This window comes from Podarcis raffonei, chromosome 16, assembly GCF_027172205.1.
Source record: "Podarcis raffonei isolate rPodRaf1 chromosome 16, rPodRaf1.pri, whole genome shotgun sequence".
Lineage (NCBI taxonomy): Eukaryota > Metazoa > Chordata > Lepidosauria > Squamata > Lacertidae > Podarcis > Podarcis raffonei.
Window position 1 is genome coordinate 14,548,990 of NC_070617.1, and position 273,259 is coordinate 14,822,248.

Below are 273,259 nucleotides of genomic sequence, written 5' to 3' on the forward strand. Positions count from 1 at the left end.
CCATGGCCTAATGAAAGAAGTAGTAATAATAATAGTAATAATAATTTATTACTTATGCCCCGCCCATCTGGCTGGGCCTCCCCAGCCACTATGGGCGGCTTCCATAAAAACCAAAAATACAGTAAAATATCACACGTTAAAAACTTCCCTGAACAGGGCTGCAGTTACAGTGTGAGTTACTTAATCCACTGAGCTTCCATTAAATCTGCATAAATGTGCCATGATTTTGAAGGGAACGCGAGCTTCTTGGGCTTCAGATAACGCAGGGATCTCCAACGTGGCACCCGTGGGCGCAAGGATAACTTTGAGGTCTTCCCCTGATGCTTGGGGTGCCTCTGCCCTCTCCCCCTCCCAGCACCCCCTTAGTCAAGAGGTGGGGAAGCTCCCATGCAAAGTACATAGAGCTGAAGGAGGAAGTTGGAAAAGGAACATTCGTTCCCACTTCCTCTTTCAGCTCTATGTACTTTTCAAGGCTCTGATTAATTCTATTGTGTCTAACCTTCACCCAGATGACTGGGAAATATAAGGAGTGTGTGTGGCGCACTCTTTCCTTTTGTGTCTCAGGAATGGGCTGATCAAGGAAGCAGGGAGAATGGACCATTGGAGGTGGCACCCATGGCACTCCCTGAAAAATCCAAATGTGCCCATGGGCCTAAAAGTGTTGGCAAGCCTTGAGATTATGCATGTACATTTTGCAACACACACTGTCCTAGAAAATGCCTCCCCTCCTGCACCAGCATGATGGGGAAGGCCTGCTTTATTATAGTGTCTGCCTTCTGCGCTGTATTTAGGCTGTGGGTTAAACCCTTGTGCCGCTTGGGCTTGCCGATCAAAAGGTCGGCGGTTCGAATCCCCACAACGGGGTGAGCTCCCGTTGCTTGGTCCTTGCTCCTGCCAATCTAGCAGTTTGAAAGCACGCAGTGCAAGTAGATAAATAGGTCCACTCCGGAAGGAAGGTAAACGGAGTTTCCGTGCACTGCTCTGGTTTCGCCAAAAGCGGCTTAGTCATGCTGGCCACATGACCTGGGAAAACTGTCTGCAGAAGCGGACAAACGCCAGTTTCCTCGGCCTGTAAAGCGAGATGAGTGCCACAACCCGAGTTGTTCGCAACTGGACTGAATTATCAGGGGTCCCCCTCATCCCCTATAATATTAAAAATAAAACATTTTTTTTGTTAAAGATGGTCCTACCAAATTAATCCGGGATGCCTTTTTTAGTTGATGGTCCAACTCTGGCAAAGCTGGAGAAGGGCAGTTTAGCTACTCCTGGATTAAGATGTTTGGACAACACAGTGGAGGAAAAGGCTTACACTGCCCCTTGGTGGCTGCAGGAAAGCCTTGCAACATTTAGGAAAAACACGGGATTTTGCAGAAAGGGGAACCCCAAGCTGTAGGCCCTGCTCATTTTCCCTGCAAGGCACATCAGCACAGGTTCCCCTTCCCTTGAGGTTTCTATTTTTAAAGCTGAAATAGCACAGGCACCCATGGAAAATGGAAAGGGCTGTAGTGTTGCTGCCTGCAAGCTAAATGTCCCAGGTTCAATCCCTGGACAGATTTCCATTTGTCTGAACCTCTAGATCAGTGTTTCCCAAACTTGGGTCTCCAGCTGCTTTGGGACTACAACTCCCATTTTCCCTAGCCAGCAGGACCAGTGGGTCAGGGATGGTGGTAACTGCAGTCTTCATAACATAGTTGCTCCATCCCCACAATCATTTTGGTTGCCCTTTTCTGAAACTTTCTCAACTGGTGAGGCAACCAGAACTGAGCACAGCATTCCAAATGAGGCTGCACCACTGATTCGCATAATGGCATTATGATGTAGTTATTTTCAATTCCTTTCCTAATGATCCCTAGCATGGAATTTGCCTTTTTCATGGCTGCCGAACACTGGGTCGACACCTTCATTGAGGTATTATGCACCTAGGTCTCATTCCTGGTCTGTCACTGCCAGTTCAGACCCCATGAAAATATATGTGAATTTCAGGAGGGGGGTGCCCCAGAATTCATCACTTTACCCTTGTTTACACTGAACTGCATTTGACATTTTACCACTCATTCACTCAGTGTGAGGAAGTCCTTTTGGAGCTCTGAAATCTCTTTAACTCTGAACAAGTTAAGTGTCATTAGCAAAGTTGACCACCTCATTGCTCACTCCTAACTTTAGATCGTTTATGAACAAGTTAAAAAAAGGACAGGTCTCAATACTAATCCTTGGGGGAACTCCACTTTCTGGTCCTTTTCAACTCTACAATTCCGATTCAATACTTCTCTCCATTTGGAGAACTGCTCATTTATTCCTACCCTTTTGCTTCCTGAAACTTAACATCTCGCCAATCCCCTAATCGCATCAAAACCCAGAAAAATCCCAGAGCGCCAGATGATTGTTGGACAGAGAAACCAGAGAGCGCTTTCTGTGTAAAAATGATTTATTCGCTAATACTTATTACAATACCTTAAAATAAAACAAAAAAGGTAAAACACACTTTAGCTTCAGCTGCAATTTTAAAAAAAAAAATGTGGGGGGCGGTGAAGAGCCTCAGCATACCATAACCAATTCCAAACCTAAAAAATAAAATTATCTGCATAATTAATTGCCTGGGGAGAGGGAGAAACATAGCCACCAATTCATTGTAAAACTGGTAACGGCTGGGCAGGAGGGAATCCAGGTGCAAGGAGCTGCAGAATCAACTTGTGGCAAAAGGGGGGGGGGGAATGAGGTATTCTGATCAGCTTCTGAGTGCTCAAGGAATAGAAGGGATGTGGGTTTGAAAAACCAAGGCCCACCCCTCCCCAAGATGAAGAGAGCACTGAAGCAAAGCCCACTTTAAAAAAAGAACATGGACCATGTTCTTATATACCCTTCCCAATTCCCCTTCCCTCAAACCAACAGATCTAACCTGAGCATAAAATCTCCATAATGCAACACTGCTTAAAAAAAAAAATCCCCCGCAAAAAAGCTACTTTCAACCCACCCCAACAGACAAAAGACTGCAATAAAAATAATTAGTCCAAACAAGCCATTTTGGTGTTTATTCGGGTTGTGAGTTTTAAGACACGGGTGTGATGCTTTGAACGAGGACATGCCCCCATCTGGGGTTGGGACAGCAACTCCCCCCAACGCAAGGTTTGCCCACCCCACCCCCCTTCATCAACAGGCCGCCTCTACCTGTTCCCTCCTACCCAATCCCAACCAGCTATGGGAGAGAAATCAAGTGCAAGGTTAAAGAAACCAAAATGGCTTCCCTGTGTGGGGTTGCGGCCCCCAAGGGGATCCAGGGCTGTAAGTGCACAATGACTCCACCTCTCTTGACATCCCTTATAGACTCAATGGGGAGCCTGTGGACCTTTTTAATCCTGAAAGCCTCTAGTCCACAGGGCATAGCGAATGAGGGCAGGGGTGGGTGGGTGAAAGCTTCCGTTTTGGTTCCCAAAGTGCCTCTTTCCCCTTCCAAATACAGCCCTACTAAGACCCACCTTAACTAGCGGGGTAGTGAGAATAAAGGCAAGGATGGCACCCTTCCTGCGGTTTGGCTGGGAGTGTGGAGTCCGACGCTGGCCCAGCAGCTCCGGCAGCTGGCAAGGCCAGCAGGTCAAGAGATGATGATGGCTGCCATAGCCCAACAATATCTTTTTGGGGGGTATCAGTTCCCCACCCCTGCCTTAGGGAAAGGCGAGGCAAGAGGCTGCAGTGCCCACTCACAGGATGGATGTTAACTCGGTGAGGCAAGCTATTCTAAAAAGAACCAGCCCCCTCTGCTTTGCCAGTCCCCCCCGAGTCTTCATGTATTGCCTCTGCAAAGATGTGGGCAGAGAAGGGCTGGATGCATTTTGGGGGAGTGCAAGAGGATGTATGACTGGGGCAAGGGGCTTTGGAGGTAGGTATGAAGTCAATTTTTAGAAAAAACAGGCACATCATTAGTATATTACACAGAACCCTATTCCAGAGAAAAACACCTCTCCTCCCCAAACGGGGTGCCATACAAAGGGGGTTAGGGGGAAGACAGGTGGAAATTTCCAAGGAAGGTTTTCAAAATGTCACTTCTTATTAAGGACCGGTTCCTCCAGAGAGTGGGGGTGGGGAGGTGAAGAAGGCAACCAAGGGGGAAGGCAGGATGGATGCAGAAGAGAGCTTCCGTTCTTGGAAAGGGAGGAGGCTTCTGCATGCCAGCTTGTTTACTTCTCCTTGGAGAGCAGCACAAAGGTATAAGGGCTCGCCCTCCACCTGCAGACACGCACACAGAGAATGTGGGAAATCAGGACTCAGCAAATAGGCATCAAGTGAGGCTAGGGAAAGAAAAAAAGAAGTGGCCCGCACAGGCAACCCCAGAGATCTGTGGCCAACGTCCCCAGAGAAGCACGCAGCACAGCGGGGAGACCAGGGTCAACTCCTGCCAACAAGCCCTGCTCCAGGGAAGAAAGAGCTGCCGGCCCTCCATTCATCCACCTCTGAGCAACTCGCATATTCCTGTAGAGGCCCATATGGTGGGAGGATGATACGAGGGAAAATGTAAAATGGTGCCAGGACTGGAAACATTCCCCCGAGAATTAAAAACATACTAAAACCCACCATGGCACAGAAATTCTGTTTTGGGGCGGGGGGGGCTGTAGTCAACACCCCACGGGTTAAGGGCTTGCTAAAGAGAGGTGGGGGAAAGTGCTGGAACCCTCTCTCTGCTCCCCCAATCCCAATCCCCCACCCCGACACAACCCCTGGTTAAAAATATATATATAGCCTTGTGTGTGTGAAAACAAGGAAGGAGGCAATGGTGCTTTGTGTTAAAGACAGGAGGGTTCTTTGGGTCAGGATCCAGCCTCCATCAGGACAAGGGGAAGCCTCAAAAGCTCTTCCCTGACTGAGGTAAACGAAGTCACTTTGTTTTCACACCTGCCTGAGCCAAGTCCTGGTCCACACTGTTGAAGGCCAAAGGTAGGTTTTCCATTGGACAATGCCTTCCCAGAGTTCTCTCAGGTCTAGGAGGCTGCTCCAGACCAGAACCAGATCCATTCGTAATTATATAAGGGACAAATCCACTTTCTTATGGAGAGGGAAGAACAGGTGGTCAAGGGCTGGAAGGGAGCCTATAAGCCCTGTGGGTAGTATCAAGAGGGCTCGTGGTGGTTTTGTGTTTTAAAAAAAAGTTTTTAAAATTGCTGGCTCTGCTTTCGGAGACATAGAAGCCTGCAGATCAGCTGTTGATTCAATAGCACAATGTTAGTGAGATGAGAAGGAGTCGCCTTCTCCCAGCAAGCCCAGTTCGGTCGGAATATATTTCTATATATATATATATTTGTCCTTGAGTATTAAGGCCGTAGATATGATGATCTGTTTGGTGCTTCTCAGCCAGCCTGGAGGCAAGTGAGGAAAGGGCATGGAGAATCCTCCCTCCCAGGAGAGCAGGGAGAGAGAGAAAGAAGGAGAAGTTCTAAACCCAAAAACCGCTGCGCAGAGGACAACGGAGAGAGCTGGCAGGGGCTGGATCCGACTGGTGAAGGAGACACTGACCAAGAGTGGGAGGCAGCATAGGAAAAAGACTAAACCAAGAAAGGGGGAAAAAGAGCCCTGCAAGGTAGTGGACAACTGGCGGTTCCTCTTTCAAGCTCCCTTTCTTCTCTGCTGCCCCAGCACCCATCAGGAGGAGTTCTGGTTCTGGTAGATGGAGGCTTTCTCCTTCAGCAAATCCAGACACAGGTGACAGCTCCAGCTTCCTGTAACAGAAAAGAGGGCAGGGGGAGGGATAAGACACCTATTGCAGCAGTGGGAGAACCAGTGGCTCTCTGGGGGACGATGGACATGAACTCCCAACAACCCCAACCAGCATGGCCAATAATTATGATGAACTGCAGTTGTAGCCCAGCAACATCTGGGAGGTGCCAGGTTACCCATCTTTGAGCTGCTGTTAAATTTGGGTGAGGGATGCTGCACAAGCAAGTCTTGTTCACTCCAAAAGTGATACCCTTTCTTCAAAAGTTCACTCAATGATACTCTGAGAAGGGCCCCTCTCCCTGATCATAAACTACGGGACATACTGAGAAAGGGTCTCCATTAAGTACTTGGTTATTTTAGCGTAATATTGAATTTATTCTATGCTTATTGAATTGCTGGTTTTGTCCTTTTTGAATTTAATGGTATGTTTTGAAACACAAAGTTGTTTCAAATGTTGCATGTTCTGATAATAAGTTAATGTTTATTGTGAGCCACCAAGGTCAAAGTGGAAAAGCGACTTATAAGCAAACTAAATTTAAGCACAGCAGACAGCGGTGCACACAGAGTGTCATTTTGTCCACCTCCTTGTTTACAGATATGTGACTTGTCCTCTATGGAGTGTGTGGGATGCATTATAGCTACACTAGACACACACTGTACACCAGCAGAACTTGACGCCACAGCAGGGGTGTCAGGGATGAGAACCAGAATCTACCATGTGTGAAATGTTTGCTCCGTCCCAAACCTACAGCCCCTTCTACTGGTCTTACAGTAGACAGGCAGTCTGTGGGCCTTGACTGGAAGCCCTTTCCAACTAGGCCTCGGAAAAGCCTGAGCTGTGACCTGCGACTCAAAAGAAGTGGTGTAAAGATTAAACAGGTGATTTAAGATTAACAAAGGCTACCTTTGGCTGTGGGCCTGTTGCTGGAAGCGTCTTTTCAAAATACCAAGTCAGCGCCTGCTCAGGAAATGAGTCGGCAAACTGCCTGCTACAAGTCACCAGCGTTTTGCCATGTCATGCTACATGCAAACTTTCTTCTTTTATATAATTGGCACGCTAAGGCAGGCTTAAAATCCCAAAGCATTTAAAAAAGAAAAAGAAAAATCCTATTTGATTTGTTAAGTAGAATGAGGCCCAGAAGGAACTTTTCTTCTTCTTCTTTTACTCTATTTAAATTGCAGGCCAGTTAATTACAAAACAGGTGAGCAAGCTGTGCAGAGCAGCCTTTTATTCTATGCCCCCAAATAGGATGCTGCCTTATACAGAGTCAGAACCTTGATCCACCAAGCTCAGCAATGTCCACACTGATCGGCAGCAGCTTTCCAGGGTTTCAGGCAGGGGTCTCTCTCTCCCAGTCCTAACTGGAGACACCAGAAATTGAACCAGGGCTTTTTGTCTACAAAGCAGTCACTCTTTATCACTGAACTATGGCCCCCAGGATTCCCTATGCAAAAACCAGGAGAAACCCAAAATCACACAGAGGTGGGAAGATGCAAACGGGGAAGCAGAGAAGTACTCACCTTCCGGTGGTTCTGACATGGGTGGAGTGAGGCAGTACATATGGTAGCCACGGTCACAATCGTCACAGAAGAGCAGCTGGTCCTAAGCAGGATGGGGAGGGAAGAAAAGCCAGAACAAAGAATGCAAATTATTCCACGTCTTTTCAGAAAGGGAGAAAATCTGTCCTCTGCACCCCTAAAAATCAAGGTGTTGCAGTTTAATCTATCCAATTTATATCCCACCTTTGCTTCAAGGAGCTTAGAGAGGAATGCACGCCACTGCCATACTTCAGCACTCAAGACAACCATGGGGAACTAAAGGCCTGGGGAATGGATGTGGCCCTCCAGATCGTACTATCTGGCCCTCAGAGCTCTCCCCCAGACCAAGCCCCTAATTGACTTTGCTTTGCACTATCCTTGCAATCTTTTTCCTGGCTGGGAGGTAGCCTTGACCTCTGATAAACACTTGTCACTTGCCTAGAAATAGGATGGAACGAGGGGTGCGTGTAAAAGCGGTCTACTGTAAAAAAATTTTTTTAAATGTTAAAATTTACATTGTTTGTTCCAACCACTTTGGCCCCCGCCTGCCACCAGGCTTTTAATGAGTGGATTTTGTTCTGCTGGAAGTGTGCTTCCTGAGGCTGTAACTGGGGGTGGGGGGGTGTCTATGAGAATGTTACAGTTTTGCATGAATTGGTGTAATGCATTTAAATTTCCAGATGCAAATTGTTGAGACCTTTTAGGCATATAATATAAAGAGGGACATTCAGGATGAAAGGACACAGGGAGAAGGGATTCAGTCATGCAAAGGGCAGGGGCAGGAGAGAGAAGGGGTACTCACATCGTTCTCAGAGGTGCCACAGATGTTACAGCACTTGCACTCAATACACTGCCAGCGGTAGGTCTTCACTGCCGCCATCATAACTGGTGTGAACTGCAGGCATGAAGGGTGCCCTGGTGGGGAGAGACAGTGGGACAGGCATTAAGACAGGAAGGTTGTGTGGGCACCTCAGCAAGCGGATAAACAAACAAAGATGTTGCGCCTCTTCATCACATTTGCTGCTCATCTTTTCTCCAAGGAAAACCAGGTTGGCAAGCGTTTTGACAGGAAGAGGGAAAGCGCTACTGAATTTTATTCTCACAATGTTCACATAAGACCAAACAGAATATTGTAATTACTTTTGGAATGGCATACAAAGGATGAAGAGGTTAAGGCAGTTATTATAATACACCGGGCTAGAGACTTTGGATATAATATTCAAATGTCATATTGGGGAAAACTATGGGAGGAAGAAATTAAATTTACTGCATGCTACTTGTTGAAAGAAAATATTATGAAAATGATGTATCGCTGGTATTTGACGCCGAGTAAAATTGCAAAAATGTGTAAAACAAGCTCAAATTTATGCTGGAAATGTAAGGGGATAGAGGGCACCTTTTACCATATGTGGTGGTTATGTGATAAAGACTTCTGGAAGATGATTTACAATGAGTTAAAGAAAATGTTTAAGGAATTTTTTTTTTAAAAACCCAGAAACTTTTTTATTAGGTATTATGGGTAAAGAGATACTGAGAGAAGATAAGTGATTATTTCTGTATGCAACAACAGCAGCGAGAGTACTACTAGCCCAGAAATGGAAGCAAAAAGAAGTGCCATTGAAAGAGGAATGGCAGGCGAAACTGATGGACTATGCGGAGGCGGCAAAATTGACAGGAAAGATCCGAAACCAAGAAGATCAAGTATTCAAAAAGGACTGGAATAAATTCTTACTTTATTTAAAAGATCACTGTAAAATTTTAAAGTCACTGACAGGAATGTGAAGATACTTTAATGTGAAATTTTACTGCATTTTACTTGTGATTTATATAATAATTTGGAAAACATAAAAGATGCAATTAATTATGGGACAAGGAGAGAACCCACAGAGGGAAGTCCGAGAGGTCAAAAGACCCTGATAAATAAGAGATGAAAAATGATTACTGTAAAGATGTTAAAAATGTGGAAAATCAGTAAAAAAAATTATTATAAACAAAAACAAAAACCAACAGAACTGTTTTGTGTTTTTTTAAAAAAATATTGCAGCTTCAGGAGGCAGCTGTAAGAACATGCCTCCTGAGCCTACTTCATTTTTCTTGTTTAGATTCTTTTTGAAAAGGTTGTTCTTGGGACCAAAACCAACAAGCATGGGAAGGTGCAGGTGGGAAGGATCAGGAGTGGAATGCCAAGCAAACCCATAAAACTTAAGCAGGACACCCAAGCTCTTGGCAGGATCAGGCCCTACCGCTCCCCACAGTTCATATACCTGATCGTCCACAGTCAGAACATGAAACCAGCTCTTCAGGTTGCCCTGTTTTCTTATTGATCTTGGAGTCTCCAAGGCAGAAGTCGCAGTAATTGTTGGGCAAGGCCAAGCCATCCGGACCTTTCTTGGCTATTGGAAAAAGGTGTTTTAATCAATGACAAGACAGAGTCAAAACAGAGCCCCACCCCCACCACTCCACCCAGACCTAGGGGGAGTTTATTATTTTTAAACTGCAGCCCAGCTTCTTTCAAAGGAAAGGGAAGGGGTGACCACAAGAGAAAAGCTTCTTGTGTACATTCTCAGTAGCACTGTCCCATTGCCACTACAGGATACAGGCTATAGCATCTCATCCTGATCATTTTATGCTCACCCTGTATTCACAGCCTGCTTAAAGGGAACAGCTGGCTCTTACCTATGGCTCGGACATACGTAGGTCCAGCCCAGGGGTAGGCAACCTAAGGATCGCCTTCTCAATCCGGCCCACGGACGGTCCAGGAATCAGCATGTTTTTACATGAGTAGAATGTGTGCTTTTATTTAAAATGCATCTCTGGGTTATTTGTGGGGCATAGGAATTTGTTCATTTTTTTCTTCAAAATATAGTCCGGCCCACCGCATGGTCTGAGGGATGGTGGACCGGACCACGACTGAAAAAGGTTGCTGACCTCTGGTCCAGCCCTTCAGTCCTGGTTGTGATGGTTCCACATGCAGCTGCTCAAGGCACGACAGGCTTGGTCACTTGCTAGCACATGTCACCATTTTGGCTGAAATTGACTCCCTTAGTCCTTCAATTGGCTCATATAAATCCCGACATCACAACACGACAGTAAAGTGTGGGACTCGCATTAGGTCTATCCCTTTTTCCAGGGCAAATCTTGAGATCCAATTTAAGCTGGGGTAGAGGAGAACTTTCATAAAGAGATCTTAAGGTTTAGAAAAGCCCCAGAAGGAGGAGGAAGACACTTACATTTCTGCTCCTCAGATCTCTGTGATACAGGCGTGGGGGGCTGCGAGTCTTCCTTGTCTTCCCCCTCTTCCTCAGCCAGGTGGGAGTGCGCATAATGGTAACTCAGCCCAGGACGGTTCTTGTAACGCTTCCCACAGACTGAACAGGAAGAAAATTTTAAGGCAGACAAGACACAGGTTTGAGCTTCCCATCCCCAGAGGAGCTGCTTTCCTCCCCCTTCCCAACGAAATTATCCCATTCTCAGCCAATCTTTATCCCCTTCTCCCCCCCCCCACTCCAAAAAGCACACACTGCCCATCCCCTCAATGTGCTACTGTGTCAATCTGTTACAGAAACTGCACAAATCTCAAAACAAGGGTGGGGAAAATATTTGCTGTTGCTCAGCACCAGAACCAGATTTCTAAACACAGTGGTAAGTTCATGTCGTAGCACCCTTTGCGACCTGCACTCAGAATGCTCTCAAAGCATCTCCACACACACACACCCCAACCAAACAGCAATGAACAAAGGGGATAATACACAATTGTGTATGTCTGGCACTCCAAGTAATCGAAGACTCTTAACACGCACAGCACATGTTTCTGGCCCTCATGAAAGAACGACCTGAAACCCTGTTTGTCTGGTTTCAGAAAGGGAAAAGCTAAGAGCAGATTTCTAGTGGCCAGCTTTTAGTTGCCCTACACAGCTCTTCTGCCTTGCTGCAAGTCCACTCTTCCCCAATTGCCACCCCACCATTCCTCCACCTTCCACCCTCAAGTCCTTGGCAAAAAGAAAAGAGCAATTTGTTTGAAGATCTGGCTCTGATTCAGAATTGCATTATGGATATCTAAAGGAGAGCAGGGATTAATACCCGCAGCTCAACAGCCTAGGCTGAACCACCAAAACAGCGTGCTCCAGATTTGGAAGTAGCTAAGGCACAGAAACAAGGAAGTGAGCCATATCTAGCAAGGAACACTGCTTGGGGGAAAAAACCCTGCTGGGGCTGGAGAACATACACAAACACACAATCTCCCATAAACACTCCAGGTCTAATCAAGTTCTGATTTCGGGGAGGGAGACAAATGTTTTCTAAAGCACATTAAGTCCAGCTAGTCTTTTGCACAGCGACTGGAAAGCCAATTTGCAGGGAAAAAGTAATGGCTCTCTTAAGGGCTGTGTAAACACAGCTGATTAAGTAGGGAGCCTATGCTGGCAGGCTCCCTCCGCAGAGGCAGTGGTTGCTACATGCTGCTTCCAAGGAGGCTCAACATAGCTTACCAAAAAAAAGCTCACTTTGGAGCCGCTGCAGGAGGAGAAAAAACAACCTCCGTCCTCTTTCCTTATAGCTCTTCTCTCTCTCTCTCTCTCTCTCTCTCTCTCTCTCTCACACACACACACACACACACACACACACACACAGTGCAATGGGACCTTGCTCATGAAATACTGAGTTGTATCCAGTATCAGTCATGCTCAACAGTAGCTGAGCCATTAATTTCCAATTGCGTCTACTCCAAGGAGAACTTAGATGGATACAATCCATTGCGTGCTTCTGGGCAGAAGAAGAGCGCTTTTCTCTCACCAACAGTCCAGAGCCACGTATTAAGGGTCGGGATACTTGAGATAGGACTTATTTATTTTTAACTGAGAATTGTTGGCTATGTTCATTCCTGCAGCCCATTTGCTCATGGCACCAGAAAATGGAGGCAAGGCTGAATATACTCTGCAAGTTTGCTTCTTTCCAATGTTTTCCTTTGCAGAACCGACTCCCGGTTTTCGTTAATAAAAACAATAAAATTAAAATAAATTAGTTCTTCAGACTTGCATAGATGTAAGAAGGTAAGAACCTGGCGACAGGCCAAAGGCCCATTCAGGCCAACAGGGACCAGCCAGATCCCTAGGGGAAGCCTTTAAGCAGGGCCTGACTGCACCCGTGTTCTCCTCACGATTCCCAGCAAATGGCATTTAAAGGCATACACTGCCTCCAACAGAGGACGAATAACATATTCATGTTGAGAATTTCCATTCCACCTTAAGGAGCAGACACGGGATTGTTATGTGTCACATGTCTGTTTACATTCCAGCACAGTATGCTGGGAACTTCCATTTGTGTATAGCTTTTACTTTTCACTGTCTCTCTGAGGAGAAGAAAGGGAGACATGTTTTCTTTGTCCTGATTTATGCTTAATAAATCTTTAGCTGTTAGTATGTTTCCAAAAGCCTCACGCCTGTTCTGTTTGCACAGTATGCTCTGCTAATATAGCGTGCTCAGGCTTTTGAAGTCTGAGTCGCTGATTTACGTCGCACCAGAGATCGGGGGATCGTCACGGCTGGAAGGGCATGATCCAGCTAGGGGCTAGCCAGCTTGCATCTCGACCCCCGAAGGATGCTGACAATTCATTGTGGCTAATAGCCACTAGTAGTCTGACCTTCCATGAATTTCTCTAATCCTCTTATAAAATCATCTAAGTTGGTGACCATCGCTGCCTCTGGTGGGAGCAAATTCTGTAGTTCAACTATGTGTGTGAAGGACTTCCTTTGTCTGGCCTTAAACTTCAAATATTCGGCTTCATTGGATGCTCCTGAGTTTCAGCGCTTTAAGAAAAAGAAATGTCTCTCTATAGGCTTCAAATGAAGGGCTGGGCAGGATTGCCAGGGGACAGGGGTTACCCTTGTGGGTTTCTTTTCTGCTCAGAGTTGTGAGCAAACATTCCCAGAATAGCACAATCCTGCCGTTCCACAACTTCCTCAGCAAGCTCAGAAGGCTCTGCTACATGAGGGATGTGCCCAAGATTAGCAGTTTGAGCTGCCGCCCTGCCTTTGCCCAGCGCCCTTTCCTCCTCTGGTTGGCTAATTCCAAGGGAAGGGAGGGGTAAAATCAGGCTGCACTGCTTGACAAATCAAAGGCAAGCAAATGTAAGAGCCTTCCCATCAGCCCCAGCAAGGATGACCAATGACCATGGATGATGGGGGGGGGGCTTAGTTCAGGAACATCAAACCTATGGATTTAAATGACAAGGAGATTCTGACTAAAGATTAGGAAGAACTTTCTGGCAATAAAAGCTATTTGAGAGGGGAACAGACTCCCCTGGAAGGTGGTAAAAACCCCTTGGGTCCCTTCCCACTCTACAATTCTATGAGAACAGTTACAGGTCCCAGTATTATTATTATTATTATTATTATTATTATTATTATTATTATTATTATTTCTGTACTGCCTTTAATCTAAGGATCACAGGGATGGAAGGAGTAATAGTCAAACAACGCCTAGAGACCTAAAGCTGAAGAAGAATGACATAGCCGATCATGCAAGTTTTTGTGTATTTGCACTGTGTCAAAATACAACTAGCGGAAAAATGATGGTATGAAGCTGATTATTGGGTACAGGCTTCTTTAATACCACAAAAATTACTCTAGATTTATTTTGGGAGTTAAAAAAGCAATAAATCAAGGCAAAATATAAATATAAATTCATTCTCAGAAGCCTGCAACGATACTTGAGGTACCTTTCCCCATGATGCTTAAATACTTTTAAAACCAGAATAAAACATTAAACTGAAACATGACTGGTTGAGGTTGTGGCCAACGGTGGCCTTGGCCCTTGGTTCAAGTGGCTATAAGAAGGAGCAAGAGTCCAAAGGGCAGAGAAAACTGAAGACTCAGGGCTTAGCCTATCATTAACAGAGCTTATAAAATTCCAAGGCCTTTTGGACCCTGGGACTGTGTTAATACATTATCTAGCTCTGGAAGGAACAACTTGGCTGCCTAGCACATCTAGCTAGGTAGGGTGGGGGATAATATTCAACAGCTATCCAGGATGGGAAGAATTCAGCCTATGTGCCAGGGATAGGGGAACCTGACAGGGCCTCCAGATGTTGCTGGACTCCAACTCCCATCATCCCTGACCACTGACCATGCTGGCTGGGGCAGATGGGAGCTGGAGCCCAGCACATATTGAGGACCAGAGGTTCCTCATCCCTGCTATACACCAAAGCCCTTGCAGATCAACCACAGAGTGCTGCAAGCAAAGACCACAAAAAGGTGGTCTGCAGTTCCAAAACCGCCAGGTGACTCATGCAAGCGAGTCAAACTAGAAGTCACAGGAGAAAGCAAAAATACACAACAGTTTCACTAGCCAACATCCATTCCCCCAAGCAAAATCCAGCATCTTCTCAAGGAAACTAGCTATTAGACCCAACTCTGCAGCACTCAACCTCCTGCAGTGTAAAGTTGTAAATAGCCTGGTCACCCAGGGCAAATCAGAGCATGCCAAGTTTACAAAAAAGGCTCTTATTTCTACCCACCTACCCTTTCAGGCCATAAATAAAAGCCATGGGCATGTGTGGGCATGTGTGAGTATTTGTGAGCTACTAATTTTTGTGGCCTTTAAGGGTATACTCCTGGTGTGGCAGATCCTGTTGCCCTGGAAGCAACAGGAAGCAACCACTCAAAGTCACATACTCAAAGTGGGGGGGAAACAAACCACCTCTCTTTCTGACCTCAGTGGGTCAGAACCAAAGGACAAATTTCTGTGACTGCAGGAGTGAAGAGAAGGCCACTCTAGCCTCTGTCACTAGCCAGAGATCAAGGCCATGTGGAAGTCTCCCCCCACTTTTCCAAGAAGGGGATCAGACAAAGAGAAGATCCACCAGAGAAGAAGCAGTTTCAAGACATTTGCTTCCCTCCTCCAAACATCTGGAATGACTACAAGGGGAAAGACGAAGGACATCCTGGCCCATCACCACCCTAAGGGCTACTAGATAACTGCATCACTTCCTTTTCAGTAAAAATACCAGGCAGGGAACAGCATCCCAGTCCCACAAGAATTTAAATGCCTGCTGGCAACTCACCACTTCATTCTAGGTCAGGCAAATCCATCTCCCTTCTACCCATTTCCCCTTGTGCCTCTTGTCCTTTCAGGCACAATCCTAACCCTCCTTTTCTAAGAGGAAGTCGTAATTAATTCAACTGGTCTTGCTTCTAAGTGGACATAGATAGGATTGTGCTATTAAATAAGCCTGAGTGCAAAGACAGATTTATTTTTGTTCATGTATGCCAGGGGTGAGCAGACAGGCTTGAGGAATATACTTGGTGGTGGTTTTACTAGGTCCACCAATCAGAGCACCTGCACAGTAGCTGGGCAGACGCACTCTCAAGATTTAAAGAACAGGGTGCCGCTTATGAGCACATGATGAGTCCAGGAATGTAGCGCTGCGAAGCTCACAAGTCCATTGATATAAAAATCAGCTCCCCATTTCTTTTTCAGCAACCTAATTTGGGGCTGGAAGGGAGGGGAAAGCTTTTTCATTTGTTACTGCTAGACAGTAGGAAGTCAGAATCCCTTGCCAATCTACTGCATAACATCCTGATGTACTTTCTTCCCAACTCAATGCACAGCACCTTACAATAACAATGCTTATTGAATTTTAATTGCTATGAGCCACTGAGGGAGATATGTATTTATCCAAATTTCCAGACAAAAATTTATCACCTTTCCCACAGCAACTTGGAGAGAATCGGGCCAAAAAGCTGGGTGCTAACCCTATTAGGCCACACACACTAAATGAAAACCTGAACTGCATTATCATATGAGGGAAGGGGTTTTTTTGTGCCCTGCATCAAAAGACCTGCTTTTTAAAAAAGAAGAGTTTTTAAAACTAACATTTCAGAAGAACAAAGTCAGGAGGAAATAAATAGCAAGACAGAGAGAATGGACTACCTCGGTCAGGAGGTTTCGAGGTATGCTTTTGTTTGTAACTATCTGAAATACAGAAAGAGAATAATGAGAGAAAAGGTGAAAACACTCTATAGGTCACACACATAACATGCACACAGTAAAGCTATATACAACGATTAAAAGGGAGAAAAGAAAAATGCTTACTGGTGTTATTTTAAAGTAAAAAGGGGGAGTATAAAATTCTTACAGGACAGTAAAAGGAGAAGAGAAAGAAAAGTAATTTCAAAAACTCATTGTTTGCAATTTTGAAAATTCTGGCCAATTGCCCCCCACCTTTTACATTAATAACCAGGTTTGCACGGGCGTTCATTTCCAGATTGGCACACAGGGAGCAGCTCTAAAGAACAGAAAAGTCATGCAATATGGAACTGGCAAAGGCAGCCACACGCAGCAGGGCTGGTCACATAGCTTGGGTGTCTGCACACAAACACAGCCCCCAATGGACTGGTAAAGCGATACAAAGGTCTATACACGTCTTGGGATCTGCCAGAGGAAGGCAGGGCTGGAGCACTGTGGCTGAGCACCTGCTTTGCATCCATGAAGCCCTGGCTCAGTCCCCAATGTCTCCATTTTAGAGGACCAATGGTGGCACGGCTAAGACCCTCCATGGACAAGACTGGGGTAGTCTGCCAAGTCTGTCCCAAAGGAGATGAGAACATTGGTAAAGTTATCTCCTATTGCGCTGACTTGAGCTGGTGCAGAAGTATGTAATTTTGTGCACTTTCACAGAACTCTTCACCAGCCAGAATAAAGCGCTCTGTGAAACAGGAAAATTTGCACACCGGGCAAATAAAAGGCATCCTTTTATCAGCCTAAGATCTCATCGAAGCAACTGCCCATACCCAGGAGACTCCAGATAGTGCCAGACCTCCAACACTCCCAAACTAGACAAGTAATGTTATAGCCTCCAAGAAGCTCAATTAAAAAGCAAGGGACCAAGGACAAGTAGCTCACGCAGCCCCTCTTTCAAAGAAGTTTTGACCTCTGCATCCTCCGTTCCCCCACCCTCCCCACCACACCGTCCTCCTATCTAGGAAAAGCAAAGGTGTTCTGCTCACGACAGCTGTGTCCCACAGCACGGCTCGCCTTCTTACTCACTGTCACAGGCATACGGTTTGTCTCGGTCTTCCAAAATGGCTGCATCCAGCTTTTTCCGGGCGCTCCCAACTCCTTTGCCCTAGGAGGCCAGAGAGGAGGATGTCATGAGCAAGGGAAAAAATGCCTCACCCAACAACCCCTCACCGAAAGAACCTTGAGGTGACATAAAGTGGGAGCTGAAACAAATAAAGTAGCTGTTAAAAAGGCCTGCAGGAAAGTTAAGCAGATTCAGTGCCACAGGGTGAGGCAAGGGGAATAAACAAATTCATGGGAAATGAGCTGTTATTCATAAAGGGATCTGAGTAATGCCAGTTGCTGGGGGTTGGAGGAGAGAGAGAGAGAGAGAGAGAGAGAGAGAGAGAGAGAGAGAGAGAGGGAGAGGGAGAGATGCCTGGCCACACTGGGAGACATGATACAGGCTAGGTAGTCTATGCCAGCCTTGCCCAACTTTGCACCCTTCAGACCATATATCCTGGACTGAAACTCCCAATGGGTGTTGGGAGTTGTAGTCTACAACATCTAGAGAGTGTACGTTGGGAGAAGGCCGGGTGTGATAGAAAATATAGTCCAGAATATCTGGAGGGCACCACGCTGCGGGAAGACCAATGAACATATAATCTAGCAAGGAATAATAACAACTACTAGTACTCCTGGACAGTTCTTGTGGGTCCAGGGAATTCAAAAACACTTTCAAGCCCTTTATGAGACTATTAAATTAATTGATTTATCCATGGCTAAGAACAGTATTAAAGTATGATCTGAAGACAGTGACCCCACCATTATTTAGATCTATGAGACAGGAGATAATCACTGGTGCCACACTGAACTCTTCCCCCACCCCCAACAGCTCAACTTTAGAACCGTCATGAAGAAAAACTTATGTCTTTCCCACCACAACGGCTAAATGTTTTCTCTAGACTGCAGCCATGGTGTGCACCATGCATTTATGTGATGCTCCATTATTTACATACAGTGACCTTCAAAAATCACACATATTCTCTTTCTCAAGTAACACAGCCATCACCAAGATGCTTTAAGGGAACAGTTGCAATTGACATTTTCAGGGCTGAAGTCTTAACTTTTAAAACTGTTTTGTTTGTCTTTCAGTATGTTTTCACCACTAGAATAGGGTAGGACAGTTCGTTCAGTAAATCAAAAAGCCAAGCAGAGGGAGTCATACTAATGAAGTGCTGCAGAGTCGATGAGCTCAGCTGGCAATATTTTAAAAGACAATCCACTACTGCCCCACAGTGGCACATGCTTTGAATGTTTTTTTTTTCAAATTTCTTCTTCTATTTCATTATTATTCATATGACAACCAATATTGTGCCAAGCAATTATAGCCCCAGAATCCCCCCTTCCCCCGCAAGGATAAATCATCCCTTTCCTTTAGTACTTACAATTACCTTGTGTTTATGGTATTATATCAATTTCAACCTTTTAGCCTTGGGGCATGGGGGCAGGAGAGAGTGTCCATGCATCTTTTTCCCAGGGACAACAAGGTTTTTAAAACTACAGAAAGGCAGAATGAGAAATACTTGGACAGGGATGGAGAAGCTGTGGCCTTCCAGATGTTGCTGGACTTCGGTTCCCATCAGCCACAGAAAGGATGGTGATGGATATTGTAGTACAAAGACATCTGGAAGACCACATGTTTTCCCCATCCCATTCTCACTAGTCTCTACAACCATAGAGCGTTCATTCCTTTCCAGCACCCAACATATTTTGGGACATCCATAGAATTATCTTGCCTGCCACTGCCATAGAGCCCCAGTGCTCCTTTCCACTCCATGCAGACTCAAAGCGCACACTGACTCAAGACTGAACAAGCATTACTGAGCCCCAGTATGTGAGCTGTACCTTGGCCTTGCCTTTGCCTCGGCGTTTTGGCGTGTCTTCTTCATAGTCCTCATCATCTAGATCATCCAAGAAATCGTCAGGTTCCAGGATCCGCTAGAACAGAGAAGCAAGACTACTGCAGAGAAAGCAAAGAGGTTCAAAAGGACAAGGGGGGCAGACAGAAGACTTGGAAGTCTAGCTAAGAAGCACCCCCTCAAATGCATTCTAGTTAGACCAATGGCAATGACCACCTAATAGTTTCATTTTCACTGCAGAGCTTTCAGGTAACATTAAAAACTGTCTTAAGGACATAAGAGAAGCCCTGTTGGATCAGAGCAAAAGCCTATTCCCAGATGTGGGGAACCTCTGGCCCTCCAGATGTTGCTGAACTACAGCTCTCATCATCCCCGTGAGTTATATTTCAGCAACATCTGGAGGGCCAAAGGTTCACCTGTGCCCTATGTAGTCCAGCACATTGTTTCAACCAGATACCTATGGGGAACTGAAAAGCTGGGCATGGACTCTTACTGTTGTTCCCCAGCACACGATACTCAAGAGGCATGGTGCCTCTGAGGCTAACCAGTGACTGAAAACCTGTGGTCCTTCAAATGTCACTGGACTCAAACTCAGATGAGCCTCGAACAAGAAGGATTATGGGAGCTGTAGTCCAACAGCAGCTGTAGGGCCACAGGTTCTCCCTTCATCATCTAGACATACAGCCAACATGACAAGTAGTTACTGACAGCCTCATCTTTTAGTAATTTGTTGGATCTCCTAAACTATCCATTTAGGGCCACCTACGCATCTTGCAGAGGCAGATTTCATAGGCTTTCTGTAAAGAAATTCTTCCTGCTCTCTGTCCTGAATCTTCCAGTTGGTTAGAGCATGGAGCTGATAACACCAAGGTTGCAGGTTCGATCCCCGTATGCAGCCTCTGTATACTCCTGCACTGCAGGGGGTTGGACTAGATGATCCATCAGGGTCCCTTCCAACTCTACAATTCTGTGATTCTACCTTTCAGCTTTATCAGATGACCCTGGGTCATGGTATTAACAAGAGAAAGTCTTCTATATCTGCTTTCTTCACGTCATATATAATTTTATTTGTCGCTACAGTTATATCCTACCTCTCTATCAGAGATTCTTTAGCTGTGATTCCTGCACTGCATGGGGTTGGACTAGATGATCCTTGGGGGTCCCTTCCAATTCTACAGTTCTTTGATTCTATGAAAACGCATGGGCTCAAAAAAGCGCATTTCATGCCCATATTTCAAAATCAGTAAGTGCTCTTTCTCTCTTTTCTCTATTGCTCTCTCACACACACATCCTGTCTTCCTGGATGCTGGAAGACAAGCTACAGCATTCCATCTTCGGCTGCCTTACTAGGCTATTAGAGTTGATCCTGGGAAGCAGCCAGTGTGTATTATGACATTCAGTATCTCACCAAGCCAAAAAACTTGATGAAAACCAGAAAGTGTCATTGCACCACCACCTCCCTCCCTGTTCGCTTCACCCCCACCCCCATCCCAGCATGGCTTTTGCAAAATAGACTGGCTTTCATTTCACACTAAATTCCACTCTGGTTCAAATTTTTTTTAATTTTTAAAGGAAGCTCTTGCAATCCAAACCAATAGTTTGTAGTAAAAGGGTGGAATTGGGAACCAATAAAGCTGAAGAAACTGGAGCAGGGGAACAACAGACGAGACCTTGGGCTGGGCTGAGAGAAGCATGCCTAGCACCACAGTGGAACAAAACACTGGTCCATGAAATGATTTTTCTGGCAATGAGGATCTTTGAGACAGAAGCAGTCTGACAAGCTGAAAGGACACTAGCAGCAGGGGTACGGCTGTGCACTCCTCAGCTACTACACAGACGCAAAAAAGAGGCTCTCAGCTCTCTCCCTCTTCTGCATTTGAAGCAGGTTTTGAGCCCTTATGTCTGAGGGGAGAAGCTGGTGAAACAGCAGGGGGTGGTGCGATCAGCAGTACTTCCAGAAGTCATGGGCTAGGAGCCTAAAGCTCCACACAGCTCCTTATTCTGATGTAAACTGGATTTAAGTGCTCAAACTTCAGCAACTGTTTGTGCACTTGTTAAAAATCTGAACAATTTATTCACGCAGCAAACTTCTGTTTTTGTGGGTACAAAAACTAGGTCTCCGTGGTGCAAGATTTCTATCCATTCTGTAGTTAAAGGCAAGGACAGCAGAAGAGAGGTAGGAAGAAGCTGCGAGGAGCCATTCATATGTTACCATGGAGCCCCCTTTCGAAACAGAGTCAATGCTACCCTCTGCCTGCCATTACCTTCCGCGCGCGACTATTGGCAACAGGAAACTCGCCGAGGCTGTCTTCGTCAGTACGAGGATCGGGCAGACTGCGCTTCTCAAGAGAGTCCGTCCTCAAAAGGGCCTCCAGGCTGCTGCCATCCTGAGAGATCAAACCCTCTTTCTTTAGGGTCTGCTCAGTGTCTACAGAAGTAACATCCAGAGGGTTGGCTGTGTAATTTTTTTGTTACGTACTTAAATTTGTATCCTGCCCCTCCTCCCAGAGAAGCCCAGGGTGATAAACACCAAATAAAAACTTTTAAAACAATTTAAAAACATCTAAAAACATTTTAAAGCAATCACATATGCTCACAGTCACTAATTTCAAGGTTGCCATGGTCAGTATCTGTCAGCCATCAAATGCTTGGGTAAACAGGAACGACTCCGGGAAGTCAGTAAGGAGCAAGACACTCTCAATCTCACCAGGTAGGGAATTCTCCAAACCAAGAGCCAACCAAGGGCCTCTGCTGGCCATTGCTAAAACTGCCACCCACGTCACCAAAGGAGAAGGACTGGAGGCTCCAATACATGGTGGAAGGAAAGAACGCACTGGCCCATTGCGGAACAAAGCCTTTTAAACATCTCCCCTGTGAGGAAAGGTTGCAACACTTTGGGCTCTTTAGTTGACCAACAAGGTGAATAAGAGACAACATGGTAGAAAAATATAAAATTATGCATGGCAGGGAGAAAGTGGATACAGAGGGGGTTTTTAAGGCAACTAAGAGAAAGAATAACAAGCAAAAGGCAGAGAGATGAAAGAACACATTTGGGTGAAGGCAGGGCCTGAAACTGAAAGAGAAATCAAAAGGGAGGATGCTACAGCAAACAATATAGTCACATGCCGTTGCTATCACCACCCCTTAGGCAAATGAGAGGACACAACTCACTATGTGGATGGCTCACATAGAATCAGGCTATGTGATTGGTGTGTCTTTTTCATAAAGATCAAAGGGTATAGTATTAAGGTTGTTACCAAGTGATCCCACTGGGGCAGGGTGTGGAGTGTTGGGCTCTGCTGCTCAAAGGCACTCTGTGCACTTTTGAAAAGTGGCCGCCAAATGCTCAGTCTCTCATCCCATCCCCAACAACCTCAGGCCAGCTTTTGGTGGGGTGAGCAGGGGTAGCAGCAACTACAATTTCTGGCTCGGCCAGCAAGGCCAGACAAAAACCATGATTCATGCATGTAAAGGCCCTCCTATTTCATCTGTCCCTGGCTACAAGATACTTGGCCCAAGCAGAAACCTTAACAGCCAATACAAACAACTGTTATCACCAGTGGCCCTCCAGATGTGGAATCTTGGAACCAGCCACAGCAGAAGAAAGGGAAGGAAAAAAATTCCCAAGCTGGAGGGGCTCCATTGCTCTGCCTTCCAGCTTAGGAAAAATTCCTCTTCCCCTGTGTTTTGCCAAAATGTAATCATTCCTGGAGAAACCTAAAATTCAATGTAAATGTGCTACCAAGTGTGAATCTCGTGAAAAGTCAGCATGTCAGGAGTGTAATTGCAATTCTTATTTCTGACCCGTTAAAAGAACTTTAAGGTTTGCCTTGATTTGGGATGTGGAACTTGTGGCCCTTCAGGTGTTCCCGAACTATAATTCCCATCACCCCTGACCATTGGCTATGCTGAATGCAGCTGAGAAATGTTGGAGTCTAACAATGGAATGCAAGTCAAACAGTTCATCAAGACAGTATATCAAGACTTCAATAAGTTCTCATGTGATAATAGAACAGTGGTGGGTACCCTGTGGTCCTCCAGATGTCACTGAACTACAGCTTCCATCATCTGTGGCCATTGACCATGGTGACTGGGGCTGATGAAAGGTTTAGTTCCACAAGCTCTGGTGGGCCACTCGTTAGCCACCCCTGCATTAGAGATGTGATGGGATAAATGGGGAAAGGGGTAGCCTTTGAATAATATAGGGCTCAAAGACTTCCAAGGGTTACTAAAATCAAAACAGGAATTTACCTGGAAGGCTAGAGATGCTGATAATGATGCTCCTGAAAGCACAGTTGTGTCGGTGATGCAACTCACCCTGGCAGAAGAGGTCCTCTCTAATCAGTTTGCTATGATGTACAAACCCATCCCCAATCCCTAGGAAAAACTAATTTGATCCCGAGTGAAGTCCCAGCAGCAGCTCAGAGGGAAAGGAAAATATGTACCTGGTTTAATGGAAGGGAAGGAAAGCCTTGGATCCTCAGGAGGGTGAGCGCGACGTTTTTTCCGCCAGCGCCGAGCCGGGTAGGAATAGAGCTGGCCAGATGCCAAACCTTCCAATAAAAAATGCAAACCAGGACAGAAAAGGAAGAAAAAGAGTAAGATTATCAGGTCAATGCAGCCTTTTCAGAGCTCTAGCCTTGAGCACTTCCCCAACAACCCTCACTTCAGGAATTAACACATCCACTCCTTACAATCCATCCTAGGTAAAGGGACCCCTGACGACTCTGGGGTTGCGACGCTCATCTCGCTTTATTGGCTGAAGGAGCCGGTGTACAGCTTCCGTGTCATGTGGCTAGCGTGACTAAGCCGCTTCTAGTGAACCAGAGCAGCGCACGGAAACGCCATTTATCTTCCCGCTGGAGTGGTACCTATTTATCTACTTGCACTTTGACGTGCTTTCGAACTGCTAGGTTGGCAGGAGTAGGAACCGAGCAACAGGAGCTCACCCCGTCGCAGGGATTCAAACCGCTGACCTTCTGATCGGCAAGCCCTAGGCTCTGTGGTTTAGCCCACAGCACCACCCACATCCATCCTAATTTGCCACTAATCCGCACAGTTGATATGGACCAATAAATAAAGGACAATAAATGCAGTGTATGCAGATAGGCTCCCTGAAATGAGTAAAGAAATTTCCATGAAGGAAAAAGAAGAGACCTACCTCTCCTCACCCACCCACTTCTCAGGTGAGCTGTCAAAGAACAGGTGCAGTGCCTTATCAAAAACAAGCAAATCTGCTGCCAGACCCCAAAGTGTTACAAACTACAGCCCAAATAAGAAAACCACAGTGCCCCTAAACTTCAAGTTTTCACAACATCCTATGTGTATCCAACCTGGTCCCCTGTGCCGTTTCTCCATCCAGATGTAGCAGTTACTCTGCGCCACTCCAGTCTGCGAGTCCAGAAATGGCAATCGGACACTTCTCTCAGCACACAGTCGGGCATTGTAGTTGTGGCACTGCTCCATCGCGTCCTTATAATATTGTTCGCCAAGGCTGGTGGGAGGCAAAAGCAAGCATGCGTTAGAACATAGGTGTGTCAACTTCAGGCTTGATAAATCCACTTTGCTCTTAAAGGACCTCAGGATGCACAAACCAGCCATTTGCAATTAAGAAGCAAGGTGCCTCTTGAACATAATATGCTCAGCCCATAAATTTGCTTTCAGGACCAGAACTGATCCACTCCTGGGCGAATTTAAAAGAGGATAAAACTGATGAGAGGAACATAAGTAAAAACACTGTTTTCCAATGAAGCTGAATGTGGTAAGACTCAAGACAGATGCAAGGCAGTACTTCTTTGCACAGCACTTAGCTAACCTATGGAATTTGCTCCCACAGCAGCTAGTGACTGCTACTAATATGGATGACTTTAGAAAATTAGACCAATTTATGGAATATAAGGCTATCAGCAGTAACTAACCATGATGGCTATGTTCTTCTTCCACTGTCAGAGGCGTTCTACCTCTGAATACTCAGCTTGCAGGCTTCCCATATGCATCTGGTTTGCTGCTGTGAGAACACGATGCTGGACTAGATGGGCCTTTAGTGTGATCCAGCATCCAAGCTACTTTTATGTTGTTATGGTTTTCACTCAAGCTTTCTTCATGTCCTCAATCTAATTGTGGGGAAACTTTTTTGCATTGCTATTGCTAAATCATTGGGCGTCAGAAACACTTGCCTCAAGATCTACCAGTGCAGATCACCTCAAGATCTACCAGTGCATCAAACTATACCTTCTGCCTACTCCTGTATTAGAAGAAGTTTTTCCCAACTACAGTAGATAGTTCACCAAGATTCTAGGTTCACAGAACTATAGAATTGTAGAATTGGAAGCGACCCCAGGGGTCATCTAGCCCAGCCCCTTGCAATGCAGGAATCTTTTGCCCAAGGTGGGGATCGGACCCACAACCCTGAGATTAAGAGTCTCATGCTCTACCAGCTGATTGACTACATCACACAAATAAGAAATCTAGAAAGCTGGACCTTCCCACAGCTAATAATTGCAACAATGTTGAACTGGGGTGCAGAAAGTACAGTGGTACCTCGGGTTAAGAACTTAATTCGTTCCGGAGGTCCGTTCTTAACCTGAAGCACCACTTTAGCTAATGGGGACTCCCGCCGCCACCGTGCGATTTCTGTTCTCATCCTGAAGCAAAGTTCTTAACCCAAGGTACTATTTCTGGGTTTGCGGAGTCTGTAACCTGAAGCATATGTAACCCGAGGTACCACTGTACTTTAATTTTAAGGTGTCAGGATCAAAATTCTGATTACAAAGCTGGTTTTAAGCTTCCCTTCTTGGAACAAAAAAGAGAGGCATCTGTAGAGCTAGCTTTTTATATTACCACATCTCATTTTCAATCTATTACAATCACAGAAGAAGGAAAATGCCCAATTCTATTCAATAATCCCATTAGTGAAGACTCAGATGGAGAGTTCTCAGAGCGAAGCGGAAAGGGAGGAAAAAAATACATCGCTTGCATTTATATTCTTGTTCTTTAAAAATCTGTGGTGTGGCAGCAATGAAGTTTCCTTAATTGAGCAGCCTATAATTACAGTAATTTTAGTGTTTCAATCTCGCCACATAAAGTAGCTGAGGGAAGGGAATAGAAACTGGTGGGCATCAGCTTGCTTTGGGGGAAAAGAATTTAATATCTTTGCTGCCAGAGGAAAAAAAGCTTGTTGGGGGGAGTGGAGGGATGAAAGAGAAAATTAGGTAATTAAATTGCAAGTCCACCTTGTTTACAATGTTTTATAATCCTCTTGGCGCTCTATCATCAGTTGAAGCAGCTATGTGAAATTTAGAGGATGCAAATCAGGACAGAAAATTGCCACAACCCGGGAAACAGCTATGGGAACGTCCCCTGCATGCGAAGACAGGCTCTGGCGGATTGAGTCAACAAGACCAATAGTGGGCCCAATGGTCAAGAAGGTGGTTTCTGCAGGAGCTGTAGAGGTAAGTGAGGAGCAGTTGTGGCTCATCAACCTGGAAAGGTAGCCCACCTAGGAGAAGGAAAACTCTGATCCAAAACCTCCACTGCCTTGCGGGATATCTTCAGGAGAAGAAAAGGCTAAGGAGTAAACCCTACACAAATCCACAGTGGAGTCCCTAAGACTGTTGGAGGGCACTTTCTATGCCTCCTTCCAGCAGCTCCTGCAGCCAAGCTGGTGCCAAAAAAATTGCTCTGCTTTCCTTTGGACCACATCAGTGAGGCCAAGGAGGAGGGAGGATTGTCATCTGGGCAGCCCAGGACTTCCACACACACTGCCCAGGATAGTGCCGAGAGAGGTAACTTTGGTGCTGCCAATGCAGCAGTCTGACTTTACTCTCAGAGGCGCACTCCTTTGTCTCTCAAGATAGATGGATGCCAACAACAACATAATTGCAAGAATGTATCATATAGGACCTTCAGGTACCAACATACCGTATGCCAGAGGTTGCCAACATGGTGCCCCCCTGGGGACAATTCCTACCATCCCTGACCATTGGCTATGCTGGCTGGGGCTGATGAGAGCTGGAGTCCAGAGCAACATCCAGAAGGCACCACACCTGGAACCTGGGTCCACCCTACATCCATTACTTCTTGATATCCAATACCAGCCACGTACTGTATAGCCATAGTTGCCATCTTAAAATTCTACACCAGCTCAGAAGCTTAGCTTTTCTTATGTGGAAAGCAGGCCCATCACTTTTTCTCCATTCAAGAGCAATGGAGCAATGATCCATCGATTTGCACTTTTGCCCACCTCCCATTAGGAGTCCTGACCATTATGGGTCATGGTTCCTCTTTCCATCCTGCCTCTTTGGGGCAGGAATTCAAATCATTCTCTCCCCTACCTGAAAACTTCTTTTAAACTCTTGCAAGAAGGTGAGTCTTCGTGCTCTTCACTCCAGCCTCTCCTCCTACTGGGCAAGCAACTTTCATCTCTTCACTTGTTATTCCAACACCTGGAACTTGCCCCTGACATTGCGAGGGGGGGGAATCTGTTTTTCTCTAGCACAAGGACGAGGTACCTTTTGCCCTCCATATGTTATTGGACACATCAGCCCCAGCCAAGCATGGTCAGGGATGATGGGAGTCGTAGTCCATCAGGGTCACAGGTTGCCCATCCCTGCCCTAGCTTCTCTAGCCACCCTACCTCTTTGGTAGCCAGAATCTCTTGCCACCCTTCATCTCCCATATAAAGAAGAGGAAGAGAAGGTGGCTGTGTTGTTTTAACTGTGCCCCCATCACATTTTTTTTCTGGATATCTGAATTGAGTGGGTGGTAGATCTGTATATTATGTTCTCGTCTTAAATCCATTTCACTCCCCCGCCTCAATTTTCTTCTGGGTTCTGATAGAAAGTGGGGAGAAACTCATTCTTACCCCCATGATTGGAATCCTACTTTACAAGAGTGATTTTTTTCCCTGCTCCCCCCTCCATTTAAAAGACTTTTTTTTAAAGGGTATGAGATTGTCTCTTTTGACACACACTCCTCTTAAAAATCCACTCCACCTCCACCCTACATACACTTTTTTGAGGGACCACCTGGTGTATTCCCCTCTCAAGACACAAATTGTATCTCTGTTTCCCTGAATGGGTATTTCCCCCCTTTCCCCACACCCCGTTTATATTTCACAATTACTGTTTCAAGGGAAGGAGGCTGTCTTCCTCCCGGCCTCTTTCAGAGCTCCACGGGGGGGGCATGAGGTAGAAGGACCATTTTTCTCATCATTCCCCATTTTCTTTTGGGACTTTATGGAAAGTGGGGGGGTCCTGTTCTTTTCTCCTCCCCCCTGGGGGCTCTACTTCGCCGCCCTCTGTTTTTTTTTTATTTTTTGAGCAGCCTTTTATTTTTCTCATTCCAACCCCCCATCTCAAAATTTGGGATATTTCAAGGCGAGATGTCCTCTTTTCCATCCACTTTTAAAACTCTGAGACGAAGGCACTCTCCCCTCTCCTCATCCGGCCTCCACCCATAGAAAGGGAGTTTAATTTTTTATTTATAAAAACTTCAGCCCTGAACAATAAAAAGAGCCAACAGCTGCCCCCTCGCCTCCTATTCCGCCCCAAGTCCACCCCGATAACAGAATGGTCTCTCCTACGACCCTCCTGCGAGCATTTCTCGGAGATTCGGGCTGTACCATTAGAACCAAACAGGGGAGGGGAAGGGGGGGAAGAACGAGAGTTGCACTCACAGCTTCACCACATTCTGTACCACCGCCGCCATCTTCCCCTCTGCCGCCTGGGGCCGCGGAGTACTTAAGTGCGCATGCACCACCGGCCGTTCGAGCTCACCAGGGCGACTTCCATAAGCATCTCACTCAGTTCCACGGCATGGCGCATGCGCCCCGCAGCCACCATCTTTAGCGCATGCGTAATTTTAAAAAAACCTGAATCCTCCCACGCTCTTCCCGCCGGCCCTGCTGTCAAATATCATGAAGGCGCACGCGTAGAGAAAGACAAGAAAGACTTGCTAGTGACGCCACCAACGGTGACTATTTATCTATATTGCGCAGGCGCAACGGGAAAATCCTCCCTCATAGGGGAAATAAATTTCGCGGTCAAAGAGTCAGCAGCCGAGGACGCATGCGTGAATCTGGAAAGATTTGGCGGGGAAACCATGCAAGATAGTAGCTGTCTTGGGCCAGATATTAATCTGTACAATTATATTTAATGATTTGTTCATATCGTATTTATCAAATTTCTTTACTGCCTTTCATCAGAGGATTACAGCGTGATATATTTAAAATATATAAACTCATAAATACATAACATAGTAACAAACGAAAACAATAAACCCCACCTTGGCGTAAGGGTCAATTTGTTAAAACTATGTGTTGATGCGTTAACGCTTGTTAATAATATTTTAAAAGAGAGAGAGACATGTTGACCAGGATTCCTTTATTAATAAGGTATTTATTTAATAATATTTCAGTCTGCAAAACAGTCCCCTACAACATCATAAATACATAACAAAACAGCAAAAAAATGGGTTGTATCAAGCTCAAGTTCACATCCACACAATAGAGGGCTTATTACAAAGGATCCAGGGAACTTGAAGCTGCTAAGGGGCTGGGAAGTGTGGTTCTATGAGGGGGAAACGATGGTTCCCATATTTTTAGAGGAAATTAGGGACTTTGAATGTGCCTGCAACATTGCAATATGTGAGGCAATCCTACCACAGCTTGCAGAAGCCTTCTTTGCAGAAACTAGAGGGAAGGGTCTTTTTTGTGATGGCACCTGTGCTGTGGAATCACCTCACTGAAAACAGGCAAGTGCCAATGGTGTTGTGCTTCCTCCACTTGCTGAAAACTTTTTTAGTCATTAAGGCCTTTGAGGCCCATTAGTACCCACTGTTGCATGTTTAGTTGCATTATTAGTTTACTTCAGGGATAGCCAACATGGTGCCCTCCATATATTTTTGGACTACACCTCCCAGCAACCCCAGCAACCATGGATGGTGGTCAGGGATGGTGGGAGCTGTTGTCCATCAATATTTGGGAGCTCCATGTTGGCTACCCCCGTTTTACTGCATTGATTTTAATGAATGTATTTTAGATAGCTGTAAATTGTCTTGATATTTTGGAATGTTTACCCTTTTCCCAGGCTTTGGAATGACTAGGATGAAAACAGACGCTTTTTGCTGCTGTTATTGGGGGTTGCAGTTTTTATGAACGGCATGTGTTTTTGTGTAAATGTGATTTTATTATGATGCATTTTTACATATACTTCTGCTGTTAAATATGTTGCAAGTCTCTGAGATATCTTGGGTTGTATTCAATGTTAGTCATACTTGGAGTAAATCCACGGCAATCAAGGGATTTCAGTTAGTCATGCCCCTTAATTTCAAAAGGATACAATCCCTTTAATGTAACAAGCAACTAATAATAATAATAAACTAATAAATAATATTGTTTATCTGCTAACTAAAGGAAAGGCCTAAGCACTCAGAAAGGAAACAAAGTGCATAATCTAGCACTTAATGTTTCCTGATAAATGTCTGTTGGGTAAAAACAACATTCTTTTGGTACGAGTGGATTCCTCCAGTAGGGATATATTTCGTGCCATGGGCTTTCTGCTGGCCAGCTGCATCTAGACACTTTCTTGGCATATTTCATAGGAAAAGAATGAGAAATCAACATTTCCCCCCTCCTCTGACATTATTTGTTTTTCTTATAAACTTCCTTTAGACATAATCAAGCTGTTGTCACTGCAAATAAGAGCCCTGCTAGGAAAGCTTCATCTAGTCCCAGCCCCTTGTCTCCAGTTCAAATTTGGAGGTAGACTGGTTCTGAACTGGAGGTTCCATTCAGCTATTAGGGCCGATCATTGCTGCCAGATCTACTACTAATTTATCTATATGGGTGGGGAACCTCAGGCCTGGGGGCCAAATGTGACTGTCCTGGTCTGTATATCTGGTTCTCGAAACTCTCCCCAGAGTTGGGCCCTGCCCAACACCCTTATTTATTGTTTTTTTATGGCTGGAATGAGCCCTTGGACTCTGATAATGCTTCTTGCTTGACTGGATAGAGGACAGAGAGGGGTGTGTGGGTGTAGACACTAGCCTACTGCACAAAGGTGGACGTTAACATTCATTGCTCTGCCCTCTTTTGCCTCTTTTGCCAGCATGTGGCTGCCAGGAAGTTGCCCGGAAAAAAATGCAGCCCTCAAGACTGAAAAATAAAACTTCCCCCATATGCTTCCAATATGCATTTTCAATTAATGCACATGAGCCCAGTTGCCAGCAAGTAAAAGGTCTTAATAGGCACAGTGGTCTGGCACTTTTGTCTTGAGCAGACACATCTGGGATCAAGCTGTAGAAAAACAAACATCTAGAGATGAGCGAAGAAACGAAGGAAGTTGCCAGTGATGAAACAGATGCAGCTGGGACATCTCGGCTGTGGAACTCTCCTTGTAACCGCCCCTTTCCAGCAATAATTCTTGCAAAACTTTAGCGGGCCAAAATGCGAAGGAGAAGATTCAAAAGGGACTAGACCCCAGCTGATGGGAGTTGTAGTCCAACAACATCAGGAGGGAGCCAGGCTAGCGAATGCTGCTCTGGAGCTTACTGGATAAAGTCACATCGCCCCCAAGTGATCCCAAGAGAGGCTTGACAGGTCTCACAGCTTAATCTGAAGTTTCAGAATTTTAGCATTAGGGTCTTAAGGAAAAGGAGTGACATCTCAGGATATGGCCTAGAATAGGAATGGGGAACCTGATTTCTGTCCCTCCAGATGTGGTCAGACTCCAACTCCCATCATCCCTGATTGCTATCTATTCTGACCCAGGAGAAAACGTTTTAGTTGTTCCAACCCCATGGGCTGTAAAAGTTTCCACGGCCCTGGACTGGATGACCTCCCTTCCAACTTTCTGTCGTCCCCCACAACTCACCCGTTGCTGCTGACCCTTGCTCCACCCCATGAAGCAATGTCTCTCGCCACCACCCCCATTGCGTGTGTATGGACACAGTTCCTTCTTTCGCAACAGCTTGGAGGGCTGGAAATCGTGCTTTTGCATTTTGAGAAAGTTTAAGGACACCGCAGGCAGGCACTGCTGATTTTGCAAGGGAATGCAGAGAGAGAGAGGAGTAAGGGCCGGAAGGGAGGGGCACTGAGACAGGGCCACGGGGTTGCCAAGGAGTCAGAACCAAACAAAGGAAGCCCTAGCAAGCTGCTGGGAGAACATCTGAACCCGGGACAAGGGCCTGGTCCACAACTCTGCCAATGAGTCACTCCTGCCCCTGGACAGTGGGGAAAGAGGAAGGAAGAGGGTGAGAAGATGCAAGGGAAAGAAGAGTCACTTGCAAACTGGACTTCTTCCAAAGAAGATTCTTCTAGTACTGAAAGGCTCAGGAGGACGGCTTCAACCCAAGTCTTTCCATCTTGGAGCAGAACCCTTTCCACAAGGACTTTCCCTTTCCTGGATGAGACCATATACAGTGGTACCTCGGGTTACATATGCTTCAGGTTACATACGCTTCGGGTTACAGACTCCGCTAACCCAGAAATAGTGCTTCAGGTTAAGAACTTTGCTTCAGGATGAGAACAGAAATCGTGCTCCGGTGGCGATGCAACAGCAGGAGGCCCCATTAGCTAAAGTGGTGCTTCAGGTTAAGAACTGTTGCAGGTTAAGTACGGACCTCTGGAACGAATTAAGTACTTAACCCGAGGTACCACTGTACACATATATATGTGTCTGGGGAGGGAAACACTTTGCATATTGCAAAGAACTCTGGGGCACCCTTGGGCGCAGTGTTGAAGAGCAAGGGTGGGGAACCTCAGGCCTGGGAGCTGGATGTGGTCCCCCAGGCTTGCCTGTATGCATAGGAGAAAACTCCTAGGGGGGTGAGGTCCCTTTGCACCCCCAAAGTAAAGTATTTCAGGGGGCCGGGGGGTGCAAAATTAATGGGCATTGCCATTCAAATCGTGTGTGTGCACCACATCAAGTGATCGATTGTGTGGGGAGGGGCTTACCTGCCACCCAATTTTTTTTCAAGTTGGCACCCCTGCCTGTACGGAAGATAGCGAGGGGAATGTAAAAGCTAGCCTACCATACGAAAGGTAAAATATACATTTGTTGCTCCACTCCCATTTGCCTCTGTCTTAAATTAGGGCAAATGATTTGTCCACCTAGCCCTGCCTTGTGTGAGGTGGGGAGATGTTTTTCAGCTCATGTACCAGTGGTGGGTGTGGCCTGACATGCCCCGCCCCCAACCCATGCAGGCAAGCAAGAGATATCAGCACACTTCAAGGACATGTCAACCTGGATAGCTCAGTTGGTTAGAGTGTGGTGCTGTTAACGCCAGGGTTCTAGGTTTGATCCCCGTATGGGATAGCTGCATATTCCTGCATTGCATGGACTTAGCAGATCCTCAGGGTCCCTCCCAACTCTACGTTTCTATCCCAGGCAGGTTAGAGCTGGTGAGGGGTGTGTGGCTTGGATAGTCCTGAGGTCTGGATAGAGATATCTGGAGGCCCACATTCCCACCTACTGTACTGCCTTCTCCACCTGATTCTTGCTTAACTCAGGATGCTTAACAAGCATCTGGCTGACAGCTGTGAGAGCAAGATGCTGGACCACATGGACTGTTGGGTTGGACCAGCTGGGCTTTTCTAATGGTCTTATTCTTGAGATTGAAGTTGGGGCCTTCTGCATGCAAGGTAGGTGTTCTGCCACAGTGATCCACTGATCTACTAGGGAAGTGGTAGAAGATGAACACAAGCTGTTGTTTCAGACTAGGTTGAACAATTGGTCCATTGCAATGCAGTGTTTGGCTGCCCTAGTTGCTCTCCAGGATATTGGAGACAAAAGGGGCCTTTCAAGAAACTTCATTCACCATTAGGGATGGGCAAACCTATCAATTTCGGTTTCTCTTTGTTTCTCATTTTTCCAACCTTAACTTTAGTCCTCCACATCCATTTGTGATTTCCCCCCCTGCCCAAGTCCTCATGAAATTTCATCAGCACTGTTGCGCAAATTTCTGCTTACATGAATTTTTGTTTGCAATTTTGAGCAATAAACACATTTTTGCAAAGCAATTTCCCCACGCACAATACATTATGTCGTTTTCACTGAGATATGCATTTATCTGCACACTTTAGGATATGCATTTGTGCACACATTACGGGCTGGAGAATCGCATTGCAAAATTCAGAACTGTGCAAATTTTGAAGGATGGCTTCATTTCTGACCAAGTTAGGTAGATCGGCCATCGAAAGCAAATGAATCAAATTTCTCTGCCATGTTCCTTCATCATCAGTGCTAAAGAGTCCCCTGTCTGTACCCACTATCCTGCTACTGCAAAAACCCTCAATTTACTGCATTCAGAGACTATACTGAGAAACTGGAGGAGGCGAGGAGAATGGAAGGTCCGGGGTTCACCTCGGGTTCAAATCCATTTGTGCGCTTGACTTTGGTGAGGGGGAAACCCATGGCAACGAAGGCACTGGTCCGTCATGACTGCTTTACCATCTCCATGGCCACGGAGACCATAGAAAAGTTACGGAAAGGGAGAGAGGGAGAAAGCAACAGATGCTGCCTGGTTGTAACAGGCTGGCTTTTGCACACAAGGCAGTCTTGCTGGTTCCAGAAATTTACCTCCCATTTGTTCTTGCGAACAATCGGCTTGCAGGCCGTTGGGGGGGGGCAAACAAAAAGCTTGCAAAAAGGGAATCGGAAAGCATGAGAGGCAGTAATTTTGCAAAAAGAAAAAGAGAAAAGGTGGGGGCTTCACTCTGGGAGCTGGAGAGGGGTGTGTGGATATAATGAATAGAATCAAAGCTGCAAAGAGCTTCTGTCTCCAGTCTCCCCCAGTTAGAGAATGTTCTGCTCTCAGGGTAGAAAACAAAACACTACACTTGGGTTATATTTGGCAAACAAGCCATGTTTGCAGTGTTTCCATCACCACCAAGGCACACACATTGCTTCACTTCTTCAAAACCCAATTTTTCTGTGAACCCCACCCCCTCAACACACACACGCACACACACACACACAGTCAAATAATCCACAATGGGCTTTCGTGCTATTTTTAAATAAGTTTAATATCAGTTGCAGGGGAGCCTAAATCTGATCAGGACTGCAGTGCTGGCAGAGGAGGCATTAACTCTCATCCCTGTGGCAATTTTCTCCCACATATGGGTACCTTTTTCATTAAAGCTGCAAAGAGCTACTTCAAGAGAGCCATTTGCAATGGGAAATTGAAGCTCCCCAAACCCCAGAATTGTGCTTCCAAAGGGTTTCTCCCTCCCACTGTAAAACTCAAAAAAAAAAAAAAACCAACCTGGATCTCCCATAGCACATCCTAAAGCATAAGAGCAGCCTTTTGGATCAGGCCAAAGGCCCATCTAGTCCAGCATCCTGCTCTCACAGTAGCCAGCCAGATACTGGTGGGAAGCTGCCAAGCAGGACCTGAGTGAATGCACTCTCCCTACTTGTGATTCATAGAATCATAGAATTGTAGAGTTGGAAGGGACCATGGGGGTCATCTAGTCCAACCCCCTGCTATGCAAGAATCTTTTGCCCAATTCCCGACAACTAGATATTCAGAAGCACACTGCCTCTAACAGTGGAGGCGGAACACAGCCATTGTGGCTAGAAGCCATTGATCTCATGATAAATTGGTCCAGTCCTCCTAAGTTACTCGCAATGGTCGCCATCACTGTCTCCTGTGGGAGTGAGTTCCATAGTTTAACTATGCACTGCATAAAGAAGTACCATCTTTTGTCTGTCATTGGAAAGCAGCCACTAAGCACACATGTACATATTAGCTTTCCCATCAGCCTTGCCTCTCCCCCTGTGGATAGCTCAGTTGTCATGGGTAATCTCAGGTCATGGGTTCAAACTCCACATTGGGTGAAAGATTCCTGCATTGCAGGGGTTTGGTCTGGATGACCCTTGTGGTCCCTTCCAGCTCTACAGTTCTAGGATTCCCTCCTCCTTTCGTGCTGTTTGTCTCCCCACCACCACCAACATCCATCTGCTTCCTTCTTTTTAACAGTTCATACACAGCACAGATGGGGAACCTTATTTCAGCCTGAGGGCCCCATTCCCTTCTGGGCAGCCTTCCAGGGGCCACGTGCTCGAGGTGTGCAGGGCCAGAAGCAAAAGTGGCCAGAGCAACTAATTGAAACGTTACCTTTGCAGTTTCTACACCACGTTCTCTGGCTAGGCAAGCAGGAAGCATCATCAGTGTTTGAAGACACACTTCAGTCAAGCAAAAACAGAGGAAATGTGCAAAGCAGCACCAGTCCTGGGAAGGCCCTGAGGGCCAGACAGAGAACTTTGAGGGCCACATTTGGCCCCTGGGCTCAAGGCTCCCCACCCCTCCCTGATATAAGTTGCTGGTGCTGTATCATAAAATAGCTTTGGGGGACATAAAGATTCACAATATTCGAATTCAGGGCCCCTTTTGAATTTGTTTAAATCCAACACAGCTTTCTAGTGAATTTTGGAGAACCCACAGTGAAACGCCACAGATTGGAGTATCCAATTCTTGGAACAAACCCAGTACGCATCTGGCGAGGAGTCAGTCCTCGAGGAAGCCATGCTATCATAGAGAGATTTTTAAACTTGGCTTAAGGCCAAAGATGCTCCAAAGAAGCTGCAGCAGCCGTCTCTGCCCAAAAGTCGCTTGGGACACTGAAAATGGCTTTCTTGGCGAAGCCTGCCCCTATTCGAGAGTCACCTTTTGTCATGTGCCGTGGGACTGACAGCATCCGAGCATCCTGATGGGGTCCCCTTGCGAAGCGGCCTTTGCAGCGACAGATGGGCCGGATGAGAAACGGCTGCCAAACAGCCAGTTGCCTGGGGACAATGCCAGGCCACGGTTTGTTAGTTTAACAAGCCTCTATTTATTCTTCCCCTGAAGATGCTGAAATGGGGCTTTGTCTGCTTTGCTGGACAGCCGACTACAGAAGCGGCCAGGATGGTGCAGGAAAAACCAAGCACAGGAACGGCCAAAAGAGGAGAGCCGCAGCCACGAGGCAACCCTCTCTTCCGAACAATATAACCAAATACTGTAAGAGGAATCCAGGAAGCTGCCTTATACCATTGGTCCATCTCACTGACTATTATCCACACTGACAAGCAGTAACTTTCTCAAACTTCAGGCGATGGTCTCTCTCCTGTCCTACCTGGAGATGCCAGGGATTGATTGAACCAAGGATCTTTTGCTTGCAGAGCATGTGCTCTGCCACTGACCTGCAGCCCTTCTGCTAAAAAGAAAGTAAGATTCCAGTCCTCATGGTTCTGAATAAAGAGTGGATTCCAATAGGGACACAGGGAGCTGTCTTCTCCTGAATCAAAACATGGGTTTAACTAGCTCACTGACGGGCAGTGGCTCCCGACAGTTTCAAGCAGAGGTCCTTCCCATGCCTACCTGGAGATGCCAGGTGTTGAACCTGGGACTTCTGCATGCAAAACAGGTGCTCCACAGCTAAACCACAGTCCCCTCTATGATGTTGGCTGCTGAGTCACCACCAAGGAGTGGTGCCCTGTAGATAAACCAATTTAACACCCCATCTTTCTTCCATCAGAGAAGGAGAAACACACACAGGGGAAATGGAAATAGTATGAACTATGGACTAAGGTTCAGATCTCAGCGTTTCTAGTTAAAAGGATCAGGTAGCAAGTGATGGGAAAGGCACCTTCTCTGCTTAGGACCCTGCCATCCATCAGAGCAGATGATCCTGATCTAGATAAATAGTGTGATGTGTTATAAGGCAGCTCCCTAAACTGCACCAGCCACAGCCAACCTGTATGACTCAGAATCTTTTCCCATGAAATTCCAGCACAGGAATGCCTCCCTTAACTATTCATTAACTTGGCCATATTACCAGCTTAAGAACTTAAATGAGATATCCTGACTCCTGTTTACATTCCAACACTAGAAACACGGCTTCCTCCTCCCTCCAGCACAGGACGATCTGTGACGACTGCTCAGAGCGCCGTGCCGCCCTTCCCATCAATGAGCAGTGCAACATCGTCCCCGCCACTCCCACTATAAAGAATGTACAACAGCACACACCTCTTCACTGTTGAGGTTTTCTTCCCCAACCCATCAATTAACCATCAGCTTTTCAGAATCCACACCCATAACATTTGTTCACGAGGGTAACTTAACAGATGCTTATTAATTTATTGCTTTGCTTCCAATACAAGTTTCAGTAGAAGGGTGTGTTTTTATGTGTGTAGAGCCTGCCAAGAGCACACAAGACAGGGACCCATCTCAGCTTTTGTCGAAACGGAGTGCTGCATTGTAAGGAGGAAAGCCTGCATTCTGCAAGATGCTCTTTGAAAGCTGGGAGGAATTATATTACTAGTGAAGCTGCACCAAAGGATCTCACACAGGTGTGTGTGCACACATCCATGCCTGCACACGCACCCCAGTCACCCAATTTAACAGCAAAACATTCTCTTATGTACAAAAAGGCTGCGCTTTCAAAGTCACAGGTCCCCCTCCGCTGGCCGCCTTTCTCATTACGTCAGGATTTCCTGTCTGCCAGAATCCTGCAACGGAGCACCCACATCTGCTGTCTGGTGCTTCTCCATCACCTGCAGGACGTCGTCCAAAATTGACGGGCCCAAGTCCACGTGAAGGGAGAGCAGGGAGCCCGCATGGGACATGAAAGCCTTGTCTTTGTTTTCTTCCCCTGAGAACCCATTCACAGAGGCCGGGCACTTGCCGTTGGCGGTGCCAAGGGGTTCCGAAGTCCTAGCAGACACAGCACAGGGAGGACTCAGCGCAAGGTCATTCGTCTGGGGAGCGGCTTGGGCTTTGTCGTCGAGGTGCAGGCGCGGCGGTTTGGGCGGGGCTTGAGCAGAAGGCAGGGTCAGCGCCTGCAAGCCACCGATGACCGGCAGGGAGATGGCGTTTTTGAGGAGAGGGGAGGGGATGTCCGAAGGCGGCGGATCGTAACCTGAGATGGTAGCGGTCCTCGAGAACTCGAAGGGCACCATATACTGGCTGGTGCCACCTGGACTCACGTTGCCCTCTGTCCTGGGCAGGAGGTGGAACTTCCCTTGGAGAAATGAGATGTCACCAAACATGTCGTTCTCCCCACCGCTGCCAATATGAATCGTGTGCCGGAAGTCCCCTAGTGGTGGGCTGATCATGTCTGAAGAGAGGATGTCTCGCAGTTTCTCCTTCTTGCCCCTCCTGCTTCCTCTTTTCAGGTAGATGGGCACTTTGGTGGTGGACATCTTTGTCGACTGCTGTAAAGGAGGGGAGGGGGGAAGAAGAAGGGCCGTTCAGTGCTGGCGCTTCAGATTGAAAACAATCATCATCAAGTCAAAACCAGGCCGGTTAAAAGGTGAAGAGTCCTTGCAAGACAGGAGGTTATCAGCCACAATGGGATCGGCTTTCAGTCGGGCATGAGCCACTAAAAAATTACCTAGAGGTAAGTTGATTCTGCTGGCAGGACGTGACCTTACGAAGGATTCCCCGGCAGCTGTGCACCTGAGAAGTTCTCCAACGCAGAGGCCGAGCCACGGGAGATTCCAACAGAACTTCAAGAAGTCAATACAAGAGGGAAACCCCAGAGCCACCTCAGGCTGGATAAATTCCTTCCTTCATAACCAGAATCTGTGTGCAGTTCTGCTAAGGAAGAAGAAAAGAGTGATTGAAGTTAAGTTAAGAATTCTGTTTTAACAATCGTCCAGTTGTAATTTAAGCCCAACCATAGAGGGATGGACTACATCTCAAGGGTAGAGCATCTGCTTTGCATGCAGAAGGTCCCAGGTTCAATCCCTGATGGGGAATCCTATTCACCCAGAGGACCACGTTCCCTTCTGAGAACCCTATTTCCGTGGTGGGCGGGGCCAGAAGCAAAAGTGGGTGGAGCAATGAGCACACATTTTACCTTTGTGCAGCAGGCTAGTTTCTACACCAGGTGTTGGGAATCTTTGGCCCTCCAGGTATTGCTGAGCTACTATTCCCATCAGCCATCGCAAGCATGGCCAATGGCCAAGGATGATGGGAGTTGTAGTTTAGGAGTTTCTGTAGGGCTGAAGGTTCCCCCCTACATATTCTACACTCAACCCCTCTCTATCCTCCCTCCAGGCAAGCATTATCAGACTACATTCAGGCCAAGCAAAAACACGGCTGGTGAGGAGCATGGCCGGGGGAGAGTCCCGAGGACCACATAGGGAGGCTTGGAGGGCCACATCCATTCTCTAGGCCTGTGGTTCCTCATCCCTGAACTAAGAGCTCTCTTTGCTCACCTCATAAGGGCCAAATCTGAAACCTGTGTTGTTTGGGATTGGAAGGCTTTCTTGCTGCCTTGGGCCCGTCAAGGTCATCTCCCTCTCCTTCCCAGAATACCTTCAGGAAGGGCTGGCGTGACCAGGCAGGAGACACTTCCTATTCATCTGACCCCCTCCCCAGGCACAGATTGAGGAAAAGGAGCAGCAATGTCCCCATGAAGAGCCTGGCTGCTGGATCAGACCAAAGGCCAACAACAACAACAACAATATACACCATTAGGCACCAGGCCTTTGCCTGATTAAAACATTATACCCCTTTTAGATGTTTGTGGAAGGGGGTCCATCATCCCATTCTTACAGTGGCCAGCCAGCTGCCCATTGGGAGCCCCACTACACAGGACCTGAGGGCCAACAGCGCTCCCCCAGTTTTGAATTCCCAGTAACTGATAACTTTTGCTGCTCATTTTAAAACAGACTTTCTCTTCACTGTGTTTGTTCAGTTTTTCGAGCACCACTTAGAGGCAGAGGTGGCAATTAAGCAGCATACAGTGGTACCTCGGGTTAAGTACTTAATTCATTCCGGATGTCCGTTCTTAACCTGAAACTGTTCTTAACCTGAAGCACCACTTTAACTAATGGTGCCTCCTGCTGCCGCCGCGCCGCTGAAGCACGATTTCTGTTCTCATCCTGAAGCAAAGTTCTTAACCTGAAGCACTATTTCTGGGTTAGTGGAGTCTGTAACCTGAAGCATATGTAACCTGAGGTACCACTGTACCTGTTTTTGAAATAAATAACAACTAAAATGGCTGATCCCAGCGCCATTTGGCAGGGGCTCTGCTCCCCGAGGCATTAAAAAGCAAGGACACCCCAGTCCATGTGGCCTGGCCGGGTCTGAACAAGCGAGAGCGTTCTGCGGCCGACTCGAAACAGGTGGCTGCTCTGTCAGGGGTGGGCTGATGGATAAAGCGGCCTTTTGTCTGAGCGCCTGGCAGGGCGCTGGTGCACACCAAAGCCTCAAGAGCATTGGCTCGGCGCACTGCTGACAGAGCAGGTTATCACGAGCAACTGTTTAACGGACGAGCCAGGAAGGGAAGGATTTAAAAGGGGAAACGGGCCTCATTTGCAACAACCGCAGAAAAGCAATCCAGGCAGCTTTCTCTCTCTCTCTCTTTGCAAGCGGAGGGTACACAACAGAGAACAATACGCCAGCGGCTGAAAGAAGCTGGGCCCACAGCTCCGATGCGCTGCTTTGGACAATCGCCACTTGTTCTCTTGCCCCACCAAATGCCACACACAAACAGCCATGCCTCTGGGCTCAAAAGCACTGCTGCCGAGGTCACCAACCCAGAAAAAGCAGCACAGCTTGAAGCAACAGCAGCGGCAGATTTGAGGTTTTCCTCCAGACTTCCTCCAAAGAGGTTAGACGGGTCAGAGTTCATTGGTTAGAGCACCTGCTTTGCAGGCAGAAGGTATCGGGTTCAATTCCTGGTATCTCCAGGTAAGGTAAAGGTAAAGGGACCCCCGACTATTAGGTCCAGTTGTGGTCGACTCTGGGGTTGCGGTGCTGATCTCGCTTTATTGGCCGAGGGAGCCGGCGTACAGCTTCTGGGTCATGTGGCCAGCATGACTAAGCCGCTTCTGGCGAACCAGAGCAGAGCACAGAAACACCATTTACCTTCCCACCAGAGTGGTACCTATTTATCTACTTGCACTTGGACGTGCTTTCGAACTGCTAGGTTGGCAGGAACAGTCCTGACTCAAATCCAGGAGAGCTGCTGGCAGTTGGCGTGGACCAGGCTTCTCCAACCAGATGCCCACCGGGCGCTTTGGACTACAATGCCTATCAGCCCCAATCAGCAACTGTCAAGAATGATGGGAGATGTAGACCAACAGCATCCAAGGGGCACCAGGTTAGGAAAGGCAAGTGAAGGGCTTGGTATCAGGTGATCTTCTACATACCTAGGGCTTCATCTGCATCATAGATTTAAAGCTGTACGATACCACTTGAAACAGCCATGGCTTCTGCCAAAGAACCTTGGGAACTGTAGTTTGTTGAAGATGCCGAGAGTTGGTAGGAGACTCCCCTCACAGAGCCACAATTCCCAGAGTCCCCTGTGTAGAGGGATTGATTGTTAAACCACTCTGGGAATTGTAGCTCTGTGAGGGGAATAGGGGGCCTCCTATCAACTCGCAGCTCCCTTGACAACTCCCAGGATTCTTTGAGGAGAAAGTCCTGACTGGGTTTTTTGGGGGGGGCTTTGGGGGGAGAGCCATGATTCATCTTTAAATGTAAAGTGCAGATGGGGCCTAGGTCAGGCAGGGGGAGTGAACATCCACCTTTAAAAAGCCAAAAATATCCAGGGACTAACAAGGCTTCCCATTTATCCCTCCCCCACCCAATTAAAATTTTGCAAACCCACAAAAAGAGTGTATGGGGAATTTGCAAGGGATTTCGAAAGGTCCCCTGCCTCAGCAACCAACCCCACGTTCTTCCAAGATTCCACTAGGTGGCTGTGTAAGTCCAGGTAAGTCACATTTCTCAAAGGAGCAACTCCGGCTCCTCTCAAGAGCAACCACAAACCACCAACCAATTCTTTAAACCAGAGATAAGGAACCTGTGGCTCTGCCGATGCTGTTGGGCTTCCAACTTCCTTGATCTTTGCCCATGTTGTCTAGGGCAGATGGGAACTCTGTCGGTAGACCATGAGACAAGGAACAAATTCCAGTTCACGTTTGTCCCTTTAGAAAACGGACCATTTCAGGTTTACAGTTCAATTCAAGTTCGTCCCAATCATCCTCGGCAATTTTCTCCCTAGCATTCATAATGCTACAAGTTGCTGAGCTAAAGTGTAAAAAGGACTGAAGACTAAGGAAACGTCGGTGTAGTGGAAATGCGAATTGTTTCACTTATTTTATTTATTTATTTATTGCCAACAGTTATGCCCTTTCAGCTTAAAGGCTCACAAGAGACTAAAACCTGAAAAAACACAATAAGAGAATGAACTTGAACTAGAAACTGTCCCAAGTTCTACTGCAAAAAAAAGAGAGAGAACTTAATTCATGTTTAGTTCACCTGGCAATTATGGGAACTTTCAGGTGTAGTTCAGAGATTTTTTTGAACAAATTCAGCAAACTTCATTAGACCAAACTAGTTCATCCCAAGCACCGAGTACACCTATATCCAACCCTCGTCTCCAAAGACATCAGGGGAGACACTGGCTAACTTATCTGCCTCTTTGCAACAACCATAGGTGAGGATGAAAGAGACAGGCCAATTTGAACCTGGGTCTTCCAAATCCTATTCAGACACACTCTAACCCCCAGGCCACACTGGTTTGCAATCAGTTTAACTGGCACTGCTTCCTAATATTCTCTGTGCAAACTGAATCCCTATCAAGTTGCAGTTCTCTGACCAAAGACTAACTTCTGATTGGACATGCATAAGACTGGGACACTGAACCGTTATTAAGACGGTGGTGCAGTCGTGGCTTCCCATTCCAAGCTACTTGGGCACTGCACTCACCGCAGGTGTTGCTTCCAGGTGGCGTTCAATCGTATACCACCAAATTCAGGTTGCACAAGTCAATTTGGAGCTCTTGCACAACCAACACACTGTCCATCCCCACGCCACAGAAATCCAACACTTTGCAGAGAAAATGCATCAGAAAGTGTGGGATTAACCCTTGCTTGATGAAACGTCATCTAACCTCCCCACAAATCTGAACGAATGCTCAGCAAACAGGCCGCACGCTATCTAACCTTCCTGCAAACAGATCAGGATGAATGTCCCACATTTTCACCCATAAGGAAATGTACTTTCATCCTTTGTAACCTTTTGCCTCCCCCCATCCTTCCCTCCTTTGGTTCTCTCCCCATCAATGAATTTTAGATTGTGATATCAGCCAATCTAAAATTGTCCATGGGGTATCACCTCCGGCCAAGGTACAACAGATAACAGCAACAATCAGCGGAAAGAAAGACGTAACATCTTGCAAGGACAGGAAGAAATACCAAGGACAATATAATTGCCACCCACAAGAAGAACAAGGATACAGTTTGAGTTCCTCACTTGAAGTTTTATAAATCATTTAATGTGTCAACACGAATAGAAGTTATTAATACTGCAGTGGTTGAATAACGGATTATTATGATGACCGGAATGTAATTAAAACTGATGAGATTTCGGAACGCAGAAATAAAGAAAATCATCAAATCTAGCACGTGGGGCCCCCCACTCTAACTATATTACATAATTCACTAATTGAATGATTCTTATTAATAACTGTATTATAAATTGGTATTGTTATAATGAGGCTATTATTGGACTGCAATTGAAAACTAATAAAAAATTATTACAAAAAATAATAATATTGGAACGGGGTGCCAAATTGAATAAAATATGGGGGGAGGAGGTAAACTGCACACTACATAATCAATCGCATGACGCAGTGCACAGACACCTTTTTAATGGCAACACTCATCAACTTATGGGGAGGGCGAAGGGACCTCAAGCCCTAGGAGTCAGCTCCTATGGATTGGAAACAGCTCAGGGCAGGGACCCCGCCTTTGCTGCTTATGTTATAGTGAGCTGTGCACCAATTAATGGTGCTGAATTAACGCAGCACAAAGGAAGCGAGAGCAGGTGGCAACAGCAGCAGCAACAAAGGCTTGCAAGTGATCATGAAAGCACTTTTTGAGCAGTTTGAAGATGCACCTCGAGGTGTCAGAGCAGCTGCACAGAGGGAGAACAAGAATGAGATGGGCAGACACTTGCTATGGGGTTGTTTTAGCCTGGAGAAATGGCGGCCTGACATTCTTCAAAGACCTGAAAGGCTGCCATATAAAAAGAAGGCAAAGACTTCATCCAAAGGGTGCAGCAGGACTAGATTTAAAATGAGCTGAAGTTAGAAAGGAGATTTTGGTTGAACTTTGGGGGCGGGGCTCTCCTTTTTACTGTGCATTAGTGATTGTTTGCGCTCACGATGGAAGTTACCCGCGATTCCACTTTCAGGACAATTTGCACCCACCAAAGCTGCAGAGCAGCTTTCCAATCGGGGAATGTCCCATAACTTCCTGCTGAAATTCTGTAACTTTTCGTACCGCAAATGTACCAGAGGGTAGGGGGCCCATTGTCCCGTTCTGGGGCTGGTCCACACTTCCGCTCTGTCCGTGACTAGAAAGCACAAGTCCAAGCTGTTTCATGCTTGACCCACCCTTTCTAGTCATAGGCCTGAGTGGTTTTCCCCTTGCCCCACTCCTTAGGGGAAACCTGTTCTTCAGTGCTAAACCAGAGCAAACTCAAATTGCTGTTTGCTCTGATTGAGCGCTAAAGAGCACTTTCCCCCAGGATGAAAACAGCAGGACGAGAGGCAGTGTGGATGAGCCCCTTGTTGCACTATAGCTCAAAGTGCGCCCTTGCAGACAACAGTGGAATGATGTGGCCTGTATAAATCCACTATCATTGCATCAATGAAATGTTGCACAATGCACTCGTAAAGGGCGGTCAGAATACTCTTTATTACTGATCCTTTATTACTATGTTATTAGATTAGCATTTTAGATATTTTTAATTATACAGTATTTTTTTTAAATTCTGGTTTTAGTTTTTTCATTTGCTGTATCAAGATGTCATCAGATGTCAAGGAGATAAAGAACTACACAGCTTCTAGAAGACATCTAAAGGCAGCCCTGTATCGGGAAGTTTTTAATGTTTGACACTTTACTATGTTTTTATATGTGCTGTAAACTGCCTAGAGTGGCTGGGGAAACCCAGCCAGATGGGCAGGGTATAAATAATAAAATTATTATTAGGTTTTTTTTAAGGTAAAAAGCCACTGACAAATTAATAATAATAATAATAATAATAATAATAATAATAATATGGTAGCTTCCTAGTCCTACCACTAACTGCCTAGAAATCTGCCAGGAATCCATATCTACTTTCTGCATGCTATGTCAGTGGAAGTCTTCCAGCAGAGGCTTGACCAAGCTCTCATGGGGTGCCCTTCGCCTGGATTTCCTGCCTCAAGCAGTGGAATGGGCTGTATGAGGCCTCCTTCAACTTTAGAGTCCTGTGAATCAGTGTTAGAAACTCAGATACATGGCTCCTTAAACCAGGGCTTAAGGCTACAGCCACCAAAACGGAATGTCTAGTTACCATTTTGGGACCAGACAGCTCAAAAGTCATATTTTTTAATACGACTTTTTGATTTCTGAAATTCGCTCCGATAAAATATCACGGATAGAATTTTACACGTTGTGTTGTTAGTGTGTGAAAACAGGCAAGAACCAAGGATCCCCAGGCATGATGGTGAAGACATCAGGCGCCATCCTAGCGCCCAGGTATTTTCACTTGGATGCTGCTGTCTGTGAAAAGCAATATTGGGAGGCTGTGAAACTGCAGCAAAATGTGCTCAACTCCTTCCCTGCAGACTGTTTCTTTCTGATCCAAGCCGCCTTTCCGCTTGCTAGCACTCATGACAGCTAAATAAACCCCCACATGGTCAGAGGCTTTATACTGCTGACCAACAGAGGATGAGGGACACATGAACGGCAGAAGGCTACTGTCTCCATGCTCTGCTTAGATGGATTTCCTGGAGGCATTTGGCCAACCACGGGTTAGAAACAGGATACTGGACATCTAAGAGAATTGGGTGACCTATTCCAATAGGAACCTCCATACTCAGATGCAGTCCATCTCCAAGAACCCAGGTGTTAGGGAGATGAACAACAGAGAGTGGCTAAAGCAGTCTGAACACTTGCAAGCAGAACACAAATGTTAAAAACCACCATCAAATCACAGCTCACCTCCATTTATACAGGTGTGTTCTCCTGCAATTTGTTTTTCTTCCCCCTATGAAAAAAACAACCCTGAAGTTTCATGAGGACCAGCACCTTAAACCAACCTGATCTGTGATTTTTACTGTGCAGTAAAAACTTTGTTTTTTTAGGAGATCCCATGTAAAAATTCTAGAGACTCCGTTTTCATTTTACCACACCTGATGTTTATCTAGCTCCCTTGGGAAAGTGATGGGGGGGGTGTTTGTCTGTCAGCAGGTAAGGAGATGGGGAGAGCAGGGCGCACTGCCTCCAAATGTGCCCACAGGTCCAAACATGCCAACCACCCATGTTTCCTGCTTTTACCACTGTTCCCATTCGAAGCACAGGAGGACTCCCATATGAGTACATAAAGACATATGCACAGGGAGAGAAGCATGGGAACCCATGGGAATTTTCCCCTGACAAGGATGCAGGCAGAGCAAAACACTGAATGAAGAGAGCAGGCTAACACCTCACAAAACCAACAATAATTTTCCCCGTACATTTGCCTAGCAACTGAAAACGCTTACAAAGAGAAGGCTTCCATCCAGCTTCCTCTGCCCCCCTCTCCCAGCCATATGTCATTTATGTGCCGTGCCCAGTTAGCCCACCCACCGACCCCTCTGTATCCATTTCAGACTTCCCACAGCCCAAGTAGCATCCAAAGATAGCTCCAGCAGAGGGGAGCGGGTTTCTAAAGTTACAAAGCAGCTCCCCGCCCTCCGCCAAGGTATTGTCCAATCTAAGACCCTGATGCAAGTTTCACGTGTGCTCACCTGTTCTGTCAAATCAATGCCGTTCAATTCGGATGGGTCTTTAATAGCTGGGCAGCAATGGACAGGACTATACATTGGGGCAACTTGGAGAGGGGGTGAAAGTAGGGTGGACACTTGCAGAGGGCTTTATATAGCCCAGAAGATGAATCTCTGGGGGGTCTGGTGGTGAGGAGAGAGAGAGAGAAAGCACTACAATGACGCCAGCTTCTAAACCCGAGAGTTTATAGTTACTCTACCAGGCCTGGAAGCTCAGAGACGCCCTCCTGACCACCACACCCCTGTTGTAAAAGGTCCAAGATTTATTTCACACACACACACACACACACACACACACACACACACGTAGCTGCCAGGTTCCATTCCTTAAATACAGAGAGGTGTGGAAAGCCGGGCCAAGACAGATGGGAACAGACATGTCTGCTTGCCATCTGGCCAGTTTTTAATTTATATTTAAGAGAGAGAGATTGGTTGTTGTTTTTCACTTTTCTTTTTTTTAAAAAAAAGAGATCTGTCTTCTGCCCCTGTATTATTCCAGAATTATCACAGTTAAAACAAAACAAAACAGAAACAGCTGACATTACATGATCAAGTGTTCCTTTCTAAAATGCAAAGTGCCAGGGTTTCCAACGTACCCAGCAAAGCCCAGCCCGGGCTGCTCTTATGCCTTCTACTTACTTCATTTGCTTCCCAGAATAAATATCCCCTGGGCTACTTGCAAACAAGGCAATGGGCTGCATCCAATGCTATTCCTACTCAGAGGAGACCCACTGAAGTTAATGAGGATGAGTAACTTGGGCCCATTCGATTCTCTGGGAAGAACTTAGCTGAACACAACCCAATATTAAAAACAGTACGCTATCGTAAAAAACAATAAAAGAAAGCAAGGCAGTCAAGGATAGGAAGAAATGAGGAGGGGAAATTGTTCACATGAGCTGGATGAGCATCTAAGTGCAGGTAAGGGTGAACGAAATGAATAAAATGGGATCGGCACACTAGGGATACAAGGAACAGCTAAAGCAGCTTTTGCCAGCCTGATGCCACCCAGATGGTTTGGACCAGTAAAAAACATCTGGAGGGCACACAGTTGACAAAGATTGGGCCAAAGCATTTTTGACAGAGGTGGAGAAACTTTTTTTCTAATGAGGGCAACGTTCTGGGCAAGGAGAAAACTTGCCAGGGGCACATGAGGGTGGAGTTGGCACCAAGAAAAATGGGAAGAATAGCCCTTTCTCTCTTTTTCCACCATCTCCTTTCCTCTCGCCCTTTTACCACCCCATCCATCCAATTTTTCCCCACTGCCACCTGCATGAAATTAGACTGATGGCCAAATGTGGCCCTCAGGCTGCCTCCACCCTCAATTTAGTGCTGTGTAGCTTAGAAAGAGACAACAGGAGAGGGGAGAGGGAGAGATATATCTTGGGTCACCTAATAAAGTTTGACAGGCAGCACATTGAGAATGAGACACTTCTTTGCACAGCATGTTTAACTTAGTAGAAACTCCGGCCACAAGATGTTGCAATGGCAGGGACCACTGCCCAAAATGGCTGGGGTGCGGGGAAGACGCAATAAATTCCGGGTTGGGGGGGGTTATCAGAGGCTATGAGTCAGGATTGTTAAATAGAACCTCCCCGTCTGCTAAAAGAGAAATAGCAAAAAATAAATAAAGCGGGAAGGGGCTGTTGAATTTGCACCCTGTTATCAGGATTACCAGGGAGATCTGAGCAGCATCTGTCAGGAATAAGACTGGGGTCGTCCTCGCGTAAAAATAAGGCCCACTGGACTCAACGGGTCTTCCTTCCGGATAGATATGTACAGGATTGTATCACTGGTGGACCTTTTTGCAAGTTTTCTGCGACCCTCCTTAGATCCGGTTGCTTCTGCTGCTGCGGCTATAGACACAGGAGCAGAGGCTGGTAAAGGTTGTTGGCAAAAAGTTGCCGGATGCAAAGTGAAGTTCTCTGCTTCGCACCCCCCCCCCGTTGCTCAGGGAGGGGCTAGGAAGTAAGCAAACCCTACCAGCCGCTCTCCGCGCTCCTTCCAGTAAACTCTCATTCTTATGGCACACGTTGAATGTTGGATCCCCGGCGGGGAAGCTGGGAGATCCCGAAGCCAAGCTCTGTATCCTCCTTAGACACCCCGCGCCCGCCCCGCCGCGTGGCTCCCTAACCATTGCGCGCAACGCCCGCCGCAAAACACACACACACATCCCGTTCTAATTAATCTAGAATGATCTCAAACCCGCCAACTCTTGACATCTCCAAGGGGTAAGAAGCAAGGAAGTGAAGGCACCTCTAACGACTCAGGAGCAGCTAACCCAAAACAGCACCCCCACCCCCCAAAAACTTCCCACCCCGCCCAGTATATATCTTTTAAAAAACGGTGTTCATACTTTGCGACTGGGTCTGTGCTGGAGAATGTGGAACGATCAACGCGGAAGAAGGGTCGGGAGTGAACAGAGTCGGGTAGAAGGAAAAGAGAGGTCCCCCGGTTAGATTTTTACCAGGTAGGAACTGCAACCCTTGGGCCTCTGAACATGTGCAGAGTGCCTTCCCCAAACACTGCAAATCCTCCTCTCCCTACAACACCAGCAGCATAAGTTGGGCAATCCCTGAACCCCGGCATCTCTTCAGGGCGTTGTCAATGGGATGGATCCCCACCCAAGAGCCCACAATGATCTGGATCCCCACATAAATACAGAGCCCCCCTAAAGATCTTGCGGGTCAGGGACGCAGCTTTTAACCAGGTCTCCCTTCCACCCCCGAACACTCCGTATTTTTGAAGGCAGTTTCCTCGTTCTCCGCTGCCAATGCGAAGCCGTTTACTCACCCCGGGCTCGCAGCTGGGCGGCGCCGGCTGCTCCTTTTCCTGCGGCAACTGACGAGCAAAGAAGGAGCGAGCTCCACTAGCCTGCAATTGCCACCCACCACAAAGCCCCGCCTCCCCGAGGCCACCAGCCAATCCAAGGCGGCTGCTCTGAGCCGCAAGCCCCGCCCTTCTCTCAGACTCCTCCCCTCGTCGCTTTTCTGCTTTTTTCTTTTCTAAATTGCATATTGCAACAGTCTTTTAAGGAAGCGAAACCCCTGGGCTTGTTGTGACCCAAGAGCCCCTGAGCGTGTGCAGAGGAACTTTGATTTTCACTGCAGCCGAAGAAGGCTACAGTACAGTGGTACCTTGGGTTACATACGCTTCAGGTTACATACGCTTCAGGTTACAGACTCCGCTAACCCAGAAATAGTACCTCGGGTTAAGAACTTTGCTTCAGGATGAGAACAGAAATCATGCAACGGCGGCGCAGGAGGCCCCATTAGCTAAAGTGGCGCTTCAGGTTAAGAACAGTTTCAGGTTAAGAACAGACCTCCAGAACAAATTAAGTACGTAACTAGAGGTACCACTGTACTTACAATCCCAGACTTTCCTCCAGAGGAAAAGACGGTAGTTCAGCGCTGACCGCAGGGGCTTTTTGGGTTGCAGAAAACCCAAATTCAAGCTCAGGAATGTCAAAATAGAAAAGCAGCCTGTGATGGGAAAGACCCGTCTCTGTGATCCTGGATAGCTGCAGCCAGAAAGAGTGGGAAATCCTGAGCTATATAGCTTCCTGTGTGTCCTGTAGACACACAGCTTGGAAATTCAAGAGGAGGTATTTGTTTTCCTGCTTTCATGGGGTTTTAAGTTGCCTTCTTCAGGTGTAGTCAAAGTTCCTCTGCACATGCTCAGGGGCTGTGATATGTTAAGCAGTAACAACCAAAACAAGATCCTTGAAAAAGCGTGGCACACCCCCAAGTAATCACATCCTGGGTTGTTGGTTTGAGCTCCACGTTGGGCAAAAGATTCCTGCATTGTAGGGGGTTGAACCCTCACGGTCCCTTCCAACTCTACAATTCTATGAACTCCCACAAACATGAAATTCGGAGTCCAATCAGAATGCACTATTCTGGGTAGACGACATCCCTGATACGGCTCTTTCTAATCGTTCCCTTAACACAGGTGCCCTGCACCAGACACCTGCTGCCTGTCCATGAAAGAAAGGGAGCTCTGAAAACCCAAAAGCGGATACAGTGGTACCTCGGGTTACATATGCTTCAGGTTAAAGACTCCGCTAACCCAGAACTAGTACCTCAGGTTAAGAACTTTGCTTCAGGATGAGAACAGAAATTGTGCTCCGGCGGCACGGTGGCAGCAGGAGGCCCCATTAGCTAAAGTGGTGCTTCAGGTTAAGAACAGTTTCAGGTTAAGAACAGACGTCCGGAACAAATTAAGTACTTAACCTAAGGTACCACTGTACAATGAGGCAGCCTCACCCATGTTAAATCAGGTTCAGACCGTGGGCCCTTCCACACTTCCACTTCTCCTATGATTTGACGTGATGTCAAGTTACAGGTCTGTTCGAGAGGGTTTGGGGGTTTTTTTGTTTGTTTTGTCCCACTGCTTTTGCCAGGAAAACCCGTTGTTTACTGCTGAATGGGAACAAATGCCAATCTGCAGAAAACCCGATGGACATTTGTTCCAATTCAGCAGTAAACAGCGGGTTTTCCTGGGGAAAGCGGTGGGACCAAAAAAAAGAACCCTCTCAGACCCATGACTTGAAATCACGCTGGGATAGCTCAGTTGGTAGAGCATGAGTGTCTTAATCTCAGAGTTGTGGGTTTGAGCCCCACACTGGGTGAAAGATTCCTGTGTTGCAGAGGGTTGGACTAGATGACCCTCAGGGTCTCTTCCAACTCTACAACTCTATGATTCTGTGACAAACAGAAGCGTAGATGGGCCCTGAGTCATGGAACCTGTGCTTTAGCCGCTGACCCTGTTTCATCACACGGCAGGTTACTGGAACACCAAGGTGATGTGCGTCAACGGCTCACAGCTCACCATTAATTCGGCAGTGACACAAGTGCCTCGGCAGGAGTGCCAGTTATATCTGCCGGAAAATCCCCCGGAGCATTCTGGAATCCATCAGTCAAAGGGTCCCCTGTCCTTGCAGAATTGGAGTAGCTACATTCAGCACAAACGTCCTCAACAGGGAACGGCAACAGACTCATAGGAGCCTCCTGATCGGCAGAGTATTACCATTCCACTCAAGGGTTAAGTATATGCCCAGCTAGGTTTGTTGGACCATTGATATACTGAGAGAGCCCCATGGTTGACATGGAGGCCAGGAAGTCCCACGCTAGCCCATTTGAGGCAGCCTTGGGGGCCCCATTAACTACAAGCCCCTAAATCTGGGATCCGCTCTAAACCTGTGCCAGAGTTTTGCAAGCGTTTTGCAGCAAAAAAACCCCACATTTTGCAATGAAAACTCCGCAGCTGGGTCACCATAAAGGCACCCAGCCCACCTGCCCAGCTATATCCTCCTTCCATTGTCAGAGGCACAGGTAAAGAAGCACCTTGAACTTTTGCAGAAGGGGGGAATTAAACTGGAGTTCCTGAATTCAGTACAGTACTGTGTTATTATCAGTTTAAGCCCCGATGCTATAGAACTGTGTTAGATTCAGAAGTGGGAAACTCACATTCAGATCCTCATAGTTATGCAACTCAGTGGGTGGCCTTTGGGGGAAAGTCCGTTTCTGGGCTAGACCACCCTCACAGGGCTGTTGTGAAGATAAAATGCAATTAAGGGATATGTTTTTAAAGCCCTCAGGATATTGGGTGTGGAAAGATTGTCTCCGTAAATAATATTTGGGTGTGTCTGAAGTTGCAGCTTTGTGGATCTAGAGTTGGTAACTTATAATCTTTCAAGTTAAGAATGGACAGGGTGGAAAATTACTGCATAGTGGAATCTAAGAGGCCGAGCCTGCAATTCTACACACACTTACATGGGAGTAAATCCCACTGAACGCCACGGGACTCATGTCTAAGTAAACATGCATAGCACACAACAGTGGTGCTTTTTCAACCTCTATTTATTCTTATGTAGATAAAAGCATTTATAAACCATTTAATATTTTTCAAAATCCAAACCTCTCCCCTTTCATTTTTGAAATTATTTTTATTAACAACTTCTAATAATATACATATGTACATACATATATAAAGAAGGAATATAATAATAATACAATCTATTGCTTTAATTCACAATCAGTGCTTATGAACAAAAAAAATTGAGTAATTATTAATAATTAATTTCCAAACTTATTATAATACTATTTCTACAAAATTCCTAATAGACTATATGGTTCAACATCTTGTATTTTGTTCCACTAGTACATAATAAAGATATTCCATTTTTGAATGTTTTTATCATGTTGTCTTCCTTTTCTCTGATTAAATTTGTCAGCTTTATAATTTGAACAACCTCCCATGCCCCAGCTGTTGGGGGACTGGATTCCCCCCCCCCCCAGTTATAACTAATTACCATGTTAATAAATGTGAAACCAGATGTCTGTCTTACAATAAAAACAAATCATTAACAACAAAAAGGAAAGCTAATGGGTTAATTACACAGGAGGATGCTTGAAACTAAATATGGACTAGGCATGCCCATAAAACTGTATCTCCCAATGTCAGGGAGCTAACTTTAAAACTATTGCACAAGTGATACACCACCACCCTGAGGAAACTGTTCTTTATGTCTCTTAGAACATTTTCTTCCCCTTTGGAGGGGGTGCCAACTTATTGGTACATATGTGGTGGGAATGCTCTTGTGTACCAACATTTGGGGTGAGAGTGGTCCAGGAAATATACTCCATCGCTCTTCACAGGGAGCACTGGACGGATTTTCATGGGGTGGCATAAGATCCATAGCATCAGAGAATAGGGCAAGCTGCTCTTTCGGGAGGGGGGGGTAATGCCAAAGTTGAGGGTGGCCTGTAGGCAGAAAAGGACACTTTTGAATCAGTTTGGTTTCTGTTTATTAACTTTGGTAATGTAGTGGAACACAGTTGCTTGCTGTCAAAAGCGTATGCTACCCTATTTTTCCTCCCTTACCCTAAAAACACAAGAGCTCTGCTGGATGAGGCCAAAGGCCCATCTAGTCCATCACCGTGTTCTCACCAAATGCCAGCCAGATGCCCCTGGGAAGCCTGCAAGCTGGAGATGGGGAAACACCTGTGATTCGCCCACCTGCAATTCCCAACAACCAGCATTCAGAAGCCTCTGATAGTAGAGGTAGAGCATTGCTGTCATGGCTAGTAGCCATGCATGGACCTCTGAGACTTCTAGACTAAACCTCTGAACCTCCAAGCCACCAGAAAGCTACCTCATCTCAGATCAGATCGCTGGTTCATCTACTATAATTTTGCCTGCTCCAGGGGTAGCCAACATGGTCTCTTCCAGATATTGTGGGCTATAGCTCTCATCAGCTCCAGCCAGCATGGCTAATGGCCAGGGATGAGATCTCTATGCACGCAAAAGGGAGAAAAACAGAAATGGTCCAATAATGTGTGTGTGTGTGTGTGTGTGTGTTTGTGTGTGTGTGTATTAGCTGTACATAGTCTTAAGTCGACTGTGCTCCTACTTTTCACCTCCAGACAACTTACTTGCATTGTCTGTATGCTTTTGTACACAGATATAGTAAAGCAGTGATGTCTGGTTTTGTTTTGTTTTTGGTTAACCAGGGGAGCAGAATTTAGTTTTCTGTTTTCGTTCTGCTTGAGTTTAAAAAGGTAAAGGTAAAGGTACCCCTGCCCGTACGGGCCAGTCTTGACAGACTCTAGGGTTGTGTGCTCATCTCACTCTATAGGCCGGGAGCCAGCGCTGTCCGCAGACACTTCCGGGTCACGTGGCCAGTGTGACAAGCTGCATCTGGCGAGCCAGCGCAGCACACGGAACGCCGTTTACCTTCCCACTGGTAAGCGGTCCCTATTTATCTACTTGCACCCGGGGGTGCTTTCGAACTGCTAGGTTGGCAGGCGCTGGGACTGAGCAACGGGAGCGTACCCCGCCGCGGGGATTTGAACCGCCGACCTGACGATCGGCAAGTCCTAGGCTCTGTGGTTTAACCCACAGCGCCACCCGCGTCCCCTGCTTGAGTTTAGTCGTACAATATTTATTTAAAAATCCAATTATAAATTTAAAATCGGCAGGATATATACCCTGTAACCCTCCTCCATTTCTCAAACGGCTGTCATTCAGATGGTTCTTATTTTTAGGCAGAGCCAAAATACATGTTCAGCATCCCAGGGCAGATCCCTGAGCCCCTCAATGGGGCAACTGCTCAGTGGATTGGGCCCCTAATCTTTGCATATTTCCCACACTGTTTACCCAGATGGCGGGAGGAGGGAAGGTGGAATTAAAATTGCTTTTTGCCTGCTTAATCAGCCGCCTGAAACCGATTAAGAGGCTGTTAATGCACATATTCACAGGGAGTAAAGGAGAAAGTGAGAGAGTTCTAATTAAAATGCCGCACGTTTTAAACCTGTGATTAATGCATTGACCTGCTGCTGGTTCGCTGCCATCTCCTCTTCTTGGTGTGTCAGTACAATAGAGGGAGTCAATGTGAATGTTGACAAACAGGCCCGGCCATGAGCAATAGGTGGATTTCCACTAGCTCGCCTGCTCTCTGTGGTTTCTCCTGCTCTCTTCCTTTTCAGCAGGGAGGGTCAATGTTTAATTGCATTTCAAAATTTCCCTTCCTCATTACAATTTCCTAAACTACCTAAAATGACCCTGTTGGGTCAGGCTCACGCTCCGTCTAGCTCAGCAACTACACACACTGGATGAGACGTAGCAGGGCAGGATGGCAATATCCTATTGACTAACTGTGTGAACTCAGTCCTCTAAGCATGGGTCCTTCTGCAGAGTCAGGACAGACAAAAGAAAGTTATTCGTTACACAACTGTGGAATTTGCTCCCACGGTTAAAGAGAGGCTCTGTCTAACAGGGAGGTGTGGTTTGCTAATCTTGTTTGTGTTTTTCCTTCTATTTATGATGGAACTTGGGAATCTGCTCCCACCAGAGGCAGTGATGGCCATCAATTGAGTGGCTTTAAAAGATGATTAGACAAATTCAAGGTGGATATTAGGCGATCAGTGGCTATTAGCCACAATGGTTATGTTTTCCCTCCACTGTAAGAATGGGGATCATAAGTGGGAAGAGTGCCGCTTCTGGGCTTCCTATATGGGGCATCTAATTGGCCACTATGAGAACAGGATGCTGGAGTAGATGGGCCTTTGGCATGATCCAGCAACACCCTTTTTATGTAGCCAAAATGGAAGTTCCCATTCATAAGAGGAAAGTAACAGGAGGCTAGGGGAAATCCCACAGTTGTAGTACATTTTTTGTTAAAGGAGGGGAGGGGAACCACCCTAAAGTGGGGCAGGGGACCCCAAATGATGACTAAGCATGCTCAGTGAGAGCATATTTGGGGGGGGTGTGCGTGGATAGAATACAGGAGAGGAGGGGGGATGGAATGGAGCAGCATGTAAAGAGGCATGGGAAACTGGCTGGCTGGAGCTCTGAACAAGGGGACTCCACTCTGCAACATTTTGTTGCAGTTCTGAAATGTCCATCTTTGATTATTAATCCCCAGGGCCAGGAGTATGAACACTATCTATCATGGTCACTGAAAGACCCAGCGCACAATCAAATTCCATTTCATTTCAATGCTTGCACTCAAGCTTAACCTTCCAAAAGGGAGCCCAGACCAGCGAACAATAACAGACAAAAACACAGAGAACATCATGAGTCACCAGACAATATGATACTATTTAAGTTTTAATTCAATACCTACGGGGAAGGAGGAAATATCAATTTGCAATGCAATCCTTTGCATGCTTACTCAGAACGTCTCCTTGTCTTAAATGGAGCCTACACTCGTGTAAGTGTGTATATTAATTGAAGCCACTGCTTAAATTAATTTCTGTCTCTGCATAATTCTTCTGACTGATCCAGATAATGAGCTTCTCCCCTTCTCTGTATCTTTTTTCCCCAAGGGAAAAGAGAAAAATTATATTGGTGCCTCTGCCCAAACTACCTGAAGAGGAAACTTAAGCAACCTGGATGGAAGCTGCCTGCAATAGCTTAGCAGCATGAGCTAGCGTAATAAAATACTGGCATTTTGGACAACGCACTTTAAACCTCTGCTCTTTGAGTCGAGATGGGCAAATATGTCAGTTTCGGTTTCCACTCTTAAGTTCGATACTCCACAATTCCACAACATATACAGTATATATTTTTTAAGTTCTCATAAAAATTCCTCAACAGCTGGGTTCAAGTTTCTCCTAATATACACATTTTTTTGTATGCAGTGTTGCGTAATGCACACATTTCTGCAAAGCAGTTTATCCCAATATGATACGTTTTTGTACATTATCTTCACCTATATGTGCAATGTCAACTCATAGAAAACCTGTCTGATGTTTGCTCTGATTCAGCTGTAAAGAGCAGGTTTTTGTGGGTGAAAGCAGCTGGACAAGCGGAAGCATGCGCGAGCCCTGAGTCCAGCCATTGGTCCATTTAGCTCAGTGCTGTCTACACCAGGGATCAGCAAACTTTTTCAGCAGGGGGCCAGTCCACTGTCCCTCAGACCTTGTTGGGCGCTGACTATATTTTGGGGGGGAAAATATGAACAAATTCTTATGCCCCACAAATAATCCAGAGATGCATTTTAAATAAAAGCACATTCTACTCATGTAAAAACACGCTGATTCCCAGACCATCCACGGGCCGGATTGAGAAGGCGATTGGGCCGGATCCAGCCCCCAGGCCTTAGTTTGCCTACCCATGGTCTACACTGACCGGTAGTGTAGAGACTCTACAAGTTTACAGAGTGAGTGTCTTTTCCAGCCCTATCAAAAGATGCCAGTGATTCATCTTGGGATCTTCCACATGCTGGTGGCTTTGCGTCTGTGTTACGCCCTTCCCCTATGTTACCCCTCCCCCTCATTTTGCAATCTCAGATAAGCGTAGGAAAACAAGTTTATAGAGGCACTGGCAGGACACCATACATAGCTAGCAGGCTGCACTTAGCTTTTGCAGGACTGTTCGATATGAAACATTGCCTGCTTTTCCATGCCTGCTGTTGAGGAAATCTGCCGTCTGATAGCTTCCACGCTCTTGCATCAAACCTTAAACTGTTCAAGTGAAATATGTAATTTCACCATCTGTTCCGTTTATTTCATGGATCATTTATAATTTGCTTTCTGCTTTTACCCAGGAGGACTTTAAATAACAAACCATTTCTCTTGAGCAGAGATGGAGAGCTTAGTTGCAATTTAAGGGTGCAACAAGGAGAGCCCCTGCCTCCATTTCTGCTTGCCTTGATCCACAGGAGAGGCCATCAGAACTTGCAAGTTGAATCCATACTTGGTCTGAACTTTCCTCTCCCTAAAAGCAAGCCAAGCCTATAATTTTTAATAATCTGTCAACATGGAATCCTTCAGACTCGGGAGAAGATTAATGTCTTCTGCAAAGCACTGCATCTCAAGGCGAAACAGACTGTTATTCGGAGCTGGAGGAATGTGACAAAGATTCCTTTTCTGACACAAGTCAGATGCAACATGCCTCGAGGTGGGGCAGATTTTTATCAGTTCTGCTTGGGAAGGGTGGGAAATGAAAGGCCAATTAGAAAGCAAAGGTGGCCTTTGGTTTTTCTCTTTTTCACGAGGAGAGCAAGACAGCGGTAAGAAAAGTTACCAGGCTTAAGCAAGAAAACTCATCCAGGTGTAGGCAGAGGCGGGAAAAGTAAAATATTTGTGCCACTCAGCTGCAGGGAGTTGCAGACACTTCAGGATCAGAGCACTAGGGGACCATGGGCTGGTCACTATCTCTTAGCCTAACCTACGTCACAGGGTTGCTGAGAGGATGAAATGGGGAGGGGGGGGGGAGAGAACCACATAGACCACCTTGAGATCCTTGGAGAATAAAGGTGACATATAAATATAATAAATGAATAAATAATAAAACTGATAGAGCAACAATACTTGATGTGACGGCCATACACTAGCCACTTAGATGGCTTTAGAAGGGTATAAGACAAATTCAGGAAGGATGAGCCTACTGATAGAATATATGCAACTACAGTGGTACCTCGGGTTAAGTACTTGATTCATTCCAGAGGTCCGTTCTTAACCTGAAACTGTTCTTAACCTGAAGCACCACTAAGCTAATGGGGCCTCCTGCTGCCGCTGTACCGCCGGAGCCCAATTTCTGTTCTTATCCTGAAGCAAAGTTCTTAACCTGAAGCACTATTTCTGGGTTAGCGGAGTGTGTAACCTGAAGCGTATGTAACCTGAAGTGTATGTAACCCGAGGTACCACTGTATCTTAACCACTGAGTCAGGCGATTGGTCTATCTAGATCAGTATTGTCTACTTTAACTGGAAGTGTCTCTCTGGGGTTTCAGGCATGGGGCATTCCCAGGGGTGACAAGGATGGAGCCTGTATCCTTAGAATCACAGAATTGTAGAGTTGGGGGGACCATGGGTCATCTAGTCCAACCCCCTGCAATGCAGGAATCATTTGCTCAGCATGGGGCACAAACCCATGACTCTGAGATTAAAAGTCTCATGCTCTTCTAACTTTCTGCGTGCGTAGCTAATGCTCTCTACCACTGAGCTGAGGTCCTTTCTCCATAGGTGGGGCAGGGATTGGGGAATCAACAGAACAGAAACAAGGAAGCGACGGAACGGAAAGAAGCAGCTTAAGTGAACTAGAAATAAAGTGACAAAAAAAGAGAGGAGTAAATCTTCCCTTGAACGTTGTCCAAATCTTGGATTTTCAGACCACCTGATGAGAAACAACAAACTGGATTAAAGGAAAGTTGCAAAACAAAGAGGTGGTGTGGCCAGTCTTGGGAGGTAAAAGGCACGGAGAGGCCTTGTGGATTAGCCCAGGAAGAGAAGGGAGCTCCTTCCAAGATCTGTTGCGCTTCCGTATGCATTTGGCGTTGGCAAATACCTTTTCCACCAAGGACACCCCTGTGACTGTGGGGAAGCTGTTCCAGGGCCTGCATGGTGGGTGCTGCGAGAAAGGGAGCTCAGTTTGGCCTGTAAAGTTTAGGGGCTGGAATGAGAGGCTTGGGATAAACCGCCTGACGTGAAGGAACAAGAGGCAGTTCAAGCTCATGGCGGCTGCTCGTCCATTAGGGCAAAGCAGGCCCTGCCCCAACAACCTCTGTTCACGCCTGCCTGTCTCATTCATACCCTCCAACATTTCTCCGATGAAAATAGGGACGTCCTATTCCATCATAATGATGATAATATTTTTATTATTTATACCACACCCATCTGACTGGGTTGCCCCAGCCACTCTGGGCAGCTTTCAACATATCTGAAACATAATAAAAAATTATACATTAAAGAACTTCCCTATGCAGGGCTGCCTTCAGTTACTTATCTCATTGGCTCGGGAATCATATAACTCTATACCCTCCAACATTTCTCTGATGAAAATAAGAACATCCTAAGGAAAAGCAGGACAATCTGGGATCAAATCAGACCCATAGGAGCCAACTGCTAGGGGCTGAGGCCCCTTCGTGTGTCCCCCCCCCCAACCTGGGATGTCCTGTTTTTTCTGCAACACTTGGGGTATGATAGGATAGCAGGCTGCTTTATATTGAGTGACCATTTGGTCCATTTAGCTCAGTATTGTCTACAGCTGCTCTGCCTCTGAGAAACACGGGCTCCTCAAGTGCTGGGGCTCAAAGATTATAATATCCCTCTACTTTTCCCTACAACAGCTGGTTTGAATTTCCAGCCATGGGGGGGGGGGAGAGGACGTACATACAGGTGTACACTTGCACATGAGTAACAACAGGTTGCAGCCCATGTTAATCCTACTCAGAGTAGACTTACTGAAATTAATGGACATGACTAACTCAGGTAAGTAAATCTGTTTTGAGTACAATTTAGCTGGAAAGAACCCATTGTCCAAAGATGGAAACACACCAAAGGAACAATGTGTTTATTTTATATTTATTATTACTTAGAAGTATAAAATTGTGGTTGGAAAGGATCATGAAGGTCATCTAGTCCAACCCCCTGCAATGCAGGAATGTGGGGCTCAAATCCACAACCCTGAGATTAAAAGTCTCATGCTTTACTGACTGAGCTATCCCACTTATTTATATTCCCTCTGCTTTCCTCCAAGGCAGTGTGCAAGGTTCTCTCCCCGCCTCACGCCACTTTATCCTCACAACAACCCTGTGAGGCAGATCAGGCTGAGGTAACAGGCTTGAAAAACTTTATGGTTTAGTGGGGATTTGAACCCTGGTCCTAGTCCTACATCCTTTCCAAGAAACCACCCACCCACTTCCAGAAAAAGGACCCAGGAAATCTAAGTATTTTCTGGTTGATGGGGAACGTCACACAGGAAGAGGGAGGGCCTACTCCGTATCTTTACACACATAAACTCTTTTTTCCCATGCGTGATTCATTCTGCGAAGAAATAAATAAATGTCATCAGCTCTGCTATCTGGCGGGCGGCCAGAGGCTGAGTTTTCCCTATTGTGAAATGCATTTCAGCTGAAATCTAAAACAAATATCCCCTTAACAAAGGACAGCCTGCCCCCCCTCTGTTAGCCCCACAACCCGACCCCCACACCCTGCAGCAACATTTCTGGAGAAATGCAATCAGTTTTGTTTTGCTTTAAAAAAAACCACACAATTGGCAGCAAAAATGTGGAGAATATTTCCTCCTTTCCCTTTACTAGCTGTGGCTGGGACTGGAAATTTTATCCCAGGCTTCAGCTGGGATGGGATTGCCAGGGAGTGAGGGGTGAAGCATTCAGATTGGCCTAGGCCAAAGGTCAACCCTAACAGATTAAGCCTGGGCTGAGCTTCTGCCATTGCTGATATTACCTCAGGTTATCAGCATTTATGACAGGGAAAGGTTCCCTCTGGAGGCACGTCTTCAGTGACAGTCACAAACTGTATTGCACGCCTATAAACGCACACGTCAACAGAGAGAGGCCAAATGCTCAGTGAGATGAGCTATCGCTGACTGAACTTTTTCTTGCCTCAGGCGGAAAATCCACAATGATCCTCTCCAATTCCCTCTAATAAATTTATTTATTTCATTTGTGTCCCGCCTTTTCTCCAAGGAGCTCAAGTTGCCATAAAAGATTCTCTCCCTCTACAAGAGTGGAGACCCCCCGGCCCACAGGCTAAATTTGACCCACCAGTCCTCCACATTTGGGCCACGAAGCCAATTTGGGAAAGCCACACACATCCAACTTCAATGCATCCAACAGGACATTGCATAGGGTGCTGCTGGAATTTGAGACCCCAATATCTGCCAGTGCCCCGTTCACCATCAAAGGAAAAGTCCATCACCTTCTGAGGGAGTCCATTCTACTGCAGAATGGCTCCTGCCCATCAGAAAAGCTCTTCCAGGGGTTTAGACGGAATATTCTTTCTTGTAATTTGAAACCCTCTGGAGCTGCAGAAAGTGAGCTTGCTCCATCTTCCATGTGACAGCCCATCAGGGATTTGAAGATGGTTATCATATTGCCTCTAAGTCTCTCCTCTTCTCCAGGCTAAACATCCCCAACTCCCTCAACTGTTCCTCATAAGACTTGGCATCCAGGCCGTTGAGCATCTTGGTTGCCCTCTTCTGCACATGTTCCAACTTGCCAATGGGCCGGTCCACACTTAACTTCCCCCCACCACTTCTTTCTAGGCACGGATCTGCACTTTAAAGTGCCGTATCTGAGCTTTTTTTCATTTTCATCTCCCCCCCCCTTAATGCTGAATCAGAACAAACAGCAATTTCTGAGCAATGCCTTGAAACTATGTTGTTGTAGAACACGAGCGTTTTTTTAACCTTATTATGTCTGTATAGTTTTATCTCAAAGCATCTTCTTCTGTGAACAGATGCCAATTTTATGTTTTGATTCATATATTCCTGTCTTCTCTGTAGGCCAATAAAGGTTGATTGAATTGAATTGAAACAGCAATTCAGGTTTTCTGCAGATTGCTGTTTGTTGTGATTCAGCAGTAAAACATTGGGTATGGGGGGAGCACTCAGATAAGGCGCTTGAAAGTGCAGACCTGGATGAATCCAATAGCCTTCTTAAACTGTGGTGCCCAGAAATGGACACAGGACTCCAGGTGGGGTCTGATGAAGTCAGCAGTTCTATTACTTTACTTGATCTGAAACACTAGACTTCAGTTGATGCAGCCTAGAATTGCATTAGCTCTTTTTAACTGCTGCATCACAGTTGAATCATATTAAGCTTGCGGTCTCCCCCATTTTTTTAGCTGGAGAAACAATCTGGGTTGACGCTGAGAACTTTTGCATGCAAAATGGATGGCTTGGCCATGAGACCTGTTCCTCACAAGCACCCCACACAAAACTGAGATTTGTCTGGGGAGGAGGGTGTTTTCCCTGACCGGAAAACATGCAGATCTTTCCGCTTCAGCAATAGAGCTCCTACTTTCAGAGCTCAATCCTATTTCCCAAAATTCGGAAGTAAAATAATGCAAAGCAGCCCTGGCTTAAAAGGGGAGAATGACTTTCTTAGAAAGGAATTCAAGGCGGTTGGCTTCAGAGACAGCAGGCAAGAGAATCCCCAGAAGGGAGGGAGGGGAAGGAAGAGGAGGAAAGGTGAGGATCTTGAGGAAACGGGGGCAGTACAGTATTGTCTCTTTGGGTGCAATACTTTTTGTACACTCAAAATGCTGGCTCATTAGCTGAACCTCTCCCCCTTCCCCAAAAGACTCCAGATTTCTAGCTTTGGGGGGGGCACAAAAAAGGAGAAAGAAAAGAGCAGCTAAGTGAGGAAAGCAGTTGTACACCCCAGTGGAAACTTTCAGAGAAAGCCACCTATTGCTTTCAGTCAAGGATGGTCACATCTGTCAATTCTGGACAGTTTCTCAGTCTTGAGGTCAATTCTCCACATTCTCACATCAGCTTGAGAATTTTTTAAAGGAAAGGTTCACATGAAAACCCACCAGCATTTTAATGCAAATGTAAACTGCCCCGTGATCCTCGGATGAAATGAGGTATCTTCAGGCACTGAATTCCACCCAGCCATTGGGGGGGGGAGGCTTGTCATGTGACATCACACGGGCAACATACACATGATGTCACATATGTTGGGAGGAAGCCGCAACGCCCGGCGAGGCCCTCCACCACCGCGAGGCCAGGTGGGGCCTGACCCCTCAAGACTGGGGGAGGGCTCAATCCCATCCCCTCATACTTGTGGTGGGCTTATTTCAAAAAGTCTGAATGGGGTGGGCATAGGCGCCAACTCCAGGGGGCCCTGGCACCCATAAGATATCTGCTGTGGCTGCCCGGCCTCCACCACTGCTGCTGCTCACCACCACATCTGCCAATTTGGGATGGGCCGGTTAAATTGGGACACTTGAGGAGTATGCAGTCACTCAACAATCCAAATGTTCCCACAGGCCTAAAAAAGGTTGGCAGCCCTTGACGTGGATATTTCTGAGCTAGAAGGGTCAATGGTACAGCTGAGTATAAGGAAGTTTCCTAGGAGCATAATTTTATCACAAGTCGATTTGTGGGGTCATTTAAAGCACTGGTAACAATTGGGGGTGCACTGCCAGCAGAGGAGGACGGACAAAATGCTTCTGAGAACCAGCCATGGCGCTTGGGGGGGGGTGGCAGCAGGTGGTCATTCCTGAACGAAGCAATCATGATAGGCTTGGGGTGGGGGGCGGGGGGGAAGCGGAGCCAGCCTCAAGTCTGAGGTATGCATGGCTGAAGGCATGGGGAGTATCATATGTTATATACAGCATTTTGGACTGCACCTCAAGCGGCTAAATAAGAAGAATACATTGCAGTGGCCTTCCCCAACCTGGGGCCTTAGGCTGCAACTCGTCCCATCAGCTCTCAGGACAGGACAGTCAATGATCAGGGAGGATTCAAACTGCCAGCAAGTCAGATTTTCTGAGGGACACATGGTGTCACAGTGGAGGCACATGAATGCCACCATAGGGGTTTCCACCGCCTGAGGCAGCGGCCTCACCCCACCTAATGGCTGTGCTGGGACAGCACAGGAGTGTTTGGAGGATTCAAATGGGGTGAGAAGCATGCACACCACCTTAATATCCTTGAAGGAAAAGGTGACATGCAAATAAAAAAAAGAAATAGAAGTCGTCATCCCCCTGCCAGCAACCTATCCACATAGAAACACCTTGAATTATCGCCTTCCAATCTCTTCCTTCAAATGCCTTCTCAGAATCATTTCCCTCCTTAGTCCAGGAAATATCGGCTTGACCCTCTCCCCGCAAATGAAACAAAACCAATTTCATGAAAGTTGTTGTGGGTGCTATTTCTAATTACTGCAGTAGCCTAACCAGCTAACCTAGCAAGTGAATTAGAAGAGACAGTCAGCTACAAACACACTCCACGCCCTTCGGCAGGTTCAGTCGCTCACATGAAGACATAGGATGGGCAAGAGAGGAGAATAATTACAGGGTTGTCTCAGCGAGAAGTCCTTAAAACAATGTCAAGACCAGGAATGGACGACGTGCGACCCTCCAGAACTGGGGTGAGGAACCCTTTTCAGCCTAAGGGCTGCACACCCAGCTAGGCAACCTTCCAGGTGTCACATGCCGGGGGTGGGTGGGCCAGAGGCAAATAATGTGAATTACATCTTTGCACAGTGAGGTAGATTCTGTACATTCCCCCTATCTATCCTGCACCCAGGCAAGCAAAGAGGCAGCCTCAAAGGTTAAGGGCACATTTCAGCCAGGAGGGTATAAAGCAGGTTCGCCAAGGGGGCTGTGGCCTGGGGAAAGGTCCCTCCATTCCCCCCAACCCACTCGCTGCCCAATAATGCAAAGTGAACTACATAGAACCAACCAACACACATAGCAAGAGCCAAAAGGCAAAGTTTACTTCCAGAAGAAGCACTGATCTATGGGTGGGGGCGGGGGGAGGAGGCTGGGTTGCCAACACCGAGTGCTCTAAGCTCTAGATCTAAGTATTATCACATTTCTTTTATTAGCTGCTCTGCACTTCGCTTTTATGGAGCAGTGTGGTTTTATAGGCGGGTGGTACTGGGTCATTAGCATGGAAGGCAGTGTTCCTCCCCCCCCCCCATTTTCCCAAGAATGTGTGTGTTAATAGGTTTAACGAAACACATCACAGGTTCAGTGCAAAGCAGGAGGAATACTTAGCTCATATCTTTCTTAAGCTCTTTGTCGGTCTGCCTTATTGAAAAACGAAAACACCATAGTTCAGTTGGTTAGAGCAGACTTCCTCAACCTCAGCCCTCCAGATGTTTTGAGACTACAATTGCCAGCATCCCTGACCACTGGTCCTGCTAGCTAGGGATCATGGGAGTTGTAGGCCAAAAACATCTGGAGGGCCGAGGTTGAGGAAGCCTGGGTTAGAGTGTAGTGCTGAGAACACCAAGGTCACAGCAAAGAATGGGGACAAAACCAGTGCTAGATGGTTCAACCTGTCCCTGGCCTCTCTATTTTCCACCACACTGGTCCCAATGGGCAACAGCAACCACTGAATATATCCAAGACTTGATAATAAGAAACTGCAGGAGAATTGTTTTTTTTTGTTTGTTTGTTTTAAATGTCTGCACCCCAGCTGCACGCAAGACCTGGACTTTCAGTTTTCCAAACTAGAGGTCAGCTTCACCACCAACTTTGCAGGATTGGAGCGTTTGAGAGGGGTGGGGGAGGGAGTTAAGACACCTCAAAGGATATCAACTTTGAAGCACAGAGGGAGACATGTTGCTCCCCCACCACCCAAAAAAATGCTACACACCAATGAATATAGCTAACTTTTTATCTGTCTTCTCAAAGTAGAAAGTGTTTTGTCAAAAGGACATTAGCGTGGGCAAATCCATTCTTCCCCGCCCAAACTTGGGGAAATTGCAACAGAAGAGATTCTCTCCAGCTGTGTTGGCAGCAAAGGTGGAAGGCAGATTCCCAAACAGCTGCAGCCCTGAGAGACCCCTAGACATTGGAGGAGAAACCCATTCCATCTCTTCAGTCTCGTCCCTAAACTGTGTTTTGGTCCCGCTCCAGCAAAACCTCTGCAGTCCTCTCTGCTGGTGGGTTGAGGAGACGGATGCAAGTTAGATTCTCACGACCTGAGCAGCGATGCAAGGGCTCTTCCGCTCCTCTTGGTCCTTGGAGACCTTCTGCTGGATGCACAAACGCCCGTAGGTGCCCCCTACCTGGCCTTTTGTTAGCCGGCCTGGGTTCACACAGACACACCCAAGGACATCCTAGGGATGGGCAGGAAACAAAGGGAGGGGGGAAGAGACATTAAAAACAAGAAACAGGCTCCCTAGTCAGATGGGAAGGTATCATTAGGACATACTGATTTTAATCTCCCTAATATGGGTGTAGGAACTGTCTTGCCAGATCAGAAAAATCTGTCTAGTCCAGCATCCCAGTTCCAAAAAATGGGGGCAGCCAGATGTTTCTCAGCACTCACTAGCTGGGTATGGCAGCAATGGCTACCCTTCTATATAAATCGGTTCTTTATTCAGCCCCATGAGGACTGGAATCTTACTTTATTTTTAGAGCTGTAGCTCAGTGGTTAGATCAATTGCTTGGCATGAAGATCCTTGGCTCAGTCCCCAGCATCTCCAGGCAGAGCTGGGGGATACTCTCTTGCTCAAAACCCTGGACAGCACTGCCAATTTGTGTGGAGAACACTGAGCTAATGTGCGTAAGGCAGCTTGGAATGTGTCCCCTCCCTCCATTGCCCTGTGCCCAGACAGCTTCATTTCCCCCCAACCTTGATAAAGTATCTCAGTTCCGATGGAGTGATCAGCACGTCCGGCGTGACAGGCAGGGCTGCGTATTGGTAGAAATGTTTGTAATCAATGTTCATCTCTTCCGCGGGAGGGTAGAGTGGATAGTAACTGCTCAGGAATTAAAGAGAGAAGGAAAGATCGCGTTACCCCTCCCATTCCGCAACCCGCTCCCTCACATACATTGACACGCCCAGCAGCTGTTCCTCTCCCCCTTGGGTACCAACAGGATGCCAAGCTCTGCTTTTCAACACTGCTGCCAAGTTCAGTTTGCATGTGTGTGTTTCTGCAGTCTCTAAATTCAGCACCTTAAAGGCACCGTGTTCCAAGGGGTGTTATCACCATGTTTCCAAAGTGTTGGGAAGGGGAGGAAAATAAAGGGAGTTTGCCAAATATCATAGAATCACAGAGCTGTAGAGTTGAAAACCTCCAAGGAAGGAGAGTTCACCACCTCTCGTGGGAGTCTATTCCCCTGTCGAACAGCTCTTACTGCCAGAAAGTTCTTCCTGATGTTTAGTCCTGACCTTTGGACTTGGCGTGCATGGCTTGACCCCCCCCAGACTCTGGACTTGCCGCCAAGTAGGCCAGGGGTTCAGGACACATACAGCTTGTAAGGACAAAATACAAATGGCAATAATGTCGAGCCTGGAAAGATCCCAGCCAACTGGCTACCCCAGCCTCTGGTTTTTCCCTTCCTCTCATCTCCACGGCTACAGATGTTGCGCTTCTTTACAATACTACACGTAATCATGCAATGAACCAACTTTATTTTAAGGGGCAAGGCCACAGCTCAGTGGCAGAGGCCCTGCTTTGCAAGCAGAAAGTCCCGGGTTCAATCCCCCCCAGCTTTTTCCTGGTAGGGCTGGGAAAGACTCTGCCTGAAACCCTGGAGAGCGGCTGCCAATCAGTGCAGACAGTACTGAGCTAGATGGACCAATGGAGTTGCTGTGATTTGAACCCAGGACTTTTGGCAGGCAAAGCAGGAGGCCTCATGCTGCCAAAGGAAGAAATGAGGTCAAGTCTTGCCACAAAAGATACCTGGGAGCAGGGAGGGTTTGTTTTGCTGCAACAAAAGGAGCTTACCTCCTCTGAGTCAGGATGTGCTTCAGAGTTCGGGAAAAACGGTCCAAGACATTGGAAGAACTAGGACAGAAAGAAAAGAGAGAGGAAGGTGGCAAAATTAAAAAGAGGGCGTGAAAATATGTATTAAAAATAGAACCAGTACCGAGCCCCCTCCCATATCTGCTTCTCTAAAACAGACTCCCTTTCAGCCTAAAATAAGTCCTGAGTTGTCATGAGGATAAAATGGGTGGGGGAGATGGAAGATTTAATAATAGGACTGCTTAGTTGCATACCTTAATTATTTGTATTTTAATTTCTGTGTAGATGGGTTTTCATATTTTGTAAAACTGCTTAGAAGCCTATTTTGCCAAGTGCGATTAATTATCATCATCTTCTTAGAAATGACTGGCTGATGTAAAGATTTCATCCTTAAATGGCTTCAACACATTAAACCTTAATTAAAATCAAAAGGTTTAAACCTGACCCTCTTAAATCCAACCCAGACACGTACACATACCAGGCAACATCAAGTCAGCCACCCGCAGGATATTTAGACTGCTACAAACAACAGCAAGGGTGTGGAACCTTTGCCCCCCCGCCCATGTTGCTGAACTACAACTCCCATCAGCCCCAGCAAGCATGGCCAATGGACCAGGGATGATGGGAGTTGTAGTTTGGCAGCATCTGGAAGCCAAAGACTCCCTTTGCACCTGATGTACAGGATAATAAACCTCAGTCATCACGCGCGCACACACACACACACTCCTCAAAATACAACACAAGTCAGTTCCCTGGCATTTTGGAAACATCAGCCGGCTTATTCCCAGCGGAAGCTGCTTCTGTTAGGAATATCCCACCCGTCCCCTCTTGGGAAAATACCGTATTTTTCGCCCCATAGGACACACCGGCCCATAAGGCGCACCTAGTTTTTTGGGGGGGGAAATTATTTTTCCCGCCCTGGCGCGGGGCTGGGGAAGCCCGAGCTTCCCCCGACCCCAGAACTGGCAGCTCTCCGCAAGCCGTGGGAGCCCAGCGCCGGGCTCCCACGGCTTGCAGAGAGCTGCGCGAAGCCTGGAGAGTGAGAGGGGTCGGTGCGCACCGACCCCTCTCTCCAGGATTCAGCGAAAGCCTGCATTCGCCCCATAGGACGCACACACATTTCCCCTTCATTTTTGGAGGGGGAAAAGTGTGTCCTATAGGGCAAAAAATACGGCACTTACTTGTTCCATAAAATTCATATACTGCACAAGTGTAAAAACAAAAAACAAACAGACAGACAGACAAACAAACAAAAACAACATCTGCAGAACTTAGCAAAGATGTCTTATTATTTATCTGCAGTGTTAGCACCCCAGCCTTTTCACCAAAAAGTGTTTCAGAGTAGCTTGTAAGAAAATCCCTGCCTTCAGGCTAACAAACAAGATACAGCATATGAGGAAAAGAGAACAGGAGGGAGGAGGGACGCTCAAGCGAAACATGCCAGTAAGGGATGTGCTTTGGGAAGAGGGGCTGCAGCTTGGAGGGTCTGTTGTCCGAGGGTCAACTAGAGGCCTGGGGGGCTGGTTTCAGCTGCTAGGTCTTAAGTTCCCCAGCTCTGCCCCAGCTTGAATATGCAAAGGCTCCAGGCTTCCTATTCTCAGGAGACAGATTCAAGGATCTTGAGATTAAGCCAGAGAAGGGAAGTTCTACATTTTTTTTTTTTTTGGACGTGTTTATCTGCCAGTTCTGCTATTCTAAGCAGGATTTTTAAACAGCTTTTGAAAAATTCAGCTAAAATAGGCTTTAGCAAATTTTCTGTAAGCAGCCATTAGTATTTATATAGCTAAAAGGTGGGCTATAAAAATGCTTTCATAAATACATCAGGCACTGCCCTATGGACTCCCGCCACAATTTATCAGGGAAAGAAACTTGAGATTGGTTTAGGCTTGTGGTTCTGAACAGAAGCATTTTTAAAGATGCCAAATCAATCTTTCAATTGACTGGCCAGCCACACAAACACACAAACAAACAAACCCTTCCCCAGCCACTCTGGGCAGCTTCCAACAAAAGATTAAAAATACATTAAAATGTGTATTCTGCTCTCTGTCGTCATCATCGTCATATTCATACCTCAACTTGGTTGCCCTAGGCACTCTGGGCAGTTTCCAACATAATAATAAAAAAGCCAGCAAAACATCAAACATTAAAAGCTGAAGAGTTCAAGGAGATGTATGTGGAGGTCCTCTACCCCCCAGTTATCTTCACAAACACCCCGTGATGAAGAAAAGGTGGCTGGATGGCTGGCTCAAGATCACCCAGTGGAGCTTCATGGCTGAGCAAGCCCAACTCTCCTAAGATACTGCAGGGATAGGAAGGATGGGGAAACACATGAGGCCCTCCAGAGGTTATTGGACTACAATTCCCATCAGCTACACTGGCTGGGGCTGATGGGATTTAGAGTCCAACAACATCTGGAGGTTCCCCCAGGTTCCCCCACTCCCTGAGATGATGGACACACATACAGCAAGTGGATTTTATAACTAGCAAAGCAGAAAAAAACAGAAAAGAGGCCTCTGCGTTCATATCTTACCCTGCTGGTGTGGTCCATGTATGTGTGCAAGGGAAAGACTCATACGCTTACATTACATTATGTCAGAGCTGGCCCTCTGCCAGCCTATTGTAATATTCGAAACTCTGCTGCAGTTGAGAGGGTTTTTTGGCAGTCGCTGTTAAATCACCCACAAAACCAGCTTAACGCATCATGTTTTTGTACCCTCCCCCCTCCTCCCGTGGAGTCCCAGCTAATACTCATAAATTAAAAGCTCTCTGTTGTCTGAAGGCACGGCGACTCACCAAAACACGGAAACCCTGACAAAAGGGAGTGCGAAAGCCAGGCATGACACACACACACACAGACACAAACAACACCACGTCATCCGTGTTTTGTATGCAATGGGCAAAAGAAAAACAAAGGCAACCCAACAAGTCCTCCCCGATATAATAAGGGAGAGAGCTGGGTGGAAGAACAACAGGACAGGAGCAAACGCCTTCCTTGGCAGGCGAGAGATTGCTCACGGCACCTTTCGTTTTGCTGGTTTCTAGTCCACGTGACCCCAAAAATACAGGGCAAGGTAAAAAGGCAATAAAGTATGACCTTAAATTAATAGCTTTTCATCCAACTCCCATAATTTCTGACCACTGCCCATGTGATGGGAGCTGTGTCTTCATCTGCCCCACAGCTGACGCCAGGTGTAGGGAAGGTGGATGCAGTATGGGAGAAAATGCACTTGTGGGCCAAATTAGGGACCATTTGGCAGGCCCAGCTAAGGGTCCAGAGGTCCTCCACCTTTTCTCTAATAGTTGTGCAGAAGTGGGGGGATTTCAGCAGCATGACATGTCATAAATCTGTGGGGGCAGAGAGGAACTTGCTCCAGCCACAAAATCACTCTTCTGTGCAGCAGCTGAGAAGCCCCCCTGCCCTTCTCTGTACCAACTCACTGTGAGAATATAGATATTACTTTCATTTCACAAGATTTATATACCGCCTAATTAAACAAGAAAAAAGACCTCTAAGCGACTTACAAAAGACAATCTAAAGTTTTCTTCAAAACATACCAATGAAAGCAAACATTACAATTTTTAAACTTCTTTTAAAAATCAGTCATTTAAAAATTATACTTATCAAAACCACAAATTAAAATTGCATGACAAAATTACACATCTGGGTAGCCTTGCCTAAAGAAATTATTTTTTTAGCAAGCACTGAAAACAATACAGCAAAGGTAACTGCTAACATCAAGGGGCAGGGAGTTCCAGAGATTAGGTGCTGCCACGCTGACGGGTTGATTTCTTGCAGATGTGGAACGAACACAATGTGGCACTTGTAAAAGTGCTATTTCTGCAGATGGAAGCAGGTTGGGTGGGCACAGATGAGATGAGGCGATCCTTCAATATTTTTTGAATCATTAGATCCTAATATTCATCAGGGAGGCATGGGGTGGAAAGAGAGAGGAGACAAATGCAGCCCCCCTAGAGATACAACATTACTTTCCTGACTTTATTCTGGAGAAGAGCAATCCTCTTTCCCCCCAAATGAACAGTCCCTGGAGATCTAAAAATAATAAAGTCAGCACTGAGAAGACAGTTATAAGAGCCAACTGCCAGCTTTCCTGGTATTTCAGGGCAAGTTTAAGGAATTGGTTTCCCTGTTATGGGAAGTGGAGGAAAGGCAGCAGAATTTGAAGCTCCTGAGAGAGAGTCTAACTGGACTAATTCAATTAAGATATTTTTGGCATGTTTTGGCTTTTCTCCTCCAGTGAGGGAAGTGTTTGAGGTAGTTTCCTTTGAAGGAGGAAGTGTGAGGTGACGTCAATTTGCCCCTTCCCTCTCTACAACATGGGTCAGGGAGACAAACTTCTACGATCTACAAACTCCCCCACCCCAATCTCCACTATGCATTTAAAGTGGTGTGACACCACTTTAAAGAGTTATGGTTTCCACACACCCCACCAAAGAATCCTGGGAACTGTAGTTTATTAAGGCAGCTGAGAATCGCCAGGAGACCCTTATTCCCCTCACAGAGCTACAGTTCTGAGTGGCTTCATAATCAACCCCTCTTTCCCAGGATATTATTATTAATTCAATTTATATAGCGCCCTTTATCAAAGAGATCCCTGGGTGGTGTACAATGTTTAAAGCACATTACAGAACACCAGTGATAAAAACATAATAAAAAGCATACAGACAGACAGCCTAATAATAAAATGGTCATCAAAATAACAGTCCTCTCTCCCACAGGTCATAGATTATAGCCATAAGACTGGGTAAAGAGGAATATTTTGGCCTTGCGCCTAAAGATATTGTAATGGTGGCGCCAGGGGGAGAGCATTCCACACTAGGGGAACCACCACAGAAAAGGCCTGTTCTCTTGTTATAAAGTAACATGACAGAAGATGACAATGTGAAGGAGAGAAGGCCTGGGCTGGAGAGAGAGATTCAAAAATTTTAACCCACTATACTTCCAGAGGACATATAACTAGTGTACAGAAATAAAATATTAAAAAATACAGGTCATGAACAGTACTGAAGCATAAAAACCCAGAAATTAAAAACTTCAGGAAACAAAAAAACAGGCCAGTTTGGGATAAATGAATGGAAAGAGCCTAGCTGCAGAATCAGGCCCACCTGGTGCCATATCCTGTTCTCATAGTGACGAACCAGAAACCCCAGTGGGAAAACCAAAAACAGAGCATGAGTACACCATGCTCTCCCCGCTTGCGATTCCTTGCAACTAGTATTCAGAGGTTTATCAAGGTAGAACATAAACTTATCCACCATTAATTTGTCTAATCCTCTTTTTAAATTCCAAGTTCAGTTGTACCGCAGGCTTGCATTAATCGCGTGATATAGGCGGTTTTAGTTTCAGCCCCTTTCTTAATTATCCCTAGCATGGAATCTGCTTCTTTCACACCGGAGACACCTTTGTTGAGTTATCCACTACACCTGAAGGTCTCTTTCCTGGTCAGTCACCACCGGTTCAGACCTCATATGAAATAAAGATTTTCAGTGACCGTCAGAATCATAATGTTGGGGCTTGTTTCCCTCCTGAGGGAAGAGAATTCCGGAGAACTGGTGCCACAAGGCTAAAAACATGACTTCGAGTCGCAGCACGCTTTTTGCTCAGATGTGTGACGCCATCAACAGATGACGATGGCGCTGACTGAGAAACGGGGAGCTGTCTCCCCATAAAAGAGGAAGAAAAGAAGAAAAACACATGGTGAAGGGAAAAGAGAGGATGTGACACAAACCCTCAAGGCAGAGGATGACTGCGATGCTTGATTTACTTAATGACAGGCCATGGGTGGCTGGCACCAGCCAACATCTGAGGCACGCCACTTGTCAAGAGATTTTCTCAGGAACTTCACTTTGAAATGAGACTTTCTTTCTTTCTTTCTTTCTTTCTTTCTTTCTTTCTTTCTTTCTTATCTTGTCTGGAGATCAACCCGTCCAGATGATTGATTCATTGGCTAAGACAGAAGGAACTCTGCATACACTCAGGAGCACCATATTTGGGATGTAGGGAGCCAGACCATTGCTCCCTCGGTATTGCCTATACAGTGGTACCTCGGGTTACATACGCTTCAGGTTACAGACTCCGCTAACCCAGAAATAGTACCTTGGGTTAAGAACTTTGCTTCAGGATGAGAACAGAAATCGTGCTCTGGCGGTGCGGCAGCAGCAGGAGTCCCCATTAGTTAAAGTGGTGCTTCAGGTTAAGAACAGTTTCAAGTTAAAAACAGACCTCCGGAATGAATTAAGTACTTAACCCGAGGTACCACTGTACTGCTCTCCAGATTTTCAGGCAGGGGACCTCTCTAGCTCTTCACCTGGCACCTAAAAGGTTTGCCAGCCGAACCTCCCTGGGGAGAGCATTCCCCAAATGGGAAGCAACTGCAGAGAAGGCCTGTTCTTGCATTGTCACCCTCCAAACTGCTCCTGGAGGAGGCACATGAAGAAGGGCCTCACAGAATGATCTCAGGGTCTGGGTAGGTTCATATGGGGAGAGGCGGTCCTTGAGGTGTTATGGTCCTCAACCGTTTAAGGCTTTATAGGTCAAAACCAGCAGCAATTTGAATTGGGCCCGGAAACTAATTAGCAGCCAGTGCATTCGGGCCAGAATTGGTGAAATATGCTCAAACTGTCTTGCCCCGGTGAGCAGCCTGGCTACCAAATTCCATGCCAGCTGAATTTTCCGAATTGTTTTCAGGGACAGCTCTACATGTAACGCGCTGCAATAATCTCACCTCGAGGTTACCAGAACATAAACAGCAGCAGTTATCTGGACAGGGGCAGCCTAAGGGCAGCTAAACCACCAGCCACAACTGATGGAAGGCACTCTGTGCCACTCAGGCCACCTGAGCCTCAAGTGACAGCCAAGGATCCAGGAATACACCTCCAAGATATGTACCCTCTCCTTCAGAGGGAGTGTAACCCCATCAAGAGCAGGCAACCTCCCAGCCATCTGGTCTGGGGAACCGCCACTAACAATGCCTCAGTCTTAGCTGGATTGAGCTTCAGTTTATTAAGGACTGAAAACTTCTTCTGGACTTTTTGGCATGATAGAGAAAATGAACTTGTAATGAATCCATCTGGATTCAAAGATTGGAAAAAAAATTGGCTTATAGAAAATAGTACTATATTTAGAGGACAGAGAACTCAATGTCTGTCTGTCTGTCTGTTTCTTTCTTTATTTTCTTGTTTTCTCTTTTTTCTTCTGCTTCTTTTTAGATTATATTTTTTAAGCATTTCTTTTACAGTGGTACCTCGGGTTGCATACACTTCAGGTTACATACGCTTCGGGTTACAGATTCCGCTAACCCAGAAATAGTGCTTCAGGTTAAGAACTTTGCTTCAGGATGAGAACAGAAATTGTGCTCCGGCGGCACAGCAGCAGCAGGAGGCCCCATTAGCTAAAGTGGTGCTTCAGGTTAAGAACAGTTTCAGGTTAAGAACAGACCTCCAGAACGAATTAAGTACTTAACCCGAGGTACCACTGTATTTTGATATAGTATATTTATCTTTTGATAAGTATCAATAAATATATTTAATGTAAATACAAAAAGCTCATACCGTACAGAAGTTACATGCAGCCTGTAGCGCTATCAAAATTAATAACACGGTTTCACTGTAATGTGCGTGCTGTAATGTGCGTGCGCACACACACACACCTCCAAAGGGTTTACAGCAGAAATGTGGACTGCACTTTGGAAGGCGCTAGCAACTTAAGAGGGAATTTTGTGTGACATCAAGCCACGTGATTCCACAGCTCAGGGCTGACATTTCTTTCGCTCACAGACCGATGACACTTTTTGGATTCTGAATCACGCCTGATTCATGCTGTGTCATTCCCCCCCCCCTGCCATTATCACATCTTTCACGCTCACAGCTGTCTGAAGATCAGCAGATATCCTTTAAAAAGGAAGCAGAAAATTGCTCAAGGAACAATGACCACACCAAGGAGCTAAATCCAGCACCAAACCACAGTACCTCCCAGTATGAATGCAATCTCAGCCAGCAAATGGATGTGTTTGGGGGTGATCCCTTCATTTTAATGCTGGGGATTTAAGGTTTTTGAACAGGGGTGGAAAAACATATGACTGGGGGCGTGACTGTAGGCCTCTCTCAGTCCCCTTAGGACTCTCCCCACGGCCCTCACTGGGCCTGCTCCACACCCTCTTTGAGGGTTTTGGCCTCGCTGGAATGTGTCCATGAGCTATGGCAGTGCCTTTTATCTGTGTAGATGGGGGATAGAAAAGGGAGTGTAAAATTTACATATTTTTTTTTTACTCAATTCACTTTTGCCTCTGGCACCACCCAGCAGTCGTGTGGCCCCCTGGAAGGTTGGCCAAGATGCAATGCGGCCCTCAGGCTGGGAAACACACACACACACACATACATACACACCTCATGGTTTTAGAGTTTAAGAGCATCCTGCATTGCAAGGGGTTGGACTAGATGTCCCTTGGTGTCCCCTTCCAACTCTACAGTTCTGCAAATCTACACCCCTGCTTTGAACATACCTGCTAATTTCTTCTGAGCCCATGTGAAAGACCAGGTCCACAGAAGTCAAGCCAAAAACCACACCGTTGATCTCCAAGGTGCAGGGGTCAGAAACGAAGAGAACCCTCTGGAATTGGAGAAAAGGGGAGAGAGGGTTTGTGCAGGCTGACCAAACAGCTCCCAAATCGGGCATTCAAGGAGAAAGCACGGCAGAAGATTTTATTTTTATTTTTAAAGCAGGATAAGGGTCAGGGCCTAAAGATATGAGGCAGTTACAAAGCTCTTTCCTCACTACTTTGAGGGGGGCGCAGAGAGAAGAGACACAGCACAGCCCAGGGATTCTCAGAGTTTGAATACCAGGTCAGAATCATACATTTTCACGTAGCCTCAAGAGAATTGTTTTCATGGCTTTGGTCTACTTCCCACCTCCCCACACACACTAAAAATCTGTAAAATGGGACCAAGGTAGACTCTACCTTATAGATCGCTACAAGTGTTTTGCTATTAACTCCCCTCAGTTACCATATTTACTCGAATGTAATGCGGCATCGAATCTAATGCGCACCCCAATTTTCAAAATCTTGAAACCAAAAAAGTCTTTGTTGGTGAATGTAAATGCACCATCAAACCTTATGCGTGCCCTAATTTTCACGACGTAATTTGGCCAAAAAAGGTGTGCGTTACATTTGGGTAAATACAGTATTTCTTCATCTGCCACATCAGTATCCAATACCACAAAGGGGGAAGAAATGGGGATAATCCCGGTTTATCCACTGCAGTGTAGTGGTTATGATGTCAGACAAAGGCTGGGGAAGACCTGGGTACAAATTCCCATTAGGTCATGAAATTTCCTGGTTGGACTTGGGCCAGCAACATTCCCTGTGCCTTGAGTCTCACAAGGCTGTTTTGAAAATAAAGTGTGTGTGTTAGAAGCCTACACACACTGCCCTATGTGTGTGACAAGGGTTAAGATACAACTCTCATAGAGGGCTTATTTCCTTCTTCCTCCTCCCCCTTTTCTAATTTTCTCTTTGCTTCCCACCCTTCCTTCCTTTTTCACTTTGTTTCCTGCTTCCTCTTTTATTTTTATTTAGATTAGTTTGACTTTTATTGTATTCTAGATTGAAAAGTTTCAATTTTAAAAATTTATTTTATTTTATTTTTTTAAAGGAGGATTCATGGAGGATAAGGCTCTCTGTGGCCATGTTCAACTTGCACTGTTGGCGACAGTATGTCCTGAAGTATCCGACCGCTGAGAATCACAAGCGGGCAGCTCCTGCTTGGGCACTTTTTCCAGAGCCATCTGGTAGGCTACTATAAGAACAGGATGCTGGGACTATAGTGGGCCTTTGGCCTCATCCTGCTGCAGCGCACTTCAGACGCTCTTATGCCAAGAGTAGAGTAAAAATCCTTCAATAAGCAAATAAGGCAAGTAAGCAGGTGTGTAAGGAAGGGACACATTCAGAAAGGCCACCAGCAAATTTGGTTCCTGGTGGGTAAAGCTTAAGCTGCTCCAGGGAAACCCCCGTATTTCTGCAGCAGAGTAAATGACGCAGGACTTCCTGCCAAGGGGCTCCGACTGGGAATGCGCTCTATGCTTCCTCGGAAAGCGCTATAACCAACACACACACGCAGCTGGACTCTGGGATAGCTGAGAAGCCCTTTGCTGCCTAAGATTCTCCATCTCTATCCAGAGCCTTAGAACATAAGCCTATTCTCACAGTGGCCAACCAGGTGCCTGAACACAGGAGCTGAGTGCAGCACAACTCTCGACCCCCCACCCACCCGCTTGCAATTCTCAGCAGCTGGATTTTCAGAGGCAACCTGCCTCCATGAGTGAAGGCAGAACCGCAGCCTTGCCTCGCCCTTCAGCTACACCCTGTTTCTCTTCTTTCTCCAAGCTCAGGGAAGGAGTCCGAGGGCCCTTGTGGGAGGGAAGAGTAAGGCTCTTAAATTGTGGTTTGAGTACACAATACTGGGCTGGATGGGCAGGGATTGGGAAGGGCGGTAGCTCAGTGGCAGAGCATCTGCCTTGCATTCAGAAGGTCCCAGGTTCAATCCCTAGCATCTCCCCAGGTAGTACGGGGAATGCCCCCGTCTGAAACCACGGAGAAGGCAAATCATAGCGTAGACCTACTGCAATGATTGGACCCGTGTCAATTGATCTCAGTGGGTCAGCTCTGAGTAGAGCATAAAACTACATAATTAAATGCAAATCACCTTTACCTATCATTGCCAGGTAGGTGATGATGGGAATCGTAGACCAAAAACAGCTGGAGACCCAAGCACTGATCTAAACAGAAGACTTTTCAGAGTACAGCAAAGAGCTCATCAGCTCAGATAAACACACTTTTTTCTTTGTGGGGAAAAGCCATACAGGCTTCCAGGTCTCCCCACTACCCCATACCAAACCTGAGAGTACACTAAAAGCACCTCCAAACTCCCGTCAGGAGGGAGAGGAAAACACCAGGCTTTGCCCAGAAGAGCACAGTCTACAGCAGTGCAAACACGGTGCCTTTTCTTCAGCTGGGAGCTCCCCCTTCTGGAAGATGGAGCTTTTTCACGGGATCCAGCTAAATGCTGCACATGCAGAATGCACCCACACAAGGAGTGTTAAAAGGAGAAAAAAAATCCTTCATGTGTTTAGTGAAGGGAGGGGCGTGGCCAGCAGGAACACCCTTGCTAGCCCCCCCCCCCATTTACTGAACATGCGAGGGGACTCATTTGAAGCGGGAAAGTTCTTAAATTAGTGCCAGAGCATCAGCTTTGCCTAGCTTCTCCAGGTAAGGCTGGGGAAGATTCGCTGCCTGAAACTCTGGAGTGCTGCTGCCAGTCAGTGTAGACAGTATGGAGCTAGATGGACCCCAATAGCCCGACTCAGTACCAGGTTCCTATGTAGACCTCTCAGGTAAAGGTGTAAGGCAGGCTTCCTCAACCTCCGCCCTCCAGATGTTTTTGGCCTACAACTCCCATGATCCCTAGCTAGCAGGACCAGTGGTCAGGGATGATGGGAATTGTAGTCTCAAAACATCTGGAGGCCTGAGGTTGAGGAAGCCTGGTGTAAGGTATACCCTACTGCAGCTAAGCCTTAAGCACATGTAACTGAGTTAATCGCAGGTTCTTCCCCTGTTTGTCTCTGTTTCAGTCTCCTTCCTCTGTGCTTCTATGTTTATTTTCAGATTGAGTCCCTTGGGGCAGAGACCTGCATCATCACCATCATCAAAATCAAAATACAGAACAAAATCAAAATATAAAAACCACAAAATCAATTAATAAAAATAAAAACAAGCCAATAACCCCTCCCCCCAAACTTTAAAAGGGCATAGGATGTAAATCAAATCAACCAAAGGCCTGGTTAAAAAGGGAACGTTTTCACCTGGTGCCTAAAGGTGTATAATGAAGGCGCCAGGCGAATTTCCCTGAGGAGAGCATTCCATAGACGGGGAGCCACTGCAGAGAAGGCACATTCTTGTGCTGCCACCCTTTGGACCTCTCAAGGAGGAGGCACACGAAGAAGGGCCTCAGAAGATGATCTCAGGGTCCGGGTAGGTTCATATGTAAAGAGGCAGGCCTTGAGGTATTGCAGTCCTGAGCCGTTTAAGTCTTTATAGGCCAAAGCCAGCACTTTGAATTGGGCCCAGAAGCTAATTGGTAGCCAGTGCAGTCGAACCAGGATTGGTGTAATATGCTCAAACCGTCTTGCTCCGGTGAGCAACCTGGCCGCTGAATTCTACACCAGCTGAAGTTTCTGAACCATCTTCAGAGGCAGCTCTACGTATAACGCATTGCAGTAATCTACCCTTGAGGTGACCAGAGCACAGACAACAGTAGTGAAGCTATCCCTGTCCAGAGAGGGGCGTAGATGAGCCACCAGCCGAAGCTGATGGAAGGCACGCCGGCTAAAGTTGATGTCTTCAGACAGACAAGGCTGATTTCTGGCCTCACAGAGAATCTGAGAAACTTCAGGGTTCCTAACAGGCTTTGAAAGCCACCAACCTCTAAGCTCCACCCGGCAGGCCAAAATATAGATATTCCAGCTATGCACATACGGACTCAAAACCTTTAAACAAAGGTACTGCCTTTGGATTGTAGGAAGCACCTGTTTGTCTTCTTTCAAGAGCTCGCAAGTCAAAGGCGGCTGGGGATAGATACAGTGATGGTGGACGTCTCTCAGTGAAGGAACGATGACAAGGTGCGATCCAGCACTGTTGGGAAACAGAAGAGCTAAGCCCCCCTCCGCACTATACACTTAAAACGCTCTTATACTGCTTTAACGGCTTCCCTAAAGAATCCTGGGAGCTGTCAGCTGACAAGTTGCTTCAGGGAAGCCCACAAGGGAAGCCCAAAGGCAACAGCTCTCACTGCCTCCGAACCACTTGGTTTCTGTGGCCAAGAGATGGCGATGGGTCCCTGGTGCCACCATTCTTCCAGGTCTTAACCTCTACTGAAGCTAGGGGCCATCTTAAATCTAGTGGCAGTGAGTTCCAGAAGATAATTATTTACCGTGTGAACCATTCCTTTCCCATCGGACCCTGCTTCTTACTATTAGCCATGGGGGCTATGTCCTATAACTGCTGTCGGAGGCAGTCTCTCGCAGCATGCCAGCTGCTTTGAGCCACAAGTGAGGAGCACGCTGTTCCGTTTTCTCCTGCTTTTGGGCTTCCCAGAGGCATCTGATAAGCCCCTGCGAGATACAGGAGGCTGAGCTAGATGGGCCACGGGCTCTTCTCATGTTCTTGTTCTCACCTCCTTGTCCCTTCGACTATCATCTTCATGCACCTCTTGAAGATGTCTTCAAACGAGGCCGTGAGCTGAGAGTCCTTGGGAGAGAAGAAGCAGCAGAGGAAGAACAGGAACTCAGTGGCAGAGCATTCGCTTCACATGCAGAACGTCCCAAGTTCAATCCCCGGTGTTACCAGTTAAGGAGGATCCAACCACAGACCAGGGGGAAGATCTTTTCATTCCAGAGACCCCAGATCGGCAAGATCCACACAGGATAATGAGTTCATGGTTAGACCTCAAATATCTGAAAGACCACCTCCATCCTTATAGACCCCCATTTTGGGTGATCAGAGGGATGGGCCCTCTTGTTAGTTCCAACACCCTCGGAAGTGCAGAGAATGGCAGCTCAAGATAGGGCTTTCTCTGTGGTAGCCCCCAATGGTGAGACTCCCTACCTACAGAGGCGTGTCTGGCACCTTCATTGCATAGTTTCTTACCCTGGCCCTGGGCAGTTAAGGAATTTCCCACCCCCACCTTTCCTTAGAACCCTGCTCCATTTGTTTCATCTACACTATTCTGTTTGGAACTGCTTTACTTGGCATATATATATATATATATATATATATATATATATATATATATAGTGTATGATCCCATTGTTATAAAGCTTGCCAAAGACCTTATGGCAAAAGGGGGCTAAGAAATTAATTAAATGTTAGTAGGGAGGATCAAATAATTTTTTTTAATACAGTGGTACTTTGGTTCTCGAACTTAATCCGTTCCAGGAGTCCATTCGACTCCCAAAACTGTTCAAAAATCAAGGCACGGCTTCCAATTGGCTGCAGGAACTTCCTGCACCCAAGCAGAAGCCACGTCAGACGTTCGGCTTCCAAAAAACGTTCGCAAACCGGAACACTCACTTCTGGGTTTGCGGCGTTTGGGAGCCAAAACATTCTTTGGGAATCAAGGTACCACTGTACAATTAACCTTGCATTTCTTTGTTTTCTAGAGACTTGGGAAAGAGTACTGGCTGCATATTTTTATTATTACCACTGCTACCTTTATAATCCACCTTCCCTCCAAGAAGCCTCAAGGAAGTGGACATGGTTCTCCCCATCTACATCTTATCCTCACAAGAACCTTGTGAGGTAGACCAGGCTGAGAGGCAAAGATGGACCAAGCAGGCTTTTGTGGGTGAGTGGGAAATCTGAACGCTGGTCTCTCCCAGGCCCTAGTGTGGCGCTCTAACCACTACACCACAGCGGACCTCTTTTATGCCCCTGCCAAGGAAGAATTCTAGATTGCTGCTTTTTAAATGAAATCTGAAAATTAAATGAGAAGCTGGGAAGTTCCTTGAGAGAAACCTTTCTCCTGCAAGTCCTGCTTTCCAAACTATGGCCCTGGATGTCTCCCAAATGAATGAAAAAACTCTCCCTTGGATATCTCTGGAGTAGATCTATGTAGTTTGTGAACAAAATGTGCATCCGATTTCAATCTAAGGAAAAGGTAACACACACACACACACACACACACACACAAATACTATTTGTCATTAGTTAGGAAAATACTGTGTTAAGCACTAGACGTTTGCTTTAAGAATCAGGGACCCCCATACACAACTGGTTTCCAAAAAGGAAAGTGTGGGACACACAGTCAGCAGGGTTTCTAAAGGAAAAAGGAAAAAAGAAGACATGAACTTTCAAACCCATTCCCCATTTACTGAACTTACCTCAACTTGCTTGTGTTTTGCATCAAGGAAAGGCCCGAGCTGCAAAACAATCAAAGGAAATGAAGGTCATCAAAGAGCGGACAAGGCCCTAATTAAGCGCCACCAACATTTCTGAAAAACCTATCAAGGTCCCTTAAGAGCCCCGTCAATTAATAAAAAGGTAGCAGGAGAAGGATGGAGTCACAGGAAAACTTGCTTCCTCCCCCCCAAAAATTCTAACATTTACCAGATGCAATAAGCATGACATTGACTTCCCATGCTTCGATGACTTTAATTATTCTGCCTTCCCCCTCCGTCATTAGAACAGTATCACAACCAGCAACCATTGTTTATTGCCATTTCATTTATTTCAACGACTCATCCTTGGCTACTGAGGAGGACACAGACGGGCAACTAGCCACTTACTGATAACCTATATAGAGCAGAGGTTAGGGCCCGGGGGCCAAATGCACCCCCCTGCCTCTTCATTTGGCCCTTAGGATGCTTCTCGAGGCCACATCCTCCTTGAGTGTTTTGCTTGGCTGAAATGTAACCTTAAGAGCTTCACCCACTGCTCTGCCCGATTTTTTCCACCAGATTCTCAAACCTTTATTTGCATATGTACAAGATTCCAGTAGGGTTTAATACAAAAAATAAAAATAAAAATAAAAATAAAGAAAGAGAAATAAAATCCTGCATCTAACACCTAAGTTAGTGTTGTATAGCATTCACGAATCCTCATTGCGTGTTGCAGAAACCTAGCTACTATCGCCGTCTTAGCCCCATCCTGAGTAAACATAAGGCTACCTTGCATTCGCTTAAATACCTCTCCCTGCTAACAACCAACTGATTAATGAACTTAGATCAAATTGTCTGATACCAGGGGCAGTTCGAAACAACATGTGCAACTGATTCTATTTGTGTCTGTCCATAGGGGCAGAGCCTCTCCACGAGTGGAGTTTTCTAGAATCTCCCCTATAGCACTGCCAAGGGCAACACATTTCGTCTCGCCAGCATGTAGGCCCTGTGTTGATTCAGGCTGGTCAAATGGGAGAGAAACGACGCCATTGGCTATCCACCTTGCCCACCCCTTGGCTACTATTGGTATGTGGCTTCTGGAAGTTTGCCCACGAGCGAATGAAACCCTCAGGCTGAAAATGGGTCCCCCGCCCTTCTATAAAGCAACCACAGACGTTCCTTCCTTACCAGAATGCAAACATCTGGCTTGTCTCTATTAATAACGTCTATCAGGTCCAACATGGGGTCGTAGGTGATGCTGTCCGAGGTGGTATAAGGACCACAGGCAACAAGGACCATCTGCAGCTCTGGACCTGAAAGGGTTAATGGGCTTTGAAAACAGGAACTTTGCTTCCATTACGAACCAGCCAAGTTCCTACACTGAGCAGATCCTGAGCTATGAATTCCATACAAGAGCAGAACCAGGTACTGGATACAAAGTTTTATCTTCCATTTGTCGGAGAGGGGGACAAATTAAATTGCAAATTTCTAGTCCTTAGGGTTGCATGCAAGAAGGTGGGCGGGAGGGAGGATGAAAGGCTGGTTATAATCTCAGGAGTCAAACGCAATAAGCCAATGAGAATTTCAGCGAGGTACTCTAACTGGATAGGCATATACCTATCCAGTTCATAAAGAGAAGTGAAACTGTTTCCCTACCCTTTTAGGGGATGCCATGCACTTGAAGCTGAATGTTGGAAGATGCAGGACTGTCGTGCAGGTGTCAGGGAGAAAGGGAACAGACCCTGAGGCGGAGTGGCCCAGGAGGGCAGGGCCTGGACTGACTCCAGCTACAGAATCTGAGGTTGCTGAACAGACTCTCAGACTGGGGTATCGTTTAGGAGATTTTTTGTTGCTGTTACTGACATTTTTTTGTATATTTTTAGATCTCACTGTTGTGTACTTTTTGATGTGTTTTATTTGTTTATGACTACTTCCGGTAATTATGTGAATCTTTTCATGCTGTAAACTGCTTTGCGCATGGTTTTAACTATGGAAAGCCAGCCTACAAACAAAATGGTGATGAATTTGGGGAGTTAGAGCTGGAGGACTGTGACGAGGGTCTCCGTGGGATGGGGATAGCAGATTATGAAACCCAAGAGATCCCTGATCCCTGGGAGGGTCCCAGCAGGCTAGAAGGTGGAGACCTGCCCTCTGAAGGAGGCTCAAGGGAGCTCTCAGAAACACCTCCTGCTACCTCCCTGCCTCTTCAACTTTTCCAGCTGAGATGCTGCTTCTGGAGCCTGTTTCTGGTTGTAAGTATCACCTGGGGGCTGGCTGCTGGCATGCGGCCCCCAGACTGTTGCCCATGAGGCAATGTGGCCCTCAGGTTGAAAAGCTTTCCCACCCCTGTTTTAGGCAAGGTTGAGACCCAGCCCCTCTCTTTGAAGCACTGGGTCTAACTCACCTTCCGCTTGATCCACAGGCTGATAAAAAGGAAGCGGAACACCCTGAGGGAGCGTGGGGGAAGAGAAAAAAAAGGGGGTGTCAGCTGCTGGTGTGGTTGCTCGAGAGCAAACAGGCAAAACTCCAACCTGTCTTTTCCAGGCTTTATTATTAGTACAAACTATTTACAGTGCAGAGCGTCTCAAGTCCATGTCTGCTCAGTCGCTAGCAGAATCTGGGAGTAGGCGGTCCTTATACCTTCCCCAGCATAACAGTCATGTGACCCCCATCCTTCTCCTCCCCTCTCTGTGCCCAAACCTACTGTGCAGAGTGGGCGCTGGCAAAGGGGGACTTGCCTCCCCTCCGCTTTGCTCAGGCTCAGTGTTGAGGCTCTCCCTAGCATCTCCTTGTCCCTGCACCCCCTTCACCACTGGAGGTGGGGCTTTCCTCCCTGCCAGAGGAGGAACTGCTTCGCAAGATCTTTGGAGGCTCTCTGTAACACAACTGCCCTTCCACCTCTCGCCTCTGAGCTGATGGCACTTCCCTGACAGGAGGGGAGCTAAATGTGCTTCCATCTTTCTTTAAAAAGAAAGAAAAGAACCATATCTCCATGATGCTTGCAACTGTCTTCTCTCTCTCTCTCTCTCTCTCTCTCTCTCTCTCTCTCTCCCAAGTCTCTGCAAATAATGTGGTTGTGAGAACAGAGTAACCTGACTTCAAGGTCATGAAATGTGGTAGGGAAATGCACTGAAAAATAATAATAATAATAAAAATATCACCTCATACAGCTTGGACGCGACCAGCCTCTCCCCAGTACTGTTCATGCCTTCCATGACCACAACCTGGAAGATGTAAGGGGGAAATAAGACAGGCAATCAACCTCAACTTTTGCTTATTTTCACTGCAGGAAAAAGACGGTGGCGAAAGCAAGAAATGCGTTCACAATTTATTTACTTTTCTCAAGGCAGGCAAGTCTTCTGAAAGACAAATGCATGGGCGATAAGGCTTTGAATGGCTACTAGCCACAATGGCTACATTTCATCTCAACTGTCATCTTGGCTGTGAGTCCTGGAAAATCTGCTCCCTGCCTTGCAGGCCTGTTCCCACCTGGCCTGGGAGGGAAGGGCCCTGACTGACTCCAGCTACAAAAGCTGAGGCGGCTGAACAAAATCTTGTGCTGGGTATTGTTTAGGGTGTTTTGTTGGCTGGGGTGGGGGGTTAGTTGCCATTATTGACATAGATTTTTGGTATCTTTGTTTCAGATCGAATTATAATTTGTGTGGAAATTGTTCAGCTTGGCTGTGTACTTTTTCTGTTTTATTTATTATGACTACTTTTGTTCTCTGTGAAAAGGTGGTTCATAAATTAATAAATTATCATGAACACACACACACACACACCCCACTTCCCAAATGCCTCACCTGTCCTGGGAAGAGCGAATACTCCTGGAGTTCAGATACATCCACAGGTACCAGGCCTCCCGAGGAGTGCTCCTGATCCCCTTCCAAGATGACAGACTTCGCGTTCAGCTTCCCGTTGGAATCGCAGCCGATTTGGCCCAGGACAGTGACTGGCTCCTTTTCCAGCATCATTCAAAAACAAACAAACAAAGGAACTTTTTTTTTAAAGCACTAAAATCCTGAGCACAGCATATCTCCATGCTATCAAGCGGTTGCCTTACAGTCCATCAGATCTAGCCAACACTATAGGGCTGTTGTGAATGGAGAGGGGGGTAACTTCATGGGCCTACATCATGCATAGGCAAACTAAGGCCTGGGGGCCGGATCCGGCCCAATTGCCTTCCAAATCCGGCCCACAGACAGTCCAGGAATCAGCGTGCTTTTACATGAGTAGAATGTGTCCTTTTATTTAAAATGCATCTCTGGGTTATTTGTGGAGCTTGCCTGATGTTTTTACATGAGTAGATTGTGTGCTTTTATTTAAAATGCATCTCTGAGTTATTTGTAGGGCATAGGAATTCATTCATTTTTATTTTATTTTTTCAAAATATAGTCCGGCCCCCCCCACAAGGTCTGAGGGACAGTGGACAGACCCCCTGCTGAAAATGTTTGCTGGCCCCTGGCCTACATTAAGGAGAAATTAGTTTGATATAACCCAGTAAAGTCTAATCTGGGTCACAAATTAGAAGAATTGCAATCCTTTCCTCCCCAAACAGGACCAGCATGGTAACGATAAGCTGACTGATGGCACTTTTGCAAAGCACTGAGTGGGGCTTGGAAGGGGCCAGCGATCAGGAAAGCCACCGTGTTCACAAACTCCCGTTCGGCCCAGCCACGTCTTTACCTGCCCCACAACAGGCATCAAATGTAGAGTGTTAAAGGCTTCCGGGTTGGCGCCAACGGATCATGGCTGCGCCCCTCGGTCTCTCTGAGGGACGAGCTCCGTGAGTTCGGGTCCTGACTGCTACGGCGACAGCGGGGACCGTTTTAAAACACAGGCGGGAGAAGCCTGTGACGTGGTGACTCGGCTGGCACCTTCAGCGCCCCCTCCTTCCGTAAGGAAACCCCCCTTTTTTGGGAGGTTTTTCAGAGCGGAGAGGAGAGAGCGGCGCGGTGCTGCGAGGTGATCGCTTCCTCGCGGAGCGAAGCCGCATAGCCTGACCGGAGAGCGCCAACTTTTTTCCTGTAACCAATTGGATTAGCAACAATTACCCGTGAGTAGAACAACTTGAAAGACAATTAAGAACCTGTTAAAGACTATCTAACTCTGGGAAATTACATCCATTCAAATTCTAGTTTGGAGCTACAGCGGGAAGGTCTAAACAGGAAGTCCGCCTTCCGCTTTGTAAATAGACTAAAGCAAAGAGACTACAGGCTAAAACCTCTGAAACTTTGATTTAAAGATCTAAATATCCACTGTTTTTGAAGAAACTACCCCCCCTTTTTTTTCTTTCTTTTGAAGAAGAAGGGGGAGACTTTGAACTTGATAAAGCTCTGAGATCGGGAACCTTACAGCTCAAACCTGGGAATGAGCTGTCTGACGTTAAGGAATTTTTTTTTTCTTTCTCAAGAACTTTTGACAGGTGGACTTTTGAAAATTAATGGAAAATATACATAATTCCCTCTACTCTTCTGATTTAAAGATGGCGAACGCAACAATGTTATGTCTTCATATTTAGAAGCTGAGAAGTTTCTCAGAAGGTCACTGTTGGAAACTGTATCCCTCTAGTGGGGGAATTTGGAACTGTGGCATGTACAATTGAGAGTTGCAGATAAACAAGTCTGGAATTTACAGTTTGACCTTCAAATACTCAAAATGCAGATTTCGGAAGCAATGTTGAATGCATTGTTAAGAACAAATTTTTTGTTGGAGGAGCTCCACAGGAAAGTGGAATTCCAGGAATTGATTCTGTCATTACAACCGGTTTCAAAAGAAAAACTGGAAGAAGAAAAACTGGAAGAAGAGGAAGAATTGGTGCTGGACGATGAGCCGGGGCAAGAAGAAAAGGGAAAATTCAACTTAACTGAGGACTATAAATCAAATTTGTTTGTGGATCACAAGTTGAGACCATATATGATGGACTGTGGTACAGACCAGATTGTAAGGGTTGGCCCTCAGTTTGAACTGAAAGGACGGAAGGACGCTATTATGCAGGGTTCTTTGGATTGTTGGAAGATGGATATGTGTTTGGAAATGTATGAAGGGGTTGGGGCTACCAGATTTAGATGCACTGGGAAATACTTTTGGAAAGATCTCTTAAAATACAAATCCGAAAATGGGGTTGAAGGGCTCAGATGCTGCAGCCATTACGTGAGAATGGGATCCCACAGAGAGGGGTTCCTGACAATTAAAGAGGATGAACAAAACTGCTGGAAAGGGTTTAGGGGGGACCCAAGAGCCTCTGACATCAGGTTTCCGGATTAATGAGCTTGAGATCATTAATGGAAAGGATTGGCAATTTTTTTTCTTTTTCTTTTTTGGTGTCCAGGGGAGGAGTTGTGGGGAGAGGTTTGGGAAATTTAAAGTTTTTATTGAAATGTGTTACAAAGTTATAAAGTGTTATAAAATTTAAAGATTATTTTAAAGCAAAATAGGTTGTAAAAGAATTTGGATAATGGTGGATAGGTGTCCATAGGTTTAAGCAGAAGTTTGTGAAAAAGTTATGTACTTATAAGTTAAGAATTTAAAGTCAGTAAGGTTAAGGAAAGTATGTTATATATATATGCAAAAATTTGGAAAGATGGAAAGGATTTGCTAAAATACCAAATTGAAGCAGAATACAAAAAAGGGAGGTGAGAGGAAGTCAAAGAACTAAGCTAAAGAAAGATACATTATTGAAGTGTATTTGATTTTTATGTAATGTTTTGTCTTTTTTCTTTTTTTTTGTTTTCTTTATGTTTGTTGTTTTTGTGTGATTGTTTTACCTTTGTTATATTGTTGAAAATCTAATAAATATCTTTTTTTTAAAAAACAAATGTAGAGTGTTAAGGGCATGGGCTTGGCAGAAATGGCCTCGCTGGCCAAATGGGGAGGCCTGGCAGTGACATGGAGGCTTGAAAACCTGAGATTCTCCACTGCTAGTTTAAAGTAACTGTTTCTCTGAGCATGTGCAGAATGCTCACAAACCCCACTGGATAACTTTAGATATACTCACCCGTGTAAATAATTAAGCTCTAGCACCCGTAAGATATTAGCATGGAGGTTACCTGCACAGGGATGATCAAAGAAGAAAATTCTTCTATTTTGTAGTGTTCCTTCAGTGCCGCACCAAGGTCTTCCATCTTGCAGGAAAGAACTTATTTCATTTTTAGAGGGAGGGAAAGAGGCAGATAAAGATGGATATTTGTATTAATTATTATTATTATAACATTTTTATTACTATTTCATTTTATATTGTATATAAAACAGAGAGAACAATTGTAACAACACACAAAAATTAAAAGATGAAAACGAAAATAAATAGAATAACAAAAGAGATCTATTCCAAAAGGGAAAGTATTTTGTTTGAGAATAGATATTTTGGGATAGTATTGTATAGTTAATTTCACTTCATTTTTGTTCATGCTTTTGTTTCTCCTTTCTTTTTGTTTTTCTTTTATTTCCTCATTATTTTTGTTTTTTGCTTTGTTTCTTTGTTTTCTGTAGATTTGTTTGTTATGTCGGGTCTCGTTTGTATTTGCACAAAACTCAATTTAAAAAAAATAAATTAAAAGATGAAAACTGTAAAGTAGGCATGCAGAATGAGTAGCTGCACATGAATTAAATTAACAAAGTCCAAGTAAAAACTATCAACATTATTAGATCATCAAGTATAGTTCCAGACTACACCTTAAGCTGGCCTGGTGACATGCAGGCAGTTAGTGTAGATCCTATAAAAAAAAAAGGAGTTCTGCAAGTACCTGTCAGTGCACCAGCAATCACATTCTGCACTAGCTGGATCATGTCCAGTAGATTTTCCATATACAGGTAGAAACAGATAGAGGGTTTTCTAAAAATTACCTTCACGGTTATCCACAAGTTCCTGGAACATAAATTTGTAGGGCTTGGTGAGGGAATCTTGAGGGGAATGGAAGAGGTTCACAGAGGTGGCCAAGCCGCCATTTCCCCTCCAGGAGGTTCCCTGCACAGAGCCAAAGGAGGTGACAACCTCTCCGCGGTTGCTTCGAGAACCATACTTCTGTGAAGGGGTAGCCCTTGAGGGGAGGCAAGCAAGGGGAAGAAGAGAAACAATTTTTAAAAACTCAGGAAAACCTGGTGACTTCCTTGATTTCAACATTGAAATTTTACAAGTATTGTCCAGTGTTAAATAGTTTTATCCACTTGCAACTGGGTCTTTATTGGCCAAGGGAGCCGGTGTACAGCTTCTGGGTCATGTGGCCAGCATGACTAAGCCGCTTCTGGCGAACCAGAGCAGCGCATGGAAATGCCGTTTACCTTCCCGCCGGAGCAGTACCTATTTATTTACTTGCACTTTGACGTGATTTCAAACTGCTAGGTTGACAGGAGCAGGGACCAAGCAACGGGAGCTCACCCCGTCGCGGGGATTCAAACCGCCGACCTTCTGATCGGCAAGCCCTAGGCTCTGTAGTTTAACCCACAGTGCCACCCGTGTCCCCCTGAGTAATCAACAAAAACCTTAGTAGGGGTATGAGTTGTGAGGCATTTTTTTCCTCTGGTAGGTTACTGCAGAAAAGGAATGGAACAAAAAGTAGAAGGGGAAATCTGTCTTTAACAGCAGCTTGCACCGTATTTAAGTGTCTAATCAACCCAAGGATCAGTGCCACCACAGCTAGACACGCATCACGCTCAACCGGCAAAGTGAAAGCAGCAGTTACTGAGCTACTGTACCAAGACTTGGTTTGCTGCACCTCAAAGCTCCACCAGAAATGGGTCCATTTTCAGCTGCAATGCATTTGTGCAGCAGCTGGAATGGGCCCTCTTCTTTAAGGACACTTTGACATCTCTGAACAAGAGGCAGGTTCCGAGTCCTTCGGAGAAGCAACGCTGGCTAATCAAAGAACGAGATGGGCCACACATTTACGGGCTGCGTCAAGGCATACCTGGGCGAGAAGCTGCTGGGGGAGAAGGCCAGGCGGGGACTGCAGTTGGAGAGAGTCCGCTTGGAACGTGGGTTTTCTGGTGTGGTTATCACCCGCTTCTGAGATCCCTGCAAGACAGTAAAGGGTACAGCAGCTCAGCCTCACAGAGAGCCTTGTTGGAAGGACAGGAGTCAGACCATTGGTCCATGTAGCCTAGTACTGTCTACACTGGCTGGCAGAAGCTCTGCAGTATTTTAGATGGGGGATAATTCACAAGTCTACCTGCTTTCTGTCCTGAATCTCCCATCATCCAGCATCACTGGGCTCTAGTGTTATATGAGAGACGGAGAAAAACTGGCTATACACTGTACATCGTTTATGTTTTCTCACCTTCCTTGCCTGTTTTTTTTAAAATAAAGACTAAACTAAAAACATCTGGACGGCTGTTTTCTGCTCTGATTGGCAGTGGCTCTCCAGGGTCTCAGACGGCAGTGTCTCCCAGCCCCAGATGAAGAAAATTCAGGACACACAACGGAAGTCCTTTGCACAGCACACAAACTAGGAAATTTGCTCCAGCGAAAGGCAGCGAGGGCCAAAAGAGGGGTAGACAAATTATTGAGTCGGTATAGCTCAGGTTGGTAGATCATGAGACTCTTAATATCAGGGTCGTGGGTTCAAGCCCCACGTTGGGCAAAAGATTCCTGCACTGCAGAAGTTGATCCCTTCCAACTCTGCAATTTTGTGATTCTATGCAGCTAATCAGTGGCTACTAGTCACAATAGCTAATCCAAGTTCTCCTTCCACAGTCAGAGGCAGTATGTCTTTTGCTACCAATTGTTGGTGCTGTTGCACTCAGGTCCTGCTTGCTATAGATATCCGGTTGGCCACTGTGAGAGAAGTTTGCACCCCAAGTTAGCTCTACTCAGAGGACACCCAATGAAATTAATGAGCACAACTAACTTGAGCCCATTAATTTCATTGGGTCTACTCTAAGTAGAAATTAGTTGGATACAGCCCTGGGTGCTGGATTTCTAGATGTGCCCTTGCCTTGCCCCAGTAGTGCTCTTATTGATACAAATCAATATAAAATGCAAATACAAATATACCATACAAAAATTGTCCCAGCACAAAAGCAGGTCTCTGCCTGACAGCTTAGAGAGTTGACACAAGCCAGAGAGGATAAACATTGGACTAGATAAATAGTCTGATGTGATTTAAAGGTAGCACAGAGGCAAGGCACCTTCTTTGAATGCAGGTCACAGGTGCACGCAGCTTTCTAAGTTGCAATGTTCCTGCATCAGCCTACGTGTGCAAGATGCATTGTGAGCTCGTTCCTATGCATGTTCTTCAGAACTTCCTTCCTTCCACATACTTACTTTTGATGGCGACGTGTAGGTATCTAGAAGGTTTTCTTCCTCCTCCTCTACATCGAGACTAAGAAGAGTCAAGGGAGCCGAACACACACAGAAAATGCACGAGCTAAAATTACATGAGCCATCGTCGCTCACTGGTTGTCCGACCCCCATCGGTCCCACACAGGAACAGCCAGTGGCAAAGCATGATGGCAGATGTGGTCCATGACCCATGGGGTGCTATTGCACAAAGTGGAGAAGACTACATGGGTGTGGAACATAGGTTACGCTTGTGAAATGCGCTTTGCACATGTTTAGATGCTTCTCCTCTTCAGTATTAGTGTGCCTATTTCAAGGCAAAGCACTGAAATCAGAGTCAAGGGCTGAACCCCATAATAGCAGCCACCACAAAAAGGGAAAATTAATTGCTCCAATTCACCCCACTTTTAAAATTAGATTTTTTCTCTCTCACCCAAATATTAGAAGACAACAGTGGGGTACAGAGAGATAAAGCTTGCATTTGATTTAGTTTTACCGCTAGGGCGCTTTGCTGCCATGTTCAAAAGGGCCTCTCTGTTTGAGTCACACTCAGCTGCTTGGGAGGATACAGTTCTTGAATGCTGTTGACATCTCTGATTCTAGGGTAATGGCTCTCCTTCCTCTTCTGAGGTTTTGTGGATCGCTTGTGCAGCACCTGAAAGAAGAGCACGAGCAGTCGAAACCCCAGGGAAGCCAACACCTCCCAGAATCACAGCACTTTTGGCTTAGCCGGCATCAACAGGGCAGACATGGGCACTGCTATGTGCATCAGTACCTGCTATGGCACCCGTAAATATCAGCAATGAAGACTGCTTGCTCCTCCTGCAAGTCCCATTAAACATTCCCACATTTCATTGGATGACACCCTCCCTTCTGTTCTGAACAGAGAAGAAATGGAAAGAGCATCTCTCTGTGAGCAAGCACCTTTCCCCCCATGCACCTGGACTTGGCAAATTTCGAACGCTGACCCTGACTCAAGGGACTGGATCCATAGGCTGACCAGCACTGCTACTGGCCACTCTCCCCCCCGGCTCCCTTCATCCTTCCTGTGCTGTGATGACTCTTCTTCCTAATCAACCATGGGGCAGTGACAGCATGAGATGGTCCAAGCCTTTTGTAGTCTTCTCTGCCTTTCTGCTCTGCACCTCTAACATCAAGGGGAGGGGGCAGCAGTAAGGGGGGTGGGTAGGCAAGCAAAGTGGGCAGGGGCGGCAACCTCTAGCAAAACAGTCATAACATGAAACGTTAAAAACAAATTGGCATGAAATGTATCAAAATGTAAGTAAAATCTGCTGTTTTAAAATGAACATACACGGTTAAATTGCATGCAAGATGGCATTCTAAAAGTTTTTAGCCAGTGCCAAAAACAGTACAGCCCAGGAGACTGCCTAACATCAATAGGCAGGGAGTTCCAGAGGGTAGGGGCTGCCGCCTATGCTCCATATATTGTTCTATCCACTGAATGCACCATAGTGGAACTGCCTTTATAGTGGATCTACCTCAAATAGGCAAATCAAAACATTTATCTACCGCAATTCCTTCCAAAAGCTCACTTACTTCATGTTCAAAGATGTGCAGGGACTCTGCCGTAAGCTTAATGAATTGCTTCGTTACAGCAAAAGCAATTATTTCATTTGCAATCTCATTTTCTTTCAACCTGTACAATGTGCAAAGTTCCACCACTACAAGAGAGAAAGAGAGAGAGGAGTTATTAAACAGCGGTAGTTTATCAGTTCCTCAAGGGCATCCCTCTAACAGACAGCGAGATCCACCTCAGTGAAGTGCGATGAAAAATTTCCACCATTAGATTTTTCTGCAGAAAACTTACCAGTTTTTGAAATTTTCTCATGTAATCAATGAACAGAATACACACAATCCAGTCCAAAATGGGCAACAGAAACCATACTAGTGAAATCTAAAATCAAAGTTTTAAAATGTATTTATAACTTTTAGCACCTTTGTTGCTTTTCTTAAAATGTAAATAATTGAAGTCTTTTACATTGTATTCCATTGAAATGTCAAAAAAACAGTTACAAGTATTACAATAAAAATAATTTCCTGGCAAATTTCCTGGATTTGTTTGAATGTAAGATTTAAAGCACATTAACAGTTCAACCCTAATTCCCCTCGTCTGATTCAGGAAGGCAACCCTTCACCATAAGGCCCCAGGGCTGGGTTACAACGATGTTAAAGCCAGCCAAAAACAATTTATTAAGGGGCAGCATTTCAAACAGGCAAAGCTCACAGCTACATTCTCCTGTAGACAGCAGCTACGAGTCACACTGAGCCTCCACATTCAGGGACAGTCTACCTTTGAAGACCAGGTACAGGGAACAACCAACCGTTTCCTTTAGACGGATCTTCTGGCCCGATCCAGGCAAGTCTCCTTTTTAAAACTGCCCATCTCTCTGAATCCGCCTCCCTCTTTTCCCCATATCTTCTTTCCCCACTTTCTCTCCACGCTTCTTCCATCCCCCAGAAATCCCCCCAAGTCCACCGCTCTTCCCCACATAGGCAACCGCCTGCTTATCCCAAATTAAGCCCCCTCCAAATAAAAAGCTCCTCAATGAGAACTAGCGCCCTTCCTAGTAAATACCCCCCCCCCCCAATTTATCGCCTTCGCCGTTCTATACGCGGCTCACATTTGTCGGTAAGGGCAGCCCCGTCTTCACCCTCCTCCAAGTCCAGCCCGAAGAGCCTCAGCTCAGCCAACACGTCCTCAACTACCAGCGCCGCCATCGCAGACCTCCTTTCCCGCCACTTTTCTTGGCGGGGTAGGCGGGGAGCGCGCAGCTATTCGGTTATTTACGGCGCCACTTTCCTCGCCTGCAAGAAGAGGGAAAGAGCAGGAAAGAGCGGGAGGGGGCGGAGCTTCAATTCCTGAATGGGCGCATGCCTGTTCTACATTAATGGGAGGAGGTTGCAAAGGAGCATAGAGATGTGTCGTTGCTGCTGCTGTTGCTTGAAACTCCTAGAGTGGCTAAGAACGCCGGGATACCCTTCGACGCTTTGCGGAGTGAAAAAAGGACGGCTGCTTTATAAAAAAGGGTTCTTTTGCATGGCTTTGATTGGCCTGCGCCGTGTAATTCCCTCCCTCGCCCCGCCCCTTCTGCGCCAGAATAAACAGATCTCCTGCTCTTTATAAACGCAAGTATTTTTATTCCCCGCCAAATTAAATAACAGGTCATCATCGATATCATTCTGATACCTCCCATTACTTTGTGATGGTAAAGCCTTCCCTGTCTTTAATGCTGTATTTTGACTTAATTAATATTTTGACTTAATTAATTAATTAATGGTGGCTGATGAGGGACGTTGCTGATTGGGCTGAGGCTCAACAACCCTGCAATGTAGTACGGTGGGATTATTCTCACATTGGGGACATCATCATCATCATAATTTTATTTATTCCCCACCCTCCCCAGCCAAGACCAGGCTCAGGACGGCTAACACTGAATATGAGTACAGTAAAAACATTTTTTAAAAAACAAAACAGTTGATTGAAATATAAATCAGAATACAGCTTAAAATACAGCCTCGTTTTAGTGATAGCCCATAGATCAAAGCCATAAGGGGAGAAAACATCAAATATTCACCGGGGCCAACTATCCATGCTGGTCCTACATGGGCCAGCAAAAAGAGCCGAGGGAAAATTTATATACAAAATCCCATATAAGGTGTTCCATCAAAAAAAATAAATGAGAGGGGGGGTTAGACTGAGTCCAGTCCAAAGGCCAGGTGTAACAGCTCCGTCTTGCAGGCCTTGCAGGCTGGGGCCAAAGCTGCAAAGGCCCTGGCCCTGGTTGAGGCCAATCTAACCTCCTTGGGACTTGGAACTTCCAAAGTGTTGTTATTTATGGACCTTAAGGTCCTCTGCAGGGCATACCAGGAGAGGCGATCCCATAGGTACGAGGGTCCTAGTACCTACAAACTTACCTGCCCGATAGATATGTTTTGGATATGCAGAGGTCTTGATTTATCGGCTTTTGGGTTTTAGGGGGGAAATGCATGATTTTGTTTCATTTACTTATTTTTTCTTTCTTTAGTACTTTTATCACTGCCAATATTACGTTGTGTCAGTTTGTTTCTTTGAAGTGTATGATATTTTGACAGCAGCAATACATTTTTTCTTTTTAAGTGGTTTTAAAATGTAATAAAGATAAGGGTTTTTTAAAAAAATAAATCAATAGCAGCAGTGGTGCAGTTGGGTACTTAAGAATCCTGTCCTTAATGGACTTCTAGACTGCAGTGTGTTCTATTTAGATGGTAATGTGTATTATTTCATTTACTTCTGAATGAGGTGAATTGCCCACTCTCCTTTTTGGAGCCCTCCTGCTCAGTCTGTTGTGGGGACTGTGGACCTCTTTCCCAAAGTCTGACCTGCATGGCACCACAGGGCTTTATTATTGACACAGTGTTTCTTCTTAAAGTGTTTGGGTACAACAATTCCACTTAAAAAAACACATCACACACTTTTTGTTGGTTAGGAAAGTGTTGAGGGAGATGCACTAAAAAGTTTGGGCTAAAGCTGTATAGGCTCCACCCCAAACAAATCAATAAATAATGCGGGTCATATAACCTTTCTGCAGGTTTTTAAATCTAATTTGATGTCTGCGCTTACAAACAAAAAAGTTATTGAGTCTCACATGGGGGAAGCTCCCAGCTAAAGAACATTTCAATGAACAAATGAATTCTACAAATTAAGTGGAGTAAAAAGAAGTCATTTAATTTTGTATGAACTGAATCTTACACCAGACTTTCCCATCATCATCATTACATTTATATCCCACCAGAGGGGGTGGTCCCAAGCTGTCACTCAAAAATCTAAATGTGCCCACAGTTCTAAAAAAGCTGGCGATCCCTGAACTAAGTATCAGCCTCCTGTTTCTCCAGTCTTCTCTCCAAGGAAGATGTTTGGTTTTAGTGCTACCCTTTTCCAGTTCTTGAATCACTTTTTCCAGAAATGTGTGGTTTGTCAAGGGATTCTTTCTCACGGGGAGAGAGAGAGAGAGAGAGCTATTGCTGTGCTAAACAGATTCTTTGAAAAGAGATCTCTCCACTTGCTGGAGGCAAATTTCTTCTACTGTTTCCATCGAGGATACATTTCTAGACCTAAAGGAACACAAACACCAGAATATTGATTAGAGCCATGATAATTTTCATTTTATGGACAATGTGCTATTCATTCATTCATTCATTATCTGTCCCTCACCACAACAGCAGGTTACTGAAACCACCCTACTGTATAAAGGTGAAATTTGCATCCATTGCTCTGCTCACTTTTGTTTTTGGCCTTGCCAACTGCTGACAAGTGCCCTCCCCCCCAAAAAATAGGTTGATCATAGAATAATGTGGTGCTCAAACTGAAAATGGGCTCCCCCTCCTGCACTCCATACATGCTAAATGGCATAAAAATACTCTTTGGGTCAGGGTCTCATCCTAATCGTTTTTCAACTCCTATCAGGGATGGGAAAGAAAACTTACCTGCATTCCATCTCTGCGATGGTTTCCAGGAGGGGTAAATGTCTCGTCTCCATCAGGAAGCAGGCAGAGACCCCCGCGAGGAGGGGAGCAGCTCCAAATATAATTGATGGCAGGACAGGAAAGGAATCCCTAAGCACGTAGACCAGTGGCGCAACCATGGCTCCGAGACGGGCTTGCATTGACACAGATCCCATGCCTGTTTGCCTGGCAAGAAGAAACGCTGGTGTTTATAAGACTCTAAACTGCTTGAACCCTGTGGCCGTTTATCTGGCAGAAATCATCCCTGACCACTGGTTCTGCTAGCTGCGGATGATGGGAGTTGAAGTCAAAAAACAGCTGGAGACCCAAGTTTGGGAAACCCTGGTTTAGATGATACTAGCTTCTCACCTGATTTCTGTCGGGTAGAGCTCCCCAGAATACAGATATGCACCAATAAAGGAACTGGCGAGGCACCCTTTCCCTAGTGCTGCCTGCACAGTACGCAACGTTTGCAGTTCTGCAGGAAGGAGAAATATATAGAATGAACGAAACCTTGTTGTTTACAGCCATGGGCCGTCACAATATAAATACAACAAACTGTCTTTTTGACCTATCGAACAGGCAGTCACACACACACCCCTCATGTACACACACAAAATAAAACAGAAAAATAATACTCCCGCCACCAGTGTAAATCACATAATTCCTCATTTACAACAAACTATAAAGCTATTAAAATTCATTAGGCTAGTCCTACTCAGAGCAGACCCACTAAAGTTAGTGAACCTGACTACCTTAGCAGCATTCATTTCAGTAGGTCTGCTCTGAGTAAAACTAGCATTCAAAGGACACACAACCACCTCCCTTTGCCTTACCTTGGGCTCTAATAATGCTTCTTATTTTCCTGGATGGAGAGAGATGTGTGTAGTTGAAGAAGCTAGCAGACCTACTGTACAAGGGCAAAATTCTCACTGACTGCTCCAAACACTTTGGGCTCTGGCCCTGCCCATCACTAGTATATAGCTCCACAAGAGGATGCTCAGAAGGGACTGTGTTCCTAAGTCTGAAAATGTTTCTGTACCCCTGAGCTAGATGGACCAAAGGCCTGGGCTCAGTCTAAGGAATCTTCCTATCTTACTATATGCTGCCTTTCCTCCAAGGAGCTCAATTCACACACCCCTTCTCCATTTTAACCTCTAAATAACCCTATGGGGTAGGTTAGATTGAGGGTGTGTAGCCTGAGGTCACACAGTGAGCAAGAGCAGTGGTCTAGGACTGAAGAGAGTGGGGTTCCCCCTTCAGCCACGGTGCACCCTGGGAGCCTGTGGGCACATTTGCCACCCTGAGAGACTACTGTGGGCACCACAGGCAAACCCACAAACAAGCAGACACTGCAACCTGTTTTATAGGCTACCATGGAAGCGTCTTTCAAGCCTAATTTCAGCAGGGGGCAGGGACCCTATGGAACCAAGGAATAGTTCTAAGGGCACATGTGTGCCCAATGGAACTGGGATGGTACCCCTGCTCAAGCCGCAACACTGCATGGCTGATACCAAGGGTGACAGCAGTACAGCTCACAGGTTGATAGGATGGACTGAGCACAATATTCATGTGAAAACTGATTAGACAAATTCCTGGAGGCTATCAGTGGCTACTAGCCATGGCTGTGTTTTACCTCCGGCGTTAGAGGCCGTGTGTATCAGAATGCCACTCACTGTGGATCACATGTAGAAGAGGAGTTTGGATTTGATATCCCGCTTTTATCACTACCCTAAGGAGTCTCAAAGCGGCTAACAATCTCCTTTCCCTTCCTCCCCCACAACAAACACTCTGTGAGGTGAGTGAGGCTGAGAGACTTCAGAGAAGTGTGACTGGCCCAAGGTCACCCAGCAGCTGCATGTGGAGGAGCGGAGACGCGAACCCGGTTCCCCAGATTACGAGTCTACTGCTCTTAACCACTACACCACACTGGCTCTCAGTGAAGTTGTGCTACTTTGGGCTTCCCTTAGGCATCTGGTTGGCTACTGTGAGAACAGGAGGTTGGCCTTGATAAGCCACTGGCCTGATCCAGCAGCCAGACTCTTTCTGATGTTTTGATGAAAACTCATAGCGTGGAGCATCAGTGACCCAAGCAGATGCAGGTCAAAAACCCATAAAGCAACTTGCCGTCTGGCACAAACATGTTGATGAACACCAGGAGCCCAGCGAGGGATAGGAAGCCGGCCATGGTAAGGCGGCGCCCGATGAAGACCATGGCAAGGGTGGACAGCAGCACAACAGGAAGGTCGATCGCTCCAAACAACACCTGCACCACAAAGATGTTCAGGCCAAATTTTTGCACGTCCATCGCCAAGCCGTAATAAGAAAAGGAACTGGAAAACCTAGGTAGAGTGGGAAGCAAGCTTAAGTTGCAAATTTAAAGGCTGGATTTCTGCAATGATGGATAATAACTAATAACTATTATTAATAATAATATTTTTATTATTTATATCCCACCCATCTGGCTGGGTGTCAGCAATGCATATTATGCACAAACTATTATTATTACTATTGCTACTAATGAGTGATCATTGCTGCTGCTATGACTCAGCACTTACAAAGCACCTAAGCTGTTCTAAATGCGGCCCTTTAAAAAACAGCAGCTCCACAGCCTCTACCTGCTTATTACAATGTAATAGGCACAATACAAAATTACTATGATTAGTAGTATTTAACGCATAAACCACCTCATATGTTCTTGGGTTGCCATCATACTTCCGTGTTCTGAGAAGAGGCTCAAAGCATAAGAGGAAAGAAAGGGCAATCCTTGACTTGTCTCCTCTATTCAATTACCGTTTCCCTCTTCAGATAAAAACAACAGAGGTCCTCTTGCACTCACCAGACAACCATGAGGCAGCAGGTGACCCTCCGCAAGATTGGACTGCGAAACAGGTCGAAGACAGTGCGCTGGGATTTCAGACTTGCAGCTTCCATCTGCATGTGGGAATGCAATACCTGTGCAAGACGGTGGAAAATGAGTGGAAGGAATGTGGCAGGCCTGGGGAGGGGCCTTAATCCAGAAGAAAGAGTGCAGATTGAGGCTTTGGTGGTCTCAAGTTGAACCCCAACATACCTGTCACCTTCTGTCCTAGCCTAATAATAATATCCTGCCCATCCGGCTGGGTTTTCCCAGACACTCTGGGCAGCTTCCAGCAAAATATAAAAACAATGAAATGTCAAACATTTAAAACTTCCCTCTAAGCAATGCCAGGCCTCCATTTTAATTTCCCAGAATGCTCTGGCTTGTGACCCTCTGTGGCACTGTGGGGGGAAATAGCTAAACCCAGCTGTCTAGAGCCTCTACTGCTCCCTCTTGCCCAGGGGGCGTCACTAAGGGTCGGTCTATGAGAAGTAAGCCTCAGTTTGCTGCACTGGCAGCTGCCACTTTACATCAAATTACACTGATTATATAAAACGTCTGAGTCACCCTTCAGGGAAAGCCCTCTGAAAAAGATATGTTTTCAACATCTGCCTAAAAGCAAAAATACCAGGTGCCTGTTGCTGGGACCTTCCCTTGAGTTGGACCCCTGCAACTCTCCAATCTCCCCCCACTCCTCTTCTTCATTTGACCAGCCTCTCCACAAAGTCTTCATGGGACTCGTGGCACCTAGGGCTTTAAATACTAAAAGCAAAACTGAACATATTATGTTATTATATCATATTTGCTAATCTATTATAGAACTTATTATTATTACAAAAAAAAACAAAGCATTGGTCGATCTCATGGCTAACCTCTTTGTTAATTTTCTCTCCCTCCTTGCTTTTGCCATTTATTGCGGCAACTTTCCTCAGATTCTGGACTGCTACCTGTGCCTTGTTATGAAGCAGGAGCCAGCGTGGTGATTCTGGAAGTTTCCTGACAAGACAGAGATAGATATTATTAACAAGGGGGGTGATTAGAAGAAAAGGAAAAAAGCTTGTGTAACGGAGTGTTGTTCACATTTCCAGCCACTCCGTTCCATCCTCCCAGGTGGAACATCTACTCCTCTCTTCCATAATGCACTCTGCATTCCATGGCCTCACTGGCCTGTTTTGGTGGTCCTCCCCCTGCTCCCCAGCACACATACATACACACTGTATACTTTGTTTTGTTCTTCTGCCAACCAAGTCTGTTGACACATCCTCCTAGGTGTGGATGGTGCCATTTTGTCTACATAAGGCACAGCACACACTGCCTGAACATCAGACATGGCTGCCATAGGGTCTTGGCCTAACACAAAATGGCTGCCACATCTACAAGAGCTGAAAAGAGAGACACACCAAAGCCATACCACAGTCATATTTGGTGCTATCACCCCCTACCATGAACAGACAAAAATGATGAAAAATGGTGCCGAGACGGAGAGTTGGAGCCAGCGCCAGTTTCTGACTCCATATGCAACTCCTGCCAAGACGATCTGCCCAAAGGTGACAAAATAACCTAAGAGGGCACCTGCCACTGTCCGGCCCTTGTTGGGCATCCACTCCAGAACTAGGAGAGAAGCAAGAGAAACTGTTAAAAGGACTTGCAGTAAAAACCAGGATGAACATTTTTTAATGGGCAACACGTCACATGCAACTGTTTGGCTTCCATGCAGAAAACCCCAGGCACCATAGGCTGACTGCTGATATAAAGCTGAAAGGACATTAATATCTATAGTGCCTTGTCTGAGGCTTATCCACACTTCTCTACTCATTCCAGGCATAGGCCTAGTGGCGTAGCAAGGTCAGGTGGTACCTGGTGTGGAAAATTTATTGTCATCCCCCCACACACATTGAAATCTAGTTGGTCTCCCAAAAGACTGTGATCTACTCACAGTATAAAAAGACTGCCTGTGATCTACCCATTGTCATTGGCAAGAGTTGTTGAGCTTTCCCTGCAAAATCCACACTTTAAATTTGAATTGGAGCAAACCAAACTACTTACTCAAGGACAGAGAATTTAGCATGATTCCTGAAAATGTCATGCCAGCCAGGAAGCGGAAGGCGCAGTAGCTGCTGAAGCTGGGCAGGAATGCTGTGATGGTGCCAGCGATGGCAATTTGCAGATATGACCAGATCAGAGGTTTGCGCCTGCCGAACCTGTCCCCACCCCCAAAAAAGGAGAAGTAGGATGCATTAATTAATATATTGCCTGGTGGTGAGTTATGGGGACAGGATCTAGCTGGGTCTTAGTTTCCTTGGGTCTCCAGCTGTTTTTGGACTACAATCCCCATCCCCTCATCCGGAGACTTCAGGTCAAACCTGGAGGTCTGGCAACCCTACTCACCTAACATTCATCACAACAACCACCCACCTGTCCGATAAGACTCCAAACACCCCAGCCCCAACCAGCACACCAGCCATGTAGAGTGACTGGGCTACATCTCTCAGGTTCTGTAGGTCACACACCAAATTCCACTGGAAGGGAGAAAGAGGAGAACTGAGTCAATTTTCTCTCCATTGCCTTGAGCCCCTTTGAGGAAAAGTAGAATGTGAATGTAACAAACACATTAGAAACAAGAGGCCCTTTTCAGATCTTATTGTAAAATGGCAGGGTTTACCGTAAATAGCCAAAAGGTACTACTGCAGGGTCTAATACTAATTCTTCCCCAGTTAGACATGATCTTAATATGATAAATACTGTATATTCTCTTTTAAAAATTAAATCTAAGCCAAACAACCCCAAACGAGTTACTTCATTTGTTATTGGAATGTTTAATTTATATCCCTGCCACTCTGTGTTTTAAAACTGCCTTCCCATCTTTCATTTCTTGTTGATGATGAAGAAAGCTCACCTCCGTCACAATGGTAGACTTGAACACACTCACATCATAGACCCATCCACCTGTGCAGAGTTCGGTGTGCACCTGTGTGGCAGAGTCCCCAACCTCCACAGTCGCATTTGGGCTCAATAGACGCCACCAACTCATGGCAAACTGGAGACACTTCTCCGGCTTCCAATTCTGGTCTATGGGAACAGGTGCCTTCAGCAAGACCCCTTCTGCTGTGCTTTGGGTGTAGCTAGAGGGCAAGGTCTGGTTGGTGGGCAGCACAGCCTTGCAATGGTGGTCTGGAATGGCGGCAGTGAAGTTCTGCAGGAAGTTGTGGCAACCAATGAGGCAGACGGAGATCAGCAAGAAGGTGATTTGCAAGATCTGGAAGCGGCCAACTCCTCCGATAGACTCCAAGACATCATTGAATGCCATAACAAAAGTTGAGGATCACTGTGCAATTGGATACAACAGGCGAGGTTACCTACTTTTCTGGATTTCTCTCCACGTAGGCCAACTTATGGGAAAGCCCTTTGGAGTCAAAGCTTACCCAAGACGAGCAGTTAGCTGTTTTGAAGTTTCCAAGCAGTTTTGAACGCTAAAGCCTTGTAATTGAATCTGAAACGAAACAATAATCTCAATATTTAAAAAACCCAACCTATTATTTCCCCCCCAAATCTAAGTCAGAAATCTAAACACTGAATAACCCAACAACTCCCACTTGTTTTTTCAGACAGAGGAAAACAACCTGCCACTTCTAGTGGTCATTTTAGTCTCCCCTCCCATTACTATTTCTTGCATATTCATCCAGATATGCCTGCACAAAGCTTGTGTTAAGGTCCAATAAGATCCTGTCTTTATCAAGTTTTTGTTCTGATTTGATTGCAGGGAGGTTCTGTTTGTGCAGAAGTTATATGTCTTTTTCTGAATTCCACACTTTTTAGTGTATTTTCCCATCAGTTTCCTAACTCCCCTTCCCAAAAAATGGTTGTTTATTAAAAAAGTTTATCCACTTGAATTGCATAAACTAAGGGCTCATTCACACTTTTGCTTGCTCTGTATTTTGATGGGATTTTATACCAATAAATTCCCCAGGTGTATGAGAGCTCCTTTTGTTGTTCCATGGCTATGCCTTTGGAAAATCTGATCTTACCCACTGAATCAGAAGCTTGCTAAGCAAAATCTCTCTTCGGATTTTCCGTACATCTGATAAGATCCAATTCAGCAAGTAAGAGTGGATTTTTGCCGCAGAACAAGGAGAAAAGCTTTCAGATCCAGGGGAATTAATCGGTGCACGATATGATCAAAATTTCCCTTCTGGGCAGGTAAAAGCAGTGCTGGTATAGGGGGCAACGGGGGGGGGGGGAGACTTACCAGGCACAGAACAGGTTCCAAATATCTGCATGGGCAAAGATGGGACAGGCTTTCTAATAAGAAAGAGGCTTTCTGGATTGCAGGAATCCTTTAATTCATCCCTGTGATGCCCTAACATGCAACAGATTTTGAGGGAGCTTGAAGAAATTGCAGCATCCCAAATTGCAAAAGAGGCCTGAATCTGTTTATTGTGTGTTGACTGACTATATATGCATCTATACACACACAGACACACACAATGTCTACGCACAAAAACATCCACACAGCTACTCTTTAATTTCTCCTGGGCCTCTGCTCTTTTCACAGGCTCCTAAAAAGAGCAAGGGATTACGTAAGGGGCAGGTGTTTGGCTACCGTGGGAAAGCTTTATTTACATGGTTGTTATTGGAAAAGAAACCACTAATTAAAAAGACAATTACTTCGGGATTGGTGTTTTGGTTGACAATAAGAATCGATTACAATCAAAGGGCCAATGCAGTGTATGCAAGGGAAAGCACCCATAGGGGCAGAAACATATTAATTACACAGATACTTCTACATCCCCTCCAACATTTCTCCGATGAAAATAGGGACATCCCATTCCATTATGATAATTTTACTATTCATACCCCACACATCTTATGGGGTCACTCCAGCACTGTGGGCAGCTTCCAACATATATAAAAACATAACTAAACATTAAACATTAAAAAAACCTTCCCTATACAGGATTGCCTTCTGACGGCTCAGGGGGTTGGATAACTCCATACCCTCCAATATTTCTTCAGTGAAAATAAAAAGGTAAAGGTAAAGGTACCCCTGCCCGTACGGGCCAGTCTTGCCAGACTCTAGGGTTGTGCACTCATCTCACTCTATAGGCCGGGAGCCAGCGCTGTCCGCAGACACTTCTGGGTCACGTGGCCAGCGTGACAAGCTGCATCTGGTGAGCCAGCGCAGCACACGGAACGCCGTTTACCTTCCCGCTGGTAAGCGGTCCCTATTTATCTACTTGCACCCGGGGGTTGGCAGGCGCTGGGACCGAATGACGGGAGCGCACCCCGCTGCGGGGATTCGAACCGCCGACCGGCAAGTCCTAAGTGCTGAGGTTTTACCCACAGCGCCACCCGCATTTCAGTGAAAATAGGGGCATCCTAAACTAAGGAAAAGCAGGACATTCTGGGATCAAATCAGAAATGTCCCGCTTTTCCTTAGGACTTCCCTATTTTCATTGGAGACGTGTTGGAGGATAACATCTGAAGGTGGCCCTGTACAAGGAAGTTTTTTTTAAGTAGTTAAAATGTTTTATTATGTTTTTATATATGTTGGAAGCCACCCAGAATGGCTGGGGCAAACCAGTCAGATAGGCGAGGTATAAATAATAAAGTTTATGTTTATGTTTATTAAATAATATTTCCCTATTTTTATTAGAGAAATGTTGGAGGGTATGCTCATGGGCAGTGCTTTCTTTCTAGAAAAATAGGTGCCGGTACTCAGTATGAAGTTGTTGCAGTAACTGCCACACTTTTTAACAACAGAAAAGAGGTGCCCTTGAGGACCTCCTGAAAAAAAGCACAGCTCATGGGTGAGGCTGGTCTGCAAACTGATTCAAATCTCTCCCCCATTCCTGGCCAGGCTAAAGGGTACTCTTGGGAAAGTGCTCTTTCTGTTGACTTCGCCAGGACTACACCCAGAGGACTGCACACAAGAGCAGCCTGAGCCTTTCCAGTTGTGAGGATTCACTTCCGCCTCTGGTGCCTCTCGCAAGATGGCGTCTTTAGTGCCCTCGGTGGCGGCGCCCCCTGCAGCTTCAAGATGGCGCACTTCCACCCGACCTTATCCCGCAGCGCCTTTCTCCAGAGGGCAGCGATCCCGGAGGAGCAGCTGCAAGCGGGCGCCGTCGCGGAGCTCCGGTTCCTTAGGTACCGTAGAGCATGTGCAGAGGGCGCAACACACACACCAACGGGGGAATCTCCTAAGCAGCACACTCCAAACCGGCCACCCCTCCCTCTCCCAGAGTCTTTCTTTTGGAAGGGCTGCTTGGAGCCTCCATGGCTCAGCGCAGTCCACCTGCAGGAGATGGCAGGACTTCAAGAGCGGGCGGACGCTGCGCTCCAAGTCTCCAGCTCCATGAGCACGCTGCATCTGCCCAGAGGCAGCCCCCATGTGCTGCAGCAGTCTACCCCACCGCCTCCATTGAGTGAGACAGGGGAGTGGGATATTTTTATTTTTAAGGCAGAATCGGCGTCTGTTTCTTATTACACCTCGAGCGCCCTTCTCGGGAGATCTCAGTGAGTGCCCTCGGGGACGTCGTAAACCCCTGAGTGGGAGTAGAGGACTCGAGGAGGCCTCCGGTGAGACAACTCTGTTCCCGGAGAATGAGGTGGGCACCCTTGCCAGAGGTGGGAAGAGGGATGGGAGACACCGACATCCTTCTTCACCGCCTCTTATCCTATTCTTGGAGGGCAGGGGAAGAACCAGGTGAGGAACAACTCGTTTACTGAGAGGTAGAAAGCCTCTGGATGTGGAGGCTCCACTATGCTTGTGTAGCTTATGCCTGTGGACAAACTTTGTTGTGCTTAGGGATACGAGTGGCATCCTCTGGCTTCTAGCACCGTGAAGGCTTGCTATAATAAACAATAAAACATGACACTATGCTCAGAAGTCATATATTTCTCTCTCTCTCTCTCTCTCTCTCTCTCTCCAGTATATTAATTAAAAACCCAGCCTTTAACTGATTTTGATTTAATTTTAATATGCTTGTGTTGATAAATTTATTTACATTAAAGTCAGATTTCCTTTCCAAACAATTATGTATATTTACGAGAAGCACAGCAGAAAAGAAACAAAAGCAATCTTAAGTGCTCCACACATGCTTATCAGATTGCTGCCCAGTATTGTTTTTCGTCGCATAGTTTGCCGGTTCTGTGCACATCTGAGGAATGAAAATAAAAGAAAAATACTCCACCAGGATTTCCACAATAGAAAATTAAAATTAAGTTGTCATTTAATTTTAGTTTAAATCCTGTTATCCCGAATTGTACCTTCCCCAAGAGGGCATTATTTTGAGCCATCATTCTTTTGATCAAGGAGGTGGGAAAATGTTGAAGATGAATGGTAAACCCATATGACCTGTTTAGAATTCTAGTTGCTTATACATTTTCTAGTTCATAGGCTTCAAAAGCTAACAACTACCCAGCGAAAACCCACAAGAACAGTGCTGGCCTGATACAATGCTTACAGGTAAAAGCCTGGTTAGAAAATTAGATCACTCTTTGCCATACTAAGCCCTTATGGCAGAGCTTTCTAAACTGTGTGTAGTGACATATTAGCATTTCAGCTGCAGTGTGTAGATGTGTCACATGAATGCGTTCATTTAACCTCCAGTTTGCTAGTACAGTGGTAGCTCAGATTACAAACATTTCGGGTTACAAACTCCGCTAACCCGAAAGTAGTACCTTGGGTTGAGAACTTTGCCCCAGGATGAGAATGGAAATTGCACGCCGGTGGTGTGGTGGCAGTGGGAAGCCCTGTGAGGTTAAGAACAGTTTCAGGTTAAGAACAGACCTCTGGAATGAATTAAGTTCGTTACCCGAGGTACCATTGTAAAGCTGAATTACTGTGTCGCGAAATGATGCATGTCTAAAAAGAGTGTCACCAACATGAAAAGTTTGGAAAGCTCTGCCTTACGGGAATTATCTTTAAACAACAACAACACACACTTCTGAATGCAAATAGTGAATTGTCCTTTAGGTGACTGCTTCTCATGCGTCTGAACTTCAGTGTGACGTGCTTCACGCTGTAAATAAAGTTGCGCCCCATTTGTTACGAAAGAAGAAGCACATCATCAGATTTCCTCTTCACTAAAATAAACTTTCCAAACTACAAGACAGAGATTTAATATAAGCTAGCTGCTGCTGATGCTTTTTAAATCAAAACGGGGATTGAATTACAACCAAAAGTTACACCTGGAGGAGAAATGGGAAAGGGGTTGGCCAAGGTTCCCATGGGGTCCAGGAGCTTAGCTCAGGACCTGGTTCAGGCCCTGATTCATATGAAGATAAGCCTAAAGGAGAAAGTTCATCTGAGTCACGTGCAGAGTGCTTTTTCTTCACCACTGAGTAAGGAAAGACAGTCCCGTGGATTGCAGGGGGTGGGAAGTATGGCATGGCTAAGGGAGCGGCTTCTTTTCATCCCATCTCAGAGGGATGTAGAATCTTGTGCAGCATCGCTGCCCTCTAGCCCCACCACTGCCCCCTTGGTGCCCAGGGGGCATGGGTAGCTCTTTCCCTCCTCAGGACTCGGGAACTCTTGGTAGTAACGGATCCTGTGTTGCTGGTGCTGCTGCTGGTGGTAGTGAGGGAGGCCCCGGCCTGCTCCGTTCCCCTCTGTGGCACCAGCTAAGCGGAAGCCTTCCAACCTGCCCACCTTGGGTGGTTCATTCCCCCGACGGCTCTTCTGCAGCAAGCCGTCAAGCATTTTTTGGGCCGACTGGTAATCCAGGTGGGGTCCTCCTGATGTCTTCTCCACCAAGCCAGGGCTCCAGGAGACCTCGCCATCCTCAGAGCTCTCCGAGCTGCTCATTTCTGGCGCCATCTCCTCAAGCTCCCCACTGGGCGGCAGGTTGGTGGGGGAAGGCAGGTGGGCTGCTTCAAAGACCTCTGGCTGCAGTGTGGGCAAGGCTGGGAAATGGCTGCTGGGCCCCGGCGGGGCCACCAGGGCCTCCTGCCTCAAATATAGGAAGCGCGGGGCTGGCAGGGGGCAAAGCGGGGCTGCTTCCTCCTCCCCGCTGCACTCGCTTTCTGTCGAATTTGTGTCTTGCGTTGAGAACGTGGTGGACTTCTGCTTCCAGGGGATGAAGGCTGTGGCCCGGGTGTGGCTCTTGCTGTGTCTCTTTAGCCCTTCTGGGGACGGTGCCACCAGGGCCGCTTCGTACTTCAGCAGGAGGCTCCTCTCCTCGCTAGGCCCGGCTGCTGTGTCCGATTCAGAGCTGCAGCCCAGCTTGCTGGTTTCGGTAGCCGAATCGGACTGGTTGGAGGTGGTTTGCGTCTCAGAGGCGCCGTCCATGAAAGCAGGAGGGGGCGCGACATCCAGAATGTGCAGAGAGCAGAGGCTGTCGGAGGGAGACTCGTCCTTCCCACTGCGCCACTGCTTTTCCAGGCTGGGCTTTGCCAGCAGCCCTGAGATCTGTGATTGGAGAGACAGCAAAGACCATTCGGACCATTTAGGTAATGGCCTTCCCTCCCAAAAAAATCCCAGCAGATCTTGTAGTTTGAGGATATGCTATAAATATGTTTGGCCCTGTAAAGTGGAACAGATTCAGAGGAGAGCAGTTTATGCACATTCAAGATGTGTACAACCATGTATAAACGCATCACGCTGAATCCTGAAGTCACTGAAATATCACTAAAAGGGTGAGACGGGGGTGGAGTGGTTTGTTTGCGGGGGTTTTCAATGGGTTTCAATTATATGCGATTTCACAGACGTGTGCGGTGCCTTGGAATGTAAGACCTGAATAAACGGGGAGCTGCCTGTATGGAAAATGAGGACAAGTTGAAGGAACTGGATAAGAGAAGACTGGGGTAACAATAGCAATGGCAAATATTGGAAGGGCTCTTGCCAGCAACACAATCACACACAGCAGTGGAAAAAGGCTGCTTCTTTTCTCTGTTGCCCCAGACAGAGGGCAGGACTAGATCTAAGGGGGTTTCAAGAGAGGAGCAAGAGGGCAGTAGGAGAAACCTCTTGATGGATAAGTGAGATCAACCTAAGCTGGGGGGTGCTGGGTTCTCCTCCTTTAGAGGTCTTGAAGTATAATTTCAAGAGCCTTTTGTTGGGAACGGTCTCGCACTCTGAATTTCCCCCGCTAGAGTAGTGGGGCAGACGAAATTGGACCTCCAATGATTCAAATCCTCCTCCATTATTCTGTTGTTATACCTTTCTCTCCTCACCCCCCTCCAAAAAAGTACTTTGATCAAAGTACTCACGTTAATTTTCTCCAAGGTGCAAATTGTGTTTTGTGCACTGATCAGCCTCTCCAGCAGCTCATTGATCCGCTGGTTCAAAGTTTGCTTTTCTTCAGCCATGCTCTGAGCCTGTTGTGAGGAAAACATGGGATAGGGAGGCAAGTCAGCAAAGGAGGCCAGAAAGAGAGAGAGAGAGAGAGAGAGAGAGAGAGAGCAGCAAGACATAATAATACAAATAGAATACACTCTAATTGGTGTTGCAAAGTGTAACTTAATTAAATAAGTACGGTAATTTAAGTACGTTTCTTGCGACAAGCCTAGGGGCCAGTTACTGTAAGGGGGACAGGGATGCAGAGGGAATAAAATATAATATTAAAAAAGCAAAAACAGCTATGTATTTAAACATATTGGGGTGGATCCATCTAGAATAGACCCACAAAGATAAATGGGCCTAAGTGAGTCTTGCTGTGCATCTATTTCAGTGGGGCTCAATGTTGTCTTCTCTTTTTACAACGTTATTCATAGGGCACTGGGTTGTGCTCTGAACTTACTGGTTCCAGAATAAGAAGAAAAAAAGCTCCGCTTTTCAAATAAATAATTATATTCCTTCTCTTCTTCCAACAAGATCCATTAGTTTGACCATATAACTCGTTTCCCATACTTTTAGGAGCTGCTACTCTAAAGAGGCAGGGTGGTGAGAATCTTTTTCTCACTAACAGCTGGACGTGTGGCTGCTAAAAAAGGAACCATCATCTTGAGAACTTCATGCATGTTTTGACATAGCACAGCGGTATAGTTCCCAGTGGTGATGTATTTTTGCTTTTTGCCACTATGTATAATATAATGGCGAGAACCAAATTTATTCATTCGGTTTTTTAATGTTTCCCTTACAATAATCTGAAGTCTGTCTTCCAGCAGCTGGTTAGTGAGGCGTGTGTTGGAATAGTCTTCCTGAAGCCTGAAAGGAAGGAAATACAGTCACGACAGCAAAAACTCTGAGCCAAAGTCCTGCACAAAATTACTCTATATATTAATATATCAATTGGTTGCATTAATCCAATTGAAGCATCTTTTGCTCCTCCCCCAAAGGGCGGGGCTTTGAGAGCAAACTCCTCCCCGCCACATGCAGGTTGGCCTGGAAAAAGCTCTTTCACAAATCCTGAATACAGGATGAGCCCTGACCGCCGTGCTTTTGATGTGTCACCTGCTGAATTTTTCTTTTAGAGCGTCCAGTTCATCCCAGGTTTTCTGCAGGTCTCGCTGAGCCGTTCTGGGTTTGGCATCTGCTTCCTCCATCTGCGCTGGGGATGCTGGCTCCTGCTCCTGTGAGGGCCTGTAATGACAGTAGGGAGTATGTACATGAGATGGAGAAGCAATTCTAGCGAACAGCAGCAGAGGATCAAAATCTCTGCAGGTGGTAGGCGGTTTGATACCTGTAGCTGCAGTGTCTTAAGCAAGCAGCAGCAGCAGCAGCAAGAAAGGGCACAGCAGCCAGGGCAACTGCAAAGCAGGTAGAACTTTTACCACTGGCTCCCTGCTTTGCTACTGCTGCCCCATGAAGGGAGAGGATAGGTGCTGGAAGATGATCCTGGATCAACCAACTGCTGATTTGCATACTCACACAGGTTGTTCTGCCTCTGCCAGCAGCTCCTGGAGATAAAAAAAAAGAGAGAGAAAATTAATCTCCATGCTTTCCTTTTTAAATTATTCTTTAAAGCGACGGTACTAGCACTTAAGATTGTGACAACAGGTTTAAACACACCCACCCACCAGATGAGTCAGTGTCCCCAACTCCAGAAACATTTCCCCATGCATTAGAGGAGAAATAGGATTGCATCTTCCCAACTTGGACATGCCCTGGCCCAAATCTGGGACCCATGAGCCAACATGATAGAGTGGTTATCCATTGCAGCTACATGTGGAATACTGATTGCCTCACATCAAAAATTATATTGTAGAGACCTTTATGAGTCTCCATCATGTTCCCCCACCCTAGTCTTCTCTTCCTCACCCCCCCCAAATTAGCCTTTCACAAATGGATGTTCCTGAAGCCCCTAATCATTTTAGTCACCCATTTATGCACCTTCCCAAGTATTCATTTTGGGATGTGATGGCTGGAACTGGGCACCATATTCCAAGTGCAGCCTCTCCATAGGTTTATGAAAAGGTATCAGAACATAGCCGGGTAAGGCCAGGTGCCATTAAAGGTTTGTGCTCTCTAGTTAGTCAAATGAAAAACATAGTGTGTAGCCTTTGAAAATGCACAGGAAAAACAAGTTCAAGTCCCTCCTAAATTGTGCGGCTCGACCTCAGGTTAACAGAACCTGTGGCCTGACTGTTTATGAACATGTACAGAGTGCTTTTCCATCATTGAGATTGAATGGTGTGAGCCTTTGGCAGATCACCTGGGCTTTGTTAATGGTGTGGGGCAGCAGGTTAGCAGGGAAAAGCACTCTGATGAGGATACCCCACAGGCCCCTGCCAGGCCCCCATACCTTGCTGTTGTGCATCCTCTTCTTCGCAGCTACACCCTCGTGCTCTTCCAGGGGGTTGGCTTTCTCGGCTGTCCCTCCGGCAGGAAGGCCCTTCTCTGCTTTCTTGAGGGGCTGTTCCAGCCTTTTGGCCTGCTGCCCGTGTCCACCTTTGGCTTCGCTGGGCTTCTTCGGCCGCTTGGCTGCCTCTCCTGGCAGCTTAGACAAACTCCCCAGCTTAGCTGGCAAGTGAGTGAAGGGTGCCAGTTCTGGACTGGTACTGGCCTCATCTGTGGCCCTGCCAAAGGCCAGGCTGGCTTGGGGTCGGCTGTGGGGGCTGGGAAGGGCGTCCGCCTTGGCCTCGGCCTGCCCCATCCTCCTCCTCGCCGCTGCCTCTGCTTTCACCTCAGCCATCTCCAGCAAGGACCCAGGGGAACTGCCTTTGCTGCTGGAGCCTTTCGAGTCTGACCCGTCGGTGCTGGGGGCCTTGCTGGCCAGGGAGGGCTCTGGGGGCTTCCAGCCCAGAGAACTGAGGCTGGACGGGCTCATCACCTGCTGGGTGATCTCGTTCAGGAACTCTGAGAAGCGGAGCTTCTCCTCCACCAGCTTCATCCTTTCCGTGACGGGGGGCTTTTTGGGGGCGCTCAGATCCAAGCTGTTTGGGGGCTGCTTCTCCCTCTGGAGAGGCCTAGCAGGCCCTGGGGCAGACGGAGGCTCCTTCCCTACGGACCGCACAGTGATGGTCTCAATGGACTTGGCCTTCCGCAGCCAGTCACCACCGGCCACCGTCCCGTTTTTCAAGATGCCTTTGCTTGGCGCTGGAGCCCCGGCGTAGTGGGGCTGTCGCGGGGCCAGGATTTCCGCCTGCTCGCTGAAGGCGAGGCTGCGCTCCAGGCTGGCGGCCTTGTAGAGGTGTCTGTCCACTCCGTCGGGTTGGCCAGGCTGCGACTGCAAGCCGTGGCGGTTGCCCAGCCGGTCGGCACTCTTGCTCTGTCCTTTCCTCAAGCGGCTGAAGGAGCCAGGAGCTTCCTCCTCCTCAAACTCCGCCATTTCTTCCTCCCGACTGCGGCTGAAGGCCCTGGCTTCTCCCGAAAGGTCCACGCAGGACTGCGAGTGCTGAGGGTGGTAGCGAGGGCTGGTCAGCAAGAAGGCCTCTTTGTCCAGGCTGGCTTCAGAGGACCACGAGGCCGAGCTGGAGGCTGAGGAGGAGGCCGAAGTGGAGGAGGCTGAGGATGACGAGAGCGTGGAGAAGTGGCCGTCCCGGCTCTCGGCCCACTGCTGGTGGCAGCTGCTGCAGTCCCTGAGCCCCAAGTCGGTGGAGGAAGACGAGGAGGCCCCCTTGTTCTCCTTGGTCTGCCGGACAGGTGTGAAGAACTTTTCCATGACCTGCAACTTCCCAGCTGGAACGTCTCCGTTGCTGCCCTTGTCGCCCTCCCAGTGGACGGGGGAGAACAGCCCAGCTTCCTCTTGGGCTCTCTTGTAGGACTTTCGGCGGATGGCTGAGGCGCTCATCCTGGAAAACTGGGCTCCGCTGGGCTCACTCTGTTGCACCAACTGCCAAGTCTCTCCCTGCCTGACTCGATTATTTAACCACCCCGCTTGGCTCAGTGGAGCAGAAGTGTGAAATGTCAATATGATGGGCACTGGAGCATCTCATCAAGCAGAGAGAAGCAGGCTGAGCTGTTGTGACATATGCTTTGCCTCACCCCTCTCCTGCCCTGCTCATAGATTCATGGAATCATAGCTAAACAAGATTATTACCTACCACATAAGACAGACCTTCCAAATGTCCCTATTTTCCAGGGACAGTCCCAGATTTACAGAAGCTGTCCGTTTCTGATTTGATCCCAGAATGTCCTACTTTGCCTTTAATTTGAGAAATATTGGAGGGTATAAGGGGCCTTGGGTGGGTACAGGGCCTACCAGAAATTCACATGCTGGGGTGGCCTTTCTCTGTTGGCCAGCTATGGTAACTACTTCCAGTTCCTATCCACTGGCCTGGGAGAACGAGACATTGGCCAGCACTCTGGCTGCCCCACAGCAGGATCCTGGGCCCCATATGCCACCCCAACATTATGTCTGTAAATAATCTTATGGTCTTGTTTTACTAATCTCTGCTTCTGTTTGTCATCTTTGGCACTTGGTCGCTGAGGAATAGAGGAATAGATTTTGGAGCCAATGCCTTAAGTCCAGCTCATCATAGGCAAGGATGAGCAACAAGGATGTTCAGCTGCTGTGAAACCACTGTGCCGGCTTTCTGTATCTCAGCTGAAGTTTGCACAAGGCTTAGCTTGTAACAGCACACAGACTGGCCATTTAGACACAGAAAATCAACAGTGATTATTTATTTATTTTTAAAGCAACCAGTGGCACCCATTCCTGCACACTATTGTTGTGAGAGGGGATTATGGTACACGTGAGAGACTGCTGGAGGAACGATCTAGGCTCAGCCAAGCCAACGAAGCACCCAAAAGCACCAGTACATAAATATGTGTATACCCGAGAGCGCTTTTCCTGGCCTCTAAGCTACTGTATTAATACAATATTGATGCATTGTGGCATGTGAGGAGGGAGTACAATCCCGTAATTAAATGTTGGAGTTATTTGATGCCACATTTATGTATCACCCTTAGACATTTACAGAGCAAACGTTCTGCAGTCTTGGATGAGACATTTGCCATCAGCATGACTTTCAGATCTTCTCCAAGGGTTAAGACTGCCTCCTGCAATAACCCCCTGGAGGCAACTCGGAAAGCTTTAAGCCAAGCAGGAGCTCCCCCCGCCTCTTGTCGCCAGCAATAAGCAAAGATCGATAGTGCGGCTCTTCTGCCCTCGAGCAGTGACACTGGCAAGGTCACACGTGGCCTTGCTATGTGGTTGCTCCTCTGTGACTGGCAGGAACTCACTGGGTAGCAAAGACGCAGAGCAGGTTAAAGCCAAAGAGAAATTACTGTAATCTGTACAGCAGCACCCAATCGCCAGAGCTCTCCCCTTCCCCTAACTGCTCCATCCATTGAAACAGCACTGTTTGCAGGATTTATCAATTAGTATGACAAATCCAACATCCAGGAGAGGAAGCTCTCTCAGGTCCTATTTGGCAATTTTAGACATTTCACAAAAATGCTTCTCACAACTTAGTCAACAGCTAAGCCCACCCTATATAGATGCCAGGATCTTGATCCATCCCTTGTCTATTGGTGGGACAACAGGGGGAGCATTTATAGGTAGCTGCTCTCCAGTATCTAAGATTTATCATGATTTAATTATGGACACATTTATTTATTATGGACACATCAATATAAACACTCTGGACAAGACCAGACAGCAGAACTACAAAGGAAAACCAGGAAAGGATGAACATGAAAGTATTTTTTTTTATTAAACATATTATTGCTATAAAATGTTTTGAACCCAAACACGGCACACTTCCCAACCCTCCCAGTAATTTGTGCTTTTTGACATTTCTGCCAGCTTATACAACACACTGCGTCACTATGAAGAAACTCTCCAAACCAACCAATGGAGCAGGTGTACATGGGGGAGTTCTTTTTCCAACAGGGAAATGTCAGCATGAAGTGAGGGAATGCCCATTAATCCTTCTGTACTTACTCTTAAACAAGTGCACTGAGAAACAGAAACACAGCCAGAGAAAACCAGTGAAAGAGCCTCAGGCAACCACCCCACCTCACCATTAACAAGTACATGATAAGAAATACCAACCATGGATTAATGTCACTCTGTTGGTGACATTTCTCTGCAAAAAAATAGTAATAAAATGTATCGCCCCTAAAAATCAAGAAGAGTTGGTATTTCACTCTATGCTCCAAAGTAGGAATTACAAATATCTAGAGTCTAGAAAGCCAACACAGAATATATATGTTTTTTAGAAAAACCCACTGAATTTAAAAATACAGCAATGTTCTGGTGGTGCAATGATACCTTAGCACATTTTGAATAGTCCAAGTAATTATTATTTACCTGCCAACCTATGAAGAAAAGGATAAACAGCCTTTTTAAAATACAGAATGAAAACAGAATGAACATAGGCAGATCATGCAGATGTGATGTTTCAAATGCACAAGACAGGCTATTTAGCAAGCATTACATGGGATGCAGCCAAAAGCTGTCATCCTTGCCTCCGCCAGAGTCAGAACTCAAGGGAAAGTCATCACCCAGCAGCTGGACCTGTACAACATCATTATCCAGTTTGCAATTTGCCACCAAGTCCACCTGGCAGCAAAGAGATGTACTGCTTTCTGGGTTTGGAGAACCGGAAGAGCTCCACAGGACAAGCCCAAAATCTGTGAACAAAGAGCACTCAAGGAGCAGACAGGCAGCGCTCCAGTGAAAGAGGAGCCTTTATTCCACAAGGAGGTCAAATCTCTCTGCTTCTTCAAACTCCGCGTTCATCTGGGCTGCCCATTCATCCAGCTGTGATACCTGAAAAGGAACAGAGAGACTTCAGCTAAAAGGGTGGCTGCACTTTGGTGACGCTACAAGATAACAAACAGTCAGTGGTGTCCAGATTTGATGAAGTGAAGGGCCGTGAGGGCCAACCAAAGGGCCAACCTTTTTTTAGGATTGAAACTGTTGAGGTTTTTTTAGGATTTTGCCCCAGGAAATCCGGCCACAGGGGCCGGATTACACCAACCGGTGTGCCAGATTCGGCCCCTGAAACAGACTTTGAACATGCTTGGTTTTGGGGTAGCAAAGTTTAGCAGCATGAAAGCGCTAAAGGGAGAAATGAAATTCTGTGCTCTAGAGAGTTAAGCAAATTTGAAATGTACACCTTAGTGAATGAACTGTGTGTTAAAAAAGATTCAAATAATATAAAAATTAAGCAAACCTATGTTATAGTTTATGCATATTATAGGGCCCTGTGGAACTGTGCTTGTCACCCTTTTTTAAAAATAGGAAGCTGTACTTGTTAAAATCCCAGAATTCCCTGCCAAGGTGACCCAAGTTCTGAGACAAGACTGAACTCTACCACTGGAAGGGCTCTGCAAATTAAGAACATGAGCCTACAATTATTCTGCTAGATACGGGGATGGGAAAACATCTAAGCAGGGTGCTAACCATTGGGCAATGCTGCTCAGTAGAATCAGCTTTCAAGGCCTTAGCAAACATGGCCAGCCATTTCCTGTCTCCACACACGTGCCCTTCAGGCAATGTTTGAAATTCCCCAGGTGTTTGCGACTGGCATGTGTCCAATTGCAACTGTGGAAATCTCAGGATGCCAGGTTGGCAACTGACATCTCCCATCAGGATGACTCTTCAACTTTCTTAAGCAGGTAAGCAGAAGAGCTTATTTATTGTATTTACACTCCACCTTTCCCCCCGAAGGAGTACAAGGTTCACCCACCCCTAGTGAATTCCTACAATGCCCCTGTGATGTAGATGAAGAAGCTATGACTGGTCCAAGGTCACCTAGTGAGCTTCATGACTGAGTGGGGATTTGAACCCTGACCTCCCAGGTCCTAGTCCGACACTCCAACCACTACACTACCACGGCTTCCTACAGCACTTTTGCTCTGGGGCAGCTATATAAATTAAGTCAGTGAATAAATATGGGGAAAACAAAATGTCACTCAGAGAAGGATCTGAAATATTTTCCTTGAAACTTGAATTTGTTTTATTCTTGATTTTTTATTTGATGTTTTAGTGTGCTGTAAACTGCTGAGGTTTTTTCTTTGAAATATAAAGCAGTATAGAAATGAATAATAACAAATTTCACCGGGGTGGGAGGGAAAGATGCCTAGACATACCACTGTGGTGACTATAACCTAGATTTAAGGTGCCATTTAGTGATTAGCTTATATATCTGAGTTTCTAACATTGCTTCCAGGATTGTCAGGACGTGGCCATTTCTAGCCCTCCGTGGTGCAACTTCAGTAGCAAATAACTAGATATAGCACTTTAAAGTGCTCAATAAGGCTTCCTGTGTATTATCGAGTGGAGATCCTTACAACAAGACCATGTTACACTTATCACAGGTGTAGGGAAATATTTTTCAGCCACAAGGCCAGATCTTTATCTCTCCAATCCCTGGGAAGCCCAATTTGACAGATGAGTGGGGACCCCCACATGTCAATCACTTGACATTGCAGTGATGTTAGGCGACTCTTTTCAGCAGATGGAGCTGAAAAGAGCCAGTTGGTGCAGACTTTAATGTCCATGCTATGTCCCCCTTTCATGCTTCCCACACTCCATCTGAAATGTTATACTTACATCAAATTGTGGCATCTTCTTCTTCCTTCGTTTTTCCCTGACAAATGAGATACCTGGGATGTCTGTGTCTCTCTCATTGATGGCTCCAGGTTCTGCCACTGTTGACTTCTGGGGAACAGCTGTGTTCACAGGAGAGATGTTGGCGAGCTCACCTGGAACCAGAAGCTTATCAAAGCCAAAAAGTGTTTGCCGCTTGACTGGGCCATGGGTAGGTGTGGAAGTGTCTGACAGGCCAGAGCTGGGAGACTCTTGTCGCCTCCCCAGGAAACTGTGGCTTAAGGGGTTCTCCAGGCGGCTGTAAGACCGGCGTACTCTTTTTGGCCTGGCCAGTTCTTGCTCGTCATCAGCACTGACTGGGGGCAGGAGGTCAGTCCCTGCCGGTAAGGCCTCGGCCTCAGGATGCAAAGAGCTGTGCAGGGGAGAAGGCTTCAGTTCCACCTTGGCATTAGTTTCAACCTCTGTGGTTCTCAGAGGAATGTTTTCAACCTCTATGGCTCTCAGAGGAATGTTTTCCTTGTCTTCTTTTAATGAATTCTGTAAGAGAAGATGCAAGCTTAACCTTCAATAGGAAAGGCTTCTGCAGGTGGCAGACTTAGCACGCTATGCTGAATAATGATGAAAATAATACTTTATATGAGTGTTTTTGTATGCAATGTTTGGGAGGAAATAAGATGGTAAATAAACTAAATATTGATGTATGTAATTTTTATTTCTTAATTATATTTAGTGGTAGTATGGCTGTATTGTTTTTTTGTAATATAAAATCATTCAATAAAAATTAATATTTTTTAAAAAAAGAATACTCCAGCAAGAATGCCAAATGATTAACTACCTGCCTTGGAACAAATTAATTTAAGCCTATTTGCATATAGCCAAAGTAACAATGTTATGTGCCTTTCAGGTATCAAATATATCCATATTCATTTGTAAATTAACAACCCATCACATTGCGGGTTGGGATCATCTTTAAATAGCTCTTTTTTCATTTCCTTGTGCAGCGACACACCAGAATCAAAAAGGCTTAAAATAATAATTATAATAGGAACAAGTGTGTCTGTCATTTACAGCATCCCTGCTCCAACATTGGCAAGTTAAAGTTCACAGCCCTGATGGAAAGGCGTGGCCTTTCTGTTAACCACAGAACCTGGTGCTTGAGACTTACCCTTGGACTCCGACGAGGAATTAAGGCTGTTTCTTTTAACTGGTTTGGAAAAAGGAAAAGAAAACCCAAATGAAAATGCATTCTGCTGCCAGAACTGCTGCTCCTGTGGATCATGCCGTCTGAAGTGATTGCCTCCCTGCTTCAGAGGGAGTGCAATCTCATCCAGAACAGGTAACAGAACTATTTCTTAGACATGGAACCATTCTTCCACAGGGCATCTTTCTTGCCAGGATTCAGATTCAGTTAACTGGCCCAGACCAACACTGCATTCAGGGTCTGATCCAGGGTCTGCATGTCCCCTCCTGATCTTCAAATTAAGGTAGATGCACTATAGCACTAACATTTTGCCAATATTTGGATTTACTTGTTCTTTAAGAGCAAAGTGTAGATGAAAAGAAGAAGTGGTGAGCAGGTGTGAAGGACAGAGTATCACACAACTACAAGCAGCAGGGAGATTTTTTGGTGGTAGCAGCTTTTCCAACCTCCATCAGAAGCTTTAGCATGTCTTCTTTCAGTACAATTCTTCAAAAGATGTTGAGTTATAGTCCAAGTCTTAGAGCAACCAGTTAACTACTAAGGAAATTTGTGAATTTCAAAACAGGAAACTTGATTTAACTATCTTTGCATCTGGCCACCCTAAAGAGTGGCATGTAAGTACAAAAAATTAATCTGAAGGGGATACTACGTTTCAGTTTGGGCTTTAACTGGGTCCTGGGTGCAAAGAGGCTAAAGGTCGGGGGGGGAGAGAGAAAATCCATGGATGGCTCTCTCTGCACTAGCGGAAAATGGCACGAGGCCTCTGAAACTCTACGTACCTGCCGATTTCGTGGCATGATCTTTTTCACAGTGACCGGCCGCATTGCAAATGGTCCAGATGTCTGTGGAGAAGACAAGTAACAATTGGAGTGAGTGCTGAAAAAGAACCTTAGTAGAAAGTGTTATGCTCCTTCTGTCCAAAAGAACCCCAACACCAGCCTTTTGCTAACAATTCCCTAGGCACATCAGCTGTCAAAAAAGCACACTGGTAGCAGCAGCGAAGTTCAAGCAGGAGGAGCGCACCCAGGGAAAACACACAGGCTGAGGCGTTTCCTGTCCTACTCGCAGCCTAGTCAGGAAAACAGGAGAAACGTTTCCACCCACCAGTTTGCCGCCTGGCACTTTGCTCGCCACCGGGCTCGGCTTCCCCTGCGACACGGGCTGAGCCGAGGGCGACGCGATCCTCTCCGACCGGCGCCGCCGCGAGGGAGAAGCAGCATCAGCATTAACAGCACCTGCGAGAAAGGGACCGAGAGAGAGGGGCGCTCAGCAGGAGCGAACCCCGGGGGGATCCGCCAAGATCTCCCGCGATCCCCCTGGGCGGCAGCTCTGGATGTTGCTCGTTCCCGCCGCCGCACCAACAGCGGCCACCCAAGGCGGGCTGGGCTCGGGCAAGACAGACGCACGTCCTGGGGGCAGGATCCCAGGCGGGGCCCCTTCGTGCTCAGCCAGGCCGCCAGTCAACGGGTCCCCACAGCCGAGGGGGCCTGAAGGTCGCCCCAAAGGGAGGGAAGAGCGGGGCTGGGGGCGCTGAAGGAGAGACGGAAACGGCCTGACCGACTGCCGCCCCCCACAAAATGGGCGCCTCTTCCTCTCTTTGCACCGCCCCTGCTTATAACGGCCCTCTGGTAACGTGACCCCTCCCCGCTCACCTGCCCTGGCCTCCCCAGCGGAGCGAGCCCTCCTGGGCCCTGCGCGACCTCCTCCCGCCATTGCGGCCTGCGGGCGGCTTCCCTTCAAGATCCTCTTCGCCGTCGAATTCTCCCGCCACCGCTTCGGCGGAAGTAGCGTAAGGGAAGAGGCGCGGCAAGGGAAGCGAGTCGCCGCTCTAGCGCCATCTTGGGAGGGGCCGCCGCGGCCGCCCCGCGCGGCGCTCTCGCGAGGTTAGCGCCGCTCGCGTGACGCTGGGGATGATGCCATCAGAGCGCGTCTTCCCCGGAAGAGACGTGGCAACAGGGCCAACAGGCGAAGGCATCGTCGTCCCTCCTCCTCCTCCCTTTCCGTCATGGCCACGCCTCTTCCCCGGAATCTGTGAGGGGAATCCGTGAGTATCGGCGGACCTTCGCGCGGGGCCGGTAAAGAAGGGCTAGGGCGCCGAGGGATCGCGTCACTCGGACGCCTGGGTTCCTTTCCTGGTGCAGGGCAGGACTCCTGGGTTCCTGGCAGGACGGGGCTGCAGAGCAGGGCGCCCGGATCCCCTTCTGAAAGAGGAGCGGCAGTGGGGCGATCACTGCTCCTGGGTTCTTCGCGTGGCGTAAGCGTCGCTGGATCCGGGCGGGGCGGCTGCTGGGATGCTTGGCTGGAAGAGATAACGATTGGCATGTGGGTGGGGGGAGAGAAAAGCTTCTGTGATTTTTAAACATCCCAATCTTGAGGGTGCTTTCGTAGAGATGTCTTCAGTGCGCCTGGGACTCACTTGGGTAGTACAGTACTGTGTTTGTGTGGGCAGAGTATTGCTCTCTCCGTGGGCTGATTCTGGTATAGCTCCTCCATAGAGCAGTAACAGTTGCCTGAAAGATCAGGGAAATCAACAGGTCTAGCTTTCTCTGCCTTTGCAGCGCCATGTTCCTCGGTGTTACCTGCTGTGTTTTGGGGAGAATGCAAATGTTGGGGGAGCATTCAGATGGTGGCAGTGTAGATTCTGGACTCTGCTAGTGAGGAATGTGCAGGAATTGGAGCTAATGATGAAGACTTGGGGTGGAGGTTGTGTTTTGCTAATCTGGTACCTAGATTGGGTTGGAAAGCCTTCATCCAGGCAAGGCACTAATCCGTCTTTCTTTCTTTCTTTCTTTCCTTCCTTCCTTCCTTCCTTCCTTCCTTGTCTAGCTTTCTTTGGTCCTGAGTTGGCACTGTATTTGCCATCATGGGGCTTTGTAAATGCCCCAAGAGGAAAGTCACCAATCTGTTCTGTTTTGAGCACCGGGTGAACGTCTGTGAGAACTGCATTGTTGCTAATCATGCAAAGGTAAATGGGGCCACTGGATTAAGGGTGGAGGGTTGAGACCAGGCTAGAGAGTTACCTTTTGCCAGGAGGCAATGTAATCTTGGAAAAGGGGGAAATGGGGATTTTAGGTTCTCATCTTTCTCCCTTTTCCTGCTCTTGTTAGAAACACGAAAGCAGAATGTTGAAAAGTATTTGCCTTTGTGATAGGGTGTGTGAGAGGAACCTGCATCATTCAAGATTTTGGGCTGTAACTCCCACCAGGGGCACACGGGGATGGTGGGAGTTGTAGCTTGAGGGCCACGGCACCATCTCCCCTTCCCTCAATTGTTGCTCTATGCTACCTTTTCAGAAGTGTGATGAAGTGCCTCCTGGGCATTGATTTCTAAGCTGTTCAAACATTTGATGCAGAAGAGTGGCTTTTTGTTGCCCTTATCATCAGCCTTCATTGGCTTTTCTTTACTGGAGCTTGGAAAGTGGGTAGAGGGAAGAACCTAGAACCACCTCTGTAGCAACAGCTACTAGGACCAAAAGAGCCAGTCCATATGATCTCAGTCGTTCTGAGGTTTTTCCCCCCCAACTCTCCTGCCCCCTTTTATTTTTTAAACTTTTTGTCAATCTGCGTGAAGCTGCAGTTGCGCAAATGATATCACCATAATATGTGATTTACCTGTACATAATAAAGAAATAGGGTTGGTTCTGATTCAGTTATATGACTGTCTCCTTCCTTCAGTTTGACAATTTCCTAAGCACCCTCTTAGTAACACTTACTCTGCACCAAGTTCAGACCTCTCAGACACAGAAAAGTAGGCTGTGTTTTCCTTTGGGAATCTTACTAGACCTGAGCATCTTTAGAAAACTTTGTTATTGTTATCGTTATCATTGTTACCAATATCCTAAAACTCTGGTGCAACCACACTCACCCTGAGCCTAATTCCCTCTTGCCAAGCATTTGCCTCTCTTTTTCTTCTTCTAGTGCATTGTCCAGTCATACCTGCAGTGGCTTCAGGACAGTGATTACAGTCCCAACTGTCGGCTGTGCAATACACTTCTCTCCACTAAAGAGACAGTCCGGCTGGTCTGCTATGGTCAGTAAAAGTTCTCTGTGCTCTCAGGTGTGACTTCCATCCATGAAACTAGGTCTAGGCTCTGCAAGCAGTAACTCTGCTAAACTTAGCAAATCGTCTTCCTGAGGCCATCCAGAAAATGCACCCCTTCCCTGGACATTGAAATGCCACTGCAGCAACTTTAAAGTTGCCTTCATGCAAATAGAGAGGCAGGTAAATGTTGATTGTGGAAAGAGGGTGGGGTGCTTGTGGAAGATGCCCCCTACTCCAAGTCTGCTAGAAACCTGTAGTTGGTTAAGGCTACTGGGAGGGGGAAACTACAGTTCCCAGTATTCATTGTGGGAAGTCATGTGCTTTGGATATGCTTTAGCATATGGTGTGGTTCTGCCCTATCTGTTCCCCTGTCCCCATGAGAAGGTTCACCCTAACAGATCCCTCACCCCCGTTCCTGTAGATCTCTTTCACTGGTCCTGCCTCAACGAGATGGCCAACCAGCTGCCGAAGAATACTGCCCCAGCCGGCTACCAGTGTCCCAACTGCCAGGGCCCCGTCTTTCCACCGGCCAACCTTGTCAGTCCAGTAGCATCAGTACTGCGAGAGAAGCTGTCAATGGTGAATTGGGCTCGGGCTGGCCTTGGGCTCCCACTGGTAAGAGGCAATTCCAGCATTTTTGGTTTTTGCTTTATTCTAAGGAGGGCTAAGTGGAGGCATAAGAAAAGCTGGGTTGGATCAGGCCAGTGGCCCATTTGGTCCAGCATCTGTCACCGAGGCCAATAGAGCATAGCTATGAATGATTTGCCTAGAGCCTGCTGCCAGGTAGAGAAGTTTTGCTGTTTTTAGCTTCTGGGATTGTCTTGTGAGGAGGAAAGAACGTGATGCAGCAGTCAGCAAAACATCCTTGATGGGGAGGGGGAATCTGTAGTGGGCTCCTCATCAAGCAGATTCCCAGATGGCAGTTCCCTTTTTCCTTTCCCCTCTTGGGGACTGGACCAGTTCCATGTTTCAACATATGCAAACGGTTCCCACTTGGGTAAATCCAGGGTGTTTGTATCTGTGGACAGACAGACATATCCATGGAAGTGAAGGGTCAGCTTCAGGGCATCTCTGCAAGCTGGAAGATGAACCTCAACCAGGCCTGCTGGACTGAAGGCGTAGATTCCAGGGCCAGAGGACTTTCTGCACCCACCCACCCACTCGCACGTTTCTTCTGCCTGCTGTTGATTTTCCTAATTAGCCTTAAATCTGACTTTTGCTTTCATTCTGCTCAGATTGATGAAATGGAGACCGTCCAGGAAGCGGAGCCTCATGACACCGCAGACTACACAGATTGGTCCAGCTTCACGGGTGAGTATTGCCAGAGTAAGAGGAGCCAGGCACTGTGACAGCTGTTCTGTCTCTTGGCTGCTGGTCCCACCCCTCTCACCCCCTCTGGCAGGGTCTCCTGGCATGATAACACAACTCCTTTTCTCTGGAGGCTTTGTGAGCGCAGAGCATTCAAGGTGCCCCACTCAGGGAGACAACTGTGTTTAGGAACTAACTGGGGAGGGGGCTGCATTTCGCAATTCCATTCCCATTGGGAGATTTCCTACCCCTCTCTCCCATGAACATTGCAAACAGGAAAGTTAGGGAGGGGGGTTACCCTCATAGCAGCCAGAATCTCTGTGTTTGGTGGAGAAGAATTGTCGTGGCTCACACTGAAGACCTTGCCCCTTGAGGGAAGGGGCATGGCCCTGGTGACCCAGGGTCTCTGGCCTAAACTTGTGAAGAAGTGTCTCAAGTGCCTGAACCAAGCCTGCTCTCTTCCAGCCTTGCCTCAATGACCTCTCCTCTCTTTCTCGCCCCATATCCAGCCCTCAACTCAGAGGAGGCTGTGCAGCAGAGCCCCCATTCGGCCTTCTCTTACGGTTCAAGCGCAAGCTTCCCCTCCTCCCAACAACAGCAAAGCATGAACAATGGGGCGGTGCAGGAGCATCAGCACACGGTCATCAGCATGAACGCTTTGTCCAATGACCCCGTCACCATTAACGCAGGTAGGCACACAGGTGGGGGGCCTTTCGTCCAGGGAAGGGTGCTGGTGGGGGAACAATACTATCTCCCCCGCAATGGAACGTGGGCTGAGGAAGAGCATTGGGACCTCATGCCTTTTTGCTTTCTGCCTTGCTGCTTGTGGCCCGTTCCTCTCAGATGTGAAGCTGGCAAATGAAATGAAATTGGCAAATGGGGCAAATTGGATTGTGGGAAGCAGGGAGAGTTCTCCCATCCTACTGATGCTGCCAGTTGGTGGGCAGATATTTAAGATGGACAAAAGGAAGGACTTTGTACAGCACAGACCACACATACTTGGATACACACCCACCTTCTTCAGCTGCTGCTCTTTTGTTGATCTTCTCCTTGCCTCCTTGGGAGTCGGGAGGGCAACCTCACCCCAGTAGCGCCCCTTGATCAGTGGCAGGAGCCAGAGGGTGCTGCTCTTCAGTTCTGCAGCAAGTTGGAGCCAAATGGTTTTCTGGCATGGAGGGCAAGGCAAGCATTGAGGAGAGCCATGCCCATGCCTGGCACGCAGGAGGTCCAGGGTTCAATCCCTGCTGGCATCTTCATTTTCAAAAGAGGATCAGGGAGCTGCAGTAGCAGCAAGAGGTGTTGGGAAGGCCCTGCCTGCCTGCCTGCCTGCCTGCCTGCCTGCCTGCCTGCCTGGAGGGTCAGTTCTGCTGGTCAGTTTTTTTGCAGAGGCAACAGCCCTTGGCTCAATGAGAGTCTGAGCTGGGACAGGGCAGCTTCTGGGAAGCCCCCTGGGCCATCCTCATGCATATCAGGGTTTGTAAAGTGGGTTAGGCCTTTTTCGTGGGGGTCGGTGGCCTTTCCCAACCCATCTTCTCTATGCCATTATCCACTCCTTTTCTGGCAGCCTCCTCACCACGGAAAGTGTATGACACCCGGGAAGGCGGGGGCAGCAGGGCTTCCGAGGCTCACGTGGACTTTGACGAAGACAAGTACCGCCGGCGGCCAGCACTTGGCTGGCTTGCCCAGCTGCTCAAGTAAGTTCGGAAGAAGCTGCAGCCATTCAGAGTGGGGCTGGCCAGAGACACGGGGGCCTCCTGTTCCCATGGGGCTGATGTGGAATCTGGAAGGCTTCTATATGGGCTGGCATGAGAATGGTAGAGACCCCAGATACAGGAAGAGTCTGGGCTTATACTGAAGGAAGGGCTGGAAGCCTAAGTCCCAGTAGGGAGGGGCAGGAAGCTGTGCTGTGGTGTTTATGCAAATGTGGGCACATACACACTCTTCTTTTTGTTTGTTTCTACCTTCAGGGAAGTACTGCATTCACATTTTCAAACACATCATTTGGGCTATGATGTTGTGCAGGAAGCCAAATTGAGCCTCATAGACTGAGCTCTGTTTAGCCTTGATTCCAAATATTTCTCTCTGTCTCATCATCCCTGTTCTGAATTGACTCCTCCTTGTAAAGTGGAGAGGGCTGAAATCCACCTAGCAGGCTGGGAGGCACGAGGTCTGTCTCGCCCCAAACTTCCCAAGCTTCCCTCCATTACCTTCTGGGTACCCATCTTTTATATTTGAGCTTATTAAATGTTTAAATCGAAATATGTTCAACCTTCCAATTACTTTCCCCCCACCTTGGATTGTGCCACTGAAAGCAGGCACTTATGTCTTTAGCCTACTTATTAAGGAACTCCTTTCAGAAAATGCATTGTTCCTTACTATTCTGTCCCTAAGGCTTTCCTCCTCAGCTGTGTCCTCACAGCAGCTCTAATGTCTAGAAGGAGCTCACAGTGCACCAGTTTGGATTTCGCCTCTTCCCTGCTTGGAAGGAGCTCTTGCTAACACTTTCTCTCCTTCCTCTTGCTGTCAGGAACCGCTTCAGCTCTAGGAAGCAGCCCCGCTCCATGATGCAGAGGTTCGTCATCCTCCTCCTAATTGGTGGAATTGGTTTCCTCACCCTTGTCATCATCATGATGAAGGTGGGACGGGCCTCTGCCGACCACGACCCCAACTTGGACCCCAAGTTCAACCCACACATCCGGGTTGGGCAGGAGTGAGTGGGGGGGCAGCCTCTTCCCTGCTGGGCTCCCTTCTCTGTTCTGGGCTCCCCTGCCCACTCCTGGAGAAAGTTGGACTGAGGAGAGTCCTGGAATAGCACTTTGGTTGCAATCTCAACCCCTCCCAGGAAGAAACAGGGGACCACGGCCACTCCTGACAGCTTGGACAAAGAGACTCTGGTGAAGGAGTCGCCCTCTTCCTTCTGTCTTCTGCAAACTCAAGCTGGAGCTGGGAACTCTTTTTGCATTTTTGGGGGGCCCCAGAGAGCACCCCACCCCTTTCCTGCTGCATCCAAATGCCGGGATGGTCACAGACAGGAGAGGCTCGCTTTTCCTGGGCATCTCCCCATGACACTACAGAGAGGAATAACAGTTCAGTGGTCTGCATCTGCTTTTTCTGACTACCACTCAGTGGAATACCCCCCGTCTTCCTCCGTTCACTGATGTGAAATGACAGCTGCTGAGTCAGCAGAGGAGCTCTCTCACTCCCCCCCCCATCACACACACACCAACCCCCAAAGTTTCATTGGCTTTCTTTTACTGAAGTGAAAAGCCCATCCTCTTCGCTCAGCTTTTACTAGCAGCTGAGATACTCTCTTTTGTTTTTCTCAGCTTTGATGTTCATAATTATAAAGAAACTATGGAAACCAAGCACTCCCCACACACCCCTGCTCCCTCCCAGTGCCCTGTAACAGTGTCGGTAAAAGAGTGGGACCAAGTGGGGGTGGGGAGGAGTTTCCTCCCTTTGACCAATTTGGGGTGGGAGGGGGTTTCAGTAATAGGCTTCTGCTGTTTCAGACTCGCCTCAGTGCTTTGCTGTGGGCTACCTGAATTCCATGAACATAGGGAAGCCCTACTTCGATCTCCTTTTGGTCCTGGCAGGGCTGGTGCGTGGGGGGCCAAGCACTTTACCTAAGGCAGTTGTTTTTCCAGCACAAGGGTCTGCACCATCCCCAATAGCTTTCCTTAGCACAGCTGTAGTCCCAAGGAGCAGGTGCCTGATTCTTGCACAGCCCACCTTTGCCCTGCCAAGTGTGCACCTCTCAACAGGGCATCTGCAGCTGGAGAGAGCGCTAGGCAGGAGGGAGCAGAATCCCCCTTACCACAATACTCTGGCAGTAATGGAGACCTGGATAAATGGCTCATTGTCAGCTCAGCAGAACGCTGAAATAGCAGAAATCTAACTGAAAGCTGGCAGCACAAGTGGGGTTTGTTTTTCCTGCTTTAACAGTGCAGTGGCTGGGATCGTGGGTTCCATGTTAAGTTTATTGTGGCAAATGTGATGCCTGTGTACCATTATAGAAAGGACTGAGTTGGCCTTGCAATCCCAAGCGCCATCTCTCTCTGCTCATCCACCCCCCAGATCTCACGCTACAGGGCTGGTAGCAGCTGGGTGATCCTCAGACCCTGCTCTTCAACTGAGAGGTGCTGGCCCCATTCATAGCAGTTTGGAAAGGGAGTGGGGCACACAAGCCTTCCCATGATCCCTTGCAGCAAGGAAAGGTTATTTGGAGGTGTCTGTCTGGCATTGCCCCAGCAACGTGACTGTGTGGCTCACTGACCACCTCAATTCTCTCTTGGTGAAAATACAAGACTTTATTACACCTGAAGCAATAGACCTGTTTGTTTGTTGGTGTTCCATTAAACTCTCTTGGTTAACCCGAAACTGTATTTGCTCCCTCCCTTCTTCCTTGGAGGCAAACGGGAACAAGCCTGGGGAGTGCCCCCCCTTTGAGAATTGCTGCTTAGTACTGTTCCTCTCTGTAATCAATGGTGGCATAGTCCATGCTGAAGCGGGCAAGGAAGGCGACAAAGTTCAGGGCTGGGCAGAAAGGAGAGGAAGGCATCAGTAATCATTTCAGTACAAACACTGCTTTTTCCCAATTGAAAGATGGACATCTGAAGTCTGACATCCTCCACACAACCTAGGCTGATGAGTTCTTTCAGAGTTACTTGTGTGCTACAGACATGCAGGCCCATTGGGAATGTAGCGCTAAACCATGGTTTAGCTCTATGGTAATAAGCCATAGGCTTGCATATTTCCCCTTTCCCTCTCCGCTGGCATGGCTCCCATGAGGAAATTTGAAGTACCCACTTTCAGACTATTTAGAATTCCTTGCTGCTTCTCAGTTTGGCGGAACTCTGGTTAGCTTAAACTCTAACCTGAGAAGCTGCCTCATACAGAGTTAGGCCATTGATCCACCCAGCTGAGTACTGTCCCCGCTCCACTGATTTGTAATAGCTCTCCAGGGTTTCAGATGAGGGACTTTCCCAGCCCTACACAGAGATGCTTCCGAGGACTGAACCTGTAACCTCCTGCATGCGAGGCAGATGCCCTGACACTGAGCTGCAGCCCTTCCCTTGGTTTGTTAATAAGCCAGGACCACAAACCAACAACTTGATAGTGGCAGCACCATAAACCATGGCTTTGATCCTACATTTCAAAGCAAAAGCAGAAGCTTCCAGTCTCTTCACTGCTTTGGCAGAGGAGACTCGTTCACAAACCACTAACATTATGCGAAAAAGTACGTTGTGGCAGGGGAGCTGAAAGCGCTGATGGAAAAAAGTGACTCCAACACAGTGGAGGGGCCCACTGCTTTGAAGCAAGCAAGTTTATGCATTTCTGGGTATGACAAAATGTGGAATGGCTGACAGCAGCCTGGGAGGTCAGGGGAAGTTGAGCCATTCAGTAGGGAGTTTGGCCTAGAGGACTGGGTCTTATGTCTGGGAAGCATCAGGGAAATTGCCCTAATTTGCACAAAAGATTCCAATTCAATCTTTCCCAGAAAGCTCACATCACTGGGCTTGAAGGGAGCTCCAGAATATGTGGTGGGTCCCCATCCCTCTAGTTCCCCAACTTGCCTTACCGAAAGATGTCATGGCAATGTACATCAGCACATCGTCGTCTGCTTGTAAAGTGTAGATCGCTGCCAGCAGTGCCCAGTAGAAGCTGGTTGTATGTGAGGACTGCAGAAACCAAACAGAAGGAGCAGAAGTGATTTGTCTTCAATGATGGAAAAGTGGGAGAGGGGAATCATCTCTATACTCTGATGCACTTCAGTCTGGGGGATTAAGATGGAAGGGGGCAAATGGGACACTTTTCTAGATGCTTATTGCAAACCCCCATTACATTTGTGGAAAAGTTAGCTTAGAATCCTAGACCACATACCCCAAATCTCTCCGCATCCATTTAATCTGGAGTGAGTCTCAGCATGCTGGTCATATTCAGGAACTTTTTTCATTAATTTAGAGTCAAGGTTAACCTTCCTGGTTTTCTATTTGCAATGCTGAATGCAGATTCAGCAGTGCATAAAATTAAGTGCACCCATGACCACCAAGTCAGGATGTTTAAAACAGAGACAGGTAGAAGGCAAGACCTACAGTGGGTGACTGGCAATATTTTATGTATTTATTTTCTTAGCACTATTTTTATAGACTGCCCAATAACAACAGAAACATTTAAGATATAAATGGTAAGGGCAAGAATATATAATGAAGAGTAACAAAATTCCACCAACAGAATTAAAAACATCAACCTCAAACTCAAGTAACACTAAGAATATTTTAAAACAGTTTTCAGGATTTAATTTTTGAAAGAAAGAGTTGATGGTGCTGGAAATACAACAAAGGGGCTTGTCTGTTTTGGCAGAGCAGTCTACAACTGAAGTGCTATCACTTCTAAATGACCATCTTATTCTCCTCGAATTTGTCTTGTCCCCTTTTAAAACTGTCCAGGTGTGTGCCATCACCTACATCTAACGGTAGTTAATTCTCTCATTTACCCGTAACATGAGAGCCAGTGTGGTGTACTGGCTAGAGTGCTAGACTAGAACCCTGGAGGCCAGGGTTCAAATCCCCCCTCAGCCAGTCACTTCCTCTCAGTCTAATCTACCTCACAAGGTTGTTATGGGGGTTAAACGGCAAGAAGGAGAAGTGTGGATGCCACCCTGAGCTCCTGGGCTTCTCTTATTCAGTCTTCACTGGATGATCCCACTGGGTTCTTGTATTGCAGGAGAAACTCCTCTGTCCACTTTCTCTACATCATGTACAATTTGACACACCTCTATCATGTCCCTCTTCAGTGCTTTTAAACCTAAACTAAAAAGACTCAAGCGTAGTGACCTTTCCTCCTAGGGGAGTTGCTGCATGCCCCTGATCATTTAAGTTGCCCTACTCCACCTCTACAACAACCTTTTTGAGAAACAGTGACTTTTGAGATTTGAAAACACAAATTAATGCCAATTATTTATGAAGGGACAGTGTGTCAATGTCCATCCTGATGGGTTTGGTACTTATGCACCAGAACTCATCCATTTTCTACAGTCGCAAGCACCACCAGGGAGTTTTTCTTGTGTAAGCCTCTTTGAAATGACTGCCTGCAAAATAGAGGAAATGTGTGACAGAGACAGGGAGAGAGATAGAGCTTTTTACCAATAGCACTACGGTAAAATGGAAGCTCATGAGGTCCCCCCTTTGGGAGACGAAGAAGTGATACAGGTCACCAATGAGAACACCTGTGTGAATGATGAGCATAAGGATAGAGCCAATGGTGTAGATGACTTTGCTTGGGAAGGTGATAGTTATGAATGGATCCTTCCAGCTCATCCTCTCTCTGCCCCTCTGCAGTTGGCTGCTTCATTGATTTAGAACCCTGAGGAAGGCAAAGCACATTCAGACAGCCCAGCCTCTGACAGATGCAGATCCTGGCCTGCTGAAGTCATAGAGACCCAGAGGTTCCAGAACTCTTGGCCTGGGGAAAGGCAGCCACGGGCAAGAGAGTGCTGGGGTGCAGCAAGGTCCCTTTGGAAAGCCAAGTTGAGGAAGAATAAGGAAGAGGGGGTGGGCAACCTTGCAAAGTCCCAGGAAGCTGGAATCCTTGACCCCAGCAAACTCTCAGCATGCCAGGCTGCTTTCCTCAAGCCTCACTTTCTAGAAGACGGGCAGAACCTTCCTCCAGATCATACAATGCGGGGTGGGTCTCTGGCACTAGGGCAGGCTGACCCCTAACCCTTTTGTGCCCAGGCAGCACCTCCTCTTCCCCTCCCTCCATGCACAGAAGCTGAGATCTGACTTCAGTGTACCTGCCTCAGTGCCCCTGGGGGAGGCTAGTTCCCTTGGGGGAGAATGAAGAGTATGCTCCTTAAGGGGGGGACCCCGAGACCCTGCCAGCCCCCCTTCCGAGTCCTGTTCAGTGGAGGAGGGCCTCCCGGGGGGCGAGAGAAGCGTTTTCAAGGAATTGTCCCTGTGCTGCTAGGCTGGGCGCTCCCTGTGTGCCTCAGGGGGTGTGGGGGGGGTTTGGGGGGAGGCTCCCTCCTCTTTTCCACGGGCCGGCCTGAGAAGTCGCAAGAGCGCTGACAACGTCTCCAGGCGGCGGCAGGATTGCTTTTTCCCTTAAGCGGCTGCAGCAGCTGGAGGAAGAGTCGGAAGCGGAAGCGCTTCAACAAAACTTTATTAAGGTCCAGTCTCCATAGAGACGGGAAGGCCTTCCCTGCGCCCGGTCGCAACAAAACTTTATTGTTCCCGGAAGTGGAAGTTGTTGCCGTTGACCGTTGCCGCCCTCCCCTCTCCGGTCTCCCCATCCTCCCCCGCAACTGCCACCTCACGGCCAAACACGCACTCATACGCAGCGGGTCATGTCGGCGCCTCAGGCGGAGCCGGGCCCCGAGGGCGCGGGCGGCAAGCGGAGGCCGCACGGGATGCTGAAGCTCTACTACGGGCTGCCGGACCCGTCTGGGGAGGCCTTGGCGGGACCGGCCAGGGGGGATCTCGGGGGCCCCACCGACATCAACGGCCCCCACTTCGACCCGGAAGTCTTCCTCACCAAGGTGAGGGGGGGCACGGACGGGCAGATACACCCTCCGCGCCTAGCAACACCCTGCCCACTGGCGAGGTCTCCATGGCCAACCCTCCCTGGGCAGGCTCCATCGTCCCGTCTCGAGCTGGCCCGTCCCCAAAACTCACTTGTTCCATGAAATGCTGCTTTGCTTTACCAAAATGCTGAACAGCTTGAGCTGAGTGTCTCTGGGCATGAGCAGAGTGCCTTTTGCCTCGAAGGGTTAGCATGTTCACAGATCCAGATTTCACTCCGTGCAAAAGATCTCAGGGTTCCTCGTGGTCAAGGGAGCCGTCTACTATTACTGAAGCATTGGATCTGAGAACAGAGTGCCTCTGGTAATCTGCAGAGTGCCATCTCCAAAGGATGCCAGACCTGGTGTTGTGTTGTGGTAAAGAGACTAAGCTATGAATCAGCAAGTCCATAAGAGGATAAGGAGAGCATAAGGCCACTGGCCCATCTAGTCTTATTCTCACAGTGGCCAACCAAAGGGAAGCCCCCAAGCAGGATCTGGGCTGATAGGCTTATCCTCCCCTGTTTTGGCTCTCACTTCCACCCTGAATTCACTATGAGCCCAGTTTTTGAACCGGGAAGGTATAAATAAAAATGTATTATTTTTATTGTTATGTGTTCCTTGGTGTTGGCAAGCCACTCCCTCAGCCTCTGTCTCCCCAACTGCAATATTGGGGATTAAAAAAATAATCCCCTTTTAAAAAAACGAATAACCCAAACAAGCATGCATAACAGCAGTGTGTGTTGCATTTCACTTGCAGCAGCTCAGTCACCTATTGACCTGCCTTATCCAGAAGTCAGACTCTTGCTCTGTTTAGCCCAGATCTTAGCCCTGCAGCCGGTGATCCTTTGGAACCTAAGGCCTTCTGTACACAAAGCAAGCGCTCAATGATTAAACTGGGGTGGGGTGGGGTGGAGGAGTGTTCACAAGGATAGCCAGAGGAGCATTGGCCAAGTTCAGTTTGCTGCTGACAGCACCCACCTCTGTTGTGTGTGACAGCTGCGAAAAGAATGCCCCCTGGCCCAGCTGATGGACTGCGAGACAGACATGGTGAAGCAGATCCGATCCTTGGACAGTGACATGCAGACTCTAGTCTATGAAAATTACAACAAATTCATCTCGGCAACAGGTAACTGGAAGGCTTGGCGGGTCATGGGAAAGTTATATTTGTGGTTCACCTCCCTCTTCCAGTTTATTATTATTTAGTTCAGGTGTGGGAAACCTGCAACCCACAGAACTTCCCCACTCAGCCCTCAGTCTCTGCCCCATCTTGTGTGCAGCCAATAGCTTAAACAGATAGCTTCTGTTAGTGCCAATGGAAGAAAATGCTTTTGAAGCAGACTCTTCCTAACATTCTCATGTTCCATTCTTCAGACACAATCCGTAAGATGAAGAATGACTTCAAGAAGATGGAGGATGAGATGGACTGCTTGGCAGCAAACATGGCCGTCATCACGGAGTTCAGTGCGAGCATCAGCAGCACCTTGCAGGATCAACATGAGCAGATCACCAAACTATCCGGTGCGATATCTCTTCTCTGATTGCTGCTAATGTGCGACAAGGGTGTCAGGAGCCTGTCGGAGCTGATGGGGAGGGGGCACCAGTTCAGTGGCAGAACATCCACTTTGCATGTCAGAGGCTACCTGTTTAATCCCCGGCATCTCCAGGAGGTGCTTGTTGAGTGCTGGAAGGTGGCGTGGCACCAGTTGGGGTTTGGGGAAGCTTGCCTGCCCTGCTCTGACTTCCTCCCTCTCTCTTGACCCCAGGTGTTCACGCGCTCCTACGCAAACTGCAGTTCCTGTTTGAGCTGCCGGCCCGCCTGACCAAATGTGTGGAGATGGAGGCCTACGGGCAGGCTGTGCGATACTACAGCAAGGCCCGCTCCATCCTCCACCAGTACCAACACATGCCCTCCTTCCGGGGCATCCAGGATGACTGCCAGAAGATCATGGCTGACCTCGCTCAGAAGCTGCGCGAGAAATTCAGGTAGGCAACAGAAGACATCAGGGGAGCCGTTGCACTTGACTGTTTGCTACGAATGGGGCTGTGTTTGGGAAGGTCTTGGGGACTGAAGCAGTGGAGCCTGTGAGCCAGAAGACTTGGCAAAGAAGGGTGGCTGCTCTGTGATTCTGCTGTACAAATTTAATTAGCTTAACTGTCATGGTTTCCATTTGAGGAATCCTGACGTTGGAGAGGATTCCCCAGAGCCCTACAGTTCCCTGGGGGGAGAGAATGGCTGCAGGGAGCCAATGTAGTGCCAGAGTTGGAGTACGTAATGAGGAGCTGGGGTTCAGGTACATCACCACCCTGCTCAATGCAGCTCTGAAGCATGATGGGCATACTGGCCTCCTCACTATCTCTCAGCCTAACCTACCTTGTAGGATCATTCTGATCGTTGGGAGGAAGGGTGGGATGAAAATGTCACTTAAGAGGAGGAGCCAGTTTAAAATCTTCAGCTCAGCCCTAAGACCCTTCCTTCCTGCTTCCTCAGGGATGGGGGCTCTTGCGCCAAGGACTTAGCGGAGTGCGTGGAGCTGCTGCTGCAGCTGGGCGAGCCTGCCGAGGAGCTGTGCGACGAGTTCCTCTCTCATGCCTGCTGCCGCCTGGAAGCTGAGCTGCAAGCCCTGGAGGCGGAGCTGGGCGAGGGGCAGCTGGCCACCCCGGCCACCGACATCCTGGAGTTCACCGACCGTGGCTGCAACAACTTCGTCAGCAACATGTGCCTGGTGATTGCCTCATACCAAGCGCTGTTTGTCAGCCGGGAGGGAGCCCGTGAGATTGCCAGCATGGCCCATGACAAGCTGGTGGCCTTTGTGGACGGCCTGATGGAGCGCTACTTCGCCCTGGTGGAGAGGCGCATCCACCTGGAGCGGGGCGTGGGCGATAACTCCCTGCTGGTGCGGGCCCTGGACCGCTTCCACCGCCGCTTGCAGGCTTTGGTCAAGCTGTTGCCCGCCTCGCGGTCAGCGGCAGAGGGCACAGAAATTGTGGTGCGGGCAGCCAAGGAGCGCATCCGCCAGTACCTACAGGCCCTGCAGAGCTTTTACCTGGACTGCTTGACGGACGTGCGCCAGTCCTTGGCCGCTCCTCGGCTCATGGGGAAGGACAGCCCCAACCTGGCAGAGCTGCTGGGCACCATCTCAGCCTCCATCCTCAACCAGATCAAGTCTGTGCTCACCTACGTCCACCTCTTCACTGCCAAGGACATCACTTTCTCTAACAAGCCTTATTTCAAGGTAAGGAGAGAGAGAAAGAGATTTTGTTAGACTTTTCAGAGAGAAAGTTGCTTGCTGGAGCCTGGAGACTTGATACATCACAATAAATAAAAATACATGAGTACGCATATGTAGAATTACATAAGGTAACCCATGGCGACACAAATTGTATGAGAGCCAAACCCTCTGTAGGCTTCACGAAAAGAACCTTCCACTGCCACCAGAAACCCCATAAGAAACTCCTCCTTGGGTCCTGCTTTTGTAGGATGGACCTCTCTGATTGTGAGAGAAGCACCCCAGGATATCTCCCTTCCAGGGGTTAAGGCGGAGCTGGGTGTATTCAGCCTCTGTCTCTTTAGTTTACATTTTGGGATATGCAGCTGCCAGCCTGAAGCCTCTGCCTGCTGTGTGATGGGGCCCCATAGCTGCTAGTCCTCATGAATCCCTTCTCATTATGCCCCTCAGCCACTTGCATCTCTGAAAGATCCCTGCATTGCTGGGAGTTGGACTAATGACCTTTGGGGTCCCTTCCAGCCATACAATTCTGTGAAATGTCTGAAATGAGGTAAGGGCTCCTTAACCCTTCTTCCCCAATGTGAACAGCTGTAGTGGCTACCTGACAGTTCAGCGGCTGGTGGCCCCGTACTTGAACTGCCCCACATAGCTCCAGTCCTGCTATGTGATTTCTCTCTTAATAAAAGCAAAGGCTCAAAGCTTTCTCACCGCCTATGAGCAATGGGCTTTGCCAACATCCTCCACTTCTGGCATCCCTCCCGTTTGTCAGTGTCTTGGCTGACCCAGTGAGTCGTTGAGGGACCCGAGGGCCGAACTCAGGCAGAGCCTCCGTCCCTGTTCTTGCCAGAAAAGGAAGGGTTAAAGAGCCCCTTGGTTCCACCAACTCCCTGCAGTGCTGGCCCTGGAATCAAACTGTGGCTCATGTCAAGGCTGGGTGGCTGAGACTTTTTGCTGCGATGCCTCTAACTTTCCCCTGTGCCTCTCCTTGCTTTCTCCTAGGGGGAATTCTGCAGCCAGGGTGTCCGCGAAGGCCTCATTGTAAGCTTCATCAAGTCCATCTGCCAGACAGCCCGGCAGTTCTGTGAGAGCACAGGCGACAAGGGGGGCTCCACGCCCCCCACCCTGCTGCTACTCCTCTCCCGCCTCTGCCTGGACTACGAGACCTCCACCATCAGCTACATCCTCACGCTGACAGATGAACAGTTTCTGGTGCAGGTGTGTCACACGTGGGAAGAGAGGATGCTGGGAGTCATTTCAGGCTTGGGAGACTTAAATGGCCAGGGTGGGGGGCAGAAGGGGGCTGTGTTTCCTTTCCTCTGCTCAGAACCGAGTTCATTGAGATCTGAATAAGGCCTCAGCTGTGCCATTATTCCACACAACTATGAAACAAACATAGGGCTTTGTTCCCTCTTTATAAATACAAAGAAGCACATTTTAGACCTGCCAGTTTTCTTTTAGAAGCCAACTACCAAACCAGATGGGGGGGGAAGCATTATGCAAGCTCCGTAAACAAGTCTTTAAAAAAAACATAACATAATATATAACGAAATAGCGGAAGCCAGAACTGTACATACTGTCCCATTTGCATCATCTGTGTGTGTGTGTAGCAGAGCTCGCTGGTTTCCTTATTGCAGAATAAGGATTGCAGTATGTGTGACTCATGGAACTTTCTCAGCCAGGGGGCAGCCCCAAAGGAGAAATCCTGGCTAGCTTGCTTCTGGCTTTTGGAGGGGTCCTTCCCTGTTGAGTATGTTGCTTGGTGTATTCAGGTGTGGGGTGGAGGTGGGGTCCCCCCCCATATCACAGGGCCAGAGTCTCTTTCAAGGGAATTAATCCTATGCAGAGTAAATACTATTAATTAGAAATGCATTAGAATTGGATTTTGTCACTTTGGAAGAAGCTTGAAATGTAAGTATTGTGACCCCTGCATTCCACATGCGTTGCCTAAGAATGAAATGTGTAAACTCCATTTATGGCTCTGGTCCTCAGTGCCGCTTCTTTGATAACTGTGTCAATTAGCTTTCCAGTCACTCCTCAGTCTTTCGGTCACTGCATAGGGTGCACCTGCTGCTTCCCCACCACCCCAGGAAACCCCTACATTTCTTGCCTCCCATAAAACATATACCGTATTTCATTTCTCCAGATGCGGTTCAGAAAGATGTAAATCTCAAACCATTCAGAAATAAGCAAAGCCTATCCAAATATAGCCTGTTTAGTATTGGTATGGTGTAGCAGTTAACAGCGCGAGCTTTGAGCCAGAAAGTCCCTGATTCAAATCCTGCCTCTGCTGGGAGCCTGTTGGATGACATTGGGCAAGCCAGTCCCTCTCAGCTTTTCCCACCCTCCACCTCCAGTTTTGTTCTTAGCGGACTGGTTCTTGTGGTGAGGCCTCCTTATGTATCTAAAAGCTCCTTGAGTTTTCCAGAGCCCCACATCAAGCTACCAAGTGCCACCCTTTTCATCCTTCTCCTGCTCTGCCTTGTCTCTGAACCAGGACCACTCTCCCTTCACCCCTGTCACTGGCTTGTGTGCTGAAGCCCGGGAAGCCGCCCAGAAGCTGCTGAACCACTACGTGAAGGTGCAAGGCCTGGTCATCTCTCAGATGCTGCGCAAAAGCGTCGAGACGCGGGATTGGATCACCACCATTGAACCACGCAATGTCCGTGCCGTCATGAAGCGTGTGGTGGAGGATGCCACCTCCATTGATGTTCAAGTGAGCGGGGCGGAGGGGAAGGGGGGGGGAGGGATTTCAGAAAATCACCCGGTTCCAGCTTCTTACCTTGCCTGTAAATGGAAAAGTCAGCTATGGGGTAAGAGAGGGCACCATATGAGGAAGAGGGGGTTGGAATTTGGGTTTTTTCCCCTCTTTATCAATTTGTTTATTTATAACGATACCATGAAAATAACAGTTTCCAATGTATCTATACGGAAAGCACATTAAAATTTAAAATCAGCTAATCGTCATGGAAAAATGTATTCTTAACAGGCTACATAAGTTTGGCAGAATAGAAAAGTTTTCAGCAAGCATTGGCACAGAAGGCACCTGCTGAATCTCTAGTGACGGAGCATTCCACAGGCTCTTTTTGTTGTTGATGTCAAAGGAGCCTCACCAACTCGGGGAATGACCAGCGACACTCCTGTGGACGTTCTCAGTGATCGAGCTGAAATAGAAGAGCTTTGTCAGTCCCTGAGGCACCCTGGACCAAAGTTGTTTAGGGCTCTGTAAATTAATATAAATAGTAAATGGGCAGCCAGTGCACCTGTTTTGACAGTGGTGTCATATGCTGCTTATTACAGGGTAAGCGTGGAGTGCCAGGGGTCTCATTTGGGTGTTGTCTAGAAGTGAACAGGCCAAGTTCCCCAAAGAGAAGGGAGCGGGGCTGCTATCTCCTTGGAATCCTAGATCCAGATGGGCAGAAGCAGGCTGTAGTCACTCAGTGGTACCCCCTGACTCTTCCAATCTTCCTTTATTTCCCATGAGCTCACAATGGAAAAAAGAACTATAATGCTATTATGTTTCTCTCTGCCAAAAGTGCCCCAGCTGGAAACATGTTTTGTAATGGGCATATTTTACGCAGGAAACAGAAGCTGCTGTGGTTTGGCCTTCATCTCCCCTAGCCTTCCGCCCCCAGCTGTCAGGGTGAACCTGTGCAGAGGCTCCCTCTCCATTTGAGTAACTGCCTCACACGTTAATCTCCCCACACAGGTTGGTCTTCTCTATGAGGAAGGTGTGCGCAAAGCCCAGAGCAGTGATTCCAGCAAAAGGACCTTCTCTGTCTACAGCAGCTCCCGGCAGCAGAGCCGCTACGCGCCGAGTTACACGCCCAGGTGAGCTGGGGAGGCAGGACAGGGAGTTTAACACATCCCTAAGTCTTAAAGCAGCAGGCAGGGCACTGTGTGTATCTAATGCAACCTTGCAAATTGGCCCCTAAGAGTTTCTGGTCCGCAAGAATTGATGCTGGCTTGCCTTTCATGGATACCTCGCATAGTTATTGTGTGCCACGTCAAAGACCAAAAGAACACAAAAGTGGATCTATCAGCTTCCCAGCTTGGGCTGCAGTCCTAATACCTGTTGATGATGTGGCCCAGCCAGCGCTGCATACCCATCCCTGCTGCTTGCACTGGCCAGGACGGAAGCAGGGTGGGATGGAGGAAAGAATAGCCCTCCTCCCTTGCCTGTGCCAAGGCTGGTGCCACGAAGAGGCCCAGATCAGGCTCACAGCTGCCCCCTGATGGCAGTAGGGATCCAGCAGACTCAGAATCACCCCACCTGCAGAAGGGTTCCTGCTGGCTCCTGTCCACTGGGAGGGTACGTTGGTGTGATGTTTCCCTTCTGATGGCAGAGCTCTCGCCCCACAGCAGAGGCTGGTGGAACTCTGCAGGCCTGGGCGGAGGGAAAGAGATGTCCATCCAAACCCCTCTCCAGCAAGGCAGCTCAGGGGCTGGGGGATAGTGTGCTAGTCTCCTGGGCACGGCCCTTAGCCCCACAAGCAGTCAGCCACTCCGTATGAACCTCATCCCATCTCTTCTCTCCCCAAGCGCTCCCATGGATACCAACCTGCTGAGCAATATCCAGAAGCTTTTCTCAGAGCGCATCGACATCTTCAGCCCTGCGGAATTCAACAAGGTGAGGAGCCTGCAGTGGCGTGCTCTGTTGTGCTTCCTCCAGCCAAAGCACGTGAGGTTGGTGGCCTCTCTACAGGGGCGCCTGGATCTGCCTCTTGGGGAGATGTGCATGCACCCCACAGGGAGAGAGGAGCCATTGCCCTTGCCAGCAGAGGATGGGAGTGATCTCTAGAAAGGGTAGCAGGTTCCTTTTCTTTGGCTATTGCTATATCTATCTATCTATCTATCAATCATCTATCTATCTATCATCTATCTATCTATCATCTATCTATCATCTATCTATCTATCTTTCACTAGGGCTGCAGTTGCAGCCTGAACGTCATTCGATTACACCACTCAGATCAGGAGAGAACCGTAATTTTCACAATATGTAGGGGAGGCGTCCGTTTGGGTTCTCCCTCTCAGTGTTAAAAGTCTAATAGTTCATGGAGCTCCAATCTGCTTATCCCCTCCCAAATTGCCTGATTCTCAGTGGAGCCCAGAATCGGAGCTTGTGGTCATCTTGGCACCTTTGCTGAATGAATCTCCCATCCTCTTTCAGTTTCTGAGCAGCGTTTGGCTGCCACCAGGACAGAGGTGAATCAAGTCTTTATTAAGAAGCTTGTGATGAACATCCATGATGAAGGTCCTTAGTAAGACCTGACCAGGGTGGATGGTTAAGCTTGGCTGGTAAGAGCAGCCACATAAGTGCCTTTACTCTTGGGTCTTAGGTGTTCCCCTCTCTATTAGTTTTTCTGTTTGCAATCTTCAAAATTGACACAGCAATGTGTGATTGGGGCAGGAGGGCGAAGCCACAGGCAATGGCATTTGCCTGTTTTGTTGTCACTCCTAGGCCAGGTAGGTTGCAGAACATTACCAGTAAAGCAAGTGCAATTTAAATGAAAATCATAGAGTAAAAACACAAAACGACCATGCAAGGGGAAGGGAGGCACCCATTGACTTAACCAAAGGCCTGGCTGAAGAGAGGCAGACTGAGCAGTTGTCCAGAACCATACAATGATTTCAATGAACACCCCCCCGGGGAAAGTATCAGGAAAACATCCATTTGGGGGGCAGGGCGAGCAGATTTTTGGATCTTCAGCCTGCTGTCCATTTTTTCATCCTCTTCTTCCACTCAGGTCTCTGTGCTTACCGGCATAATCAAGATCAGCCTGAAGACGTTCCTGGAGTGTGTCCGCCTGCGAACTTTTGGCCGCTTTGGCCTGCAGCAGATCCAGGTGGACTGTTACTACCTGCAACTCTATCTGTGGCGCTTTGTCTCTGATGAGAACCTGGTGCACTTCTTGCTGGACGAGATTGTGGGCAGCACAGCCCACCGCTGCCTTGACCCCGTGCCCATGGAGCAGAGTGTCATTGAGGTCATCTGTGAGCGCGGCTAGGGCACAAGGAGGGGGCTAGACCAGGGGAAGGGCAGCTATGTGTCTGCACTCTTGTTCCCTGCCAGGTAGGGGGAGAACGGGAATGTCTGGCAGGTGAGACCTCAAAAGATGTCAATGTGGTTGTGATAAATAAAGAATAACTTAAACCGTATTCACTGGTGAAGGCTATTTTGTTTCTGCAGCAGCCAGGAAACTGTAGCTCTGGATAAAATTAAACCGTGTCAGTTGCTCCTTTTTGCATGATTTCATGAGAGCATGAGAAAGGTCCTGCAGCAGCAGCTGGGACAGGCCAAAGGCTCATCCAGTCCAGCATCCTGTCTCTGTGGCCAACCAGATTTGTTCATTTGTTCATTATTGTTATTCCATTTATATCCCACTTCCTCCTTCCATATTGTTATTCCATTTATATCCCACTTCCTCCTTCCAAGGAGCTCAAGGTGGCATGCGTGGGTCTCTCCCTTCCTCTGGATTTTGACCAAACTAAGCCTCCTAGAACAAAATATACATCAGTAGACTTAGTTTAGTCAGAATCAGGTATACACTTCCAGAGTTAATGCTAAATACATTATTCAGTGGTACCTCAGGTTACATACGCTTCAGGTTACATACTCTTCAGGTTACAGACTCTGCTAACCCAGAAATAGTATCTCGGGTTAAGAACTTTGCTTCAAGATGAGAACAGAAATCATGCTCTGGTGGCGTGGTGGCAGCAGGAGGCCCCATTAGCTAAAGTGGTGCTTCAGGTTAAGAACAGACCTCCGGAACGAAGTCTGTTCTACCCATGTACTAACTGAAACCCAAGGGGCACATGGGTTGCCAGATGTGAAATATATTGGCAATATTTTCGGCTCTCCTATGCCACTGCTTCTCCAAATGCTGAACTCAGTTCTGGGCTGAGTTCAGGGATTTCATACAGAGGACTACAGTCCTACATTACATGCATGTGACATGCACAAGCTGAAAGGGACACGCAATGTTGAAAGCTTAGGCCCTTCATTTCCCCCCTTCTTGAAACATGTGGCTCTCCCTGCCCGCCCTGCCTTGCAAATGCAACTGTGAATAATTTTTTAAACCACCCCTTCTCAAAAAGTTGGTAGGGAAACGGGCAGCTGGGTGAAATTGCTTTCGGGGGGCGTATGTGGCACAGAAGGCAGAGAGTTCGCCACTCTGGCCTTAAATGCAAGATGACAAAACTGCAAATGGAAATGATTCGCTGCTCTGGAGAGGACATTCCAGTGGGGCGACAAGGTACCTTGCCTGAAATTTCCACTTTCACCCAATGATACAAAGTGCAGGAAGCCTGCCTGCAGTTATTCTTGGGTAGACTTGGTTTTAGCAATCTTTAAGGATCTGTGCACCTAGGAAATGTTGTGCATGAGCTAGCATGGCGGCAGGCAGCGGCAGGGGGGTGGGAACAGTAATATCTGCTGAAGGGCCCTCAGGGAATTTCCCCAGTATTTCCCCATTGTGCATCTTTCCAAATCACATTTGAGTCAACGCAGGCTATTGACGTGGGGCCCAGAAAGGGAACTGCTCGGGTGGTGTTTATATGGGGCAAGGACTGTGCCAACCCATAAGCAGCAGCAGCAGAGAGAGAGAGAGTCTCATTTTGCACCAGCTTCAACACCATGCTGAGGTTTCACCAAAGTCGCCCACTTTGGAGGGCTCCAAAAGGTGAGTGACAGAACATAAAGTGGGGTTTGAGTCCCTCAATATGACTGGTCCTCTTTCTAGAAAGTCAATAATTCTCCCCTGCCAGGTGAGACATCAAGCTTCAGGTTAGTGAAGAGCTTTAAGATGGGGAAGGCCCATTACTCCGTGGCATAGGTGGGATGCAAATGTTTTTCCCCACACTGGTCCTGAAAGACCTACATTGACTCCCAGTACATTCAAAGTGTTGGTGCTGACCTTTAAAGCCCTAAACTGCCTCGGCTCAGTATACCTGAAGGAGCATCTCCACCCTCATTGTTCAGCCCAGACACTGAGGTCCCGCTCCGAGGGTCTTCTGCTGGCCTTCTGGCAAGAAGTGAAGATAGAGGGAACCAGGCAGAGGGCCTTCTCAGTAGTGGCACCTGCCCTGTGGAACGCACTCCCATCAGATGTCAAAAAGATAAACAACTATCTGATTTTTATAAGACATCTGAAGGCAGCCCTGTATAAGGACTTTTTTAAAGGTTTTATTGTGTTTTTATATATGATGGAAGCCACCCAGAGTGGCTGGGGAAACCCAGTCAGATGGGTGGGGTACAAATATTATTATTATTACTACTACTACTGCTCCTGCTGCTACTGCTACTACTACTACTACTATTCACAAGGCCAACAGCTTGAACTGCAGACATCAGCAGATGGCCATGACTTATCTCTTTACTGTGTGGGAGGAGGGAACCTTTACTGCAGTTTTCTGCACATCAAGAGGGTGTTAAAAGGTGGTTAAAAGATGGTCCGTCCTTTTGCTGGTCAGTCCGCAACTCTATTGCTAGATCCCGTGCTTTGCATGCCCAAGATTCTTCAGTTTGGGATATTGTGTAGCCAGTTTGGTGCAGTGGCTGTTGGGCTAGTGTCTGTGAGTCCAGGGTTCAAATCCCCACTCAGCCATGGAGCTCATTTGGTGATCTTGGGCCACTTGGGGTGTTGCAGGGAAGAAATGAGAAAGGGGAGAACCATGATTGCTGTCTTGAGCTTCTTAAGAGGAAAGGCAGAATATACCTGAAATTATAAAATCCTCACATTTCCAGTTAAAAGGTTATTGGACAAGCAATGCTGGGAGAGGCCTCAGCACAGGAACACCCTGAAGAGCTCTTGCTGCTGCCCATCAAATGAGACAATATTGGACCACTTTGTGTGTTTGTTGCAGAGGTGGCATTTAAACGTGGGACTATCAGCAGCCAAATTATGCCATCTCTCTGGTCAGTCAACTGTCAAAGCTTCTTCTTGCCCCATTGAACTTTAGGAAAGTTAGTTTTACAGGACAAGCTGTGCTAGGAAAATGAACAAGGAACTAACAAATGTCCCCTTTCTTCTCTCTTAATTGCCAGCTCCTTTTACTAGGATCATCTTCTTGCTGGTTTTGGGGTCCACTGTTGACAGCCAGCCCCGCTGCTACCACACCAAAGTGAATTCTCTGCTGGTGGCCAATTGCCAAGCTCAAAGACTCAAGCGAGTCCCTGAAACGGACAGCTCCCTTCAAGTCCTCTTGCTGAACTTCAACTTCTTATCCAACATCTCAGATTCCTCCTTCTCCCAAATGCCGTCCCTGAGGATGCTGTCTCTTGGGAAGCAACTGGGAGGATCCCTCTATGTCGGAGAAAGGGCATTTCAGAATGTGCCCAGTGTCAGGATCCTGGATCTTGGTGGCAACAAGAACTTGACCTTGCACCCAGCTGCTTTCCGCGGCCTCACCCAGCTTGAGGTGTTGCTCTTGGATTTCAATGGTTTTGACGAAGAAGTACTGGAAAGTGGTTATTTCCAGGATTTGGTATCACTGAAGAGGCTGGATCTTTCCGGAAACCGCATCCATAGGCTGAGGCCTGATCCAACTTTCCAGGGCCTGAGGAAGCTGAGCGTCCTTCAGCTGAAGCTCAACCAAATTGGGGAAATCTGTGGGGAAGACCTACAGCACCTTAGGGGGCACCATTTGGCCTTGCTTGACCTCTCATCCAACCGACTGCTTAATCCCAATGCCTGCACCAACCCTTTCTTCAGCATCGTGCTGGGAACTCTGGACGTCTCTTCGAACTCATGGAATGCGATGGAAGCTCAGAAGTTCTTCACACGACTAAATGGCACTCGAATCCATAACCTCAAGATGCAGCACTCAGCCGCCCTTGGCAGTGGGTTTGGTTTCCGTAACCTCAAGGGCGTCTCGCCTAGCACCTTTCTTGGCCTCCGTGGCAGCGGAGTTTACTCCTTCGACATGTCCAATGGCTTCCTCAGGGAATTGGGCCCATCTGTCTTCTCGGGGCTCCCAGACCTCAACATCCTGCTGTTGAGATCCAACCAGATTACTGAGATCAAGGATGGGGCCTTTTCTGGGCTGAGCCAATTGCGTATTCTCGACCTGTCCCTCAATCTGCTTGGGGAGCTGTACACAGAAGCCCTGCGACCCCTGAGGTCATCCCCACTCCAGCACCTCATCCTGAAATCCAACCACCTTGGGATTGTTCAACACGATGCTCTGGTGGGGCTGAACTCCTTGCAAACCCTTGACCTCCGGGACAATGCTCTCGTGAGGGTCCCGGTGGGGAAACTCCCATCCCTTCTGCGCCTGATGCTGGGGCAAAACAGGATTGGGGATGCTTGGGGTCTTGAACGTCTTAGCAGCAACCTGACCCACCTTGACTTCTCCTCCAACCGCCTGAGTGACTTAGGGAGTCTCTGGGGTCAACTAGGGAAAAACCCCACCTTGCGTTTCCTGAATCTCTCAGGCAATCAGCTGGCAAAGTGCTTCAGGGCTGAGAGAGGCCCTAGGCAGCTCAGAGAACTAGATATTTCCCATAACGACCTGGGAAGCATCTGGAAAACAGAGAACTGTGTGGACATCTTCCAGCATTTGGAGAACCTAAGAGTCCTGAATCTCAGCTCCAATGGCCTTCGGGCCCTTCCTGAGGGACTTTTCCAGGGTCTGGTGTCTCTCCAGACTCTGAATCTTTCTGACAACCTCCTGCCCATCATTCCTGAGGAGGCATTCCTCAGCTTGAAATCCTTGCGCAGCCTTAGCCTCCATGGGAACCCCATAGTGACCCTCTCCCACTCTACATTTGAGCCGCTGGTGCAGCTGCAGTCATTGGACCTGAGCGAGTTGTCCTTGCTGTGCGACTGTGGGCTTTCTGACTTCCAGCGTCTGATGCAGGACAAAGACTCCAGGCTGAGTGGAGCTGTGGCCAATCTCCTGTGCATTCAGACCAGCCCTGATTTCCTGCATCTCTCCTTGTCCTGGTTCCTCCAGAGCAAGTGTGCCCAATAATATGTTACGATCCAATATGGGGTTTGGGATGAAGAACAAAATCTTATCTTATCTGGGATGCCATCAAGCTGCACAGCAGTGGCAAAACCTGTGTTTCAGTTATCAAAAAAATGCCTCATTGTTGTCATTTTCACATGTGTGGGAACATCCATTTGGTAGGCCCATAATCTCTGTGTATTCAAGTAGCAAAGGCCAAATTGCTGACGTTTCGTAACTCACACCCCAAAGCTGGCTTTTTTTTGCTTCTGGCATGTGTAAGCAAAACAATCCAAACACACACAGAGAGAGGCAAATGCTGTGTGATTGCAGACCCTCCAAATGTCCCGATTTTCCAGGGACAGTCCTGGAAGTGAGTCTACTCCCTGCTGTCAAAACTGCCCATTTCAATTCCCTCTCCCTTTGGTTCCTAAGCCCTAAACGACTTAGGTCCAAAGTATGTGAGAGACATCCTTTCCTAGAGATCCTCTTGGTAGTTCCTCCACCATCAGTAGTTTGAGGTGTGTTGTGTGTGATGATTGAAATGCATTTTGTATCTTTAAACATGGTTTTAGTAAGTTGATAACCCTAAGAAGCAGAAGCTTTAGAGCCAACTTGTGGATTTGGCAACCTAGCAAGTTAAGTAACCTACTATTTATTTATTTATTTTATTTACCTATTAAATTTATATACTGCCCTTCCTCTGAGGATCACAGGGTGGCTTAAGTATAAAAACACAAAAATACATAACATAGTTTGAACAAGGTTTTTTTTTTTTAAAGACGTGTATACATTTAATGAAATAAATAACCTTTGTTAGAGATACTTATGCTGATGATGTATTCATACATAAATGCTTTTAAAACATCTCTCCTTTCATTATCAGTAAAACTGTGTCCTTAATCCAGTTAGATTGATCATTAGCTTTGCCGAGTAATTCAGCCTTGAAAACAATCCAAGGTGACCTGGCAACCTGAACAGAACAGTTAACACGTGTGTGTGTGTGTGTGTGTGTGTGTGTGTGTGTGTGTGTGTTTGTGAGTGATCGGGTTTTGCTTACAGAGGACTAAGAAGCTAAGAAGCAGGGTTGGCCCTAACTTTGAACCTACGCAAATGGAAGTTCCAGCGCATGTGAAAAGGACAAATATTGAGACAATCATGGATTATTTGGGCAAAGGGAAAATGCCTCCTTCCGCAGCCCAGCACTGTTTTCTACATCCTGTGGGCTGGGATTTCCTTTGCCATGTGTCTATGGGGGCAGTTCTGTTTCAGTGCCGACACCAGGAAGGCAATTTGGGGCAGAGAAGACCGAGTGGGAGAAGCCAACTGGGGAAAATATTACAATGTGAAGAAAGGATTATAATTCAGAAAAGACTTAAACAGCAGAATTCTGAAGAGTCAACACATATCTGCAGGCCTCACTTTCCCCCTATTTTGGGTTGTTACAGAACCATTACTCGGATTCCTTGGTGTGTGTACTCCTGAGTGTGTATGAATTTAGGGTTTGTGTGCTGCTAGGTTAGGGTAATAGCTTCATTCCAGCTTCTCTCTCCCTTTTTCCCAGAGTCAATCTCCACAAGGGAGAAAACACTTCACTGTTTAAATCACGGGTGTCAAACACAAAGTCCGCGGGCCAAATCCGGCCCGCCAGACCTCGTCATGTGGCCCGTGTAGCTGCCAGCGGCCGCCAGCCTTCACCTTTTATTCTGTTTTTTTTTTTTTGACACAAGAAAGCCGCCTCTTCAGCGCATGCGCGGCAGCCTACAAACCAGAGAACGTCTGCCCTCTAGCGGCGCCGGCCATTCTACACAGGAAAGCTCCACTTTACATGCAAGATACAGATACAACCGGCCCTTTGAGGGTGACCAAACTGTTCGTGCGGCCCCCGATGAATTTGAGTTTGACACCCCTGGTTTAAATATTTTGCTAGGTAATAAAGTCTTGAACTTTCATTTTTGGTCTGGATTTTTTCCCTATACATTCCCTTGCAAAGGAAACCCCCCCAGATTGAGGTTTAGTTGTTCATCTTTGTCTCTTTGCATTCCCTTTGCAAAGCAAAGGTACTTGTGTGTCTGAGGCCTGATCAATTTGACACACACAGCACCCTCTCACAAACTCGCTGTCCTGAGAATAATGGACACATGGTCTATGTGGGTCTTCCATAAAGAACTCCTAATATTTCTCCTTGCAGCTACTTTGAATGGAGATTGCCTTGCAATGGCACACTGCTTTGGGCTTGATCGCAGAAGCTTGGTACTCACGGATATGGTCTACGGTGGTACCTCGGGTTACATACGCTTCAGGTTACAGACTCCACTAACCCAGAAATAGTGCTTCAGGTTAAGAACTTTGCTTCAGGATGAGAACAGAAATCGTGCTCCAGCGGTGTGGCAGCAGCAGGAGGCGCCCCAGTAGCTAAAGTGGTGCTTCAGGTTAAGAACAGTTTCAGGTTAAGAACGGACCTCCGGAACGAATTAAGTACTTAACCCGAGGTACCACTGTATATCCCTATCCGAAAAACCGACTTGCCAAATCTGAGCAGCCAAAGGGAGAACAAACCCACACCTTTTCTATAACACACGGCATTCACACACCATTTGAATGGCAATGCGCATCAAGTGGGGGAGGGGCGGCCCCCTCAATTATTATTATTTTTGGGGAGGGGGGGTCGAAGGGATCTCGGTTACAAGGAGTTGGTGCCTATGAGGCCAGCGAAGGAGATAATACGATGGTTATGCTGCAGCGCCCCAGGTGGACAAACAGCCACAGCCACCATCATATCAATGTGGATTGAGCTGGTTTTGCAGAAAGCAGGTGCTGTTGAGATGCCAGACTCCAAGCAGCGCCTTAATTAAAAGGCCACTTACAACAGAAGAGCCTAGTCATGCACACTGCCTCGCGTAAAAAAGGTGGGATATAAATAAATAAAATTCCTGTGGCTTAACGGAGACTTGAAGGAAGTATATTTTTTTCATTTCAGAAACAACATGCGAGATTTAAAAGCCATCTCGACGCGTCCTGGTGTTTATTTCCGTTTTGGTCCGTCCCCACCCCCCACCCCCAGTTGTTCATTTCTCCACTGAACTCCAATGCATTAGAGCAGGAGGCGTTTTGCACTCTGCGTATGCCCAGGCACTCTCTTTTCCTTCTCATGAGCGCATTCTTCCACCACCAAGGGAACCCAGGACGGCGAAAGCGAATGATTGGGACACCACCGTCCACCCTCCCCCACTCCCTCTTCTGTCCTCTCCCTTTTCACCACCACGATTTCATTCCTTTCCTGCGGGCGCCTGGATGCACGAACAGGGCTGGACGGGACGGGATGAGCAGTGAGGCGGGCCCGCCTCCTGTCGCCTGATAGGCTCCTCGCCCTCCTCCCTCGGGCGCGATTGGCTGCTCCGGGATAGGGACAGGATGGGCAGAGGGTGGCGCCGCTGATGCCGGGCTGATGCGGGCGGGCAGGTGGCCGGGACAGGTGAGCGCCTCCTGCATCCAGGCGCCGGCGCCTCCAGGTAAGCCTTCCTCCGGTGTGTCCCCTCTCCCACGCCAGAGGATGCCGCCGCTGTTGCTGACGGGATCGGGAGGGCCGGTGGGTGGGGCAGACATGCGCGGGTCCCTCTCGGGATGCACCCAAGCCAGGCAGGGGACTGTGGTCCCCGCGGGGGAGGGTGGATTTAGGGACCTTCCCGAAAGGGCCAGCCCAACCTGAGATTGGCATCCTCGCCAGCAACGCTTCCGCTGGGCTGGGAAAGGGCCCCGTCTGGAAGCGCAGCCCCGTCGGTGGATGCAGAGCTTAGGCGCAGCAAGGACCGGCGGAGAATGAGGCAGCTGCCTTTCTATCTAAAGACGCCTTTTCTACAGAAACATGAGGACTGGGAGCTTGCTCCTTAGGGGAAAGGTGGTGGTAGCTCAAATGGGAGGGCGCATGTTTTGCACGGAAAAGGTCCCCGCACCCACCCCGGCCAGGTTCAATCTCTCTCTCTCTCTCACACACACACACACATTTGAGGGTGGCTGCTGGGCAGGCAAGATGGGGACTGATCCAGTATGGCAGCTTCCTATGAGGGTTGGATCCTGCATCCAGACCTGCAAGGCATCTGACATCTCCCTCTTTTGAAATGTATTGAGGTCAGCAGCAGAACTGTCCTCCTCAGAAGCGCCACAAATTTTGACTGCCAAAGTACAGTGGTACCTCGGGTTAAGTACTTAATTCGCTCCGGAGGTCCGTTCTTAACCTGAAACTGTTCTTAACCTGAAGCACCACTTTAGCTAATGGGGCCTCCCGCTGCTGCCGCGCCGCCGGAGCACAATTTCTGTTCTCATCCTGAAGCAAAGTTCTTAACCCGAGGTACTATTTCTGGGTTAGCAGCGTCTGTAACCTGAAGTGTATGTAACCTCATAATGTTGTTGGCCTCAGTCTGTTTCAGGAGACAATGGGAGTGTGTGCCTTTTTTTGGGGGGTGAAGTGAAGCTGTTGGAAGGTTATGGTGCCTGCTGTGGCTCTATTTGGGGGTGCAGACACTTTGGAGGAGCGATGCAAATGACACAGATTTCAAGCATGCACCTTGTCAGGCGGTTTAATAGTTCTTGAAGATACACACAAAAGCCATGTTTTTCAAAATACATACAAAAGCCATGTATTTCAAAGGTTGGCAGTTCTCTCGCTTATGAGCACAAATCTGCCACAGGCTGTTGGATCAGGAAGATTCTTTGCTGGAGGGTTACTTTCTCTGCTGGAGACAGGGAACTGGGCTGAGAATTTGAGACAGAGACAACCAAGCAGTTAGCATGTTCTTAATGCTAAATTACAAAACTGACAGGACTCTAAAGGAGAGGAGGAGAAAGGCCAATTCCTTTTTTCCTTTTGGAACTAGTAAATCAACCAACAATTTCACAGGGATGAGGCTTCAGTTGAGAACCAGTGTGTTGTAAGGCGTTTAAAGACATCCCAACTAAGCCTGGAAATTGTAATTTGTTAAGGGTGCTGGGAATTGTAGCTCTGTGAGGGGCAAACTGCAGTTTCCAGGATCGTTGGGCAGGGATGCTTTAAATGTGTGGTGTGTTGGCAAACCTAGACCATGAAGGCCTAAATTCAAATCCCTACTTGGCCATGAAACTCTCTGGGTGACCTTGGGCCAGTCACACACACAAAAATACCACAGTGGACTCCTAGGAGGAAAGGTGAGGAATAGGATGGGTGTGTGCTGGGGCTCACGTTTCCCTTGTCCTAAGAATGTCCAGATGTGTCTGGAGGGCTTAGTGGTGAGAGAGCAAGCACTCCCAATATGCTCAGAGGCACTTGATCGTAACTTTGAGAGGTGTGCTTTGGTGCCAGAAATGGGTGGTGAAGCTCAACCTTGGCAAGCGCCAACTCCAATTTTGTGCAGCCGGAGACTTAAGAGGAGCTTGACACACTCTTGGGCTCATGACCCCAAGAGGTGGGGTAGGGGGTACACTTTGCACCTGCTGTTTGAAATAATTGCACCCAAATATTTATCCTGAGTTGCAGGTTTTCTGGGAAAGGGAAGGTGGACTTGCCAAGCACTAGTTTAGAATACGAAACATCCTTCCCGGTTATGATGGTTGCCAGGGAAAGAGTCTGGAGAGATGCTGCCAGCCAGTGGAGGCAATACTGAACTCAATGGGACAACGGCCTGACTCTGCCAAAGGCAGCATCCTGTGTTCCTATGAGAGGTGCTCACGAACCAGTAGCACTTTGTATCAACTGGAGGTCTGTTCCAAAGGGTTCAAAATGCTGCGCATACCTTACAACAGCCCTGTGAGGTAGACTAGTGGCAGATGTCTAACGGGACAGACATGACAGTCCGACAAGTGTGCCCTTCCTCTGGAATCCCAGCCTCCAGCTGGCCGGCTTTTGTTGGCTGTGCCTTCCTGGTGATTAATGTCTAAAAAAAGAAGGGGACCTGGGCGGAATTACTCCATGGCCAGGCAGCCTTGCATGTAAGGCACAGTCAGTTAGAAAGAATGCGGCTTCTGTTAACAGGCGATCCAAATCAGCTCAAACACACACGGGGGGATACTCAGAGGCTTGTCTCAAGGGTCTCCGTTTGGTCTTCATGGATTCTTTCTCTAGGTCTGTGTGTGGTTGCTGAAGATCGGGGAAACTTGCAAGAGGAGGTTTCTGGCCCAGGACGTGCTCAAGAGGACAATGGATCGACTGAAGGTCCCCCGCACCAGAGAGCTGGAATTTGGAGGCGTCCTAGGTGAGGGGAGAAGGCTGAGCTCAGGGTGGGTGGGTGCAGGCAGAAGAATACTGTTATAGATTGGGGGCAGGGGCTCAACCTTAGAAATTAGTAAATGGTAAGATTTTTATTATTTGGGGATGCGATATAGGCTGCGGAAGAATTCCTGAGCTATACTATGCCAAACGACCTGACCAAGCTTAGGGCCGTTAAGAAACAATACAGGGTCATTGATGGCCATTGTCAATGCAAGAGAACTGTCCTTCTCCCCGCCCCCCCCTTGCCCTGAGTTGTGAACAGAGACTGGGAGTTTGGAAGGTTGCCAGGATAACTTGGTGTTGTATGACAAAAAAAGATAATTTTTAGCAAGGTGTGCTGGGAAGAAGAAGGGGAGAGAAGAAAGACTGGGATCCATCTTGGGCAGGTTGGCTGAAGGCTGGCTGGGAGAGATGCCAGGGCTGTACTTCTGTGGGGGACAAACCCCTCTTGAGATGACCATGCTTTAAGATCTGGACTCCTTCCATGCTGACTGAAGGTGTAAATAGGTGAATAAACCATACTTCTTAAAGCTACAACAGTCTCCAAAGGGAGCCTGGGTGAGTGCCTGGAATCCCATGGACTCTGGCTACCGCTCGGCAGAGAGAGGGGGAGGCACTCAACTTTTGTAACTATACCTTTCTCTCATCCCTCCCCAGGAATCCTCTATTAGGGAGGATTGGGAATGGTGTGAGCAGGAGATGCAGGACTCCTGGGTTCTGTCTATTCCACTTTCTGACCGCTCCATCTTTTTTCATCACAGGGGCTGCCCTCCTTATCGTCCTGATGCCCACCACTGTCTTCTACCTCCTGTTGACTTGCAGAACGGAGCAGGCCAGCCTGTTGAACATCCCCTATCCTTTGCCCACCCTCCGCTCCCTGTGGGACCCCCGGGACTTTGTCCTAGTCTTGGCCTGGGTTGGATTGCAAGCTCTCTTATACATGCTCCCGATGGGGAAGGTAAGGAGGCCTCCACACTCTCAAGGGATTTTTCCTGGCTTCTGCCATGGACTCCTTCTTGCCTGCGCTGCAGTAAGGTTCTGCAGCCTGGCCTCAGTTTTCCTCATCTGAGCAATGGGGAGAAAGGCTAGCTGGTCCTACTAGTAAAATGGCAGAAATGGGGAATTGACATCAGAAAACAGCAGCAGCCCTTGGCTGCAGAGGGACCCTTGAGTCGTGGGGAAAGGCCAAAGCAGTCCTCTGTCTTTTATTTTCCCAAAGCGCGTTTTGAGCATTCCTCTCTCACCAGAGAGGCTTCCTCCTGGCTCCATATAAAGCAGTTTCCCAAACTTGGGTCTCCAGCTGTTGTCGGACTACAACTCCCATCATCCCTAGCTGGCAGGCCCAGTGGCCAGGGATGCTGGGAATTGTAGTCTTAACAACAGCTGGAGACCCAAGTTTAGGAAACCCTGATATAAAGAAAGTACCCCACTTTTCAGGCAGCCCTGGCAACACAGACCCCACCACCGCTTTCTGCATCTCTGTGTGTTTTCAACAGCTCACAGAAGGGACCCCCCTGCGAGACAAGACCCGGCTCCAGTACCGGATTAATGGTAGGTGCCCCCCACCCTTGGGAAAGGTCCCCCAGAGGTGAGACGGCCGCCGGGGTGTTGCTGGTGGCTCTCAGCAATGGGGAGGGATGTGGTGCTGAGTGGCCTTTCAGCGTATCCCAGTGTTTCAAGACCGAGAACATTTTATTAAACGCCACCTCGTGATTCTCCCCAAGTTTAGCCATATCAGTATCGGCTTAGGAAGGCGGGGGGGGCAGGAGGGGTGATAAATTGATGTCTGGTCGTTGTTTGTTTGCCCCACCCTCTTTCTCCCCCTGCCCCACATTTCTCAGGGTGCCATGCCATGGTGGTCACAGCGCTGGTGGTTGGAGCCGGCCTGGCGGCGGGACTGCGCCTCAGCTACATCCACGACCATTTCCTGCAGTTGGCCTTCTCTGCCTCTCTCGTGGCCTTCGGACTCAGCGCCCTCCTGTACCTCAAGGCATTGCTTGCCCCAGAGGCAGCCCTGGCCCCAGGCGGGAACTCAGGTGAGGTGCGAACCCTGACACTGGGCTCCTTCTGGCCTCCTTTGACAGCTCCACCCCGGCAGGGACTAGCGACTTGATGAGGATGGCCAAAACCCATCAAATGTCCCGTGTCTGGTGCAAGCTGGTGGTGGGGTGGCAGGAAGGAAAAGGAAGGGGGGAAAGACTGAAGCCGTTATCTCCTCACGTGAATTGGCTGGCAAAATCGGATAAGGACCGTCTCCCGGGGATGATACGTCATTTAAAAAAATAACAGAGAGACCTGCAGTCCTTTTAAGGCTCATTCATTTCTAGAGGCAGGAGTTTTTGCAGGAAAACGTCCACCACTTATGTAGCATTATTCTTGCTGATATTATTGTTATACAGCAACGGTATAAAAATCGCTACGTGTAAAAATGATAAAATACCCAGGGGATGCAATTTGTTATTCCCAGTTGGCAATTACCTCTTCGTACATGTAATTTGCATCGTTATGAACACACGGGAAAATGCGAATAGGCCAGAAAGGTCTTTGGGAACGCAAAGGGCTAAGATCACCCAGGGAGCTTCATGAGGGGGGATTTGAACCCTGGTCTCTCAGGTCCTAGTCTGGCTCTTTTACATTGAGACATGGTGACTATAAGATCAGCTGCAGAGCAATCTGGGAGGCTTTGTGTTCTTCCTCTGGTTTCTGAGCATATACAGTGGTACCTCAGGTTACAGACTCCGCTAACCCAAAAATAGTACCTCAGGTTAAGAACTTTGCTTCAGGATGAGAACAGAAATCACATGGCGGCAGCAGGAAGCCCCATTAGCTAAAGTGGTATCTCAGGTTAAGAACAGTTTCAGGTTAAGAATGGACCTCCAGAACAAATTAAGTTTTTAACTCGAGGTACCACTGTATGCGGGACGCGGGTGGCGCTGTGGGTAAAAGCCTCAGCGCCTAGGGCTTGCCGATCGAAAGGTCGGCGGTTCGAATCCCCGCGGCGGGGTGCGCTCCCGTTGCTCGGTCCCAGCGCCTGCCAACCTAGCAGTTCGAAAGCACCCTCGGGTGCAAGTAGACAAATAGGGACCGCTTACTGGCGGGAAGGTAAACGGCGTTTCCGTGTGCTGTGCTGGCTCGCCAGATGCAGCTTCGTCACGCTGGCCACGTGACCCGGAAGTGTCTCCGGACAGCACTGGCCCCCGGCCTCTTGAGTGAGATGGGCGCACAACCCTAGAGTCTGTCAAGACTGGCCCGTACGGGCAGGGGTACCTTTACCTTTACCTTTATCTTTACCACTGTATGCTGAAAATGTGGGCACAACATTCTGCCAACACTTTCCTGCTTCACGGGGGTGCAGCTGCCTAGAGAGGTGTGTCAGAACCACCTCCCCAAAGTGTTTTTGATGGCGATTTCTCCTGCTTGCCTCTTTCCCCATCCCACAGGAAATCCCATTTATGACTTCTTCATGGGCCATGAATTGAACCCACGGATCAATACCTTTGACCTGAAGTTCTTCTGTGAGTTGCGCCCAGGTCTCCTCGGATGGGTAGGCATCCCTGCACTGGTAGCAGAAGGCAGGGTAGGGGAGCGACCCCTTTGTGCTGGTGTGGCAGCGCCAAGGAGCGCCCCTCCCCCCATGTTGGAGGGTCCGGATCGCTGGGGATCAGGCGGCCGACACAACTGGGATCCAGTATGGTGTTGTGGTTGGAGTGCTGGGTGAGGACTGTGGAGACACGGATTCAAATCAGCCTGTAGAGCAGGTGTGGGGAAGCTTTGACCCTCCAGATGCTCCTGAACTACAACTCCCTCAGCCCCAGCAATGGCCAATGATGACAGGAGTTGTAGTTCAGCAATATCTAGAGGGCCAAAGGTTGCCCACCCCTGCCATAGAGCTGGCAGCAACCTCCCCTAACCGGGTGGCCTTCAGATTGTTTTCACGTCTTTCGGGGCCATGCTCTCGCAAGAGCCAAAATGGGACATCCCAGGAGCCAATCGGAAGCCAGAATGGCTTTGTAATTGTGGGGTGTCCTGCTTAAAACAGGACATTTGAGGGGTATGCCACAAGCGGCAGCTTTTGGTACTACTAATGGTGATGAGGATAATACTGCTTTTCCCCCTCTGCCACCCGCTGCTTCCCTGCTCTCTCATAGGCCCTGATTAACATGGCCATGTTGGTGAAGGAGACGGAGCTGAGAGGAAGCCCTTCCCTGGCGATGATCCTCGTTAATGGCTTCCAGCTTCTCTACGTGGTGGATGCCTTATGGCACGAGGCAAGTCTGGCAGCGGGTGGGATCTGAACTGGCCGGCCTGAGTTTTGCAGGGAGCCATAATTCCTCAGTTTCTGCCAGGGAGATGCATCACAGGAACTGCCAGGCAGGACTGAGTTTACAAATGACACCAGTGTATGGGGTTTTTTTTGGTTTTTTGTGATTTCCTGCACTTCCTTCCATAAGGACTAGAAAATTGCTTTTGTCTTTAAGGAACAGAAGCAAAAGCAGGGGTTTCCAAACTGCTCCTCTTCCCTAGAGCCGATTTCAGTCAAGCCTCCCAGGGGCTCAATAAACCTTATTTTGCCTGTTTGGCTGTAAACAAAGAACACAAAAAGAGAAACTGACACTATGTGTGCCTGTCAGGCTGTTTTCATCTTAGTGGACCTCGATTCTGCTCATGTTTCTCCTTCTGAATTTGGGGTGCACCCCTGGGGGAGAGGAAGGCTTACCTTTCCTCCCTAGTACCTGCTTCCTCAAATCACCTGAACCTGTTTGACTGTAGCCACTTCTCTGAAATGCACCCGCTCCCCAGTGTGTGGGTTGCAGTGGGTTTGTTTAGTGGGGACTGAGAGCTGGTGGATTTTCCTGGGCCAGATTAAAAAAGGCAAATTTTCTTCCTTCCCAAAGGAGGCTGTTCTCACCACGATGGACATTGTCCATGACGGTTTCGGCTTCATGTTGGCTTTTGGGGACTTGACGTGGGTGCCCTTTTTGTACACCCTCCAGTCATATTTCCTCGTCACCCACCCGCAGAAGCTGAGCCTGCCCATGGCTGGGGGCATCACCCTGCTAAATGGTGAGTTGGGGGGCAAACAGGGCCTCTGAGCATGCACAGAATATATTTTCTTCCCCTCCAAGCTTCAGCAACTTTATTTTCTTTTCGTGTCAGGGGTCTAATAACGTAACCAACTTGCTCTTAACTAAGCTTCCAGAATGGGAAGGGATATAAAGCCTTAATCAATTGATAGTAAATAGTGGGGACTTTGTACATTTAAAAACAAACAGGCAATATTCACAATTTCCACTGTGTCAAAGATAGGCAGCCCCTCTTTGCAGAGTGCCCCTACCCAGTGCCTAAGCTGGGGTGTGGATTGTGCCTGCTACCCAGAAACAATTATTTCCTGAGTTTGGGAGGGCCAAGGGAGAGGCTGTGCATAGGGTGCTAAGAGAAAGAAAAGCAAAATTAATGTGGCTTGAAACATATCTATGCAAATGTGCATGTTTTAATTATTTCTTTTCATAGCCCTGTCCCTTCAGCCCACCCCAGAGCTCAAACTCTCGCTGTCTGTCCACCCACTCTTTCTCTAGCTTGCTCTGCCCATTCATGCCATCTCACTCTCCCCCCGCCCCCTTCTCAACCCTGCAGGCCTGGGCTACTCCATTTTCCGTGGTGCCAACTCCCAGAAGAATGCCTTTCGCCGGAATCCTGCCGACCCCAAAGTTGCTGGTTTGTCCTCCTTTGTAGCTTGTGGCCTGTTTGAACCCTGCTGGGAGACACACAAGCTGTGCCCTGCGCCTTCACAACCTTTGGCCTCTAACATTCCTTTTCTTAAAATGCATAGCCGTGGCTCACGCAGGCATGTGCCTCAGAAAAGCTCCTGCATTTAAAATCCAAATGCCATAGCTTCTGAAGAGGAGTGGGTGCCTGGGCGTCGTCTTTTGCCTGTGGGAGGGAGGTGGAAAATTGGACATCGTTTTCCTCCCTGTTGCGAAAGCAGAGCGTGGCTGGTCTCCTGCTTTTGGAGGACCTGCACGCCTTGTGAACCTCTTGTGAACCCCTTTGTTCTCACAATAGAAATGTTGTTTCCTTGCAGGACTGCGAACCATCCCCACGGCCACAGGACGGCGCCTGCTGGTGTCCGGCTGGTGGGGGTTTGTGCGTCACCCCAACTACTTAGGAGACCTCATCATGGCTTTTGCATGGTCCTTGCCCTGCGGTAAGCGGGAGCCTCTCTCCCCCTCTGTCAATATTCAAACCACACTCTGTAGGGAGAGAATCTCAGTGCCCGGCTCACTCACCAGGGTCACACAACACCATTACAGGCAATTACATGACCTTGCACATAGTGTGTGCCAAGTTGCCAAAGGCACAGAAAGGAGGACAGCGAGACAGCATCCCCTCAGACAGACAAAATTGCTGTGCTTCTTTAAAGAAAGAGAGAACCATCCTATACATGTCGACGCAAATTCTGAGGGTGCAGAGTTAAGCAGCGCCCGTTTTCCGATGTCCACGACTCTCATGGCCTTTTGAGTAACCGCTGAGAGGCTCTCAAAATTCTCACTTTGGAGAGAAACAAGCAAAACACGTAGAAAATTAAACATACCTCTTATAATTTCATGTTATGCCCTGCAAAATCCCAGAACGAGCTTTCCCATCACCTTCCAGTCTTTCAAGGGAGCGGGAGCCTGCAGTTGGGCTCCCACCTCCTCATGCCTGACCATTGACCATGCTGGCTGCTGCCGGGGCTGATGGGAGTTGTAGTCCAGCAGTGCCTGGTGGGGACCCCTGCACTGGCCCACGTTCCTCGCAGTAACCCAGCAGGCATAGAATGGCATTTCATTTGAAACACTATATGTATGTTACACAGGAGTTAAAGGTAAAGCATTAAGATCCACATTACAGCAATACCTCTGTTAGGTAAAGGTAAAGGGACCCCTGACCATTAGGTTGAGTTGTGACCGACTCTGGGGTTGCGGCGCTGGCGTACAGCTTCCGGGTCATGTGGCCAGCATGACTAAACCGCTTCTGGCGAACCAGAGCAACGCATGGAAACGCCGTTTACCTTCCCGCCGGAGCGGTACCTATTTATCTACTTGTACTTTGACGTGCTTTCGAACTGCTAGGTTGGACCGAGCAACGGGAGCTCACCCCGTTACGGGGATTCAAACCGCCGACCTTCTGATCGGCAAGTCCTAGGCTCTGTGGTTTAACCCACAGCGCCACCTCCGTTAGGCCAGCCTAAATGTTACAAAATAGTTTGGAAGCTTTCAGGGTTTCCCCGCCCAAACTGATCAGGCTGGATCTTAAAAGCTGGGTTTGGGGCGAGGAGGAAAGAGAGAGAAAAGGCTGCTGGTGCCGAGAGACCCCTTTTCTTTCTCTCTTCCCCACCCCTAAATGGGATTCTCTGTGCCTCCTTGCACTGAAATCTGAAGTGGTTCCTCTGTATCCCAATAGCCCACTCTCCCGAATGGCCTCCCCATTCTGTTTCCTCTCCTCAGGCCTGACCCACATCCTGCCTTACTTCTATGTCCTCTACTTCACCATGCTTCTGATTCACCGGGAAGCCCGGGACGAGCACCAGTGCCTGAGGAAGTATGGCCTCGCCTGGCAGGAGTATTGCCGCCGTGTCCCTTACCGGATCTTCCCCTACCTCTACTGAGCCATTGCTTGACAACTCAGCTCTCTTGCATCCTATCTATTGCCCGTCAGGACATTTCGATCTAGAAATCGCCTTCTTTTGTCAAGCCTGAATTTGCAAAAATTTAACCCACAAAGATCATGTGGGCAAACTCTGTGTTGCTGGTTTTTTAAAAATCCTTATTCTGTGCAGACAGCAAGAGCCCAGATTACATGACTGGAATTACTGTGTTAATCTTTACATACAGTGGTACTGTACCTCGGGTTAAGAACTTAATTCGTTCTGGAGGTCCGTTCGTAACCTGAAACTGTTCTTAACCTGAGGTACCACTTTAGCTAATGGGCCCTGCCGCTGCGTTCTTAACCCGGGGTAATATTTTTTCTGGGTTAGTGGAGTCTGTAACCTGAAGCGTCTGTAACTCGAGGTACCACTGTATTTATTTTGTTTCTACAATGCAGCAGAGCACTGAGCTACATCAAAGACGTTTGGCAAGCTGCAACCAACTGGAAGTGCTGCTCTGACCCTTTCTCTGGCCTCTGAGATTCCACCACAATTTGTTTTGCAGCAATAAGAACTAGAAGCATTTTCAGTTAATTAAGAAAACTTTTTTTAAAAAAACAGAGATCTTTGGCATGCACAATTTCTGTGAACAGTGCTACTAACCTGTGGAAAAGGCAGATTCCTGTTTACTGCAAGTTAAGAAAGCTGTACTAACTGAGAAACCTGACATATTAAACAGAACTGAATTTATTTTGGGATGGGGAAAATAGCTAACTCCACTTTTTGACTAGGGATGTCACTAGACATTCAGAAAGCGACAAAAAAACTCTCAATCTGGATTTTGAATGATTTCTAATCAAGCTTGGATTTTGGGGACTAGATTTTAGTAACCACTGATTTTGGTAACCGAGGTTCAGGTTTATTAAAGCAGCTTCTGAAAGTCAAATGTTTCTTGAACAGCAAATTAACACCAGGGAACTTTCTGAGTTTTTGTCAGGTTTAACCATTTTGGCTAGGCTAGGGGAATGTTTGCAGTCAAGTCTGCAGAATTTCAAATTTATGCAGAATCTTAATTTAGGTTTAGTTGGGCACTTCATGTGTGCATGGAACAGCTGAAAGAGAGCAACCTTTTTTCTCTGTCTTACACACACACACACCCCCCCAACCATTTGCTAAAGAGTCAATGGAAACATAACAGGGCAGTAGAAGGAATTGGAGCACACCAGAGTTGTCTGTAGATGCTGATGGGTTAAGGATTAAACTGGATTTCCCTGGCTGGGTGGGAAATTAGGGAGGTAATTTACTTGCATTTTTGAAAGGGGTGGGAGAAATGAGCAAATGTAACTTATTTTAATAAATAATATATTCAAACCTCTGCGGGGTTTGGAATGTAATTTTGGCAAAGCTGCTGCTCCACACTTCTTTGAGGACATCAACAGTGAATGCAGAGTCCACACAGATATTACCAAGAGGGTATTTTTCTCCATATCATGGTTGCATACAAGAAAGCTGCCAAAATGCTGTAATTTCAGTAATGACAGTGATGGACAGCTAATTTCCCTCAAATCAACAGATCACATGTTCACTCATTATTTTACAACAAGGAACACACCTTTGTGTTTTAATATGCTGACTCCAGATTATTAAACTCTAAACCCATTGGCTGTTAATACTTCCGCTAGGTGTGCCTTAATCCTAAAGCATGTTCTCAGAAGTGAGGTCCACTGAGTTCAATATCCATTCACACTTTGTAAGTTTCTTCCCAGTCAGGGCAGTCTGGAGGGTGGCTACTCAGTGTATTTACTAGAATGTAAGCTCTACTGGATAAAGTGGGATCGTCCTTATCCCAACTAACCACACATAGGATTGGGCCATTGATTAAAAAATGGAACAAAAACAGCAAGAAAGTCCACCAATTTATTACACCATCAGCCCCCACAAGTGCCTCTTGAAACCCAAGCCTCGCTCCATTTCAAGGTGTTAATGTGAAGTGAGACAGAAAAGGGGCTAATCTTGTCTAATCCAATATGTGATCCAGTTTACAGAGTATTCAATTTCCTGCTCCAAAGCCTAATCTGGTTTTAGCAGGAGGACTCTCCCCCCAACTCCCTCCCAGGCCAGCTGGTGAGCATCTGACAGCTGTCAAAGTTCCTTAATTCAGTCCAGTTCTTCTATCAGGGGCTTCTTAGGAGGAGGCACTTTGGCCCCCCACATCCGCTCCAGTTCCTGGCTGACAGCCCCCACCTCCTTGACCATGTCTAGGTGGGCATGGTATTCCTGCTGCACCTCTAAGGCCAGGAGGCTCAGAGCCACCTCATTCTCATTCACCCAGGAGAGCAAGAACTCGCACTTCTTCTGGGCCCCAGAGATTCTGGCTCGGTCCTGGGCAGGTAGCCGCCTCTTCCCTTTGCTCAGCAGTCGGGCCATGTGGGCGAGGGCAGCCAGGCTGAACCCCTTTTGCTGGGCCTGGCACTCCCCCATTAAAATCTGGGCCACGGCCACCATCACCTTGGCATTGCCCAGCAGGCATTCCGGGTATTGCCCCATTGCCAGAGCCTGGAGGGCAGCTTGTAGGGCCTCGGCTGTAGAGTGGAAAACCTGCTTGGCCCCCAAAGCCCCAGAAACGTCAAGGACTGTTTCGCAAAACTCAGGGAGCATCTCTGCCTCGTCCGCCTCTCCGTTGTACAGCGCCAAGGCGTAGGCATAGGCATAGAGAACATTGGGCAGCTGGAAGCGGACCAGAGGTGAGGCAGGAGTACGAGTCAGGGAGGCCAGTGGAGGGATTGAGGATGGCAAAGTGGGCACCGCTTGCTGTCGAAGCCTCCGGGTGCTGGTGGGAGAAGCCTCTTCTGTGTGGGTGGGAAGTGGTGGCTGTTGCAAAGAAGCCTCTGGGTGCCAGTGGGGCTCCTGCTCCTGAGCATCCCTGGAGTCCCCCTGGAGCTCCTGGATCAGGGCAGTGCCATCGCATCTCCTGCTCCCCAGCCACCAAGGCTCCCAGGCCGGCAGGAGTCCCGAGATCTGTCCGCTGCTCAGCAGCCGCTGGAAGTGCTTCCTCTGGCCGGGGCTCAGCTGCTCCCACAGCGCCTCCTCTTGCTCCACGTCGGGGTTGAGGCCTAGCGAAAGGCCCTCATCCCCGGGTTCGCGTAGCTCCTGCAGCCGGAGGAGGGCCTCTCTCAGGCGCCGCTGGGAAGCCTTGTCCCCCCGAAGGCCCCGGAGGCTTAGCTCCAGCTCGCGGCTGTGGAAGTCCTGGGCGCAGGAGCCGTGGTCCCGGTAGCAGGGCACGGAGCAGAAGCGGAGGTGGCACCGCGGACAAGTGTAAGGGGCTCCACCGGCTTGGCAGTGCCCGCAGGGAAGGTCTGGCGCGGGACTCGAACCCGCGGAATCCATGCCGGAGAAGAGGCAGCCGAGGAACGCCGAGCGCGTTCGGGAATTTCCGGCAGCAGCCTGTGTAAAGGGTTTCCGCGTTAATACCTTGCTGCGAATCGGAAGTCTCCGTTCATTCTCGGGCCGGAGAGCGCCGAGCCCCAGAAGGCTGTGCGCGCGTTCCTTGAAAACTGGTTTACGCGCAGACGCACTCACGTATGTAAATCTAGCCACAACAGTGCATTGTGGGAGGAAAACCGGAGAACAGGCCGGGGACTTTAGGGCATCTGGAGACATAAATCTACGGATATTGGATATGGAAGCATTGCTGTTCTATCAGAGCGGTTTATTGCACCTACTATGAAGAGGTCACCATATCTTATATAGCAGAGCCAAAGAGTGCCCAGGAGGTGCTTGAGCGATTCCAACTCATACTTACCTGGCAGGGGAGACACCATGATCATGAAGGTGGTTTTCCCAGGGTGAGGCTCATCCATTGCACTGCGGGTGTGCTGACCCCTGCGATTTCCCCAAATGCGGGAAACTCGACTGCATAATTTGTGGTAGTGGGGGACTGCGTTCGCGCTTTCCCCTGATTTTTCGGTAATAAAAATAGATCTAGTATATTGTGCAGCTTTTTAGCTTAGAAGTGCTTCTGAGCGCAGAGGCTGTATAATGTCCATTTAATATATTTATAGCGCTCATATCCAGAATGGTTGGCGTTTAGTTGGCGCTGTGTTATGCTGCTTTGAAATGCGAGAAGTTAGCCACGCTGGTTTGAGATATAAGCATACCTGATTTTTTAAGTGGGTCGTATACTGTTCTTAATGGTGGAGGCTGGTTCATAAGGCGAGTGGCATGTTGCCCCACCAAGCAGAACGTTCAGCATGTCCCATCTACTTAACTGCCTTCTGATTTACAACCAGGGTAAGGAGGGGGTCACTTATCAATTTTCTCCTCCTTAATGGGACTGTTGCTCCTTGTAGTAGATCTCTGCTGCAGGGAGGATGGGGGCAGGGGACACAAAACCTTCACCTGCAGTTTGGCCTCCCTGCCTTCTCCAATACCCAACAGGTATTGTGCAGGTGTGTGCCAAAATCCTGAGCTAGTTACAATGTGCGAAGAGCAATTTTCACAGGGTCCAAAAATGTGAGCTGGGAGCAGGGGCTGGACAAGCTCTTGGGGGGCGTGACAGCTCCCTCGGCTCTTTGAATAATATAGAATAAAAATAATTGTGCACCAGTTAATTTGTTGTCAACAGTTCAGCTTAATGTCGCACTTGAATGTTTATGCCTACAGACATGGAGCAGGAAGCAGAAGAATGTAACTTCCAGAGACCTCAAAGGAATGGGGATAAAGTGTGGTAGTGAAGAATCAACACTGTAGAAATTTACAGAAATAGGCAACACCAGTGGGTGGGCAACAGGGACGACTGGAGCAATTGGGAGAGGGAGGAGCAGCTGGCAGCATTTCCAGGTCCGGCTTGAGCTTAATTGGCAACACGTGTTTCCTTGCAATTTCTGAACCCACCGACTCAAGCCCATCTTAAATAGCTAAACACATGCCATCAAGCAGAGGTAGTAGAGCAGGTAATGTAATCTGCGTTCCCCTTCTTCTTCAAGAGCAGCATTTTTAGCACTGCCATGCTACTACAGTGGTCAACCTGTGGCTGTCTACTTTGGACCATGGCCAGGTTCCTGTCTCCCCTCCAATAAAACATCCCTTGGCAGGAAAAAAAAGCATGGCAAGGACAAGCCAGAATCCTTTTCCATGATACTTGTGTTGGAAATATTTTCTGTAGGAAAGTAGTCCATCCTCTCCAAGAATGACCGACTTAAAAAAACATCAAACTAAATGAGCATTGTGTTGGCCCTCGGCCCTCCCTCCATTACTTTCTTGCTTTGTGAGCTTCTAGTGGAAGTGATTTGTCAAATAGTAGAGGCTAATGTGCTACATATAAAAACCAGCCGTGGAAATATGCCATCATGGAGGGGCAATGGAGAGCTTGCCCATTTTAAATGCATATAGGCTTCCTTCTTGATTTTTATGAAGGTGGCTGGTGGTATATTGTGAACTGGTGACAGTATTTCGCAGTATTTCCTGAAGAAAAGTTCTTAACCCGAGGTACTATTTCTGGGTTAGCGGAGTCTGTAACCTGAAGCATATGTAACCCAAGGTACCACTGTAGAGTATATTTTCAGAGTTAACACTAAATACAATATTACTGGCTGAAAATTTGTGTCCTGAGATTTTTAGACTCTTCTACCCATGTACTAGGGGATGCGGGTGGCGCTGTGGTCTAAACCACAGAAACTTAGGGCTTGCCAATCAGAAGGTTGGCAGTTCGTATCACCACGACGGGGTGAGCTCCCGTTACTCGGTCCCTGCTCCTGCCAACCTAGCAGTTCGAAAGCACGTCAAAGTGCAAGTAGATAAATAGGTACTGCTCCGGTGGGAAGGTAAACGGCGTTTCTGTGTGCTGCTCTGGTTCGCCAGAAGCGGCTTAGTCATGCTGGCCACATGACCCGGAAGCTGTACGCCGGCTCCCTCAGCCAATAAAGTGAGATGAGCGCCACAACCCCAGAGTCGGTCACGACTGGACCTGACGGTCAGGGGTCCCTTTACCCATGTACTATCTGCAACCAAATGGGCGCTTGGGTTACCAGATGTGAAATATATTGGCATTATTTTCAGCTCTCCTACACCACTTTGCAACTTTGATTGCCCCACTTCCTCTGAATCGACTGCAGTCCTCGGGCTCAAGTGAAACAAAGCCCCTGTTCCCAATAAGGAAGAAAAACACCCACCAACACCAGGTCCAAGCTAAGATCAGATTTATTAGGTAACTGGGTGCTGCTTAGGAGTTGGCATTGGGGCCCTTCTTCTTGCCAAAGCCTGGCACAATGTTGACAAAGCGGCGGTTGTATTGCATGCGCCTCTTGGCACGGCCAGTCTTCTTCTTCTTCTTCTCTTGCTTAGCAACCTGGGAGAACAAAACCGAACAGGCATCAGTAAAAGATCCACTTGAACTTCAGCAAGGAATTCAGCCCACCGCCATTCACCCTGCCCTGCAGCCTCAATTTCCACCATGCAAAGTCTAGCCCCTGACATGTAACTCCCAGAACCACACCCTGAAAGCTGGGGAGTTCACAACTCTCTACCCAGCCCAATCCTTAAGTTATGGGCACTTAAGTTACGGACCAGGCCAAATTCAGCAGCTGCTAGCTCAAGGGCATGCTGGGGTAAACTATACTTCATGGATTTCTGCCTGGACTGCAATCTAGACACTCTTATACTGACGGGGCTTTGTGGCTCAGAGTCCTCCCACACAGCAGAAAACAGAAACAGGACCTACCTTTGGGGTCTGGCCTCTCACTTTGCCAGCACGAGCCAGGGAGCCATGGACCTTACCTGAGGAGGAAAGAAACACAAAAAAATATCAGGGAGGCCACTGGAGGCACCACCACAGCTGACAGAAGTGACCAGAGGCGTGTGGCCTAAAGAAAATCTTGTCAACCAGGACCTTTGTTGATGAGATGATATTTGGGTCCAGGGAGAAGAGGCTGGCACCTTCACAGGAGGGCTAAAACCCACCCGATGGCTAGGCTATTGTTTGAAAGTTTACTCTCCACATTCTTTACGCAGGGCAAAATCCTGACTTCTGATCACCTGTGGCAATGCAGTTGCTGGCCTTCTAGCAACCCAACAAGCCTCAATCCAACTGCCATCACTTTGGTACCTGCCCCCCGCCCCCCAGCCACAAATAGTTCTGGTGGCTCCATACTTACCACCCAGCATGCGTGCAGCAACCTCCAGTGTTGTGAGGTCACTGATGCCACACTGCCCAATGACCGCATCATCTTCCAGAGGGGTTCCACCAAGGAGGATCACCTGATCCTCAGGCACAATGCCCTCCAAGGACTCGATGTGGGCCTGGGGAGGGGAAGGGAGAGATGAGTCACCAAAACACCCCACCGCTCTAACTGCAACAGCAGGGAGGGTGGCACAAAGGCCACGGACAAGGAAAACGGAATTGAGCTGGAAGGGCCCATCGACAGCCAACTCCTCAGTAGCCCTTGTGTGTGTACTTTCCACTCCCTCAAGGAAAAGGCAGCAGAGATGGGGCAGGGTGTGTGCCCAACCCTCCCCTAAGAAAGCCCTGGTGAATTTTTGTAAGGGTATGTCTGAAACAAGCAAGGGAAAAACAGCAGTAGAAAAAGCAGCAGGGAGGGGAAGGGTTAAGCACCACCACCACTCTGCTCCACTTCTACCAACACCCCCAGCTGTATCAAGGTTCCGTTGAATGTGTTTGCAGGGGCCATGCATTTTATTTGTTAGCTAACGAAGGACAGTCTCTAGGCAGCTTACAATCAACTATTAAAAGCATACAAAATGATTTAAAATGTCCACCAAAATGTAACATCGATATTGGGGGCCGGGGAGTAACAATAAAGCACTGCCTGTCTCAGCCTCTTTCCCAAGCTGCAAGGAAGAGAAGCCACTACACACTGTGTCATCTGTGTCTTCAATGGACCTCAAGGTGTTCTCTCATCCAGGCACTGACCAGACCCATATAGGCCTCACTCACTAAGCCTAGGGTTGCTGCCTTCAGACCACAGACCTGGTCCTAAGGCCACCCAAGCCTAGAATGAGATGGAAAGACCAGAAAGGCCACAGGCGTCTGACCCAAAATATCCCCTTCCCCACCCCCAGCAACTGGTCACACAAGTAGATGGCTGCTGGGCCGCTAAGAAATAGCCAAGGCTCCAGGTGACTTCTGCAAACAAAGTTAAGCTGTAATGAAAGGTGGCAAAACTATAGATACAAGTGTTGAGAGCCTCAGACCAATCTATACAGGGGGGTAATCCCTTCCCAACTTCAAATACAGCAGCTAGAGAATAGCAGAAGCAACACTCGCTATCGCTATGCAACAAACCAAGTACAGTGAACCTAGTGAGGTACAGCACTCTTCACAAAGGCTGCTAAGAGGGTGGGGGGGAGGTCTTTTCTTCTCTATTAATAGGAAATTAGCCAGATTTGCTTCCTATTTTTTTTGAATATTGCTATAAGCTGCCTTGAACACCAATAGGTGGGAAAGTGGGAAAATAATTTAGTAAATAGCACAACAAGTTAACTGTTCCTTACCTTAAGGTGAGCTACTGTTTCCTGCCCGGACACCTCAAGGGTGTGCAGATTCTGAGCACGAATAAAGAGTTGCATGGTTCCACCTGTGCTGAGGAGAACAGCAATCAGATTAGGGCGCAAAAGTATAGCATTTCCTCCTGAGGATTAGACAAATTCATGAAAAAGAGGTCTATTGAAGGCCACAAGCCACAACGGCTATGCTCTGCCCTCCACAGTTGGAGGCAGCAATGCTTCTGAATACCAGTTGCTGGAAACCACAGAAGAGGAGACGGCTCTTGTGCTCAAATCCTGCTTGCTCATTTCCCACAGGCATCTGGTGGGCCATGGAAAGAACAGGGTGCTGGACCAGATGAGTTATTGGCCGGATCCAGCAGGCTCTTCTTTCTTAAGCTAGTACCACTGGCGTTTCCCCACCTATCTTTTAGACTAGGAAACTCTCTCTCCATTCTGTAAAGCAGACCTCAAGGTAGTGCTGCTGTTCAAGAACAAACTCAGAACGTGAGATGTGGCTCACAAGCCTCTCCATTCAGCCTGCTATTGGTGCTCATCCTGGCAACAACTTAGCTTCCATCAGGATACTGCTGGAAGGCCCCTAAATTCTTTGTTTCAGGGACTCACAAAATTGTCTGTGTGTATCCTTCCAAATATGGTGCAGGGAACAGAGTCCACTAGGAAATGCCAACCTGAACACAGTTCCTCTCAAAGATTATCGCCGCCCCCCATTTGAACAACACACAGTGCCATCTGCTGGGCCACAAACAGCTCCACACCCAGAAACAGAGATGTCTTGACCTATCCGTTGCAAAGTGAGAAGGTAGCCGTCCCCAATTCTCTTTCAGAGAATCCTGGTCACCCACCCACACCATACCATTCAAGGCACAGCACTGCCACATTAACAGCCACAGCTCCCCCTCTAAAGAGTCCTGGGAACTGCATTATATTAATGGGAACTCTGTGATGGGTAAACTACTGTTCCCATGTTTATCTGTGGGGAGCCATGTCTGTTAACGTGGCATAAATGTGCTTTAAATGTGGATGTGACCAAATACTGTACTATAGTTCTGAAATTATATCTCTTGTGTTCCTTCCCACACCTTAGCAATACGAACACCAACATCCTGACTTACTCCGCACCCACCCAGCCTTCTCCCTACAATTCCTATCTGCTTTCTACCTTATTAAGCTCTTCCATCTCTTCCCCACACCCTGCTACTGCTCCATTTATCTTTCTATGTTAAAACAGGACCCAGGAGGTTCAGACTCTTAATCCCATTCCTCCACTGCATTCACCAGGAAAAGCTAGGAGTTCATTTGGACAGTGTGTTCCCCCAGTCACATAAAAAGCACTCAAGAGTACTGGCTCTTATCACTCCCTTACAAAAAAAATACTAATACAAAAAACCCCAAATACTGTATTTAATTACCCACGCCCAATCATTATGTCCTTAACCTCACTTACACATACCCCAACCCCCCTCCATGAGAAGAGGGATTACAACCGGTTATGCACTGCCTACGTTTTTAGTTGTTTCCATTTTATCCGTTAGATGCCTTGAGTCCCTGTCAGGGGGGAGAGGCAGGATATAAATAAGTATAATGCCCAGGGAACGTTGATTATGGGGCAACAGGAAAACCTAATCACTACATAAATAAAGGTCTCCTGCGATGCCTGTACAGCAACCTTCCTTATATCTTTAAATTCTCCAGCAAAACACATCTGGATCATTCCTAGTCCCTACTTTTTACTTCAGGCAAAGGATGTGCCATTCAAGCAACGTTCTCTCCTCGCTTCCATTCCCTCACCCCGTTTTTGCCTCGATGACCTGTCATGCCCCTTCTTTAGGAAGCACCATCCACACACAGGGGGTCATATAAGAATGGCAACAAGGCAAACCCGCCCCCCCCCAGCTTCGTTTGTTCCTCAGGCTTTTAAAACCGGCTCCATGGCCTTTGCCTGCCTGCGCAGTCTCTCAGTCTTAGCAGCGTGAGAAGAGCGTTGCTGGCCGCGTTTTCCATACGGACTGACTCGGGGTGCTTCTCTATGGTCCCCGCGGAAGCCGAGGAAGGAAGACCAAGGCAACTCCGCCCGCCCGCCCGCCCGCATCGCTGGAACACGCGTCCCGCTCCATCTCCACGTACTTCACGGGGCCCTGCGAGCCGCGTGCAGCCGAGGCCAGTCCTGCTCCGAGTAGGCCCATTGGGCTAAGGGCCAGAAGTCAGCCGCGCTTATTCACTTCATGGGGTCTACTTCCGAGTAGGTCAACTGCGGGCTCCACTCCCTGCCCTTCTCAAATTCCCGCCTCTCCAAATAGGAGGCCTGGATTTGAGGGCCGGCTCAAGGGGACCCCGGAGTCCGGGGGACCCCACCCCCACCATCTTCCTTTTGATTCCCCTCCCTTCCCGTCTCACCCTCAGTCGCCGATCCAAGATGGAGCCGGGAGAGCCGAAGAGTCGCCGCCGCTCCGCGCACGCAGACGAGGGAAAAGGAAAGAGGCAGGAAACGGGGCAGGACTACCAGGGCGCAGGCGCAGTGGGGTCGGGCGTGGGCGTTGGCGTCTCTATGGTTGGTTCGGCTTGGTGTTCTCGCGCGGCTGGGCTGGCACCGTCATTTTGTCTCTATGCTGGCGCCGTGCCCTGTCTATGGTAGGGTCGCGTTGACGCCATCAATCCGCGCTTGTCCTCCTCCTCTCAAGATGGCGACTTTGGCTTTCGCCTTGGCCAGAGTTGGGCTGCGGAAGGGGCCGTTGCTGGAAGGATGGCGGCAGCGACTCTTGACGGCGGCTCACACGGTACAGGGGACTCGAGCACAACTTGAGGGAGGGAGGGGGCGGAGGGCCGTGGAAGGAAGCGGCTAGGGATTGGGTTGCGAGACGGGCGCCGCCGCCCCTGCTGCTGCTGCAGGAGCTTCAGGGCACGGGCAGAAATACAGCGGGTAGAGCTTCCTCTCCAAAAGAAAATAAAAGAGCATTTTCTGGCTTTGCAAATCCGTGTTTGCTCTGTATTGTGTAAAAAATGAGCGGTGAGGGTGAGGGCACTGGTTTTTATTTTATTTGACATCATCTGGGATGCTGAGTAGGGACTTCGCAGTCCCCTCTAATGCAGGAATGGGGAAGTTTTGGCCCTCGAGATGTTGTTGGGAGCCCTGCTCTCCTCAGTCCCAAATAGCTTGGCTATTAGAATGGACTAATGGGAATTGTAATCCAGCAACATCTGGTGGGCTGTAGGCTCCTGACCAATACTTCATAGACTCTGTTATCCTTATTTGTTTACTCTAGAAGGAGGTCAGGATGGTAGACATGGACATCTTCCTATCTCTTCCTTGCCCCATTTTTTATTCTTCTGGGGTGCTTGTTAGGCAGAGTGGCTCAAGTTGAATTTTGTGATTGACCAGCCCGGGATACCAGGTGAAACTAATGTGGAGCAGCTGAGAGTCTCCAACCCAATTCAATGCATATGGGTATCCTCCCCACTAGCCAATCAGCACTTAGAACACAGGGGACCCAGGAAACTCCTGATACTGGTGTGTGAAATACAAATTATACTATCATGAATCAGCAAACCTTAAACCAGGGATGTAAAAGGGAAAGAGACATGTCATCTAACTCCTCAAAATTACAATGGTCTTCTGCGTTTCCCCTACAGGGTGGGTGCTTCCTTGCTGAAGGTCTTCAAACAGAGGCTAGGAAGCCATCTTTTGGGGCAAGCTGTTGAGTGATGTTCTAGCTCTGGATTTCCCCATCAAGCAGGGGGTTGAATTAGGTGGCCTTGCAAGATCTCCTTCAAACATTGTGCCTATTCTGTCTGGCCAAAATGGTTCAATAAGACTTATAAAAAATGTTTTAGGAACATTTAGTTTCAGTTCCCCGTTAGCATACGATTCTCATTCTCCATAGCTGAAGAAAGAACTGATTTCTCTCTGACAAATTTATCTCTGCCATTATTATAGCAGAAAAATAGTGACGATATCCCCAAGCAAAGTTCTTGTAAGTTGACTAATGTTTTTCTGTTTCAGAGGCAAGCTTCAGCAGAAACCAGCTCTACAGAACAGAAATATCCAGGGATTATTGAATCTACTAATGAATATAGGTTTGTGGAGAGACTTATACCTCCCTCCAGAGTACCAGTACCCCCGAAACATGACAGTTATCCCACCCCTTCTGGATGGAGCCCACCTCAAGGTAAAATACAGGGGAAGGGGTAATTTGATTGCTCTAAATAATTCAGAGTCTTAGACTCACAAGACCATTTTGGCCCAACCAGGTCTAACTGCCCTGTCCCTGGCATCATTTATGGCATCAGGTGTGGGATTGGTGAAGACCTGGCTGAGCTGAAAGAGGGTTTGCAGGCACCATCGATCAGGCTGTTTGGTCTGGTTTGCAAAGGTCTCAGCAAGAACCGTGTGGTCAAAAGTCGTATTGATGTCAGAGGAAGGGTCATAGCTCACTGGTAGAGCATCTTATTTAACTGCAGATGGTTCAAGGTTCAATTCCCTGTGGTATCTCCAGGTAGGCCTGGGAGAGTTCTTATTGACATCCCGGAGAGCCACTCAGTGTAGACAGTAGTTAACAAGATGGACTGACTTCATATACAGCTGCATCCACCTGCCAAACTTGACCTGTGATAGATGAGGGAGAGAGCGAGATGCAGTTGCCCACCCTTAGCTTTTGAAGGGAAGGGGTCCCTGAAAGAGTTTGTACATGTAGTATCCTTTCGGCACCCTAGGAAGTAAAGTTTGAACTAGATACAGAAGGCAGCAGAAAGCAAATCACACCATTCTGTCACTGGCGATAAGCAAGTCTGGCACTAGTAGGTGCCTGTATATGACATTTCATTTATTGCACAAGGTATAAACCTTTTAAGTCAGTACTTCTACCTGCTTCTGATTCACATCACCCCTTTCCCTTATTCTCTTGCTAGAACCTCAAGATGTTTTGTGGCTTTAATTAATTACACAAATTAGGAATGTTTATAAAATTAGTGGAGGGTTGGAGGAGGAAGGGGGGGCAAGTATACCCAGCTCTCTGCTTTGTGCTTTGATTTAGTTATATAAATGTGACCATCTGTAGATCCACACATTTTGCTTTCTCCTACACTAGACCCACCTCCTGACCTTCCTTATTTTGTAAGGAGGTCGCGAATGCACAATATCCCAGTTTACACAGATACTACCTTCAGAGGGTGCAGGAAGATGACGGTCATCAGAAAGATTGAAGGCGATATTTGGGTAGGTGTTATTCACATTGCATACTGCACCCCGTTGGTTTTTCTTATACTAGGATGACAAAATAAGTGGATTATCTATGGATAAAAAGGTAAAGGGACCCCTGACCATTAGGTCCACTCATGGCCAACTCTTGGGGTTGCGGCGCTCATCTCGCTTTATTGGCTGAGGGAGCCAGCGTACATCTGGGTCATGTGGCCAGCATGACTAAGCCGCTTCTGGCGAACCAGAGCAACGCATGGAAACGCTGTTTACCTTACTGCCAGAGCGGTACCTATTTATCTACTTGCACTTTGACGTGCTGTCAAACTGCTAGGTTGTCAGGAACAGGGACCGAGCAACGGGAGCTCACCCCATCGCGGGGATTCGATCTGCCGACCTTCTGATCAGTAAGTCCTAGGCTCTGTGGTTTAACCCACAGCGCCACCCGCGTCCCTATCTATGGATAGTTCCAGGTTAATCTGGAGCAAGTGGCTGTGATCTTATTGGTAGCAGAGAGTTGAGGATTGTTTAACAACTACAACAGTGGTGGCTGTACTGTTCTTAGCCAGTGATTAGGAAATTGAGGTGGGTTAATCATGCTACTTTCTGACTTTTTTTCATTTCCTCCCAGGCCCTTGAAAATGAAGTGAAGGAATTCATCACACAGCTGTCTGGGCAGACAGCAGTCACCCAAGTGAATGAAGTTTCCTGCATGATTCGCGTCAAGGGATTTTTTGAGCAGGAATTAAAAAAGTGGTTGTTGGAAAAAGGCTTTTAAATAAATGAGAGATATTCTCACTAGTTTTTTATCTTCTTGTAAGATCCACTTTTCTAATAATGTTGATCAGTAGGGTGGGAATAATGAGCGGGGGGGGGGATTATTTAGGCCTAGAGGTTTGCATTTGTACTGCAGGAAACAAACGGCTCTTTCAAGTGTGCTGAGCAAGCATAGCCTAAACATTTTCTACTTTCGGCCAAGTGGAACTTCTAGATGCCTGCCATAGAGTTCCTTGTTAGGGAAGAGCACTTTTGCTAAAGAACCTGATTTTGCTGGATTATTCTGCCTGGCTTTATTCTTCTAAGGTAAGCAAGTAGGTTTTAGAACCAATTGTCAAACTTAGTCTTCTTCCAGAGCAAATGATCCCTTGTACACAATTCCTGTTCCAAGGGGGGTTGTTGAATAAACGGTTCTAGCCCATCTAGCTGCAGAGTTGAGTTTGAATGAGAAGACTGCAGCAATCATTGCCTGTTCCTACACTGTTAAATAAAGTAACCAGGCGAGCAGAACTTGTATTACAAATAGAAAGAAAAGCCACAACTTTGGCTAAACACTATGCCAACCCATACTAGAATAACCCCCTGAGCACTCCCCTCTCGCAGCAAAATGGAGGATGATAAAGACATGGTAATGAATTCCTGTTTATGTACAGTTAGCAACACATGAAATGTACAGGAGAAAAAGTTTACAAAAAAAGGAGGACTCATTTTAACAGACACCAATTCTGCCTCGTGAAGCCTGCTAAGAGAATCCCGTGGCAGACAAGACATAGTCCTTGGTCACTCCATCATCCAAAGGGTCTCCAAGGAAGACTGTGGCAACCTCCCTTGTGTGGTAAACAAAAACAGCTCTGCATGGAATATGTGATTTCAGATCCTCCACATCTAAGAAGTGTCAACATATTCCCCCGAATCGTGGAAACACGAAAATTGTGGCTCGTAATAGGTGGTGGGGCAGCTCAGTACATACAAAGCTTTTGTGGGGAGGGAGAATCAGTTTTTCAGATGTAGACAGTTTCTCTAAAGCTGCTCAGAGAGGAGGCAGCAGCAGCTACAGGTCATGCCTGGACTTCATGTTGCTTCTATATGTGGGCCAAAAAGCTGCAGCTGCCACTCAGTCTCACGGATGCTGTGGGCATCTTGGGCCAATCAGTTTCAGGTCTGTTGGTAATACTGATTGTAGTTCCATGTGTTCTGGTACCCATAGCCACTATAGTTCTGCAAACAGAGTAGATAAAAAATGAAGCAAATAAATTATTTCAATTTTGCCAAGCGGCTTTAAATAAATTACATTATTTATTTTGCGGGCAGCCTTCCTTCCGTCCCCCACAACAACAAAAAGTTCCATGGAATGCTTGTTCACACAGAATGCTTGGCTCAACAGGCCTAAGCTAAGCTGCCTACTCAAACTGGCCCAAATTAACTCTGTTCAACTGGGTTATGCAAACCACCTAGCTGGCTCAAATCAAAAAGCTACTTCAGTAATGCGTGTATTACCTGTCAAGCTAACTAGGAACTGGTCCCAAGAGTCTGTTTCAGCCACCTCTGCTATGTCTATAAACTCATTCTATTTTTTTTTTTTTTTTATAAATTTTTTTATTGCTTTTTTCCAGAATCTAAATCCATCATCAATAACACAACAAAAGCGGTTTTACAGAAAGAAAAAGAAATTAAACAAGAAAAAATTCATTTTTCGAAGTCTTTTTTTTTTTTTTTCATCATCCACTGGACTTCCCCATCTCCTCCATCCCTGCATTCTTTATAATAAATATAAACAGCAAATTAATACCTTGTTTCCTGTGTTTTTGTATTTTCATCTAATTATTCACTCTGAAATTAAAACTTTTCTCAATCATTAACTTTGTTTCTATCAACTCCGAATTTCAATACTGAAGCATATTTACCTCAAACCTTAGCAAATTTTTAACATTCATATATCTTATAATGTTTTTGTAAATAGTCCTTAAATTTTTTCCAATCCTCTTCCGCAGCCTCTTCTCCCAGGTCTCGGATTCTGCCAGTCATTTCGGCTAGTTGCATATAGTCCATCAGTTGTGTGTGCCATTCTTCCAGTGTGGGTAGCTCCTGTGCCTTCCAGTATTTAGCTATGAGAATTCTTGCTGCAGTCGTTGCATATAGAAAGAAGGTTCTGTCTTTCTTAGGTATCCTCTGGCCCACAATGCCCAAGAGGAAGGCCTCTGGTTTCTTCTGAAAGGTATACTTAAATACCTTTTTCAACTCGTTATAAATCATTTCCCAGAAGGCCTTCACCCTCGGGCATGTCCACCAGAGGTGGTAAAAAGTTCCTTCAGCCTCCTTACATTTCCAACATTTATTATCAGACAAATGGTATATCTTTGCAAGTTTGACTGGGGTCATGTACCACCTGTACATCATTTTCATAATATTTTCCTTTAAGGCACTACATGCCGTAAATTTCATACCGGTGGTCCATAACCTTTCCCAGTCCTCAAACATAATGTTGTATCCAATATCTTGTGCCCATTTTATCATGGCTGATTTGACTGTCTCATCTTGAGTATTCCATTTAAGCAGCAAGTTGTACATTCTTGAAAGCACTTTCGTCTTAGGTTCAAGTAATTCTAGTTCTAATTTTGATTTTTCCACCTGGAAACCAATTTTTTTATCTTTTTTAAAGATCTCTAAAATTTGGGCATAGTGAAACCAGTCTCGCACCTTCCCTTTCAATTTTTCAAAGCTCTGCAACCTCCAAGTGTCACCCACTCTTTCTATTATTTCACAGTATTTTGCCCAGCCACCCCCCATATTAAGTATTTTTGTGGCTTTAGCCTCCATCGGTGATAACCACCTCGGAGTCTTGTTTTCAAATAAGTCCTTGTATTTAGTCCAGACAGAAAACAGAGATTTCCTTACAATATGGTTTTTAAACAACTTATGAGACTTTACCTTGTCGTACCACAAATATGCATGCCACCCAAAAGCATTGTTGAACCCTTCCAGATCTAGGACATCAGTGTTTTCTAGCAAAAACCAATCTTTCAGCCAGCAGAGGGATGCAGCTTCATAATACAACCTTAAGTCCGGCAGGGCAAAACCCCCTCTTTCCTTTGCATCTGTTAATATTTTAAATTTTATTCGGGGCTTTTTGCCCTGCCAGACAAACTTCATAATGTCCCTCTGCCACTTTCCAAAACATTCCACTCTGTCCACGATCTGTAGGGTCTGGAACAGAAACAGCATTTTTGGCAATACATTCATCTTTACTGCTACAATTCTTCCCAACAAGGAAAGTTTCAATCTTGACCAGATTTCTAGATCCTTTTTAATTTCAGACCAACATTTTTCATAATTATCTTTAAACAGATTCAAATTTTTCCCAGTCAAGTTGACCCCCAGGTATTTCACTTTATTAACAACGTTTAGTTCTGTTTCCTTCTGAAACCCATCTATTTCTAAAGGTGTCAAGTTTTTTGCCAAAACCTTAGTTTTTTGTTTGTTTAACTTGAATCCCGCCACCCGACCAAACTCAGAAATTAATTCCAATACTCTTTTTGTGCTGGACACCGGCTCCTGTAATGTCAAAACCAAGTCATCTGCAAAGGCCTTCAGTTTATATTGTTTTCCTCCGACCTGTATTCCTTCCACCTGCTGATCCTTCCTGATCAAATTTAGCAAAACCTCAAGGACAGAAATAAATAGCAAGGGTGATAGGGGGCACCCCTGTCGTGTTCCTTTTTCAATTTTAAACTCTTCTGTCACCACATTGTTTACTATCAATTTAGCCTTTTGTTCTGAATATATTGCATCTATGCCATTTTGGAACGCCCTTCCCACTCCCATCCCTTCCAAATTCTTCTTCATAAATTTCCAAGATATATTGTCAAAGGCCTTCTCCGCGTCTATAAATATCAAAACTGCTTTTGTATTCAAATTTGTCTGTAGAAGTTCCAGAACGTCAACAATGTTCCTAGTATTATCTGACAAATGCCTGCCAGGGAGAAAGCCTGCTTGGTCTTTATGAATAACTCCATTTAAGACTTTTTTCAATCTATTTGCCAAAATGTCAGCAAAAATCTTGTAATCCACGTTTAGGAGTGAGATGGGACGGTAGTTCTTAAGTTGAGTCTTTTCAGATTCCAATTTTGGTATCAAAGTGATGAATGCCTCTTTCCACGATTCTGGTGCCCCCTTCCCTTCCATAATTTGATTACATACCTCCATCAATGGCTGAGTCAGGTATTCCTTCAATATCTTATAGTATTTGGAGGTAAGTCCATCTGGGCCCGGGGATTTGCCTAGTTGCATGTTCTGAATGGCATTTTCGATTTCCTGTTGGGTTATTTTATAATTCAGGTCAGTTTGTTTGTCTTGTGTTAGTTTTTGTAGGCCATAGCTTTTTAAAAATTTATTTATTTCAGTCTCCACTTGGGGTCCTTGGGAAAACAATTTTTTAAAATATCTCTGGAAACACTTTCTAATTTCCTCTGGTTTCTGAATACATTCTCCTTCAACCTCTAGATTGGTAACAAAGTTCAGTTTTTGTCTCTTTTTCAGCTGCCATGATAGCAGCTTCCCACATTTATTTGCCGATTCAAATGATCTTTGTTTCATCTGTTTGATTTTCCATTCAACTTCTTGATTTATCAGTTTTGCATATTGTGCTTGATGGAATTTTATTTCTCTCAAAACTTCTTTTGATTTTGGATTTAGTCTCAACTTTTTCTCTCCGTCTTTTATCCTTTCCAAGATCTTGTCCTTTTTACCGTTCCAGAGTTTTTTCTTAATAGAATTCTGCTGTATCAGAAACCCTCTCATAACAGCTTTGCTTGCGTCCCAGATTGTTTTTTTTTCCACTGAAGTGTTCAAATTTAGTTCAAAGTAGTCTTTCATCGTCTTTTGGGCCTTCTTCACTATCTCCTGGTCTCTAAACAATGCATCATTCATTCTCCATCTGAAGGATCCAGCTGGTGTAAGTCTCAAGTCCATTTTCAAGGGGTTATGGTCGGAGCAAGTTTTAGGGCAGATCTCTACTTTTTTGGTCTTGGGTGCCAGTCCTCTAGATATCCAGATTTGGTCGATTCTTGTCCAGGATAGGTGGGCCTCAGAAAAGAATGTTCCCTCTCTACCTAGGGGGTTCTTTGTCCTCCAGATATCAATCAAGTCCATATTGTCTGTGAGTTCAAAAAAAGTCTTTGGTAGTCTGCCATCTTTAGTCACATTTTGATTTTGTGACTTATCCATGTGTGTGGAGACAACCCCATTCATATCTCCCATCAGAATGATGTTATTATAGTCCATATGGTCCAGCATTGTCTCATGCAGCTTCCCATAAAATTCAGATTTCCCCTCATTTGGTGCATAAATTCCAATTATCAAAAATTTTTCTCCTTGTGATTGTATTTCGATCGCCAAAATTCTTCCTTGTTCATCTTTGAACACAAATTTTGGTGCTAGGCTCTCCTTTGCATATATCACGACTCCCCTTTTCTTTTCTTTAGCTGATGAAATAAATTCTTGGCCTAGTCGCTTGTTTATTAGCACTCTTCTGTGGAGCCTAGTCACATGGGTTTCCTGGAGACAAATGACGTCTAGTTGTTCTTTCCTCAAAATGTGAAAAATCCTTTTCCTTTTTTCAGGGGAATTTGCCCCATGGATATTCCAACTAAAAAGCTGCAGAGACATCCTGGATCAGCTTGTTAGCCGATGGGGTTGTCTCCCTTCTCGTCTATGTCTGGAGGTGGATCTTTTGTACCAGGCGTGGGGGGTGGCCAGGTACCTGCTGTCCCTTTTCGAAGGTCCTCCCCGTGATCGTTTAGGAATTTTTCTTGCTCTTCTGCTGTTCTGATTCTCACCTTCTTCCCTTTCAAATTAAGAGATAATCCTTGGGGGAATTCCCACCTGTAAGGGATTGTGTTGTTTCTTAATAATCTTGCCAGATCCTTGTATGTAGTTCTTAAGTCCAACAATTGTTTTGGTATGTCTCTGAAGATTTCTGCTGTCTTTCCCTGTATCACCAATGGGTTTTTAAAATGTAGGCCAAGTATGTTGTCTTTTTCTTGCTTGTATCTCAATATGATCAAGCAATCCCTTGGTTTATCTTTCTTGGCCACTCTTCCCAATCTAAAAGCGGTGACGATTTTGAAGTCTTTCTCTTCTGCCAAACCCCAGAACTTGGATATTTCTGCAGTCAAAAAGCCAGCCAAATCTTCCTTTTCTAGTTCTGGAATATTTCTAATCCTAAGATTACTTTCCCGGTTTTTCAGCTCCGCCATAGACAGATAGGCCTGTTGTTCAGTGACCTGTCTACTCAGTGGTCTTACTTCCCCTCTTAATTCCTCAATCCTTTTTTTGTTTTGGTCTGCTTTCGTGTTTGCGTCCTCAGCTAATTTTCGGTTCTCTGATATAGTCTTTTCAAAATTTCCTATCGCCTGTGTGTTTTGAGCAACTTGGTCTGTCAACTTATTAATCGTTGCTGTAACCTGGTCAAATTTAGCCGCTTGTTCATCAGCTTTCTTATTTAATGCTGCCAGTTGATCCAATATTTCTTTAGAAATAGGGTCTAATCCTCCTGCAGCCATATCCTCCAAAACTGGCTGTTTAAATTGTCCTTCTTGCAGACCTGTCACAATTGGAACAGATGATCTACGTGGCTGCACAGGCAAAGTTGATTGCAATAGTTCAGTTTGTTTTGCTTTCTTGGCAGCCCTTGTTTTTCCTGCCACACTCATTCCACAACTGTCTAGGTTTCAAGGTCAAATTGTAAATCCCATGGGAAAAGCAATCATCCAGGCAAAAAGATTTCCAAAACAACCAGCAGTTCTCAGAGGTTTATATTTCCACAATCCAGCAGGGGGAGCTCCCCAAAAGTTTCCACCATTTAATTCCCAAATATGGTAAAATCCAAAATAAGGGGGGGAAACCCTCTAAATTCACTTTAAACTGCAGATGATAAAGGTTCTTTGCGAAGGTGTGAACAACAGTTCCTTTTTTGTAACTGCAAAGTAGCCCAATGTAACTTTATGTCTCTATACACAGTTGCCACAGTCTGATGTTACTTTGTATCCAGGCAGCCCGTGAGCTGGGGCTTATAACTTTATAATCCACAAAATATAGAGAGGTATAGCACAGTCTCACAATCAAATCCAAACTTGCAGGGTAAGTTCCAACTTCTTTTAAACTCCTTTCAACGCTTCCGCTTTAAAAAAACTTTGCTCAGTACTTTAAACAGGGACGGAAGACTGACTTCCTTTTTAGCGTCTCCCGCTTTCAGCCGAAATTCACCAATTTGATGTCCAAATAAAGCCTCAAATTTCTTACTCACGAGTTTGTTGTTTCCAATCAAATGTTCAAAGAAGAAAGGTCAGCGCTCATCAGCAGCAGCCGCGCGGCTTCGCTTCCGCGGAAAGAGCGATGGATTCACAGCACCGCTACCCCCTCCACGTTCCGGAGCCCCTTACGGGGTCCCTTCTGCGTATCCGAGGTCGCTCCTGGTGCCCGCCGAATCCCACGGCCACGGGCTCACTCTACCCGTGGTTTTCCTAAACGGGTCGTCGCTGTGCCGCAGCGCACGACCCTTTTCCGCGGAGCCCCTCTTCAACAACTGAAGAGGACCGCCATTGCTGTTTCGCGCCGCCTCCGGAAGTCCTATAAACTCATTCTAGAAGCCTCTCGCAACTCACCTGGTACCAAGTGTTATAGTTATAAGCTCCTGTTGTGCTGCTGTTGCTCACATCTGCTGCCATCAAAGGGGTGATGCCCGTTGTTGCAACCGCAAGGTTGCCGCCTCCTGCAGCTGCAGCAGCATCCTCAAGTCTCATCCTTTTTTCATCAGCCTCCTCAGCACTGCACGGAAGTTCAAAAAGGGCAGTCAGCATCCTGGAAGGGAGTGGGCATCTCTGGCTGCCTTAGGGGCCTGGCTTAGTAGTGGCGGTCAGGATTGTAGCATGTGCATTAGGGGACTGGTTGGTGTTCAGCTGGTATTTCAGGACCTCATGCTGGGTCACAGCAACATAACTAACACTAATGTCTATGATGCCACAAACACCCTCCCCCTAAGATCTTAAGGTGGGAAGAAATAACCAATGGCTTTTAAGACTGTAAAGAAAGTGCACAGACAGATGTCTCAGCCAGGAAACGGCACTAAATCCACTCTTTATGAGGGAGGGGCCCAAGTCTATAGAAAATCTTGGAGTGCCTTAAAGCAGTGGGAAGAAACCTTGAACAGTTAAAAGGACAGTACAAAGCTCACACAATGGTGAGCTTCCATACAGCCTGGGTTTTTATTTTGCAGAAGAGCAAGAAGGAAGTTTGAGGGAACAGAATTGGCAAATAAAGCTAAGTGGGGTGGGCCTGTGACAAAAACCCGAATGAGATAAGATGCCCTGGTGCACAATCTCCACCCTGATCTCCTTCAACACTGCAGGGTTTTTTGCGTGACTGGGTCAGGTTGTTTTTTTTTTTTTTTAAGTTAGCCATTTTAAAAAGGAAAGAAACCCTGAACCCGAGTGAGGGAAAGTGTCATGCAGTGAAAACACAGTACAGTGGTACCTCAGGTTAAGTACTTAATTCGTTCTGGAGGTCCGTTCTTAACCTGAAACTGTTCTTAACCTGAAGCACCACTTTAGCTAATGGGGCCTCCTGCTGCCACCGCACAATTTCTGTTCTCATCCTGAAGCAAAGTTCTTAACCCGAGGTACTATTTCTGGGTGAGCAGAGTCTGTAACCTGAAGTGTATGTAACCTGAGGTACCACTGTACTTCTGAACCATTTAAATCATATGAATTATCAGCACAACAGAGCTCTAGGAGAGACCAGTACTGTTATCCCCATACTGCAAGTGGGGGAACCGAGGCAGAGAACTGTGGTTGGCCTTAGGTCATCTTGTGAGTTCAAGGCAGAGGTGAGATTGGAAGCAGGGACCTGTGCCAGACTAGCCTTCACAGTAGACATGCAGCCCAAACTTAATCCATGTTCACTTGGAAGTACATCGTACCGATTTCAATAAAAGTCCCCCTAAAGTACACGCGCAGAGGTCCGCAGCCTCAGTGAGGAAGGCTGTGTTGGTCACCTCCTCCTCCTAAACAGACAACAGAGGCCAAACAAAGGCCAAGGACCTCAGTGGCTGAGGAGTTCCTCACCCATTCTCTAGGAGCCTCTTCCTCATTACTTGCTGGTTCAGTAGTTTCTGATGCTCGTCGTACGATGTCAGTAAGCTGCCAATGCAAAAAGGAGAGGAAATATTGGGAGAGAAAAAAGCTCTGTTGGCACATGGCTGTCATGAACTGGACAGACAAAAGCCTGCAAGTCTGTCCCACTTTCACTGTACTGCTCTCTTTTGTTACCTGTTGATGCTGGACCCAAAGTCCTCAAGAAACTCCACCCTCCGCTGGGAGAATATAATTTTGGTCTCCAGAGGGAGACCGCTGGTCAGGGCTCGGTCGAAGCTACTCATGGTGTTGCCCTCATTTTGCCGGACGTCAGCACTGAACTCCATTTCTAACAGATTGGCATAGAGCTTGGCATTGTCCTACATCAAAGGAAAATGCAGCAGAAAACATCACTCAGAAAAGTTGGGGACAAAGCTTGGAAGGAAAGAATCCAGATCATCTCTGTCTTTGTGTTCAATTCAGCGCAAAGGAAAACCTGCAGCTCAAAATAAAGGGTTGGCAAAATTTGGCCAGCATTAAGTCTACCTAGGTGGTCCCAAGGGAAAAATTTGGGATCCTGTAGAAAATGCTTTTTTATTCCTCTTTTAAGACAGCCAGGATGGGCAAAGGCAAGCAGAACTGAGCTTTACTTTGACCTTGAATTAATGTCAGCTAAGGGACTGGCTCTTCTGGATAGAATCCAGATAGAATCCAGAAGAGACCTGCAAATGGAAACACCATGTTCCCCCCTTGGTATCCACTCTTGAGAACAGAGCATTTTAGAGCTAGCTATCTGACCAAACTCTCACCAGCTTCCTTAAGAAACGCCTTTATTGAGCTGCGTTTCCAAGTAATTCCTACTGTAGGATGCAAGCAGTTGAATGCCATTCAAAGGAATTGCTTTATTTCGAACTTGAATGCTGCAAGGAGGAAGCTTCAGCTAGGAAGCTCCAAAACTTTGTGCATGACTGACTGGGCTGAAACTTTTAACATTTTCAAGAAAGATTAGATACATTCAGGGCTGATCTGCACTCCCCACCTCAAAGAAGAATACCGTATTTTTCGCCCCATAGGGCACACCAGCCCATAGGGCGCACCTAGTTTTTTGGGGGGAGGGGGAAATAAAGGGGAAAAAAATATTCCCCCCCCAGGCGCGGGGCTGGGGCGGGGGAAGCCCGAGCTTCCCCCCACCCCAGCCCCCAGAACAGGCTGCTATCCGCAAGCCTTGGGAGCCCGCGGGAAGTTGCACTGGTCTCCCCAGGCTTGCGGATATCTGCCCAAAGGCTTCGGGATGCAGGCATCTCTCTTCGGGATGCAGGCAACTTCGCAAAGCAGGTCGGGGAATAGCGGGATGGCGGCGCTCTGCCTCCCTGCTGTTCCCCGAGCTTGTGGGGCTGCCGGTGGGGAGAAGCGCGCACCGGTCCATGCGTACCAACCCCACTCGCTCTCCAGGCTTCAGCGAAAGCCTGCATTCGCCCCATAGGACACACACACATTTCCCCTTCATTTTTGGAGGGGGAAAAGTGCGTCCTATAGGGCGAAAAATACGGTAATTGCAGGAAGAGGCAGCTGTTTACACATACAGCAATGGCAGACATGCAGTAATAAGCCCCACCACACTTCTCTTGGTGGCTCTAGGAAGTACCAGGGACCCCCAAGGAGGCTGCGCACACATGACCATGCGCAACACTGACAACCAGCCTTCTAGAAAGCCACACTCAAATCTCTGAAATGCTGTGCAAAGTGGCATCAGAGAAGTTGAAAACTATACCAGTCCCTCACTTTTGGATGCCAACCTTCAAGGTCCCCATCTCCCCCTTAGCAAACGCTCAGTAATTTTTACCGGATCCTTCTCCAGTGCCTCCAAGAGTATCTTCCGGGCTTTGATCAGGTTCTTCTGCACTTTCAAAACCTGCCGGGCTAGTTTGACAGAATAGAAGGAAGAGACAGGCATCCCCTCGTTCTCCCGGATGGCTTCCATCAGGAGGGCCTCCGCCGCTTCCATGTTCCCCAGCCGGCGCTCCAGGCTCACCCGCCGCAAACGCACCATGGCCAGCCCAGGCACACAGTCCTCAAAAGACTTCAAGATGCGCCGGGCTTCCTCCACCTCTCCTGCATGGGGAGGGGGCAGAGTGAAAACTTCTGCATTTACTGTGCTGAGAACTTAGAAGAGCTGAGTTCAAATTATTGTCCTCCAAGAATTCATGCCAACGTCAGCAAGGACAACGAGCAGGCATCCTCCTGGCCATTCGGAGATCTTCCCCACTGCCCTGGCCCCTCTTAGCCCAGTTCCCCTGGAGCTGAAGGGAGCAAACTGTGTGCCCTTCACTCCCCACCCCTGCCTATGTCAGCTGCCTCTGGGAATCTCAACAAATATCCTACAATGGGTTGCATCCAAAGCAGTGTCCGACCAGCACAAAGATTTCCGCTTGTGCAACACGACTTCTCCCCACACCCCTTCCTTCTGTTCTAGGGATTCCCCCAACTGCCTAGAGCAGATTTTGAGGGGAACAGGTGTGGGAGGAGTCCTGTTGTGCAAGTGGAAATGTTTACACTTACAATGTCTCTTTCATGGCACACCATCTGGGCATTGACAAAAAAAAAATTAACATTTCAATCTTTTCAAGTTCAGTAGAAATGTTTGGCTGGTGAAGAATTCTGTGAACCCTTGAAAGGCAACCCCTGGCCTAGGCAGCTTACGGCTGATCAACAGAAGATTTTAGCAGCGTGGGACAAGCAGCTCCTTGGGCTAGAAAACTGAGGGGGCTGGCAAGGCAGTGCCCCTTATTCTCCTCACCTTGTTTCTCCTCAAAGGCTGCCCAGAGGAGGTGGATGTTGGGCTTCCGAGGGAGGTGATAGCAGCAAGCTCGCTGGAAGACGTTCCTGGCCCCAGCTACACTGTGGTTCTCGAGGTACCTTGTGTACTGGATGGAGGGGAAAAGGGAACAGAAGAAGCAGAGGGTGGTATGAAAAGCAGCTTGGATGCACACCTGCGATGGCAGCTCTGGTCAGAAGGAGCTTAAGCCAAAGAGATAATGTTCTGTCACCGTGTTTCTGAAAAAGCCAGTGCTAATTTTTTGCCCCATCATGGCAAAGCCGCTACTGTTGCTTGCCTCCTCCTCCTGTGTGGGGACCATTCTGTAATCTGGGCAGACACCAATATTTTATCCATCTAACTACAGCCCACAATTGGGACACCCACAGCGAGACGATATGCACTTTCTGGAGGAGGAGGCCTAACAAAACAAGAGGCTGTTCATAAAGGGAGGAGTTTAAACCACAGCCTCTGGGACTGCCTGAAGGGCAGAGAAGGAGCCGCTTCCCTCCTCTGCGTGTGGCAGTCCAGGGGCATTCAGGGGAGGAAGCACATCTTGCCAACACACACCTTGATCCAGAACTCCTCATACAGGGCGCAGGCAATGACGCAGCGCTCAAAGAGCACGATGGTGCGCTCGTGCGAGCCGCTGGCAATCTCAAAGTCCAGGTAGTCCCGCCAGTTCCGCAGCTGGGCTCTCTCCAGTGGCTTTACATGGAAGTAGGGCCTCTTGATCTAAAACAAAAGGAGGGGAGGGGGAAGGAGCTAAACCAGAGAGGCAAAAGGAAAGCAGGGAGATAAATTCCCCAATCCTGCTGGGGCTGAGGTCCGGAGAGAGTGGGACCTCGCACACTTTTTCTGGCTGACCCAAGACAGGCAAGGAGTGGAGAGCACTGGCATCGGTGCACGTCAGCGCTTCAGCCTCAAAGTAAAAGCTCTATGTCACATTGGCAGGGCACAGGATCCATCCCTCAGCTCCGCCATATGCAGCCTATTTGGCAAATCGGGCCTACAGAAGCACTCTGCCATCCGTCACCCCTTCTGGCTTTGCATGAGCCCTGGACAACATTTCCAAGCATAAACCTCACAGGGCAGGGGGAGGAGCCTTACACTGTCTGGCTGCTAAACAAGTGAACCCCAAGCTAACAGGAGAAAGGCCCAAGGAGTCAGTACAGGCAGGCCTGGCTTTTGAAGCTTCTCAGGCTCATGCCATAGCCTTAAAGGCAAGAAGCCAAGTTGTTTGTCTTTTAGAAGAAGGGAAGAACTGAGCAGAGTGGCTTCTCTCACATACCACATAACCACAGCAGAGAGACTGACAGCTGCTAGCCAGGTTCTTAGAAAAAGTTAAAACCCTAGATAGAAAGCACTGACCAAACAGCGGCTCAGCTATACAAACCCCTTCTTCAAAATTCCAGCGCTTGCTGACTTCACTCTCATTCTGGGTGTAGATATGCTGGCGAATAGAAATCACGAGCTCCCGGATCCTGTCCTGGTCCAGAGGTCCCTGAAATCCAAGAGCACAGCTCAGCCACTGGTCGCGCAAGGCATGGAAGCACTCAAGAAAGAGCCTTAAGAGAGCCTAAATGCACGTGGGAAGCTCATGAACAAGCCGCGAGACGTGAACCACAACAGCCATTTTGTTCCCAGCACCAGACACTTAAATGGTATACTGCCTCTAAGGATGGAAAGCTCTCTTTCTACCCACTCTTTCTCTTTCATTGTGGAATAGTGTAATCAGTGTGCAGAGCCCAGGAAGCCCCCCCCCCCGCAAGTACCAGAGAAAGCAGAGCAGCCAGCCACACTGGTACACACCAGCACTTGGCTCCCTTCCACCATCTCCTGCTTGGCCTCTGTCTTCAGTGGGACGTCCTCTCCAGGCGGAGCCTCCTCGGCCTCCATTTCGGTGGCCTTGGCCACTGTCTCAGAGGCCATCTTCGACTGCAGCCACAGCAGCTCCTCCGTGGAGAGAATCTCTCTGGGGGGATGGCTGGTCACGTGCTCCTTGAACCTGCGTTAAGGGAAGAGAAAGACAATCCTGTTCTTTGGGAGAAAGGTGGGGCAGGCAAGGCAAGGCAGGGTACCCACTCTGGAGAGAAGGGGGAGTTTGGATGCTGCAGAGAAATGGGGAGGGGACATTGGTCTGGTACCGTGCCAACAACAGAATGGTGCCCCACAGCAGCTAATAATACTAAGCACCGATTCAAGACCTTAAATTGTTGACACCATAGATGTTATCTCAGTAAAGCCTTTACCACAAGACTGTAAGGGAAGTCAGCAGGATCATACCCCTAAGGCAGAGTTGGAAGGGAGAAGAGTGGGGAAGGGCAACAGAACAACATACCTAAGCCCATCACATGAATTACATTTTCAATATTTATTTACAGCACAGCAGGAAACTTCCCTTACAAAATATCAGAGATATCCAATCACATCCACAAATATCTAGTCTCTAAAGGACAGTCACGTCTGCAAGTCTTTTCACAACCTTTAACTGAATTTTGGGTGCACCCGCTGCAGATAACACCACTTTATAAGCCAGCACCTTCGCAGCTTTGCTCAGGAAAAAACAGAGCCTGCAGATCATTCTCTCAGGCGTTCCTGGCTGAGGGACTTCCTTATTCCCCCCCACCTCGGTTACATGAGCTCTCTCAGGAGATGGGACCTGGGAGGCAGGAAGTGTCTGGGTGGCCTCTTGCCCTCCACCCCATTCCCTAATCCGTATTATGGGTATATTTTGGCAGTGCCACTGTGCATGTGGAAGACACACTCAGCCAATGAAGCTGTACGGGTGTGGCCACTGAGAAATCATTTCACGGCACAACACAGCCTACCTCACAGGGCTACCGTGAAGACAGAGAATGATTCCTAAGGTGCTTTCTGATTCCATGACTTCAAATGCTGATAAAAGTTTGAAATACACCCATCTTGATGGACAGGTTGAGTTGTGCAAACTGTGAAGCGCCCACTTGGTGCAGTGGAGAGGGCTGGTACCAAGAGCTGTGAAAACCTGATTCAAATTCCTCAAAAGCCTCACAGGGTGACCTGGAGCCAGTCACTCTCTCCCACGGCCTAGCCTACCTCACAGGGTTGTTCTGAGGATAACAATGGGCAGAGGAGCGGGGGAGAGAGAACCATGTCTGCTACTCCCAGCAAACTGAAAGGAAGAAGGACAAAAGTATAAATCAAGGATGACTGTATCAACAGCAAAACACGGACAGGGTTCCTTCTTTGGAATTTCCCTCCTTGGGGAGTTATGCAGGTGGGGTGCATCGCTACATCCAGAACTCCCCATCCTGAAGTGCTGCAGCTGCCCCTGCCTCCTGTGGGCATGTTTAGCCACTTTCCTTCTCACACAAACCAACACCTCACTTGGGAGCCTGAAGCTCTGACGCTCACATCGCAGCTCTTGAACAAAGTGTGGAAGCCGCCCCCCCCCGGTAGCCCCCCGCAAGACTTACTTTTCCCAGTGGTGGCTGTACAGCTGGGTGGGGGTGGCCAGCACTCGGTCATAGATGGCGGTGATGGCCTTCAGGTCCCCTTGCTCCCTCTGCCACTCCACGTACATCTCCCAAAGTTTGTCCGAACGGAAATCCACCCCTGCGGCCGCCACTGCCGACTCAAAGGTGCTGCGAGGACCAGAGCACAGGCACAGGGAGATGTGATCAGTATTTGCAAATAGGAGCCAGGGCAGAATATCACAGAGTCGTCCTCTAGGAAACTCCATTCCACCCCACCCCCCACCCATGTTCTACTTTTCCAGCTGACAGAATATCATGAGTACCTTGCCTGCTCAGTTATGCTGGCCCTGGAGGTGCTCCTGGAACTCAGCATACACACACGGTAAGGAGGCAAGGACACAATTTGTTTGGCCAGTAAGATCTGGAGACCTGCTTGCTATGTATTTCTCAATATTGCACAAAAGGGGCCATGGCACTCAGCATCCAGAGTCTTGTAGGGAGAATCAGGCTTCCAAATTATCACTTCTCTCTCACTTTCACACACAGGGTTACAATAGGAAGAGCCTTCCTCCCTCTGACATGACCTACCCGCAGATTTTCTGAGCTGAATCTGGAAGGTTCATATCCAAGCTGGACTGCAGAAAGGAGATGTAATGGATCCACAGGTCCATGCTGAGGGGAATGGACTGCAGGCCTCGCTGGAAAACCTGGGGAGCAGCAGCAGTAGCAGAGAAATTATTTGTAAATACTTATTCATTTGTAGAGAACTGGGGGAGGAGAGGCCAGGAAGAGTTTTTATTCCCCCCTCCCCATCGACCCCTTGCCCACAATCCTTCACCCTTAAGATCTTGGATTCCCTCCTTTCCTCTGAAGCACTAGGGGCTGACTAAACCAGGCACAACATGTTGAGGTAGGAGCTTTTGTCCTTCTGGAGAGATTGAATGCAAAGCAAAACTCCTCCCTGCAGAGTCCACCTACCCCAATTGAAGCTAAGAAGACACCAGACACACAGGCTTTTTGCCTTATCCTGTTGCACGAGGTGGCTTGGCTCACTTGCAGGAGATACCTGGAGCCTGCCTACTCTGCAGCACCTTTAAGGAGCGTGCAGCTCCCCTATGTCTGGGTTGCGGTGGTCTGAACTGGGTATGTCCCAGGCGTGCGCGCACACACACACACACACACACACACACAGAACAGAAGGGAGAGCAGAGGTACGGAATCCCCTCTGGCCCCTCCTCACCTCCTCAGTCTCCTTGATGAAGTCAAAGCGCCGCTCCATGTCTGCATATTTCTTCCAGTAGCCGTAGCAATAAGGGTACCGCAGGAAGAAGCTGTCAAAGGCTTTGCGGGCTGCATAGATGTGATTCTGCACAAGTGGGAAAGAGGAAAGAGGTGAAGCTAGGCACACAAAACACAGCAGGCTACTGTAAATGTGAAGGAAAAGGAGGCACCTGCCTTATTAAAGCTGTTATCTTTCATCGAGTAAGCCTCACTCCAATTAGGGACAATTAACTTGCACTTCAACAGTTAACCACACAATTCAATCCAAGCTTGCAGGTGGACCCCTCAGCTTACCTCTTGCTCTACATACTGCAGCAGCTCAGTCCATGCAGTGAAGTCGAGAGGGTTCTCTTGTGCCGCTCTCCAGTACCGCTCAAACTCCAGCGGATATGTGATGGAGAGCTCCTCCATGGGGGGGTTGATTGCCATGTGCATGACCACGTCGGGAGCAGAGGGCTGAGGGGCTTCCTCCTTGGCAGGCTCAGGTCGCAGGGCCAGAGCAGTGGATTCCACACTGACCCCGTTGCACTCTTGCGCTGGCGTTGCCTCATCTGGGTTTGGGGCTCCGTTACTCGCTGGCTTAGGAAGCACATCTTGGTCAGGACCTATTGGATTTAGGAACAACAAAAGGTAATGAGAATTCTTCCAGTTCTCTCTGAAACCTAGTTCTGTCGCCCCTCGCTTAACAAAGGCTAACTGTGCTGTTCTGAAGATGGGCCATGGGAAGGGCAAGGAATGCCCTAACCACCCTGGCATTTCCTGGCTAAGCAACAAACCTCCTGCCTTGATTCTGCAAGCAGCACTTTGCTCTCTCTGCTGTGCACATTAATTTTCTCTCCCTGCCAAATATTTTCAACAAATGCATATATGAATGGAAAATACATTCTCCAATAGCCACTCCAACAGTTCTCTTTTGGACTTTTCTTCACTCAGGCTTGAAAATGAACAATTTTGCCTGTGGTAAGTCACCTCTAACCAAGAGACAGGGAAAAGCTTTACTACTCAGGGGAGAATCCAGAGCAGGGCTCCCCAGTTTCAGTCCTGAAGATAAAGAAGGTCGTTGGGTAGGTGGGCAAGGAGAAACTTCCACCAAAACATTCAAGAGCCACTGCCTGCTAGTAGTGGACAATTCTAGGACAGACAGAGCAAGTCTGACTTGGCAGACGGCAGCTAGACATCTTGTAGAAAGCAAATTGGGCTCCATTATTACATTCCCCCCTAAAAGGATCTCGGGTATCTCTCTGTGCCCACGTGCGGTGGCTGCCAGGTCCACTCTCGCATGTCAGCCAGGAACGAAACCTCCATGGACAGAGGCAGTGTACCTGCGACGGGCAGCACACGCCATGTCGTGCATAGTGAACTTCCCAGGGGGAAACCGGAGTGTCCTCCGTTGGAAACTGAGCGCTAGGGTAGAGAGGCACTTCGGGACAAAGGACTTTGTGCGCGTGCTGGGTTTGGGTTTCTAGTATAGTACATAGTCTCGACCCCCTCTCCGTCCACGCTTTGGAGCCCCGCCCTCCCCACCCCCGGCCGTGACCCGCCCCCCTCCGGCCTCTTCTCACCAGCCTCGGCCCCCGGGAGCCCCTCCCCGCCGGGACTGGCAGGAGCCTCGGGCCCTTCCGCCGCCATCCTCCTCGCGGCCGCCGAACCGAGCGTCTATGCCTGGGGCCTCCCCGGTGCCCGTCGCCGCCGCTCCCGCTAGGCCGTACTGCGTCTGCGCCGCCGAAGGACCCGGATGAGATGGGCGCCTGGCGCGGCCTATGAATTGCTGAGGAGCCTTGAAAGGAGAGCCAGGGCAACCATAGAGAAAGCATTTCAGAGAGAGGAGGAGGAGGCGGTTCCAAGGGCTAACCATAGAGGAGGAAAGTGAAGGAAGGACCGCAAGCGCTTCTCCCATAGATTTGTAGTTGTAGACTAGCATAGGTGGTTTGATCTGCGGGTTTACTTCGGGCGCTATTTCCCCCCTCGCTTCCTCCCGCCTGATGGAACTGAGAGCTGCAGATGGAGCACGAGAGAAAAGATACAGAACTGCAGCAGCATCGTCGTAGCTTGGGCTTTGTTTTGCGCGAAAAGTAGTTGTTGCTTGCAGTTATTTAATTGCAGGGTTTCATCAGCCGGTGACTTGAGCAGCAACCTCTGGAAACCAAGGGCTAAAAACAGGCGCTGCTCTCCAAAATTATCTGGCCCCTCTTAACTTCGTATTTCAGTGGCGTTTTGCACTCACACACTGTTGAACGAACCCAAACCTTGCCTGTATTTTTTGATTGGCCCATGCCAAGGTTATTCTTTACTGTCGCACAGCTAAGACAAGTTTTGTAAGTCTCTCTCTCTCTCTTTGCACGTAGTTGTTCCATCTCTTTCGCAGGTAGCGGTAAATTATCCTAAAAGCACATTTGATATTGGATAGTTAGTTGAAAGGAAAGTGTATTTTAAAAAAAGCAGAAAAACTTCCCCTCCTCAGTTTCATCAGTATCAACAGTATTTTTTAAAAAATTATTAAATTGCGTTTTGCCCCGATCTTCATTTTTCTGATAATTGAATTGTTATTGTTCCTGCTGCTTTTACTTGTTGATGGTTTGTTTTTTACGTCTCAACGCAGCTTTGAATGCTATTTTCGTACTAAATTGTCATATACTGTACTGGTTTTTGTTTTTAGAAAAAGAAATTGCTCGATCTCTAGTGATTCTCAACTCTGTCTTACCTGACACTGCCATCTTCTGGCTATTTCGTGATACTGCCCCACAGTAGCCACTTCCTGCCCACAGCCAATTTTGGACTTTTAAACCAGACAGGCAGAAACCCAACAGATCTAGTTTTCTATGCCCAACGCTGTATGAAGACTGCAATACAGCAGGTCATTGCTGGGGCATTTTCTGCCTCTCGGCATCTAAGCAAAGCTAAATGCAAGCCTCGTCTTACCAAAAACATCCTCCAATTTATAATCGGCCAAATAACCCTCGTTAACTGGCATGGGTGCACTTTGGTAATATGGCGTCTTGAGGTCAAAATTTGCCCTCCCTCCCATTTCCTAATTTTCACATTAGTAAGGTAAAGGGACCCCTGACCATTAGGTCCAGTTGTGGCCGACTGGGGTTGCAGTGCTCATCTCGCTTTATTGGCCGAGGGAGCCGGCATACAGCTTCCGGGTCATGTGGCCAGCATGACTAAGCCACTTCTGGCAAACCAGAGCAGCGCACAGAAACACCGTTTACATTCCCGCCAGAGCGGTACTTATTTATCTACTTTGAGGTGCTTTCAAACTGCTAGGTTGGCAGGAGCAGGGACCAAGCAATGGGAGCTCACCCCGTTGCGGGGTTTCGAACCGCCGGCCTTCTGATCGGCAAGTCCTAGGCTCTGTGGTTTAACCCACAGCACCACCCGTGTCCCGGTTATTTTCACATTACCAGAGCATAAATAACTCTAGCCAGAGGCAGATTTACAGCAGTGCGACCGGTTTCCCCACAATGGAGGCTGAGCCAAAGGGGGTGCTGCAGGACATCACAGCTACCACAGAACGGAAGGCGAGAGGCGGAGGGGGTGTGTGAATTTTAGCCTTGCACAGGGTGCTGCTGAAATTTGAAAGGCCAAACTCTGTCCCTGCCCTGGCCTCTTGTGTGTGCTTCCATAAAAAAGCCCAGGGCTGGCACATCAGCCACCCATGCAGGTGGATCTAGTCCATGGGTAGGCAAACTAAGACCCGGGGGCTGGATCTGGCCCAATCGCCTTCTAAATCCGAATCGCAGATGGTCCGGGAACCAGCGTGTTTTTACATGAGTAGAATATGTGCTTTTATTCATCTCTGGGTTATTTGTGGGGCCTGCCTGGTGTTTTTATATGAGTAGAATGTGTGCTTTTATTTAAAATGCATCTCTGGGTTATTTGTGGAGCATAGGAATTCATTCATATTTTTTTATTTTCAAAATATAGTCCAGCCCCCCCACAAGGTCTGAGGCACAGTGGACTGGCCCCCTGCTGAAAAAGTTTGCTGACCCCTGATCTAGTTGCAAACCCAGGCTACCATCCTGATCTTTGATGTGGGGGGCAACCCTGCCCAGAACAGGCTGAGTTCCCAGTTTGTCAGAAGAGCTGCAGATGGAAAGTGCTTGCTTGGAAGAGGACGCTTCTTCCCACATGCACCACAAAGAGATCTGAGTCTGTGGGCTGGCATCTTCACCATACAGAGCAGACCATGAGGAGGAGTCCATCTGTCACTGCTTCTGGAGGAAAGAGCCTGGAGTCTGGACGGTCTGTGTCATCAACTGCCAGGGGCAAGAAAGGCGTGCCATAAACGCCTTTGCATAGCTCCCCTATGCCAGGAACTGGCACCAGGCCTCTGAACACCCCTATTTTACAAAAAGAATGGTCCAGTGCATAAAGAAACCTGGACAGCTGGACTTGCTAGTGCGACCCCTGAATCCTTCCACTATGTGTTTGCCCTGAGCAGGGCTGGGCGATATCTGGTTTTCAACATTTCCATATATCACCAGCTATATAAATACTGCTATATAGATCACGATGTCTGAAATAAGAACAGAGTTGTGCAGAGGCATTGCCTGGCTTCATGTTTTCCCTCACATTGTGATTTTTGCATAGCACACACTCCATGATTTGCAATATATTACCAGGTCAAAAATTATGAAACTGATATCACAATATGGATTTCAAATGGGTTTTGGATGATATATCAATATATATATATCACCAAACCCTAGTCCCCAGCACCGCGGGGAAATTCAGTGTTCTCATTACAATGCAGGAGAACAGAACATGGGGCGAGACTTTGGGGTTGTGATAGAAGCTTTATGAAGTTGCCAACCTTGAGTGCGGTGGCAGTGAGAAAGGCAGGCTCCATGCAAGGGATTATTAGGAAAGGAATTGAAAATAAAATTCTGGGGATCATAATGCCCTTATACAAATCTATGGTTCAGCTGCGTTTGTGTTATGGTAAAATCTGGGTGCGAGGCTGCTCTGCCACCCAGCTCGTCGGACTAAGTCCGCGGGTCCCTGCGGAGGAAAATGAGCTCAGCCGGAGACAGGAGCAAACTGCAGAAGATCCAAGTTTATTGCGCAACAGGTTCAAGGTGAGATTGAACAGCGAGAAAGGGGTGACATGAACTTTTGAAACTTCCCTCCATGTCCCAGAATACAGTGCAAAATACATCCCAGTTACATCATGAATACATTAAGAAGAGGTTGGGTTACACAGATTACATCATGAATACATTAAGAAGAGGTTGGGTTACACAGGATTAACATATGGAGGAGGGAGGGGGGAATATGCAGAGCTGGAGATATGCACAGATAAGCACATCCTGAGTACTGGTGATGAGAAGACAATGTATGCATAGTCTGCCACCTGGCATTGCCAGGAGGAAAGGCTTGGCAGAGTGATTTGACAGGATTAGGGTCTTGACACCTTGCTTGAGGGATTATGGAGGACAGGGGAGGTGTCATGGAGTCCTAGAGAAATTGAGCAAATTGGCACTTTGATTTTCTATGAATTTTATAGATTTTAGTCCCTTTTGACATTGACAAGTGGAAATAAATGGATATATTGTAGCAAAGAAGAAGGTGAAGAAGACATGCCCCCCCTTCCGTATCAGTTTGAAATACCGCGCACGGTCACCTCATTTCAAAAAAGGAAATTGTAGTGTTGGAAAATGTTCAGAACCCAAACGATCAAAGGGGTGCAGCACCTGCCCTATGAGGAAAGGTTGCAGCATTTGACACCTTTTGGTTTAGAGGAAAGGCGGTAACATGATAAGAGGTTTATAAAATTATGCTTGCTTCGTTTTTGCTGTCAAAACTATTTTAATTCATATGCAAATGAATGATAATTTCCCTGATGGATTGATTAAGCAGTCATAATTCATATGATCAGATGGGCAAGATTTCCTTAAACAGGTGCCTGCAGCCGGAGAGGCTGCGCTGGGGCCCCGAAGGTCTATGTGCGCGCGGGTGTGTATTTATATAGTATAGCCTTTGCCAACGTGGCGCCCTTCAGAGGTTTCGGACTCCCACCAGCAGCGCCCTGTTGGCGAACAGTGGTCTACAGTTTTGTTTTGCTGAGGAGCAAGACCTCCCGGTGGCGCTCTGCATATGCCCAGAGGCGCCCGAGTCCGGGAGCGAGGGCGCCCCCTTGCCGCGACTCTGGGCAACGTCGTCGCGGGGGAAGCGGGCGGCGCCTCCTTCCTGCCCTCCCCAGAGGCCGCTTCTCCGCCCCGCCCCGAAGGCGGCGCCTTCTCCTCCTCCTCCTCCGCTGCCGCCCGGGCAGCTCCTGCTACCGCTGCTGCTGCTGCTGCTGCTGTTCCGCGCCGGCCCTGGCTCGGGCTCCGGCGGCCGGGCAGGGAGGGCGGGAGGATGAGCGGCGCCTTGCGCGACGTCTCCTTGCAGGACCCGCGCCGGCGCTACGAGCTGGTCCAGCGCATCGGCTCCGGCACCTACGGCGATGTCTACAAGGTGCGCCAGGGGGGAAGGGGGAGGGGGGGAACCGGACGCCTGGGTTCCTTGGGAGGGAGAAAGCGCGCCAGGGGTGGGGTGGGGGGCCCGGGGCGGGGGGAGGCACCGGGACGCCTGGGTCGTCCTCCTTCTCTCCCTGAGGGGGAGACTCCACCCCCAGCGTCAGGGGACTTCTGGCCCGGGTGGGGGCCGCGGGACCCGGACGCCTGGGTTCCTGTCTGGGTGTCCCCCTCCAAACCCCCGAGAGCGGGGAGCCCTTTTAGGGAGAGACTGGGCGTGCGGGGTTGACTTGGGGGGGTGGAGTGTCCGGTGTTTATGTCAGGTTTGTGGGTCGGAAGCCTGTAGGTGCGTCTTGGGTAGGATGTCAGCGAGGGGAGCGCTCCTTGTCGGGACGCCCCCCTTCCTTTGGAGCTCCTGCTGCACCTCCACCACCATCCTCAAACTACCCCCCCCTTTGGCCGTTGAGGGACGCTGGCCTGACTGGACTGCCACCCAGCTGATGGCCTTGGGGTCCCAGAGGACCAAGCGGGCTGCTATTGGCTGGCAGGGAGAGTGGCAAGATCAAGACAGAGAGATCAAGCTGGGTGCTCTTGGAGTAAAGAGTCAGCCTACCTTCCAAGGATGCTGTTGTTCGCTGGAGACACAGTCCCCTTCTAGATGCCGGATCACCCAGTCACCCCCCAAGTCAGAGGGTGATCTAAGGACAGGGAGCGGGAGCAAGCCTTTTTGTGTCCTGGGAGTTTTGGTGGCTCTTGTTGAGTGAGGCCCATCCAGACCGGGTGTCTGTCCTCCTGCGTCTTTTGCACAGCACCCTTCAGCCAGGAGAGTGGGAGCTGGGCGCCTCCTTCCACCTAGTAGAAGATTTCTTCCGCTGCACATAATTGAGTGATGGGATTTCCCCCCATTGCCACTTCTGTGAGCTTTAAAAGGAAGGGACTTGGCTAATCAGTGCTGATGGCAGAGGCACGTGCCTGGCGCTGGCTGCTGCTCAGGATTGGTGCTGCCCTGGCAGGAGATGGTTTGCTTGTTCCACTTCCCAGAGGGAGTTGGGGTGCTGGATTTGAGGGGCCCCCTTTGGTCTGATCCAGCACCCAGGCTTTTACTCCCTGCATATCATCTGACTGTAAGCATCTCTTTCCATCTGTACCCCTCCCATTTATACAATGGTTATAATTCAGTTTTTGTTGCAGTATAAATTGCTTTGGGATTGGGGGGGGGGGGAAAATGTTTCTCCTTCAGGTTGGTGGCTGTGTTGCAGCTGGCAGAGCATTGGGGCGTTCGCATGTCCAACAACCCAGCAGAGACTTGAGAGGCCTGCTTAAAACTGGGCTGCTCATGGACAGAAACCTTGCCAATAAGCTCCCGCAGGTTGCTAGTCCTCAAACCCTTTTGCTCTCATAAGGTAAAGGTAAAGGTACCCCTGCCCGTACGGGCCAGTCTTGACAGACTCTGGGGTTGTGCGCCCATCTCACTTAAGAGGCCAGGGGCCAGCGCTGTCCGGAGACACTTCTGGGTCACGTGGCCAGCGTGACAAAGCTGCATCTGGCGAGCCAGCGCAGCACACGGAAACGCTGTTTACCTTCCCGCCAGTAAGCGGTCCCTATTTATCTACTTGCGCCTGGGGGTGCTTTCGAACTGCTAGGTTGGCAGGCGCTGGGACCGAGCAACGGGAGCGCACCCCGCCGCGGGGATTCGAACCGCCGACCTTTCGATCGGCAAGCCCTAGGCGCTGAGGCTTTTACCCACAGCGCCACCCGTATCCCTTTGCTCTCATACTTTCCTGTATAATTCCTATTACCGGTAGTTATTTGAGATAGGTGCATCTTGTGGTCTGGTGCGTCTTACAGAGCGAAAAATACGGTATATATATCAGATTGTGTACAGTTTCTTTGCATAGCATCATGAAAGAGGTTATTGGGCACTGCAAGGAGGATGGTGGGCTTCACTTCTGAGCTCCTGTGGGGCCCTCAAGGGATTGTTGGACTCCCATCACCCCAGATTGTTGGGCATGCAGGCTGATGGGAGTTGTAGTCCATAAAACATCTAGGGGGCATCACGTTGACTTGCCCCTGTTTTGGCAGTCCCTAGTATGCATTAGCAGTCATAACAAAAATATTCTTTGGTGATGAGTCGGCTGCTGTTTTTAATGGCTGGTTGTTTTAGCTGTTGTTTATCTTGTTGTAAAGTTGGCCGTTGGTCTGCCTTTTGTGTGTGTGTCATGCTGATTTTATATGAGCTGCCTTCTGTGCATTTGCAAAATAGTGAGTGGGATGATGAGGATGACATTATCAGTACAGTCATACCTCGAGTTGAATGCGCTTCGGCTTGAGCGCGTTCGAGTTGCGCTCCGTGGCAACCCGAAAGGAACGGAGCGCATTACTAAACAGCCTCGGCCCAGTATACCTGAAGGAGCGTCTCCACCTCCATCGTTCTGCACGGACACTGAGGTCCAGTGCCGAGGGCCTTCTGCTGGTTCCCTCCCTGCGAGAAGCCAAGTTACAGGGAACCAGGTAGAGGGCCTTCTCGGTAGTGGCACCCACCCTGTGGAACGCCCTCCCACCAGATGTCAAAGAGGAAAATAACTACCAAACTTTTAGAAGACATCTAAAGGCAGCCCTGCTTAGGGAAGCTTTTAATGTTTAATAGGTTATTTTATTTTAGTGTTTTGTTGGAAGCCACCCAGAGTGGCTGGGGTATAAATAATAATAATAATTATTACTTCCGGGTTTTGCCTCTCGCGCATGTGCAGACGCTCAAAATAATGTCATGCACATGTGCGGTAGCGGCAAAACGCGACTCGCGCACATGCAGATGCGCCGTTGCGTCTTGCATTCCATTCGGGATGCAAACGGGGCTCCTGAACGGATCCCATTCGCATCCCGAGGTATCACTGTAGTATTAACAAAAATTATCAGGACGTTGGGATGCCTCCTTCAAGCTCCTCACAGAGGTATTTGGGACAAGCAGGCCCTGACTGACCTGATGGTCTCCAGCTGTTTTGGACTACAACTCCCATCCCTGCTTGCTGGGGCTGATCGGGGTATAACTCCAAAACATCTGGAGGGGTGCCAGTTGGGTGAAGGCTGCCTTCCGCCCTCTCCCCACATGATGCCCTTCCTCTCCGGACATCCCATTGGATAATGTTGTGCTCCCTTAATGGAGGTGGCGAGGGAGCCAGAGGTCATCTAGCTCAACCCCTTGCTGAGTGGCAGCATCGTTCGTCCACCTACTTACCCTTCCATGGCAACCAAGTCAGATTGACCTGGGTGCCAGCTGTAGAAAAGCATTTGTGGGACCAGACAGCTGTGGGTTACCACATGTCAAACTACATTCTAAACTCTGCAGAAATGCTTCCCCCCCTTGACATGTATTGATGTGCTTATTACTATCATCGTTAATAAATTTGCATATCGACCTATACCTGGAGATCTCTGGGAGGTTTGCGACATGAAATTACAATATAAAAAAGATAGAATACGTAATAAAAATAAGAACAAAGACATCCCCAATAATCCCCTCTTCCACGACACATTTTAAAAGGGCATTGGACGTCGATCAGCCAGAGGCCTGGTTGAAGAGGAACGTTTTCTCCTGGCGCCTGAAGGTGTACAATGAAGGTGCCAGGCGAGTCTCCCTGGGGAGAGCATTCCACAAATGGGGATCCACTGCAGAAAAGGCCTGTTCTCGTGTGTCCACCCTCCAAACTGCTTGTGAAGGAGGCACATGAAAAGGGCCTCCGATGATGATCTCAGGGTCTGGGGAGGTTCATGTGGAGAGAGGCATTACTTGAGATATTGCTCCAGGGAGCTCCAGCCAGTACAGTATACAGGATTCTTTCTTCCCCTTCTCCCTTCTTTTAATTTTCACAGCCCTCCTGTAAGGTAGGTCAGGATGAAAGATAGTGACTCACCTGGGTGAGCATCACGGCTGAGTGGGGACTTTAGGAATCATACAATCGTAGCGTTGGAAGAGGGACCCAAGGGTCATCTAGTCCAACCCCCTACAATGCGGGAATCTAAGACAGTGCCACACTGGCTGTCCTCCTGCCCCAAACTCAGTTACCTTGGGCTGCAAGGGAGGGGGATGCCTGACCCTGAATGGGCCTGAGCCATTGTCCAAGGTTTGGTATTGCTGCACCCAGAGTCCCATTTCTGACCTTCACACTGGATTCCTGGTAGCCTGCCTCAGAAGCTGCTGTGGGCGGGCGGTGGGGTGTCTTTCCATTCCTGTAGGCCCCCAGGAGCCTGGAGAGAAGCAGCGCTCCTGCTACACTTCCCCTCCTGCCAAATTCAAGCCCTGCCTTGATCCAGCAGCCTGTCTTGCGCCCTGGAGTCAGGCACATTGTTCTGACCCCAGCATGGCATTTCCTGAGATTCTTGAGGCCAGAATGGGTTCCAGCTGGGAGCCAGGACTTCTGGGTTCTGTTTACAGCTCGGAGATGGGTTGCGGGAACAGGCTAGGAGCCCTGGTGGGGATGCCTGAGCCCCATCCGCAACTCTAATGCAACAAGGGGTCCTCTGAATGGTGTCCTAAAGAGATGGAAAGAAGGGTCAGAGTGGGCAGATTAGGAGAGGGAGAAGTAACCAGTGGTCAGGGATGATGGGAATTGTAGTCCACAAGCAGCTGGAAACCCTGCGGTAGAGCCTGAGTTGTGGGTTCGAGCCCCACATGGGACAAAAGATTCCTGCATTGGACTAGATGACCCTTGCGGCCCCAGTTGGTGGCAAAGGCACTCTGCACATGCACAGAGGATGCTGCAACTCTTAGTCTTTGTGTTCCGGGCCTGAGTTCAGATGTGGCCTCAGTGGTTCACGAGGGCAAGGCTGGCTAGCCCCGCCATTGGGCAAAGCGGGGCAGAGTGAGGCAGCCACCTATGGCAGAGGACGCCAAGTTACACCCCAGCAATGTCCCCTGCCTTGTCTCACCTCTCTTTGTCAAGACCAGGCTGGCTTCTCTCTCAATGGTAGTTTTGTTTCAAAACTAAACAGACTAGGCAGAGGATGTGGAAATCCCAAAGAGCCTTTTAAGATCACGAGGGTCGCTTTAGAAACATGGCTTCCCGCTTCTCTTCCCGATGGCTGGTGGCTTTTTTTTTTGCCACCTGTTTTGTGAGGAGGAAGCTGCCTTTGTCCAAGAGAGAGGGGGTCACCCTGTCTCTTTCCTCCCCGGCTTGTCACGAGGATTTTTGACGTGCGCCACTCCCTTTCTGCTAGGGGAGCCCAGCTCGGCCAGGATGGCAGGAAGTTGCCTCACTGCCAACAGGATGATTAAAAGGACCCCAAGGTGGTTGTCACCGATGGAAGCAAAGGCTCAGAAAAAGCTCAGTATGGAGGCCAAGTGGCCGAAATATTGGGAAATTTTGGAGCAAGAAGGAGACAAATTGAAACTGCAGAGTTTTGAGAAATTAAAAGACAAAGTGCGAGACTGGCTTCATTATTATCAAATAAGAGAGGCTTATAATTTGGACAAAAAAATTGGCTTCCAGGTGGAAAAATCAAAGTTGGAAACAGAATTGTTAGATCCCAAAACTAAGATACTCTCAAGAATGTATAACTTGCTGTTAAAATGGAACACTCAGGACGAGACGGTTAAATCAGCTATGATCAAATGGGCACAGGATCTTGGACATAACATTATGTTTGCTGACTGCGAACAGTTGTGGACCACAGGTATGAAATTTACGGCATGTAATGTCTTAATAGAGAATATTATGAAAATGATTTACAGGTGGTACATGACACCAGTCAAGCTTGCAAAAATCTACCATTTGCCCGATAATAAATGTTGGAAATGTAAAGAAAATGAAGGTACATTCTTTCACCTTTGGTGGACGTGCCCAAAGATTAAGGCTTTCTGGGAGATGATCTATAATGAAATGAAAAAGGTATTTAAATATACCTTCCTGAAGAAACCAGAGGCCTTTCTCCTGGGCATAGTCGGCCAATTGGTGTTAAAGAAGGATAGAACTTTCTTTATGTATGCAACAACAGCAGCAAGAATACTGATTGCAAAGTATTGGAAGACACAAGATCTACCCACTCTGGAAGAATGGCAGATGAAGGTGATGGACTACATGGAACTGGCAGAAATGACCGGCAGAATCCGAGACCAGGGAGAAGAGTCGGTGGAAGAAGATTGGAAGAAATTTAAAGACTATCTGCAGAAATACTGTAAAATTAATGAATGTTAAAATGATGTTGGATTGAAAATAAGAGGTATTGGTAATAAGATTAACAAGAATATGTAAACACGGATTGATAATGGACGAAAATACATAGTTATAATAGGTTAAGATATTGAGTAAAAATAAATGAAAGAGGGTAAGGATTTGCTGAAATGATTTTCTAAACGGGAATACAAAAAGGGGAGGTGTGAGGAGGTCAAGGAAATAAGGAAATGAGCTTAAAGATATTGAAAAATGGGTCTATCTTTAATAATTCTTTTTCTTTTTTTCTTCTAGTTATTAGTTTTTTCTTATTGTATCTTTTTTTATTCCTCTTTTCTATGTGTGTTTTTTAAGTTTGTTAATTTCTGTTTTAATCGTCTCTATTCTGTAAACTTATGTTTTCTGTAAACTTTATTCTGTAAACTTATGTTTTTTGTAAAACTTTAATAAATATTTCATTAAAAAAAAGGACTGAGCTCATTCCGAAAGAGGGGGCTCTGGTGGGCATGCTCTTCTTGCCCTTTGACCTCCAGCCCTTGACTCCTAAAATGGGTGTGGTTATTCAGTGTCAAGACATATGCACTCTGCACGTGGTCAGGAACCAGCTGGGCCTTGCTAGGAGTCTTAATAGAATTCTGTAATCATTCTAGCAGGGGCTTTAAGAGCTGATATTGTAACGATTAAAGGAACCTTGTAAAAATATACGGACTGGTTATATCTTCTGCAAATTGAAAGATCAGTCCGAGTGGCAGAAACAAGAGATGGGGCCTTTCATACAGGTGTCATCCTGGCCTACTTTCTTTTGCTCCCACCAGTAAAGGTATCCTTAAAAGGTTTATAGCCCTGTTGGTGTGATCCTGTTCTAGTTAATTACGGAGTGTGGCTGGGGTGCTGTTTTCAATGGTGATCCTTCTTGGAACACACTATTATATTTTATTATTGTTTTACGCAGGCAGATCTCCAACCAGCCCTCACTTTTTGGCGTCATGACCGTGACAATGGGAATTTGGAAAACGGGGGTGGGCAGAGTGGGGGGGGGAGGATTTCCTGTGAATTCTGTGTGGAAGAACAAAGCTGTTTGCGGGGTGGGGTGTCCCGCTTGTTCACACCAGGAGGTGCGCTAGCTGTGACATGTTTGTGTGTCAGGCCACTAACTAGTGCAACAGTTGGCGGGTGGCTCAGGAATTGCCTGAGGCTGTGGGCAAGGGCGGGTTCAGACCCTCCTTGGCGAATGACGCTTTTTGACTGATTATCCCCCCTCCTCTCCTTGCCCCTTGCAGGCCCGTGACACGGAGACTGGGGAACTGGCGGCCATTAAGATAGTGAAGCTTGATCCAGGTAAGCTGTGGTGGGGTGGCTGCTTTTTCAGCAAGGTGGACTTCGCAAGTCCTCTTTCAGAACTAGTTGGTTTGGGAAATGTGCTGGGTCAGAGGCAGTGCGCAAGACTTATAGAAAAAATTGGGGTTGGCATTTAAGCACCACTCTCTGTCAAGAGTCTCTGTGTCCCCTGAGTCCATTATTGGTCACAGAAGAATGGATGGAGGCAGGATCCAATTTTCCTGTTGCAACAGAAGTCCCTCCCCGTTTTGTTAGGAGGTGACGCCGCAGAACAAAGGTGTGCGAGAACTTTTGAAGACTTTAGAAATTGCCCAGCCCCTTAGCCAAGGACCACCCAAAAGCATCATACAGGTGTCGCAGAAAGAGGCAGTCTACAACAGAAATTTGGGGGGTGTGGCATGTCTCCCGTCTGTCAAGATACCTGATAATGTTTTATCCCAGCCCACAAATACAAATACAGTGGTACCTCGGGTTACATACGCTTCAGGTTACATACGCTTCAGGTTACAGACTCCACTAACCCAGAAATATTACTTCGGGTTAAGAACTTTGCTTCAGGATAAGAACAGAAATCGTGTTCTGGCGGCGCGGCGGCAGCAGGAGGCCCCATTAGCTAAAGTGGTGCTTCAGGTTAAGAACAGTTTCAGGTTAAGAACAGACCTCCAAAACGAATTAAGTACTTAACCCGAGGTACCACTGTACAGGTACAAGATCCAAATTAACGTATAACATTTAAAAACAATTCAAAACAACTGCACCCACCAGTTAAAGCATGTACAAGAACCATTAAACACATCCAGCAGTACGTCTAATTGTGCTACAGCAGGATGCTTATTAAAAGAGACATTTAATATACCTGCCATTAAAAAAAGTGTTAAAATTACACCGTAACATGCTTTTATTCATTTATTTTTAAATATGACGTTACCTACCTGTAATGTCTGAAACAGAGGTACTGGTAGCCAGCTCCCCAGGTGTGTCACGCACACCACGTGGATTTTTAGAACACTTTGGAATTTGAAGCTGTCGGATAAAGGGTGGTAGTGACAGAGAGGCCCTTTTGGAGCAAAGGAAATGGTTTGTCCTTCTTCCTCTCCTCAGGGGATGACATTGGATCCATCCAGCAGGAGATCACCACGCTCCGGGATTGCCGCCACCCCAACGTGGTGGCCTATTTCGGCAGCTACCTCAGGTGAGAGGCTGGACCCTTTGGAAAAAGGACTGGAATCAGGATGGCAGGGCGGCTGAGGTGTAGTGATGTGGTTGCGAAAGTGTAGTCAGAATTGTGGGGTGGCAGGTTTGATGCTTGACACTTAGTCCCTGGTATTTAGCATGGATGGATTCAGACTTGGTGGGATGGACTTGCCTTCTCTCCAAATGAAGAATGCACCTGTGGAGAACTTTATTTTCCTATCTAGGGCTGTCAGAGGCAGAAAAATCAACCACGTATTTTATAGGATATGCTTGAGATGAAATTAAGCAGAAGGAGGCATCTTGGGCCCTCAGAGTGTAGAAACTGAACTCATCCAGAATTCCTTGCCCAAAGAGAAATATTTCAGGCCTCGTGGATGGAATTAGCTGGCTCTGTGGTGACGTTTCATTTGTGTGTGTGTCTTGGGAATGGATGCTTATGGGATCTGAGTGGAATATTCCGGGGGAGCCCTTCAAGAGATCAGTTTTCTTGTTGCCTCAGGGCAAGATATTCCTTTGGGTGCCCCTTCAAAGGGTGGCAGGTGGGAGAAAGAGGGGCCGCTTTGGGAGCTGAGGAAGGGCCATTCCCACAAGCTTTTTTCGTCTCCCTTTAGGAATGAGCGCCTGTGGATCTGTATGGAATACTGTGGAGGGGGATCCCTTCAGGAGATCTACCACAGTGAGTTTCTACCTGCTTTGCTCCATGGTCCTCCTCTGAACTGGAGATGCCAGCAAGGCTTAAACTTGGGAGCTTCTGCATGCAGAGCAGATGTTCTTGCCGCTGATACCTGGCCCCTCCCAGACTTGCATTGCCTTGCAGAACTGGAGATGGGCTGAAGGAAGGAAGGACACTGGCGAGGCACATGGACCGGGCATTTTGTCTTTCTCTATCTTTCTTTTCCACACTTAGATGCCCTTCTCTTCAGACTCTCCCCCTCCCCCAACTTTTATTGTGTTTTTTGAAAGAGAGAGAGTTGAGCACCGACCCCAGGGTCTAGGAGAAGGGTCCTTGCTCAGTGACTGAGCACCAGCTTTGCTCGCAAAATGCCCCAGGATGAATCCCCAGCAGCATCTCTAGGGAGGGCTGGCAAAGCAGCTCGGGCTCAGCCAGTCTGTAGCCCCAGGGATGGAGAAAATGCCAGTCTGTGGGCTGTACATCAACCGCTCCCTCTCCCGAATGGCACCCCTCCCTGGCCATGCCCCCTTGGCCCTCCTGCCCCTTCCTGGGTGGCTTTGGAGGCAGGGGAGTGTGTGCATGTGGCCCCTGGAAGGCTGCTTAGGAGGGAATGTGGCCCTCAGGTTGAAAAAGGCTCCCTGCACCTGGTGTGGGCAATATTGTGCTCACAGTGTGGGTGTATTCCTGGAGCTTCACTGCTGGGGAAAATGGGCTGCATCCAGCACAGTTCTACTCAGAGCAGAAATGCTGAAATGGACAGACCCAAGTTGGTCATTCATTTCAACAGATCTACTCTGAGCAGAGCTGACGCTGGATCCAGCCCACCGTTTTTGCACAACTCTCTGGCTGGGCATGAGGACCCAAGTCGACCAGAGGCTCAGGGTGTCCCTCAGCACTCCTCTTCTTTCATTTTCCTTGCTTCCCGCCAAAAAAAACCACCCCTGTGTCTTCCCCTGCTCCTCTCCCCCTGATAAAAATCAGCCCTCCTGCCATGAGGTCCAGAAGGAGAACTCCTGGAGGTGTTGGTGTCTGCATTAGGCCCAGTTTGTCCCTTGGAAACTGGTCTCTGCTCCCCTTCCCCCCTGCTTTCTATTCTGCCTGCCTTTGTTGTCGTCGCAGACATGAGGAGAACACACACACACCCCTTGACAAAATAGGAAACCATCCTGCCGCTGGTCTGTCGTAACCGGTACTTTGCTTCTGGTGGGTTTTACTTCCTCTTTTGGCTCCCTGCAGTTGGTTTACTAACGAGCTGGGAGAGGAGACTCCTCTCAGCCTCCCGTCTCCATGTCCAGCAGAATTTTTAAGAGATGGCATAAAGTGTGGAAAGAAGCTCCTGGTGGCTGCTGTGAAGCACAACGGCTCTGCCAGGCCTTCCAGGGAGGTTTGGCCTGAGGAGATTCTGAGAGGAAGTGGGGCCTAGGGAAACAACGCGGTGGGGGGAGTAGACGAACAGACAGACACAATAGCACCTGCTTCCTCCCCTCTCGGAGGAGGGCACTGTGGACTGTTTATTTCACGGGGTTGGCAGTTGGCATTCTTAACCTTCATCCTGCAAGAGTTTAAATGGAAGATGCCAACCCCACCCTCACACACTCTGGGGCCCAACCACTAACCAGACCCCTCCCAGGTCCTGAAGGCAGAGAGTGGTGAGCCCTGCAGGGCCGTCGCTTGAGACGGCTCATGAAAGGAAGCCAAGCCACGTGTTGCAGAGGCAGAAGCACAAGCAGACAAGGCCATAAGCCCATCTCTCCTAAGCAGCGCTGTGTAATTGAGGAGCACCCCTGCGCCCCCCCAAGTCAAAACAGCCATCTCCCTCATTTCCAGACACAATTCTCTCTCCTAGCTTTAAATTTCACCTTAATAAGCAAAGCCCACCTGCAGAGTTCTGCTCGGAGAAACACAATTGCCAAGTCTACATAGGCAAAAACCTGCTTTCATTAGCGTTGGGGTGGCAGGCGACACGAGATGCAATTGACTCACCTTTTCTGCTTCTCGCCTCCAGCCACCGGTCCCCTCTCGGAGAAGCAGATCGCCTACGTCTGCCGGGAGACCCTCCAGGTGAGTGGGTGGGCGGGGCTGAGCTTGCGGCACGTTCAGACCCGTGCCAGGTGGGTGTGGGCAGCCTGCTTTCTTTTTATTCGGTGCCAACAAAAGCCAGAGTGAGCAGGTGTGTGTGAAGTGTCAGAGGGCCCTGTGTCTGCACCCGGGGCAGGAGTCAGTCTCTGCCTGGTTATTCTGTCTCCCCTCCCAGCTCAGGTGTGGTTGCAAAAATGTAGGGTTGTCGAGAGAGGCGCCGTCGGAGCTTAATTGGAACTCGGTGCTAGGTTTGGATCTGCAGCATAAGAAACACGCATGGTGTAAGACATGGGTAGGCAAACTAAGGCCCGGGGGCCGGATCTGGCCCAATCGCCTTCTAAATCCGGCCCGCGGACGGTCTGGGAATCAGTGTGTTTTTACATGAGTAGAAGGTGTCCTTTCATTTAAAATGCATCTCTGGGTTATTTGTGGGGCATAGGAATTTGTTCTCTTTTTATTCCAAAATATAGTCTGGCCCCCCACAAGGTCTGAGGGACAGTGGAATGGCAGCCCCCTGCTGAAAAAGTTTGCTAACCCCTGGTTTAAGAGGTCCCTTGAGCATGTACGGAGTGGTTTTTTTGTGTGTGTGTCCCCCATTTCTTCACTGTGTACACCACAACTGGCTTTTCGGCAATCCAGGACTAGGAAGAGGCTTTCTGGGAAAGATCCCCCTCACAGGCTTTCCATTTCTCTTTATCCAAACCAAGCCCTCTGGCCTCTGCCCTCATTTCCCTCCTGCTCTGTGACTCTGCGGCATCATACAGACGGACGCTCCACACCTTTGACAGGAAGCCCCATTTTCCCGCTGGCTGCTCTGTTCTTTTCCTGCCTTCCTGCAGCTGAGAGAAACTGCTACAATGGCAGGGAGTGGAATGTAGGTCACTAGCTCTTTGTGTGTGTGTGTGTCTGGACTGAATCTCTGGAACGAAAGGCTGCAACGTCTGGGGAGTTTTTAACTTGGAAGAAAGAAGATTGGTGCAAAACATACAACTGAGATTTACCGAATTATGCGTGCACCCGCCAACACTAATCCAATGAAAATAGGGATGTCCTATACCGTAATGATAGGAATTTTATTATTTATACCCTGCCCATCTGACTGGGTTGCCCCAGCCACCCTGGGCGGCTTCCAACATATATAAAAACATAACAAAACATTTAAAAACTTCTTTATGCAGGGCTGCCTTCAGATTTCCTCTAAAGGTTGCATCGTTACTTATCTCCTTGGCTCAGGGGTTGCATAACTCCATACCCTCCAGCATTTCTCCGGTGAAAATAAGGGCATCCTAAGGAAAAGTGGGATATTCCGGGATCAAATCAGAAACCGGGGGGAGTGCTTCTGTAAATCTGGGGCTGTCCCTGGGAAACAGGGACACTTGGAGGGTCTGGCACGATGCAGGGGCAGACTTTGGTACCCCCAAATGGAACTCCTCCATTAGGGATCTTCTCAATTTGGCGCCCCTGGGCTCAGCACCCTGTGCAGGGGAACTACCCACACCGCCCTAAATCCTGCGCTGAATGGTGTGAAGGTGGATAGAGATAAGTCCCCCCCTTCTCCTTCTCTCCTTCTCTCGAAATGTGAGACCCCAGCTTCCTCCAGTCGGCGGGGTACCCTCTCCCCACCCAGTGTAAATCTGTGCTTGCAGTTTTTCACCTTGGCTAACAACAACACTTAGATCCTGCTTTGTCCTGGCTTGATGCTTCTCTTTGCTGCCTCTTTTCAGGGCCTTCACCACCTGCACACCAAAGGGAAGATGCACAGGGACATAAAGGTATGATTTCCTTGCAGAATCCAGGGCTTGGCTAACCTAGGCTCAGACACCTGGGCTCAGTCGCCCTTTGGGGTTGCTTTTGTCAGCCTCGGAGGAGTAAGGCAAGGCTGGGTGGGAAGGGAGGGAGGGGAGCAGTCTCTCTCCCCACCCACACCCCATTCTGCTTTGGCAACAATAGCTGCGATTCTCTTCCCTTTCTTCTGTCTCTTTTCCAGGGCGCCAACATCCTGCTTACGGCCAACGGAGATGTGAAACTCGGTCAGTTCCTCTTCTCGGCTTGCTTTCTTGTGGCAAGCCTTTCCTACTTCCAGCTGCCACTCCCAAAATCTTCCTCTAAATACCTTCATCTGCGGGTTCCCCTTCCCTCGACCATCCATAGTGACCAGGCCTCGACTGGGTGTGTCCCAGGTTGCTGCACTTAGCGGGGACCTCCAGATTGGGGACTGCAGGGGTGGCTCTGGTCTACCTCTTCACATCCCTCTGGCTTTGCTCCAGATCGATTTACCTTATTTTTCTCTGTATAAGACGCCCCCATGTATAAGATGCCCCCTACTTTTGGGGACCACAAATTTAGAAAATGGGCATATGCGCAATCCGTGTATAAGACGCCCCCAGATTTTTAACCTTATTTAAAAGTAAAAAAACCTTAGTCTTATACATGGAAAAGTATGGTATTTATTTAAAGCAGGGACTCTGGCTGTATCTCGCCATCTTTTCTAGGGGTGTGGCGGTGGCTCAGGAGCAGAGCTGGGGTGTGGCATGCCAGCTTCAACCCCCCAGTTTGGTATTTCTTAATATTGTATTTTGTTCGTTCGGTTTCTGTGAGATACCTGGAGAACATAGGCTGCTGTGCAGCCTTACAAATGTAGGCCATAAATCAATAAATGAAAATATTCTTGGTGGGTTGAGGGCTGCGGGCCTAGGGATATTTGAAGGGTTTTATTTGGAGGGGGGTGTAGGGCCTGGCCCACAACCCTACTCCTGTGGAGCCTGGATTGTTCTGGCCCACCACCTGAGCAAGGAACGTTTGCCCTTCTCCTTTCTCAAACCATCTCCTTCCTTCCCACAGCGGATTTTGGGGTCTCTGCAGAGCTGACAGCGTCTGTGGCGAAGCGGAACTCCTTCATTGGGACCCCCTATTGGTAATGTGTGTGAGGGGCAGCACTCTGTTCCCTCCTCTGCACCCTCTCTGTCTGGAGGGTGAGCTGTGGGGGCCATGAAGCCCCCAGTTTGGCCACAAACGTACCTCGTGGCCTTGAACACTCGCTGCCTCAGTCCTTCGGCCTGTAGCATGGGATGGTGGTTCTGAACATCCCTGCAGGGTTGTTGTATGTGAAGCACCTTCTTAGCCTTGGCTGGTGGAGGGGAGGTGTTGCCTAGTGGGCAGAGCTCTCCTCACAGGTTGGCAGTTGCAGGGAGGACCAGGCAGCAGCAGGCGATGGAGAAGACGGGCCCTTCTCTGGACAGCCACAGCTTCAGGTCCGTGCAGGCCCCCCTTTCCCAGGGCAGCTGTTTGGCTCAGCTGTGGCCCTTCTTGTCCTCCCAGGATGGCGCCAGAGGTGGCTGCGGTGGAGAAGAAAGGAGGCTACAACCACCTGTGCGATATCTGGGCCCTTGGCATCACGGCCATTGAGCTGGCAGAGCTGCAGCCACCCCTCTTCGACCTGCACCCCATGAGGTGAGCTCAAAAGTTAAGCCTCAGTTGAATGTGTGTAAATGAGGAGTTGCCTGTATTTGCTCCAGATCGATTTACCTTATTTTTCTCTGTATAAGACGCCCCCATGTATAAGATGGCCCCTACTTTTGGGGACCACAAATTTAGAAAATGGGCATATGCGCAATCCGTGTATAAGACGCCCCCAGATTTTTAACCTTATTTCAAAGTAAAAAAAACCTTAGTCTTATACATGGAAAAGTATGGTATTTATTTATCTTTCTATATGGCCGCATCATAAAATATCAGGGCAGCGCACAACAGTAAGAGCCTTTCGACAGTGGAACGGACTTGCTTGGAAAGTGGTGGACTCACCTTCCTCGGAGGTTTTTAAACAGAGGTTGGATGGCCACCTGTCAGGGATTCTTTAGCTGTTATCCCTGCATTGCCACAGGGCTGGACTAAATTATTCTTGGAGGACCCTCCCAACTGTACAGTATTCTGTTTCTGTGAATATGTATATAGTCGTACTTCAGAAGTTGAACGGAATCTGTTCCGGAAGTCCATTCGACTTCCAAAATGTTCAGAAACCAAGGCACGGCTTCTGATTGGCTGCAGGAAGCTCCTGCAGCCAATCGGAAGCTGCGGAACTCGCGTCGGACATTTGGGTTCCAAAGAACGTTTGCAAACCGGAATACAATGGTACCTTGGGTTACATACACTTCAGGTTACAGACTCCGCTAACCCAGAAATAGTACCTCGGGATAAGAACTTTGCTTCAGGATGAGAACAGAAATTGTGTTCTGGCGGCGCGGCAGCAGCAGGAGGCCCCATTAGCTAAAGTGGTGCTTCAGGTTAAGAACAGTTTCAGGTTAAGAACGGACCTCTGGAACGAATTAAGTACTTGACCTGCGGTACCACTGTACTCACTTCCAGGTTTTTGGCGTTTGGGAGCCAAAATGTTCGACTCACAAGGCGTTACTTCCGAGGTACAACTGTAAAATGAAATGGAAACACCATTAGAAATGGCACAAAAGGATATTTAAAACAGCTGGTCCATGAGCTGCAGAGGTCTATCTACATGAAAAGGTATTCAGGAGGCTCCTGGAAGTCAAAAGCGAGAGGGTGCCCACCGCATCTCTGCTCGAAGAACATTCCATAACGCAGCACTAAAAGCCCTTCTCCAGTGAGGACCGGCTGAGGCTCTGGCTAGCAGTGCACCTCTGGATTATCTCAGTGATGGAGCTGGGATGCAGGGGTTCAGGTGGTCCTTATGGTATCCTGGGCCCAAGTTGCTCAGGGCTTTGTTACATCAAAAGAAGAGCCTCGAGCCTCACCTGGCTGCAACAGGAGCAGCCAGTGCAGGGGTTTTAGCAGAGGTTTCCCATGCTACCAAGCCGTCTGTCCCCATCAGCAGTTTAGCTTTTGGCCGAAGGGCAGCCCCAGGTAGAGTGGCTTGCAGTAGTCTAGCCTCAAGGTTCCCAGGGCATGGACTCCAGTAGCCAAGTTTTCCTAACCCCAATCCAACTGTCTGCCTGCCTCCCTGGCATCCAGCCTGGTGCCAGAGGAACGGATGGCACGTTGGTGTTGAAGAGAATCTGCCAGTGCCATCTGTTCGCGAAGGCCCTTTTCCTCAGCCGCTGCTCGTCTCCTGCCTTTAACGCTGTCACGGAGAAGCAGAATCTGCCGATCAAGCCACTGTGGATGCTGTTTTCAGGAAAGCATGTGTGCAAGCAAATCCCTTGAAGTATTCCTTTCTTTAAAAAACAAAAAACGTGGGTGCAAAAACGATTACCCTTGCAGGAAACACTGCAAGAATTGTGGCGTTGGAAAGGAGCCCCGAGGGGGGTCATCTGGTCCAGCCCCCTGCAATGCAGGAATCTCAACCAGATTATGCATAACAGATGGCCACCCAACTTCAGCTTAGAAACCTCTAAGGAAGGAGGGTCCACCACATTTAGTAGGAGTCCATTCCACTGTCGATTAGCTCTTACTGTCACAAAGTTCTTCCTGATGTTGAGTCAGAATCTTATTTCTTGTAACTTGAATCCCTTTGGGTCCTAGAACCCAGAGCAGGAGGAAAAGCTTGCTCCATGTGAAGATGGCAATCCTATCTCCTCTGAGTCTCCTTTAAACATACCCACTTCCCTCGGCCGTTCCTCAATCTTAAGGCTTGATTTCCATACCTTTTATCATCTTGGTCACCATCCTCTGCACATGTTCCAGCTTGTCAATATTTTTATTTATAGAGATGAAGCGGGTGGAAATAGCATAAAAATAGCAAAGGAAATAATTAGGTACCCGGCTGTCTGCCTTCGGCTACAGAGGGGGTTGCAGCCAGTGACCTGAGTCCTTTTCCTGGCTGTCCAAGAGGGTGGTGGCTCTACATAGCTTTGAGGCCCCCCACCCACCTGAAGCAGCTTTAGGCAAGTGTGGGGAGGGAAAGGGGAGCTGCCCCCACTGTCTCCTGTGAGGTCCCAGCCTCAGTCACAACCACCCAGCTCCAGGTTTCTGGGAGAAGCGTGAATGGTGTCGCTTGCTCTGAGATGGCTAACCACACCTCTGCTAAGAAACAGCCTGCATGTGGATCTTGTGAGGGCAGGCGCACAAAGCGCGCGCACACACAAACACGCAGGCTTCTGGTGGGCGGGAGGATTAAGCAACAGGAAATGCCACACGGAGGCCTCTCCAGTAAGACTGGCTTTGCCTGCTCTCAGAGCGGTGTGTGTTTTGCGTGACGTGCCGGCTGGCTGTTGACATTGGTGCCCCACTAATAACAATCTCAGGCCTGACCTACTCAGCAGAGTAAGTTTGCGTGCAGGAGAGAAGCATGGTCTGAACCTGTATGTAGTAGCCCTTTTCTTTTTCAAAGGCAACTTTGTGTGGGGGGGTAACTGGCCCCACAACGGTGCAGAAAACCAGGTTTCTTGAGTGACCCTCCTAGCAGTTAGCACAGGGGTCAGCAAACTTTTTCAGCAGGGGGCTGGTCCACTGTCCCTCAGACCTTGTGGGGGGCCGGACTATATTTTGGGGAAAAAATAAATGAACGAATTTCTATGCCCCACAAAGAACCCAGAGATGCATTTTAAATAAAAGGACACATTCTACTCATGTAAAAACACGCTGATTCCCAGACTGTCCGCGGGCCGGATTTAGAAGGCAATTGGGCTGGATCTGGCCCCCGGGCCTTAGTTTGTCTACCCATGGACTAAATGACTCTCGTGGTCCCTCCAACTCTGCGATTCTATGATCCTGTGCCTATGATCCTGTGTAAGTTTGCTTACCCATGGGTTAGCATGTTTGAACATCAGACATAATCAGCAAATTTGGGGGGGGTGAGGGTGAGGGGGGGACAAATTTGGGACAACCGAGGCAGGTATTGTGCCTTTTTTAAAACACGCAGGAGGAACGAAGCAGGAAAGATGATCCTTGTTTTGTCTTTCCCTTCAGGGCCTTGATGCTGATGTCGAAAAGCAGCTTCCAGCCCCCCAAGCTAAAAGACAAGGCCTGCTGGTGAGTGACTGGGCTGTGCAGGAGGGCAGACCTGCTCCCTCTGCTGGGTTTCGGTTGTGTGTAAAGAAGGCTGGATCTGACCACCTTATGCCAGTGAAATGCAGTGTCACAATGGACAGGTCGGTGGACTGGGTTCAGATTCCTGCTTGGCTACAAATCTGTATCCTCGAACCACTTGTTTTCTCTCTTAGCCTCCCTTCTCAGGGTTATTGAGAAGGTACAGTGGGTGGAGGACTAGAAAAAACTGCCTTTCACAGAGTTAAGCTATTTCTCCATCCATCCAAGTCATATCCGCTCTGACTGGCAGGCTGACTTCTCTGGTTGGCTGCCGGTTGTCCTCAGCAGTGGTGGAGGAAGGGGTGTGTGGCAGGTGTGGTCCGCCCCAGGTGTCACCACTGAGGGGGGTGACAAAATGCCAGGCGGCACTCACCACAGGGCCTGCAGCACGTTCGAGCCGCCTGTCTCTCCTGGGAGAGACGCAGTGGCTTGGATGTGCGCAGGTGCTGCCCTGCCCAAATGCTCCTTCCACTGTCTCCCCCCAGCTGTAGGGCGGCTGAGTGGGAGGAGGCAGGCAGACTCCGGAGGCCCCATGGTGCGCACCGCCCCTATGGGACTCTTAAGGGTGGAGAGTTCTGTGGCTGTTGTGATTTATCCAGCTGGAGGGCTTCTTTGATCATCTGGCTACTGTGAGAACGGGATGCTGGACCAGATGGCCTGATCAGCTCTTCCGATGTTCTGAAGGGGAACTGGCAAATCCTTGGAGGATAAAGCTATCCGTAGTAACCAGTAGTGATGGTTTCAGGCTGTGATGGAGTTTGCTGCTGAATACCAGCTGCTGGGGGCATTGCTGGGATAGGGTTGCTGTTGTGCTCACGCCCTGCCTTCCGGTTACTCAGTTAGACACTCGACTTTTTAGCTTGTCTTATTTTCCTTTTCTCCCTTCCAGGTCGGCAGATTTCCACCATTTCCTCAAACTCTCCTTAACCAAGAACCCCAAAAAGCGTCCCGTGGCAGAAAAACTCCTGCAGGTGACTCAGGACAGAAGTTGGGGTGGGCTTGGAGAGGGTGGAGAACGACAACTCCATCCTCAGAGATAGGTACTTCCTTCCAGAGAATTACAGGAGTGTCGTTTTAAAAAATGCCCCAAATTGTGCTTTTTTAAAGCGAAATCTCCAAACAAAATTATTATTTTTACCTGTTGTTGTTTTTTAAGGAAAATTGCCAAAAATCAACACTTCTGATATGGGCAGCCATGCGCCTGACTTTCTCCAGGCGTTTTATCCTGAATCCCGGCTATGTCCTGGAAATTCTGGACATATGGCAGCCCTACTGTTGCACTTGGGTCCTGTTTGGCGGCTTCCCACTGTGGCATGTGCTTGGCCACTGTGGGAACAGAATGCTGGACTAGCTGCTCCCCCTCCTGGTGGCCTGATCCAGCTGCTGCAGGGCTCTACTGTTGTCCTTACGGCAGACACTTTAGTTGCTGTGAGAGCCACCGTTTTAATTTAATTTCTCACAGTGCCCTGGTGTTGTCCTGGTCTGGGGCATTGTGGGAATTAAAATCTGGATCCAGCTGCCCAGGAGAGGTGCCAGGGTGGGCTGCAGCAGCTGCCCAAGAATGCCGCCTGCCAGCCCTGTGCCTGGCGGGCATTTGGGGGAACCTTGAATCTTCCTCTCCGCTCACCTTGTCTTCCTCTTCACCAGCATCCTTTCGTTAGCCAGCCATTGGCTCGCGTCTTAGTCATTGAGCTACTGGATAAAGCCACGAACCTGGATTTGGCAGCGGCTGCCCTGGTGGATGATGGAGACTTAGAGGTATGGTCCCCAAAAGCTGTGGCAGAAGGGAGCGGGGAATCTGCCATAGACCCAAGCCATTGACTGAGCAGATTTGTTCTCTCCCGAGAGCTAAAGAGTAGAAGCTGCCAAGAAGCTTATTTTGGCTAAATAGGAAGAGAAACCTCCTAAGAATAAGAGCTCTTCCACGGTGGAGTCACAGGCTGCCTTTTGGGGGTGGGGGGTGGCGGCTCCCCTTTGCTCAACAAAGGCCCAGCAGGAATGTTGATAGAGTTGCAACAGTCTGCACTGCAGATCCTGTCGAAGGGGGACCTCCCAGAGATTTTCCAACTCCAACCTCCGATTTTTTTCATGCAATGCATATAATTAACTTGTGGGACTCACTGCCACAGTATATGCTGCTGAACAATATAACACAACACGATGGCAAAAACAACGGCACTAAACACTATTTATAAACTAATACAAATGATCGGAAATTACAACCAAAGACTCTAAATCTTCTTCACCAGTCGCGGTAGAATAATTCAAAAGTTTGATATATACATACATCTGTCACCAAATCGCCGGAACAGAGTTTCCGGAGAACCAATCTGTTTTGTTCAATGCTTCACCAGCCAATCTTGATCAATTCTTCATCAGCCAGACCTGTAAGAATTAATATGAGAAGGATGCAGTTCAATTTCTTAACAAGCTGAAATTACAATATACGTGCGATGAAACCTGCGTCTGTATAAAATTAGAAAAGAAGGGTCCCAGAATTCCAGACAATTTATCGAAGTCACAACGTGACTGTCTCAAAGAGCTCTCTAATGAAGCTAACATCATTATGAAACCAGCAGACAAAGGAGGTGGCAAGAGTTACCACCCCATGGGCAGAGTGCGGGCAGTTGGGGGCTACCATGAGGCCAGAGCTGTTATCTTTTATGTTCTGGTCCTAAACACCTCTGTTTAGAAAGAGAGACATGGGAATCTTCTTCCCACTGCATCACACCAAACTGGCCTGTCTAGCCCAGTGTTCCCAGCCCTGCCTGGCAGTGGCTCTCTCTGGGGTCTTTTCCCAGCCCTTCCTGGAGGTGGCAGCAGGGATTGAACCAGGGACCTCTGCATGTGGAGCACATGCTCTCCCATGCATTGGCTGAGGCTGATGGGAATTGTAGTCCAAACCATACAGAAAGCACCAGATGGGTGAAAGCTGCCCTGGAGGCTCTTTGTTCCGACTGAGTTCTTAGGCATGGTTGACTTTCTCTCTTTAAACTACTCAGGCTTATGAAGTTTTTCCTGACAAAATCCGTTCCCATCGGCCACACGGGCCAGTCGAAGGGACCCTTGCAGAGATCCAGTGTAAGTTCCTCCTCTCCCCCGGCTCCCCCTGCCCACCCGTTTGGACCCTGATTTCTCTCTCCGGTGGGGCTTTAAATCAGCCTGATTTCTCTCCAGACTCTCCCATGGCATGGGAAGCCCCCTAGTGGAAGTGGAAAGCTGTTTGGGGCAGGCGATGTTGGTGAAAGTCCCTTCTGGAGATGGCGGGTGAAAGGTGTACCAGGAGCTTAGGATGATGTGGAACTGAGCAGAAGTGTTTACCTGACCTCATTGGAGCAGGACGAAGAGGTGGCAGTCAGGTTGGGATGGTGCAAACTCCATGGCAGGGCCAGTCTGGTGTTTCTGCTGGTGTGTTTGCACTGTGCCACCCTCACGGCCACCTCTCCTTCCCAGTAAGCATCAGCAGCCTGCCTTCCAGGAGGTCCGGAACGTGCCTCTGCCCCCCCCCGAAGTCCTGAGCTCCTGTGGGGTATCCTGCAGGGACACCCCCTCTTTGCCCTCCAGTGGCCGGGTAGGGTATAGGGAGTGTTTTCTTGGGTGAATAGCATGAAGCCATTTGGGCCTTGGTGGTGGTGGGGAAGTCCTGCTTCTGAGCAAAATGCCTGATGTTTGTTCTTTTGCAGTTAATCAGGTCAAATTCGGGCCCCCACTGAGGAAAGAAACAGAGCCTTGGTGCAGTCTGGTAAGAGTGTGTGTGTATATGTTTCGGAGGGGCAAAAGAGTGAATAGATTGCTTGCTTTGGTCCCAGGGTGCGTTTGAGGAGGGAAATTCACAACAGAAATGCTGACGGGGGGTGGGGGTGGCAAAATTCATCCATCGAATCATAGAGCTGGAAGGCACCACAAGGGTCACCTAGTCCAACCCCCACAAATGCAGGAATATTTTACCCAACCTGGGGCTTGAACTCACAACCCTGAGATTATGAGTCTCATTCTCTACCAGCTGAGCTATCCCAGCTGTGTGATTGGCCCACCTCGCCCGATATTGCCTACTCTTGACTGTTGGTGACTTTCCAGGCCCTCAGGAAGGTAAGATGCTTCTTGCCACCCATCCCACCCCACCCCCCACCGCTGCCATTGCTCACTCCCTGCTCCTTCTTTCACTGGGTATTTTGGGGGAGTGTGTGTGCGTCAAATTATTCTAGCCTTAAGATTTAACGGTAATTTTTGTGTGTTTTGCAGAAGGAGGAGGAAGAGGAGAACTGGATGGTCTTAGGAGATGGAGAGTAAGGAGCCTGGGAGAAGGGCAGGGTGATGGGAGGTGGGTGGGAGCCCCCGTTTCTCATCCCTCTCCACCTTTGTGAAACAGGATGGCCACCTTTTCCTTCCTGCTGGGAGGAAGAGCTTGAGAGCGGCCACTTTTTCTCCCCCAGCACAGATGGGGAAAGCAGGGCCTGTTGAATTCTGCCTGCTTTGCTGCTATTAAGGGGACAGCCAGAGAAAGGGCCACCTTCCTACAAGGAAGGGGGTGGAATTTAGGGAGTTAGAAATGAGGTTAACATATTTGGGGCAGGGGAGGAGAAGGAAGGAGGCAGGACTGCTGCACAGGTGTGAGATTTCCTGATGGTACTTTTGGTGCTGTTTTTCTCCTCTTTAGGAGCCTCCTTCAGTCGGTGGAAGAAGCACTAGAGGAGAGGTATGCTGATGCTTGGGTGGAGGAGGAGAACTTTGGGAGCTGCTGCCTTTCGGCTCTTTGTACGCCTCTGGCCCTCTGTTACTGTGTCAGCTCTGGCAGGCAGAGACAGAAGAGGTGGAGCTGCCTTTCCAACCAGGCCCCTTCCTGCAGTTCTGGCACTCCAGCTCCAGACAGGCAAACTCAGCCCCCTCTCTACTGTGAAGTTTTTAACTTCCCCTGCCCTGACTTCCAATGCATTTAGGCTGGCAACTGAAGAACGAGTTTCCCTGCACATTCTCAGGCACTCTGTTCTTTGCTTATTGTGGAGCTTTGGCGGTTAGGTTCTGGAGCCAAGTCCTGGTCTGTGTGGGCTCAAACCGAGCCCCAAATATTCCCCTTTCAAGGCAATACCCCCCTTTCTGTTCTGATGAGTCCTTTGTCTCCTGCAGGAGCCTCACCATTCGCCCAGCAGGCCCTACAGAGAAGGTACTTTTTCTTCATTGCATCTATCCTATTACCCTCCCCACGCTCAGTCTCCCCCACTAAGAAGCCCTTTCCCTTGCTTTATTCAGGTCCATGAGGAACAGCGGCCCAGCAGCACTGGGGAGGGGGACATGAGCACCATCAAGAGGGGGCCCCTGTGGGATTTTCTCAACCTGGAACTGGCCTACAAGGCTCCCTGGGAGCTTGAGGAGGGCCTCGACTTCCCAGCCCCCGAGTGTCAGAGAAGCCAGAGCCTGCCAGGTGAGGAAGAAGTGGAGCCACGCGGGTTGTGGTGAACGCAGACTCCAAATGGGTTTGGAGACTTCACCCCTTCTAGGAGAGGGGATTTGTGTTCTGAAAGCGGAAATCCACAGAAAAGAGCTGTGAGAAAGCACGCTGGTGAGTGGGGTGTGTGTGTGGAGACGGTACAAGCGCTGGCCAATAGGCCCTGTGCGCAGAACCGGCTTCTGGTGCAAGCTGGTTTCTTCAGAGCTCAGTTGGTTCTTCACCAAAGGGCTATCTAGTTTATCCCATTTTCCGATGCCTGGAGCCCAAATTTGCCCAAAGCGGCTCAGATTTTGCACCGAGGAAAGCCAAAGTCTGAGACACGTATAAGTGATGGAAATGGAGCCACTTCTCCTCATTCTACATGATTCATTCCAGGTTTTGCCAGTGCTGGAAAGGGGAAGCTGCACCTCTTCCTCACTGGATATCTTATTCAGCCCCTTGTGATATTTCACCAGGAATTGCCCACATGCTGTCAAGCATAATATTAGGCACCTTGAGCAGAAACTTGTTCCCTGCTTTTTCACCTCCTTGAAAGCTGGGATTCTTCCAGGTGCTGAATTTTCACACCATCTTGAATTATGCTCCATTTGAATGAATTCAACCTTTTCCAAGACCAGCTGTGAAGCAGGGTTTAATCTGGTGCTCTGAAGGCTCAGGTGACAATAACTTAGGGTGGCAATAAGGATTAAATCCTGCTTCGTCACATCCTCCTAAGATCAAATAGGCTGCAATCCTATGAATGCTTGATTACTCCTGGTGGAACTTACTTGTGTGTAAACATGTGTAGGATTGCTTTGTTAGATGCCACAGGTAGACTCCCTCTCTCCCCCCCGACTTGTTTTTCTGCTATAGTAAATAAAGCCACTAAAAGTAGTTATTAACCAGAGACTTTTAAAAAAATAATACCAGACTGCTCATTCTGTCATCTGCAGCGAACATGGAAAAACAGGCTACTAGCCTCTGAGCTAGAGATGTGAAGGCCTGGGGTGTGGGGGAATGAAAAACTGGGAAAGGGGGAACCATTTCGCCACACTTTTTTTTTAAGGAAAGGGGGGGAACTGAGGGAAATTGGAGGGGGGATACCCTGGGATTCCCTCCCAATGCTTTCACTTTCCCTCAAGCTTTCACAGCTCTTCTCTTACCAACTTCCCTTCTACCAGGTGGGCTGGTGGAGAAGGGGAGGAAGAGATGGGTTGGGGGGGGCTTCTGCTCCTCTTCTATGGCCAGAATGGGATCCAAGTGGGGCAGGAACTTCCTATCACCCTCTGCTTGCCCACTTGCTTCCTTGCTCGCCTCCAGGGAGTTCCATGACACCCACGGCAGGAGGTTAAACACAGACCCGGATTTCAGCTTCCTATTTTCCTTCTGCATTCCGGCGCATCACACACCCAAATGTTTTGGGTGTGTTTTTTAATTAAAAGCAGCCTCCAGAAGCCATAATTCTGAGAGGAGGAGGAGAGGCAGTGAATGTATGATTGGGGGGGGGCAATAGTAGTGTTTAACTCTTTCCCTACCACCCTTTTTAAAATGCATTGTTTTCTGCGACTGCTCCCCTTGCCCTTTTACAGGATTCCTAAAGGGTGCTTAGCAGGTTGTTGCTGTTGGGGGGGGGGTCAAAGCTGGGGGCTTCATTGCATGTATTTTTAAAAATGGATTTATATCCTACTTTTTTCAAAAACAACAACAACAACACAAAGCTTCATGGCAGCTGAGAATCAAATCTGATAAACCAATAAATTACATACAGTAAAAAGATAAAACCATGCAATAAAATGGCATGGTAGAAAGAAAGCAAATCTGGCAGCAGGGAGCGGAATAGATAAAATCAAATGATTGGCGATTAAAACCAAGCCGGTACAGAAATGGAGTAATGGGAGGGGGCTTGGCAGGGAAAGGGTTAAGCAGCCATCCAGGATGGCATCTGTGCAGTTGGGTGGGCTAGTAGAATCCAGCAGAGAGGGGCTCCATTTCTGACCCCTTCTTATATCTTTTAATTTGTGCCAGTGTGACAGCAGTGCTTGTCTTTCCCCCACAGACAATGCAGATCTGGGCGATCCTTCAGATACCTCACGGACAGGCTCCCCCAAGCCTGTGGACTCGCTCCTCTCCACAGAGTGGGCTACCATGAAGAGGAAGGAAGAGGCCACTGTAAGTGGGGGCGGGTGGGGACAGAAGCACCCCAAAATCTCCAAGCAATGAAGCCTGGGATCAGAGCAGATAAATCAACCGTTAAAGCCTGTTTCTGGTGGAGGAAACAGTGGTCTTACGGAACGTGACCTAGCTGGCTAAAACCTTCGGAGAGAGGGCCAGCAGGATGGGCTGCTGGGTTTCCCCCTCCAAATATTTGTGGGGTGTAGTAAGAGGGAAAGTTGGGGCTTGGGGAGTAGCAGGACATGTCTGGATTGGCTCTTTGACACTCTTGTGAAAAAGCCCCCAACACTCCTGTTTCTCATGAGGAGTGCCCCGCCAGACCCGCTACAGGTACGGGGTTGAAAGTTGCAATTGAGGGGAAGGGGTCTGGAGTTAACCCAATATGTTGGCATCTTCAGATAACTACACCTTTTCTCTTTCTTTCTTTCTTTCTCTGGTGACTTCTCCCACCTCTTCTTGACCCCTCCTCCCTTGCAGAGGCTGCTGTGTCATGGGTTGCCTCCCACTCCAAAAGTCCACGTAAGTCCTCTTCACTGGGCAGGGAAGGGTGGTACATGCATCAGCAAACTGGGACCAGGAGAGTGGGGTGGGGCAGGGGGTTCACAGCCAAGGAATTTTGTAGGTCTCAGTATAGGAGCCCTGGAAATGGGTCTCCAGCTCCCCTCTCCAGCTTTCTGTGTCTTCTCGTTTCCAAGATGGGGGCCTGTTTCTCCAAAGTCTTCAACGGCTGTCCGCTGAAAATCAACTCATCTACGACGTGGATCCACCCAGAAACACGAGGTAGAACCCACACATGTTTCCTGTGGAACCTTGGCACCAGTGATTGGCAGCTGGTGATCTGACCTCCCCCTCTTCTTCCCCACCGTAGATCTCTACCTAGTGGTGGGAGCCGAAGAAGGCATCTACACACTCAATCTCCATGAGCTCCATGAGGACACGATGGAAAAGGTGAGGATCCTGGAGAGGGAGGAGCTGGGGTGGAGGGTTCTCAGCACCATGGGAAGCAGGGTGGATCCTTGTTTCCACACATCCCATGGGACCAAGTTTGGGCCTGCCCACCTGTCTTATCACCTGACATTAAAATGATGCCAAATTACCCAGTTAGAAATTGAGCAGCACCAGTAAAAAAAGCACACCTCTGCTCAGCACCAATGCTCAGTGGAAGGCATTGGTCAAGGGGCTGCTGGCTGAGGCAACATGGATGCGTGGCCTTGGCTGCAGTGGTGCTGTCCGTGGTCCTGAACTGCAGTTGTCTTGATCTCCCTCCAAAGGGCCAAGAGCTACCTTCCCTCTGCCCTTTCCAGGCATGACCCATGCTTCACAGCTTTGTTTCCAAATGCTCTTATTTTTGCTCCAGAGCTTCCCCCACAAAAAACCTGCTCTTTACTGCTGAGTTGGAGCAAACAGCAATCCATGGAAAACCCAAATTGCTGTTTGTTGTGGTTCAGGTTTAAAGAGCTGGTTTTCGTGAGGAAAGCTCTGGGGTGAAAGAAAGAGAACTCGGACAAGGAGCTTCAGAATGTGGAGTGGCAGGTCTGGGGCAAAGCTAAGCCCTCACTTGACCCTTGCCCTGCCTGCCAGGAGAACTAGGAACTTCTGGCCTCTCCTTGCTTAGGCCTTTACCATGACCACCACCAGAGGTGGACATCCCCCGTGGATCGCAACAGGAAGGGCAGGTGGGTGGGTGCGTTTGGTGGCGGTCAACTCAGGAGGCCCTTTCATTCATCGCTCAGAGATGCCCACGAGAGTGTCTGTCAAGATGCTGAGGTTTCTTATCCCTACAGGCTCTTTTCTTACGATCATTGAAATTTTTTATTGTTTTTGGGTGGCTCCTTTAAAATATCTATATATATAAACACTATTCAATCTTCATTAAGTTCCTTGTATCTAACTTGGACACACTTGTTTCATGCCACGAAAATGCAGAGATGGCCCAACAAGTGACTGATCTCTCTCTCGCCACTTCTCCCTCTCTCTCTTGCTTTGTGCCATTCATCCCGCCCCCCCACCCCCCGCCTGCTCCCCTCCCCCAGCTCCTTCCACACAGGTGCTCTTGGCTCTACTGTATGAACAATGTGCTACTGACCTTAGCTGGTGAGTGTCCAGAGACAGAGCTAGAACCACCCCCCTCATTTCCCCTCTTTTTGCCTTGCCCATAGGTATCGGGGTTGATTCAAGGGGACTGGGGGGTGAGCTTCACACGTTGGGTTTAGAGGGGCAATCGGGTGCGTGGCTATAGGATTGAAGAGTCCAGAAGGTCTCTGAATATAAAAAAGGGCACCTGCTTAAACTTCCATTTTGCTCCGGCAAATGATCCTCCCGATTTTCCCGCTTCTGCCTTTGCAGGGAAGTCCTCCCAGCTCTCTTCCCACAACCTTGTGGGTCTCTTTGAGCAGCGGCGCCAGCTGCAGAAGCGGCAGGTCCCCCTCTCCATCGCCACCAACCGGCTGACAGAGCGGATCATCCCCAGGTGGGGAGAGGCGGGGAGGGAGGGACCCCCCTGCCCCCTGCCCCCTGCCCCACTTCAAAGAGAGGAGAGTAGTAAATTCTCTTCTCCCCGCCCCCCCATATCCGATCCAAGTGTTGGAAGTATGGCTGATTTCTCCAAGCTGCTTCCCAGGGAGCTTCTTGCGACTGGAACTGAAGCTGGGAAGGGTTGGCTGTGGGGTCCCGGGAAAGATGTTGGGCAGGCAGAGGACCCATGGGAGCAAGGAGCTGTGCAGAGCCCCAGATCTCCACCCTGTGGTTTCTGGATGCCCCTGGGCTTAAGAGGCATTCCTAAGCCAGCCTATGTGATGCCCAAGAAGAGGACCCTCCCTGGTGACTTCAGGTGACTCCCACCTGAAAGCCCCCCCCGAAGGGCCACAATCAGGCAATGCCAGTGGTATTGAGGCTGGTGGACCCAGTGGGTTTGATTTCCTATAAAAGCAGCTTTCTGAGTTCCCGCTTAATAATTCCTTTATTGGGCCTCATGAGGACTGGAGTCTTACTTCATTTTGTAGGGGAAGGACTATAGCTCTGTATTAGAGTTCCTGCTTTGCAAACAGAAGACGGTCCCCCGCTCAGTCTCAGACAGACTTTTCAGTTAAGGACGGACTTGGCGGGGAGGACCCTCTCCTCCTTGCCTCTGACCTGGTGAAGTTCTCCCCCCACCACACACACACCCAGGCCTAAAGCTGTTCCTTTCTCTTGACAGGAAGTTTGCCCTCTCAGCCAAGATAGCTGACACCAAAGGATGCTTGAAGTGCCGTATAGGTGAGTTTCCTGGAGAGGGGCAGGCCTGTTGGGAAATGACAGTTGGTGGCTGTGTGAGGGAAAGAGGAGTTTTGGGGACGTGGAGGGTGGAGATGAGGGAGAGAGATGAAAGTATAACTTACAGTTTTTATTCTATTTATAGCCCATCTTTCCTCCAAGGAGCTCATGAAGTCATATGAATAATAATAATAATAATAATAATAATAATAATAATAATAATAATAATAATTTATTATGTATTTCCCAGCCACTCTGGGCGGCTTCCAACAGAATATTAAAATACAATAGTCTGTTAAACATTAAAAGCTTCCCTAAACAGGGCTGCCTTCAGATGTCTTCTAAAAGTCTGGTAGTTGTTTTTCTCTTTGACATCTGGTGGGAGGGCGTTCCACAGGGTGGGTGCCACTACCGAGAAGGCCCTCTGTCTGGTTCCCTATAACTTGGCTTCTCGCAGTGAGGGAACCGCCAGAAGGCCCTCGCGCTGGACCTCAGTGTAATTTTCTTCCTCCCTGTTCTGCCCTCACAACAACCCCGTGATGTTTAGTGGAGAATTGGATATTCAAAATTTGACTGATATTTGGGTCACACCAGTATTCCCCACCCCAAAGCCAAAAAGGGAGCAGCTTTTAAACTCTGGTCTTATTTCATGGACAAAGGGAGGGGAGGGTGGAAGTGTGTGACAGTTTGTATATGTTTAAAAAATGACCTGGCCAATACAAATGAAAACCAACTTGCACCCACATGGTGGAGGCGAGGTTTTAGCCCTGTATTATGCCAGCCTCCTGGAGTGTTGTGCTTTTTTGAGAAAGGCAGTTGGGTGGAATTGGAGTAAGCCATGCTGAAAGGGGGAAGTGGGTGATTAATGGCTTCCTCATCCATTGGAAAAAGAAAACGGGGTGACTCTTGTGGGTGTGCGGAATTTGATGAGAAATGATGAGGAAATAGTAATCAATGCCTCCCCCAGAAGCCCTTTAGCAGTCAAATTTGCAGCTTTCCCCACCACTCACTTGCATTTCCCTAAAAAACAAGCCCAGTAAAAAGCCCAAGACCATATGTGAGTGAAATTTGGCTAAATTATGCCCTGGAGGATTTGTGGGATGTTGTGCCTTCCAGATTCAGAGCAGCATTGTTGCAGGCCCAGCAACAGTTACATGCAACCAGCTGCAATTTTGCAGCCTTTTGGAGCCTGCGTGAACATGGAGAGCCCTTCACACAACATGTTAAACCGGAAGGCTTTTGTTTGCTGAACTTAATAACGCAAGTGGAGTAGTGTTTTAGCGCAAATTAAAATGCAGCTGTTTTATTTTGAAAGATAAACACAATGCTAAAATGGCACTGCCCATGTGCCCAAGTGTAGAGGGCATGACAACAGGCTCAACCCACAACATGGTACAGCAACTTCCTTGCCCGCCGCCTAGTCTCTGAGCTGCTCAGCTGCACCATGCTCTGCCGCATTTCTTCTTGAAAGGACAGAGAATTGCACTCTGAATTAGTTTTTCTCAAGAGACAGGGAGAGGCGCCATGAGAAGCAAACCCCTTTTCTGCTGTCAGCTGCTGCTGGGCAGGAGGCCTTGACTGAAGAGGCAGCAGGAGGCTCTTCTGGGGGCAGGGGGGAGTTTGGGGAGGTTGACACCTCCCCCCGGTTCTTCTGTATTTCAGTGCGAAATCCTTACTCTGGTAGTACCTTCCTCTGCGCTGCACTCCCCTCTAGCCTGGCCCTCCTGCAGTGGTACGAGCCTTTGCAGAAGTTCATGCTGCTGAAGGTAAGTGGGTGCAGGGCCAGGAATGGGGGTGCAGGGTGGGAGGAGGGACCCTGGCATTCCAAAAAGCACCTGAGAGAGCAGGCAGGGGGGGCATGGTTGGGCAGTGTCAGACCTGGTTCCTGCATCCTCTCTCTCTTCTCCAGCATGTCTCTGTGGCGCTGCCCGTCCCCCTGACCCTCTTTGAGCTGCTGGTTGTGGAGACGGAGGAATACCCACAAGTGTGCTTGGGAGTCACTGGCACCGACCAGCCAGGGGCGGAGCTGCATTTCAGCACCCTTTCCCTCAGCACTGGCCTCAGCACCTCAAGCCCTTCAGGTAAGAGAGAGGGAAACTGGTATGGAGTCAGGGAGAGGTGGGGCACAGCCCCTTTAAGAGCTGCTGCTTAGTACTGTTAGCCATCCCCCTCTGCTCCCCTTTTGAGGGAACCCACAGGAGGGCAGATGGCTCCTGGGCTCAATCCTGCTTGTGGGTTTCCCATTACAGTCATACCTCAGGTTACAGATGCTTCAGGTTGCGTTTTTTGGGTTACGGACCACCGAAACCCGGAAGTACCGGAACAGGTTACTTCCGGGTTTTGGTGGTTGCACATGCGCCGAATCGCAACCTGCGCAGATGCGGGTTGTGAATGCTGTGCGTTGCGAACGTGCATCCCGCACGGATCACGTTCGCAACCCAAGCATCCACTGTACAGGCGTCTGGTTAGCTGCTGTTAGAACAGGATGCTAGACTTAGATGGGGCCCCCATTGGCCGGATCCTACAGGACTCTTCTTACATATTTTTTTTTCTTAAGGAAGGGCGAAGGACAAAAACCAGGTGTGCAGGAATAAATAAACACATAATAAAATAAAATAATCTCTGCCACAGATGTGCCCATAGGCCTGAGTGGTTTGTTGTTACAATGGACCCAACCCCAAATGTTGGAGGCTATCCTGGCTCCTCTATCGGGACTGATCCTGTTTAAGGTTCCAGCCACTAAGGTTCCAGGGCAGTTCCCTTCAAGGAGAAGATGTTGGAGTCTCAAGCATGCCTAATACCCGCTCAACCCCAACTTTTCCATTTCTAACATACATTCAGCATTTAATGGCTCCTGGAAACCATTGACTACACTCAGGGCTGTATAGGGTTTGCCCCCTCTGGGCTTTTAAAAAGTTATTTTGTACTTCTGCATACCCCTCAGTGTTCATCCGAGCATGGTGACCCTGTTGGCACCTGCCCAGCTAAGTTTGCGAGTAGAATTTTTTTTGGTGTTGAATAAAATTACGTTTTTAATCTTGACTTTCCACTAAAGCGCTCAGGGCAGCAGACATGGTTCCCCTTCCAACCTCACAACAACCCTGTGAGGTGGGTTAGGCTGAGAGATGACGACAGGCCCAGGATCACCCAGGATGCATGTGAAGAGTTCAGTTCTGTGGGGCAGATTTGACAATGGGTGGTCAAAGGCAAAGTAACCAGACGGCAGCTGGCTGGACTGGTGCCAGAGATTGCATTGCCTTGCAGCTGCCAAGGCCCATGGCTCAGGAGGTGACCCAGCTGCCAGCCAAAGCTGCCATATAAAGAGAATCTTCCATCTGGCTCAGAATTGCCTGCAGTGACTAGCAGGAGCTGTCCAAGGTTTTAGGCCCTACAAGGAGATGCCAGCGGGGACTGAGCCTTGGGAGCGTCTGCATGCAAAGCAGATACTCTGCTGCTGAGCTGGCCCTCTCCCTAAAAATAAAATAAGATTCTAGTCCTCATGCTTCTGAACAAGGGACTGAACTGAATAGGAACGCAGTCTGTGTTTATTATGGGGGATTACTGATTTAAAAGTAAGGATTTGTGGGCTGACAAAGTGAAGAGTAACTCTTCTTGACATTAGGGAATATGTTATAGTTAAGCAAAAGTCTAACAGGAACCAGAAATGAACAGCGGATGGGTAATGAAGAGGAAGAAAATTGAAGGGGAAAAGAAATCAAAGATTAAATGCTAAAGTATCGTTTTTGAAATGGAATTTGGAAACATATTTAATATTGAGCAGCTAACGAGTGTGGGAAGTGAACCATCAAGATGGCAGGGTGGAAAGTCACTTTTAAATTTGTACTGAATTTGAATTAATGTGATGTTAAATTCATTAAAATTTTTGAAAAGCAATAAGAAATAATTGGCAAAAAAAAAGGAACGTAGGAAACCGCCTTATGCTGAGTCAGATCCATTGCTCCACTTGGCTCAGTACTGACTGCACGGACTAGCAGTGGCTCTTCATGGTTTCATGCAGGGGACATTCCCTGTCCTGTAAGGTCACCGGGGACTGAGCCTGAGGTAGTCTGCATGCCAACCACCTCCTCTTTTCCCACTGACATCTCGCCCCTCTTCCTCCTCCCATTCCTTTGAGTGTGGCCCCCAGCTTCCCCCGCCCCTGCTGCCAGGGCCAGCCCTAGACTAGCCTCCCATGCCTCTCTCCTTGCAGGTCGGCCCTTGGTCATGGCCAGCCACGTGACGCAGATGGACCGAGACACTGTCCTGGTGTGTTTTGAGCGTAAGTCTTTCCCCAGTTTGACCTGCTCCCTTGGCCTTGGTCTCCCCGCGGTCTGCCTGCTCCTCCCCTCGCTTGCCTCTTTGCCCTTTGGCCAACGCTGCCCCTCCTTCTCTCGTTCCCTCAGGTTGTGTGAGGGTGGTGAACCTCCACGGCGCCCCTCAGGGAGCCCTTCCTCCAGAACTCACGTTCCACTTCCCTATCGAGACCATTGGTAGGTGAGGGTACCTGGGCGGGGTGTGTCAGGTGGGGTTTGAGGCCTCGCAAATGGGTCGTGGATCATCGAGTACTTTCCCTCTGGCAGTACAGTAATACCTCATGTTACGCTTGCTTTAGGTTGAGCGTTTTCAGGTTGCGTCCCGCAGCGACCCGGAAGTACCGGAAAGGGTTACTTCTGGGTTTCACCGCTCGCGCATGCGCAGACATGCAAAATGACGTCACACGCATGCACAGAAGTGGCGAATCGCAACCCGCGCACGTGCAGATGTGTGTTGCGTTCCTTTCAGGTTGTGAATGGGCCTCCGGAACGAGTCCCGTTTGCAACCAGAGGTACCACTGTATCGGATTTGGGAGGTGGGGTTCCTTATTCCTGAGTTAAGAGGCTCTTGCTGTGACAGCCAACCTCTGAGGGGGGGCCTGTTTTCTCACTTGTGGTCTCCCCATTCTTGCAGTGTGCCTTCAGGACAGTGTCCTGGCCTTCTGGAAACACGGCATGCAAGGCCGAAGCCTGGAATCCAGTGAGGTGAGTCCGGCCAGCCTGGGGCAGAGGGGCCTGTGGGCATCGAACCACCAGCCTGACAACAGGACCATCAGAGAAAACACGAGTTAAGCTCTGTTGGGCGGTGGGGGTGGTGAGGTGCTATTTTTCCTGGACTGTGTGCCTTGTCTGTGACATTTGACGTACAGAGGATAGCTCAGTTGGAAGAGCATCAGACTCTTGATCTCAGGGTTGTGGGTTTGAGCCCCACATTGGACCAAAGATTCCTGCATTGCAGGGGTTGCACTAGATGATCCTTGTGGTCCCTTCCAATTCTACAATTCTATGTATACCCTGTTGGAAACACGCCCGGGAAGGCCGCCAACTTCCCAAGACTCCAGGGCATCTCTCTGGTGGTCCTCCCTGGCTGTAAATTACCCTCAGTCCAGAGAGACCGGTGATAAGCGACTCCTCCCTCCTGAGAGGAGCACGCTCGTCTTCTGGCATGTCATTGCAGAAGAAAGAGTCAATCGTAGTTCTAAAACTACTTTATTTTACAGTCTATATGTACAGAGAATCCATCAGCATGTCTGTGCTCTTTGAGCACCAGTACAGAACAGCAACACTTTCAGAAGTGAAACTAACTTCCAACAGTACTCCAACTCAGACTTCCTGTCTCACGCTCTCTCAGACACTCACATGATGCATACAAAACACATTACAACAGTACCACTCGCTGGAGCAGCTCCGATAGATAAAAATCCTAACATACCTACCCATTCAGGAGGGTCCTTAGCTCAGTGGCAGAGCATTTCCTTTGCATGCAACACATCCCAGGTCAAACCCTGGAATGCTGCCAGTGTGGGACCAGACTGAGCTAAATGGATTAACAGTCTGACTCAGTATAAAGCATCTTCCTATCTCTGACCTCCATTTCACTCTCCTTTCATGGTTTAAGTGGTGGCTTCCTGCTGTGTGGCTTAGTGGTTTGTTGGACTAGAGATGGGCAGGCCTGGGTTCAAATCCTCACTCGGCCATGATACCCACTTGGATGGCTTTGAGTTCTCATAGGAGGTGGTTGTGAGGATAAAGTGGTGGGTTGGGGATTATGTGCAGCAACCCTGAGCTCCTTGGAAGATGGGTGGGATATAAATACAGTTACTTTTAATCATCATCATTAATAGAGTAGTAAATGTGAGGTAATTAATAGGAGCAGTGGGTTAATTCTTTTTTCCTTTTTTAAGAAGTTAAAGGGTATTATGGATTTGATCAATGTGGCATCTGACATGGGGATTTCCCACTCAGCTGTACCTTCCTTCTGTAACAGGTGACGCAGGAGGTGACGGATGAGTCCAGAGTGTTCCGGGTCTTGGGAGCTCACAGGTGAGGAAATGCCTCTGAGGAGGAAACCTCAACATTTCTCCATTTCCCACCTTCCTGTGGCCATGTCACATGGAATTCAGTGTCCCCTCCGATCCACATACGTTGCTTTTGGGCTGAGTGGGTGTGTTCACAAGCCACACCAAACTGCAATCCGGTGCTCTGTAGAGGAGCTGGAATAGCCTTTCTCCACCTCTCCCTTCCTCCTTCTGGTGCAGCCAGGACTCCAGCAGAGTTTAGTTTTGCAGCCTCCTGTTGTTCTGTTTGAACCGCAGGTTGTGGTTGGAAACGAGCTCTGGTTTCGTCAAACAACGCATGGTTGGACATTGTCTTGGCTTGTTTTGACCACGGCTGGCGTTTGCTTTTATCCGTAATCTCTGGTTCAAATGGAATGACAAGCCAGGATTTTGCAAAAAGGCAGACTCAGTTCTGCTGGAGTCCTCCTCATCCTCCTGTTCACTGCAGAGGAGGGAGGAAAGGAGGCTGTGGAGCAGGGAAGCCCAATACTCAGAGATGCATGGTAAGGGCATTTCCCTGTTCGGCATGGTGGTTGTTATATATTTATTTATAAACCACCTTTTCCATGACAGGAAGCTTAACAAATAAAAGAACAGCTAAAACCAGCTAGTGTTGCAAGCAAACGGGCCAGTTTCTCGACTGGAGTGCACTGAAAGCTTTCCTTCCTCCCTGTGATTTTAAAAATATTTTTTTAATTTCTATCCCACCTTCCCTCTCAAAGAGCAGCAAAGTCCCTGCCCATTCCCGGGGTACTTCTTGCCATCGCCCTGGCTGTGCCTGTGGGCTGCTGTGCCAGCCCTTCCGTTGCCTGCCTAGCACATGCCTGTACATGGGCTGTGCTGCTCATTCTTCTTGCCTCCATTCTCTCCTCCCTGCCAGAGACATCATCCTGGAGAGCACCCCTACAGACAACCCCACGGCGCAGAGCAACCTCTACATCCTGACCGGTCACGAGAGCAGCTACTGACGACCTCCTTCCAAAGCCTCCAGCCTCTGGGAGGTGGTCAGCTCAGCCTTGTGGGGATACACTATTGTTGGAGACACAGGGCTGCAAGCCATGCCTGCTGATGGCAGAGATGATTGCCAGCATGTGTGTGTGGCAAAGACGGGTTGGAAATCAGAAGAGCCCCCATTCTGCTGCCGCATACACTGGACGCAACCTCGGTTTGGCTCCGGAAATGCTCTTCGCCCGTCGTCCTCGTCTTCCTGAGAACCTGCTGTGCACAAGGATGGGAGGAGCTCTTTCCTCCTGACTTGGGCCAGCAACTCCTGAGAAACTTTTGCAATAATTTGACCACTAGCCATTTGGAAGAATTTGCAATCTTTCCTGGCTGACACCTTGTGCCTGCTTGAATGCTCCCCTCCTTCCCTTTAGGAGTTGCGCTCCCGTGATGCTGCGGAGGGGTGCCAAAATCTGCTGCCGTGTGAAGACAATCGTTTGTTGGGTGGGGGAGCGCACCCCCCTTCCCTTAGCACTTGAGCTTTAATTTAAAGGTCTTTCAGGGCACTTTGAGATTCTGGCCTGTCCCCATTGACTGGGGGGGTCGGGCAACATTTGTTTTGTGGCTGGACAGCTGAGTGGACAGATGCTGAAGATGGGCAGGGCTGAGTGATGATGATGAAAGAGGTGGGGTGTATATGGGGTTTGGCGTGTGTGTGTGTGTGTGTGTGTGTGTGTGTGTGGTTGGGTGTCATGCTTGTTAATTGACTAGGTAGGGAGAGTAACTGCCTCCCTGCATGGATGTTTGTTATTTTGGGTGAGACAGTGGTGGCTTAGGTGGCACCTGAGCTCATCGCCCAACAGAGCCTCTCAGGTGCTCCAGGTCAGTTCTGACCATCACTGTAATTAATCCCCATGGAGGACTGTGAAAGGGGCTGTGGAATCTCTAGTGGAATCAGCACCTTTGCAAAAAACTACAGTTCCCAGGGGCCTTTAGAGAGAATGCAATGCAAGCCAGTTTTGAGAAAGTTTACACTATTGGGAGGGGGGGGGAGCCAAACCAGACAGTATTATAAATGTCTGCTTCTTGCATTGCTTGATAGCCTGTTTTTTTATAGGGGGTGTAATCAAACAAATTAAATGCAAACTTGCATGTCATGTTATGTGGGGTGTCTTTCGTCCAGCATGTCATGGCCTTACCTATAGTTGCTATCTGGAATGCAAGGAGGAGGAGGCCTGAATCTTTCCCCCAAGAACCACAGCCCTGATGAAAATGGTCCCCAGCCACTTCTTGGGGGAATAGCAGCTTCTCTCGCAGGGTAAATAGCTGCCTGCAGGATGGTGTGGCAGAAGGGCTGGGGGAAAGGATCCTAATCCTCAGCTGTTCACTTTAAAGTGCAGTCACACATTTAATGTACTGTCTGGGGTTTTGGCCTTCTTTTAGTAGCATGGATGTTCACTCTGAGGCAGGTGGTGAAGCCCCAGCTGGGCCACGTCTTGTGGGTGTCCTGCCCTGGCGGTAGGTTGGCTGAATGACTACTGAGTGCTGCTGCTGTGGTCCTCCTGCCAGGCATGCTGATTCAGCTTGCCTTGGCAGCAGAGGAAGGCTGCACGAGTCACTTCAAGGGAGGTTTGTGTGTGTTTTGGGGGCCCTTCTTTGCTGCCTTTGAAGCCCAGAAGAGACTCCCCATCGGAATCACAACTGTGGACCATCAGGGCTGACCGCAACTCCGCTTTAACTTGGATGCCAAGAACTTTCCTTCCCAGGATGCCAATATCTCTGTGGTTTTTAATTGCTAAAGCTGGAATTTATTGTCTGAGAACAGAGGGGAGAAAACCCAAACTTGAAAAGAAAATTGCTATTTAATGTAAGGGTTTGATATTAAAATGTGGTATTTTACTCCCCAATGGATGTGTGGAATTAATGGATCTGACTTTGTTAAATTTTAAATTGGGAGCCTTTGGTGTGATGTTTTAGGCCAATCTAGACCCGGAAAAACTGCGGACAAACGTCGGCTCCCTCGTCCAGTAAAGCGAGATGAGCGCTGCAACCCCAGAGTCATTCGCGACTGGACTTAACTGTCAGGGGTCCTTTACCTTTTTAATTCACTGAAAGATCAGGGACTCCCTCCTTTTTTCTGTGATACTGATGCTCCTTAGCTGGTTAAGCGGTTGGGAGGGCTAAAAAAGAGGACCTGGCTTCTCTTTGTGTGTTTCTTTGGGAATTCCATGGGGTTAACTCAGTAGGGGATTGGTATTGTAATCTGTCATGAGCACCTTGTTATGTGGGGAAAGGTAAGATATAAACCCACAAATAATTTAAAAAGTTTTTTAAAAACCCAGTTCCCTCCCTTTTCATTTGCTATGTGTTTGCAGAGCTTGATTAGCTGGGGACTGGCACTAGGGGTAGGGGAACGCCAGTTTTAACTTACTGTGATGTTGGGGGTGATTCCCTCACCTGTGAACTTGCTTGATCTGCTGCCATAGGTCCAGGGGTAGAGGCTGAAGGACACAAGTGACAAATCAGAGCCACGACAGAGAACACTTGGAGATTCCCAGTGCAAATTCCCGCATGTGTATCCCCCAGAGGAGGAGGAGGAATGAGCCTCAATGTCCTCCCATTCCCTGGTTCCAGCTCCCATTCCTTGCACACACTACAGCAGGGGATGAAGCTGGAATCAGCACCCAGGCATGCACATACGTGCATCCACACAAACACACATCCACATTGCTTGCAAACAAAGAGGCAGACTGTATTCTCTCTAAGGGGGGCACCCTCTTTCCATCTGAGGGGGCAGAAAAGTTGAGCAGCTGGGCAAGCCCCTCCTGGCACTCTCTCCTCCACCCCCCACCACAGGCCCCCCTTGCCACCCTACTTTTGTTCCAGGAAGTCACGGCATCAAGAGCAAGTCAAAAGTCATTGCAGTGCTAGGCACCCAATCTTATCTTCCTGGTGCAGACATTGCCTCTGGTTGTTTCCTCTCGTCGCTGTCTTCCCTCCCATGACACAGAAGTGGCACAGGGACAGCCAGCCAAGCATGCATACACACACATTTACACTTCTAGCTGGCAACACACACCACAAGGACTCAGCGGCAAGAGCACACACACCCCTCCAAAAAACCCAAAACACCCCAGTCTTCCTCATTGGTGCATGGAATAACTCAGTCAGCAGCATGATCCCAAGGGAATGAAGTGATCAGAACCATCACCTGGAATTAGGTTTGGGGTACAGTTCTTAATTTCTACAGCCACGGGGTAGCATTCCCACCCCCACTGCAAAAGCCCTTCTTCCTAATCCCAGCTGTGTCTTGGCTAGAAGTGACTCTTCAGTGGCCATGGACAGTGGCCCATCATTCCCACTTGTCATAGTTAACCCATTGGGTGGGAGAGGGGTCTGCTTCACCAGCATGTTTCCTGCAATAAATGTGCCAGTGAAGGAGCTCCCAGCAGGACTGAGCCATACCCCTTGGCTGTCCCATCAGTGATGTCTGATGATTGGCAGGTGGTTTGGGAGGGAAAGTCCTCCCTGGCCAAATTGGACCCCCTGATGGATCGAGACTAGCCCACAGAATGGAAGTTCACCACCACCTAATTTGGGAAGGACCCAAGCATAAAAGGGCTGAGAAGCACTTTCCTGAACAAACCCTGCATACTGATTATGACATTTTTAAAAACCTGCCAGAAACCCCCACAGGGGTAATGAACATGCAGGTCTGCCAGCCTAGGGGTGGCCATGATACCACCCACGCCATCTGAGTGTATTGCCAAAAAAAAAAAATGACAGGTCCTCAGTCAAGAGGCAGCCCCTGTTCAGGTGATCAATAGTAAGGCTGGCATAGGACACATAACAATTTTATTATTTATACGCCGCCCATCTGGCTGGGTTTCCCCAGCCACTCTGGGCGGCTTACATGTAAATTACATCCCAGAGATTTACGAGATCCCTTACAATTGGCTGCAGTCATTTGCGTATCACTGACCCATTGGCACAGATGAGGGGCCTTTATTTGCATACTATCAGTTCATTTCTGAGTTGGTAAGTCTCATCTGCCAACAATAAGAAACGGCCCAGTACTGTGGAATTCTCTGCTAACAGAGATTCAGCAGACATCCGTTTCAAGTTCTGAATGCCTGCTTTTTTGTGCCATCAGGTTTATGCAGGCAATTAAGAATACACCTTTGCATAAGTTAGTGGATTTCTAAGTTTTTAAATATGGTTTTTATTGTATGGTTTCATGTGCCATTGTTGTAAAATTTTCTTCTTTTTAAAATGAATAGCAGTGTATAAATAGGATTATAAATAAAATGGCCATATGGTTGACAGGAGGGTCTTCCCCCACCCAATTCTTCCTTTGAAGCACTGTCCTTTCCCACATGGGCATGTATGACATCATGGAAGGCATGAATGACGTGAGGTGCAGGGCAGTTGGGTGTCCCCAAAACAGCCTAGTGGGCCCCGTGGGGCTCTTGGACTGGAAGTTCCCCAATCCTGAAATTTATACAAATACAGACATATCATAGACCACTGAATAAAGGTGGGTTTTTAAAATTAAGCCACTCCCTGGGCAAATCTCCAGGGCCGGATGGACTAACCTCAAAGTATTATAGATCTTTGAAAGATTGGATAATTCAACCATTAAAGGAGGTCTGTAATGAAATTTTGGAGGGGAAAAAAGCGCCAGAGTCGTGGAAGGAAGCCTATATTACGCTTATACCGAAAACTGAGTCTGAAAAGACATAACTTAAGAACTACCGCCCCATATCCCTGCTCAATGTAGATTAGAAAATATTTGCTGATATTTTGGCTAATAGATTAAAAAAAGTATTAGTGGAAGAGATACATAAGGACCAAGCTGGCTTTCTCCCAGGTAGACACTTGTCTGATAACACGAGGAATATAATTAACATCTTGGAGAAGTTGCAAGTGAACATTAATACTAAAGCAGTTTTAATTTTTGTAGATGCGGAGAAAGCCTTTGACAATATTTCTTGGAATTTTATGAAGAAAAATCTCCAGGGGATGGGGGTCGGTCAAGGGTTTGAAAATGGTATAAGTGCAATTTACTCAGAACAAAAGGCTAAACTAATAGTTAATAATGTGGTGACAGAGGAACTCAAGATAGAGAAAGGTACACGACAAGGTTGCCCAATTTCCCCATTGCTTTTTATTTCGGTCCTGGAAGTTTTGCTAAATATGATTAGAAGGGACCGTCTGATTAAAGGTATACAGGTCGGAGCCAAACAATACAAACTGAAAGCTTTCGCAGATGACTTAGTTTTGACGTTACAGGAGCCAGAATCTAGTACTAAAAGAGTATTAGAACTGATTCAAGAATTTGGTCATGTGGCAGGATTTAAGTTGAACAAGTTAAAAACTAAAGTTCTTGATAAAAATTTAACACCGATTGAGAAAGAGAGGTTTCAGAAGGAGACAGGTTTAACATTGGTTAAGAAAGTAAAGTACCTGGGGGTTAATATGACTGCTAAGAACTTAAACTTATTTAAAGACAACTATGAGAAATGCTGGTCAGAAGTGAAAAAGGACTTAGAAATATGGTCAAATTTGAAGCTTTCCTTGTTGGGTCGAATTGCTGTTATAAAGATGAATGTATTGCCAAGAATGTTATTTTTGTTTCAATCATTGCAAATTTTGGACAAAATGGATTGTTTCAAGAAGTGGCAGAGAGACATTTCTAGATTTGTCTGGCAGGGCAAGAAGCCCAGAATAAAATTTAAAATATTAACAGATGCAAAGGAAAGAGGGGGATTTGCCCTGCCAGACCTTAAACTTTACTATGAATCAGCAGCATTCTGCTGGTTGAAAGAATGGCTGCTTCTTGAGAACACAGACATTTTGGATTTAGAAGATTTTAATAACGTTTTTGGGTGGCATGCATATTTGTGGTATGACAAGGTTAAAGCACATAAAGCATTTAAAAACCATATTGTCAGGAAAGCATTGTTTAATTTTTGGATAAGATATAAAGACTTATTTGAAAATAAAACCCTAAGGTGGCTATCACCGATGGAAGCAAAGGCTCAGAAAAAGCTCAATATGGAGGCCAAGTGGCCGAAATATTGGGAAATTTTGGAGCAAGAAGGAGACAAATTAAAATTGCAGACTTTTGAGAAATTAAAAGATAAAGTGCGAGACTGGCTTCATTATTATCAAATAAGAGAGGCCTATAATTTGGACAAAAAAATTGGCTTCCAGGTGGAAAAATCAAAATTGGAAACAGAACTGTTAGATCCCAAAACTAAGATACTTTCAAGAATGTATAACTTGCTGTTAAAATGGAATACGCAGGATGAAACGGTTAAATCTGCTATGATTAAATGGGCACAGGATGTTGGACATAACATTATGTTTGCTGACTGGGAACAGTTGTGGACCACTGGTATGAAGTTTACGGCATGTAATGCCTTAAGAGAGAATATTATGAAAATGATATACAGGTGGTACATGACACCAGTCAAGCTTGCAAAAATCTATCATTTGCCCGATAATAAATGTTGGAAATGTAAAGAAAATGAAGGTACATTCTTTCACCTTTGGTGGACGTGCCCAAAGATTAAGGCTTTCTGGGAGATGATCTATAATGAAATGAAAAAGGTATTTAAATATACCTTTCTGAAGAAACCAGAGGCCTTTCTCTTGGGCATAGTCGGCCAACTGGTGCCAAAGAAGGATAGAACTTTCTTCATGTATGCAACAACAGCAGCAAGAATACTTATTGCAAAGTATTGGAAGACACAAGATTTACCCACCCTGGAAGAGTGGCAGATGAAGGTGATGGACTATATGGAATTGGCGGAAATGACTGGCAGAATCCGAGACCTGGGAGAAGAGTTGGTGGAAGAAGATTGGAAGAAATTTAAAGACTATTTGCAGAAATATTGTAAAATTAATGAATGTTAAAATGATGCTGGATTGAAAAGAAGTGGCATTAGCAACAAAGTTATCAAGAATATGTAAAAATGGATTGATAATGGATGAAACTATATAGTTATAATATGTTAAGATATAGAGTTAAGATAAATGAAAGAGGGTAAGTATTTGCTGAATTGATTATGTAAATGGGAATACAAAAAGGGGAGGTGTGAGGAGGTCAAGGAAATAAACAAATGAGTTTAATGATACAAAAAAAATGGATTTGTTTTTAATTTTTTGTTACCTATTTGCCTTTTGTATTTTGTACTTTTTCTTTTTTCTTTTTCCTTTTCTATGTATTTTTGTACTTTTTGTAATTTTTATTACTTCTTCTTTTTTATATGCTTTCTTTTTATTCTGTAAACTTTTGTTTTCTGTAAAATCTCAATAAATATTCTATAAAAATTAAAAATAAAATTAAGCCACTCCCAGAATCCTTTGAGAACCCCGCAGGCTCAAACTCCTGCTTTCCCATAAGCCTCTGCGCTGGGCAAGTGAGCCGCTTCAGCTCCTTGCTAATAAACTCTCTGAACCAAAGGTTCACCCCACCCCGGCTACCTTAAACTGTTATCCAATGACAGATAACGAGCTCCTTGACGTCATGCCTTCTTAACGTCCTTCCCGCAAACGCAGAAAGCGTAGTAACCCGAGAGGCGGGGGGGGGGCTCAAGTACAACCAATCAGAGTTCCTCGCAGTTTCGAGTCTCCCACTTTTCAGCTACGTTTCCCGCCCACCGTGCTTCACAGCCAATCCATGAACACGACGGCCCGGTTTATAGCTGAGCGACAACCAAAAGACCCAATCCACTTCAGTCCTGCCTTTCCGTTGCCTTCCTGCCAATCCCTTTCCCGCGAACGCGCCCTTCTTCCAATCGCCTCACGGCGCGGGCTGAGCGACACGAACCTTGGCCAACGGGGTGGTGCGAGGGAGCGCGAAGGACGGGTCCTGCAACCAATCGCCGCCTCCCGCCTTTGTGAGGGGAGACTTTGGCGTGGAAGGTTCGCGAAATCGCGGCAGGCGCCATTGCGTGTGTCTTTCCGTCTATGGCGACTGGAGCGAACGCGACGCCGCTGGGGAAGCTCCACCCGCCCCCGCCGCCGGGCAAGGCCGGCTACCCGCTGCCTCCGCCGGGCCTGGTCATGCAAGGGCCCCCGCCTCCACCGCCGCCGCCGGGCCCTGCGCAGGCCCAGCCTCAGCCCGCCATCCCCAGCCTCATGGCGGCCGCCGCCTTCCCCTTCGCCGCCCTCCCGCCGCCACCGCCGCCGCCTCCTCCACCGCCGCCACCACCACCGCAGCAGCCCCAGCCGCCTCCCCAGCAGCAGCAGCCCCCGCCGCCGCCACCGCCGGCCCAGCAGCAGCAGCAGGTTCAACAGGCCCAGTATAGCCAGTACCGCTTCCCCTCGCCCCCGCCGCAGCCCCCGCTGGGCCTGGAGCAGCAGCAGCCCCCGCCGCAAGGCCCGCAGCACCTCCACCACCTCCAGCAGCAGGACGAGGGCGGACAGGCCGGGGCCGGGAACCAAGGCAAGTCGGAGGGAGGAATGACACGCGGCCGCCAGCGCCGCCTAACGTTTTATTACTATTATTTGATCGCTGTTGGTATGAATGCCTCGCTGTCCAAGAGGCCCTCTTTCTCTTTGAAGTAGGCTAGGTTGAGAATGGAGTGGAGGATACTTCCTCCCCCGTCTCCATGCTAGAGCCCCGCGAAGCAGGTCAAACGCACAGGGGGCGAGATTGGCTCGAGAGGCATCCTTTGCCATCACAGCAACCCTGCAAGGTTGGGCTAGAGGGGTGTGAGAAAGTGACTGTCCCGAGATCGCTCCGGAGGAGGAGCGGGGACCAGAGGCTGATCGCCTGTCTCTCCAAAAAGACAGACACTCTCCTGAGCCGCTACACCACGCGGTGTGTAAAACAGGCGACGTGGCCCTTCGGGGTAGGATTGCCACGTGGTTCCTCTGCAGCTTCTAATGGTATTTTCAGTGCTCCTTATTTTAGGGATTTTCATGTTCCTGTTACAGGCATAGGTTAGGGTTTCTGGTCAGGTGTAATAACTCAATTTAAATGAAAAAGAAACCAAGTTTAACTCATAAAGAGCTAGCTGCACATCAGAGAACTGAACCAGATGTCACCGATGAAGCCAGATAGAGGGATTTTGAACTCCCCTTCATCTCATTTCCTTTGTGTTATGTTTACAAACATGATTCTAGTAAGCGTGACATTAAACACAGGGAGATAGAGAAGGATTGTTGGAGTGGATTGAATGAAAGAGGAACGAATAATAAAATGCTGGTGTGGCTTTATTACTGTTAATAATAATAGGACTGGGAACACCCAAGTTTCAAATTTCCAAGCTCACTGGGTGGCCTTGGACTGATCAACCTACCTCTCAGGATTGTTGTGAGGTTAAAATGGGGGGTGGGGGAGAAGAATCAGTGTGTTATAAAAACAAATATAATGAGCTTGTTATGGTTTGAGAGAGGTTTCTAGTTAAACAGTGGACGGGAGCTGTGTAATCTGGTGTGTTGGTGCCTTTGAAATAGCTGACGTTTCCCTGTGGATAAGGATGGAAAAAATGCAGCCTATTTGTAGGACTGTTAAAGAATTGCGTAATAAAGCTTCTGTTTTTCTAACTCATATCATTTTTAAGGGCAGTTAATTTTACCCTGATTTTAATGTTCTCCAGGAAAAATCATTTTCAAAATTTTGGAATAAGACAAAAAGTCTTGTAAGTAGATTGTAATTCTGTGGGAAATGTTACACATCTGAAGGAACTGTCATTCATGTAATTTTGCAGTGCTTCATTTGGTGCAAATACTGTTTAATAATTAAGCAAATTACTTGAGATATGTACCAGGGTATGTGGAGAAATAAGTAGTAGGCCCTCATGTTCCAAATGTTTGCTGATCTAGAACTAAATAGTACAGTGGTACCTCGCAAGACGAAATTAATTCGTTCCGCGAGTTTTTTCTTCTTGCGAGTTTTTTGTCTTGCGAAGCACGGTTTCCCATAGGAATGCATTGAAAATCAATTAATGCGTTCCTATGGAAACCGCTTGCCGGGCTGGTGGTGCGGAGAAGGGCTTTTCTCCCCACCGCCAACATTCAGAACAGCATTCTGAATGTTGGCGGTGGGAAGGAAAACCCTCCTCCCACCGCAAGTCTTCAGGACAGGTCCGGGAACAGAGGGGAAGGCGCGTTGCGCTTCTCCTCTGTCCTCGGACCTGTTCTGAAGGCTGGTGGTCCACCGCCAGCCTTCGGAACAGCCATCCGAAGCCTGGCGGGGGGAGGAGGTCTCTCCGCCCCACCGCCAGCCTTCGGAACAGCCATCCGAAGCCTGGCGGGGGGAGGAGGTCTCTCTGCCCCACCGCCAGCCTGCGGAGCAGCCATCCGAAGCCTGGCGGGGGGAGGAGGTCTCTCCGCCCCACCGCCAGCCTTCGGAACAGCCATCCGAAGCCTGGCGGGGGGAGGAGGTCTCTCCGCCCCACCGCCAGCCTTCGGAACAGCCATCCGAAGGCTGGCGGCGGGAGGAGGTCTCTGCGCCCCACCGCCAGCCTTCGGAGGAGGTCCGAGGACAGTGGGGAAGACGCGCTGCGCTTACCTGCTGTCCCCGGAGATTTCCCTATGGGCTTTCGTCTTGCGAAGGAAGCCCATAGGGAAATTCGTCTGGCGAAGCACCTCGAAAAACAGAAAACTCTTTCTTCTTGCGAGTTTTCCGTCTTGCGAGGCATTCGTCTTGCGAGGTACCACTGTTCTGTAGTAGCATTGTGTCCATAATCTGGGGGGCAAGGCTACTTTGTGTGGTGTTTCTGTATCCCTTTTTGAACTATCTTACCAATAATTTTTTCTTACCTTCGCAACAGTTTCATCTCTGATAATATATTACTGTACTTCGCAGTTTGACTTTGAATTGTGTATTAATGTTGAAAGGACATGCAATTCTTGCTTTCTTTTTGGAGTCTTTAGTAAGATTAATTAACTGCATGCTCACCTAAAAGCCACAGGCATTAGCCAAGTTATAAAAAGAAGAAAAGGCTTGCTCAAGAGACACAGCATGCCTAAACTGAAATGACTTTGAAATCCAAAGGAACTAAAGAGTTGGCTCCCAGATTGCAAGAGACCCCATTGTCCATTTTATCTGTGTGGGAGCTTGATCATTGAAAGAATAGAGATGGTTTTGTTACGCTGTGGGCGCTTGTGATATGCTTTCAGGATCTTGTCACTCTTTCCACGACTTCTACTACTTATTATTATTATTATTATTATTAATAAGAATAATAAAACTTGTATACCACCCTATACTCACAGGACTAATTTGTTCTGTTAAAATTGTTTTTTATAATGAATTTTAAATTGCTGTAACCCACCCTGGGACCTGATAGTAAAGGGTGGGGTAATAATAATAATAATAATAATATGTCATGGTGGGGAACTTGAACAATGTTAACTAAGGCTATCTTAAAGCCAAATTGAACTTTGACACATATTAACTGTTCCTTTAAAGAAACCTATCTGTCTGCAGATTTTCCCAATAAAAAGAGGAAGAGGAGCAGATGGAACCAAGATACCATGGACCAGAAGACTGTCATCCCTGGAATGCCCACAGTTATCCCTCCTGGGCTTACCCGTGAACAAGAGAGAGCTTATATAGGTAAATCCTCGTTCTTTTCCTGTTTTCATTTGTTCATGTCAGTACTGATCCAGACACTATTTTTGGTTGTGTGCGTCTGAGGCATTTAAAAATTGTGCTTTTAAGGGCTCAAGTTGTCCCAGCCTTGTTTTCATTTCTTAAAATAGATGAATATTCATGTCTCTGCTCAGAGTGAATTGTGCGCCATCCTAGCTCCTTGTACTGTTTGGGTGAAAGAGTGTCCTCCACAGGCACAGTAGAAAAGCTAAAGTCCTTTGAGGTGCTGGGGAATGAAACTTGCTGACATTTACTTAATTGGCCATTAAAATCTAATCAGGAGGGTCTCTTATTAGCTTCACAGACTCCCTGCTAACAGAGAACACTAAGAGTCCCTTTTCAAGCTGTATTGTTGGAAGCAAGTACCTCTTTTGCAGTGGAATATTGTAAACTAACCTAACCATGGTTCCCTTCTGACTTTCTCTTATGTTGCTATGCTAATTCTTTAAAGCTAAAATTGATACTCCAAGGTGGTGAAGATGGTTGATGCCACTCAAAAGCAGGGAGAGCCCCTAACTTCTGATTTTTGATGGGTGGGCTTCGCTAGGTTAGTTTGTGGATCTGTACTCACGTACAAAATTGCTGGGAAAGAGACACTGTTCGGTTCTGTGGGAATCATGATGTTGGAACTGTTAACTGTGAAAACTGGGGAGTGACAAATGATACTGTATTGTATGTGGAACAGAGAACGTTATTTGCATTATTTGTATTGAGAAATGTGGTGTGACTGTTTATTTGTGACTGTTGATCAGTACTCCGACTGAAATCATTCTAGTGTGCTCTGGTGTTACATTACATGGTACAGTCCTTGCCTTCTCAATAAACCAAGGTTTTCCCCTGAACATAAGGCCATTTAATAACTGTTCATCTCATTAGGATTGCACAATAAGTTTTAACTCCTTTCTTATGCATAAATCACTGAGAATTTTGATATATAATGTATAGCTATCCATAATACTGCTGAGAGCTGCTTTACTGCTCTAAAGGCTTGCATAATTTTCAAGGTTAAGTCAATGTTTATACAGTGCAGAATATTCTCTCTTGAGTTGGTCAAAGTTTCTGTATTGAAAAGGTGTGCCACTTTATGCAAGTTGGAAAAGCTGGTTGTTACCTTGTGCTCTGCACTGCATTCCTGAAGAGTCAGTTTTCTTAACATTTCTGAAGTTTTTTTATTTATTTTTAATTTACCTCTACTTAGGCTTTTCTTAACCAAGCTACACTACCTGATCCCTACCTTATATTCTTATTAACAGTAACTTGGTACTAATTTAATAGTTCTTACAGATCTGGTAGAGAATCGATGTGGGCGAAAGAATGGTTGGCTTGAAATGATCAAAGAGAGCAGCCCTGCTGTTGAACCATTTGGTTTAGAAATGCATTAAAAATAAATTCTGATATGTAATTGAGCAGCTCTGTCAGACTCTGCTAACAAACAGCTCTGTAAATGGATAGAATTGGGTCAGAATTCTCAGTCTATGCGAAGATACGAGTGCTCCACTTGCTTAACTAACTGGTATGGTGAAAATGGGCCTTGTAGTCCACAACAAAACTAGGTAAAGAGGCAGAGGAACGTGTGACCTTTATTGAGTCTAAATACTATCACAAAGGTACATGCACATCTGTAATAAGGGAGTGAGGAAGGCTCCTTCTATGTGAAAGAGAATATACCATTAATATACCGTTAATGTGAGAGATGAAATACCAGTGTCAAAAAAACCTTAGTATTACAGCGTTTCAGTAAAGGAAAAACAATTTTAAAAAAACAAAGCTTTGCTTGTGAGCAAGCTCTGGAAATAAGTTCCAACGTGTTCTGAACTTCGCCATGGTCAACTCTATTGATTTCAACAGGTGATTGATTTTCTTGAACCTTTTCAAATTATGTTTACTTCAAGGAGATCAAACATGAAGAAGTAACTGGAGATTAGAGCTTGTTGAAGGTTTTTCATGTCTCTTAAGATGAATAAGTGGGAACAAAGTTTGAGAGAGATTCTACAGTAGAGCTAGACACTGCCTGGCCTGGAGGAGAAAAATTGGCTGATGAACTTTAGGCTGTTTTCTTCATTCTTGGAAATGTATTTGCTAAGGACTGCAGGCTTTCTCAGTTATAATCCACATTGAGAAGCCTTGGTGACACACAAATGATGTTCATAATATGTCTTGTGTGATAACCAGTAAATAACATATTTGTTCCTTAAGTTCTCTCATGTCTCCATAACATAATATTTAATGTCCAACGGTGTTTCAGCCCCACATTTGTTTTCACGTTTAACATCAACTGAAGAATCTAGATGTTTTCAATTATTGATTAGATAAGGTTTGCCAATGCCTAAAATAATGAAGGAAATCTTTTAGTACCAATTTTTCTGTTGGTTTTGGCTCACACATGGAATGCATTATATTTGATGTATGTACAAAGCTCAACCACCTAATATCTCATTTGTAAGATTGTGGCTGGAGAAACTGACAGCTAGTTGCATTTTCTGGCATTGTTGGATTTCATTTTAAGGGATGTCACAATAATATAAAAATACAATATTAAAATCAGTTAAGACAGTTTACAATTAAATGTATTTAGGGCTCATTCTATTATTTTATCTTGGGCGTCAAAGGCCAGGGTAAAGAGGTGCATTTTCAGGGGACAACAAAAGATATACAGTGAAGGTGCCAGACACATCTCTGAGAAGGAAATTCCACAACTTAGGGGCTGCTACAGAGAACGACCTCATCAGGGCCATCATGTCTGAACTTCTGAGGGTGGTGGAACTACCAAGAGGGCCTCCGTTTGCTGAACACAACACCTGAGAGCATCTTTAGGGAAGGAGGTGGTCTTGCAGAATTTGGGGGCCAAAACTCTTTAAGGCTTTAAAATGCTAATGTGAGCACCTTGAATTGGGCAACCAATCCAGCTCTTTAAAGGGAGGGATTATGTGCATTCTAAATGGAACTCTAGCCAGCAATATGGTCACTGCATTTTGGACCAGCTGAAATTTCTTAGTCATCTTTAAGGGGGCAGACACAGTAGAGTGCATTGCAATAATTCAGTCTGGAAGTTATTAGAGCATGGAGTGCAGTGATTAATTCATCTCAGCCTAAAAGGGGTCATAGCTGTGCACCAGCCAAAGCTGGAATTAGGCATTCCTAGCCACCAAGGCCACCTGAACCTCCAGTGACAATCCCGCAGTTTACCTGACCCCAAAGTATGGGTCTGCTTCTTGAGGATTCAGCTTCAGCTTACTGACTCAAATCCAGCTTCAATTCATTGGCTTGTGCTTTGGCTCTTTATAGCATCTTCTAAAGTTACTCTCAGTTATTTCAGGGGAATCTCCCAATTTGACATGGCTCCATAGCCAGCATTATTTGTGCTTGTCCCCCCCCCTTTGTGTGCCAGAGGCCTATGGAAAGAGGGATTGATGGTGTCTCATCATATTAGGCTTTGGAGCAAGCAGAAGTGGCTGCTTTTGTTTTTCCCAAAGCTCAGTGCAACATGGAGAGCAGCCCTCCCTCTCCTGTATACAGAAACCCTTTTCCACCTCCAAAGCTCAGCATGAAATGGAGGCCTCCTCTAAGATCTCAGCAATTCATGAGAAGCTGGGTTGTGTGGTGTTGAGTGGCCTTCTCTCACCAGGCCTGCTGCGCCCTGGAGATAGGTTTTGTCAAGCCTGGATTATCTGCATCTTCTATGTTCTGTTACATGTATAAGGAGTCTCTTATTAATATGGGTGTGGGTGTACCTTTGCTTAGTAGTGATTTGGCTCGCAGTCTACAAACCATTTCCTCCATTGTAGCCTGACCGATGTCTGGGAGACTTGAACAAAGCTGCTTCAATAAGGGGCTTCGGTTCTGAATCCCAAACCAGTTGCTGCTCTGCCTTTGATACTCTTCACTAGTTGAGCAAATACTAATCCTTGCGCTATGTTGGATGAACCAGAGTAAATATTTTTTTTATTCTGGGTGTAAAAATCGACTGGTACATGTTTGACATCTGTTAGTACTGGGTGTTCAGTTGTCTTTGTGCAGTATTGGATAACCAGAAAATTAAAGCATGCTTTCCTTTAATTATGCAGTTTAGTGTTTGCTAGTTAGCAAAGGGTTACATAATACATGCAGAAGCATGGCCAATATGACAGAATCTCAAGAAAGAGACAACGTCTGCTAATCGGGTATGATCTGTGCAGTTTCAAAGTTCCATCTTAGATTGACCAATGCATTCATAACAAAGCAAGATGGTTCTGATGTTTTAAAAGACGTGAGCATTGGTGATGGCCATGCTTCCTACTAGAAGTCTTTGTCCAATGCCAATTATAGAAAGTTGGGATGATTATCTTTCAGTAGGCTGGAAATAAGATTCACAAAGATTAGATATTTTATTTTATTTTTTGCTAACTCTCAGATGAATGCTTTGCTTCCTGATGTGTAATGTTTTTTGAATACTTGCTAGAAATAATGAGGGACTGTTCTGGAATCCTGATGAACATATTTGACTGAAATAACATTGTAGGGTCTCCTGATCTTTATATTGATGAAGTATCAGTCATCCCTTGCAAATTCTCCAGTTCTTCATGCTTTGATGTTGAGATTTGAGATGTTTTTTGGTAACATTGTCTTTTTTTCCATCCTTTTTTCTTTCCTAACCTGGTTTCTTCCAGTGCAACTGCAGATAGAAGACCTGACTCGTAAACTGCGCACAGGAGACCTGGGCATCCCCCCTAACCCTGAGGACAGGTTGGGAAACAGTTTTAACCAGCTGACAGTAACATTTTTTACCTTTTTCAATAATTTTTTGGTGGCATCATAATGTCAGTTCAATGCAATTTCTTCCTAATGAAATGTCTTCAGTGGTCTAATTTGTCAGAGATGGTAGCTGAGATCTTACTTGCTAGGGAAGGTAAAACCAGAAAGGGATAAAGGTTCCATCCTTGCTTGAGGATTTCTAAGTCTGTAGTTTGCAATTATTTAACCCGACCTAAGAAAAAGATACATACATGGTGGCCAACTAATTTTAACCTGTTCAGTGCTGGTCTTGGGCAAGTGTCCAGAGGTTTTTCTCGCAGGTTCACACTGAGGAATCCTCAGCACAGTCACTGAGTCTGAGCAGCCTGGAAACTTTTTCTGACAGCTGATTTTACAGTACTTTTCAAGTGGTGGCTGAGCATGGTTTTTAAACCAGATGGGTACTAACCAATTTCTTTGGTAGCAGCTACTACACAGCATTGGCCAATATCTTGGGATTTGGGGCCCAAGCAGTACTGCACCTGCAGTATGTCGAATTGGACACCTGTGGTTTTGTTGGGCTTTCAGTGTCATCCAACAAAATGACTTCTGTGTTTGATTCGTTTTTAAATTGGCTTGTAAACATTAATTTCTTTATCAGAAGGTATAATCAGGAAATTGTTGTGTTATAGCATGTTGCACAACTTGTAAACTAATTCTTGTTCTTGAAGTGGAATAGACTTTCCCCTTAAATTTGGCCCAACTGAAACAGTTATTTGGGACCGTAAATAAACATGGTGAGGCTGCTAGTAGTTTTGGATGCCTTGCAAAAGAAAAGAGCTTTCAGCTCTAGTTCTTGGGGCCTGATATTGCCTATTTTAGTTTTAAAAGTACAGTTGAGGAATACCTTTTGGACTCCCATAATGGGCTTTGGGTTAAACTTGACAGGTGAACTCATTCTTGGTGGGAGCAGATTTATATGCCTTATTTTTGTGCTTTAGAAGAGTAACATGAGGTGTTGGGTCTTAATGTAACAGAAGGTTAATACAGAATGTGGGGTGGGAGTGGGGGCTGCAGTTACTGTCATGTATACATAAGATGTTCTTGAACTGAGACCATACTGGCTAAAATACATGATGCCATTAACATATAGTAAAAGTGAATTACCTCACTTGCTTGCAGAAAGACAGCTCTTACTAAAGGCATGAAGCTATTAGATACATTCAGCGTTAAACTTTTCCTGAAGGTTTAATCTTGGAACCATCAATTTATTAATTACCCATGTCTTTGTGTTTAAAAGGATCTACTCAGCTAGTGAATGGGTTTATTTTAAACTTATTAGTGAATGCTGACTGGGGGAGATAAAATTGTTCACATTGCTTTGGGACTGTTAAGCCTTCTCAGGTCCTAGAAACGGAGGTGTAATTTAGATGTGATCACTCCTTACAAAATCTGACCTTTTTATTTCATATTCTTGTGTTGATGATTCACTTCAGGCTGAGAAGACTTTGGGATCAACTGGCTCTAATCAATCCTTTAACCAACTAGAAAGAAAGATTGTCTAACTAAAATCCCAAGGTTTAGGTTTCTGATTACTTCAAGGATGTATTTTTTTGATAACATGACCAATATCTCTTCCCTTCTTGCAGCTAACTCTAAATTTTTATTTCAATATGTTTGGAAAAAGATCCATAAACTTAAGCAGAATTCTAAGAGTGTGGCTTTTTTACCGCAAGTGCAGCTGTGATAAATCAAACTGACTCTTTTTAATTTTAGTTATAACATTTTTATTTGTTAGAACCTCTGGGCATCTAAACTACATGGAGAAAGCAGGTCTGTCTCTAGCGGTTTACAGGCCCAGACTGTGGCATGAGAAGGGTGGGCTTGTTGAACTTGTACCCACCCCAGTTCTCTAACTCTTAAACACAGTAAACAGGTTCAGTCGGCCTTGATGCAGCCAGCAAAATGGAGGTAAAGCCAGGACAGAAGCCTTGACCCGTCCACGTGGTGCCAGTGAAATAGACATAATTTGTATTGCCAGAAAGGGTTTGATAGAAGCTTAACCTGTCTTGTTACTTTTCTGATGTTAAAAAGTCCAGGGTTAACATGAATAATTCTTTATTGATTTACCTCCTGCACCAGGGTTCTTTCTAATTGTTTGCCTCCATGGAATAATGAAGTTGGAAAGTTTGTTCTTTGTGTGAATCAACTTTCTCCATCTTCCCTGCCCCCCTCCCCTTTTTTAACAACAGGCACACTCATGGCAGAGCTGTTGTCATGGCTGTGTGTGACCCCACTCCCTTTTCTGCACCCCTCCTTACCCAATAAAATACCCCAGTTTTTTTCTTCCTGGTAGCAGGCAGTGGTTTGCTACAGCCGCCTTGTCCATGAGGCATTAATGGGCATGAGTGAGTTTACACCTTCCTTTCCTGTGGTCTCTTATTTCATTTTATTTTTCTAAATTGTGCTAGAGTTGAGGGGAAGCCTGTACTTAATAAATAGCCTCAAGGGTTCAGTTGCATGAGAAATAACTGGAGATTGTTCCTCTGCAGGTCTCCTTCCCCTGAACCGATTTACAATAGCGAGGGGAAGCGTTTGAACACCCGTGAATTCCGTACACGCAAGAAACTGGAAGAGGAGAGGCACAACCTGATAACAGAGATGGTGGCGCTCAACCCAGACTTCAAGCCACCAGCTGATTACAAGTAAACTGGGGGAGAAAGACAAGTTTGGGGTTAGGGGTAGCTTCTTTCTTGCCCAGCCTATTACTTGAAATGGATCTAGCTTGCCTCACAGTCACTTTGAGCTTGCTTAGCAGCATTTCACATAAATCAAAACTGAGTAAAAGATATTTCTTAAGAAGACTCAGCAAATGACATTATAGTCAGTCAATTCCCTTTAAAATAAAGAATTGAAAGGTCTTCGGCAGTCACCTAAACACATCTGGATATCTGACAAGTTAACAAAGAGGAGAGCTCAGAAGGTGAGGCAGTGCAGCTGAGGAGACCCTGCTCTGCATTCTCACTCACCAGATCCTGAAAGGTGGAGGCACTCTCAACAGGGTGTCTGAAAATCTTAGGTGGTCTGGTTTGTATTTTATCAAAATTAGCAGCCATTGTAGAATCATTTGCTCAATAACCACTTTGAGGTTTTTTAAAAAACAAGTAGTAATAGCATTTTTAATAAAATAAATGAACTGATTATGGCCTCTCAACTGGTGCTATCCCAGGGCCTTTTTGTTTTGAATTGTTTTCAAGGGTTGTCAGTTTGAGCTTGGCAGGAGTTTGTTGTTGGGGACAACCACGCATGACACTTGCTGTCTAATCCTTTGCAGACCTCCAGCAACTCGAGTGAGTGATAAGGTGATGATCCCACAGGATGAATATCCTGAGATTAACTTCGTTGGGCTTCTGATTGGACCCAGGTAAGAGCATGTGTTTCTTCCATGGAGGGTAGATAATTCAAAGTTGAGAAGTGACAAGTCCAGAATCATGGGAAGGTTTTGGGAAATGGTCTTGATGTCAAGGGGTGGTGATGTAGAATGTTGGATATGTGAGAATTGCTTTAGCTCGTGAAGTTTTTCCTCTGATCAGATAAAATGTCTAGTTTAATGTGTCACTATTGATCCTTAGTAAACTCAGCAGGCATACTGTAAATTTTCTGTTTCTCCCCACAATATTTCCTGAATGATTAAGACTTTAATTATGAGGCAAGGCTGATCCTTGGAACCTGTTTTGTAAACCTTGTACAGTAGCAATAGGATTAGGTTCCTTTAGCTATGTTGTTTCCTTATCACTGAAATTTATTCCCCCTGCCTTCAAGATAGCAAGATAGCCTCCTAGTTGTTTGTTTGTTTCTGAAGCTGTTAGTGGTGGGAGTGCCTTTTCTCTTTTGAAGACACTCAGAGTGTTGGCTGTTGATTTCAACTCTTGGATTTGGGTTCTCCCCATTCTAGAGGGAACACATTGAAGAACATTGAGAAGGAGTGCAATGCTAAGATTATGATCAGAGGCAAAGGGTCTGTGAAAGAAGGGAAGGTGGGCCGGAAAGATGGCCAGATGCTGCCTGGTGAGGATGAGCCACTTCATGCTTTGGTCACAGCTAACACCATGGAGAATGTGAAGAAGGCAGTGGAACAGGTAAAGGACACAGAGGGCCAAGCAACAAAACACTGTGTGATCCTCCCTGTCTCATGCATTGGTGGGTGTTTTGGAAGTTTCCTGCATGCCCCCTGGAAGGACCATGGTAATCCAATCCGACCAGTGATCCAATCTTAATGATAGAGCAACATGCGCTCCTCTCCTCTTCTAGATCCGTAACATTCTGAAGCAAGGCATTGAAACTCCAGAGGACCAGAATGATCTGCGCAAGATGCAGCTGCGGGAACTGGCCCGCCTCAATGGGACACTGCGTGAAGATGACAACAGGTGCGTATTGGTCAGTGCCCAATTTTGCCCACTGGAAAGGAGCTTGGGTCAGTTACCAATCTTTTCTTATTACTGTCCCACTTCAGAATTCTGCGTCCATGGCAAAACACTGAGACTCGCAGCATCACCAACACCACTGTGTGTACCAAGTGTGGAGGAGCTGGCCACATTGCATCAGATTGCAAATTTGCCCGGTAAGCCTCAGCTGGGAAGGCCTGAAAATGGCACTGCTTGTGCTCCAGAGCGAGGAGCAGGGCATCATGCCTGTGACAAGGTGTGAGCATCTGCTTCCTCTGAAGTGTGAAGATTTAATGTGGATGTTTTATCCCTGGAATAGCTCACTCGGTAGAACATGAGACTCTTAATCTCAGGGCCGTGGGTTCAATCCCCACGTTGAGCAAAAAGATTACTGCAGTGCAGGGGGTTGAGTTAGATGACCCTTGTGGTCTCTTCCAACTCTACAATTCTGTGGGTGCCTTAAATAGCTTCTGGTAGAAGTGAAGATACCCATAATTGGCCAGGAGGGGAGGATTACTGTCCAACTCTGGACTTGGGTGTTTTCGATATTGCAGTTGGGATCTTGGCCTCTGTCTGGCACAGAGCCTCCAGTAACTGGCTTTCTCCTTCCAGGCCTGGAGACCCCCAGTCAGCCCAGGATAAAGCACGCATGGACAAGGAATACCTGTCTTTGATGGCTGAGTTGGGAGAAGCCCCTGTCCCAGCATCGGTGGGATCATCTTCGGGACCTTCCAATCCACCACTGCCAAGTGGTCCAAGACCTTCAGGGCCAGGAAACAACCAGCCACCTCCTGTGAGTAGTCATAGGCTTCTCTAGGTCTTGGTGAGGGCAGATTGGAAATCATGGGAGTAGATTCTTCAAGTCTTTCAAAAAGGAATAATAGGATTGAATTGAGCCAGTGTGCCTGGCAGGACATCAGAACAGTTTGTTGTGGTCCAGGAAGACAGTTTGTTTTATGTGGAAGTAAAAAGTGTAACATCCTTGGACAGGTGAGGGTGTCGTTAATTTTGGCATGGCTGCAAAGGTAAGTTTTAAAACACTTGAGCACTGCTTGCTGAAGTTTCATAATCCTGTGGTGAGGGGTGAGCAGATATTCCCCTTGGACAGGGGTTAGGATTTTGATACTTTGCACTGACCGATGGGGAATTCACTTCTAGTGCAGAGTGTACATGGCCTGTGATCTTCCTCGCTTGTTCTTACCTCGTTGGAATAACTGCTCATTTCCATCTCTCTCCTAGAACCGCCCGCCATGGATGAACTCTGGCCCCTCTGAAAACAGGCCCTTCCATGGCATGCATGGTGGTGGAGGAGGTGGAGGCGGAGGAGGAGGAGGAGGAGGGGGGGGACCTGGAGGGCCTGGTGGCCCTCACAATTTCCCCCACCACATGTCAAATATGGGAGGACATGGGGGTCACCCAATGCAGCACAACCCCAACGGTCCTCCACCTTGGATGCAGCCTCACAACCCACCAATGAACCAGGGACCACATCCTCACGGTCCCCCCGGGCCCCATCACATGGGTAAGTACAATCCAGAACACCACGGGGAGCCTACTGAAGAGGGGGGGTGAGCCTTGGCGATCTTGGGAATGGGTAGGGTCAATCTCAGTACAGCCTCATGGGCTGATGAGCCTTGCCCTTCCATAGCCCAGTCTCGTTTATTTTTGCTGGTGGCTGACTTTGTCATGATGACCTGGGCTGGTGGAGCTCATCAATTCCAACTGTTGCTAAAGCTATGGTCTCTCATTCCCTTAAGATCAGTACCTGGGCAATGCGCCAGTGGGCTCTGGGGTCTATCGCCTCCAAGGAAAAGGTGAGCAACCTGTCTGTTTCTTTTTCAAATTGAGGTGGGGGCACACAAAGCATGTGTGGGGGTGTTACCCGGTTCTACTTAACTGTCTTTCTGGCTCTGACCTTGCAGGTATGATGCCGCCTCCGATGGGTATGATGCCCCCTCCGCCCCCTCCACCCAGTGGTCAGCCTCCCCCGCCTCCCTCTGGTCCTCTTCCCCCATGGCAGCAGCAGCAGCAGCCTCCACCCCCGCCTCCCAGCAGCAGTACTCCCTTGCCATGGCAGCAAAGTGAGTAAGAGCACTTCTTTTAATTTTGCACCTCTGTGACCTGCCTCTGGGCAAGCTAAACGTGGGTTGGTGGCCACCGGCCAGTTCTTCCCTCTCTCTTCCTGTGCCTTGCTTGCACTTGGGGGAAGTTGTTGACCTCTAGCCTGGCCTTCAGCATCTGCAAGAAGCCTCTTTCCCCCTTGATTTGCAGCTACATGTTTATCTGAGCTTGGCTCCTCAGGAGGTTCCTCAATTGGCCACCCCTCTCCCTCCAGGGCCTGACTTCTCCTTGCCTTGGCCAAATTTTGGGGCGAAAGTTGGCAGAAAAGCTGGCATATCTTAAATCAGGAGGGCATCACCTTGGTCAGTGGGGATTGGAGCAGTATCCTAGCTGTGGGTTGATTATTGATGGGCTGGGTATTTTTCCTCTTTGGAGAAGGTCGGACCGGCCATTTCCCTGCTTGATGCGGGGCGGGGGGGAGAAGCTTGGCTCTGAGCTCTTGGGGTGACCACTTGGTGTTTTAAATCCTAGATACGACGACCACCACCACCACGAGCGCTGGCACCGGGGCCATCCCTCCATGGCAGCAGCAGCAGGGAGCGGCGGCGGTGGCAACTTCTACGGGGGCCCCGCAGATGCAAGGCAGCCCCTCCATGGTGCCTTTGCCTCCAGGGGTCCAGCCTCCGCTTCCGCCCGGGGCCCCGCCTCCTCCCCCGCCCCCGCCGCCTGGCTCCGCGGGCATGATGTACGCCCCTCCCCCTCCTCCGCCTCCCATGGACCCTACTAATTTCGTCACCATGATGGGGGTTGGAGTGCCAGCCTTGCCACCGTTTGGCATGCCCCCTGCTCCCCCACCACCCCCACCACAGAACTGAAGAATGGTTTTTCTATACTGTTTTTTCTTGCCAATCTGGAGCCAGGAGCTGGAGGGGAGACTTCTGAAACCCAGCCAGGAGCACATGAGGAGTGTGTGTTCCTCTTCCCCCTCCTTACTCTGTACTTAGAGAGGTGTGTGACTCTTGTCAGAATCCTTTTTTGATGACTGACTGGTGTACTTCAGTAGCAGAACTTGCCCATCAGGACACTAGTGCTGAGTCTCTTTCCCCCATCCCACAAAGTGAGGTCTGCACCACCATCCTAAAGTTTGGGAAAGTCCTGTGAAACTGCCAGATCTAGCCATGGCGGTAGCAACGGTGGCAAGGCCCCTTCTGTGTTTAGATGCAGCTCTACCTGCCTTGCCCTCTGGGGTGGGACAGTGGTTTTTGTTCATTTTAAGTTCTTCTTACAGAATTAAATTTTTAACCTCATCTAAGAGACACAAGTTTTCCATGGCCACATGTATCTCCCATCACGGAAAAGTCTTGTCAGTAGAGTTAAAGAAGCAAATGGATTATTTCCGTAGATTTCTTTCTCTGAAGCTGGACGTCGCATGCACTGCAGTTGATATGGGGAGTGCCAGTTTTCTCCCCTTTTCTCCATAGCAAAGGAAAGGCAGACTTCACAGGGTGGGCCTTCCTCTGAAACTGGGAGTGGGGGCTTTAGGCCCTCTCCCCTACTCCCATTGAGTATTCTAAGATGAAGTCACAATTGAGAGGGCATCTTCATCTCTTTTGAAGTCCATTTTGATATTGTCCATCTGCCTAGAAACTCCTTTCTTTTCTTTTTACATGCCTTGAGTGTTTTGTGGTTTGGGGTGGACCCGCCCCTAGATTGAATGATTTTTGTTGACAGTGATGTGTGTACAAATGCTTCATTCGATCTCCTGTAACCATTTTCTTAATTGCTTTTTGTGTAAGAATAAAAGAGCAGTGAAAGGGAGGTTCCAATTAAATGCAGCTTTTAAAATAGTTATTGTTGTGCATCCCTTTACTTTAAAGGGTGGGGGGAGAAGAGGATTCTGTTTCGGGTGTTTGCTGCTGCCAGTAGGTGGGGGCCAAGTTCTACAACATCAGCTAGATGTGTCCTGAGAATACTCTACTGAGCCAAAGGGCTCTTCCCCCGTATGCTACTGGGAGTTATCAGTGAGTCATTTCTGCTTGGAAAAGTTCTACCAAATGGCCCTCATCCACTGTCAACTCCCACTCTTGCCAGTTGCTGTTCTTGTCCACTAGTAGAAGCATGTGGACGGTCCAGTCAATTTCATCTTTGAAATTACAAGTCTCCTTGATCTGCCTGAATGTGTTGGCGTGGTTTCCCTCTCCTTTTACGGATTTCACTTCCTCTAAAACAGTTACAACTTTGGACAGGCTTGAGGCCTTCTGGCTAGCTCATTGATGCCTGCCAGTGGCTGGTGTGTGTGTGTAGCATCTGAGGCAGTGGGGTCCTCTTGAGCAGTCCCCTCTGCTACTGCTGCTTTGGTGGCTCCAGCGAGTGTGAAGTCTGTCCTCTCCACAACAGATTCCTGCAGCGTTTCCACCCATTCAGTTTGCTGTTGGTGTCTTTGTGCGTCACCTGAATACAAAAGTGCTCCAAGCAAGAACATTCTGTTCTGAGGCTTAAGGAGTATGCTGGTGTCCCAGTATTAATCAGCCGTTTAACAGCATTTACACTGCACAGAGACGGCAGTTAAAGCCAGTTGCGAGGGATGCTAAAAATGGTGATGCATGCCCACCATTTTTGTTCACGGTTGGGATGCTGTGTTCCTCCTTTCTCTCCCACTGCCCCCCACCCCCAGACTTTACTTGGAAAGAGACATCTTGGTTAAGAACTGGCAAAGCTGTTTGGCTGTACACTTGCCGCTACTGTTCCCCCATGAATATAAAGATCTCCCCACCCTGTTTCCAGTCTGCATATGAGGGTCAGAATATCAATTAGGAGAAAAGCACTGGCATATTTAACATTTATTTAGGTGGCTTAAGGTGGTATTAAGCCAACTGCAAGACACTCCTATTTCATAACTAGATGGCTGCTCTCTTGTCAATTCTGAGTTGCAAATGGGAGTATCATAAACCACTTCCTCTTCCCATTGTGTACTTTAATATACAGTAATCCTGGAAAGAAACTTTGTTGGGATATGGAGAAGAAACAAACCCAGGGAGCTGAGCTGGGGAGCTGTTGCTGTCGTATTGGTGGGGGGTGTCTTCCACCCAAGCACAGGAGTTGAGAGGTAGCTTACCTCCCAAGCAGGTTAAAAATGCACAGGAGATAAAACACCCATAAGTGTCCTGGAATCCACACTTTGGTCTTAAATGGGAATCTGCACGGGTGTGGCCAGACTTTCCTATGGAGACAGTTTGCTCCAAGCTACCCAGGTTGTCTAGAGTTCTGCCAAATCCTGGCTGCAGCAGCCATGTGGTTACATAATTGTGTGAGATCAACCCCTCTGTAAGGGAGGCCTTGAATGCAGTTTCTATTTGTTCCTAGAAGACAAAAAATCAAATTCCAGGATCAAACCATAGAGAGAATTGTAAAAAAATTGTGATGCAGATTTTGTGGCCCATTTGCTATCTTGATGGGGACCTGCCTTAAAGCTGACACTAAGGTTACAGAAAATGGGCTTAAATGTGATTCTGCACACCTGTGCAGAAGAATCTGCCCTCCTTGTCAGATGGGTCGGGCAGGCATGGCTTGTGAGGGTCTGCAATCCTTAAGGGCTTGTGTAGGCTTCTAAACTGATCAGGTTTCATCTCCAGCCAAGTCACCCAATGCTCTCTGTTTAGCTTTATGCCTGACCTTTGGGCGAAGCCTCATGGCATGCAGCTCACTCCTTGCTTTGCTCTTTAACTGCTTCATGCATCTGATATAAGATTCAAGTTCCCATCTGAAAGCTCCTAGAGCTTGAAAGAAGCAGTTCACCTAATGGCCTGTCACCTTTGAGGTGGGTGGTTGTGAGATTCACACCGCAGAGTCAACGTTATCTACTGGGGACTGAAACCGGACTCCGAATGTGCAGAGAAATACTGAACTCTTGGACCAAGTAATGCTTAACCAGCAGAAGTTTGAAAACCAGTTGCTTTTCAGTACCCCCCCATTCGTGCCCATTAACTTTTCAAGCCATCTCGGTGTAGTACTGTCAGTGTAATAGGTTTTGCTGTGTAAGCAAATTTTGCATAACTTACTCTGACAGTATGGGGGTAACAAGGTTGCTGAGTGCTTGAGTCCTATTTTTCTTTACTTCTCCTGCTCCCCCTGCCACTCCTTATTTCTGGTCCTCCTCAGACTTTCTAAGATAACTGCCATGTTTATTTATGTAAGCATAAAGAATACTGCTCCCAGAGAAGAAGCTACACTAGTCTGTAGCATCAAAAAGAGGCAGGTGCTGCTGTAATGACTGATAATGGCACAATTTTCATGCCCACTTTACCAGGTGCTCATCAAGGTTTTCCTCAGTTGGCAAATCTACATGTGCACAGTTTCCAGAGGTATTGAAATCTTCATTTTAAACAACATGCCGGTCAGAGGCAAATGATTCATCCTGCCAACTATTGTAAAGCTTAAGGTAACACACATTACTTAAAGCTGAGATTCTTGGCAGGCAGAGCTGCTCTCTTTATCCCCAGCTTCCAAGTGGTTGAAGTGGGGGCTAGGTGTTGTCTGCTTTTAGATCAACTGTCCCAAAATGCTGAGTTTTGTATAAATTATGCAGATTTGCAGCATAATGCTTGTTTTGCATAATCTGGGAGGGAGGGAGGACTTGAGGCACTGGGCTTTCTGCTCACTAGAATTTTTCCCTAGCTGCCTCTGGCAGTGAAGGCTCAGTGGGTTGGATCCAGACTTAAGTTAGTTGTGCTTACTTCCTGTTTAAATGAACGGGACAACTTAGGGAAGGCCAGCCTTTCAATACTTCATTTCAGTGGGACCCAAACTACTAGGGCGCAAGGCTCACCAATCTTTTCGATGCAAACCTTAGTCATGACTACTGCTGTGATCTTAGGCACAGTTTGATGGGGCTGAAGCATTCAACAAGCAGAGGGAGCACCCTGAATAAGGAGCTGAAGTTTTATTTGCAAAAAATAGGTCTGGACACCTCACTGGGGGATGCTTCAAAATTCAACCACACAAACACACACTGCCTTCCTGATCTAAAGTATTACTTGGGGCAATGTGCTTTTGACATTGTTAGAAATGAGCAATGGGGGAATTTTATATTGGCACCATGGATAACATGGGCAAAAATCTGAGGTTTGCAGTTGATCCAGACAGTAGTCTTGATGTGCTCCTGTGTCTTTGGGCTCTGGGGCTGGTGATAGTGTCTTTCCTCCTACAATTTAGGAAGCTCAACAGTAGGCTAGACCTGGGCTCACATCCCTCATCAGCCATGAAGGTGACTGGCTGTTCCTGGCCTGGTTACCGACAGACCAGGCCTTCTCCTCCAAATCCTCCAAGTTCATGGCACTGGCAAGTGCCGCAGATGACGCCATCACTCCTGCTGTGAAGACAACCCAAGCGCCGTGCATGCCACCCCTCCCTGTGTTCATCCTGCATCAAGGCAGATATGCCCCCGACATTGCAAGGAGAAGCAGGAGCTGGCTGGCTGGCTTGGCTGATCAGCTGGTCAGTCTCGGAGACCTCATCTCATCAGCTAGATCCAATAAAGGAAAGTCAAGAGCAGGCTACAGCCCCCACCTTCTCTGGCTGCAGGCGCCAGGTGTCATAATCCTGTTACTTCTTCAAGCTCAGCCCCAGCTAAATTTGGGATGCCTTGCACAGCAGGAGGTGAGCAAAGTGCACCTGTGCCAACCAGGACAATGGGGTGGAGAGGTGAGCAAGAGCCATTAGCTTTGCAAGGGATGAGAAGAGCTGGACACTCCCCTTTCACGAGAGGAGGCTGCCTGTTGTCCTTACCATCACGGCCATTTCCCTGGCCCGGGTGTTGTGTGCTGTTAATTGTCCCTTGCATCAGCTCCTCTTTCTCTTGGGATAGTGAGGCATTTATTAGTGCCCAAAAATGTTTCCAGATGTGAACAGGTGTGACATTGGTGGGTTTGATGCCATAGCACAGATGCAGAAAGTCATAAGAGTCCGACGGGTTCCTGAAGCCCATCTAGTTCAACCTTTGGTCAGTGCAGAGAACCCAGAGCTAGAACGGATGGTGGCACAGCCTCTGCTTGTTGACCCCCCAGCCAGGGAGAGAGCCCACCCCCAACTAGGTCACTGGTTCTCAACACCCTTTCCTCACATAACTTGTTTCCATGCGCATCTCGCCATCTTCACTGGCCGCCTCTGGATCTGATGTGGTTTGCAAATTATCCTTGTTAAAAGTGTAGCATATGAAACTGGCCACAGTCTTGTGCTTGAGATCTGATAGGTGCAGAAGATCTAAATATGACTCCTCATGGCTTGGGAAAAAGACACCTTAAAAAAAGAATTTAGATTTTATATATTGCAAGTAGTTCATAAAAGCAATACAATGACTCAAAAACTACAATAACAACGTAAACTAAGCAAGTGGGAAAGAGTGAACATTATAACTCAGGAGATAAGAAGTTATTGTAAAGAAGTAAACTGTCTTCACAGTTGTTAGTGATCAACGTTCAAGCTGTTCTGTGTTGTCTAAATAATCAAAGTTTGTTGTTCATAAAGTTCCATGGGTAGCAGGAGGATGAAGAATGCCATTGGATGCAACTACATATTCAATAATATGTAGCATGCATATGTAAAACTTCCCTGCTTCTGGCCCCTTTCTTTGTGCTTTCACCTTAAAGGTTAAATATTCCTTTCAAGCAATTTGCCAACATTCCTTGTACCAAACAGTAGGTTTGAATGGGGTTGCTTCCAATGTCTTCCAGTTACCAACCTAGCTGCCACTATGCAAAAAACTATTAAATCTTTAAAGTGGATAGTTTGATAAGAATCATCAAATATTGATAGTAGAGCTAATTGAGGGTTCGTCTGTATTTTTTAAAAAATAGTTATTTGAGCTACAGTCGTACCTTGGATCTCAAATGCCTTGGCTCCTGAACAAATCAGCTCCTGGACGATTGAAAACTGGAAGTGAGTGTTCTGGTTTTTGAACAATTTTTGGAAGTTGAACATCTGACGGGGCTTCTGATTGGCTGCAGGAACTTCCTGCAGCCAATCAGAAACCATGCTTTGGTTTTTGAATGTTTTGGAAGTTGAACAGACTTCCGGAACAGATTCCATTTGACTTTCAAGGTACGACTGTATTTTGTTGAAAATGAACCAGAAGGTGAACGTTTTTTTACAGGACCACCATGTGTGAAAAAATGTACATCTCTCTCCACAGTTTCTCTCTTTTGCTACACTTCGGGGTGCTCCCTTGTCGTGATTTCAGCTTCTGCTGCTTCCCTGTTGGATCTTTTGTCTGTTTTGGCAGGTTCCCTTCAGATCAAGAAGCAGCAGCCTTCTAGTGACTCCTGCTCAGTGGTGACTTGTCCCCATGGCCCCAAACCAGGCATATCCAGGATTAAGATCCCATCTTTGAGGCAGATTTTTTTTATTGTGGGGGGAGCTGAGCTGGAGGGCTGAATAGAGAAAGGGATGAAAGCACCAAAGGCACAATCAAGGGGTTGCAAGTAGCTCACACCCATTGATTTTGATGGGTCTACTCTGTGTAGGGCTAGCATGGGATACAGCTGCTAGGTTTGGAAACCAGCAGTGCTGCAGTGGAGAGCCAAAAGGGGAAGTGAAGTGGCTGAAACAGGTGAGAACACTGTCTAATATTTGGTGGCAAAAGCTGGCAAGACTACATCTCCCAGGATGCCGTGGGGGCAACAGGGCAGAACCGAGCGACTGGCCTGAAGCTGTGCTAAATCTGGTGCAGCGGTTGCTGCCCGCTGGCCAAGTAACACAACCTTCCCCTGAAAGTTGCTATATTTATAGGGATGTGGATGGCCTTGAGTGGCAGGCGCAGGCTTCTCTCAGCTTGGCAATAGCTTGGAGCCGGAGCAATTGCCCAAACCTTGCAGGAGAGAGACAGAACCCAGGGCCTCTACCTTAGGGCAGCCTCAGGCTTGCTGCTCTCGACTTCCCTTCAGCATCTGTCAAATGGGCACATGCACTGCTGACAGGACAGGACCCTTACAGTGAGTCACAGCATTGGTTCATCTAGCTCAGGATTTTCTACACTGGCTGGCAGCGTCTTTCCAGGGCTTCAGCCGGGACAAGTCCCACCCCTACCTGGAGATAATGCCAAGGATTTAACCTGGAACCTTTTGCAAGTGAAGCAAATTTTCTGCCATCGAGCTACTGCTCTTCCTAACATGATGGGAAATTTAAATGGCAGCTCCTGGCAGAGGATTGCTGCTGCCCCCAGTTTGGGGGGATGTGGGGTTCACCAGAGCGCTATCCTGCCAATTGACCCACACAATCCAGGCCATCTGCATCACCAACAGCCGCAACAGGGAAGGAAGTGATCATCAAAACGTAACTCGGAGGCCAGGAACACCAGAGGCGTCTAGCAAGTGAACTGCTCCAGGTCTAGACAAAAGTTCAGCCAACTTCTGCAGAATCCCTGGAAGGATCCACTGGAAGAAAATGTTTTGGGAGAGGGCCATAGCCCAGTTGTAGTCAAGCACAGTGTTTGCAGGCCATAGTTCCCAAGTTGAACCCCAACCGGCATCTCCTGGTGGGGCTGGGAATGATTCCTCTCTTCCTGAGACTCTGGACAGCAGCTGCCAGTCTGTGTAGGCAATACTGAGCTGGATAGACCAATCCAGTTTAAGGCATCATGATCCCAGTGAATGGCGACCCCAGTAAGACTGGGCTGTCAACCTCCGGCTATCCTTCAGCACAAAGCTAACAGGGGGAATCTGTTGTGTCATCATTGACCCTGGGAGTGGGATGAAGAGTGCTGAGGGACAAGTCATGGTTTGCATTTTGGGACACGGGAAATTTCTGCCCATTCCTGGAGCCACTCCTTTGCTGCAGCTGCAAAGAGCAAAGCCAGGATTCAGTCCCCGGATGGTTTGCTTGTAGCAGCGTGAGGGATTGAGAACATTGACTGGAGAGATTAGACTGGTAACAAGATTAGAGAGAGAAATTGAGAGAAATTAGGTAGACTGATGATAAGGATCAGGGGAAAGAGAATTAGGAGGAAGAGCATTAGAAGCTCAGATAAAAGAGGATTACAGGGAAAGCGGGGAGAAAGAAAGAGGTGGGAATCAGTTCTAGGCGGGCAGGAGATTTACCGGGTGTTACAGGGGTTTTCACAGTAGTGTGTGTGTGTATGAATCAAGCCCTACCCCCCCTGCCCCCACCCCCCCCACCTCTGGACTGTTGACAGCAACTCCCCAGCTATTTATTGAATAATCTTAACTGTTTGGGGCTGGTTGTCGGCAATAGATTATTGATAATCAGTGTAGTCTCTGTTAGGGAAATTAAAAGGAAAATAAATGGGAGAAAAACAGGGCCTAGGGACAGGAGGGGCTTGGTGCTGCTGGCATAAAGGTGGTGTGGAGGTCTGCAGGTTAGGGAACAGGAGACAGGAAACACAGGCAGTGTGTGAATAGCAAGTCCAGGGCAGAGGCGAGATACAAGCTGGGAACTTGCTGATTTGTAGCTCAGCCTCTTGGCCACAATGGTATACCGATTTTCATATGCAAGGAGGAGACTCGCAAATGTATCAAAACCAGGTCTTCTTTTAAGCTGTGCATGCAGGGTCACCTTCCTGAAGCACCCCATGCCCTGCTCCTATGCTGTTGCTGAGTCTTGTCTTTTGCAGTCTGAACGTTGGCTGTAGCTCCTCTACAGCTTCCCTGTTCAGCTCCTGGGTATCGTGAAAGGGAAAGCTTTAAGATTCTTTCCACGCTATCAGGGGGCTTGGATTTGGGTCTAGTTGGTTTGCCTTGTTCATACGTTTACTTTACTATAAACTTTCCCAGCATGCAGTGAAGACAGGCTTGCAAGTCACTGCCTAAACAAATTCTACATTTGCAACAGGACTATTGTAGCAATACAGATCTACCTGCTTACCATACCTCCAAACATTTGTCAGCATATGGAATGGGGGCTTAGGTCTGTGGATGGGGGGGGGATGCATTGGTTCAGGGGAGACCCAAGCCCTATTGCACACCCTCCTGAAAACCAAGCAGAGTGTAACCTCCCCCACCACCCGCTCACCGGTCATGTTGTTGTCAAGACACCCACTCAACACCATCCCTGCCAGAGGAGGCCCAAAATAGAAAAGAATGTTGCTGGGCAGTTTTCCTCCACTGATCTCTTTGGGGGTCGGCAGGGTGGCTGAGTGGCACCTGCTTGTCATAACTCAGGCTGGGGAGGGAGGCTTTTGAAGCTTTGCTTGCCCAAAAGGGAGGAGCTGGGCAGGGACTGTAGGGGTTGCCTTGATCAAAGTGGGGTTCATCTCATTCAGCATTTGGTTGCTCTCCATGTGCCTCTAGAAAGCTCAAAGCTCCGCCCCCCACTCATTAGGATACAGAAAAGTCTCAGGAACCCAAATACATAGTCATAGAATAATAGAATTGGAAGGAACCCTGAGGATCATGTAGTCTAACCCGAAAATGCACAATAAGTGCAAAAGCAGTCAATGGACAGGCAAAATGACAGCAATGAATAAGCCACAGGCCCTGAAACCTCTACTGCTGAATTTTATTAAAATGTCTCAAATGGTCTTCTTGGAGGAAAGATGGGATATCAATGTGATAGATAGATTAGATAGATAGATAGATAGATAGATAGATGATAGATAGATAGATGATAGATAACCTGCACGGACTGTAGTTTATAAATGCAGAAAAAGCTTTTGACAGAGTGATGTGGAGACATTTATTTCAAGCAGTGTATAAAATGGGAGTGGGTTCTACTTTCGCTTCCTGGATTAAGTTGATTTATTCGAATCCTACTGCCTCAATATGCATAAGTGAAGCAAATCCAGAAACCTTCACATTACCTCCATAATAGGATCTTTGGCCAAAGCTAATAGACCAGAACAAATATTCTCAGGGATGAAAAAGGGAATCTAAAAAGAAAGCTGTATGCAGATGATCAAACACTA

General features: G+C 47.7%; 17 protein-coding genes and 1 non-coding gene across 35 annotated transcripts; 8 read left to right on the top strand and 10 right to left on the bottom strand.

Annotated features, from left to right (window-relative positions):
- Positions 1-5,570: 5,570 nt before the first annotated feature.
- On the bottom strand, positions 5,571-29,047 carry DPF2 (double PHD fingers 2). 3 transcript variants are annotated; one of them, XM_053370067.1, is made up of 12 exons: positions 28,837-29,047; positions 24,494-24,654; positions 23,606-23,713; positions 21,425-21,588; positions 19,147-19,239; positions 17,287-17,365; positions 16,171-16,212; positions 10,473-10,610; positions 9,507-9,635; positions 8,045-8,157; positions 7,225-7,306; positions 5,571-5,705 (listed from the first exon to the last, which is right to left on the bottom strand). In XM_053370067.1, the coding sequence occupies exons 1-12, from the start codon at positions 28,866-28,868 to the stop codon at positions 5,629-5,631; spliced, it is 1,218 nt and encodes a 405-aa protein (XP_053226042.1). In that variant the 5' UTR covers positions 28,869-29,047; the 3' UTR covers positions 5,571-5,628. The 3 variants fall into 3 exon arrangements, with proteins under 3 accessions (XP_053226042.1, XP_053226044.1, XP_053226043.1); XM_053370069.1 differs by lacking the exon at positions 28,837-29,047 and adding an exon at positions 26,393-26,411; XM_053370068.1 differs by lacking the exon at positions 16,171-16,212 and having other exon boundaries at positions 28,837-29,043.
- Positions 29,048-38,259: 9,212 nt separating this feature from the next.
- Positions 38,260-56,067, bottom strand: CDC42EP2 (CDC42 effector protein 2). 5 transcript variants are annotated; one of them, XM_053370070.1, is made up of 3 exons: positions 50,767-50,870; positions 39,535-39,737; positions 38,260-39,355 (listed from the first exon to the last, which is right to left on the bottom strand). In XM_053370070.1, exon 3 carries the CDS (start codon positions 39,341-39,343, stop codon positions 38,621-38,623), a length of 723 nt encoding a protein of 240 aa, XP_053226045.1. In that variant the 5' UTR covers positions 39,344-39,355; positions 39,535-39,737; positions 50,767-50,870; the 3' UTR covers positions 38,260-38,620. The 5 variants fall into 5 exon arrangements, 4 of the variants coding, with proteins under 4 accessions (XP_053226045.1, XP_053226047.1, XP_053226049.1 ...); XM_053370072.1 differs by lacking the exon at positions 50,767-50,870 and adding an exon at positions 55,130-56,067 and having other exon boundaries at positions 38,260-39,737; XM_053370074.1 differs by lacking the exon at positions 39,535-39,737 and having other exon boundaries at positions 50,767-50,987.
- An 11,499-nt stretch (positions 56,068-67,566) lies between these two features.
- On the bottom strand, positions 67,567-97,736 carry POLA2 (DNA polymerase alpha 2, accessory subunit). Its single transcript, XM_053368332.1, has 18 exons — positions 97,523-97,736; positions 96,438-96,562; positions 95,450-95,535; positions 94,866-94,923; positions 93,511-93,617; positions 92,450-92,643; positions 91,657-91,745; positions 88,411-88,566; positions 87,769-87,831; positions 87,012-87,054; positions 85,796-85,920; positions 84,611-84,649; positions 82,906-82,979; positions 82,259-82,364; positions 78,180-78,286; positions 69,643-69,702; positions 68,544-68,670; positions 67,567-68,025 (listed from the first exon to the last, which is right to left on the bottom strand). The coding sequence occupies exons 1-18, from the start codon at positions 97,617-97,619 to the stop codon at positions 67,873-67,875; spliced, it is 1,809 nt and encodes a 602-aa protein (XP_053224307.1). The 5' UTR covers positions 97,620-97,736; the 3' UTR covers positions 67,567-67,872.
- Positions 97,737-99,569: 1,833 nt separating this feature from the next.
- On the bottom strand, positions 99,570-107,044 carry LOC128404280 (solute carrier family 22 member 20-like). Its single transcript, XM_053369773.1, has 9 exons — positions 106,079-107,044; positions 105,631-105,761; positions 104,685-105,089; positions 104,115-104,238; positions 103,222-103,475; positions 102,471-102,724; positions 100,752-100,905; positions 100,365-100,568; positions 99,570-99,992 (listed from the first exon to the last, which is right to left on the bottom strand). Exons 1-9 carry the CDS (start codon positions 106,547-106,549, stop codon positions 99,908-99,910), a joined length of 2,082 nt encoding a protein of 693 aa, XP_053225748.1. The 5' UTR covers positions 106,550-107,044; the 3' UTR covers positions 99,570-99,907.
- Positions 107,045-110,199: 3,155 nt separating this feature from the next.
- Positions 110,200-118,094, bottom strand: LOC128404015 (platelet binding protein GspB-like). The gene is made up of 6 exons (XM_053369257.1): positions 115,926-118,094; positions 115,052-115,080; positions 114,635-114,763; positions 114,322-114,388; positions 113,452-113,559; positions 110,200-112,651 (listed from the first exon to the last, which is right to left on the bottom strand). Exons 1-6 carry the CDS (start codon positions 117,411-117,413, stop codon positions 111,665-111,667), a joined length of 2,808 nt encoding a protein of 935 aa, XP_053225232.1. The 5' UTR covers positions 117,414-118,094; the 3' UTR covers positions 110,200-111,664.
- Positions 118,095-119,760: 1,666 nt separating this feature from the next.
- Positions 119,761-125,115, bottom strand: CDCA5 (cell division cycle associated 5). Its single transcript, XM_053368216.1, has 7 exons — positions 124,980-125,115; positions 124,432-124,562; positions 124,107-124,169; positions 123,292-123,330; positions 122,616-122,663; positions 122,130-122,585; positions 119,761-120,341 (listed from the first exon to the last, which is right to left on the bottom strand). Exons 1-7 carry the CDS (start codon positions 125,038-125,040, stop codon positions 120,261-120,263), a joined length of 879 nt encoding a protein of 292 aa, XP_053224191.1. The 5' UTR covers positions 125,041-125,115; the 3' UTR covers positions 119,761-120,260.
- Positions 125,116-125,286: 171 nt separating this feature from the next.
- Positions 125,287-133,056, top strand: ZFPL1 (zinc finger protein like 1). 4 transcript variants are annotated; one of them, XM_053368212.1, is made up of 8 exons: positions 125,287-125,371; positions 126,154-126,292; positions 127,245-127,356; positions 127,790-127,983; positions 128,604-128,679; positions 129,186-129,365; positions 130,241-130,370; positions 131,204-133,056. In XM_053368212.1, the coding sequence occupies exons 2-8, from the start codon at positions 126,191-126,193 to the stop codon at positions 131,388-131,390; spliced, it is 981 nt and encodes a 326-aa protein (XP_053224187.1). In that variant the 5' UTR covers positions 125,287-125,371; positions 126,154-126,190; the 3' UTR covers positions 131,391-133,056. The 4 variants fall into 4 exon arrangements, with proteins under 4 accessions (XP_053224187.1, XP_053224189.1, XP_053224188.1 ...); XM_053368214.1 differs by having other exon boundaries at positions 125,310-125,358; XM_053368213.1 differs by having other exon boundaries at positions 125,313-125,402.
- Positions 133,057-133,113: 57 nt separating this feature from the next.
- Positions 133,114-136,809, bottom strand: TMEM262 (transmembrane protein 262). The gene is made up of 4 exons (XM_053368217.1): positions 136,472-136,809; positions 135,822-136,041; positions 134,258-134,357; positions 133,114-133,212 (listed from the first exon to the last, which is right to left on the bottom strand). Exons 2-4 carry the CDS (start codon positions 135,993-135,995, stop codon positions 133,136-133,138), a joined length of 351 nt encoding a protein of 116 aa, XP_053224192.1. The 5' UTR covers positions 135,996-136,041; positions 136,472-136,809; the 3' UTR covers positions 133,114-133,135.
- Positions 136,221-146,622, top strand: VPS51 (VPS51 subunit of GARP complex). 2 transcript variants are annotated; one of them, XM_053368211.1, is made up of 10 exons: positions 136,221-136,362; positions 138,236-138,365; positions 138,611-138,757; positions 139,003-139,222; positions 139,728-140,472; positions 141,466-141,681; positions 142,961-143,179; positions 144,173-144,294; positions 145,006-145,093; positions 146,211-146,622. In XM_053368211.1, exons 2-10 carry the CDS (start codon positions 138,266-138,268, stop codon positions 146,469-146,471), a joined length of 2,118 nt encoding a protein of 705 aa, XP_053224186.1. In that variant the 5' UTR covers positions 136,221-136,362; positions 138,236-138,265; the 3' UTR covers positions 146,472-146,622. The 2 variants fall into 2 exon arrangements, with proteins under 2 accessions (XP_053224186.1, XP_053224185.1); XM_053368210.1 differs by lacking the exon at positions 136,221-136,362 and adding an exon at positions 136,904-137,215.
- Positions 146,623-148,065: 1,443 nt separating this feature from the next.
- Positions 148,066-151,484, top strand: LOC128404174 (toll-like receptor 5). Its single transcript, XM_053369598.1, has 2 exons — positions 148,066-148,145; positions 149,510-151,484. The coding sequence occupies exons 1-2, from the start codon at positions 148,100-148,102 to the stop codon at positions 151,435-151,437; spliced, it is 1,974 nt and encodes a 657-aa protein (XP_053225573.1). The 5' UTR covers positions 148,066-148,099; the 3' UTR covers positions 151,438-151,484.
- A 4,804-nt stretch (positions 151,485-156,288) lies between these two features.
- Positions 156,289-165,321, top strand: TM7SF2 (transmembrane 7 superfamily member 2). Its single transcript, XM_053368825.1, has 10 exons — positions 156,289-157,637; positions 158,416-158,612; positions 159,151-159,205; positions 159,496-159,690; positions 161,095-161,198; positions 161,803-161,922; positions 162,550-162,718; positions 163,289-163,369; positions 163,737-163,859; positions 165,142-165,321. Exons 1-10 carry the CDS (start codon positions 157,583-157,585, stop codon positions 165,300-165,302), a joined length of 1,260 nt encoding a protein of 419 aa, XP_053224800.1. The 5' UTR covers positions 156,289-157,582; the 3' UTR covers positions 165,303-165,321.
- A 1,863-nt stretch (positions 165,322-167,184) lies between these two features.
- ZNHIT2 (zinc finger HIT-type containing 2) lies at positions 167,185-168,826 on the bottom strand. The gene has a single exon (XM_053368824.1). It carries the CDS (start codon positions 168,666-168,668, stop codon positions 167,439-167,441), a length of 1,230 nt encoding a protein of 409 aa, XP_053224799.1. The 5' UTR covers positions 168,669-168,826; the 3' UTR covers positions 167,185-167,438.
- Positions 168,827-169,075: 249 nt separating this feature from the next.
- On the top strand, positions 169,076-169,239 carry LOC128404540 (U1 spliceosomal RNA). The gene has a single exon (XR_008328137.1). It is a non-coding gene; the product is annotated as a U1 spliceosomal RNA (small nuclear RNA).
- Positions 169,240-171,461: 2,222 nt separating this feature from the next.
- FAU (FAU ubiquitin like and ribosomal protein S30 fusion) lies at positions 171,462-176,323 on the bottom strand. 2 transcript variants are annotated; one of them, XM_053368283.1, is made up of 5 exons: positions 176,199-176,323; positions 173,790-173,872; positions 172,433-172,577; positions 172,000-172,055; positions 171,462-171,627 (listed from the first exon to the last, which is right to left on the bottom strand). In XM_053368283.1, the coding sequence occupies exons 2-5, from the start codon at positions 173,862-173,864 to the stop codon at positions 171,502-171,504; spliced, it is 402 nt and encodes a 133-aa protein (XP_053224258.1). In that variant the 5' UTR covers positions 173,865-173,872; positions 176,199-176,323; the 3' UTR covers positions 171,462-171,501. The 2 variants fall into 2 exon arrangements, with proteins under 2 accessions (XP_053224258.1, XP_053224259.1); XM_053368284.1 differs by having other exon boundaries at positions 173,790-173,877; positions 176,199-176,304.
- A 90-nt stretch (positions 176,324-176,413) lies between these two features.
- On the top strand, positions 176,414-179,801 carry MRPL49 (mitochondrial ribosomal protein L49). The gene is made up of 4 exons (XM_053368282.1): positions 176,414-176,578; positions 177,802-177,967; positions 178,886-179,013; positions 179,624-179,801. Exons 1-4 carry the CDS (start codon positions 176,483-176,485, stop codon positions 179,768-179,770), a joined length of 537 nt encoding a protein of 178 aa, XP_053224257.1. The 5' UTR covers positions 176,414-176,482; the 3' UTR covers positions 179,771-179,801.
- A 594-nt stretch (positions 179,802-180,395) lies between these two features.
- On the bottom strand, positions 180,396-198,260 carry LOC128403481 (pre-mRNA-processing factor 39-like). Its single transcript, XM_053368281.1, has 14 exons — positions 198,014-198,260; positions 196,746-197,056; positions 196,411-196,536; positions 195,759-195,877; positions 195,171-195,338; positions 193,525-193,720; positions 193,109-193,216; positions 192,283-192,447; positions 191,695-191,821; positions 190,741-191,009; positions 189,093-189,277; positions 188,889-188,963; positions 187,431-187,593; positions 180,396-180,987 (listed from the first exon to the last, which is right to left on the bottom strand). Exons 1-14 carry the CDS (start codon positions 198,078-198,080, stop codon positions 180,925-180,927), a joined length of 2,142 nt encoding a protein of 713 aa, XP_053224256.1. The 5' UTR covers positions 198,081-198,260; the 3' UTR covers positions 180,396-180,924.
- Positions 198,261-202,535: 4,275 nt separating this feature from the next.
- MAP4K2 (mitogen-activated protein kinase kinase kinase kinase 2) lies at positions 202,536-241,416 on the top strand. Of its 3 annotated transcripts, XM_053368376.1 has the most exons (32): positions 202,536-202,910; positions 210,357-210,414; positions 211,516-211,606; positions 212,220-212,284; positions 214,287-214,342; positions 216,085-216,132; positions 216,348-216,390; positions 217,202-217,274; positions 217,679-217,810; positions 221,237-221,299; positions 222,246-222,327; positions 223,004-223,114; positions 224,359-224,437; positions 225,040-225,098; positions 225,599-225,642; positions 226,014-226,052; positions 226,481-226,517; positions 226,604-226,775; positions 228,838-228,950; positions 229,431-229,472; positions 229,649-229,733; positions 229,822-229,901; positions 230,987-231,047; positions 231,300-231,423; positions 232,150-232,208; positions 233,868-233,971; positions 234,115-234,286; positions 236,416-236,484; positions 236,609-236,695; positions 237,153-237,223; positions 238,506-238,561; positions 239,456-241,416. In XM_053368376.1, the coding sequence occupies exons 1-32, from the start codon at positions 202,551-202,553 to the stop codon at positions 239,541-239,543; spliced, it is 2,823 nt and encodes a 940-aa protein (XP_053224351.1). In that variant the 5' UTR covers positions 202,536-202,550; the 3' UTR covers positions 239,544-241,416. The 3 variants fall into 3 exon arrangements, with proteins under 3 accessions (XP_053224351.1, XP_053224353.1, XP_053224352.1); XM_053368378.1 differs by lacking the exon at positions 231,300-231,423 and having other exon boundaries at positions 231,001-231,047; XM_053368377.1 differs by lacking the exon at positions 223,004-223,114.
- Positions 241,417-247,426: 6,010 nt separating this feature from the next.
- Positions 247,427-264,194, top strand: SF1 (splicing factor 1). 5 transcript variants are annotated; one of them, XM_053368068.1, is made up of 13 exons: positions 247,427-247,972; positions 250,949-251,095; positions 255,778-255,853; positions 258,394-258,546; positions 259,176-259,265; positions 259,797-259,980; positions 260,153-260,268; positions 260,355-260,462; positions 260,899-261,079; positions 261,526-261,808; positions 262,044-262,100; positions 262,209-262,371; positions 262,879-264,194. In XM_053368068.1, the coding sequence occupies exons 1-13, from the start codon at positions 247,495-247,497 to the stop codon at positions 263,132-263,134; spliced, it is 2,292 nt and encodes a 763-aa protein (XP_053224043.1). In that variant the 5' UTR covers positions 247,427-247,494; the 3' UTR covers positions 263,135-264,194. The 5 variants fall into 5 exon arrangements, with proteins under 5 accessions (XP_053224043.1, XP_053224041.1, XP_053224044.1 ...); XM_053368066.1 differs by having other exon boundaries at positions 262,209-262,367; XM_053368069.1 differs by having other exon boundaries at positions 262,049-262,100; positions 262,209-262,367.
- The last annotated feature ends 9,065 nt before the right edge of the window (positions 264,195-273,259 follow it).

Bases quoted from the DNA above. Each gene is read 5' to 3' on its own strand.
- DPF2 (XM_053370067.1), bottom strand. From the start codon at position 28,868: ATGGCGGCGGTGGTACAGAATGTGGTGAAGCT. The intron at 16,213-17,286 runs GTGAGTAAGAAG...TCTGTATTTCAG, and splicing joins CAAACCGTATGCCTGTGACA to ATAGTTACAAACAAAAGCAT. The intron at 8,158-9,506 runs GTATATGAACTG...TCTCCCCACCAG, and splicing joins TTCTGACTGTGGACGATCAG to GGCACCCTTCATGCCTGCAG.
- CDC42EP2 (XM_053370072.1), bottom strand. From the start codon at position 39,343: ATGTCCACCACCAAAGTGCCCATCTACCTGAAAAGAGGAAGCAGGAGG.
- POLA2 (XM_053368332.1), bottom strand. From the start codon at position 97,619: ATGGCGGCGCTGGTAGTTGAGGACGTGTTGGCTGAGCTGAGGCTCTTC. The intron at 88,567-91,656 runs GTAACCTCCATG...ATGCTGGAAAAG, and splicing joins CTTTGATCATCCCTGTGCAG to GAGCCAGTCACTGTCCTGGG. The intron at 84,650-85,795 runs GTAAGGAAGGAA...ATTGTTTTGCAG, and splicing joins AGCCAGATGTTTGCATTCTG to CTCGGGCCTTTCCTTGATGC.
- LOC128404280 (XM_053369773.1), bottom strand. From the start codon at position 106,549: ATGGCATTCAATGATGTCTTGGAGTCTATCGGAGGAGTTGGCCGCTTC. The intron at 104,239-104,684 runs GTAGGGGGTGAT...CTGTCTTGTCAG, and splicing joins ATCATTTTTGTCTGTTCATG to GAAACTTCCAGAATCACCAC. The intron at 102,725-103,221 runs GTGAGTGCAAGA...CACTCTACCTAG, and splicing joins TGCTGCCTCATGGTTGTCTG to GTTTTCCAGTTCCTTTTCTT.
- LOC128404015 (XM_053369257.1), bottom strand. From the start codon at position 117,413: ATGAGCGCCTCAGCCATCCGCCGAAAGTCCTACAAGAGAGCCCAAGAG. The intron at 114,764-115,051 runs GTGAGTATGCAA...CTGTCATTACAG, and splicing joins GCAGAGGCAGAACAACCTGT to GCCCTCACAGGAGCAGGAGC. The intron at 114,389-114,634 runs GTGACACATCAA...CCTTCCTTTCAG, and splicing joins CTAAAAGAAAAATTCAGCAG to GCTTCAGGAAGACTATTCCA.
- CDCA5 (XM_053368216.1), bottom strand. From the start codon at position 125,040: ATGGCGGGAGGAGGTCGCGCAGGGCCCAGGAGGGCTCGCTCCGCTGGG. The intron at 124,170-124,431 runs GTGGGTGGAAAC...TCTTCTCCACAG, and splicing joins AAGTGCCAGGCGGCAAACTG to ACATCTGGACCATTTGCAAT. The intron at 122,664-123,291 runs GTAAGTCTCAAG...CTTCTCTTACAG, and splicing joins TTCCTCGTCGGAGTCCAAGG to AATTCATTAAAAGAAGACAA.
- ZFPL1 (XM_053368212.1), top strand. From the start codon at position 126,191: ATGGGGCTTTGTAAATGCCCCAAGAGGAAAGTCACCAATCTGTTCTGT. The intron at 126,293-127,244 runs GTAAATGGGGCC...TTCTTCTTCTAG, and splicing joins TTGTTGCTAATCATGCAAAG to TGCATTGTCCAGTCATACCT. The intron at 130,371-131,203 runs GTAAGTTCGGAA...TCTTGCTGTCAG, and splicing joins TGGCTTGCCCAGCTGCTCAA to GAACCGCTTCAGCTCTAGGA.
- TMEM262 (XM_053368217.1), bottom strand. From the start codon at position 135,995: ATGAGCTGGAAGGATCCATTCATAACTATCACCTTCCCAAGCAAAGTC. The intron at 134,358-135,821 runs GTAAAAAGCTCT...TGGTTTCTGCAG, and splicing joins ATTTTACCGTAGTGCTATTG to TCCTCACATACAACCAGCTT. The intron at 133,213-134,257 runs GTAAGGCAAGTT...CTTTCTGCCCAG, and splicing joins CATTGCCATGACATCTTTCG to CCCTGAACTTTGTCGCCTTC.
- VPS51 (XM_053368210.1), top strand. From the start codon at position 137,024: ATGTCGGCGCCTCAGGCGGAGCCGGGCCCCGAGGGCGCGGGCGGCAAG. The intron at 138,366-138,610 runs GTAACTGGAAGG...TCCATTCTTCAG, and splicing joins CAAATTCATCTCGGCAACAG to ACACAATCCGTAAGATGAAG. The intron at 143,180-144,172 runs GTGAGCGGGGCG...CTCCCCACACAG, and splicing joins CCACCTCCATTGATGTTCAA to GTTGGTCTTCTCTATGAGGA.
- LOC128404174 (XM_053369598.1), top strand. From the start codon at position 148,100: ATGCTGAGGTTTCACCAAAGTCGCCCACTTTGGAGGGCTCCAAAAG. The intron at 148,146-149,509 runs GTGAGTGACAGA...CTTAATTGCCAG, and splicing joins ACTTTGGAGGGCTCCAAAAG to CTCCTTTTACTAGGATCATC.
- TM7SF2 (XM_053368825.1), top strand. From the start codon at position 157,583: ATGGATCGACTGAAGGTCCCCCGCACCAGAGAGCTGGAATTTGGAGGC. The intron at 158,613-159,150 runs GTAAGGAGGCCT...TGTTTTCAACAG, and splicing joins ACATGCTCCCGATGGGGAAG to CTCACAGAAGGGACCCCCCT. The intron at 163,370-163,736 runs GTTTGTCCTCCT...GTTTCCTTGCAG, and splicing joins TGCCGACCCCAAAGTTGCTG to GACTGCGAACCATCCCCACG.
- ZNHIT2 (XM_053368824.1), bottom strand. From the start codon at position 168,668: ATGGATTCCGCGGGTTCGAGTCCCGCGCCAGACCTTCCCTGCGGGCAC.
- FAU (XM_053368283.1), bottom strand. From the start codon at position 173,864: ATGCAACTCTTTATTCGTGCTCAGAATCTGCACACCCTTGAGGTGTCC. The intron at 172,056-172,432 runs GTAAGTATGGAG...TTTCCTCCTCAG, and splicing joins TGCTGCACGCATGCTGGGTG to GTAAGGTCCATGGCTCCCTG. The intron at 171,628-171,999 runs GTAGGTCCTGTT...TTGTTCTCCCAG, and splicing joins TGAGAGGCCAGACCCCAAAG to GTTGCTAAGCAAGAGAAGAA.
- MRPL49 (XM_053368282.1), top strand. From the start codon at position 176,483: ATGGCGACTTTGGCTTTCGCCTTGGCCAGAGTTGGGCTGCGGAAGGGG. The intron at 176,579-177,801 runs GTACAGGGGACT...TTTCTGTTTCAG, and splicing joins TCTTGACGGCGGCTCACACG to AGGCAAGCTTCAGCAGAAAC. The intron at 177,968-178,885 runs GTAAAATACAGG...CTCCTACACTAG, and splicing joins TGGATGGAGCCCACCTCAAG to ACCCACCTCCTGACCTTCCT.
- LOC128403481 (XM_053368281.1), bottom strand. From the start codon at position 198,080: ATGGCGGCGGAAGGGCCCGAGGCTCCTGCCAGTCCCGGCGGGGAGGGG. The intron at 196,537-196,745 runs GTAAGCTGAGGG...CCACTTGTGCAG, and splicing joins TGCAGTATGTAGAGCAAGAG to AATCACATCTATGCAGCCCG. The intron at 192,448-193,108 runs GTTTGTATAGCT...CTTTTGTTTTAG, and splicing joins GCTGGAATTTTGAAGAAGGG to ATCAAGAGGCCCTACTTCCA.
- MAP4K2 (XM_053368376.1), top strand. From the start codon at position 202,551: ATGCCCAGAGGCGCCCGAGTCCGGGAGCGAGGGCGCCCCCTTGCCGCG. The intron at 202,911-210,356 runs GTGCGCCAGGGG...TGCCCCTTGCAG, and splicing joins CCTACGGCGATGTCTACAAG to GCCCGTGACACGGAGACTGG. The intron at 211,607-212,219 runs GTGAGAGGCTGG...GTCTCCCTTTAG, and splicing joins TATTTCGGCAGCTACCTCAG to GAATGAGCGCCTGTGGATCT.
- SF1 (XM_053368066.1), top strand. From the start codon at position 247,495: ATGGCGACTGGAGCGAACGCGACGCCGCTGGGGAAGCTCCACCCGCCC. The intron at 247,973-250,948 runs GCAAGTCGGAGG...GTTCCTTTAAAG, and splicing joins GGCCGGGGCCGGGAACCAAG to AAACCTATCTGTCTGCAGAT. The intron at 251,096-255,777 runs GTAAATCCTCGT...GGTTTCTTCCAG, and splicing joins ACAAGAGAGAGCTTATATAG to TGCAACTGCAGATAGAAGAC.